The 235,417-nt window shown below is 43.9% G+C and overlaps 2 protein-coding genes across 5 annotated transcripts; one reads left to right on the top strand and one right to left on the bottom strand.

The window, feature by feature from the left end:
• Positions 1-15,230: 15,230 nt before the first annotated feature.
• TMEM60 (transmembrane protein 60) lies at positions 15,231-37,862 on the bottom strand. The gene is made up of 2 exons (XM_088468934.1): positions 37,654-37,862; positions 15,231-15,923 (listed from the first exon to the last, which is right to left on the bottom strand). The coding sequence occupies exon 2, from the start codon at positions 15,873-15,875 to the stop codon at positions 15,477-15,479; it is 399 nt and encodes a 132-aa protein (XP_088325060.1). The 5' UTR covers positions 15,876-15,923; positions 37,654-37,862; the 3' UTR covers positions 15,231-15,476.
• Positions 37,863-38,266: 404 nt separating this feature from the next.
• PHTF2 (putative homeodomain transcription factor 2) lies at positions 38,267-211,569 on the top strand. Of its 4 annotated transcripts, XM_088468816.1 has the most exons (19): positions 38,267-38,508; positions 106,471-106,541; positions 128,364-128,420; positions 129,508-129,519; positions 134,528-134,597; positions 140,143-140,301; positions 146,999-147,164; positions 149,860-150,024; positions 152,988-153,204; positions 162,009-162,167; positions 163,445-163,663; positions 174,078-174,206; positions 187,164-187,436; positions 193,893-194,024; positions 195,005-195,091; positions 202,398-202,553; positions 203,792-203,887; positions 204,770-204,895; positions 205,409-211,569. In XM_088468816.1, the coding sequence occupies exons 2-19, from the start codon at positions 106,497-106,499 to the stop codon at positions 205,427-205,429; spliced, it is 2,289 nt and encodes a 762-aa protein (XP_088324942.1). In that variant the 5' UTR covers positions 38,267-38,508; positions 106,471-106,496; the 3' UTR covers positions 205,430-211,569. The 4 variants fall into 4 exon arrangements, with proteins under 4 accessions (XP_088324942.1, XP_088324944.1, XP_088324943.1 ...); XM_088468818.1 differs by lacking the exon at positions 149,860-150,024; XM_088468817.1 differs by lacking the exon at positions 129,508-129,519 and having other exon boundaries at positions 38,268-38,508.
• Positions 211,570-235,417: the final 23,848 nt, after the last annotated feature.

Genomic DNA, 235,417 nt, shown 5'->3' with positions numbered 1-235,417 from the left:
AAGCATATTTTTAAGTCCCTAAACTGATTTATTTAAACTTCTGCAAAAATGCACCTGCCGCATACTTTGGAACCCCACTGGATTACATTTAGCTATTTTAGAAGTCTTTTCCCTATTTTTTTTTTTTTTATCCGTCGTCCTGATTTTTTTTGGGACCATTCCCAGGGGTGCAGGCTATTTTTTTTAAGCCTGCATCCCTAAACCAAAATTCTGCACTTTTTTTCGCCAGCTAAAGGCTGGAGAAAAGTTATCCCCGTTTTTTTACAAAGACTTTTTGCACCGGCGAAAAGTCTTTGTAATTCAAAACGGGGATAATGACAATAGGCAAAAATTATGTCATCGCCGATAACGGGTTTTCGCCTCAGATTGAATATAGCCCTTAAGTTACATTGAAACGAGCATTAGTGGACATGTCCTAATGAGTTGAATTCATCAAGGTGACATAACTTCCTCAGGGGTAGTATCAGTAGTGTGAAAGCCCTACTGAAACTACTTATGTTGTTTCAATGAAGCAAGGTCTGCAATTAGTTAATGTTTATTTGTACAGGTGTCTGTTTACTCTAACTACTTGTAGACCTTGCTTCAGTGAAACAGCATAAGAGGTGGCTGCGATCACTGCTGTATGAGGAACAGTTGTCAGGTATTTAAATGTCAACAAATGCTGATAAATAAACCCACAAAACGAGACAAACAGGACAGGAACGGAAGTTGAAAGTTGTGGAAGCTAAGAACAGACAAACCCAGGTGAAAAAAATGTGTTAGTGCAGCACTAAACTACTTGTCTGAACAGCTCCTATTGGCCAGCTCATACTGTCATAGTGCAAGTAAAAACAGTCAAAATATGAGGATCCACCGGTTTGAATATACAAATCAGCATTAGCACTCATAGTGTAAACAGATAGACACCAGTACAAATAAACACTTTAACTACTTGCATACCTTCTATCATTGAAACAGCGTAGGAGGTGGTTGCTGAAGCTATACTGCTTTTTTTAAACTGCTGTCCTCCTGCCAGGTGCCGGGGCTGCTTGTTCCTGTAGTGCTGAGTGCCGCAGGATCCAGGAAAGGAGCTAGGACTGGCTCAATCTTCACTTTTTATAGTCCAGGGAGATATCAATCATTTAAGCAGGAGCCAGAGTATTAGCCGCAGCGGAGCGAGTTGCCAGAGAACCAAAGATTCTACAAAAGTGAGTCCCGGTCCTCACTTTTGGGTAAAATACAAGCTACAGCTCGTAATTGCAATCACTGCGCAGGGAATGGTTATCTGCCAAATTATGGCCCTCATTTACTAACGAGTTACCACCAAAACGAGTGATAAATTTCACTGTGTATGATAGGAGCTCCAGCCAATCAGCTCCCAAATGTCAACTGTTATAAAAATGACAGTTGGGAGCTGATTGGCTGGAGCACCATTTATCATACACAGTGACATATATCACTCGTTTTGGTGATAAAACTTGTTAGGAAATGGGGGCCTAAGTATTAAGAAAGGCAGGAACAGTGGCAGACTTCTGTGCTGAAATCATTACGTCAGTCAGGAATGGGGTTACTATTGGTTGATACGTATATAGTCATTTTATTCGTTTTTTATGTGATTATATATAAAAATTGTAAATGAGAATTATTACATATGTATACTATAGTATGATATATTAAACATTTTGTATAAGTTGCTCCTTGATGATGTCATCTTTGATATACTTAGTCAATTTTCTTTTAATCTTTTTTTATTGAAGATTTTATCAAAAGGCAAACAGGCTATAGAAGGAAAGAAGGAGAAGGGATGGTGGTACTGGGGAAATGCATAGAAATCCAATATGTGACAATATAAACATCCAAATTAAAGCAGATGTTTTGAGAGAGTGAATATAATACAAGTAGAGTGAATAAGTGTAGCTCACATACCAAAAGACATGTGAAGGGAAGCATCATAGTGGGTCAGCAAGGGAGAACTATTAGCTGAAAAGTGATCATCCGTGTTAGCAATGCTGCTTGAAATTTGCTTCATTTCATATACAAGCTAGATATGTATTTTGAGCCCGATTCAGAGATGGACGCAGTGACTTTGTACTGTCTCACAAATCCAGACCTGCGCACAGGACCCTTAAATACACATCATACCTCCCATAATTGTATTTCTGACATCACCATAGCCAATTAAATACTCTTCAATCAGACCTCCCCCACAAGACAGAACTCAAGTCCCTACTAAAACACACTTAATATCTCTGCACCAATATGCCCCTATAATCGCCTGCTGCCAATTAACCCAGAAATGCAGACGGAGAAGGGCACCAAAGTCAGATTACTCCTCATCTCATACAAAGCATTCCGTGCCACCATTGGAGGGGGGAGACAATGCAATTTAGCTATTGGTCGCGGTGCTCACGGCCAGAACCTATTGCCACACACCTGCTGATGTATCAAAATGGAGTCCCTTGCCAGCTATAGCTCTTAATAGATGAGACCACTGAATAATAGGAGATTGCAGATATTAAGATTTCAGTGCACACATACATATGCATGTCTCTCTCCATCACAGCCCTTTTTCCCAAAAACAATCTTCCCCTGCTCTAATAAGAACATCTCCCTCTCCTCTAAGGCCAGCAGCCCCCCCCCACCCCCCCAACACAAGTAGCCCCCTCTTCACCTTTTCCTGCATCGTCCCCTTCCAGCAACCCTATTTCTCTATAGGCCCCATAGGCTCGGTGAACCCCTCTGTACCAATCACACAAGCCATACAGACACTCCACTACCTATTACAATACCCCGAAAGCTGCTTTTCATCACCCACCCCAAATCCCTGCAGCTTCCTCTCAGTCCCAGACAAACTACCTCTCCCCATCTGTTTGCAGCAAGCGGACTCTCACATGTTCTGTGGTCATTACCTGTTGATGAGTTTTTAGCACTGCCAGCCAATGGCATGCTGGGAGCTATAGTTCACAGAAGCTGGAGAAGAAATACAAGGCTGATTAGTGGGGGTGACTTATAGCTTCACCCATTTATAGTGTTCAGTCATACTACAGGAGCCCTCCCCAAACACACTGGTTCTTGGAGGGCAGGAGAGCACCCTTTCTAGTCTCCTCCTCTTCCTCCGATTAAATGATCAGCACCAGCAATATCCGATTGGTCAAGCGTGTCCTGTGGGACCTGGGTAATTTTATTTTTTAATGTTCCCAGCAGTTATCGAATAAAATACACGTTATAGTACATAAGTGATATATATTATGTAGCACTATACAGTGCATCCGGAAACTATTCACAATGCTTCACTTTTTCCGCATTTTGTAATGTTACAGCCTTATTCCAAAATGGAATAAATTCAGTTTTGTCCTCAAAATTCTACACACAATACCCCATAATGACAACGTGTAAAAAGTTTTTGAGATTTGTGCAAATTTAATTAAAACCACTAAGAAATCACATGTACATAAGTATTCACGTCCTTTGCCATGAAGCTCAAAATTGAGCTCAGGTGCATCCTGTTTCCACTGATCATGCTTGAGATGTTCCTACAGCTTAATTGGAGTCCACCTGTGGTAAATTCAGTTGATTGGACATGATTTTGAAAGGCATACACCTGTCTTTATAAGGTCCCACACTTGACAGTGCATGTCAGAACACAAACCAAGCATGAAGTCCAAGGAATTGTCTGTAGACCTCCGAGACAGCATTGTCTCCAGGCACAAATCTGGGGAAGGGTACAGAAAAATATCTGCTGCTTTGAAGGTCCCAATGAGCACAGTGGCCTCATCCGTAAATGGAAGAAGTTCGGAACCACCAGGACTCTTCCTAGAGTTGGCCGGCCGTCTAAACTGAGCAATCTGGGAAGGGCCCTAGTCAGGGAGGTGACCAAGAACCCGATGGTCACTCTGTCAGAGCTATAGCATTCCTCTGTGGAGAGAGGAGAACCTTCCAGAAGGACAACCATCCCTGCAGCAATCCACCAATCAGGCCTGTATGGTAGAGTGGCCAGACGGAAGCCACTCCTTAGTAAAAAGCACATGGCAGCCCACCTGGAGTTTGCCAAAATGCACTTGAAGGTCTCTCAGACCATGAGAGACAAAGGTTGAACTCTTTGGCGTGAACGCCAGGCGTTATGTTTGGAGGAAAGCAGGCACTGCTCATCACCAGGCCAATATCATCCCTACAGTGAAGCATTGTGGTGGCAGCATCATGCTGTGGGGATGATTTTCAGCGGCAGGAACTGGGAGACTAGTCAGGATAGAGGGAAAGATGAATGCAGCAATGTACAGAGACATCCTGGATGAAAACCTGCTCCAGAGCGCTCTTGACCTCAGACTGGGGCGACAGTTCATCTTTCAGCAGGACTATGACCCTAAGCACACAGCCAAGATATCAAAGGCGTGGTTTTAGGACAACTCTGTGAATGTCCTTGAGTGGCCCAGCCAGAGCCCAGACTTGAATCCAATTGAACATCTCTGGAGAGATCTGAAAATGGCTGTGCACCGATGCTTCCCCTCCAACCTGATGGAGCTTGAGAGGTGCTGCAAAGAGGAATGGGTGAAACTGCCCAAAGATAGGTGTGCCAAGCTTGTGGCATCATATTCAAAAAGACTTTAGGCTGTGGGGGGTGTGGCCTGACTACAGACCTGAGTGGCAGCACTGTATGTGAGCTCCGTCCGAGGAAGCCTGTAAACCCCTTCCTCAGCATATAAAGGGGCTTCTTCTCCCCCCATATACTGGCTATAGTGGAGCTAAGTGCAGGGGAAGTGAAATTAGCCTCCCCGGAATCGTTGGTGCGGAGGCGGGAGACCAGCGGCCTTCTCGCGCCAGAAGCCGCGGCCTAAATTTTGGATCATCTGCCCGCAGCGGATCGTGGAGTGCCGCGCGGCTTGACGAAACTCCCCACGGGGCTATCCTACAGCCGCTGTCCCCCACCGGCCGACCTAATACCTCTGAGTGGATCTACTCACCACCCGGGTGTCGCGGATCGTGGCCTGGGGCTCCAGCGGGGTCCCGCGTGGCGCTGCTGTAACGGGCGCTGCCCGGCGCTCCTGGTCGCGGTGAGTGCGTCCCCTGGCCTCTACTTTCCTCAGCTGTGCCGGTTCTCTCCTCTCCCAGGGCTGCTGATAACCAGACTCCATTAGACGCCTCTGAGGAGGCCGAGGGCGCCATTTTGGATCAGGGCTACACGCCCATAACATACTTGCTTCTTGCTGGTTCTGCTCTTATCAACTTTCTGTATGCCCTATTCATTCCAATACTACAATCCCCCTATTGGATGAACATTGCATTCCTCTATATCTTCCTCATACCAGCATACATTGCTGCCATGTTTTTTCAGTGATTTACTTTCACATCCCTATGAGACCTCCACAGCCCATATTTACCTAATACTACACTGTTGGTAACAGTAACCATCTATCTTCTCATATTTGCTATACGAAGACGCCAGTATGCCCAACAAAAGAGGCAAGTTGTCTACTCTCGCGCCTCCTATTAAATTTGTAGCACAGAAAACCACCGATTCTTCCTCTACTGGGAAATCTCCGCTGACAACTAAGGTTGTTCCTTCTCCTGGCCCTAACGTCAACCTTGATATTTCTGCTGATGCTCCGCTTACTGTCCGCACTCTTCACCAAATGCTTCAGGCATTCCGCACGGACCTTACCTCTGACTTTCAAGTGTCTATTAAGCAACTCACTACTGAAGTGACAGGTGTTGGAGATCGCACGAATAACTTGGAGACTAAGATGCAAGAACTAGTCTCTTCGCATAATGACCTTCTAACCTCTCACAATTCGGTCCTCACGGAGTTGACGGCTGTCAAAAGCAAATTGGCAGATTTAGAAGATAGATCCCGGAGGAACAACGTTAAAATTAGAGGCGTCCCGGAATCGGTATCGAATTCAGAACTCCAGTCCTTTGCTTTAAATATCTTTCAGAAACTATTGCCATCTGTAGAAGTTCGTGATTTATTGATCGACCGTATTCATCGCCTACCTAAGCCCCGCTCAGCTCCAGCATGTTCTCCCAGAGACGTTCTCCTGAGGCTTCACTTCTTTCACATCAAGGAAGAGATACTCAGGGCGGCACGTGATTCGACAGATGTGGAAGTCCTTAATAACCTACAGTTGTTTCCTGATTTCTCGATCCATACTATAAATACACAGAGGACATTCCAACCTCTTACGAAGGCGCTTCGGGATAACGACATCCAGTATAGGTGGGGGTTCCCGGTGAAGCTCCTAGTACGAAAAGATGGCTCGACATTTGTAATCTCTTCCCCGGAAGCTGGCGTTAAATTGTTAGCAGAATGGGAGATTCCGGTCTCGATCCCTACACCTTCACAAGCTCTCCCTATCCAATCGGAGTGGTCTCGAGTGGGATGAAGCCGATTTTTGCTGCCTCTTCTGAAATCCTTTCCATTTTTCTTTTTTTTTTTCCCAACGTCAGAACTCTGTTTCTTCCATAGATACAGATTTGGATTTCTTTTGCAGTCGTTTCATGTTATGTCGTTTCATAAGAATTTACTGGTGTAAGGTCTGTTGTTTATTTACAACTTCTGTGTATTGTTCTGTTTAAAATAAGTGGTTTACTGTTTGACTAAAATAATCCCTTTCCCCTCCTCCTATCCTCTTTTCACTCATAATATGTATTGGGATTATCTCCCTGTTGTTAGGGTGGAGAGGGGTAGGTAAATATGTTATATCATTATATGTTTATATTATGTTTCATAATAGGTCTCAGGGATGGGTATTGTCACGACCCGCCCCACATGTTAACCATGTTGCCGTATTGTTTTCTCACGGCAACTACTGTGGCCCGATATACCGGGCCTTTTGGGTTCTCTATTTTTCTTTTTTACCTTGGTTTTTTATTTTTCTCCTTTTTTCTTATGTACATCTGTAACCTTTCTTTTTTGTTTTGCTGCTGTCTGACATATATACTTGGAGGAGCTTACATTATGCACTGTTTTCAATGTCCCAATGGTTAAGGTTCTTTCGCTAAATGTCAAGGGGCTTAATTCCCCACAAAAGAGACGCTTGGCTCTTTCTACTTTTCATCATCATAAGGCCAATATTGTAGCTCTCCAGGAGACGCACTTCTCATCCTCAGCCCCCCCCGTATTTAAGGATCATAGATACCCTGTATGCTATACTGCTAATAGCCCTCTCAAACGTAATGGAGTTGCTATACTGTTTCATGTTAACACCCCATTTGAGTTACATAGGAAAGTGGAAGATGGGAATGGCAGGTTTCTTATTCTCATTGGGAAGGTTGAGGAGACTTTAGTTACTTTGGTATCTTTATATGCCCCCAATTCCCGACAGGTTCCCTTTTTACGAGACACCTTTGAGGAAATATCTAAAGTTAGACAAGGTGCTCTCATTTTGCTGGGCGACTTTAATTTAGTCCTCGATCCTAAACTAGACAGGTCCTCGCCGCAGGGACATTCCTCTTCCCCTCGTGAAACGGGCCCTTCGTTGGCCTTTAAGAAATTATTGGCGGAATATGATTTGTATGACGCTTGGCGTACTTATCTACCTGATGAGAGGGATTATACCTTTTACTCTTCGGTCCACAATAGTTACTCCAGAATCGATCTAGTCCTTCTAGATAAACGAACTCTACAATCTACTAAAAAGGTTAAAATCCTCCCTATTGCTTGGTCTGACCACGCGCCTGTCCTGTGGATTTGGAGTATAGGCCAACACATTTCCTCTAAGCGTCCCTGGCGCCTTCCTGAGTATCAATTAAAAGACTCAGAGACGCTGCAGGCCCTAACTGATTCTCTTAAATTATATATTCAGACTAATTCCCCTACCGATACTTCTGTTTTCACACATTGGTGTGCCTTAAAAGCAGTACTCCGTGGTACTTCCATTCAAAAAGGAGCTCAATTTAAGGCTCGCTCTCGTGAATTACAGAATAATCTGGAAACGTCCCTTCGGTCCTTAGAGTCCCAAAATCAAACTCATCCCACTAGAGCATTGCGCAAACAACTCCAAGAAGTGCGAACACAACTCCAAAAGCTCTTTATGTCACGTATGCAGGCGGCTTTTTCGCGTTTACGACATAAATTCTATACGGCCGGCAATAAAGCCTCCCGCCTATTAGCCCGGAAGCTGAGGGGCCAGCAAGCTCGCAATAGAATTAAATGTTTATTAACCCCCTCGGGAACGAAATGCCTTAATCCTCTTGACATTGCTAATTTATTTTCGGATTATTATGCGAAATTATATAATCTACGAGAGGATCCCTCAATCCCCCAACCTTCAGCTACTGTTATATCCTCTTTCTTAGATAACCTATCTTTTCCCTCCCTAGATGCGGACGACCTGGAGTCCCTGAACGCCCCTTGGTCCTTGAAGGAAATTCAGGAAGTCATTCAGAAACTACCCAGGGGCAAAGCCCCTGGTCCTGATGGCTTTTCAAACTCCTTTTACTCTGTAATTACTGAAGCCCTCTCCCCAATTTTGCTAAATTTATTTACGGAAGCTTCCGATATTGGATCCTTCCCACCCGAAATGGTAGAAGCACAAATTGTCACCATCCCAAAGCCTGGTAAAGACCCATCTGAGAGTAAAAATTATAGACCCATCGCGCTCCTTAATACGGATGTGAAAATTTTTGCTAAATTAATCGCCAATCGTTTAAACCCACTGCTCCCCCGTCTGATACATCCTGATCAAGTTGGGTTTGTCCATGGGCGCCAGGCTCCTGATAACACCCGGAGGGTTTTGGATTTAGTGGAATGGGTATCGTTCAATAAGGGACAATGCCTTCTTTTATCCCTTGACGCTGAGAAGGCGTTTGATCGGCTTCACTGGGATTATATGCGTCAGGTTTTACATCGGTATGGATTTTGGGGCGATATTCTCCGATCCATTAATGCCCTTTATTCTGATCCCTCTGCTCGTGTCTTTAGTAACGGATTTCTCTCCTCACCCTTCTCAATCTCTAACGGCACAAGACAGGGGTGCCCACTTTCTCCACTAATATACGTGTTGGCCATAGAACCTCTTGCTCAAAAGATTCGACAATCATCTGAGTTCCCAGGGCTCTCTGTTTATGATACCTCCCATACACTATGTCTGTTTGCAGATGAGATGATGTTTTGTTGTTTGTCACCGACCCGGAGATTTCGCTGCCATCGCTCCAAGGCATTTTAGATTCTTACAGCGCAGCATCCTATTATAAATTGAATGTTACAAAAACTGAAGCTTTACCTATTAATATCTCACCTTCTTATTTACGATCATTAAAGAGTCGTTATCCTTTTACTTGGAAGCAGTCTTCCCTATCCTATTTGGGAATTAATATACCTTCCTCTATTGATGGTGTCTTTACTGAAAATTATGCTCCCCTTTTGCTGCAATTGTCCTCTCTAGCCACTGCCTGGATGAGCCACGAGATCTCCTGGTTGGGCCGTATAGCGGCGTTCAAAATGATGCTCTTACCAAAACTGATGTACCTATTCCGTGCTATTCCATATGTTGTCCCAGGGAGGCTACTGCAACAGATGCGCCGCTTGATGGTTTCATATGTCTGGAAAGGCAAAGCTCATAAAATGGCTTATAGTCGCATGGTTCGTCCTAAACCTCAGGGAGGCCTTAATCTCCCTGACCTGACTAGATATCATGAAGCGGCCCTTCTTTCTCAAATATGTGACTGGTCTCTCCCTCCTGCAGTCAAACCCTGGGTTGATCTGGAGCATGCACTCCTGCGGCACTTTCCCCTCCCTGACCTTTTATGGATACCTCATAGATTGCGACCACAACTCCCTTTATTCCCTAAAACAATATTGGACACTTTAAAAGTTTGGGATAACAGTCTCTTGGCCCATTTCGACTTTGCCTTACCTACCAGAAATGTTTCCCTTCGGGCGCTGAGCAGGATCTTGCCTAATCTCAATTTGTCCTACTGGATGTCCTTGGGCATGGTGTCTTTCGCAGACTTTCTCTCCCCGTCCTCTTTAATACCATACACAGATTTGTGCATTAAGTACCCATTGGGATCATCAGCCTGGTTTTACTATCTCCAACTCACACATTGGTATGCTCTGATGAACACCGGCCCTACCGTATTCCAGACTCCACCACATCTAATTCTAAGTAAACTTAATAACCCCTCCTCTAGGGGTGCAATATCTTTTTGGTATTCCGTACTCTCCCCCATAGCCCCGACGGTTAAGTCCCCTGCTCAGCTCCGGTGGGAGGCAGACCTTCAACGTACCTTTACCTTCTCACAATGGGAGACTATCTATCTCTCTACCTTCTCTATATCTAAATGCACTAACCATATTGAAATGTATGTAAAACTTTTAAATAGATTATATTTGACACCCTCTAGATTGCATAAAATTTGGCCTACAGTCTCAAAGTTCTGTTGGCGTCTCTGTCATTCTGAAGGATCTATTTTTCATGTCTTCTGGGATTGCCCTGTAATACGCCCCTTTTGGGAGGAAGTGTTCAACCTTATTAAAGATGTCCTCAGTCTCACCTTAATCCCAGATCCTTCCCTCGCCCTTCTCCACTGGTACCCAATCTCTGTACCCAAATCTGACCGATATGTTCTTGGCCATATTCTGATTTCTGCTAAAGCTACTATCGCTCAGAGTTGGAAATCCCCTTCCCCTCCCCCATTTGCCAAAGTCATAACTAAAACACAATCCCATTTTGAAATGGAGACGGGGGAGGTTCCTCACTCTATGACTATTTCATCCCCTACTGTAAAATGGTATCCTTGGTATCTGTATTGGTGCGTACACACTGGGCGATTAAAGTGGACGACTGAACGATAACGATATCGTTATCGTTCAGTCGTCCACTTTATCGTCCATTTTTAACACAAAAAAGATGAACGATGACGACGACGCGCGTTCCCGCGGGTCGTTCGTCATCCTCGTTCATCGGGCTGACATGCAGGCCAACCTGACGACCTCGTCAGGTTGCTGCATGTCAGGGAATGGGTGAGAGAGCCCGGCGCTGAACGATATCGCTAATGATATTGTTCAGCGGCTGTGCTCAATGTCATGAACGACATTGAGCACAGCCTGCCGGGGACACACTAGACGATATCGCTCAGGGAGCATATCGTCTAGTGTGTATGCACCTTAAGTCACAAATGGGGGAGCGCCACCCCTATCCCTACCCTCTCCGGTTCCTCCGGGTGCCTCTCCTTTTGATCTAAATGAGACTCCAGAGCGGGACTAGTACATCTAAGTACATGTTCAGGAAGCTATGGTTTCTTTATTGGTTCTTTTTTTGTTTTTTTTGTTTGATGTCTTGAAGTGTACTGTCACATCCTTTTATTTTATGTATGTTCCCCCCCTTTTTTTTCTTTCTGTACCCCATAAAAATGTTGTACTATATTCAATAAAAAGTTATTGATGAGAAAAAGACTTTAGGCTGTAATTGCTGCCAAAGGTGCATCAAAGTATTGAGCAAAGGTTGTGAATACTTAAGTACATGTGATTTTTTTTTTTTTTTTTTAATTCAATTTGCAAAAATCTCAAAAAAACTTTTTACACGTTGTCATTATGGGGTATTGTGTGCAGAATTTTGAGGACAAAAATTTATTTATTCCATTTCGGAATAAGGCTGTAACATAACAAAATGTGGAAAAAGTGAAGCGTTGTGAATACTTTCCGGATGCACTGTATATAGTATTTTATACTATATTATTATATTTTGTTCCTCCTATGTCTATGATTTGTCCTCATTGAACTTGGACGCATAAGGACTTGTTTCATATTATATCTCAAATTGTTCAGTTCAATCACGATAGTGATTGGGTGGTGTCCCTGGGTTGCATCTAAGAAGTGCATATAAAAGGGTGTTTAGTTATTGGATGAAAAACTGATTTTGAGTTGCATTGTTCCTATGAATGACTCAGGTGGGAATTCAGTCACCAGGAGGTAGCCTCTAGCTTTAATGCTCAGGGCTATTCAATTAGCCTCCCGAATTTGCCTGAAAGCTGTGTTAATTACCGTTAAATAAAAATGTTAACGGGTGTTAACACTGGTTATCAGATGTTAACACGCTGAATTTGTGAAAAGTTCCCGGATTTGTGCGTTAGCTGGCTGTTATCACCCAATAACAGCAGTTATCTGGGATTTTCTTTTCAAATCTCATGAGACCCGAAAATAAATCCCCGTTACGTGGGGCTAAGTTACTATCCCACGACGATCAATTAGCCTGCGGTAAATTACCATAGCTAATTGAATCTCCCCCACAATCTGCAATGCTTATTTCGGCAAAGCAAATTTGCCAAGCAGTTATTTGTTTAGTTGCAGAAGCGCCTCCCATCTAACATACTAACTTGCTGCACAGGAGCAGTAGAGAGCATATTAGTAGTAACCCTTTATAATGTAAGCTCTACCCTCTTGTGCTTCTCCCTACTTTACTTTCATCTACTTCTTACTCCCCACTAGGGCACCTAACACTTAAGCTGCATACACACACAACGATTTTGTAAATGAACCATTTCATTAAACAATTTTTTCCCTTGAAAAAATTTATGAAAATAGTTTACTAAAATCGTTCATTTACTAAATGTAATGAACGATTTTTTTGAACTACAAACGATTTTTGCATATTCCCTTTATGAAAATCGTTGAGTTGACAAGTCTGGCAACTACAAACGTGAACGCGCATGAACGATAATCGTTCAGTTTGATTCAGAAAGTTAACGATTTTGTTAAACGATATCGTTTAACGATAATCGTTCAAAAAATCATTGTGTGTATGCACCTTTAGTTGCTTAAGTTCTGCTGCTTATGTGGGTGTTATGGTCGCTAATGTAGCAATGTCTATTATCCATGTCCTTGTCCTGCATTGTACTGTCCTGTCTTTGGTCACGTATTTGTTTATATATTTTGTAAGGCGCTGCGGAACTCTTGCAGTGCCATATAACTAAATAATAAGAATAGTATTTATTTGTAAATGGGCCAGCACACCCTGTGGCGCTTTAGTAAAGAATATAAACTCCAGGTATTACAGATACTTCTGATTTCCAAATGCAGAGCACATGCATTTAAAAACTAAATTAAACAGTACACTGTTGACTAAAAATCTACAAATGTTTTTAGCTCTACTTTCATTTATAAAAATAAATTATCCTTGTGATCTAGCCTTTCATTTAAATAACCTTTTCTTACAGAGGTGTCATATCATTTGATCTAAATATTCGCATCACTGTGCGAATAAGAAGCATTTGAAAGTAAAAAGTTGCATGAAAAGACGTTTGACGCTACCGAATCACACGGAGCTCTCGCATTGTGTAGCGACATTTGTAGTGCACGGAGGATAGATGAATGTGGACACACCTGTATACCACTTTTCAAGATTATGATTACCACTTGAATATTTTTGTACCCTTATTTTGATAGTAGCAATTTGTGTACCATCCTTACAATAATATTTACAATTATACAAGGGTGGTTCAATAAGTTAACAAGACCTCTCATGTGTAATGTTCTCTATTTCATTACAATTTCCCATCAGGCCAGAGCAGGTAGACCACTGCTTCTCCTCATGGCCATTAGACTGCACCTCATATCAGTCATATTGTTCCAACATCAGTTGTAAGATAGCGGGGCTGGCAGAAACATAGTCAATCATCAAGGAGCATTGGCCCTCATTCAGAGCCGGACGCTCTGAGCAGAGCGCACGCTCTGAATGAGGGCCGTCCTCCATAATTATGGAGCGTCCTCCTGGACGCTCGTATAGCTGTGGGTCACCACCCACAGCCTATACGAGCGTGCAGGTTGATGGCCGCGATGGTCTTGACCATCGCGACCATCGCCACTGCGAGCAGAAGCCTGCGGTTGAGTTTCTCAACCGCAAGGCCCGGAGTGATTTTGGCTCTATCAGAGCCAAAATCACTCCCACTGACATCACTAGTGATGTCAGTGGGCCGGCTTCTGACGGTAGGCGTTCCCTTGGGAACGCCCCCGTCTGGGAGGCACGCCCCCGGCACGCCCACCAAAGGGGGCGTGTTGTCAATCAACATCGACAGCACGCCCCCTTTGATCAGACACAACGAGCGAAGGAAAGTCCTTCGCTCGTCGCGTCTGGCGCATGCGAGACGGACAGCCGCTTGCGAGTGGGTCTGAATCAGGCCCATAGTGTGATCAGATTTCTGCTTCTAGGGCAGATAAGCAGCTGAAATGCATTGCAACTTGTCAAGGTGTATGGTGATAATGTCAGGTCACGGAAACCAGTTTGAGTTTGGTGCACTGCCTTTGATAACTGCAGGACAGACGTTCAAGATGAGAAGTGATCAGGCCGGCAAAGCATGTTCACCACAGATAACAATCTATGCTGCATTGAAGGTCTGATTGAGATGGACAGACGCATTTGAGTTAGTGATATTGCTGACAAACTGAATATCCCAGTGGGTACTGTGCATAACATCGCTCATGAAAAACTGGGGCACAGTAAAAAGTGTTCATGTTGGGTACCGAAGCAAATCACAGAAATTCACAAAATCATAGGCATTTTATTGCTGCACGATAACGCCAAACTCAGCCAATCGCATGCGTGAGTTGTGATGACGTTGCCATTGGTTAAGTACCGGACCATCCTCCCTACAGCTCTAACTTGGCGCCGAGTGATTGCCATCTCTTTGGACCTTTAAAGAAGCACCTGGGTGAAGACGATTCGCAACCGACGGTGATTTTCTCTTTCTTCAATTTAACATCCTCCTAACCCTAGGCCAACTTTCCAGTGTGAATGGATTATACAGCCCAACAAGAATATCTGCAATTGGGCTGGACTAATTTGCAATATGTAGCACCTTTCCTTGTGTATCAACACCTATTTCCCTATAGATTGTAAGCTTGCGAGCAGGGCCCTCTTACCCTTATGTATGTATGTATGTATGTCTTTTACAACCCAGTATAATGTTAATCTTGATTCAAATTGTAAAGCGCAACGGAATTTGCTGCGCTATATAAGAAACTGTTAATAAATAAATAAAACATTTTCTGTAAGCAGTCATGTCCCAGCTTCAGGCACTTGACATGGATATCTTCTATGCCGGGATAGATGCCTCAGTGTGCCGTTGAAACAAATGCTTAGTATGGGGACTATGTGGAAAAAATAATCTGTACCAGGGCCATACTACTGACTATACATACATGTACGAGTTGAATAAATTTACGCAATGAGAGGTCTTATTACCCTCCTACTAAAAGATTATTAACAGTGATGTAATTTAAATGTAACCAGGGATATAAGAAAACACTGAGCATTAAATACGTATATATGTTATTTATTTACATACAGTATAATATAGCTCAAAAACATGTTTCCCTTAAACAAGTGAATCAAATCCATAGTGGTGGATACTTAACTGCTAACAATACAGGTATTTCATTTAAATGACCTTCAAGAAATCAAAGATGATATTCAATAGGGGAATTTAAACATTTTGATGGCAAGCTGCAAACTGCCCCCCATCCCTCCCTCAAGCTCAGCTGCTTCCAACAGGACGAGTTAGTCTCAGATCATATAAAATACATTGAATCCAAGTTCAATCAGCCCACCGATCAATAGTATCCACAAAGGAATAAATACAAAGCATAAATACATACTGGTGAATTGTTCCAACAGTGCACATAAGATGAGACAAAATGCCAATTTCAGTAACATGGCAGCAAGATACCAAGACTTTTTCTTCATATTTTGTGCTCCATTCCGGGGATCATACCCAGATTTACATCGTCCTGCCATTTTCACAATCAGCATAACAAGTAGTATGGTGTCAAATATCCAGACAGGAATGAAGATGATGAACCAGTTCCAAGGGGCCTTCTCATCCAGCTTTAGCACCAACATGATCAGGAAGAGTAAACTGAAGAGCCAAGTGAGCAGCACTCTCTGCGCCAGGGACATTCTCATTTAAACTGATTTTAGGGGGTTTCCAAGCCAAGATGAAGAGTGGTATCCCTGCATTGCAATAATAACATATTATTCATTATGTATGCATAGATATAGAATTCTGATAGTAGTTTCAAACTTCTTAACCACTTAATAACCAAAGAGTTTTTGGGGGGTTTGACAAAAACAAAATTTCACTTTAATGCATCAGTTTAAATGAAAATATATATTTTTCCATTTATTACTCTATACAAATTAGGTTCATAACACTTTTCTTGGAGAGAAGGGGCTAGCAAAAAAGGAATACAAACAGTTTTCATAATCACAATGGGGAAAGCAGGATTTATCTGAAACACAGCTTTTCATAATGAACCCCCTAATTACTGTATTACACTGTACAGCTGCAATTTATGCCAGAAGTTCCCAAACTCCGCCCCTTATGGTCCAGGTTTTAAGAATATCCACAAATCTGTCCAGATGCTTAAATCAAATTGATTGAGGTACTAATTAAGTCACCTATGCTCAAGCATGGATATCCTTAAACATTTCGGAACTTCTGATTTAGTCATTATATTCACCTCACAATTTAGTTAGCACTCTTACAAAGGTGTGGTATAGAAGATACAGTGTCTAGATAGACACTCAATAGACCAACAGACTTTTTTTTAAATTTAAGCCTAATCTTCAGCCTTACCCTCCCCCTAGTGCCTAACTCTAACCATCTCTATCCAAAACCTAACCCTCCGTATGTGCCTAACCCTAAAAAAATCTGTTGAAAAAATCTTGTCGACCATTTGCACAGTCGACCAATAATCAGTTGATCGTTTGTACCTGTCGACATTTTCTCCCCGTCAACCTATTGCCTGTCGACCATCTGGTGTTGACCTATTGAGTGTCTACCTAGACACTGTCAATCTTTAATCTGGATACACACTTACATTTACCTCACAATTGAGTCAACACTTACATATACCTCAAACTGGATACATACCTAATAGATATATCTGCAGATGATGGTTGTTCGGAATCGGTATGAAATACCGCCGGCCGATTCCTGGCAGCGCCTGGCCGACAGATTAGCAAAGCCCGGCAGCGCTGGATATCCCGATCGTCCCTAAGGTAAGTATAAACTAACCTAACCCCCTAACCCTCCTTAGGGGTGCCTAACCTTAACCTCCCCCCCAAGTGCCTAACCCCCCCTGCTCCGCTGCCTAAACCTAAGACCCCCGGGGGTGTGCCTAACCCTAAGTCCCCCCCGGGGGTGTGCCTAACCCTCCCTCCCCCTAGCTTAACCCTCCCGGGGGGTGCCTAACCCTAAGTCCCCCCCGGGTGCCCTAAACCTAAAGAGGCTGTCCGCTAGCGGCGCCCGACATCCCTTCGATCTGGATGCTGGGCGCCTGTCTCCCGGCGTCAGGTAAATGTCAGTCGTCTACATCTAGACGCCCGGCATTTCACCCTCGCCGGGATATGACAGTCGGGAAGCCAGCTGCTGGTATTAAGGCAGCCGGTTTCCCGATTGTATACCGGTTGTTCATACGCACTGACAACCATCATCAGTCATCTGGTCGAGGATCGCTTCGCACCCTCCTCTGCATGTGTACGGGTGGTGGGCTGACCACCCATATAAACAGCACGATGGACAGACGTATCTGCCATCGGCTGTGCAGCAGAGCCAATGCGATATGTCTACGAATTACGTATTTCACAGACATATCACTGATGCACACTGGCCAACGGGCACATTATATATTGGCATATTAATTGATTGGCCAATATATCTGCCAGTGTGTACTCCGCATTAGTGTTCCTGTGAGGCTGTTTTACCGCTAAAACAGCCTGCGCTGTGCCTTCCCTACCCGCGCGGCATCTATTCACCCAGCGAAGATAATCGGAACTTTGGCGCGCGGCATCTTCACCATGAGGGGGAGAGCTTGGGTGAAGCCCAGCACCTCCATAAATGCTGGCTACGCCCTCTAGTGTGGGGACTTGGAGGGGTGTCACATGGAAATGCCCCCTCCCCGGTCAGCCACGCCCCCTTCAGGGAGCTCGCGGAGACCCTGTGCTCACAACCTCAGCGCGCTGCCTGCGGTCTAGCTAGAACACTATACCTCACAATTTAGTCAGGACTCTTAAAATGGGTATACACTAGACGATATGTTGTCCGATCCGGTGGATAGGGCCGACATATTGTCCACATCGGCCAGTATGTACTCACTATTAGCGACCATACGAGTCGTTCATCGCATCCGACAGATTTGAGCCTACATGTAGGCTCAATCTGTCGATTTGATTAACGACTCCCTGCTTGTAGAGGTGACTGGTGAACGACATATGGTGCGGTCATTCACCAGATCGTGCGGTATTAAACGACCGCACGATATGTCATGCATCGGCCGGGTACACACATCATATTTACTGACTTTCTGCCTGTCCCCTCCAGGAGGGGGCAGCCACATCGGTGTAGCAGGGGGCGTGGTGGCGGTATAAGTGGGCGGTGCAGGAGCAATATTACCAGCGTTTTACCAGGGGAAGGGGCTACAATTATGCGATTCAAAGAGAATCGCGCCATTGTCCCCCCTTGGGACCACCCACTTTCGCTCGATAAGTGGGTGCCACTGGGGGGAGGGCGTGGGGGGCAGCGGCCAATCAGGGAGAGTTGCCTTCTCTTGCAGGGGGCCAGGAGTGGCACCCAATTTTCAGGAGGTTCTCTGCCAAACCGGGAGAGTAGGCAACCATGACATACATCTTCTAGTGTGTACCTGACATTGCATATACTTCACAATTTAGTCAGCAGGCCCTTTATCAGTATATAATCTCATATTTATCTATACATCTCCAGAACCCTTGGACTGGAAGTTAGGTTTTGACTATGGAGCCATCATTGTTCCCTGTGAGGAAGTGTAAAGCCGCATATCCACTAGCCGATATTTTGAACGACTGAACAATATAGTTATCGTTCATTATATCGGCCAGTGGATATGCCGTCAACGACCAGTGATGCGCGCTCCCGCTGGTCGTTGTCCATACTTGCAGGACAACCTGACGATATTGTCAGGTTCTGCAAGTACGGGGATGAGGGAGCGTGACGTCACTGAACGATATCGTGATTATCGTTCAGTGTGGGTGCGCTTATGGAGCGAATCGTGTAGTGGATATGCGTCGTAAGATTTTGGAAGTGATAGGTTGTGATGTAGCAGCTGATTGTGACTGACCATCATAAACAACCTTTATAATGAAAATCAGTTTTGGTATAAAAGTTGCTGATTAGTACAGTATAAAAAAAGTCAGTTATCAGCTGTTTGTGAGCTGTATATTATATGATGTGACTGTTGATATGCCATCTTCTCACAGTGTAACGTAAGCTTATTTTAAACAACATTTTAGATCCTGACCCATTCCTGGAGAACCCAAAACATTACAAGGAGGAGCCACTGGGGATGGTTATCGCTCTCGGATCTCCTATCCTGGGCTCCACTATTAACCCCTATCTAATCAATTGGAACCATTGGCTTCATAATCCCACTTACAGGTGCCCAGGATGACTCCGCTCATCGACTAAAATGCAACTTCCAGGCACAATTTGTGCCTTACGTAGGCATTGCGGCTGACCTTTTCTACATAACAGCTGATACCTGCTCTTCCTCCACATTGATGGCGACAACATATGCCACACTCCTTCCTGGTACTATGCCATTAGGCAGATCTTCTCTGTATGTTTTGCTCTTTGATCAGTAATTGCACCAATGCACTTTTTATTCTGCTTGTACAATTTTAGTATATAATATTATATCTACATTACTCTGTACTGCTCTGCAAAGTCTCTGGCACCTTATAAACGTTAATGATTGTTTGTATAACTAGTTTCCAGAAACAGGAAGTTCTGAGTTGTAAGAGTACAATAAAACAAAAAGCAAGTACTCCCGTTCCTGGGCACAGCTATTCTAGATATTCTTATAACCAAACATATAATGGTGGGGGTTAATATAAACCAACATGAGTGGGAAAATATCAAAGTCACTTATTTTCAATTGACTCCAAATAGTGTCTCTGATCAATAAGGAACTTCAATCTTGTCGGTCACCTTTATCCCAATCTACAAATGGCAATATACATCTCAAATGTTCCTCGGGAGAAGGAAAAAGAAGAAAAAACACCAATGGTACAGTATATCTCAAATAAACGTCTAAAATAACAGTCCTCCACTTCAAGTCTTCAATATGTCAAGAACATACCGTACTCACGTAAAAAACGGAGTATACACCACCCAAAAAGGTTTCTTTATATTCTATGTCACTAGGCATTCAATCAATAAAATTCTGGACCCATACATATTTTCCCACTCATGTTGGTTTATATGAACCCCCACCATTATATGTTTGGCTGGATATAAGAATATCTAGAATAGTTGTGCGCAGGAACGGGAGTACTTGCTTTTTGTTTTATTGTACCCTTTTTGGTGGTGGATGATCTCCTTTTTTAGTACTCTCTAATTGCTGCCGCTAGTGTGCGCAGTAGATTCCTCCCCGTTTTTGTTTATTGAGTTGTAGGAGTGCTTAAGTTTGTGCGTATGTGAAATTAATAAAATGAGCAATTACATTGTGCCGGTAAACAAGAAAAGAAAGCATTGAGGTGCAACAGTAATGTACATACAGATGTGAACACATACATCTTACCCCGTACGCTACAAGTCGCGTTACACATAATATGACAGTGTCAGCGGCTGTGACACAGTAACGTAGCATTTCGCACGCAGATACACCCGCAGTAACATTTATAATATCATTTTAATCAGCAGAAGCCTGATTAAAATGACTCATTTGAAGGTAAAAGGTCTCACAAAAAGACACACTGCGCTACCGAGTCACGTCACTCAATCAAGAAGGGCTGCTTAATGTGCAAGGAAGTATGTGGACACATCTGTAGAATAATGGTTGCTACAAGGACATCATTCTTCAGTGGATGCTAACAGCATTCAGCAATCACAAGAAACTGTGTTGTTTCTCAGGACTTGTCCACATGAATGAACTTGTAAATGTAGGTATCTGTAACTTTTGTTCAATAGGAAAACATAAATCCATCCAGTCACACTCTCCTTCCTGAGGCACGTGCATGCACGTTACGCAGTGCATATAGGTGTGATGTGCACGTGCAAACATGGGTGATGACCTAACTTAGATCAGGTAAATAGATATAATTAAATAGGTATGGATGGCACCAGAAGTTACCCTATAACTGTAGCCTAAAGAGAAAAAAGGGTTTCCCAGACCCGCAAGAGTAGATCAATATGAAAAAATTGTATTTTGGTACCTACCGGTAAATCCTTTTCTCTGATTCCACAGGGGACACTGGAAACAAGTATATTAGGGTCTAGAGGCGTGGTTAGTTGAAGCTGGCACTTTAAATAATAAGTGTGACGCTATTCCTCCTCTATTCCCCACCAGCCCACAGTTTAGAAAAATGAAGACAGAGAAGATGGAGAACAACAGGAGCAAAGAGAAGGAAAGGTCACACAAACAGAACTACACACGGAACAAACCGAACAGGCAGGTGAAGAGCGCTGAGGTGGGGCGTCCAGTGTCCCCTGTGGAATCAGAGAAAAGGATTTACCGGTAAGTACCAAAATCCCATTTTCTCTTTCATCCACTAGGGGACAATGGAAACAAGTACACTGGGGACGTCTTAAAAAGTTTTCCCCCACGGACGGGAGCATACTGAGGAACCTGCAGAACAAGGCGGCCAAATCGTAAAGCTGAAGCAGCAAACGTGTCAAACCTATAAAACTTCACAAAAAGGTATGTACCGGGGACCAAGAGGCCACACACGGTGGAGGCACCTCGACGTGCTGCCCACGACGTACCCACAGAGCGTGCGGAATATTCTGAAAAGACGGAGGAGGAGGTCTATTGCTGCTGACATAAGCTCGACATATAGTCAGTCGAATCCACCTCGCCAACGTTAGTTTTGACGCTGGCCAACTCCTCCGAACTGCATCATACAGAACAACATCCAGAGACTGAGTCCTCAACCAAGAAAGGCACTAGAATAGGCCGCCCTATCATCATGAAAGATAAAGTATGGGGGTTTACAAGACAGGGCCCCCAACTCAGAAAACCCGACGGGTCGAAGCCTATGCCAGGAGGAGAACAGTCTTCCAAGACAAATACTTAATATCTACCTCATCAAGCGGCTCAAACATGGAAGATTAAAGAAACGCAAGTACTAAATTCAGGTCCCAGGGAGCTGTAGGTGGAACAAAAGGTGGCTGCACCTGCAACACTCCCTGAAGAAAAGTCTGCACCTGAGATGTGAGGGCTAATTTGCATTGAGAAAAGATAGAAAGAGCAGATATCTGCACTTTGAAGGACCCTAAATGAAAACCAACATCGAGCCCCGTTTGAACAAAAAACAAACAGGGTGGAAAGTCCCGACTGTCACACCATGCTGCGTAAGACTGCCAAATGCGGTGGTAATGCGCAGCCACAACCAGTTTTCTGGAGCGAAGCATTGTGGGGATAACAGATTCTGGGATGCCTTTGTGTCTCAAGATAGTGGCCTCAACAGTCACCCCATTAAACACAGCAGCGCTAGGTTGGGATGTACAAAAGGACCCTGTTGCAGAAAGTCCAGACGAAGTGGCAGGGGCCACGGGTCGTCTGCTAAGAGAGTCCAAAGGTCCAAGAACCAACTCCTCCGAGGGTAGTCCTGTGCCACGAGTATGAACGAGGCAGACGTGTTCTATCCGCTTTTGAAGACGAGGAAGTAGTGCAATTGGAGGAAATAGGTAAACCATGTTGTAGGTCCATGGAACTGTGAGTGCGTACACTGCATCTGCAGCCGGATCAAGTTCTGGACATGTATCTTGGTAGCTGATGGTTTAATCGAGATGCCGTGAGGTCCACCTGAGGCTGACCCCAACGACGGACCAAGACTTGCAATATGTTTGGGTGAAGCATCCGTTCCCTGCAGGGTTGCATAAAAATCTGATTTTTTTTAAAAAAATAAAATAAAAAATTAAAAAATTCGGATTTGTTTTAAATCGGATTTGGATTTAAATAGGATTTTTTTTATTCAAATTTTTTTTTAAGTAACCTGTTTAATTTTAGATTTTAAACCTTGTTTTAGCAATAAATTAACATTTTTTTGAAGTTAGAACAGTAACAAAATGAACACAGTAATAGAATAAATACACACTAAACAGTTGCATCAAGAAGTACAATTAGGTTCTGAATTTCACTCAATCAGTTGTTTGAGTCGGAGTCAAACACGTACATGTATTTGTCCACGTCCTCACCAGAAAAGGCTCTGTAGAATGCAACCAGCTTAGATCCTTTTTCATTTACCAATCTGTTGCGTGTTTTGGATTGTACAAAACCATACGCTGAAAAAAATCCTTTCAATTCCTGCACTTGATGAAACTGCGGTCAACATCAGCTGCAGAAGATTTACTACAGAAGTGTCTAACTGAAGTTAAGCTGCGTAGGACATCCACCAGGCTAGAGGAGATACTTGGTGTCCACTTCAAACATGTATAGTGCAAATGGTTTCATGGATGCACGAAAGTTGATGATGACCGGCATAATTTGACTATTATTGGCATGAGCAAACTATATAGCAGTCTCAATTTCAGCAGGACTGTTTTTTTTTCCCCCTGTACCTAGGATCAAGTAGATTAGCCAAGCAAGTGAGCATCTGTGAGTGTAATTTTAGCTCTTGCCTTTGCCATCTTTACTACATTGTTGTGGTGTCCAATCTCTTCAAGATCATATAACAGCTTCTTTCACACTTGTACGACATCACGGATTGTGCAGTTGCGTCTTTGTGCATGATCCAGAGCTACAGCTACATAATTTCATTTAAATCGTTTGATTTAAATCGCGAAACCCTGATTCCCTGGGGTGAAGATCCTGGCGACTGAGATAATCTGCTTCCAAGTTGTCCACTCCCAGGATGAACACTGCCGACAGGATCACTGACTGACTCTCGGCTCACCAGAGAATCCGATAGACATGCGACTTCGTGTCGATTGATATAAGCAACGGCCGTCGCGTTGTGTACTCTCACCGGTTGAGACCTTAGTAAGTGTGCGGCTACGAGCAGAGCATTGTAAATTGCTCTGAGTTCCAACACATTTATGGGCCACCGTCTTTCCTGTGGAGGCCAACGGCCCTGAAACTGACAGTTTAGGACTACCGCTCCTCATTCTCGGAGACTGGCGTTTGTCGTCACGATTATCCAATCCCACACTCCGAATCTTCGACCCGCAAAGAGGTTGTTTGGTTGCATCCACCAGAGAGATCATCCGATGTAAGAGTAGGGGGGACCCTGACCCCTGTGTTAGGAGGTCCAGCTGGAACACACGGGAGTGGAATCGTCTGAATTGTAGTGCCTCAAAAAGGCAGCTACCATCTTTCCCAAGAGACTAAAACAAATAAGTATAGACACCTTCTTCTGTCTGAGAACTAACTGAACTAGTAGCTGAATGTCCTTGGCTTTGTCTTCCGATAGGAACACCAGCTGTAAACTCGTATCCAGGATCATCCCCAGAAACTGGAGACAGACGGAATTAGGTTGGATTTAAACAAAAAAAAATAATAGATCAGCCAGCCGTGCTGATTCAGAGTCTGTTGGTAAGGCGTGGGTCCCAGAGAAGAGATTCAGATGGGGCCTTGATCAACATGTCATCTAAGTAAGGCATTATGGTCACACCTGATGTCCAAGGATGTGCAATCATGACAGATATGACCTTGGGGAAGACACATGGTGCCGAGGATAAACCGAACACCGAACTGCAACGCCCAAAACTAATTGCAAAACGCAGGAAAGGTTGATGTGGTCTCCAAAATGGGACATCCAGAGAAATGAGAGACTCCACCGGTTCCAAGCTCGCAATGACTGAGTGAATCAACTCCATCTTGAAGCGATGAACCATCAGATACTGGTTTAAAAACTTGAGGTTCAGGATAAGCCTGACAGACCTGTTCTGCCTGGTTACCACAAAGAAAGTTACAGTGGAACCCCAGACCCTGATGATGTACCAGAACTGCCGATTTTAGGAGAGACCTTGCAGAACCTCGGTCTTGTCTGCCGACACCGGCAGACCCTTTGTGAAGAAACGATCTGAAGGAGAAACTTTGAAATCTATACTGTACCCAACGGAGAGTAATCTGCAAATCTATGTATCTGAAGAGGTCTGGCTCTTTTTTCAAACCTGTTGAAAGGTCTAAGTGAGCTCCTGCAGTATGAGATCCCAAGTGGGACGGGAGACAGTCACGCCACCTGTTTTCAACTGGCTGCAGTTCCTGTTGACGTGCTAACGTCTGTAGGCAACCTCTACTTCTGCCACCCCTAGCGTGTGTGGAAGCACCCCTGGCTCTCCCACGAAAGGGCTGCGGGCCATGAAACTTGTGACCATTGTAAGTCCTTCTGGATGGCGAGGTAGTTGAAGGAGGAAAGTAGACTTACTCCATGTGGCTTGGGATATCCATTAGTCCAGTTCTGGACCAAAAAGCATATCACCCGTGAACTGCAGATCTTCAGCCTTCTCCCTTTTGGATTCTGCGTCCGCCTGCCAAGAACGCAGCCAGAGAGCTCTGCGGGCTGCAATAGCGGAAGCAGATATACGTGCACTGATCTGGCTGATATCCATGGAAGCCTCTCCCAGGTACACCGCCGATTCACTGTGTTCGGTACTTTCAGAGCTGAGTTACGATTCCAGGCAGGAGTCCAGACCCATAATGAACTGCTCCGCTCAGCAGGCCACAGCCTTGTTAACCCAAGCTCTAACAATTCTTGGTCTGAATAGCAGTGTACACAGATCGGAGTGTTGTTTCTAGCTTACGATCTGAAGGGTCTATAATTGTCATTGCACCTGTGACCGGAAGCGTTCTTTGATAGCCGAGAACCAAATGCATCCACTGATGGAAGGGTTTCCCGCTTTTCTATCAGAGATGAAGGAAACAGATGGCTGGAGTCAAAATGTCTCGGTATCTGGAAACGCTTATCTGGTTGCTTTCAAGCCGCTGAAAACTGGACCTGAAGTTACTGTGAAAAGGGAAAAACAACAGACTTCTTTTGCTGTTTACCAAATAGATCAAACTGTTCAGGTACTCTGTCTACTGGGAAATTAAGTACCTGCTGACTGCCAAGATTAATGGCTCTACCCAGAGTACCAATTATTAATCCTGCGGTACCGTTTTGGTAGGAAGTGTAGGGCATTCTACTAGTGGAACCCATATCCACTGATTTGGCCAGTCCAGCCGCCCAGGCGGACTGTAATAACGCTAAACCAAAATGCCCGCTAAGGCTGAGGCCCACGGTGTAGACAAGGAAATCATAGTAACAGGGGAATATACTACTGTACATGCATCAGTTTGTGGTACCAGTAGGATTTTGCTATGCAAGTTTTGTTATTGCTTAAAGAGCAAACAAACAACTTCTGAGAAGCTTTGGTGGCTATCTTGCCTGTCATGGTAGAGACACACAACCCACTCACACAGAACAGGAAAATATACAGTCTGAGACCAGAAGGCTAATGGGAGACAAAGGGGGAAAATCACACCACTCCCTTGTCCAATTCATGGGTTCCCTACAAGCACCAGCCAGTCAGTACATCCCAGTGTACTCACAGCTCTTGAAAGGAACCTGGGTAGAATGGATGTCAGAAGGTGCCCAGAGAATCACTGTAGCCGTGAAGTCTCTGTAACATGACGCCTGTACTCAGCCTGGGAGGAGAGGTGCAGGGAGAATATGTGTAAGAGCCAGTGAAAGCAGCAGCAGCGCTGTTTGTTACAGCCCGTGCACAGAGAGAGCCCACGCTATGAAGCTCCGCCCCCAACCCCTCTTCATCCTGGCGCCATGATAGAAAATTATATATATATATATATATATATATATACACACATACATACATACATACACGCTCCTCCGGCACTCTGTTAGCATGAGGCTTGCTGCCCAACTGGCTCTAGTGCCCTCCTCATGGGGTAACTACCCCTACTCCATAAACTCCACAATGACAGGCAGCACTCAGACTTGAAAATCCACAATCCATATTAGTGCAAGGTCAACATTTTGGGGTCTTCCACTCCTTCCTCAGGACAACATACCATAAACTGTGTAACAATACTTGCTTAAATAACATAGAAACATAGAATTTGACGGCAGATAAGAACCACTTGGCCCATCTAGTCTGCCCCTTTTCATGTAACCCTATTTACTCCTTACGTCTGTCAAGGATATTCTTATGCCTATCCAAAGCGTGTTTAAATTGTTCCACTGTTTTAGCTCAAACCACCTCTGATGGGAGGCTATTCCACTTACCCACTACCCTTTCTGTGAAGTAATTTTTCCTCAAATTTCCTCTGAGCCTACCTCCCTCCAATTTCAGTGCATGTCCTCATGCTCTTGTAGATCTCTTCCTTTGAAGAATGCTTCCCTCCTGTCCCTTGTTAAAACCCTTCATGTATTTGAAAGTTTCTATCATGTCCCCCCTTTCCCTTCTCTGTTCCAAACTATACATATTAAGATCTTTTAGTCTTTCTAGGTAAGTTCTATGCTGTAGGCCATGCACCATTTTAGTTGCCCTTCTTTGTACCGTCTCTAATGTGTTTATATCCTTCTGGAGATATGTCCTCCAGAACTGAACACAGTATTCTAAATGAGGCCGTACCAAGGACCTATACAGTGGCATTATCACTTCTTTTTTCCTGCTACTGATTCCTCTCCCTATGCAACCAAGCATCTGACTTGCCTTCCTCAATGCTTTGGTGCATTGCTTGCCTGCTTTCAAGTTTTCTGAAATGGTGACTCCTAAATCCCTTTCCTCCTCTGTATTTTCTATTATAGTGTCCTTGATACTATATTTAGCCTTTAGGCTATTGGGACCCAAGTGCATGATTTTGCATTTTTTGACATTAAACTGTAGTTGCAATGTTCTTGCCCATTCCTCTAGTCTACTCAGCCTCAGTCATTTGTTTTACCCCTCCTGGTGTGTCTACCCGGTTGCATACTTTTGTGTCATCTGCAAAAAGGCATACTTTCCCTTTAATATTATTTGCAATATCACCAACATAGATATTAAAAAGCATTGGCCCAAGTACTGATCCCTGGGGTACTCCACTGGTTACCTTTGCCTCCTTTGAATACACTCCATTTACTACAACTCTCTGTTTCCTATCCTGCAACCAAAATCTTATCCATTCAATAGTCATATAATCCAATCCCAAGCTTTCCAGTTTGTTTATCATTCTGCGATGTGGGACCGTATCAAAAGCCTTACTAAAGTCTAGATAAGCTACATCTACGGCCCCCCCTTGATCTATTACTTTGGTCACCCACTCAAAAAAAGTCAATAAGATTTGTTAGGCATGATCTCCCCTGAGTAAATGCATGCTGTTTGGGATCCTGTAAATTGTTGGATTTGAGATATTCCACCACTCTTTCTTTGAAAAGTGTTTCCATAATTTTTCCCACTACTGATGTAAGGCTTACTGGTCTGTAGTTACTTACTTCTTCTTTGCTGCCACTTTTGTACAGTGGTATTACATTTGCTCTTTTCCAGTCCTCTGGAATCACTCCTGATACTAGTGACTGGTTGAATAATTCTGTTAATGGTGTTACCAGGACCCCTTTAAGCTCTTTTAGTATCCTTGGATGTATCCCATCTGGCTCCATTGATTTGTCCACTTTCAGTTTAGAGAGTTCTGTTAGGACCCTCTCCTCTGTACATGAAATTTTAAGTACTTCATTTTGATGAATGCCTCTGCAACTTAACTATGGCCCCTTCCCCTCTCCTTCTGTAGTGAAAACTGAACAAAAATTATTATTTACACTATCTATTTCTTTGTCTCCCCCGATCATGTACTCACTCTCTGTCTTAAGTCTTATTATTCCTCCATGTGACTTCCTCCTTTCACTTATATACTTACAAAAAGTTTTTCTCCCTTTATCTACTGACTGGGCCATTTTCTCCTCAGCTTCTGCCTTTGCACACCTAATCACCTTCTTAGCCTCCCTCCTTCTGGCAAGATACACCTCTGTCATTATTTTGGGTCTGCTTATATTTCCTAAAAGCCATCTTTTTTAATTTCACACTAGTTGATACCTGTTTTGTAAACCACACTGGCTTCCTTTTCCTGGTGCTTTTCCTAACCCTTTAATACAAAGGTCTGCAGCCTTCAGTATTGCATTTTTTATTTTTACCCACCACTCCTGCACTCCTTCCAAGTTCTTCCAATCTGCCACTGATTCAGTAACACATCTTTCCATCTCTGCAAAGTCAGCCTTCCTAAAATCTAACACTTTTGTTTGTGTATGGCATGAATTGGACCCTGTCTTTATACTAAGCCATACTGCTTGGTGATCACTGGATCCTAGGTTCTCACCCACATTTACATCCGATATTCTGTCACAGTTTGTGAGTATCAAGTCCAGAATAGGATTTTTGCGAGAGGGCTCCCTCACTAATTGTTTGAGAGATGCTCCCTGCAGAGAATTTAGAAAGTGGCCACTTCTAGAAGAACTTGCAGCAGACACCTCCCAGTTTACATTAGGTAAATTAAAGTCTCCCATGATTATGACCTCTTCTTTTAAAGCCAATCTAGTAATGTCCTGCAATAGGTACTTATCCAGTTCCCGATCCTGTCCAGGTGGTCTATAGATCACCACAGTGCGAATTATGTCCTTGTCCCCCGTTTCTATAGTCACCCAAAGGGTCTCAGTTGTTGCTTCAACATTTTGTATTATAGTAGCATTTATGCTGTTTTTCACATACATAGTCACACCTCCTCCAATCCTCCCCATTCTAGACTCAGTGTAATCAAAAACGTATCCCCATCCCTCATTCTCAGACCATGCAAGCCTGTCAGTGATCCCGATTCCACACTTCCAGTTTCAGCATCTCCGGCGTAGGGTAGAGGCGGGGGACGGGGGGAGCGCGCAGCTGCTGTAACATGACGCCCATACTACTCACAGCCCTTGTCCATAAGTGGATAGCGAAGCTCTCATACTCACTAATTATTGCAGCTGTGGAGGGTTTTAAGAGAAGCCATGTACACTCCCGCCTGATGCGAGTCAGTACGCCAGGGACCAAGGACCCAATCTTTGGCTAGGTGGCGAAGGGTCCCTCTAGCCAGTCAGTCTATGTAAAAGTTAAAAGTAAACAAAAATAAAGCAAAATGCTGGAACTCTGTCCAGAGTGAACCAGCTCCTATGGAACATTTTTCTAAAGGGCTGGTGGGGAATAGAGGGGGAGGAGCTTCACACTTCTAAATTATTTAAAGTGACAGCTCCAAATAACCACACCTCTAAAGCCAAGTGTCCCATAGTGGATGAAAGAGAAAGAAGGATTCTTCAACACTGGAAGGGGTAAGATAAAAATATTTTACTTTAAATGAATTGTGTCTATGACACTATACTGTGATTGGACCAACCCTTACCCAATATAGGGAGAGCTAATGTGTAGATTGGGAGAAGTCAAAGTAATTATCACAGCTATCCTACAATTGGGTAACACCTTAGAACCATTAATAAAGGATTTAATTCAATAATGGAGACTTATCCCTTTAGGTTCAAATATGTATTATACATTTATAAGTGTTATTAAAAGTAAAAATCAATCTCTGTCATGGATAAACATATTTCTGTTTTATGTTTTTGGATTATTTTGAGCCTAATAATTAACTAACACTATCTTTTTTAAACATTAATTTCTTATTTATTAATTTAGGGGGCAATTGAATGGTTTGTGCCTGCAACTATTGCTTTTGGGCGCCCAACAGAGCTGGGCAGCTGGCTTATGCATAGCATGAAAATATGACTGCTACAATACCCTGGGCAGCTGGCTAACATATAGGATGAAAATATGACTGCTACAATACCCTGGGCAGCTGGCTAATGCATAGCATGAAAATATGACTGCTACAATACCCTGGGCAGCTGGCTAATGCATAGCATGAAAATATGACTGCTACAATACCCTGGGCAGCTGGCTAATGCATAGCATGAAACTATGGGCTCGATTCTATTCAGCGCGATGTAAATAGCTCCGGGAGTGAGCTCCCGAAGCTATTCAATACACCGCGCTGACAAGTCCGACTAATGATTTCTTCTCTCATCCCTCCGGGGATGAGAGAAGAAATCCGACAAAAGTCCCGGAGCGAGGCTGTTTTCTGCCATTAGCGCCGGGAAAACAGCCTCGCGCGGGGAAGTTAGGTCGGGGAATGCCCGTTATCGTGCCTAAACACCCTGTTTAAGGCGCGATAACGAGCCTTCCCTGACCTAACAGCGCGATGAATTGAATAGCTCCGGGAGCTATCTCCCGGCGCTATTTACATCGCGCTGAATTGAATCGTGCCTTATGACTGCTACAATACCCTGGGCAGCTGGCTTATGCATAGCATGAAACTATGACTGCTACAATACCCTGGGCAGCTGGCTAATGCATAGCATGAAACTATGACTGCTACAATACCCTGGGCAGCTGGCTAATGCATAGCATGAAACTATGACTGCTACAATACCCTGGGCAGCTGGCTAACACATAGCATGAAACTAGGACTGCTACAATACCCTGGGCAGCTGGCTAACACATAGCATGAAACTATGACTGCTACAATACCCTGGGCAGCCAACGCATAGCATGAAACTATGACTGCTACAATACCCTGGGCAGCTGGCTAACACATAGCATGAAACTATGACTGCTACAATACCCTGGGCAGCTGGCTAACACATAGCATGAAACTATGACTGCTACAATACCCTGGGCAGCCAACGCATAGCATGAAACTATGACTGCTACAATACCCTGGGCAGCTGGCTAACACATCGCATGAAACTATGACTGCTACAATACCCTGGGCAGCTGGCTAATGCATAGCATGAAACTATGACTGCTACAATACCCTGGGCAGCCAACGCATAGCATGAAACTATGACTGCTACAATACCCTGGGCAGCCAACGCATAGCATGAAACTATGACTGCTACAATACCCTGGGCAGCTGGCTTATGCATAGCATGAAACTATGACTGCTACGATACCCTGGGCAGCTGGCTAACGCATAGCATGAAACTATGACTGCTACAATACCCTGGGCAGCTGGCTAACACATAGCATGAAACTATGACTGCTACAATACCCTGGGCAGCTGGCTAATGCATAGCATGAAACTATGACTGCTACAATACCCTGGGCAGCTGGCTAATGCATAGCATGAAACTATGACTGCTACAATACCCTGGGCAGCTGGCTAATGCATAGCATGAAACTATGACTGCTACAATACCCTGGGCAGCTAACGCATAGCATGAAACTATGACTGCTACAATACCCTGGGCAGCTGGCTAATGCATAGCATGAAACTATGACTGCTACAATACCCTGGGCAGCTGGCTAATGCATAGCATTAAACTATGACTGCTACAATACCCTGGGCAGCTGGCTAATGCATAGCATTAAACTATGACTGCTACAATACCCTGGGCAGCTGGCTAATGCATAGCATGAAACTATGACTGCTACAATACCCTTGGCAGCTGGCTAACACATCGTTTCATGCTATGACTGCTACAATACCCTGGGCAGCTGGCTAATGCATAGCATGAAACTATGACTGCTACAATACCCTGGGCAGCTGGCTAACACATCGTTTCATGCTATGACTGCTAAAATACCCTGGGCAGCTGGCTAATGCATAGCATGAAACTATGGCCCTCATTCAGAGCCGGACGCTCTGAGCAGAGCGCACGCTCTGAATGAGGGCCGTCCTCCATAATTATGGAGCGTCCTCCTGGACGCTCGTATAGCTGTGGGTCACCACCCACAGCCTATAAGAGCGTGCAGGTTGATGGCCGCGATGGTCTTGACCATCGCGACCATCGCCACTGCGAGCTGGAGCCTGCGGTTGAGTTTCTCAACCGCAAGGCCCGGAGTGATTTTGGCTCTATCAGAGCCAAAATCACTCCCACTGACATCACTAGTGATGTCAGTGGGCCGGCTTCTGACGGTAGGCGTTCCCTTGGGAACGCCCCCGTCTGGGAGGCATGCCCCCGGCACGCCCACTAAAGGGGGCGTGCTGTCAATCAACATCGACAGCACGCCCCCTTTGATCAGACACAACGAGCGAAGGAAAGTCCTTCGCTCGTCGCGTCTGGCGCATGCGCACGACGGAGCTCCCTCCGTCGTGCGCATGCGCAGTGCACACCATCGACCCACTTGCGAGGGGACAGCCGCTTGCGAGTGGGTCTGAATGAGGCCCTATGACTGCTACAATACCCTGGGCAGCTGGCTAATGCATAGCATGAAACTATGACTGCTACAATACCCTGGGCAGCTGGCTTATGCATAGCATGAAACTATGACTGCTACAATACCCTGGGCAGCTGGCTTATGCATAGCATGAAACTATGACTGCTACAATACCCTGGGCAGCTGGCTAATGCATAGCATGAAACTATGACTGCTACAATACCCTGGGCAGCTGGCTAATGCATAGCATGAAACTATGACTGCTACAATACCCTGGGCAGCTGGCTTATGCATAGCATGAAACTATGACTGCTACAATACCCTGGGCAGCTGGCTAATGCATAGCATGAAACTATGACTGCTACAATACCCTGGGCAGCTGGCTAACACATAGCATGAAACTATGACTGCTACAATACCCTGGGCAGCTGGCTAACGCATAGCATGAAACTATGACTGCTACAATACCCTGGGCAGCTGGCTAATGCATAGCATGAAACTATGACTGCTACAATACCCTGGGCAGCTGGCTAACACATAGCATGAAACTATGACTGCTACAATACCCTGGGCAGCTGGCTAACGCATAGCATGAAACTATGACTGCTACAATACCCTGGGCAGCTGGCTAACGCATAGCATGAAACTATGACTGCTACAATACCCTGGGCAGCTGGCTTATGCATAGCATGAAACTATGACTGCTACAATACCCTGGGCAGCTGGCTAACACATAGCATGGAAATATGACTGCTACAATACCCTGGGCAGCTGGCTAACACATAGCATGGAAATATGACTGCTACAATACCCTGGGCAGCTGGCTGGCTTATGCATAACATGAAAATATGACTTATCCCTGAAACGACATTTTAATATATATAGCCCCCACATAGTTGGCGTATGTAAGCTTTAAGTAGTAGCTCGTCTTTGCAGTACGTTTCATTTCGCTAGACAGAAGAAACAGCAATCTAGGCAAAGTTACATAGAAAACTGTATGTTCCCGAGTGATATGAGTGGGAGCGCTACTTCAGTATTCACAAATACGCACTATAGTGCGTATTTTACCCGATATTGAGCAATGGGGACTCGCTTTTAAAAAGTAGCCGGGTCCCCATTGACGCGCTATGCTGTGGCCAATCCCTGACAGCTGGCTGCAGCACAGCGCATCCCCCTGAGAACAACACAACGCTGTCTGTTATAGCAGCCAGTGAGATAGACTCTCACTGGCTGCTGCTGTGGAAAGCCGTGCTGGGATCAAGTGTCGGCACAGCATCCGTGCCCAGCGCTGGGACAGGGTGTTTGTTCCCAGCACCGGGTAAGCCACCGCGGCGGGTACCTGGTGAAGGGACCACCTGGTCCCTTCCACCAGCGTCAGCGGTAAAGTGGCGGCGGGAGAAGCTTGGCTACGGGCGCAAGCTAAGCAGAGCTCGCTGCCCAAAAGCCAAGATGCGGCGGCAGTTGTTTATCACTGGCCGCGAGCCAAACACGGCTCGCAGTCCAGCAGCAAATGGGAGGCAGACGTGATGAGCCAATCGCGACTCGCCGCGTCATAGCCCCGCTCACTCGCGGCATCTTGAATTAGATGCCGCTGAGCGGGAACGTTCAGTCGGGCGGTGGAGGCGAGGAGTGAAGACTTCCCGAATACAAGAGAAGAGCGGCGCGGCAACAGTTCCGATGGTCGCGCAAAAGGCCAGAGGATGGCGTGATCAAGGATGAAGAAAGGAAGAGAAAGGGCCAGCGGCAGAGGAATGAAGCTGAGGACCGAAGAGGACTGTGGGAGTGGAACGAAAAAAAAAGCTAACGAAGCTCCCCCCCGCAGCCTCTTCCACCGTACGGGTAGGCGGCCTTGGGCCACCGTTATTTAACCCCTCCCTAGACCACCAGGGTTGTCGGGTACTAGCCCCATGGGATAAATCCAGGTAATAGGCCTGTGGGTATATAGGTTGGCACAAGGCCCAGCCTACATAGGCGGCATTAGGCCCAATTGAAGGTGAGTGACCTGGGCATTAGGCCCAGGTCACTACAGGGCAAATAGGTGGGCCAATACTGGGGGCAATGCATAGGTGGTAAACTACTGAGGGCACTGCATAGGGGGGATTAATACTGGGGGCAATGCATAGGGGGACTACTAGGGGTAATGAATACGGGGACTACTACTGGGGGCAATGCATAGGGGGGAATGCATAAGGGGGATTACTACTGGGGGCAATGCATAGGGGGGAGTACTACTGGGGGCAATGCATAGGGGGACTACTACTGTGGTAGGGACCTAGACACATGCCGCAGTAAGCAGTGGCGGGTCCCTTCGGCGGCTCCCACGGTGCAGGCAGACTGCAGCAGCATTGCAATCTGCCTGTTGACGTGAAATAAAATTAAAATGATGAAGAAAAATGAAATGGCTGAGGACAGCCCTGTAAAGACATCCAGCTCCCTCTGCACTTAATCTAAACATTGGCTCCGTGGGGAATAGATGGGGAGGAGCCAACTTTGATTATGAATTCTTTTAGTGCTGGTTCCACTCATCCACCCATCTATACCCCATTGTACATACTCCAGTGACCCCTAGTGGATGAAGGAGAAATGAAAAAATAAATGGCAGAATGACCACATACATACCTCAAAGGACCTGACATCAATCCTCACCAATGATGACAGGTAAAATGATATCTTCAAAGAACTTGAACAGGACCATTTTATAAGATGACTGCGGTATGCGGTCACGCACTGATATACACACGCCTTAGAGCGTGACCGCACACCCAAGAGTGATATATCTATTACATATACACATATTTACAAACACACACCAGTTAACAGTCCAGGTTTTAAGCAAATCCATGCTTAAGCACTGACAATGTTAAATGAAATTGACTAATGGTGCAAATACACGGTCAGATTTGCTAGATGAACGATTTTACCAACGATTTCATGAATGATGAACAATTTCTGACAGCATTTAAATGAATGAAATCGTCCAACTCTGACTGCAAACACAGTCGATGTAAGATATCTTTATCGGACATACGTTCACACGCATCGTTGGTCGATGAATGCCCTTCATGTCAAAGATATGAACGATTTTTACAATAGTTATCATTCATATCTGATAAGAAATCTGACCGTGTGTATGCAGCATTAGGTACTAATTAAATCACCTATGCTTAAGTACAGATAGACTTAAAACCTGGACTGTTAAGGTGCATACACAGGTAACTATTTTGTAACCAACGATTTTCTGTCAGATTTTCCCTTGAAAAAGTGAACGATTTTTGTGAAGGGTAATGAACGATTTTTACAATGATGAACGAAAAATGTTCCTTCCCTTAATGAAAATAGTTATGTTGGACAGTCTGAAATGGACGATGAACGATAACTATTATTATTATCAGTTTATTTATATAGCGCACACATATTCCGCAGCGCTTTACAGAGAGAATATTTGGCCATTCACATCAGTCCCTGCCCCAGTTGAGCTTACAATCTAGGTTTCCTATATCACAGGCTCACACACATACACACTTAGGTTAATTTTGTTGGGAGCCAATTAACCTACCAGTATATTTTTGGAATGTGGGAGGAAACCAGAGTACCCGAAGGAAACCCAAACAAGCACAGGGAGAATATACAAACTCCACAGATAGGTCAATGGTGGAAATTGAACCCATGACCTTATTGCTGTGAGACAGTAACGCTAACCATTACACCGTCTGTGCTACAAACGGGAGCGCGCTTGAACGATTATAGTTCATCGTTATAACTCAAACTGAATGATTTTTTGAACGATAACGACATTGTTAACGACAAATCGTTCAAAAAATCGTTACCTGTGTATGCACTTATGGAGCGTACACACGGTCAGATTTGTCAGACTTGTCAGATGAACGACTGAACGATTAAACGATTTGAACGATTTGGACGATTTGACCAAAGTTTTGAACGATTTGGACGATTTGAACGATTGAACGATTTTTACCTGCATTAAAATGAATGGAATCGTCCAAGTCTGACTGCAAACCCATCAGATGTCAGATATCGTTATATGACAAACGGGAACGCGCATCGTTGATCGTCCATCGTTCAGGCATGTCAGATATGAACGATTTTTCATCAGATATGAACGACTGAACGATTTTTAAATCGTTATCGTCCATATCTGAAGAAAAAATCTGATCGTGTGTATGCACCATTACACAGTCAGATTTATCAGATGTGTCAGATGAACGATTTGAACTACGAACGATTTTTGACTGCATTAAAATGAATGGAATCGTCCAAATCTGACTGCAAAAACATCAAATGTCAGATATCATTATCTGACCATCAGAAACGCGCATCGATTTTTTAAATAGTTGTCGTTCAGATCTGAAGAAAAATCTGACCGTGTGTATGCACCATTAGGGTGCCTAGACGACAGTTTAGAGAAACACACAATTTGGCCACTAATGCCTGAGCATATCACTATGTCACAAGCGTTAATTACTGCAAGTGCACCATCATATATTTAGGTCTAATTATATAATATGTTTACAAATACAAATCACTTCTCACCAAGCAGCAGTGAAGTACAGCAGTCATTATTAGAGGAGCCAGCACATAACCATGTCAGGCAATGTCATTATCAGAGACACAGATCCCCCTCTAGTAATGGGAGCCAGGAGAAGCAGCAGCGCATTACCCGTTACAAAAGCAAAACGGCCATCAGTATCACGGAAGAATCGCTTCCTGTTGTAAGCTCGCCTGATGATTGGCTATCATCATTCAGGGCTCATCCAATTAGCAGGAGATAGCCATACATACCATTAACACTGATCACGGCGCACTTGTGAGTTTCACAGAACAGACATCTTTAGTCATGGAAAATGTATGAATCAAGCTTATTTCTGCCTGATAATGGTTAATATACATGAAAATAATCGAATTAAGATGATTGACAATCTAGTTTATCGTTTCGTAAGAAGATGCGTTTGATTCAAAGACCTAATAGTAGTGTTTCGCTCTTTCGCTAGGTTGTCTTTCCCGAAACCAAGATGGACGCCAGATTAATTCCAAGGGAGCTTTAGACACGCGCCCACCATATTTGTTATGGAAAAAAAAAAAAAGATATCAGCTGCTGGGGGAGTCTTTGTCTGACTACCTCCAATAGCTTCTCCGTGCGCTGCTGCGGGTCCGCCTCAACTACGCCAAGTGTCCTAGCAACTCTCTGATTGGTCAACCCTCTATGACGCAACCGTCGTTACCAGGGGGAGAATCTTGCGCGTGCCAGTGGGCGGCTCGTGCCCGGTGTACTGAGGCGAAGGAACGCGCGTACCGGCAGCGCGGACACAGGGCTCATGCCGGACTGAGCAGTGAGGTCCTGTCCGGTGCCCGTGGCGGGAGGAGACGGAGTCGGCTCCGGGGCTGCAGGTAACCGAGGAGACACCTTGTAGACTGTAGTCCTTGTAAAACGTTGCGCTCATGTATCCGCTGTCTGTAATAACAGTGACCCAGTGTGCCAGCTGCTCATCAACAGGCTTTTGCCTCCTCTGTTTTAACTCTCCCTGCACCGCACACACATGTCCTGTCACATACCTGCTGCTCTGTATCACACATGTCTTGTTACACAGATGACCTTTCTTTTCACATGTCGTGGGGTGACTTGTCCTAGCCGTGTACATGTAATAACCGTGTTCTGCTAGCCTGCCACCCACAGCTGCCCCCTCTCTCACTTACAGAGGATACTAGAATATCCTTTATACAGATTTTACACAGCTACATTATGCTTATAGTAAAGCTGTATAGCTACCAGAGTGACTGTATCATGTGCCGTCACTATCTTTTACTTTTTCTCTTGCAAATTATGTTTATATTTAAATAATGTGTGTATGATGTATATAGTGGCAGCATATTCTATTTTGCGCTTTACATTTGAAAACAAACGGTAATAAAACAAGACTGGGTAATGAGACAGACATAGAAGGGCCCTTACAATCTGTGTATATTTATAATTGTGTGTATAAAATACCTGGGTGAAATTTTTTTTCTTTGTTTAATTATAAGCATTTCAAACAGTCTTTTTAAAATAATTAAGAAATTAGGGTTAGTGTATGTCCTGGTGATTGCAATGCATACCATTTTATAATGTTTTGTGACTATAGGACTTAAAGGGCGGAATTCAATTGATTCCTGCCCCCGACGGAGCTATTCAATTCTTGCTCCTGTCGGGCGCGATCAGCTGCTAGCGCTATATTTCAGCTCGCAGCCCCAGGGGGATGCGAGCTGAAATGTGCGAAAAGTGACCTGTTTGGGCGAACAAACGGCACTTTTCGTGGTTGTGCCCAGCACTTTGGTCGGGTTTAGCTGCTTTACGCGGCTAAACCTGACTTCTATGGACGCAATCCGCACGAAAAACGGCATCAATTGAATAGCGGCCCGCAATCTCCTGTCACTTTAGACGGGAGATCCGGACTGCGTAATCAATTGAATTCCGACCAAACCATTTCATGATAGATATACATTTCCATGTGCATTATGTCTGTTTTGTTTTTTATTTTTCTTAAACATAAAAGTGTAGCAAAATAAGAAGTTATCTTGTTAAAAGCCAAACATAGGATGGTTGCTTGTATTTAATGAATATTAGTTTAGGATTGTTTATTAGTGAAGTTAAGTAGCTCAGATGTGCACTACTTACACATTACAAGTAGCTGAATATATAGGAGAACAATGGCACAAGTACGCACATGTTGCTTCCCAGAACATTATGATAATTATACATCCCAGCTACAAGTTGCTTGGTACACATTATGGTATATATGAATGTGTCCCTTTGTCTATAAAGTTCTGTCAGCTAAAAAAAAAACAAAAAAAAAACTCCTCCTCCCCCTCCCAAAGCACTAGTAAGGTCATACACAGGAGATATATTTGGCCTTTAGTAAAAGCCGGATAAGGGTTCCTGGGGTTTTGGATGGAGAGTGAGGACTGGCTCTGTACATTTCGGGTCTTCAGTCTGAGAACAGGCTAATTAGTACATGCACCTGTAAGAGGCTGATAAAGGTGTGTCAGGATTTTGACTGTGTCTCGCTACCCATGGAAAGAGGCAGCAGGCCTGTTTAGGGACAATGGGTGAAGATGTGTTATAGCGGCACTTATCGTGCTGCTGTAACGCTTCCTGCTTCTAAAATTTACAGAGGCGAAGCAGGAAGCACTGACAATTGGCCGGAGTGGGGGAATGAAAACTCCCCCCTCCGGCAATCCCTGCTAGAGCGCACAGCGCATCAGCCTAGTGCTAATGTGCAGTGTCTACTCCTGGCCGGCTCCACTGAGCATGCGTGTAATCTCGCTAGCATCGTAAGATGCCGCGTGTAGCGTTTGAGCCGGCAGCCCTCGCAGCAGGGACAGCGCTGTCCCTGCTGTGGGGATAGGGCATCGCCAGGCTGCAGCTGTCGATAGCAATAGCTGCAGCGGACGGAACGGTCAGGCGAACTGTCCGTTCATACATAGCCCTGCCCATTGGAGCTGTTGTCTTATAGATAGCAGCACCAATAATGACGAGCGTATAGCGCCCCTGTCATTCACCGCCCAGCCCCCATCATACATGGGGGAGAAGGAGTATGAGCGCACATAATGTGCACCGATGCCACTTCGGCGGTTAATACATCTCCATTGTGATTTAATGACCTTGAGTACTGTGCACATGCCTATGTTTATGGTAGGGGCATTAGGTCCTTCCACTTATTAGAGAGGTAACGTCTACGTTTAGAGCCCAGACGGGTTAGGATTTTATTTTATGTTTTCTTTTACTGCACAATAAACTAGCTTTGGCTAATTTCACGGAAACCCTGGATTGGTGTGTTGTTTCCTGGCTGCTGTATGTTTGGAAGTGCGATGTTTGTAGCTGCAGGATCTTGGGTGTGAATGAACCTCTCGGCGCAAAACCCAAACCCTACCATCAGCCGAAACAACTTACTCTGACTCATCGGACAACACCACAAGTTACCTGCTGAATACGCGTTTGGTACCTCTTGCATTGAATGTGCGCGTGGCCCGAAAAGTGGGTGTGGCCATTGATAAGGGGGCGTGTCTATAAGACGCGTCCCCTTTTCGTTACTCTTGGCGGCGTGCCCGGCACTTATGTACACGCCGGGCAGCCGCCAAGCGCTGCCGACAGGGAGAATAGATGCCGGGTGCATGCGCCCGGCGTCTATTCTCAGGGGGTGACCGGGTCACCACACATTTCCCTACCTGTGGGACACTGCGACCCGCGGGTGAAGACTGCATCCGCAGGGTGTGAGGGCAGGGTGCTTTTTGCCCTCCAGAAGGAGGGCAGTGTCCCGCGCCCCGCTAAAACAGCCTAGCGGGAATGCTACTTGTCTTTACCACGGGCTATTCTGGTCACGATCCTTAAGCACCCATGGTCTGCCACTGCGTTGGTTATGGTGGGTGGTAATGCATTCCATGAGATATTCCCGGTACACACATGATACCGTAGATCGAGTAATGTTGAATGTCTGCCCAACTTCAGAAATGAAATGTCCCATTCGTCGGGCACCCACTATCGTGCCCCATTCGAACTCCGATAATTCACGTTGTCTTGCCATGAGCAGCCTAGCTGGTTTTCAAACTGACTCACGAGATGTCATATTACAACTGTTGCAGGTATTGGCATTTCGAATACGTCCGTACGGACACGCCACTTCTCCTTATCTTTAAATACTGATATCCCATGACTTTTTATATATTATAATATAAAATCAGGGCTCGACAAATCCCAGTTGCCATGGTGACTAAAGCTGCATACACACGGTACGATCTGTACCACCAATGACTTGAAAGATATCTTTCAGTGAAGTCATCCTGCCACATCTACGAACAGGCAAAGCTGACAATATCGTGCCAGTTGGCCTGCATGTATGGACGCTCATAGATATCGTTATCATTCATGCGGGAACGCGCATCATTGGTCGTTCAGTGCATAAAAATGAACGATATCGTTATCATTCATAGATATCGTACCATGTGTGCTTTGAGTCCTGGCGACTAAGGTTTCCAAGAGCCAAGTACTAATTCTGGATGTTGTGTGCCTGTCACATGAGGACCGAGTACTTGCCGCTGCAGTACTGCTGGCACGATGAAGGAGGAGTGTGATACCTGTGGGAGCTAGATGCTGACTGTGCAGTTGCAGCGTCTTGTTCTAATCCCGCCATGGAGGGTCATTATAATATCATGATGCATGGTAATAGTAATTGTCTGCTGAAAGAGCTATTGCAGGCTTCGCACATAGGGAGGAATTCAATTGGCTGCGGAAAAGTGATAATTAAACGTGTGAAGTTTTACACACATTTCGCTGCTTTTGGTGTGATCATTTTGTGGCTTTCGGCATTGCACGCTCTAGTTTTTCGCACAATCCTATTGCAAAAGCTGTGATGCGGCAATTGTGCAATAATTTTTTGTTTCTTTTACCGCGATGAGTATAGGTAAAAATGGGGGAAACTGCCTGTACCCCAAAAAATTGCAAACTTATATAGGATAGCATAAAAGTGTATTAGTGGTCCTAATAAAAGCATTTGGGGTTCTTAAAAATGGTCAAATGGCTGTTATATGCATTTTTCTAAAACACTCAAATAATTATAGGAGTTTTTTTTTTTTTTTTTTTAAATTGGGGATTCATAAAAAATGCCTATAAGTATATATTTGAGTCATTTAAACACGTTTTTAAAAGCCCTTCAAAATGGAGTTTGTATATTCTCCGTGCTTGCGTGGGTTTCCTCCGGGTACTCCGGTTTCCTCCCACACTCCAAAATATACTGGTAGGTTAATTGGCTCCCAACACAAATTAACCCTAGTGTGTATGTGTCTGATAGGGAATATAGATTGTAAGCTCTACTGGGGCAGGGACTGATGTGAATGGCCAAATATTCTCTCTGTAAAGCGCTGCGGAATATGTGTGCGCTATATAAATACCTGGTAATAATAATAATAATTTCTAACACTCACCTGTAATCTTAAAAACAACTGTCCCATTCATATAGCACTCCCATATACCTGTCTCGCATCAATTAAGCCATTTTCCTGCACTTTGCACTTTTTCACCCCAAAAATTACATGTAATCTTTTGGGCAAATTAAGCTAATTAAAAAATATATTTTGCCTAAATAGTCGTTAAGGAGGGGTGTCCCAGTCGTTTTTTTTCACAACTTATCACCCACTCAGGATGTGGTGAAACTTTAACCAACTTTTTGCTATGAAAAATTCGTACATGAGAGAAACGCGGCTAATAGGTTTGCCCAATAAGTATTTTTTCACCGAAAAGCGGCTTATTGCAGCTGTCTGAGTCCCTTATCAGCTTCTGGCTGCTTTCACTGTTTTGTCTGCACTCTGCTGCTACATTTTCTTCTTGGAGAGGGAAACTGTACTATGTAACATAATGTTAATTTAGGCCCTAGTGTGTGGCATATTTTGAAGTGGGGGCAGGTATAGGCTTGTGGCAGAATCTGATGACAATTGAAGAGGCAAGTGTGGTGATCTGATGGCATGAGAGGAGGTTGAGGGACACTGAATGGGCGTTTGTAGTAGTCGTCTATAGCGTTTCCGCTAGGCTGTTTTAGCGGGGCACCGCACCCTGCCAGATTTCAAAAGGACAGAATGTGCCCTGCCCTTTTGGTGGAACCCCGCTAAAACATGGCGGGTGCCGTCCCCACCTGCAGGCTGCTGTCACGTGGGTGGGAAAAACATTGGTATAGCGATTACAGCCGGTGGATAAATGCCAGGCACATGGCGCTCATCTATTCAGAGTCGGGAAAGCTTGGGGGCAGCCCGGCATGTCTGTAAGTGATGAAAATGGTGTGTGTGCAGGAGTGCCCCTTTCTAGGTTTGGCGCTGGACCTAACTGGAACACTAGTCTATACTAGTTTTCATATATTTTGATTTATATATACTGAGTCTGGCTTTCAAGCTGGCTCCTAGATTTTACAAAATTTTGTTGAGCCCTGTTTATCTATCTCTGTGCTCATAGTGATACAGTAGATCTGTTTGCATTACAGAAGACTTGCAAGGAATACATTCAATTTAGATATTTAGTCCTATATGAGAATATTTGACTGTTGTACTTTGCAGTAAGTTAATATATTTTTTTTATTTGTTTTCCCCTCCATTATAAAACTAAAGAAAAAATACAAATATTTTGTCTGGCACCTATTTTAATTATTGGTGATTAGCAATCACAAAGGAGACTCTGATTTTCTATAATTTGCTAAATTTAACTGATGCACCTGTTTAGAGGGGGGCTAGAATTAGCCCCTGAAGTTTTCTACATGCAGCTGTGGCTGCTCATCTGGATGTACAGCATGGACAGTCAGTACTGACGTCCATGCTGTCTTCCCTACACCCCCGCCGGTCCCAGAACGCCGGTACTGATCCGGGGATGCTGGTAGGCATCTGGGGTCACAGCTAGCGGTGACCCCAGATGTTTGGGACCATGGCCAGGTAAGCAGCGGGGTCCCGCGGTGGGTCCCTGCTGAACACATGGTCCAGAGTCCCCAGGCAGGGGGCTCCCTGGGGACTGGCTGCAGCGTGGAGCCAGGTTTCGGACCTGCGCTTCCACTACTCCCCAGTAGCAGTAGCGCTGCGGCGTCCCAGGGGTTAATTGCATGCCAGGGGAGCGCGCCTTCCCTGTAACACAGCCGGCGCCTCTCCCGCTGCACACAGCCCTCTCCGCTCTGCTGACTGGCCCTGTGGCAGCGCTCCTCCCCCAGGCCGGCCTCCTCTCTGCTCCTCGGTGGCCATCTTTTGCTGGAAGCATGGTGAGCGCTGCTGGACACTGAAGATCGGTGGCATCGCGGTCTGGGTCCCCCGGCCTACCTCTCCTCCATTGGTTCAGGTCTGTGTATGCAGTGCTGTGTCCTACCAGGCTCTGTGTCTGCGTAGTTGAGAATCAGCGCTGATAGTGCAGGAATTTATTTCTTTGCATTGCATGTGACTTCTGCTAGCGTCTGCTGCCTGTACTTTCACTTTCTACTCTCAGCCTTTTCATTGTCCCTGTTCATCTTCTGCTAAAGCCCTTGCGGTGCGGTGCTTGCAGGGTGGTTCTCCCGCTATACTAACAAGTATCAGTGAGAGGGGTCACATACTTACCATCATGTCTGAGAGTGACTTTCCTCTCCAGCTTTTGTGTACTAAGTGTAAGGTACCAATAGCGGAGGGGGCGGGTAACGCGGAGGGGCTATGTCGGCAGTGTTATTTATTGGCGCGGCCAATTACTGTCACGGCTCCAGTACAGGAGCTGCCCTGGGCTTGTTTCGCCAAAGCGCTTACAACCCTCGTGGGCCAGTTAGCTCAGCTGCCTACCTTCCCACAGATGGGATTGTCCCAGCAGTCGGTGTCGTCGCCCATGCAGGGTTTCCCGAGACAATTGATGATACCCCACAGTCTCCCTATTTCCCCTCCTCAGGGCTCTCAGGAGCCTGCGTGGGTTAATTCACTGACAAGCTCTGTACAGCATTTGTCGGACGTGTTACAAGGGGAGTCTGTGTTGCGGCCTCACAAGCGGCTGGTGGCGTCTGTCTGCTCCTTATGAGGATGACGACGGGACGTCCGATGATGGGGAGATCCTGGATCTTTCTGACCAAGAACCTCCCCGTACTAAACAGTCGGACGCTAAGTCTAAGGTTTATATTCCTGGCCTTATTCGTGCAGTCCGCACTGCTTTAGTTATTGAGGATGATGAGCCTCCGGTGTCAAAATCCAAATATGCCTTTTTCAAGGATGTTAAGGTTAACGCCACAGGGTTTCCTCTTTCGGGTCAATTAGTGGACCACTTAGAGGAGGCGTGGAAACATCCAGGCAAACTGTATCAACCTGAAAGGCGTTTAGCAGTGGCGTATCCGTTTACAGATAATTATTTTGCTAAATGGGAATCCCCGCCACAGGTGGATTCACATGTGACGCGCCTGGTCCGAAGTGCCACGTTGCTCATGCCCTCCATGTCCTCCTTAAAGGATGCCACGGACCGTAAGGTGGAAATCTGCCTAAAGTCAGTTTATTCCCTTGCGGGGGGGGGGGCAGCCAGGCTGGCTATGGCACTTGTTGGGTAGCCAGAGCTATGGAGCGCTGGGTAGATACTTTAGAGGCGTCTTTCGATTCCGACTGTTCGGCTGAACAGACCGAGTTGATAGGCAATCTCAGGAATTCGGCCACTTACATTAACGAAGCGGCTTTAGATATCAGTACCCTGACTTCACGGATTTCTTCGGCTGCAGTAGCGGCTCGTCGCTCCTTATGGTTGCGATCTTGGAAGGCGGACGCTGATTCCAAAAAGGGCCTTGAAGACTTGCCTTTTAATGGAGAAGTCCTATTTGGTCCGGATCTGGACAAAATTGTAGCCACGCTGGCGGCAGCCAAATCGGCATGTCTCCCGTCTGCTGCAGTTCCTTTCAGTTCAGGTACGTCGGCCTTACAGGGCCCAGGGTAGGCCTAAAGCACAGTCCTTTCCCCAACAGGCTGGCCCCAAGAAGTCGGCCAAGCCCCGGAAGCAGGCCTGGAGTACCAGACGTCCGGCCCCTAAGTCCGATGACAAACCTGCGGCCTGATGGTCCGGGCCTCCCTTTGGGGGATCACAAAGTGGGAGGCCGCCTGCTACGGTTCGCCCAGTGTTGGTCGGTAACCACGACAGACAGTTGGGTTCACGAGGTGGTTTCTCATGGGTATGCCCTCTCCTTCCGGCACAGGCCCCCGTCCCGATTCTTCACCACGGGTCTTCCATCAGACCGGAACAAAGCCACGGAACTGCGGAAGGTTTTGCACACTATGCTCCAGGCTGGAGTTATAGTGCCTGTTCCTTTTACCCAGAGGGGCCTGGGTTTCTATTCCAATCTATTTTTCGTGCAGAAACCCATTGGGTCGTACCGTCCGATACTCAACCTCAAAGCACTCAACAAGTCCTTGCGGGTGCCGAGGTTTCGGATGGAGACTCTACGGTCCACCATTCTGGCGCTGGAACCTGGGGATTACATGGTGGTGTTGGACATACAGGACACCTATCTGCATGTCCCTATTCTTTTGCGCCATCAACAGTTGCAATCCGCAATCCGCAACGATCACTTCCAGTTCCGGGCGTTACCTTTTGGCTTGGCGACAGCACCATGTGTGTTCACCAAGGTGATGGCGGTCATGGCGGCTTCCCTGCGGCTGCAGGGAGTCCCCATGTTGCCGTACTTAGACGACCTACTGTTGGTAGCAGGGTCCCCGGAGCTCCTTCTACACCATTTGGATCTGACGATTGCAGTACTGCAATGGCACGGCTGGTTGATAAACTGGCAAAAGTCCACCCTGATCCCGTCTCAGAGGATTCTGCACCTCGGAGCCTTGTTGGATTCCAGTCAGCAGAGGATCTTTGTGATGGGGGAAAAGATCTCTGCCTTGCAATTGAGGGTGCGCAGTTGTCTGCAGAGTCGCCGTGTGTCTCTTCACTCGGCAATGAGGTTACTGGGCTCCATGGTGTCCGTATTCGACATGGTGGAATATGCCCAGTTTCACTCCAGACCTCTGCAGCAATTGGTCCTGTCCAAATGGAATGGACTGCCTCAGAGTCTAATGTCCCAGACAATGGTGCTCACTCCGGAGGTTCGCCTGTCCCTTGCCTGGTGGTTGCAGACGACCAATCTCAACAAGGGTCGTCCGTTTTGGGTGGCGAACTGGGTCCTGTTGACAACGGACGCCAGTCTTCGGGGCTGGGGAGCGGTCACGGGTCCACACTTGTTCCAGGGCAGATGGACTCAGGCGGAAAAGGAGCTTCCAATAAACATCTTGCAACTCCGCGTCGTTTTCAATGCTCTCCAGCAGGCCCATCGGGTTCTCCAGGGTCATCCCGTGCACGTCCAGTCGGAGAACGCCACCACCGTGGCCTACATAAATCGGCAAGGAGGAACCCGAAGTCGGGCAGCACTCGTAGAGGTGTCCCCCATCCTGATCTGGGCGGAGCGCAATCTCCCGGCCATATCAGCGGTATTCATCCCGGGAGTCCTCAACTGGGAGGCCGACTTTCTCAGTCGCCAGGACGTTCATCCAGGGGAATGGTCTTTGCACCAGGACGTCTTTCAACTTCTGGTGGACAGGTGGGGTCTTCCAGAGATCGACCTCATGGCATCACGGCGCAACAACGGGTCTCGCACAAGAGACGAAAAGGCGTCTCTGGTGGATGCTCTGTCTGTCCAGTGGACGTTCCGGTTTGCTTATCTCTTTCCTCCGTTTTCCCTGCTTCCACGGGTAATCTGGAAATTCAAACAGGAAGGAGGGATGCTCCTGTTGATAGCTCCCGCATGGCCCAGACGGCACTGGTTCTCAGACCATCAGGGTCTGTCCGTGGACAGTCCTCTGCGGTTGACTATGCTAAGAGCTCGGAAACAGTCTTCAGCAAGAATATACCATTGTGTGTGGCATACGTTCTTCCAGTGGTGTCGACCGAGAGGTTATGCACCTCGGGAGTTCCGTTTGTCTAGAGTGCTAGCCTTCCTACAAGCGGGACTAGACCATGGGCTTCGCCTTGCTTCTTTGAAGGTGCAGGTATCTGCCCTGTCTGTCTGGTTCCATCGTAGGATTGCTACAATCCCTGATGTGCACACCTTTATGCAAGGTGTTCCTCGAATTCAGCCGCCATTTGTTCCACCGGTGGCGCCTTGGGATTTGGCGGTGGTCCTGAGGGCTCTCCAGGGACCGCCGTTCGAACCACTGGGCTCAGTGGATCTTAAATGGCTAACAGCCAAAACTGTTTCCTTCTGGCCATCGCTTCGGCCAGACGTGTTTCTGATTTAGGGGCTCTCTCTTGTAGACCCCCTTTCTTGATTTTTTTCATGGGAACAGGGCAGGGCTGCGCACTCGTCCGGATATTCTTCCCAAAGTTGTTTCCCGTTTTCATATCAACGAGGAAATCATTGTGCCGGCTTTTAACTCGCCTGACCTTTCAGTGGGTGAGGCTACTTTGGATGTTGTGCGTGCCTTGTATGTCCTCTATGGCTTCCGTAAAAAGGGTTGGCCTGCTTCAAAGCAAACTTTGGCAGGTTGGATCCGTATGGCAATTTCAGAAGCTTATCTTCATGAAGGCCTGCCGGTTCCATCTTCTGTGAGGGCTCATTCCACTAGGTCTGTGGGTCCTGTGTTGGCAGCTCGACGTGGTGCCTCTGCAGTCCAGACCTGCAAGGCTGCCACGTGGTCCTCTGTCCATACCTTTGTGAGGTATTACAGGTTTGACACCTTTGCCTCTCAGGATGCTTCCTTCGGGCGGCGGATTCTCCTTTCAGCACAGGAGCGTCCCCACCCTTGAAGGATACTGCTTTGGGACATCCCCAAGGTATCCTGTGGATACCCTATGGACCCTGAATTAGAAAATATGAGATATGGTAAGAACTTACTTTTGTTATCTCTTCTACGAAGTCCATAGGGTTCCACAGGACTCCCGCCCTGTCGCACCAGTGCTGCAGATGGGCTTTGCTCTGGTCACCGGTTTCTCCTCCTCTGGCCTATGGCTTGGTACGTAACTGAGATGCCTTGGCTCGGGGGCGGGGTATAGGAGGGGGACCCTAGTGCATCCTGGGAGGCTGAAAACTTAACTCTATGGTGCCCGATTCCTGACGTCATCACCTATACCCCAAGGTATCCTGTGGAACCCTATGGACTACGTAGAAATAGAGATAACAAAGGTAAGTTCTTACCATATCTCATATTTTTTAACAGGCACTCTTCAGTGGCAGCGAAGGGCTGTCTGTGCAGATGCCCATGCTGCCGCTCTTACTCCCCGCTGGCACCGCGACGCCAGTATTGCACTGTGGATCGCGGCGGGAGGCCAGAGTCCGTACTAGCCGGACTCTGGGGACCTCCCTGGGCTGCTGCCGGAGTCGCCGAAGGTAAGGGGAGAAGGTAAGCCGCGAGTCGCCGATTAGCGGTGGCTTGCGGGTCTTACTAGGAATGCAGTCTTTTGCCCCCATGTTCTAGGGGACAGACCGGGGGCTGCTAGCAGTGGCGGCGGGCTCCCCCTCTGCGGAGGTATACCCCGTGAGACCACTAGACCACCAGGGATTTCACATGGCAAGCGGGAAGCCGGCAGCCCTGGGGTTAATAGCTAGCCAGGGGAGGAAGCCTTCCCTGTTTAGCGGCTCCTCCCCTCAGCGCGCCTTACAGCATGTAGTCTGGCGTCGCTGAGCTGCAGTTACTCGGCCACTACTCCTCTGAGGTCTCTGGGGGCCATTTTCTCTGTGGCTGCGCAGATCTCTCAGGGAGCACGCGAACCGGTCCCCCTGTGTACCTCTCCCCCGATCAAGGACAGTGTACACAGCGCTATAGTCCTCCCAGACATTCAATCTGGGAGGTTGGTTGTAGTGGAAAGGTGCAATGAGTATATCTTCTCTGCATGGTATTTGACTTTTGCTAGTGCTGCCTGTCTGTGCTTATTTCTACTTACTGTCGGCTTATACCTATCCCTTTACTTCGCTTACAAGCCCTACAGGTGTGTGGGGGAGGGGCAAATCACGTATTTGTGAGGTCCGTCACATACAGTTGTGTGCAACACAGTACCATATTGTCGGCTGTTGTTCAGCACACTGGTGAGTGTGCTTGATTCGCCTCTGTTGCCAGATATATTTATTTTAGATAATATATTTTGTCATGTCGGACGAGGAGATTGAGCACTCCGTGGCTCCGGTGTTGGTCTCCTGCGGACGCTGTTCTGCTGGAGTGGATAGGGAGGATTTGTCACAGGATGGCCTGTGTAGACTGTGCCAGGTGGTTCCTGGCCCATCAAAACCTCCTATGACGCAGGAACCACCATGGGCAATGTTTTCTCAGGTGCTGGTGTCTATTGCGGACCGTCTGTCGGTCCCGACTGCTGTCCCTACTAGGTTGTTGCCCCAGCCGGCCGTCCCCCATTCCCCAGGTGTCCCGCAATTATTGCGGAGCTCCCCCGGGTCTCAGTCTATAGGTCCTTATGCGGGGTTACCTATGTATATACAGGCTTCCCCTGTGACGCAGCAGTCTGTGGTGCCCTTCCAGGCCCCTGTGGCTGCTCCTCCACCCTGGGTAGATGTGCTCTCCATCTCCGTACAAAATTTGGCGGCCGTGTCATCGGCTTTTCAGTCAATGTTGCAGAATGACATGCCTTCTAGGGTGTCAAAACGCTCACTAATGGCGCAGGCGGCGCATGTATCGGACTCCGAGGGGTCCTCAGATGATGGGGAGGTTCATGATGACACTTACTCGGACACATCGGTCCAAGAAGTGGATACCAAGTCATCCATTAATGTGCGAGCGCTGGTTAGGGCGGTGCAAGCCATTCTCCTAATAGAGGATGAGGCACCAGCTCCTAAGTCGAAGTATCCTAGTTTCAAAAAAACTAAGGTGGCTTCTGCGGTTTCCCCTGTCTGATCAGTTGACGGATCATATGGCGGTGGCTTGGCAGGCGCCCAGTAAGAGATTCCTACCACAGAAGCGGTTGGCTTCTAATTACCCTTTTCCTGAGGCACATTGTAAAAAATGGGAAACTCCACCGGCGGTGGATTCCAACGTCACCCGTTTATTAAGGAGCGATACTTTGCCATTACCGTCTATATCCTCCCTGAAGGATCCCACGGACAGGAAAGTTGAGACTTGCTTAAAGTCCATTTACTCCCTCTCAGGGACAGTGGCCCGACCGTCCATGGCCATCTCCTGGGTGGCCAAGGCCATTGAGGGTTGGGCCAACGCTTTAGAGGATACCTTTCCGGACGACGCTCCGGATGTCCAGAGGGTGTTGTTAGGACAGATGAGGGACGCTGCTTCCTACATTGGAGAAGCCTCTTTGGATGCTAGTCTGCTGACCTCTCGAGTATCGGCTGCTGCAGTGTCTGCCCGCCAATCCTTATGGCTGAGGTCCTGGAGAGCGGACTCTGATTCAAAGAAAGGCCTGGAGGCCTTACCTTTTAATGGAGAATTGCTATTTGGTCCGGACTTGGACAAAATAGTGGATACCCTGGCTAAATCCAAGTCAACTTTCCTCCCTTCAGCGGCAACGCCTGCCAAGGTCCGGAGCTCGGCCTTTTGTTCCTTTCGGGTTCAGGGTAAGGCAAAAGGTCAGTCCTTCCCGAGGCAGTCGGCGGCTAAGACCGCCTCTAAACCCAAGAAGCAAGCCTGGAGTGCTCGGCGCCCTTCTTCTAAGCAGGAGGATAAACCTGCGGCCTGATGGGGGACCTCAGAGTGGGAGGCCGACTTCTCCAATTCGCCCAGTATTGGCACAATACCACCACGGATGCCTGGGTTCGAGATGTAGTCTCTCAGGGGTACGCCCTGTCTTTTCGGATCAGGCCGCCCCACCAGTTTTTTTGCACGAGTCCTTCTCTGGACAAGACCAAAGTTTCCCAGATTCAGGTGGCTATACAATCCTTGCTACAAGCAGAGGTGATTGTTCCCGTTCCGCCGGCTCAACGCGGGACGAGATACTATTCTACTCTGTTTCTGGTACAGAAGCCCAATGGTTCTTATCGCCCTATCCTGAATTTGAAGTCTCTGAACAAATACCTCAGAGTTCCCAAGTTCAGGATGGAAACGTTATGTTCCATCATTCTGGCGATGGAACCCGGGGATTACATGGTCTCCCTGGATATCCAGGACGCCTATCTCCACGTGCCCATAGCATCGGCACACCAGAAGTATCTGAGGTTTGCTATCCTGCAACATCACTACCAGTTTCGGGCGTTGCCTTTTGGCCTTTCCACGGCTCCGAGGGTGTTCACCAAGGTCATGGCAATTATGGCCGCCCACCTTTGGGGCCAGGGTATACGGCTGCTGCCGTATCTGGACGATCTTCTACTGCTGGCGAGCTCCCCGGAGGTACTTCTTCGACATCTCCACCTGACCATTGCTTGTCTTCAGGCACACGGGTGGTTGATAAATTTGAAGAAGTCATCTCTGATCCCATCACAACGGATGGTTCATTTGGGAGCCCTTCTGGATTCTCGTCAGCAAAGGATTTTCCTGACTCCGGAAAAGGTGTCTTCCCTACAACTGCGGATACACAGTTGCCTGAGCAGTGCCAGGGTGTCGGTACACTCGGCCATGAGAGTCCTAGTGTCCATGGTGTCGACATTCGACATGGTGGAATTTGCCCAGTACCATTCCAGGCCCCTGCAGGGGCAGATTCTATCGGAATGGAATGGGTTACCTCACCAGACACTGGTCTTGTCTCGTGGAAGTGTGCCAGTCTCTAGCTTGGTGGCTTCAGCCAGCTCATCTCATCGAGGGTCGCCCCTTTTGGATCCCGGACTGGGTTCTGCTCACAACAGATGCTAGTCTCCGGGGTTGGGGGGCAGTGACCGGCTCGTTGTCTCTTCAGGGCCATTGGTCTGCGGAGGAAGCAGTTCTTCCCATAAACGTGCTGGAACTGCGGGCCGTGTACAGGGCTCTGCTGTCGTCAGGCACCGCTCTTCACGTAAGGGCAGTTCAGGTGCAATCCAACAACGCCACCACGGTGGCGTACATCAATCACCAGGGAGGAACTCTCAGTCGAGCTACGATGTCTGAGGTGTCTACGATCCTGGCTTGGTCGGAGTGCCACCTTCCAGCAATCTCGGCAGTCTTCATCCCGGGAGTCCTCAATTGGGAGCCGTCACGACATGCATCCCGGGGAATGGTCGCTTCACCCAGAGGTGTTTCAACTTCTCGTGGACAAATGGGGATTGCCGGAGTTGGACCTTGATGGCCTCACGTCACAATTACAAGTTACCCGTGTACGGCTCATGGACAAGGGACGCAGGCGCAAGCCTGGTGGACGCGCTCTCGGTGAAATGGACATTTCACCTAGCGTACCTGTTCCCTGCTACCTCAGGTACTAAGAAAAATCAAACAAGAAGGGGGCACATTTCTGCTGGTGACTCCAGCGTATCCCAGACGTCTCCTTTGGTACTCCGATCTCAGGAGCTTGTCCGTCGATGCCCCGTTCCTTCTACCTCAGCGTCGGGACCTGCTGTCTCAGTGGCCTTGCCTTTACCCAGATCTGGGTCAGCTGTCTTTGACGGCGTGGCTCTTGAGACAGCCGTCTTAAGGTCCCGGGGTTTTTCAAGCTCTGGCATCAGTACCATGCTGAGGGCGCGTAAACCTACCTCTGCACGGATTTACCACAGAGTGTGGCACACTTATTTTCAGTGGTTTGAGTCCAGAAACTTTGATCCTCAGGTGTTCAGGGTTTCTAGGATTTTGGCATTTCTGCAGTCAGGTCTTGACCTGGGCTTACGTCTTGCTTCCCTGAAGGGTCATGTGTCGGCTCTGTCTGTGTGGTTCCAACGTAGAATCGCTACACTGCCTGACGTTCACACCTTTTTCCAGGGTGTTCTTAGAATCCAACCTCCCTTTGTGCCTCCAGTGGCTCCGTGGGACTTGGCGGTGGTTCTTCGGGTCCTGCAGGGACCTCCTTTTGAACCTCTTGAGTCGGTTGACCTCAAGTGGTTAACACTTAAGACTGTTTCTCCTGGCAATTGCTTCGGCCAGGAGGGTATCCGAGTTGGGGGCACTTTCCTGTAGTCCCCCCTTCTTAATTTTTCACCAGGACAGAGCAGTGCTTTGCACTCGTCCTGAGTTTTTGCCTAAAGTTGTGCCTAAGTTCCACATCAATCAGGAACTGGTGGTGCCAGCTTTTCAGTCCCCTGATCTTACAGCTGGCGAGGCTTCATTGGACGTTTTCTGTTCTCTCAGAATTTGTTGAGTGGACTGCTTCCGTTAGAAGGTCCGATTCTTTATTTGTCCTCTTTGGTTTTCAAGAGGGGTTGGCCTGCCAACAAACAAACCTTAGCCCGTTGGCTCTGTTCTGTTATTAGGGAGGCTTATGTACAGGAAGGTTTACATGTTCCAGCCTCTGTTAAGGCTCATTCCACTCGGTCTGTGGGTCCTTCTTGGGCTGCTAGACGTGGTGCCTCCGCTGTTCAGATGTGCAAGGCAGCCACTTGGTCTTCCATTCGGACGTTTTTGAGGTTTTATGCGTTTGACACCTTTTGCCTCTCAGGATGCATCCTTTGGGCGCAGGATTCTCCTTTCTGCACAGGAGCGTCCCCGCCCTTAGTTGAACTGCTTTGGGACATCCCCAAGGTCAACCCTGTGGACCTCCTATGGACCCTGAAGTACAAAACAAGAGAGATGGTAAGAACTTACCTTTGTTATCTCTGTTTCTACGAAGTCCATAGGGTCCACAGGGCGCCCGCCCTGGCGCACCTGGCTTCAAATGGGCTGTGTTGCTGGTCACCAGTTTTCCGTCTCCCATTTCTGTGAGTATGGTTTCTTGTGTGTTCCAGTCTTCCTTCTCTCTGTTTAGTCTCCTCCTCCGGCCTGGGCTGCTTACCAACTGAGGTGCCTGTGGCTCGAGGGCGGGGTATAGAGGAGGATGGACACAAGTGCATCCTGGGAGCAGCAGCAAAAGATTTAACTGCGTGGTCCCCGTAGATCCAGATCCAGCTATACCCCAAGGTCAACCCTGTGGACCCTATGGACTTCGTAGAAACAGAGATAACAAAGGTAAGTTCTTACCATATCTCTTGTTATTTCTGCAATTCTGTTTTAAATCTGTTGATTCTGCCTTTTTTCCTTTGTAATTCTACCATCCCAGAGAAAGATAAACAAATAGGTGTTGGTAATAACAAAAAAAAAAAAACTGTAAATAAAGCTGGTAAAATTTAGTTTTCTGGTTTTTTTTTATATATATATAGGAGCGCTCCAATATTTTGTGAACCCTTACTTGCCTGACCTCGATATTGGTCACATAAAGAGACACCAAGTCATCCCATATATATATATATATATATATATATATATATATATATATATATATATATATATATATATATAAATATATATATTTTTATTATTTTTTTCTATTAGATTTTTTTTTTTTTTTTTTTTTTTTTTTACAGATGATGTATAGCACTGCATGATTCTGTGGGATCTCTTTAATTCTGCAAACTAAGGCTGGGTACACACCTAAACGACCAGCAATCGTGCAGATGTTCAGGGCAAAGTGTTTTCACCCTGGACGTCGCATAATTGCTGGTACACACTGGAAAAATTTAATGAAAGACTGAACAATCACTGTTCTGTCCTTCATTAACATGTACAGGCTCACATGCGATATCGTGTGATTGACTGTGCAGCCCAGCCAATCGCACGATCTTGCAAATTGGGCATACACACTGTACGATATGCCCGATTTGTTGTTCTGATTTGCCTAAATCTGTCAAATCGGCCCGATATCGTGCAGGTGTGTATGCACCCTAAGAGCCATATTCAATTAGAGGCGAAGTTTTCACCTGTCCAACCTTTCGCTTCATTCGCCTGTTTCAGAGGCGAATTTATTCCATGCTCGTCCCCGCTTTTCGCCTAATTCAATTGGAAAACAGGCGAAAACGGAAATAGGCGAATGCGGAACAGGCGAAAAGTACTGAAAGAATCGGGGAAATCAGTCTGTACCCCAGAAAAAGATATATTAACCTAGGGAATAAATATAGATGTGTACTATTAGCCCTAATAATACTATTTTGGGTACTTAAGTTGTGTAAATTGCTTGCTATTAGCGTCTAGGTAAAAGTGGTGAAGAATGGCATAAAGCTGTATTTTTTGGCGAAAATAAGTAGTCCTGTCAAATTTGGGGTGCTTGAAAATGGGTGCTAGCATGTTTTTATGTCTCTAAAATGAACTTTTAAAAAAACGTGAAAAATCCACCTGCTGCATGCACCTGCAATCCCAAAAACACCTGACCCATACTTGGGGACCCCCAAGAAGTCTATTTAGCTACTTTTATGTTTATCCCCCCACTTTTTAAATTTTCACCCCAAAAATGACGTGTTTTTTTGGGGTGTTCTTAGGTTGTTTTTTTTGTTGTTTTTTTGCAGATTTGTCCTTTGTGGGGCTGTCCCAAGGGGTTTGAGTTGTTTCCCCACATTTGCACCCCAAAATAAAGATTTTGCATTTCTTTTCACCAGCTATTGATTAGAGAATCATTTTTGGAGAATTGTTTCCACTTAGGCGAAATTGTCCTGGAATTGAATTTGGTGAATATTTTTTTTTTTTTTTAGGCAAATTTTTCACAAAAAAACAGGCTAATATGGCTTTTCGCCTCTAATTGAATTCCCCTCTATGTGTCATCTCAGCTGTGTGCAGTCTCTGTATGTAGCACTTTTGCAGCCAGATGATGATCATTGGCTCCAGTAAATGTCCTGAAAAGGACAATCTCTTATCTGAAGATGCTTACAGGTACAGATATTACACACTTACAGCATACAGATATTAAACACTTCTAGATGTTCAGAGCATATACTCAAAATAGACCTTGCAGAGAGCTCCATGCATTGAGTTTCGATACACACTACCTGTAGGGGGTAATCCAGCTCCTGTTTCTTTAACTAATCCAGCTGTATGTGTGCACGGTCCACATGCCCTCAGATGGAGAGGTTTACCATTATCTCTCTAATGGACAGGGAGTATTTTCTTCTCACTGTGCATCAGACTGCCTGGGGAGGTAGTCCTGCTCATGGCTACTCTCCAGTATCTGGACATCTGGAAAGGGTCCTAGAGGTGGTGTTATTTTAACAACTCTCTCCAGAACTGACATCCAGGGATTCTCTTTAAAACAATTTGTCCACTGTTATTGTCTGGTGATCACCAGACAATGACTTTAAACAGCAACACCAATAAGAAGAAAAAATTCCACACATGGAAGGTGTTCTAAAGCTCAGATCACCCTCACATTATGTCAAATTAAAAAAAAAAGGAAGTCCCCTCAATTAATGGTAGGTTTTCTAGTTGTAAAAAAATGGTAGGACTACAATATTATTCCTACACATGTTTAGCATTTAATTGAAATAGTGAATAATTGTATAAACCCTACTGGTTAATTGGACCTCGCCTACTCCACCTTTTCTTGAAGAGGTTAAATCTATTCTATTGAAAATGTATATTTTGATAGGCAAGCTGCTTTCCCAGCACTGGAATCCGGGGTTTCCCCTCTTTTACAAAAAATGTGATAGATATCTTGAGACGCTTGACTCCACACAAACCAATACTCTCAAATTATTTGGAACAACCTCTTAGTACCTATACCAGCAACTGTCTTGATATGTTTTTCCTTCATCCTGCCTATCATACTATATAGACGAAGTGCCATATTCAATATGGGGCGAGAAGTCCGTTATCGGCGATAATTTATCAGGTTTTTTTTTTTAAAAAAATAGGTGCATCAAATTTGGGGTACATGAAAATGGGTGCAAGCCTATTTTTAAGTCCCTAAGGTGGATTTTGAAAAATCTTCAAAAATGCACCTGCCGATACCTCCCGCATTCTTTAAAACACCTGCCGCATACTTGGGAACCCCCCCTGAATTTATTTCGTTAGTTAAAAATTTGTTCCCCATATTTAATTTTTTTTAACCCCGAAATTGAACTAATTTTTTTTGGGCTTTCCCTGTTTTGTTTTTAAACTTCTTTTTTTTTTTTTTTTTTTTGACACAGATCGTTTTAAGGGGGCATTCCCAAGGGTGCAGGCTATTTTTTTTTTTTTTTTTTTTTTAAGCCTGCACCCCTAAACCCCAATTCTGCACTTTTTTTTCACCAGCAAAAGGCTGGCGAAAAATTATCCCCGTTTTTTAACATTGACTTTTCGCAGCGGCGAAAAGTCAATGTGATTGAATACGGGGATATTGGAAATAAATTATTGCCGATAACTGACTTTTCGCCCCATATTGAATATGGCCCTAACTCTCAATTATTATGTACTGCTTTGCTGTATTTTTGGGACAAAACAGCTCTTGCAATAAGGGTGATGACACCCCCCCCCCCCCCCCCTTCCCCCGATTTTATTGAATTACAGTTTGGGGTTAGCAAATTCTTGATTTTTGTTTGATTTCTGGATTGCAGTAGTGATGCACATTATTTTAATTGTCTTGTATGGGAAGGGTAAGTTCTACGTAATGTATGGTACTTTGATAAATGTCTTTTCCTCTGTACATTTGATGTCCTTCCTTCAAACAACATTTATTGTTTTCCAGTGCCTTCCCTATCCGCTGTAATTTATTTTTGAAAAAATAAGAAAAAGTTGGTAAAAAAAATTGAAAATACATAATTCCACTTTCAAACCTTTCCACTACAGTCTCAGTGGGAGTCCACTTCATGCTGCGACTTAGCTCCTCAAGTACTGAATTGAGTCCTGCAGTGGCCACGCTTAGTCCTGTGCTGCAGCACACGGACCTTTAACAAAATACATATTTCTTAATATTTACATTTCTACATTCACTTTGCTTGGCCATGAATTGGTAACTTCTCTTCTCAGTAGGTGGTTAGGGGAGAAACTGATAGCTCTCTCTAAACTATTAATGATATATCTTATGGTCTACACTTATCATTAGTATAGCCTGGATTTAGCAGTAATGGCCATGCCACCTCTCCATGCACTTCTTATACACTACAATTGTAAAGTCATTTCCTTTGACAACGCAATATTGCCTACAGACATTCAATTGCTGGTAACCATACTGGAATCCTGGGCTGTGATATAAGTTATCTTCACTATAGTTTTTGTATTCCTAACAATTCTTAGGTTGTTCTTATATACATCCATTGGTGATGAAGTCATTAATTCTTTATTGGAAGCTGATCTTGCTACTTGTCTGTGAAAGGCAGTTCTCATTACAGATTATGTTCCCTCAATACACTAATCTAGTCTTTGGGCTGAGTATCTTCTAGTAATTGTCTGCTTATTGTCAGTGATTGACGGCAGTCGTTTACTAGATTCACCTTTTGAGTTTACAAGTTTATGGTCTATCTCTTACATTGCTAGGAAAATCCTGGTCTCCATGGTGACTAATAAAATAGCGCTGGTGACTGAAGCATGTCTCTCTTTTTTTTAATGTTTTCTTCACCTGTATACTCTAAGGGGGCGTTTTAACTCATTGCAATGTGAATAGCACCGGGATGTTAGTCCCAGAGCTATTCAAATCACAGTGATGTTAAGTCTGACTAAAAGCAAGTCAGAATGCTTGTTCTTGTTACTTAAGCAGGGTGTTTAGTCGCGACAACAGGCATTCTCAGACTAAAGTGCCGGCCGCAAGGCTGTTAGCACTGCGCTGAGCCGGCAAACAGCTCGCAGCCGACACTCTACTGGGATTTCTCAGGAGGGTGCGAGAAGAAATCATTAGAATGAGTAAACAGCGCGGTCAATTGAATAGCTCCGGGAACTCCCCCCAAACCCTCCCTCCCCCGCGCTATTTAATTTTCGCTGAATTGAATCGTCCCCAATGTAACTAGAGTGGGATGCGCCAGAGAACATTCTAAGGGGTCCATTCAATTAGATGCTAGAAAGTGAACTTGCGTCAGGAAACTTGCACACATTGCAACAATACACGTACCTGCGAAATACAAGGTTTGATTAGAAATGTACTGTCACGGCAAGGTCACGCAACTTTTCTACAATAAACGACTTAGCAGAATTGCATGAAAAATTGGAGAAATCTTCCTGGACCCCAAAAAAGTATCAACTAAGATAACAGGACCACATAGAAGGCTATTAGTGACCAACAGGGAAGTACTGGAGGTTCTTATAAGTGTCAAAGTGCTGAGTTTTGCATTTTTATTAATGATGGAAATATGTTTTCAACACATTTTTGGGTAAAAAAAAAAGTGTTTTTACACAAGTTGGGAAAAAAACTACTGTTGGCCCCCATCTGCATATATACGGGATGTAGTTAAGAGAGCGGCGGTTAAGATAGGCGTCGAATTACAGACTCCCATCGAAATACCGACTCCTATCTTAATCCTGCCGCCGGAATCCAGGAGGATACGTGCCTGAACAAAGGTAAGCCGGGCACCCATAGTCTTAGTCGCAGGGGGGGGGGGGGGGAGGGTTAGGTTTAGGTCAGTTAGCGTCTGGTTTTGGGGGGTGGTTTAGGCACCCCTAGAGGGGAGTGTTAGGGTCAGGCTCTACTGGCGGGGGGTGAGGGGTTAGGTTTAGGCACTAATGGGGGAGGGTTAGGCACGAAGGGGTTAGGGTGGGGAGGGGAGGGTAAGTATACTTACCTGACCCCTGTCCGGATACCAACCATTGGGATGCCGCTGTCTGTATTGTGACAGGAGGCATCCCGACAGCCGGCATTACATACCCATTCCCTACATACATGTTCCACATCATTTACCCCATTATTGAGTTCTTTAGAAAAATTCACCTGAAAACTGACATGTCTTTATTGCACAAATAATACTATTTAAACCCCTGCAAGAGCATGATCATTCATTTGGAGGGGTGTAACAGATGTTCTGCACTGTGTCACAGCATTTTTACCTTAAAATAAAGATATTCCCTACCTTTTCACCTACTCAGGGGGATGCACCCAAAAAATTAGAATTTTGCTGGGAAGATTCAGTGAGAGTTTGGAATTGAATTGCAAATGCATTTTTCCTTGAATAGGAAAGTTTTATAATAGCGCTGCTGTGCTGAATCTGACAAGCTATGGAGAATGACTGGGCAGCATCTACCCCTGCCTGTCTGCTCCGTTGGAGGCTGCCGAGAGAGACCCATTTGCAACTGCTTGCAGTTCGCCTGGGGTCCCTGACTACAAAAGAAACCACTGTCTCTGGGGATACTGCATGCTGTGGCACGCAGCGCACAGAGAGGTCCCCCATTAGTCTATACCGCAACCGGCAGCCAATCAGTCCTAAGTATGCACTGGCTACCTCGATTAGCGAGGTAGCCAGATTAAACATCACAGGCGGTCGTTTTATAAAGAAGCAGTGGCTCTGATTAATGAGCCAGACTGCAAACAATAGCGTCTGTGTGGGGTCTCTCTCACACAGCGCGCTTTCTACACTGAAATAAGTGCCAGAGGGGGGAGGGGGGGCACAGCGCCTAACTCCAGAGTCCTGCTCCTCACTCCCAACGGCCCCAGCGCTTCTCTGAAGTGTGCTGACTGCCATTACATGGAGGACACTGTATGTTGCGCTGAGACTGAGAGCCAGACCTGTCCTGTAAGTGCGCAGTGGGGTTTAGGCTGGTTAGGAGAGCATTTAGGCAGACAGTAACTACTTTATTCTCCATTAGCTACTTGTTTATAGTGCCTAGCATTTTTAGCACTGCTGGAAGCGCTTTCGGGGGCAAGTGTGCTATTCCTCTTTTGCCCAGCTCTCCTACCGCTGCATATCTCAACCATTACGGTTAACCCTCTACACTACGCTTTACTGTTGTTTGTGTGGGTTTTGTATGTACCATGGCTGGAAGGGGCCCTAAGGCTTCTCAGAAGTCATTTACCTGTGCAGAAAAGTATACACAGGTAGCGTTCCCGCTAGGCTGTTTCAGTGGGGCGCTGCGCCCTGCCCTATTTCTGAAGGGCAGAAAGCACTCTGCCCTCCAGCGCGGCGCCCCACTGAGACAGCCTGCGGGTTCTGTCTCCACCCGCGGATCGTCAAAATGGCAGCGCAGCGGTCACCGCCGGTGAATGGATGCCGGGCCCATGTGCCCGGCATCCATTCACAGTGATCGCAGCGCTTGGGGGCTGCCCAGCATGTCCGTAAGTGCTAGGCACGCCCCCAGGAGTGACGACAAGGGGACGCGTCATAAAGACATGCCCCCATTTCGGGCACGTGCGCGCAGAAGTGACTTATCTCTAGGTCCGGCGCCCCGCCTGTTGCTGGACCTAGAGTGAACACTACACAGGGACAGTCATCTAGCCCCACATTTTGTGACAAGTTGTAATCCACAGCATGAGTCTCCACGGATGACAGAACCGCCGTCTTGGGCAGAACAGTTTGCATCCGTTATGGCTTCTCGTAAAGAGAGAAATTTCTAGATCAGCTACTATAGAAGAACCGGCATGGACATGGTCTTTAGCTACATCTATGGAAGGGATCGCAAAAGCGATGACGTTGTCCTGTGCCACGCCATCGGGACCCTTACCGCAGGTCTAAAAAAAGAGATCGGCACACTCAGTTCTCCAGTCGGACAACTCTGAGGAAGAGGAATGCCGGCTCTAGAGGAGGGCGAATATACTCAGGATTCGCCTGAGGAGCTCCAATAGGAACCTGAGCCTGTGTCCCAAGGGATAGAAGGGTTCAGTTCTGCAATTCGACAAGTATTGCAGATAGAAGATGAGGAAAAGGGGCCTGCACGGACGTCTTTCTTTTTAACAAAGCAGGAACTAGATTCTCTTCTGGTTTCTGCTTGGGAACATCCGGATAAAAAATGTATCTTCCTATCCTTTTCCTACAGATAGTAGAAAATCTTGTGAAACTCCTACAGTAGATCCTACTATTCTACCGGTCCCTGGAGCCACGCCTTTGAAAGAGACATCGGACAGGAAACTGGAGAATACTCTCAAGTCCATTTATACAGCTGCTGGGCTGATTTGTAAGCTGCTGGACTAACAAAGCGAATGAGGTTTGGGCAACACGGTTAGCTGATGGGATGAGAGACCTGCTCCCGGTGGAGGTACTTATTCCTCTAGCAGAACACATAGGGAAAGCTGCAGCCTATCTTGGAGAGGCGTCCAAGGATGTTTGTAATCTCGCCTCCAGAACTTCAGCTCTGGCGGTTTCAGTTCGCAGGGCGCTTTGTCAATGGCAGGCGGACGCAGAAACCAAGAAAGCTGTGGAAGCTCTTCCCTTCAAGGGAAGTGTCTTACTTGGAGTTGATCTTGATAAGTGGATTTCTCAGGCTACTAAGGGTAAATCCACTTATCTTCTGTCGGCTGCTCCGCCTCCTGGAAGGCCCTACTCGGGGCTCTCGTTTCAGTCCTTTCATTCCCCGGGCCGTTTCCTTGGCCGCTCCAGAGGACCACCTACTACTTCCCGTGGTTCGAGAGGTTGTGGCAGATTCGCGGCCATATCTGCTCAACAGGAGAGTAAATCCACTACCAAACCTAGTTCATGACTGGCTTCCCTCTAACCTGGGGGACCCCTGGGTGGGAGAACGTCTTCGGGACTTCAGAGAAGTATGGATGGGACCTTGTACAGACGCTTGGGTTCGGGACCTCATCACCCAGGGATGCAAACTCAATTTTAATTTTCAACCGCCCCATCGGTTTTTCACAACAGGTTTGCCAGTTTCCAACATCAGGCGTGTCGTATTACAACAGGCAATAGACAGGCAAACTTATATCCGTGAGGGTTTTGCTACAGGTTCCCAGGCATCAGACTGGTTAAGGTTTCTACTCCAGTTTGTTCATGGTTCTGAAGCCGGACGGCTCGGTCAGACCTATTCTGAACTTGAAGGATTTCAAACCCTACCTGAAGATTTTCAAGTTCAAGATGGAGTCCCTTCAGTCGGTTATTGCCGGACTGGAGGAAGGCAAATTCATGGTATCTCTAGATATCAAGGACTCCTACCTTCACATCCCTATCTGGCCGCCTCACCAGGCGTTTGAGATTCGCCATTCGGAAATCACATTTCCAGTTTCAGGCCTTACCCTTAGGCTTATCAGCCCCCAGGGTATTCACGAAGGTCTTAGCAGTGATGATGGTTCTTCGGAAACAAGGGATCACGATTATCCCTTACTTGGACGATCTCCTTCTGAAGGCTCATTCCAGAGAACAATTACTAAAGAACATTGCGGTGACTCACAAGCTCCTCATAGGTCATGGGTGGATCCTGAACTTTCCCAAGTCTCATCTGCAAGAGACAGTCTCTAGTTTCTAGGAATGATTCTGGACACACTGTCAACGGGTTTTCCTTCCCCAGGAAAAGGCAGCCTCCATTCAGGAGATGGTAAGGACGGTACTTCAATATCGTCAGGTATCTATGCACATCTGCATTTGACTCCTGGGAGAGATGGTGGCAGCATTCAAGGCCATTCCTTATGGACGTTTCCACTCCAGAATGTTTCAGCTCGACCTCCTCTCCCAATGGTCAGGATCCCATCTTTTCCTCCACCAACGTGTGAGGTTGTCCCAGAACTCTGATATACCTTTTCTGGTGGCTGAACTCGTCCCACCTTTTGGAGGGCAAGAGATTTGGAGTGTGGGATTGTACTCTCCTCACCACAGACATGAGTCTGAGAGGGTGCGGGGCAGTGATTCGTCTGCTGACCCTCACAGGAAGCCTATCTGCCGATAAACATCCTGGAATTATGGGCAGTGTTCTACACTCTTCAACCAGCACATCACCTGTTGCGAGGCCGAGCAGTCAGACAACGCCATGGCAGTGGTGTACATAAACCACAGGGCTACACCCGAAGTCGGGCGGCAATGAAGGAAGTAAGCCGCATCCTACTCTGGGCAGAAGAGTTTGCGTGGTGATTTCAGCAATTTTCATTCCAGGCATCGACAATTGGGAGGCAGACTACCTCAACCGTCAGGACGTGCACCCAGGGGAATGGGAGCTCCATCCTCAGGTGTTTCGACAGTTTGTCCAACGGTGGGGTCTTCCACAGGTCGACCTCATGGCGTCCAGACAAAATCATTAACTGCGTCTGTACTGCTCTCGGACGAGATACCCGGAGGCAGTTGCAGTGGACGCACTGTCAACACCATGGAGGTTCCGTTTTGTCTATCTGTTCCTTCCTTTTCCTCTTCTCCCTTAGATTCTACAACGCATGAAGAGGGAGAGGTCCAAGGTTCTCTTAGTGGCTCCGGGTTGGCCTCGCAGAGATTGGTATTCCAACCTCTGCCTTCTGCTGATCGACGATCCGTGGACCCTACTTCTGAGAGAAGATCTCTTACAACAGGGTCCTTTAGGCTATCAAGACTTAAGGCGGCTACTTTTGACAGCGTGGCTGTTGAAAGGGCCATATTACGACGAAGAGGAATCCCATTCAGGGTATAACCTACTATGCTTCGAGCCCGGGAAAAAGTTACTTTGAAACATTACCACCGTATTTGGAAGGCTTATGTTTCATGGTGTGAAAGGCGAGAGTCTCCTCCTACAATTCTTAGTCTAGCCAGACTCCTGCTTTTTTTGCAAGCAGGCTTCTCGGCCGGACTACGCCTTGGTTTCCTGAAAGTTCAAATTTCGGCACGGTCTCTATTTTTCCAGAAGAAGCTGGCCTTAATTCCGGATGTTCAGACCTTTCTGCAAGGAGTTATCCGATTACAACACTTTGTGCCTCAGACGACCCATGGGATCTGGATCAGGTCCTTTCCTTCTTACAAACTACTCTGTCTGAACCTTTTGGAGACTTTGGAGCTTAAATACCTGTCATGGAAGGTGGTACTTCTACTCGCGCTAGGGTGGCTGGTCACGGGGTTTCCATGGAGTTGCTTTGCCGGGCGGCCACTTGGTCGGGCTGGCATGCTTTTCTCCGTCTTTACAGATTTGACACGTTTGCGGCCTCCGCAGCGCAGTATGGCCGTGCTGTTTTTTAAGGTTCTCAGCGCTCCCCCGCCCGTAATGGTAGCTCTGGGATGCCGTGATGAAATCTCCAGTGTCCCCTAGTGGATGAAGGAGAAAACAGGATTTTGGTACTTACCGATAAATCCCTTTCTCCGATTCCATAGGGGACACTGGACGCCCACCCTGCGCTGTTCCTTTCTGACATAGTTATAGTCCTTTATAAGTTATGACGGGTTGAAGTTTTTCTCGGTGTATTGTTATTTCAAACTTTCTACACATTCCGTATTATGTGTACTTGCTTCACCTCCTCTTACGTTTGTTTCGGCCAGCTCTCGTCGGGCACAGTTTCCCAAGACTGGGCTTGTAGGGGGGTATAGAGGGGGAGGATCTAGTCACACTTTTACATTTTAAAGTGCCAGCTCCCACTTAGCACTGTCTATACCCCACTGTCATGAAGCCTCAAGTGTCCTCTATGGAATTGGAGAAAGGGATTTATCGGTAAGTATCAAATTCTGTTTTTGGTATGTGGTAGTGTCAAAGTAACATCCACTTAGTGTTCACTGTAGGGTGAACAGTGGGAAGCCGCAGTCCGGGAGAAGGGGAACTGCACATGATCCCGAAAAGGGGTGTGGCCAATCTGGGAGAGGGCATGGCTTCATGTCACACCCCTTGTTCGTCACTGTAGGGAGCATGCTCTGCACTTGGGGGGATGCTGGGCTGCCCCCAAGCTCTCCCCTCACTGTGAATAGATTCCATGATTGCCAAACCGCAACTTTTCCCACCCGCAGGACACTGCGGCTTGTGGGTGGGGATGGCTGAGGGCAGGCTGTTATAGCGGGCGCCACCCTAGGGGCAGGGTGCATTTAGTCATTTTAAAAGCTGGTAGGACACAGCATCCTGCTGAAACAGTCAAGGAATATTATGGGGCGATAATTCAGCACGATGCTGAATAGCCCTTGCTAAGGAGTTCCTGGAGCTATTCAATTGACCGCGCTGTTAAGTCTGACTAGAACCACTGAAGTCGAAGAATGGTAGTTACCCTTGGTTTCACAGCATGGAAATTCTATATTCAACAAGCGACCCTCAGGTGCAATCAAACATTCTAGAATGTTTATAATGGAAACTAGCACAACTGTTCAACTGCTACAAATAACGAAGTAATGACTTGAAAGTTCCATAGTTTTGTAGGTCTTTACTTCAATAAAAACCAATACTCAACAATCTAAAGACTCAGACTACAACTGGACTCCCTGTACAATCACGGCAAGAACACTTCTATTGCTATTCATAATGCTGGCCTTCTGATTCTCGCATACAATTCAATGCTTATCGTACTTTTTGCCATGTCAGTTTACATCTATCTACTTTGAAACACTGTCCTTTATCTCAGCTCTCTTGCATAGCCTCACATCCTCTATCTATCTGCTTACATTCTGCATTATTTTTCATATTCTGCACACATTTGAACCCCACTTTTAATCCTCCCTATAACAATCTTGTTAATCTGCATACATATTGATACACTGTTTTTTGATACATCACTGTTTTTTTTTTCACTTGCATTCCTGCAAATCTCTTGCACTCATACCTCATTTACATTTCCAAATTTCATTCCTCTTGTTTACCTATAAACACCATGACAAGGTTTTCGTCAACTCCCTCCTTCACTCAGTCTCTACCTAATCCTCTATTCTGCCCCCTGCTTCCACCTTTATCCTTTCCTCCTTATCTCTTCCACCTCCTCCTCCCCTTCTCCCCCCTCCTCTGTCTGCCTACTCTTCACTCCTCTCCCTTTACTCCACTTTCTTCCTGTTCTACCCCCCCCCTCTGTCCTACTACCCCACCACCAAACCCTCCTCCTACACTCCTCTCCCTGTCACTTCACCCCACTGCCATCCACATCTCTCTCCCTACCCACCTCCTACATATTCCCTTTCTAGCTCAGGTGCCAGCACCATCACTAAACTCGCTCATATCGGTCCTCCAAATTAAGCTTACCTCCACGTTACAGCAACCCGGATAATCTTATTCACATCTCCCCCACAAATGCTATCTCTCTATACTGTGCCCTCTGGAATGCCAGGTCAGTCTGTAATAAACTGGTCCCCACCCATGACCTTTTTATCTCCAACTCTCTGAATCTCCTAGCCATCACTGAAACTTGGATCTCACCCTCTGACACCACTTCTCCTGCTGCTCTATCCTCTGGGGGCCTCGCCTTCTCCCACACCCCCCGGCCTGGGGGTCGCCATGGTGGTGGTGTTGGGGTCCTTCTAGCCACCAGTTACTCCTACCAGCTAATACCCTCTGAACCATCCCTTACATTCCCCACATTTGAGGTTCATGCTATACGCCTCTTCCAACCAGTAAACCTCAGAGTAGCTGTCATTTACCGTCCCCCTGGCTCTCCCTCCAAATTCCTTGACAACTTCGCTTCCTGGCTCCCTCACTTTCTCTCCTCAGACCTTCCCTCCATTATCCTAGGTGATTTTAATATTCCTATTGACATTCCCACAGAATCCTCTGCAGCTAAACTCCTTACCCTCACCTCTTCATTTGGTCTCGCCCAATGAACCTCCTCACCCTCCCATTTGAGTGGGCACTCACTTGACCTGGTCTTTACGCACCGTTGTGATATTTCTGATTACTCCAATTGCCCATTCCCCCTCTCTGACCATCACCTTCTCTCTTTTAACCTATCCCTCTCTCCTTCCCCTCCTCTAACTCCTAAAGCTACAATTACTAAGCGTAATATTGAGGCTATTGACACTGTTGCCTTTTCCTCCCTGCTGGACTCTCTTCTCTCCCCTATCATTTCTCTCTCCTGTCCTGAACAAGCTACTTCCCTGTACAATTCCTCCCTTACTTCTGCTCTTGATTCTGTTGCTCCAGCAATAACCACTCACCCTCGCAGATCCACACTGGCATTCCAAATGCACCAGATACCTACAAAAGTGTTCAAGAATTGCAGAGCGTCAGTGGAGAAAGTCACGCTCTAAGGCTGACTTCCTCCATTTCAAATTAATTCTCTCTTCCTACAGTGCTGCCTTGTCTCTCTCCAAACAAACATATTTCAAGAACCTCATCTCCTCTCAGTCCTCAAACCCCTGGCGTCTCTTTGCCACTTTCAACTCCCTACTCTGCCCTTCCCCTCCTTGCCTTCCCTCCTCGCTCTCTGCCCTCGACTTTGCCACCTACTTTACATCTAAAATTGACTCCATACGTGAGGACATCATATCCCATCAGACCCTCAGCACTCCTCCCCCTCCTTGCCCCTACCACCCCTCCCCTTCTGTCTCACCAACTCTGACATCCTTCTCCCCTGCTTCTGGAGAGGAAGTCATGGCCCTCATCCGGTCCTCCCCCCCTTCCACCTCCACTCTTGACCCTATCCCTTCCCGTCTCCTCTCCCACCTGTCTCCTTCTGCCTGTTCCCATCTGGCTCACCTCCTTAATCTCTCCCTATCATCTGGCACTGTCCCTTCTACATTCAAACATGCTCTTGTCTCCCCCATTCTTAAAAAACCTACCCTTGATCCTAACATACTTTCCAACTATTGACCCATCTCACTTCTCCCTTTTGCTTCCAAACTCCTTGAGCGTATTGTCTACAACCGCCTTACCACCTTTCTTTCTTCCCACTCCCTCCTTGACTCATTTCAATCTGGCTTCCGATCTCTCCACTCCACTGAAACTGCCCTCACGAAAGTCAGCAACGACCTCCTTGCTGCCAAATCCAAGGGCCACTACTCTCTGCTCATTCTCCTTGACCTCTCTGCTGCATTTGACACTGTAGACCACCCTCTCCTCCTGCAAATCCTTTACTCTCTCGGTCTACGTGACACTGCCCTCTCCTGGCTTTCCTCCTACCTCTCTGATCGTTCCTTCACTGTGTCCTCTCATGACTCCTCTTCCCCTCCACTTCCACTAAAGGTAGGAGTTCCCCAAGGTTCTGTTCTTGGACCTCTCCTTTTCTCCCTATATACATCCTCTTTGGGTGAACTCATTAACTCCTTTGACCTCCAATGTCATCTCTATGCAGATGATACTCAAATTTACCTTTCCACCCTTGAGCTCACCCCTGAGCTCCTTAACCGTATCTCCAACTGTCTCTCTGCTGTCTCTTTGTGGATGTCCCAGCGCTTTCTTAAACTTAACATGTCTAAGACTGAGCTGATCATCTTCCCACCCTCTTCCACTACATCACTTTCCACAATTTCATTATCTATTGATGGCACAACTATCTCCTCTAGCCCCAAAGTGCGCTGTCTTGGAGTTATCCTAGACTCCTCCCTCTCGTTTAAACCGCACATTCAGCACCTCTCGCAGTCCTGCCGTTTTCACCTAAAAAATATCTCCAGGATTAGACCCTTCCTCACCCAGGATGCCACTAAAACCCTCATCAACTCACTGGTCATATCCAGATTGGACTACTGTAACCTTCTCCTAGCTGGCCTCCCAGTCTCTCACCTCTCTCCACTACAATCGGTTCTTAATGCTGCTGCTCGGCTCATCTTCCTCTCCAGACGTTCTACATCTGCTTCCCCTCTCCTTCAAGCCCTACACTGGCTCCCCTTCCCCTTCAGATGCCAATTCAAGGTTCTTACATTCGCCTACAAAGCCCTCACCAAATCCTCTCCCGCATACATTTCTGACCTTCTCTCCCTTCACACTCCCGCCCGCCCACTTCGCTCAACTAATGCATGCCGCCTCTCTTGCCAACTGATTACTTCCTCCCACTCCCGCATCCGAGATTTTGCCCATGCTGCTCCCCTACCTTTTGGAATGCTCTCCCTCTCCCCATCAGACTCTCCACCTCTCTACAAATCTTCAAACGGGCTCTCAAGACCCACTACTTCATCAAGGCCTTCCAGCACTCATCCTAACCCACCTCATGCTCTTTCCTTCCCATCTTCCCCTTCTGTGTCATGCCTGTCTATCTGCCCCTCCCCTTCTGTGTCACGCCTGTCTGTCTGCCCTCCCCTTCTGTGTCACACCTGTCTGTCTGCCCCTCCCCTTAGAATGTAAGCTCTCACGAGCAGGGACCTCTTCCTTCATGTGCTTCTCTTTACATTTTCTTCTACTCTCTACTCCCCATTAGGGCACCTAACACGGGACCGCCAATTCCCGGCAGCTTATTGTGAGTGCTTTAATCACTATTTCAGCAATGTATATAAGTTGTGTCCTTGTCCTGTACTGTAATGTACTGTATGTTACTTGTTTCTTGTTCACCTATTAGTTCTATGTTCTATGTACTATGTAAGGCGCTGCGGAACACTTGTGGCGCCATATAAATAAAGGATAATAATAATAATAATACTGTTGCAGTTCGAACTTTAGACAGTAGATGGCAGTTTTGTGTTAAGTATAACATTATATATGTTTGCATCAAGATAAATATTTATTTCCCCCTCCATGACAGCACCCATTTGGAGGGGGGAAGGGGGGCTATTCATGAAAGCTTGGAGAGAAATAAAATTGTAAGAGATAATGGGGGAGATGTATTATAGCGGCACTGATCGTGCAGCTATAACTCTTCCTGCTTTGCCTCTTTACCAAGACGAAGCACAAAGCAGTACCGGTGAGGTGTATGAACACCATCTGCAGGAGTGGGGGAGTGAAAACTACCCCCCCCCTCCCCCCTCTCTGATGATCCCCTGCAGAGCCCACAGTGCTTTGTCTCCCTTTCTGGCCAGCTCCACTGGGCATGCGCAAGACAGTGCTGTCCCTGCTTTGGTGGTAGGGGAACTACAGCTGTCGATATCAATAGCTGCAGCTGTCGGAAACTGTCAGTGCCACTGACCGTTCATACATTACCCGTCATATCAGCGCAATGTCTTGCAGATGGCAACTCCGATAATGACAGGCGCAGAGTCCCCTGTCATTTACCACCCAAACCCACAATAATACATTTAATACATCTCCCCCAAAGTACCAACCATTCTGCTCCTAACTGTCATTGTATAGGCTGTGTTTGAAAAATTGCAGTTAGAGCCGATTGGTTGATACATTATCTTCTACAATTTTATCGCCCCCTCTTCCCCCCCCAAGTCAGAACAGGATAGATATGGGTCTCCAGGAGGAGCTATTGGAGGAAACCATGCTCTAATTCATACGCCCCAATGCTTCTACTGAAGTACCAAATGGTGGAGGAGGCGGGGGCACCTAATCCAAGGGTTAGGAGTAGGCACTTTAAACATATGAACGATGCAGCTAGAACAGTGATCCCAGTTTGTTAGCGTTCTTCGGTTCCTCCTTCAGCTTGGGATTGGTGCCAACATTTGGATTTCTTTAGGACTGAAATCTTTTGCTCAACTCATGATAAACAATCTGGTTACGTGGCATTATGGTTTAGTTGGTTGGGTTTTAAACCACAGGATCCAGTTTAGTTACCCAGCCTTGATAGGCTATAAGCAGTTATTTCTGTTAAATTTACTGATTAGACCTTGAATGCCCACATCCATTTTATCATACAGTTTGGATGTCTGCGTTCTGCCTTTTACTATTCCTTATGTTCTTCTCCCCGCTTATTTTTTACCCTTGTGTCCCTGTTCTGTTTGTCCTTCCCTATATGAATGTGATTTACGGTTGTCATGTTTTTTTTTTTTCCACAATATATTTGGTATTCACAAGTTTGATGTTGTACCTTCTTTTCTGGTGTACGCAATGTTACAATATTGAATGACAATGTTATAGAAGTATTGTGTATTTTTGTTCCAATATTATATTTGTATACTGGGAAAACAATTTTGAAAAAAAAAAAGTACTGTATTTGAAAATACACAGGTAGATTCAACTAAAACTATATTTGCTTAATACATCTTATTGTGGGTCATTGCTATTGGTAGAGCCCTTTCTCAGAAGGAGTCTGGTATGAGTTGTTGACAGTCAGAATGTCAACATGGTCAATAGGTAAACATTCATTATGTAGACATATTAAAGTCAACATGTTCAGATTGTCGACATTAAACTTCCCAACACCAAATTGTTGACATGTGGCATTACTTATTTTCTCCTAAACCTAACCTTAAACCTATTTTAGCGTTATAAAATAATAAAATACATGTGAGTTGCTCATCTCTTTTTAACAGCAATGGAAGCACTCACTGCTTTAAAGTCTGCTCGCTATCTGATGTACGCTGATAATGAAATTGTGTAAATTAAATGAATAACTGTATTTAAGCATTGTAGCTCTGTTAAAAATAATATATTTTTACATTTTTCTTTATACCCTTTGAACCATTATATAACCACCAGAATATGGCTGGTTACATGTATGGTTAAATAATTCTGCTTACTGCAATCACAGATGGTGTTAACACTTATGCGTTTGTTTCTGATGTCTTACTATAACTCTGCTACTCTTCCTGATCTGCTTTACTCTATTAAAAGTGATAACAATTTGCTTAATACTAGATCAGAGTATATCCAATCCAAGTATTACAATATTAACTGTAGCACAGAGTGTATAGTTTCCTAGTGTAGACAAATGTGAAGTGGTAGGAACTAGTCAAATGTAGCCAATCCAAACATCTCTACTTTAACAGGAGAACAGATTCATCCTTAACAGGAGAATAGAATAGAAACGCTAGTCTGGAGGACAATTTAATTTTTTTTTGCGCACCCGTTGGTAACGAGTACCTGAAGGAGCAATTCAGTTTTTGCTCTGATCGGGCATGAGTGCAGCATGTGCCCAGATTTCTGCTTGCACCTTCCTGACTTGACGAGCGGAAACCTTTGAAAAGTCTGGCTTATGGGCGCCCAGACGACTGTTAGAGCGCTCTAGCCATGACTTTAGATGGGTTTGGCTGCTTTTATGCGGCTAAACCCTGGTACATTTTTGTGCGACAAGCGCGATAATAGGTGCCTGTGGCACTTTCTCCTGACTGGAGCAACAATTGATATGCTCAATCGGTTGCCTAAAAACAATTGAATTCTCCCTTGGTATGAGAAGACTTAATAAACTTAACTTTTTTTTTTTTTTTTTTTTAAATTACATTGATGTACTGACACATTATTGTAATTACAATGACATACCAGTGAATATATTTAACAATATTTCTACTTCAGGGTCCATAGGATATCCACAGGATACCTTGGGGTATAGGTGATGACGTCAGGCATCGGGCACCATAGAGTTAAGTTTTCAGCCTCCCAGGATGCACTAGGGTCCCCCTCCTATACCCCGCCCCCGAGCCAAGTCATCCCCCCGAGCCAAGGCATCCCAGTTTTCGTTGGTGCCCGGCTCGGAGTCGGATGCAAAAGTTGAGAGGGGGGCTAAGGATAGCCCCTGAAGTTTTCTTCAAGGCAGCTGTGGCTGCCCATCTGGAAGTACAGCATGGACAGTCATTCTTGACGTCCATGCTGTCTTCCCTACACCCCTGCCGGTACCAGAACGCCGGTACTGATCCGGGGATGCTGGTAGGTGTTTGGGACCATGGCCGGATTTAAGGGGGACAGCAGGTAAGCAGCGGGGTCCCATGGTGGGTCCCCGCTGGAACATGGTCCGGAGTCCCCAGGCAGGGGGCTCCCTGGGGACTGGCTACAGCGTGGAGCCAGGGTACATACCTGAACTTCCACTACCCCCCTGGGACAGCGGACCAGGGGTTAATTGCATGCCAGGGGAGCGCGCCTTCCCTGTACACAGCCGGCGCCTCCCCCGCTGCACACAGCCCTCTCTGCACCTGCCGATTGGCCCTGTGGCAGCGCTCCTCTCTGCTCCTCGGTGGCCATCTTTACAAGAAAGCATGGTGGACGCTGCTGATCGGTGGCATTGTGGTCTGGGTCCCCCGGCATACCTCTCCTCCGTTGGAACAGGTCTGTGTATGCAGCGCTGTGTCCTACCAGACTCTGTGTCTGCGTAGTTGAGGATCAGCGCTGATAGTGCAGGGATTGAATTCTTTGCATCGTATGTGACTGCTGCTAGCGTCTGCTGCCTGTACTTTCACTTTCTACTGTCAGCCTTTTCAATGTCGACAGTGTTTTTTATTGGCGCGGCCAATTACTGTCACGATTCCGGTTCAGGAACCGCCCTGGGCTTGTTTCGCTAAAGCGCTTACAACCCTAGTGGGCCAGTTAGCTCCGCAACCTGCGTTCCCTCAGATGGGATTGTCCCAGCAGTCAGTGGTGTAGTCATCCATGCAGGGTTTCCCGAGACAACTGATGGTACCCCACAGTCTTCCTATTTCCCCTCCTCAGGTCTCTCAGGAGCCTGCGTGGGTTAATTCTCTGACAAGTTCTGTGCAGGATTTGTCAGACGTGTTACAAGGGGAGTCTGTGTTGCAGCCTCACAAGCGGCCGGTGGTGTCTCTGTCCACTCCTTATGAGGATGACGAGGGGACGACCGATGATGGGGAGATTCTGGATCTTTCGGACCAAGAACCTCTCCGTACTAAAGAGTCGGACGCTAAGTCTAAGGTTTATATACCTGGCCTTATTCGTGCAGTCCGCACAGCTTTAGTTATTGAGGATGATGAACCTCTGGTATCAAAATCCAAATATGCCTTTTTCAAGGATGTTAAGGGTGACGCCACAGTGTTTCTTCCTCTTTCGGGTCAATTGGTGGACCACTTATAGGAGGCGTGGAAACATCCTGGCAAACGGTATCAGCCTCAAAGACGTTTGGAAAAATAATTGTCCGCAACCGGATAAGCCACTGGTAAGTGGGAATCCCCGCCACAGGTGGATTCCCATGTGACACGCCTGGTCCGAAGTGCCACGTTGCCCATGCCCTCAATGTCCTCAAAGGATGCCACGGACCGTAAGGTGGAGATCTGCCTAAAGTCCATTTACTCCCTCGCTTGCAGCAAGGCCGGCTATGGCCATTTGTTGGGTAGCCAGAGCTATGGAGTGCTGGGCAGATTCTTTAGAGGCGTTTTTCGATTCAGACTGTTCGGCTGAACAGACCGAGTTGATAGGCAATCTCCGGGATTCGGCCACTTTTATATTAATGATGCGGCTTTAGATATCAGTACCCTGACTTCTTCGGCAGCTGTGGCGGCTCGTCGCACCTTATGGTTGCGATCTTGGAAGGTGGACGCTGATTCCAAAAAGGGCTTGGAAGCTTTGCCTTTTAATGGAGAAGTCCTGTTTGGTCCGGATCTGGCCAAAATTGTAGCCACGCTGGCTGCAGCCAAATCGGCATGTCTCCCGTCTGCTGCAGTTCCTTCCAGTTCAGGTACGTCGGCCTTACAGGGCCCAGGGTAGGCCTAAAGCACAGTCTTTTCCCCGACAGGCTGGCCCCAAGAAATCGGCCAAGCCCCGGAAGCAGGCCTGGAGTACCAGACGTCCGGTCCCTAAGTCCGATGACAAACCTGCGGCCTGACGGTCCAGGCCTAACTTTGGGGGATCCCAAAGTGGGAGGCCGCCTGCTACGGTTTGCCCAGTGTTGGTCGGTAACCACGACAGACAGTTGGGTTCACGAGGTGGTTTCTCACGGGTATGCCCTCTCCTTTCGGCACAGACCTCCATCCCGATTCTTCACCACGGGTCTTCCATCAGACCGGAACAAAGCCACAGAACTGCGGAAGGTTTTGCACACTATGCTCCAGGCTGGAGTTACAGTGCCTGTTCCATTCTCCCACAGGGGCCTGGGTTTCTATTCCAATCTTTTTGGTGCAGAAACCCAATGGGTCGTACCGTCCGATACTCAACCTCAAAGCACTCAACAAGTCCTTGCGGGTGCCAAGGTTTCGGATGGAGACCCTACGGTCCATCATTCTGGAACCTGGGGATTACATGGTGTCGTTGGACATACAGGACGCTTACCTGCATGTCCCTTTTCTTTCGCGCCATCGACAGTTCCTCAGGTTTGCAATCCGCAATGATCACTTCCAGTTCCAGGCGTTACCTTTTGGCCTGGCGACAGCACCACGTGTGTTCACCAAGGTCATGGCGGCTTCCCTGTGGCTGCAGGGAATCCGCATGTTGCCGTACCTAGACGACCTTCTGTTGGTAGCAGGATCTCCGGAGCTTCTTCTACACCATTTGGATCTGACGATTGCAGTTCTGCAATGGCACGGCTGGTTCATAAACTGGCAAAAGTCCACCCTGATCCCGTCTCAAGTCGGAGCCTTGTTGGACTCCAGTCAGCAGAGGATCTTTGTGACGAGGGAAAAGATCCATGCCTTACAGTTGAGGGTGCGCAGTTGTCTGCAGAGTCGCCGTGTGTCTCTTCACTCAGCAATGAGGTTACTGGGCTCTTAGGTGTCCGTATTCGACATGGTGGAATATGCCCAGTTTCACTCCAGACCTCTGCAGCAATTGATCCTGTCCAAATGGAATGGACTGCCCCAGAGTATCAAATCCCAGGCGATGGTGCTCACTCCGGAGGTTCGCCTGTCCCTCCCTTGCCTGGTGGTTGCAGACGACCCATTTCAACAAGGGTTGTCCGTTTTGGGTGGCGAACTGGGTCCTATTGACAACGGACGCGAGTTTTTGGGTCTGGGGAGCAGTCACGGGTCCACACTTGTTCCAGGGCAGATGGAGCTTCCGATAAACATCTTGGAACTCCGCGTCGTTTTCAATGCTCTCCAGCAGGCCCATCGGGTTCTCCAGGGTCATCCCGTGCAGGTCCAGTCGGACAACGCCACCACCGTGGCCTACATAAATCTGCAAGGAGGAACCCGAAGTCGGGCGGCACTCGTAGAGGTGTCCCGCATCCTAATCTGGGCGGAGCGCAATCTCCCGGCCATATCAGCGGTATTCATCCCGGGAGTCCTCAACTGGGAGGCCGACTTTCTCAGTCGCCAGGACGTTCATCCGGGGGAATGGTCTCTGCACCAGGACGTCTTTCAACTTCTGGTGGACAGGTGGGGTCTTCCAGAGATCGACCTCATGGCGTCACGGCACAACAACAAGTTGCCGGTGTACGGGTCTCGCACAAGAGACAAAAAGGCGTCTCTGGTGGATGCTCTGTCCGTCCAGTGGACGTTCCGGTTTGCTTATCTCTTTCCTCCGTTTTCCCTTCTTCCACGGGTAATCTGGAAATTCAAACAGAAAGGATGGAAGCTCCTGTTTATAGCTCCCGCGTGGCCCAGACGGCACTGGTTCTCAGACCTTCAGGGTCTGTCCGTGGACATTCCTCTGCAGTTGCCGCTACGACCGGACCTACTGTCACAGGGTCCTTGTCTTCACCCGGACCTGACTCGGCTGTGTTTGACGGCGTGGCTGTTGAGAATTCCATGTTAAGGTCCAGGGGATTTTCCAGCTCTGTAGTACGCACTATGCTGAGAGCTCGGAAACAGTCTTCTGCAAGAATATACCATCGTGTGTGGCATACGTTCTTCCAATGGTGTCGACCGAGAGGTTATGCACCTCGGGAGTTCCGTCTGTCTAGACTGCTAGCCTTCCTACAGGCGGGACTAGACCATGGCCTTCGCCTTGCTTCTTTGAAGGTGCAGGTATCTGCCCTTTCTGTCTGGTTCCATCGTAGGATTGCTACAATCCCTGATGTGCACACCTTTATGCAAGATGTTCCTCGAATTCAGCCGCCATTTGTTCCACCGGTGGCGCCTTGGGATTTAGCTGTGGTCCTGAGGGCTCTCCAGGGACCGCCGTTTGAACCACTGGGCTCAGTGGATCTTAAATGGCTGACAGCTAAAACAATTTTCCTTCTGGCCATCGCTTCGGCCAGACGTGTTTCTGATTTAGGGGTTCTCTTGTAGACCCCCTTTCTTGATTTTTCATGGGAACAGGGCGGTGCTGCGCACTCACTCTGATTTTCTTCCCAAAGTTTTTTCCCGTCCTCATATCAATGAGGAAATCGTTGGGCCGGCTTTTAACTCACCTGACCTGTCAGTGGGTGAGGCCACTTTGGACGTTGTGCGGGCTTTAAGGATTTATGTTGACCGCACTTCTATGTTTAGGAAGTCGACACCTTGTTTGTCCTCTATGGCTTCCGTAAAAAGGGTTGGCCTGCTTCAAAGCAAACTTTGGCAGGTTGGATCCGTATGGCAGTTTCAGAAGCTTATCTTCATGAAGGCCTGCCGGTTCCATCCTTTGTGAGGGCTCATTCCACTAGGTCTGTGGGTCCTTCGTGGGCAGCTCGACGTGGTGCCTCTGCAGTCCAGATCTGCAAGGCTTCCACGTGGTCCTCTAGCCATACCTTTAACGCATTTCGTCACACTCACATGACTTTACCAAGGACGCTCGGACGGACGGCGCAACTGTGAGTTACTTTTTACATGTTTGTGTGTGTGTGTGTGTGTGTAGTAACGAGTGTCTGGTGCGAACACCGGGACTACATGCTTACACAGAGGAGCTGTAAGTTTATTCTGCTATATGCTGATACTGGCTTTAAACGGAGCTATATCTCTACTCCTGACAACGGTCTAATCTTTTAAATATCTCTGGATTGAAGTACATTTCTATACACCACATTGACTGTGTCATGACACTTTGCTAACTAATGATTAATGAGTTTTTGAACATTGGATGAAGGGATATCCCTGTTTTAGCAGACTGTTTTTTTTTCTTTAGGAATTTTCATTTTTTTTCTCTGATCCATATTAATACTGGACATTTTCCACCCGTGTTTCATTCCACATATAATGAAGTGCAGTAAGCAGCTATAATACAACTCGTATACAAAGTCTGCTATAGAAAGGCTATTAGTCATTTTTAGTGCATGTGCTATGATGAAGAAAGGAGGAATGATAGAGACTGGTTCAGGCAGAAACTTTCACACAAGTAGTTCTTTTAAGGATAATTGTAAGCAGATCCAGGGTTGGACTGGGGCAGAAAAGCTGCCCTGGCATAGAAAGCCACTAGCAATCTAATGATGTAACAGGTGACTCAATTATTCAGAGGGTGACTCACAGTTGTCATCACTGCTGACTCAGTTGATTAGTGGGTACAAGTGCTCTGTTTCTGTAGCTCAGAATGACAAAAAATGGATTTTTACTCCAGGCCTGTTCATACCTGTTCCCTGTAGTTTGCATTATTCTTAAGGGGTATCCACTACAAGATCTGAAAACAATTGCACGATTACGACATTGTAATCGTTCAGTCATTTTTCAGTCGTGTGATGAGCCTACACTGAACGAGCAGACGTTCAGTGCAGGGTCATCAATAATCTGGAAACATGCTGAAACTAACTATATCATCAGGTTGACCAGCATGTTGGAAAGATGATCGCTGGTCATTTTAGACACTTTGAACGATAACGATCATTCAATTGTTTGCAAATCATTCAACTTAATCGTCTAGTGGATACCCCCCTTAACTTGTGTTACTAAAACCTCAGACATTTTTATGCTGGTTCAATTAAAGTGGTCCTGTGATCTACACACAGAGGAGACAGCTATTTGAAATAAAATTTTGGAGATTGTCTGCAGATTAACTGAGAACCAGCATCTCAGGACTCTATGGTCTGTCAACTGTCCACAGGGTTTTGTTTGCTTCGGAAAACACAAGTGCAAGCAGTATATAAACTGCTAGGTGGTTCACATCTGGTGTACCCAAAGGTTGATGTGCACTGAATGTGTCCAGATGCAGAGACAGAAGTTTTCCTAATTATTTTAGTATAATATTCCTGTCAATGCGATTTCTGGTATGCAGTAATCTCAGTGAAATGTATTATATTGTTTTGTTTTTTTTATACAACAGAGCAATAAAAAATGTAGGTACCCTGTGCTAGACAGGCTGAGCCAGTCTCAAATTGGGGGAGAAGAGAATGAAAGTGGGGTAGCAGGAGAGGATATATAGGTGTGTGTGTATGTGTTCGTGTATATGTGTGTGTATATATGTGTGTATGTATATATATATATATATATATATATATATATATAATATATATATATATATCACACCCACACACTGCCTTGCAAAAGTTCAGCGTGCATAACTATTCACCCCCCCCCCCCCCTAAAGTCCGTACTTTGTCGAGCCACCTTTTGCGGCAATTACAGCTGCAAGTCGCTTTGGATAAGTCTCTATGAGCTTGCCACATCTTGCCCCTGGGATTTTTGCCCATTCCTCAAGGCAAAACTGCTCCAGCTCCTTCATATTGGATGGTTTCCGCTTGTGAACAGCAATCTTCAAGTCTGACCACAGATTCTCAATTGGATTGAGATCTGGGCTTTGACTAGGCAATTCCAACACATGTAAATGTTTCCCCTTAAACCACTTGAGTGTTGCTTTAGCAGTATGCTTCGGGTCATTGTCCTGCTGGAAGGTGAACCTCCGTCCCAGTCTCAAATCACAGGCACACTGAAACAGGTTTTGCTCAAGAATATCCCTGTATTTAGCACCATCCATCTTGACCTCGACTCAAATCGGTTTCACAGTCCCTGCTACTGAAAAACATCCCCACAGCATGATGCTGCCACCACCATGTTTCACTGTGGGGATGATGTTCTTGGGGTGATGGGATGTGTTGGGTTTGCGCCAGACATAGCGTTTTCCTTGGTGGCCAAAAAGTTAAATTTTAGTCTCATCTGACCAGAGCACCTTCCACCATACAATTGGGGAGTCTCCCACAGGCCTTTTGGCAAACTCATATCGTGTCTTTTTTTTTTTTCCTTTTCACTAAGTAATGGCATTTTTTCTGTCCACTCTTCAATAAAGCCCAGCTCTATGGAGTGTACGGCGTATTGTGGTCACATGCACAGATACACCAGTCTCTGCTGTGGAACTCTGCAGCTCCTTCAAGGTTACCTTTGGCCTCTGTGCTGCCTCTCTGATTAATGCCTTCCTTGCCCGGTCTGTGAGTTTTGGTGGGTGGCCCTTTCTTGGCAGGTTTGTTGTGATACCATGTTCTTTCCATTTGATGATGATGGATTTGATGGTGCTCCGGGGGAACATCAGAGATTTGGGTAATTTTTTTTTTTTTTTATAACCCAACCCAGAATTGTACTTCTCAACAACTTTGTCCCAAACTTGTTTGGAGAGCTCCTTGGTCTTCATGGTGTGATGCCTCTTGCTTAGTGGTGTTGAAGCCTTTGGGGCCTTTCAGAAAAGGTGTGTTTATGCTGACTGATCATGTGACACTTAGATTTCACACAGGTGGACTTCATTTCACTAATTATGTGACTTCTGAAGGTAATTGGTTGCACCAGAACTTTTGAGGGGCTTCATAGCAAAGGGGGTGATTACATGTGTCAAAATTCCATATGGAAACCCTACGGTCAATTATGCTGGCAATGGAGCCTGGGGATTTCAACCGAACCAACAGGATTTCATAGGTGGTATATACATAGAAGGAAGCAACTGCTGTGAATGCCCCATAGCATGGGGAAATACCGCAGGCAGAGCCTGCGCTTCTGCGACTTTGTCCACTAAGTGCAACAAATCCTGATACCACCCGGGCAGGTTCTAGCTCTTGAGCTCTAGATGTACTGCCTTGAACAGGTAGCTGTTTACAATAGAGGCTACACAAACCATCCAGGTTAACATCCTGCTCAGATAGGCCTGCCAAACAAGACACACAGATCTGAGTACTGGCATATCATCCTTCTCACCTACACTTTGACATGACAAATGTATAATTGGTATAAGGTGTAAAGCATAAATGCAATGCGACTCCCTATCAATGAAACTCCCCACACCTTTCAGAGGGATGAGGAGAAACACAGTGACTGGTACAACTGACAGTTTGAAACAAAAAGGCAGTACAATACAGCAGCTAGCATTAGTCGCATACAATAAATAAATATGCGCAATTGCTATTACCAATGGTACTCTGAATCAACTAGCCAGCCTTGGAGGGGTAATGGTAGGATATAGAGTGTTGTATACCAGGCCCAAGGGAGAGGTTTACAGGGAAACCGACCAACCTCTGAGACCAACGGCTACTGCAGTACACACACAAACGCGATCTGCGAGCGTCTCACCACGAGGTGGCCAAATATAGCAAACCAGACGCTGAACTCCATCCCGAAAGTTGCGTCTGGTTTGGGGGTGGAGCGGCCAGGGGAGCACCTTATCTCCCCTAAGCTGCAATTTTGACGACACAGGTACGCTGGCCTAATAGTAGTAGATGCTTACTAGTGCGTCTACTACCCGTCCCCGGCGACAGACGATATGAACACAGCCGCCTTAGTGAGGATACGTCACACGAGGCCTTCACCCGCAGCTGCACCGATGCGTCTCCTACAGCGGATGCTAGGACTGCCGCGCACTTACCTGTCATCTCCGTGCCAGACCTGCAGTCCGGACCTCAGCACCGGCGCTAGATAAGCCACGCTGAGGCCTGCCAAGAACCTCGGGGCATATAGCGGTACTGGTGTTTTTGGCCCCGGCGGAGGTAGTAGGAGTCGCACTACCTACGTCTTTAACGGTGCCTGGTACTGCTAAACTCAGTCATTAAACATAAGTAAATCATAAAAGAAAAAAGCCAGGGTCCGCTGTTATAACAGGTGCGTCTGGATACTTGCCAAACACCAAGCAAAAACACTGAATGCCTGTGGCTGGGGGCGGGGTGTATAGGGAGGAGGACTGATACATGCTGGGAGCTACAAAGCTAGAGGCTGTTTGGTGCAATGGATCGTTTCCACTACATACCCCAAGGTAGATTCTGTGGTCCCTATGGACCCTGAAGAAGAAATATGAATTTTAAGGAAAATTGGACCTGCTCTGGAGGTGCTAAAAAACAAACAAAAAACTTGCACCCTATTGAATACCAAAAATCTCACATCTGTGGGAAAAGCCTCGCAGGTGTGATATTTGGTAAACTCGCACCTAATTGGAAATGCCCCTATGGGGCTGATTCTGAGATTGGAACAAAGCCAAAAAAAAAGCATGTAACTTTATATCTGGAACAAACCATGTTACAATGCAAGGGGGGTGCAAATGCATTTATTTTATTTTTTTGTGCATGCTGGGTAAATGCTGGCTGCTTTGAATGTAGCCCACAAATACTGGACAGCTTTATTTTTACAGTACACTTTTTAGGTTTGAGTTTGGACACACCCACCTCAAATCTAAATCTCGGCACATTTTAAATCTGCCCCACCTGCAATGCAACATGGTTTTACCAAGGTGTAATGTTATTTGTCTAAGATACAAGTCAGGAATTTCTGAAGATCGGGGATATACAGGATGTCAACCGCAAAAGGTGAAACTTGAATTTCACGTGATCCAATTTGAATACCCTGAAATGATGGCCAGGACTATAGTATGCAAAGTTAGAATGCCACTTAGTAAATCTAGCCTGTTTATTTATAGTGCTGTGCACATCTCACCACAACTCAGTGCTACTACAGTTTGGATGTGGTTTATGTGATCAGACGCAAAGTTCACTCCAGATTGTGCCATAAGTTTTGGACAAAAGCGCATGCTAAATCTGTAATGAACACATAACACAGCTGCACACAATTTAGATTTTACTTCAGTCTGCTTTACATCGTATGCATAGTTTATTCTGCAGCCCAACTGATGTTACACATAGTATCGCATGTAACTGAATTAGAAAATTATTTACTTTTAGTTTTTGCATATTATATACTTTATTGTGCAACACCTTGCATTTGTTTGAAACAAAATGTTCAATGTATTCAATGCCAAATGTAAGCAATTAATGTTTATAGGTGCGGCAAAGGCAGAAAGACAGAAATAGACTTCAGCTGTCATGTTTTAGACATGTGAGACAAGTGACTCGGGAAGTGCCCTAGGAAACTCAGTATTTGGCAGTTAGTCATGCCAGTCTGTGTGGTAAAGCAAATTCATGTTTTAGAACTACCTTTTATATTTGAGCAGTTTATAATAGGAGCTGTAAATGTAGGCCTTTTTACTACTTTAGCCACAAGTCAGCTTTTGGTGCTTAATTTCCGCAGTTGCCATTTGACTCCGTCCACCTGTAATTCCAGGGAGGCTTTGGTCAACGCTAGTTGGGAACTCACGATAATGAAAATGAGTGGAGCAGTGCAGCAGGCTGGGTGGCCGCCATTACTGATTAATGTTTTGGCTCCTGTAGTGAGCATTTAGACTAGACTGGTAAAGTGCTTTTCAAAATATAGCCACAGAATCTGTAGTTTTTCAGTCCTTTTACCTTTTGCTCAGATTTCAACCATCTTTACTGTAAGGGGCAGGCAAGAGGAGGGAAGCGGTATGAAATACAGCCGGCCGCATGGCCATTAGTTCGAATCCGGCAGCATGAGGCAGACAGCTGGAGAGATCCCGGCAGCGCTGGAAATCCTGATTGTCCCTAGGTAAGTACTTACTAACCAAACCCTCCTTAGGGGTTCCTAACCCTAACCTCCCCCCTGTGCCTAACCCTAAAACCCCCTCGAAGCCCCCCCTTCCACGCTGCCTAACCCTAACCCTCCAGGGGGGTGCCCCCCAGGAGACCTAAACCTAACCCTCCAAACCACCCCCCCCCCCCCCGCGCAGCTGTCCGCTCGTGGCGCCTGGCATCCCTTCGATCAGGATGTCGGGCGCCGGTCTTCCGGTGTCGGAAAGATGACAGGCGTCTAGATTGACACCTGTCATTTAACCCTCGCCGGGATAAAGCAGTCGGGAAGCCGGCTGTCGGGCTTACGTCAGCCGGCTTCCCGATTGTATAACTAGAGGGGAGTCTGCACAAGTATGCAAACATCCCCACCATGTGTTCAAGATACCAGCAATACATACACCAAGGTAGCTTTGCTCTTCATCTACTGCAAGCTATGCTCATATAATTGGGATGTAGTTAGTTTGTAGACAGAATGACAAGTAGAAGCGGGGCAGCAGCGGTATATTGAACGGACACGCCGGCATGCTAGTTCTGAGCTGTAAAGCATTGACAATCTTGACTTAACAAAGAATCATGATTAAAGTTGTAATCATGTTTTAAACTTCTAAAGCCGGCTTGGTTACAATGCTTTACAGTGCTGTACTAGCATGCCGGTGCTGACATACTGCTGTCCTCCTACTTGTTGGCATTCTAACTGCCGACACCGTATAATTAGTGCTGAAATCATTGTTTTCATAACGCCTAAGAAAATCGTGAACTACATTGTCACCATAATCCAGTGATAAAGATGTGCCTGATATCCTGAAAGCTAAATTATGTCTTCCGAATGCTAAAGAGCAAGTCAGAAAGTAAATATTTGTGAAAATGAAAACTTTTTCAGCATGGCCCTTTTAACTATAATACAGTTTTACATCTAACGACAGTTTCAGAACTATAGGAGACTTGATGACCATGTTACAACCAATTTCCTTAATAAGTATGTCTCAATGTGCTTATTTGTCACATGTATTTTGTTTCTTCATTGCTGTTTGTTTGAAATGAGCATATAAAGTTGAACTTAACAAATAAAAACGATTATTATTTTATATATACTTTCAAGTCTATAGTTTATTTTTTACTAATTATCTCATGCAAGATTAGATTTTTTACAGACATTGGTTTAGGAACCCTGTTATTTCATACACATGGCAAAAACATGTAGCGCAGTAGCAGAGACATTGCTTAATATGCCCCTTGCTATGCTGGCTTAATGTTGTTCAGTCATTTGCTGACATTATGCTCACAGTCCTTCCTCTTTTAAAAGTTCTTCAGTCATTGATAACAGCAGTGTCCCCATGACACCTCCCTGTGCTACTCTGCTAGTAAGTGGGAAGAGGGCTTATCTACACAACTTTTAAGAGGTGGATATACCCAGTACAACAAGAAAATGTATTCGGTTTACCTGTGTACCTCTGCAAAAAACAACTGTCGCAGGAGTTGGCTTTCATAGTAGGTGGCCCAGTACAAACACCACTGGTATTAGGAAAGAAATTAACATAAAAAAAAATAATAATTGTAAAACCAGTATGGTTTTTTAAAAGGGGAAAAAAAAAAGTTCAAAATAAAAATAAGTTCAGGTGCTCTTACAGATACTTAATCTAAGGTCAGTAACTGCTCTGCAAAAATACTTAAGTATAAGTTCTCAATATAATTTTATGAACATGACTGTTTTCAATAAATAATTTTTTTTTAAAGTGTTCGTCATGGAATCTGTTGTTCTCAACCACACCCCAATAAACATGTCATGTTTCATCTCTGTGCAATATGTAGTTTTACTCTCTTGGTTCCTTACATTTTTCTGTCTGCTTAATTTCAAAGGGGGTGCGTCACTTATTTCATGTTTGAACAGGCAGCAAAAAAACTAAACACTAAAGACATAAATATTTTCTGAGCAATATTTAGATCCAGTTCAATATTTAACAGTATTTGTTTCTATCTGGGGGAGATTTATCAAAGCTTTGAGAGAAAGTACCAACCAATCAGCTTCTGTCTGTCATTTTACAAGGCTTTGTTTGAAAAATGACAGGAGCTGATTGGGGAGATTTATCGAAGTTTGGAGAGAGAAAGTACCAATCAAAGTATGTTCTCTTCTGTTGATGTCAAGAATGTAATATGATCATGAAGTGATCGCGCTGAGCGAAAAAATTTGTGGGTCCCAGGGACCCCTCACTTTTAAAAATTGGGGTCCTATTCCACTTTTTCTGGGTCCCATCACACATTGTGGTACAATGCTGGAGGCAGGGAGCAGTTGGGATAGAGGGGGTTAAGGGTAAGTAGTAGTTGGGGTAGAGCTGGAGATGGAGGCAGGGAGAAGTGGGGGGCAAGGGCAGGCAGTGCTGGGGGCAGGGAGGAGGTAAGTGCAGACAGCAGTTGGGAAAGTGCTGGGGGGCAAGGATAGGGTTTGGGGCAGGCAGTACTAGGGGTAGAGAGGGGGTAAGGGTAGATAGCAGCCGGAGCAAGGATGGGGTTAGGGGTAGGGAAGGGCTAAGGGTAGATAGAGGCTGAGGCAGTACTGGGGGCAGGGGTTAAGGATAGATGGTTACTTGATGCAAGCAGGTGCTTAGGGACAGGCAGTACTGGGGCTAGGAAGGAGGTAAGAGTAGAGTTTTTCAGCAATTGGTAACAGCAGTGTCCCCATGACACCTCCCTGTGCTACTCTGCTAGTAAGGGGGAGGAGAGCTTCTCTACACAACTTTTTAGAGGTGTATATCCCCAGTACAACAAGAAAATGTATACGGTTTACCTGTGTCTATAAGCTCTCCTCCCACTTACTAGCAGAGTAGCACAAGGAGGTGTCATGGGGACACTGCGGTTACTAACGACTGAAGAACTCTACTCTTGCCTCCTTCCTACCCCCAGTACTGCCTGTCCCTAAGAACCTGCTTGCCCCAGCTATCTATCCTTAACCCCATCCTTGCCCCCTCCCTACCCTAGTACTGCCTGCCCCTAACTCTATCCTTGCCCCCCCAGTACTGTCCTAGCTGCGATCTACCTCCTCCCTACCCCCCACAGCACTGTCCCCAGTACTGCCTGCCCCTAACCCCCTCATTGCTCCAATGTAGCCCCAACTGATTTCTACCCTTACCTCCCTGCCCCTAACTCTATCCTTGCCCCCCAGCACTTTCCCAACTGCTATCTACATTCCTCCCTGCCCCCAGGAGGGAGGTAAGAGTAGATCACAACTGGGGCAAAAAGGGAGTTAAGCACAGACTACTATTGGCAGTGCTATATTAATAATAACTTCTCTAAAGTCTGCAGCACTACAGGCACAAGGGGGACACACACTACTGCAGGGGGGAGACATTTCTACACCCCCCCCCCTACCTTACAGGGTTACAGCCTACATGCATGTAACGATCTCTCCGGGCACAGATGCCAGCCAGGGGAGTGCAGGCAGGCAAGGGGTGTCAGTGGTTTGCTGTCCATACACGGAGCACACATCATGGGGCAGTTACCTTTGAGGAGGGTGGCTGCTCTGCGCTGCACTGCACTGGGTGAGTCGAGCCAGTCTCTGCGACATAGGTACATTGTGCTGGCGGCGGCTCCCGGGGTCAGTGCGCCCTGTAGAGGATGCACAGTTACCGCTGGAGACTGGTCTGAGCTGGAGGAAAAGGCCTTAATCAGATCAACGCGCTGCGCTGGTGGGCTGAGAGGAGACGTAAGACGCTGCAGGCTGTGATTGACTGAAGAGACTAAGGCAGTGATTGGCTGGGGAAACAGGTAGCGAGGGATTGGCTGGAGGTGCTGCTCCGCTGCTGCTGCTCCCGGGCAGGCGGTGGAGCCTGGTGGTCCTGGTATCTGGCTGGTCGGAGCTGCCTGGAGATTGGGTGAGGGGTGGGAACTAGATGAGGAAACGCAGCCAGATGATTGGTTGTGAAGACGCTGCCGGCAACGATTGGCTGCTGCGGTGCTGCGCACAGCGGGTCCTGCGGGACCCACTTAGTGTTTCAATTTGGGTCCCCAATAGCCTGTAGCGTGTAAGAACACACTATAGCACGTATTTTGCAATCCCTGTGATGTATTGGTAATTCAGCCTAAATTGGAACAACAGGTTATGTTTGTCTCCCGCACTTTGATGTGAAAGAAGTGCAGAAGTAGATACTAAAGGTATCTTAACCGGATTTCGGTATGAAATATCAACAGTCGGGTTCCTGGCGGTCAGAATCCCGATGCCGGGATCCCGAAGGGCTTAACATACCGACACTTGTTGGTTGGTTTGCTAACCCTCCCCCTCTCCCTACCCTAACCCTCCCTCTTTGGTGCCTAACACTCCCCCTAGTGCCTAACCCTAATAACCTCCCCCACCCTGTTACTTACCTTCGGGATTCCAGCGCCGGGATTCTGACTGGCGTCTGGATTCTGGTGCCGGTAATGTAAGCGTCGGCATCCTGGCGGCCGGGATGCCGAACGCATACTTCGTAACCTTTTTTCAACAAGGAGCTGAATTACACATGTGACTTTTATTCTTCATTATTAATGTACTATTAATTCTAATTTTAATACAAATGAAATTTGTTGTTAAAACATATTAAGCTGGGAATGTCTGGCTTCTAGAAAAATATTAAAGCAGAATTTTGAGTATCTGGTGATAACAATCCACACTAGTAACTATGCACTTTTAGACAGACATACATAGATTGTCTTCTAACAGAATATAGCATCCATGAATTTATATTTTCCGTAAACTTACTAGGCCTATCTGTTATTGTATCGCCAAAGGAAAACTTTTGCTGAACACTTCCAATTTACTCACAATCGTAATGCAAATTAGAGGTATCGGGGGATTAAAGACACTTATAATATCAGCAGGACACCACTACATCAGTCTCGTGCATGTTAGATGTGTGGTCCAGTGTCCTCCCTGTCTGAAGTGAGTGAAGGGAATGCTATACCCTGTAGATGTATGTAGTTCATACGTATGACTTGCTCTTCACTTGTTGGATGCTTCAGACAAAGGGGCTTGGCCAATGGTCACAATACGCAGTGTATGGTTGAAACAGATCCGGCCATTATATAGTGTATCACACATTCAGTTCCTGCATTTCATTTATGCCATAGTTGGAGCGCCGATCAAAAATGCACTAGGGAGAACACTGCATACAGTATGTGTTCGATTAGCTCAGCGAAATGCTCCTCCAGTCTTTTGTTGATTTCCGAGATGTAGTGGACCCATTTCTCTGGCACCTACTACCAAGCCTTATTCATGTCTTATGCTTGGATATCACCCCTGTTTACTTGGTGACTGGACTCCAAAAACATTAATTGCAACCAAACTGTACACACGTGAGCTGATAGCCACTCACTGAACATTGAATCACAGCTCAGCTTGAGAACCACAGTTCTATGTAACTATGGTATGACTCTTGTTTTGTAAATACAATGATTGTAGTTATGTTAATATCATGTAATTATAATGTCTTTACGGTGATTAAACAATTTGAGTTAGTTAAAGCTACACTACCACCTATTACGAACACGTTGCTTCCCATTGCCAGAGCACAGGGGCTCCAATATGCAGTCTATTTCCCAGGGCCACGTGGTTCATCTCTCAGCTTGGGAGGAAAATTGCGGCTGTGCTAGACTGTGGAGTGGACTGCACAATGTCTGGTTCTCAGTAGCCATTATCCCAAATGTTTTGCCATCCAGGCTGGTAATGCAGATGTAGTTTCTTTTAAACCCTTTTGCCCTGTAGGATTCCTACTCAACAACAAAATGTTTTAGAACAGTCCTTTTTATAACTCAGTTTAATATTGTTTTGAATTTTGTTTCTCTCCTAATGTAATTGGTATGTTGGCGCTTATTCTCCCTTACAAAGACTAAAAGAATCCTGGGCATATTTTCTGTGCACTTATCAGATCACTGCATGATGCAGTTTTAAAATTTGTACAGTATAGGTGCTTTCATGGAAGTGTTTATTTCTACATCAGGGTCCATAGGGTATCCACAGGATACCTTGGGGTATTGTTGATGACGTCAGGTACCACAGAGTTAATTTTTAGCCTCCCAGGATGCACTGGGTTCCCTCTCCTATACCCCGCCCCCTAGCCAAGGCAATCAGTTTTCGGCGGTGCCCGGCCAGGAGTCGGATCACCTTCTACGGAGTGGGGCTGTTAATAGCCCCTGAAGATTTTTAAAGGCAGCTGTGGCTGCACACTAGAGCAGTACAGCATGGACAGTCTGTACAGACGTCCATGCGATCGCTCTTTCACCCTGCCGGACCAGAACGCTGGTACCAATCCGGGGATGCTAGTGGGGGTCTGGGCTCACGGCTAGCGGTGACCCCAGACCGCCCAGACTGTGGCCGGATCCAAGGGGACAGGTAAGCGGCAGGTACCGAGGAGGTGCTCGCTGGAATACACAGTCCTGAGTCCCCAGGCAGGGGGCTCCCTGTGGACTAGCTGCGAGCCGGGTACTAACCTGCGCTTTCACAGGGACAGCGGGCTGCAGCAGAGCAGACAGTCTCCAGCGTTCCTGGGGTTAAATGCATGCCAGGGGAGAGCGCCTTCCCTGTTGCACAGTGCCTCTCCACAGCGGTTTGGTGGGCTGTGTCAGCGCTCCTCCCTGGGCCTGCCTCCTCTCTGCTCCTCGGCGGCCATTTTCTTTCATTAGGAAGTGACAAACGCTGCTGGATGCTGGAAAGTGGCTTAGTGGTCCGGGTCCCCCCCGCATAACTCTCCTCCTACAAGTTCAGAGTATGCAGCGCTGTTTCCTACCAGGCTCTGTTTCTGAGTAGTTGATCACAGTGCTAACAGTGCAGGGCTTGTTTTCTGCATTGTAAGTTACTTAATGTTAGCGATGTCTGCCTGTACTTTAACTTCTGAAACTGTCAGCCATTTTACTATCCCTGTTCTTTTTCTGCTAAAGCCCTTGCGGTGCGGTCTTGCAGGGTGCTCATTGCCTCACAGTAAAACTATTTGTCTGTGAAGGGAGTCACATACAGCTACCATGTCTGGGAGGGAACGTGATTTTCCTCTTCAGCTAAAGTGTACCACATGTAATGTACCAATAGCGGAGGGCGATGTTGTTTACTGTCAAGCCCGATTTCTGTCACTGCGCCAGTACAGGAACCACCCTGGGCTTGTTTTGCTAAGGCACTTTACAGCCCTTGTGGGCCAGCTGGCGACGCCCCCTGCTTTTCCCCAAATGGGGTTATCACAGCAGTCAGTAGTGTCATCTCCTATGCAGGGGTTCCCCAGGCAGCTGATGGTACCCCAGTGTCTCCCACTTTCGCCCCCCCCCAGGACTCACAAGAGCCTGCGTGGGTGAATTCACTGTCCTATACGGTACAGCACCTAACGGACGTTTTGCAGGGGGAGTCATCATTGAGGCCTGCTAAGCTGCCTTTAGTGTCTCAGACTGCTCATTATGATGAGGATGACATGACGTCTGATGACTGAGAGATTTTTGACTTTTCAGACCAGGAGCCCCCCCTCCATACTAAGGAGGTGGAGTCTTAAGTCTAAAATATATATGACAGGCCTTATACGGGCAGTCCGTGCGGCCTTGGTTTTTGAGGATGACTATCCCCCTGTGACCAAATCCAAATATGCCGCCTTTAAGGATATTAAAGGTGATGCCACTGTATCTATCTGGTCAGTTAGTGGATCATTTAGAGGAGGCATGGAAAAATCCGGGTAAGCGGTACCAACCTCAGAAACGTTTGGCCTTTACATACCCCTTTGTGGATAATTATTTTTCCAAATGGGAAACCCCTCCACAGGTGGATTCTCATGTCACACGGCTGGTGAGGAGTGCTACATTGCCCATGCCCTCCATGTCCTCCCTAAAGGATGTTACGGATCGCAAGGTTGAAATATGCCTAAAATCCCTTTTACTCCCTTGCAGGGGGGGGGCGGCGCGGCGGCGGCATCCAGACCGGCAATGGCCGTGTGCTGGGCAGCCAGAGCTATGGAATGCTGCGCTGATAGCTTGGAGACTTCTTTAGACGCTGACTCGTCGCCTGAGCAGGTGGAGTTAGTGGGTAACCTCAGAGACTCTGCTACGTACATTAATGAGGCGGCCTTAGATATAGGGGTCCTCACTTCCAGAATCTCCTAAGCAGCAGTGGTGGCTCGCAGCACCCTATGGTTGCGCTCTTCGAAAGCGGACGCAGATTCCAAAAAGGGATTGGAATGCTTGCCCTTTAATGGACAGGTCCTGTTTGGCCCTGATCTGAACAAAATTGTGGCCACTCTGGCAGCAGCTAAGTCTGGGTGTCTGCCATCGGCAACAGTCCCATCAGGGTCTGGTACTTCATCCTTTTGGTCCTATAGGACCCAGGGTAAGTCCAAAGTGCAGTCCTTTCATAGGTAGGCAGGGGCCAAGAAATCTGCCAAGCCAAAGAAGCAGGCCTGGAGTACAAGACGCCCTACTCCCAAGTCGGACGATAAGCTTTCAGCCTGACTGGACGGGCCTCCCCTTGGGGGACCACAAAGTGGGGGGCCGGCTTCTTCTCAGTTCTCCCAGTGCTGGTGTATCACAACAGTGAACCCTTGGGTAAGAGAAGTGGTCTCTCAGGGCTATGCCCTCTCATTCCGGCAGAGGCCTCCCAGCCAGTTTTTCACCACGGGCCTTCAGTCAGACCAAGACAAGGTCCGGGAATTCCGGAAGGTACTCCACTCTATGCTCCAGGCTGGAGTTATAGTACCGGTCCCGTTGTCCCAGAGAGGATCGGGGTATTACCCAATGGGTCTTACAGGCCCATCCTCAACCTCAAATCACTCAACAAATTCTTGAGGGTTCCTCGATTCAGGATGGAGACCCTGCGTTCCATCAATTTGGGATGGAGCCTGGGGATTTTATGGTGTCGCTAGATATTCAGGATGCTTACCTGCATATCCCCATTGTCCCAGCACACCAGCATTTCCTCAGGTTCGCAGTAGGAGACCAACACTTCCAATTTCAGGCACTGCCCTTTGGTCTGGCTACAGCGCCTCGAGTGTTTACCAAAGTCATGGCAGCCCACCTGTGGATGCAGGGGGTCCGCTTGTTGCCCTATCTGGACGACCTTCTGCTGTTGGCACGGTCTCCAGAGATCCTTCAGCACCATCTGCAATTGCCAGTCTCTGTGTTACAGGCTCACGGCTGGCTGATAAACTGGAAGAAGTCATCCCTGGTGCCATCAGAGGATGCTCCATCTCAGAGCCCTGTTGGACTGCCAACATTAGAGGATCTTTGTGATGAAGGAAAAGATCTCTGCATTACAGGCAAAAGTACGCAGTTGCCTGCGGAGTCGCTGGATGTCTATTCACTCGGCGATGAGGTTACTGGGATCCATGGTGTCAATGTTCGACATGGTGGAGTTTGCCCAGTTTCACTACAGACCTCTGCAGAAGTTGATCCTCTCCAGATGGAATGGGTTGCTCCATCGGATAAGGACACAGACAATGGTGCTGTCACCGGAGGTACGTCTGTCATTAGCCTGGTGGCTGCAGACTACTCACCTGAACAGGGGGCGCCCCTTTTTGGATTGCGAACTGGGTCCTTCTGACGACTGACTCCAGTCTCCGAGGTTGGGGAGCAGTGTCTGGTCCACACTTCTTCCAGGGAAGGTGGACGCCAGCAGAATCTGCGCTTCCAATCAACATATTGGAACTAAGGGCAGTATTCAAAGCCCTCCTACAAGCAAGACATTTCCTCCACGGAAAGTCTGTGCAGGTACAGTCGGACAATGCCAACACGGCTTACATAAACCACCAAGAAGGAACCCACAGTCAGGCGGCCCTGATAATCTGGTGTGGGCGGAGGCAATCTCCTTGCCATCTCGGCAGTGTTCATACCAGGAGTCCTCAACTGGGAAGCAGACTTTCTCAGCCGCCAAGACGTGCATCCAGGAGAGTGGTCTCTTCACCAGGAGGTGTTTCAGCTACTGGTGAAAAAGTGGGGCCTTCCAGAGATAGACCTCATGGGCTCCCGACACAACAACAAGCTTCCTGTGTACGGGTCAAGAACAAGAGACACAGAGGCACTTCTGGTAGACGTGCTGTCGGTCCGGTGGACCTTCCAGTTTGCGTACCTCTTCCCTCCGTTCTCCCTTCTTCCTCGAGTGATTCACAAATTCAAGCAAGAAGGCGGCACGCTCCTGCTGATAGCTCCAGCGTGACCCAGACAACACTGGTACTCAGATCTCAGGAGCCTATCCATAGACGCTCCGATGCGGCTGCCTTTACGACCGGACCTGTTGTCTCCGGGTCCTTGCCATCACTCGGACCTGGGCCATCTGTCATTGACGGCGTGGCTGTTGAGACTGCCCTCTTGAGGTCCAGGGGTTTTTCCAGCTCTGTTGTTAACACCATGCTCAGAAGCCGGCTTCTGCAAGAATTTACCACAGAGTGTGGCATACTTTCTTTGGTGTCGACCTAGAGGCTATGATCCTTAGGTTTTTAGGATATCCAGGATTTTGGCTTTCCTACAAGTGTGCTTAGATCATGGTCTTTGCCTTGCTTCACTGAAGGTACAGATTTCCGCCCTCTCAGTGTGGTTTCAGCGTAGGATTGCTACACTTTCTGATGTCCACACTTTTATGTAAGGTGTACTTCGCATACAGCCTCCCTTTGTTCCACCTGTGGCTCCTTGGGACTTGGCTGTGGTCCTTAGGCTCTCCAAGGACCGCCATTTGAACCACTGGGCTCAGTGGATTTAAAATGACTCACAGCAAAGACTGTGTTTCTTCAGGCAATTGCCTCTGCCAGAATAGTATCAGATTTGGGAGCTCTTTCATGTCGCCCCCCCATTCCTAATTTTTCATAGGGACAGGGCAGTGCTGCCCTGGGTTCCTACCTAAGGTGGTATCTAGTTTCCACATCAATCAGGAAATTATAGTACCGGCCTTTAATTCCCCAGACCTATCTACTGGTGAGGCCTCCTTGGATGTGGTACGGGCTCTTAGGATTTATGTTGACCGTACGAGTTTATTTACGTAATCGGACTCTTTGTCCTCTATGGTTTCCATAAGAAGGGTTGGCCTGCCACTAAGCAAACCTTGGCAGGATGGATTTGCATGGCGATTTCTGAGGCTTACATTCATGAAGGCCTGTCTGTACCATCCTCTCAAAGCTCACTCTACTCGTCTGTGGGTCCTTCATGGGAAGCTCGCCGTGGTGCCTCTGCAGTTCAGCTGTGCAAGGCAGCCACGTGGTCTAATGTCCATACCTTTGTGACGTATTATGCATTTGATACCTTCGTCTCTCAGGATGCTTCCTTCGGGCAGCGGATTCTCCTTCCAGCACAGGAGCGTCCCCACCCTTAAAGGATACTGCTTTGGGATATCCCCAAGGTATCCTGTGGATACCCTATGGATCCTGATGTAGAAAATGATATATGGTAAGAACTTGTTAGGACTCCCGCCCTGTCGCACCTGTACTGCAGATGGGCTTTGATCTGGTCACCGGTTTTTCCGTCTCCTTCTGGTGAGAATGTGATTCTTGCGTGTTCCAGACTTTTTTTTTCTCTTAGGTCTCCTCCTCCGGCCTATGGCTTATTTCGAAACTGATTGCCTTGGCTAGGGAGCGGGGTATAGGAGAGGGACCCCAGTGCATCATGGGAGGCTGAAAATTAACTCTGTTGCCTGATGTCGTCATCAATACCCCAAGGTATCTTGTGGAACCCTATGGACTTCGTAGAAATAGAGATAACAAGGGAAAGTTCTTACCATATCTCTTATTTTTTCAAATATAGACATAGTATGAAGGATTAAACCCAAAAGTATACTTGTTTTCTAAGAACAACTCAATGATTGGTCTGTTTGTTAATCAAATGAATGCATGGTATGTAGTGTTGGTGCTATACCAAGGGAGGGGGAACTTATTGGAAATAAACAAATAAAACTTCCCTTATATGGTGGGAGTCCATAGATCATTCACAGCAACATTCATGGATATGCAACACAAAAACTAGAAGTGATAGCGCACCAAAGTTTTAGAAATCAAACCTACAATAGAAATATAATGATAGAAAATGTTGTTAGTTTACTCTGTTTAGTAATGTAGAACCTTCCTTGAAATAGGCTCCACATTACTAGGTCAAGGTATGATACACAAGAGAATTGAGGACAGAAATGGAGATAAAATATAGTTACATTTATTAAGCAAAACAACCTATTTATTAAGCAAAACAACCTCTAAAACCACCTTAACATAATAGGTCTAAAACATCCAAACTATGGACTTTTACCAGAATGGTGAATATAAGCAGGCGAATGATATGAGACTAATGCTGCATACACATGGGACGATCTTCATTAACGATAACTATATCGTTGAACGATATATCGTTTATATCGTTCATTTTTAGGCAGGGAATGATTGACCAACGATGCGCGTTCCCGCATGGACGATAAAGATATCTTTCATCGTCTATCCAAGCAGGCCAAATTTGGCTATATATTCAATTTTCCCTGTTCAGAGATGTGGCAGGATGAGTCACTGAACGATATCTATGAATGATATCTTTCAAGTTGTTGGTGGTACAGATCGTACCGTGTGTATGCAACTTGAGGCTCTGTAATCTCAGGTCTTCATTTAAACTCTGCTGCATTTGGGGAAACTCCCTCTTTAGAGTCCAGAGAACTTCTGCCCAGATGCATTTGAGTTTAAACGGACACTTGGGATTCCGGAGCCTCAGACTTGTCATACCATCTGCCCATTTTAAAATGCAATGAATGTCTCCTAGTCAATATGCCATGCCTCTAGAGGGCATATGTAAACCCAGATTACCAGTGTGTAGTATTGCATAGTAGTATATGAGGGTATGAGATAGCCACATGCTGCCATGTTGTCCCCCATACAGCTACAGTCACATCATAGCACCATACCACACAGCACCCCTGCTTATGATATGCCCATATTAATGACTTTCCTGATCCGTAGGCCACTTCAAGTATAAACTTCAAAATTGGCTTCAAATTTCCCTTAATCTTATACATATCGTTTCAACTTATTACTATTTGTGTGACGGGGCTTAACAAAATTTTTCTAAAATCTAGGAGCCAGATCCCCCCCCCCCAAAAAAAAATTACAGGAGTGATTGAGGAGCACAGCTCTGTGCGTTTGTGTGTGTGTGTGTGTATATGTGTGTGTATATGTGTGTGTGTGTATATATATAGATATAGATATATATATTATTGTGATAGAAGCACTGGTAAAGTGGTCGATGGCAGGTACGTTTGTCCTAGGTTTTTGGCCTATGTGTTCTAAAAAAACCACAAAACCCCAGGGGAAGTTTGTTTTGTAAATAGACCAGAGAATCGGCTTCTGGAAAAGCCGGTTTGGGTCCTGGGGGTGTGGATGTGAGGAGAGAGAGTTTTCTATCCACAGGCCATTCCAGGTTTTGGGCCTTTCAGCCTGGTAGCAGGTTCATTAGGGCTTACACCTGGAACTGGCTGATTTTAAGCTGTGTTCAGTTGTAGATGAGTGTCTTATACCTGGGAGAGCAGGCCGCAGGTTACCTTGCTCTGAGACACTCTTGGCTGTAAACCAGAAGGTACTGTGGACGGGGATTTTGTTTAGTGTTCTGATAGTGAGGGAACTTACTGTCTAGTTAGAACCCAGACGGGTTAGGATTTTGTTTATTTTGTTTTATTTATGTACCTGGCACAATAAAGACTGGCTCCGTCCAGCTTTTACGAGAACCCCAGAATTGTGTCCTGTTTCTCCGGCTGCGGTGTGTGTAAAGAGGGAGTCCGTAGCGGGTATTTAATGTAAAAGAACAAAGTTTTGCAAACTGTAACAAATCTGACTGTTTAATGTGACTGCTGCTTGAGCAGATTTTCCATTAGCATAGCTGAAACAGGTATAACAGTTATGCAGTGCAGTTTCAATCTATCAACATTTGTGTGTTTTTTTCAGTATACCCATTTAGGGGGATTGTACATTAGACGTGATTCTGAGATGTACAACAGTTTTCGGGTTGTGGCGCAGCCTGCGACTGCGATCCCGTACTCTGTGAAAGTGGCTCAGGCGTCTCAGTACATGCGCCCATTCTCTGCGACCATAGGGCTACTCAAAAGTCCTATTATCAAAGAATGTGTGACCGATGCAGCCTCTTTGTATGCAGATGCTTGGATTTGCAAATCTGCAGGTGGGCATCTCAATATAATTCTCAACATTTGCCTATTTTCGCACCGCAGTTGCGTACAGGATCGCTGCTGCGATGGCATTAGCCTACAACTTTGTATCAGGCCTACAATGTGTAAGTTAAACCAAAAATAGGCAGCTATTTTGCTGCACACTCGTGGATAACAGGCCTACTTAGAAATTCCCTAGGACTTCCTGTTCTTCATCACTAGTGGATACATCACTTCCTGGCCTCCTTTGCAGTATTTGTGTTTAGTTTGTGTCATTCTGTGTACTTTCTATGCAGACAGGATTCATACATTGGCTCCTCCAATCGGGCCACAGGCAGGTGATACTGTAGATGTAATATTGCACCCGAGTAAACACATACAGTTAAGCTTCTTTATCTTTAAATATGTAAGAAAAACATTTTATATATATATATATATATATATATATATATATACACATCATTTTAATTCCATGTGAAATGTTTGCGCTGGCAAGGAAAATGTTTATTTTCCATGTTTCAATTCTCATTGCAGACAGATATGTCCCCACATTGCAACTAATCAATTAGATGTTCATGCATTCTAATGTGAACCTCCTAGAGCCCTATATGGATGTCAGGTATTTTGAGTGTTTTTATGAGACACTTCCAATGTCTGTCTTCTGTTGCTGACTAGCATTGAAATGTGTGTGCAAGTGGTGCCTGTTTTATCATCTCGTGCTGTTCAGGAACTTATGTTCTTAAGTCTGTTTAATTCAGGCTTGTGTACACTGTGTACGACAATGATAAAGGTTTCTGCCAAACCTGTATTTCTGCAAAATAAGCAGTGTAGTTGTCAAGTTTCTAATACCCCTTTTACACCGACTTTTGTCAGTCTAAACCAGGGGTCTTCAAACTTGGCCCTCCAGATGCTGTGGAACTACACATCCCAGCATGCACTGCACATAGTTTTAGCATGCTGTTATATCAAAAAGGTGGCAGTGCATGCTGGGATGTGTAGTTCCACAGCAGCTGGAGGGCTAAGTTTGAAGACCCCAGGTCTAAATGGTTCCACCTGGGTCCAGGGATCCGACCCGGCTAGCTTGCAGGCTTGAGCACGGGTCGTTCCCGTGTGACCCTGCAGTATAAATGACGCAACCCAGGTCACGATGACCTGAGTCGCGCCGCATGCCTCCCCGATTGGCCAACTTCAGTGGGTCCATTCCCAGGCAGACTAGAACGCAGTAGCGCACCCCGCCCACTTTGCCTCCAGACCACTGCGAAGTAAAGTAAGGGGGGCGCGAAGAGGGAGGGTATGGAGCGCTACTCACCTGCGCCGGAGGGCTGAGTCAGTGCTGAACTGTGCCGGCGCAGCAGTGTAAAAGAGGGTCTGTCCCAGGTCTCATCCGGGTTGGAAAAGTGTTCCAAATCCTGGGTCAGACTAGGGACTTTGGTGTAAAAGGGGAATGAGGTGATGCTCTCATTAACTAGTTTTTGCAGTCTGGTTTGGTTTAAGTATTTTCTCATCTTGGACCCTACCAACTGACCAGCAATGAGCGGCCACATATGAACAATAGCGATATCGTCCATCGGCCGTGTGTGCTGGTCAACTTGCTCGATATCGAGCAAGTTACTATGGGGACCCGTGATCACGGGTTGCTATAGTCGCCGGTAAGTATATGGTGTGCTGGGTGATCGATATCAGTCACCCAGAACACCAGGGATGTTGCTTAACAATCAGCTAGCAATATCGTATCGCTGGCTGATCGCTACCTGTGTACGCACCTTAAGAAAACCTTTGGTTGCTGTGGAATTTTGCACCCTTTTTCCTGAGCATTGGTTTTCAGATTGGTCTTTGAAAGAGTTAAGGTGCGTACACACTGGGCGATATTACTGAGCGACTGCACGATTACGACATCGTAATCGTGCAATCGCTCAGTAATGGTGCACTTTTATGTCAGAAACGACCAGCGATGCGCACTTCCGCTGGTCGTTTCCTACATTGTCCATCACCTGAACATGCAGCACAATCTGCCGATAACGACAGATTGGCATGTTCAGGAATGATGGACAGTGCCTGCACTGAACAACTGATCGTTCAGTGCAGACACTACAGGGGATCAGGAACGACGGTACGATTACGTTGTTGTAATCGTACTGTCTTTCCTGATCGCCTAGTGTGTACGCACCTATACGTTTTATTAGAGAGAAAGTTATGACCTGGCAAAAAAATGTCTGATTGCACATCTTAAAGGACCTCTAAATCTACAACTTTCCTTATATAAATGGACACTTAATGACGTTATCAAAGATGGATAAAAGTCCCAATGGCTCTGTAATCATGGATATCTGCAATTTTGGGAAAAAATTTGTTAGCTGCAGTATTACTATTACTTGACACAAGGTATTTAAGACTGCTAAAACTGTAAGCTGACCAAATTGGAAGAAAATAATAGATAATGGTCGTTACAAAAAACTTATGGTGTGTACACAGGGTACAATTAAAATGCATGATAATAACGATATTGATGTTATCGTTCATATTGTGCATTTTTCGGTGCCTCCAACCCACCAATGCCCTGCGATGCGCGGGCACTTATGGATGATAAAGATATCGTCCATCGACCGTCGATGCATGCCAACCTGGTCGTCGATATCAATCAGGTTACTATAGGGACCCGCGATCGTTGGGGGTGTGCTGGATGATCGATATCGATCATTCGACAAATCCGAGAGATCGTTCAGAGATATTGTTATCGCTGATGGTCGTCCTGTGTGTATGCACCATTACTGCAATCAAGGTTTCTGGAGAAAAACATATATCCCCAATTACATCAATGGGCAGGCACTCACTGCACACACAACTTAGGGAGGACATGAATATCAGTGCTCACTTCCCCTCTGAGCAGAATTTAATTATGGAGTCCAGGAATGTGGCGCGTGCAGCATTCTGGGGCATCAAATGCCTTAGTGTTGGACATCATTGTTAGATGATATTAGAGGGCAGCAGGGCCAGCAGTAACACAGATGGCAGCTAAGGACTTAAAAAGCTTCTTGCCCTAGGCCAAATGTCCTTTTAATCCACAAATATAGACCAGCGATCTGCAGCCTCCTCTTTTTTGTCCTTCCGCAGCTGCTGCAATAGTTGTCATGCCAATGTAGAACAGCATTTGTGTGGTTTCATGACATTTATCCAGTCGGATCAACATCATTCAGACAAAAATGTGATCAATTACAAAGACAAACTGTGCGCTTCATTACTTAGATTACTGTGGGATGAGCAGGTCTTACAATAGGATCTCCTCCTATTAAATAATCCACAAAAATAAATAAATGTGCTTACATCTAACATACAGGTTTGAGTCCTTATCCAATTACAATTTTTATGAAGGCATAAATGCCACATATTTATAAAATATTCACACATATAGTGATATAAGGTATTTAATGGAAATCACAATTACTGGAGTAATTATAGTGATACCTCAGATAAAGGCAGACCAGAAGAGTTAAGTAAGGTACACACTGGAGCGATGTCGTTACTCATTGGACGATTTGGCCAAATCGTAACAACATATCGTGCAGTGTGTATGCGCACTTCCACAGTCGCATGCGACGTTAGGTTTGATGTGCTGCACATCAAACCGATATTGCAAGCAGCCCCATTCATGTTAATGAAGGACGGAATGAGTGGTCGTTCATAACCTCACTCTAATGTGTACCCGCGGTACAATATGTCAGCCCGACTGGCTAGCTTATCGCCCAGTGTGTACCTAGCTTTAATTAGACTACAAATATTTTCCAGGACTGTATGTCCCTCCAAGGAGTGCCCGTATCAGATAAATAAATTAATTGTTCCAGATATCAAGCATTAATTTTGGTTAGAGATGTTTGCCTTTTGGATATCTAGATGCCACAAACTATTGCAGCATAGATTTCAGTGTGCTACTGATGCCATATTCCTAATACTTTAGTGTTTCTTCGTGTTAAGCTCACATTGTATGTGGTCTGCCTTCCACTGGCAGTTCTTTTCAGGTGCAAATATCCAATCTGGTACATTGATTAGTTACTAGCAGCTGTGTATTAACCCTTGATACACTAGTATCATATACACATTCATTTGAAATATTGCCTCAATTGATTAAAAATGTAATAAACAGTAATAGTCAATAAATACAAAGCGTAAATAACACATATGCTTCTCACAGGATATAGTCAAAAGTTCGACAGTGACCATGCTGACATTTATAACTATGACAGTTGAAATGTCAACATCGTCAGAATGTCAATATTAGTTTTGTGGCGGGAGGGTTAGGCTTCGATGGGAGGTTAGGCTATGGGGAGGGGTAGGTATTAAGAATAAGGGATAAATACTCACCCAAACTCTGGAGGATTGGATGTCTGACCCGGAAGTCAGTCACATGGAGCTGCTGTCCTGTCTGGGAGCAGGTAAGTCACCGCTGGCCCATCAGGGATGGTATGTCGACATTTCATTACATCTACATGATGAATGTCGCCATGGTCAATGTCAACATTATCACTATGTTGACAAAGAAATAGATCTCAGACTGCACATTCTGGACATATATATATATATACATATATATAATTGGAGGTGCTACCTGTGGAGACCATTGATATATACACACAGAAAAAATACAGGTGCACAACTCCAAATTAACTGATTATATATAAATAAATACATTTTGCAGTAAATACAATAGAGGTTTTTGGCATAATCTTGGCCAAGCTTTTCTTATTAGAGCGGTGCTTTGGGGTGGATTGGCTGGGCTAGTTTGGGGGTGTCCTGCGCTCTGGATTTGAGCCTTAGTATGTTAGGGACCTGCCCGACAAGAGGTTACCCGGATATGGTGGGCAGGCCCATAAGCTTGGCCAAGATTATGCCAAAAACCTCTATTGTATTTACTGCTAAATGTATTTATTTATATATAATCAGTTAATTTGGAGTTGTGCACCTGTATTTTTTCTTTGTGTATATATCAATGGTCTCCACAGGTAGCACCTCCAATTATATATATATATATGTGTATATATATATATATATATATATATATATATATATCCAGAATGTGCAGTCTGAGATCTATTTCTTTGTAAACTAATTAGTGCATTGATTTGCACACCTGGGAAGCCTGAGCCACTTCCCACTCCGACTAGCACTTCTACTACATTGGTTACAGCATGGAGTCTGGCAATGTAATATGCACACCAGTCAGAGGCACAATAATAGGTAAGTCCTGCTAATATTTAGACTGTGTAGTGCAGCTTTGGTTCATTTTTGGGGTGTGGGTCCCCCTAGATTGCTTTGCTGATCTGCTTCAGGGCACCGCAGTATAACACATTTTCTTTTAACACATTTTAATACTTCACTGTCTGTTTCCTTTATATATATATATATGTATTTCACTTTTTTATTTTTATGCTTTATATGCGGCCAGCGGCTGCTCTTAACACTTCACTTTTCTTATTAGAGCGGTGCTTTGGGGTGGATTGGCTGGGCTAGTTTGGGGGTGTCCTGCGCTCTGGATTTGAGCCTTAGTATGTTAGGGACCTGCCCGACAAGAGGTTACCCGGATATGGTGGGCAGGCCCATAAGCTTGGCCAAGATTATGCCAAAAACCTCTATTGTATTTACTGCAAAATGTATTTATTTATATATAATCAGTTAATTTGGAGTTGTGAACCTGTATTTTTTCTTTGTCACTATGTTGACATCATGACTGTTGACATATCATACCCAACCCGCTTCTAACAGCTTCACAGTTCGCTTAATTTAAAATCAGTCTAAATAATAGCAGCAGTAAAACTATATGATCTTTTAAGTTGCTAGTTCATATAAGAAATACAATTACCTGAGATTAAGATAAATTTATTGTAAGTTTAAAGGTGCGTATCCACTAGGAGATTAAAATGAGCGATTGAACGATAACGACATGGTTATCGTTCAATCGCTCATTGATCGTTCACAAATCGGGCATTAAAATGTCGAAAATGACCAGCGATGCGCGCTCCCGCTGGTTGTTTCGAACATCTATCATCTCATGAATATGCAGGTCAACCTGCCGATAATGACAGATTGTGCATGTTCTGGGATGAGGGAGGATGCCTGCACTGAACTACATATCGTTCAGTGCAGGCACCTACAGGGTGAGGAACGACTGTACGATTACAATGTTATAATTGTACTGTCGTTCCTGTATCAGCAAGTGGATATTTTGTCCGTTATTTTTAAGGGGGGGGGGGAATGGATAAACAATGTCCCATATTTCACCACTATGACAGTTACAATCTTCAATTCTGGTGTATGTTAAAGCAAAACTACATTTTATTTGTAGTTCTGCACTAAAGTATTGTCAAAAAATTAGTTGTTGATCTCACTATTAACGTCCCGGAGTGCTCTACTGCCTAGCTATTATGTTCTCTTGCTATATCCTGGAACTTTGCTTAAAAAAATTACATTTGTTGTTTCAGTATGTTACTTGTTTCACCTAAAGCTGCTAAGGTGGTTTGGTTGTGTTTTTAAAAAGTAACTATGTATTGTGTTTTGTTATACTGTATATTTGTAGATATCCCTTTTAAGAAAATCTGCTGTGCTTTGGAAAAATAATTGGTTATGATGTCTGAACCTTTGAAGACCCTTATATAATTAGCATGTTGCAACAAGCTTGAAAACACGTTTGTAAAATAGTAATGAGGGAGGGTGTAATATAAGTACCTACACACGCCTATTGGTGTGCAGTTAGCTGAACTATTTATACATACATCATCACAGCACTTGATCAGAAGAGAGTTGATGCAAGTGTTTTTCTTTCTCGTTGCAGCCTAAGATGTCAAATGTGTAGAATAAATGGCTTCCAAAGTGACAGATGCAATAGTTTGGTACCAGAAAAAGGTAAGGTCTTATTTTTGTTACTGGCTTATTGTGTAGTTGTGTTTTGTATATTTAAATACATTGTATTAATGAATTTTATATTTCTAGTTATACCACTGAATATTTGTGTTTGTTCTTATTACACACAACTTTATTGCATAAGGGTCATAATTCACCTATGTTTCTCTTTTGCCTTGATTGTGTGTTCTAAAATATTTCTAGAAACACTTTGGTACACTTTTTAACTAAAATGTTATGTTTAATTTCAGTATATTGGCAGAAAGGTTTTGATGGCTTAGCTGATGGCCTAATCTGTCTGTGTACTATTAAATGAGTATCTGAGCTCCTAGTTGTGCAATGTTTGGCATGTACATTAGTCAGCAAATCACCTGCTATTATTCTGTTATTACAGTACGTATGTGTGTGTGCTGTTTCTGGTGAGCACAGTCATTTGGAATAATTGGCTTTCCATGCTGAATATATGGCGTAGTATTTGTTTTCTGTCTGTGACTGAACTTACAGAGAGAGATGTGTGGCATGGAAAGAAATTAGCTGCTTTAGTACTCGTATGTATTAATGTGGTCATCTTTTTTCAAAGTATTACCTATGTAGGGTTGTACATTTATGTAGAAGTACAACAGCATATAATACTTTTCATAAGACTGCTGTGATTGGGATGCCTGTAGGACATTAATTTATTGAAAACTACATTCTCCTTTTGCATATTGGTCCAATTTCCTGATTTACATTTATATTTCATATTAAGATATGGTCCCAGAGTAGCAGCAACAGCTCAGTGCCTGCGTAATAAGGTTTGGGGAAATCCGGTATTTGGTTAACTGGATTTTTGCATGTTTAGTCAGTCAACTGGTGATAGTCTATGCCAATTATCCACCAAAACTTTAAGGAATTTGATATTTTAGGTGTTTTTTAAATTTATTTAGTAAGCTGCTAAAACATACCGAAGCAAAGCTATCCAATGTGTCCACCACCTCCCCCAACAAATACACATACGCAAAACGTATATGCATGTTAATGCACTCGCATACTTATATTCCTGTATAACTGGACATGCATGCAAACATCCATACATGCATGCACATATCTAAACATGTATAATGGGACATGCACACATCTATACTTGTATAATAAGACTCATACATATAATTGGACACACTTGGAAGAGAGAACTGTCATTTGAAGTAGTAAAATGTTTACGGTGTGACCAAACCTAGCTGTGTTATGCGATGAGTCCTCTGAGGCAATTTATTACATTAGTCAGGTGATGGTGGTTGTTTTTATGTAAATAAGGTTTTATTCAAATGCTTGGTCATTAAATATTGAAAAGGTTATAACACAGGCGCATGATCACTAAAAATCTGGAATTCTGCACATATTTGCCTCATATGTTGGTATCCAGAGTGTAAAGATACAGCTTCGCTTGAGTATAGTTATATCATGTGGTATTAAGTGCTGTGACTGACCACCTCATTTTCAACAAGACCTATGTGTAAAATTATATAGATATCTATTTGGTGTTTGCACTCACGGTTATGGCTGAGTTACTTTGCCCGGTATCTCCTTCTATTCCACAGCTTGAACAATATGCATTCCAGTGAAGCGAAACACAGGTCGAAAAATACACTCAATACACAGCAGGTATAATAATCTGATGTTTCAATGCCTTTAGTACAGCTTTTTCCTCATATCCCTGAGGAAAATGCTGTATAAAAGGTGTTGAAACTTTGGATTATTATTCCTGCTGTGTATTGAGTGTATTTTTCGACCTGATTATATTTTCTATTTTAGCTGATGTACCCGGTTTCACTCGGGTAAGCGTTAGATATTTAATGTTTCCATTTCCATCTCACCACTCCAGTAACATTAATCCTTCACCTCTATAGTAATGCATCACTGTTAAAGCATTACTCTCCCTGACCTCTGTAGTAAGCATTATCCTCGCTCACCTCTGTAGGAACACATTTCCCTCACATTCAACATTCTCCTCCTTCGCTTTTGTAAAAATATGATCCCTCCCTCACACTTGAAGTAATGCATTACCGTCACTCACACCTGTAGTAACTTTTCCCCCCTCACCTCTGGAGTAACACATTCCCCTCCCTGATCTCTGTAGTAAAACTTTCCTCTCCCTCACCTGTGTAGTAAAACTGGGAGATGTATGAAGCGCCATCAGCACATGTTGTGTGCTTATGCCGCTTCTCCCCATGTATGATTATGGGTCTTGGCGGTAAATGCGCCCCTGTCATGATCAGCGCCGATAGCCTGGGCTATGTATGAACGGTCAGTTCACCTGACCATTCCACCCGCTGCAGCTGTTGCTATCGACAGCTATAGCCTGGCGATGCCCTATCCCCACGGCAGGGATAGCGCCGTCCCTGCTGCGAGGGCTGCCGGCTCCAGGGCTGCACGCGGGATCTTGCGATACTTGCGATCCCACGCATGCTCAGTGGAGCCGGCCATTAGTGAGTGCTGATGCACTGTGGTCTCTAGCGGGGATCACTGGAGGGGGGAGTTATCACTCCCCTGCTCAGGCCGATGAGATGTTAGTGCTTCATCATCGTTAGTGCTTCCTGCTTCACCTCGTTGAAGAGGCGGAGCAGGAAGCATTATAGCGGCACGTTAAGTGCCGCTATAATACATCTCCCCCACATTCCCTTCCCTCACTATTCAAATAGGGGCAACACCAACTGCCAGTGATGTTTGGCAGCACTTGGGATGACAGTTGGTGTTTGAATTTGAACTGTGCTACAGCCACAATGAGACAGACAGGACATTGCACAGGGAGAGGAAACATTTTAGTCCTTTTCACCCCCTTAGGAGTCGAATTTAGAAAAATCCCTTAGTGGGCACCTGAGTCATGGAAGGAATTTACTCCCCGCTTTTCATGTTTCTAGATCCAGGGGTTTGGGCTGGGCGTTAGTGAGTCTGACAGTATGGACATTTGATTTTATATATAGATAGATATAGAATCAGGCATTAGCATGTTATACCATGAGAATTTTACAATTGAAAACCTACTATAAGACAGAAATGCATTTAAAATATCTAAATATGTTAATACAAAAATTGGCTAAAGCGTTTTTCAAACTTGTTTCAGAAAATATATGAACAGAAATTAACAAAATGCAGCTTTGGTAATATCGCTCAAACCGGTGCTATTTAAATGTGTGCATTCACATTGCGAACGCAGCCAGACATCAGGACGCCCACTTCCCCTTACTCACATCCGTATACTAGGGCAACCTAGCGAAACAGTTGTAAAAATCGGACCCATATGCACACTTGCACAAGCCCTGACCTTACTCAGAAATTGCTAACAGCCACGCACGCTATCAGTGCTATGGCTGCTTATGGCCACGCCCCTGCAACAGCGTTGAAGAGCACTGGCACACCTGCGTTCACCCGACCACCCCTTCCCCTCCCTGGCCGCCCATACAGACAGCACGATGCCCCAATATATCTGTATATATATTTGGTATCGGCTGTGCAGCATAGTCGACACGGTATGTCTGTGAACCAGCTGTGCCACAGACTGTCACATAAACAGAAGAGACATCAAGAGTCCGGTACACACTGGCAGACGCAAACAAGATATATTAGCCGATCAATTCATTGGCCAATATATCTACCAGTGTTTACCCAGCTTTATTGTCTCATCAGTCTTTTTACGGCATCCCTAGGTCATAAGAAAATACCTAACTTTATATCCCAACTACTAAGTAATAACTTTATTTTGGTTTGCAAATGTGCAGGAACTGGTATTAAACATGCGTACAGTTGTCCTGATTCGGAGATGTGTGCATAAACATCGGGTTTACGTACATCTCCGGTGTTTTTAGATCTGCACATGTGCAGAAGTCTGTCTGTGCGTGTGCAGTTCTGGGGCTGTAATGACTCTTGCAGTTCCCCAAAAGCTGCAGCATGATTAACATGCTGCTGGCAATTGGGGGCAGAGACGAGCAGCATTCCAGAAAACGAGGGCGTCGTGCCCCGTTTTCTGGGAGTGCTGATGCCAGTGGCTGCGTCACTGGACGCAGTTTCACTTGCCCCAGCAAAATTAATTAACCGGACATTCTCAGAAACCTGAGGGTTATTCAGATGTCCAATGTTCATGCAGTTGCTCTGATGCTGCATCTTCGGATGCATCATTAGATCACAAAAGCCTGCAGTGGGCGTCTATTTACACAAGCCAACTCCAGCAGCGTTTGCATATTTTAGCACAACTTGCTGCGTACAAAGATACAGCAGCTGTGCAAAAGCGTCCATCTCTGAATTAGGCCCAGATACAGCAACAAATAAGCTGTATATTTAGCACTGATGTGTGGTGGAAGGGTGTATTGAGGACCATCGTAATGACGACATTATTACATAGTTTATAGATATATTAAATACAGATAAAGTGCAATAAAAGCGTAAAAGACTTGTCTATTTAAAATCTTCATAACCATGTAATAATAGCTTTACCAAGGTCTGCAATACTCCCTTCCACCCCACTAGTGCTAAATATACAGCTTATTTGACAATCAAAAATGTAATGATAAAAAAATATTAAATTACATATGTTCAATTGGTATTAACAATTACACTACCTCAGGGCTTCAGCTGTGCTGCAGACTGTCACATAAACAGAAAAGACATCAAGAGTCCGGTCACACTGAGGTGCAGGAGAAAACATGAGATGTGAAGGAGGGGATGGGGCCGTACAACTCTCACAATCAGTGAGTGTCAGTCAGCAGCACCGCATGGGGACGGCTGCGCTCTGTAAATGGCCACGGGCTGCTTAAATTTGGGATATAAAATCTGAAAATGTAAAGGAATAAACCCAAATTTTTGAAAATTGTGTATTTTTCGTCTTCTGTTGTGGGTGGTTTTCTTTTTCTTTTTTTTTTTTTTTTCTTTTTTTAGAAATCAGATTTCAAATGTTTAAGTCTGTAACCTTTTATTGTTACCTTCCTGAAACCTAATCATGTTGCTTGTCCAATAAAGCGTCTGAACAAAAGAAAAATTTATAATTTGGTTTACAAGGAACTCAAATCTAGCCTAAAAAAATCTGTTTTCGTATAATCACAAATAAACGTTTTTTTTTTTTGTTTGTTTTTCAAACATTGATAAATCAAAAACTGCATGGGGGAATTTTTAATTGAAATTTTACATCCTTTCTTACGGTGCCCATCTACTAGACTATTAAGTTGAGCGATTGAACGATAACAATCGTTTGCAAATAAAACGACCAGCGATGCGCGTGCCCGCTCATCATTTAGACATCGATTATCATGCAAACATGTTGGACAACCTGACTATATCGTCAGGTTGAGCATGTTTGCAGAGGATTGATGACCCTGCACTGAATGACTGCTTGCTCAGTGCAGGCTCATCACAGACTACGACATTGTAATCGTGCAGTCGTATGTCAATCGTGCAGTAGTTTTCAGATCTGCAAGTGGATGGGCACCTTTATAGTACTAAATGTGTGCAGATATGGTATGGGCACAGATAAATTAGGTTTAGATGGTACCTTACAGTTAAGGTGGCAGCTCCAGTGGATTTTCCTCCTTCTCTGGCAATGACTCCACAAGCCTATCCTTTGTAAGCTGTAACAGAAAGGCTAGCCCCATACATACAGTAAAATTAATTAACGTGACATCATTGATAAATAAAATAATCTAGTAAATGTATTAAAGGGGAAGTAAGAGGACGTTGGTCCATGGAGATCAATCTGAGAAAATAACAATCGCCAGACAAATGACCGTCAATTCAACACACATCAAATATGACAGATACAAGACAGTAGTTGGCACTATGGTAGTATAACCTAGACAACAGGCAATAATTCTCTCTAATAGTTAATAGGATAAAGAAGCCTATTTAACTAACTGTTGCACCACCTCTTTGGCTAGAACGATGGAAAATACGGTTTCTCTGTTACTTCACTATACTATACTATAAACACGCAATAACCTCAGTAAAGCTGGCCACACACTAGACCAACTTACATCCAACCAGCCAACTTGTTGATTGGTTGGAATGAAAATCTGGTAACGTATGGGAGCAAATGATGATCAGCAATTTGCTCCTAAATGCCAGAAAACAGATGAAAATGGTCGTCAGACAAGTTTGTTAAATGTTTGATCTAAACAATTTGTTCAAACAACAGTTTGTGTTCATTTTCCGGCGTTTGGGAGCAAATTGCTGATTGTCATTTGCTTTCATTCCTTACCAGATTTTCATTCCAACCAATCAACAAGTTGGCTGGTTGGATGTAAGTTGGTCTAGTGTTCTAGTGTGTGGCCAGCTTAACTCATATATGAAGAAATAGCAAAGCAGGTAATTAGTCAGCCGATTAGAAAAACAATACAGTCAATACACTCTTGCTCTGTGGTCACTGTCCCATTACATGCATGTAATTGTAATCCACAATAGGCAAAGGTAACAGAATTAGCATCTAATTACGGTGAACAATAGCTTCCACTTAAAGCACAATTAAAACAGTACCACTTTAGTAGCACACTTCTCTTCAGCACTCAAGTAGCTCAGTCCCAAGTGCACTCTTAAGGCCCCTACACACTACATAACATTGGCACAGAAACGGACAAATCTCAGGTGCACAACTCCAAATTATTGATAATATATAAATGCAATAAAATTGTGCAATCAATAGAGGCTTTTAGCATAATCATGGCCAAGGTTATGGGCCTACCCACCATATCCCGGTAACCTCTTTAGGGTAGGTCCCTAACATACTAGGGTTCAAATCCAGAGCGCAGGACCCCCCCCCAAACTGACCCAGCTAAGCTGCCCCAGGGCACCGCCATAGTAAGAAAAGTGCAGTGTAAAGAGATAGTTAAGAGCAGCTACAGCTGCATATATATTTTCATTCTTTACATGAACCCTAGTGTGTTAGGGACCTACCCTAAAGAGGTTACCTGGATATGGTGGGTAGGCCCATAACCTTGGCCATAATTATTCTAAAAACCTCTATTGATTGCTAAATTTTATTGCATTTATATATTATCAATAATTTGGAGTTGTGCACCTGAGATTAGCTAGTTTCTGTTCCTGCAATTAGTCTAATCAGGTAGCACCTCCCATTATATTTATATATGTGTGTGTGTGTGTCTATATATATATATATATATTTATATTTATATATATTTTCAGGGTGTGCAGTCCAGGAATCTTTCCCATACACTACATAATATTGCTGACAATTTGGCCGATACCGGCGCGCATCGGAACGAGAAATCGTCGATATTGTGCAGGGTGTATGCACTACAGTGTGTAGTGTGCGCTCCCGTGGGGGTCGTCAGCCACATCGCCTGATCTTTTGTACATGCAGGAAGATCAGGCAGTGTGGCGTGGGCTGGCATGTCGGGCACCGGATCGCCCAATAAATACGGACTACCGATCTGGGATCGTGGGTCGCATCGCTGGGTACACAATTGTTTAGTGTGTACCCAGCTTTAATCGACTCATATCAATCTTTCTTACAAAATGGCTTCCTCTCTTTCTACTAAAAGACCCAGTTCAATGGTAGCTCAATCGGCACATATATTACGCTGTTAGTATGTATATATCTCTAGCTGTCTCTTTCAGATATTAGAATTACTCAGTATTGCAATACAGTTGAAGTAGAGATGTCTCCCTTGATCAGTTTAACTCGCACAGCCTCCATGGATCTTTGCTGCTGCTTCCAGCGCTGAGACATTGGATCTCTGACGCACTGCTGGTGATTCTGCTGCAGTCCCAGCACTATCAGCGGGTGTTCTGTGGCCCTAACACTTGGCAGCAGCTCTGCGTAATTGCTTACCCAGTCTCTGCTCACAGACCTGCGGCATCTCACCCCGCTCTCCACTCCGTTCCTCGGCATCTCCCTCACTGCACTGCACATGTGCAAACCACAAATTCCTTTCTTCTGCCAGCTTGTCCCTTTCTGGTGCTTATCGGCTCCACCTAGTGTCAGCTTCCCACATTAGAGTGTCTATTGTCTCTTATAAAAGCCATGGTTATCACAAAGAGAATGAAAAAAAATGGTATGGTTATGTGTATTGGATGACTTTTTGGCAATAAAATACTGTAAGAGACAAACCTTGGACTGTATGGGTCAATTCAATTAGGTGCAAGTTTGCGAATCCGAGTTTGTTCCCCGAAACTCTCACACTTCATGTTAATGCTTGCACCCGAAAAATGCACAATCCAATTAGAAATTCAAATTTGCGCTACTCATGGCGAGTTTCTGTAAATTTGGGAAAAGAGAAAGAATGAAAGTGTGGAAACCGTCCCAAAAAAGGGACAGATGAGAGAGCAGAACCATTTAGGAGGCTGTTAGTAGCCATTACAAAAATACTGGAGGCTCTTAAATGGTGTAAAATGGCGGTTTGTTGCACCTTTTACTAATCGTTAAAGAATTTGTAGGAAGCAAGTGGTATTTCATCAAATTAAAGTCTTTCTAGTATTTTTGTGTACAGGAAAATGCTTGTACAGTGATTTTGCAGGTTTTTTGTTTTTTTTTATAAAAGTTTGTAAAAAGTCAAAATAAACACTTAACTCCCATCTGCAAGTTCAAAAATCCCTCTTTCATCAATATAATAACTCCACATATCTTTCCCACATTTGCACCTTCACATACCTGTCTCACATCATTTACACCTTCACATACCTGTCTCACATCATTTACACCTCCACACACCTGTCTCACATCATTTACACCTTCACATATCTGTCTCACATCATTTACACCTCCACACACCTGTCTCACATCATTTACACCTTCACATACCTGTCTCACATCATTTGCACCTCCACATACCTGTCTCACATCATTTGCACCTCCACATACCTGCCTCACATCATTTGCACCTCCACATACCTGTCTCACATCATTTGCACCTCCACATACCTGTGCTGAGTGTTATCAATGTAAACTGATCAGCACTAAAAGGATCTTTTTATTTTCTAATCACTCTTCAATGATATTGCATATTAGGTTAATATTGATTAAATACTAGGACGTAACAGACCTAGGGTGAGATGTATGATCATGCAGGTAATGATCAGTAATTGTCTGGACCTGCTTCGCCTATTATCGTTGTGAAGTAGGTCCAGACACCGCTCGCATGTATTATTTTTTGATTTTCTGAAGAGGGACAGTGTAAATTCACCTGTCCGGCAAATTGCGCTCTCCCTCTTGCGACTGTGTGATGGGTGCTTGCATACATTCTGCGCATGCGCTGGCCATTCTCTCCCAGCAGTACCAAGGGCTTTGTTGGGGAAAAAATATTAATTGTTTTTTTGAATGCTCAATCCCTGGCTGTCACAACCGAAAGCCAGGGACAGTGGTGTGTCAACGACAGATGCAGTTGTCAAAATCGATAGCTGCAGTTGTCTACACGGTCAGTGCCACTGACCGTCATACATTGCCACACCAGATCGTTGCCCAAAGTATAGCAGCGCCGATAATTCTGATCACTTCCATACATTATTACATGCAGGGAAGCGGTAAGTGCAGCAGTTAACGAAATTATCGGTAATACCACTTCTTACATTTCCCCCATAATGTTTTACAAAGAGACTATATGGAACTTCTGCTACTGCATACACCCCTTGGATCTTATATGTAGCAGAGCACATGCTCTGTAGCAAGCATACGCAACTACAAGCAACACATCTCAGTCACACATTCACATGCAGCTGTAAGAGTAACTTAGGTAACAGTGTTGACAGAAGTCAGGGTGTGTAGATGGAATTGTGGGCAATGCTGACTTGTGTGTACGCAAAATAAATAAATCTTTAATATTCCTTGGTAAATTCAGAACAGTATTGGTTTCTGTGGAAGAAGCTCCCTCTCTGAATTACTATTACATAAATTCATACATGCTTGATGATCCTTCCTGTGGGGTTAAATGGAATTCCCAGGGTTTGAAGCAAATAAACATATCGGTGTGGGTGGGCTGCAAGGTTGTAGATTTACTAACCAGCTTTTGTGAAAGCAGCCGATTCAGTGGCTTTGTCTGTTGGACTTAAAACTGCAACAGAAATAAGACTAAATTAGGCTTGTTAAGAATCTGCTATTATTTTAAAACTACCGTATATGTCGGGGGCTTTGACAATCTGCTCCCTAGAAAATCTGCCCCGTGACTCGCTGAAATGTTAGAATCCCACTCCCTTGGTAAGGACATGTTTTTGTTGTTTGGGATTTCTATTTATCTTTATTTGTGATTACAACTGTTGTTACACGTAATATAAAGTTTAAAAAAATGTGTAAACTCCTGTGAATAATATCTGTAAAAAATGCTAATCTCTGTTATACTGTTACTCCATTATTACTATTTTTTTCAATTGAATAGTCTTTTTATTATTTTCTAACAAATACACACAAAAAACAAAACAAAAAAACTCCACCATAAACAATACAATAGTGTATACAAAATAGCTGCACTTAAACAGAAAAAAAATAATTGTTACAATACATAGAAAACTAACATAATAGACAATAATTGAAAAAATAAATAATAGCAGGGAATAATTGTAGCACAATATAAAAAGAAAAACATAAAAAGTCACATATACATGACCTAATACTAAGACAATCTGAAGATGAGAGTAGGTCTAATAGCAATTTAAAATGTAACCTGTACCAACATGAATGTAAGAATCATTTTACAGGATCAACAATCAACGTGTGAAATTGTCCGTTTGTCGAGATGAAGCATACTTTGAGGAGAGCCACCTAGACCAAATATGGTCAAATTAAAATTCTGCCTTACGGGCAATATACAAATAACGCTCATGTTGTATTGACCAACGAGACCCAAGCCTGAAAGCTGGGACTCCCTGGGGCAATCCAAAGTCTCCGGCAATGCAGACCTTGGTTAAAGTTAAATTCACTGCATATTGCAAACTACTCTTATCTAGGGCATCTGCATCAATAGCTCCACGACAACAGAACCCAGGTGTAAGAATCGAGGATGGGATACCCGTGCCCGATAACACACAAGGAACCTGAACCCAGGAGGATTGCACTTTCGGGTATTCCCATAGTAAATGCCAGAAGGTACCTGAAGCTAATTGACATTTGGGACATACATCAGATTACCACCCACCAAACTTCACTAACCTAACTAGAGTCATATATTATCTATGCAAAATAAACATTTGAATTTGCTGAAAATGAAAGGAGGCAGTAGATATCCAGGAACAGACAAGTGCCCTACTCCGTTCTACGTCAGATAGACTTCCCACCTCTGATTCCCAACTGTGCTGTAGTCTGGGAAAACCAGAGATATAGTGATATGACAATAAAAATTAATGTACACAGGAGAGGGTATGTTTATGGCCTAAATGAAGGAGGAAAGATTTTAGTGGAGAATGCTGTATGGAAGGGATATCAATAGCAAATTGGGTGGACAATGCATGACGTAGTTGTAGAAATCTGAAATAATATGCATAGGGGAGATTAAACTCCTTTGCGAGCTGAGTAAATGATTTGAGAAACCCATCCTGGTACAGCTGATTGATCGTGGTAATACCTCTTCTGCCCCATACCTCACCAGGATGAAGGGAGGAGATTTCCGACAACTTACGGGATTTCCTTAATGGAGTATCCAGGTCAATATCATGGAATTGCATTAATGTATGAGCTGCTCGCCAGACCTTCAGTGCTTGTATATATAGGGGGGATTATTACGAGAGAAAGGGTCGCTCAACAAAGCTTGTAATGGTGTGTGTCCAGGTGTCACTTGTGAAATTAATAGGGCCGGGAGTGAGTCTACAGAACTAACCTGCACCCATAGCCTCAGATGCGCCAGCTGAGCTGCAAAAACAATACCGAAAATTAGACAACGCCAAGCCCCTTCCTGAGGCTTTAGATCTGGTGAGTATATCTAACTTAATACGTGGTGGTCTGTCTAACCAAATCAGAGAAGCGATCATGCTATTCAGTTTTCGGAAGAGTGAGGCGGAAAGGTAAACGGGAGTCTGTTGAAAAACATAGGAATTTAGGTTGTACTACCATTTTAATTAAATGAACCCGTCCTGTAATTGTAAGGGGGAGTTTGCGCCAGGATTTAATTCTATCTTTCAGATATGAGAATAATGGTATTCTATTTAGAGCAGGGAACTCTTGCATATCATTAGACACCAAAATGCCCAAGTATTTATACTCCATTATTACAGCAATGGCCAAAAGTTTGAGAATGACGTAAGTATTGGGGTTGCTTCTCAGCCAATGGAGTGGGCTCACTCACAATTTTGCCTAAGAACACAGCCATGAATAAAGAATGGTACCAAAACATCCTCCAAGAGCAACTTCTCCCAACCATCCAAGAACAGTTTTGTGACGAACAATGCCTTTTCCAGCATGATGGAGCATATTGCCATAAGGCAAAAGTGATAACTAAGTGGCTCGGGGAACAAAACATTGAAATGTCAATGGCCAGGAAACTCCCTAGACCTTAATCCCATTGAAAACTAGTGGTCAATCCTCAAGAGGCGGGTGGACAAACAAAAACCCACAAATTCTGACAAACTACAAGTATTGATTAGGCAAGAATGGGCGGCCATCAGTCATTATGTGGCCCAGAAGTTGATTGACAGTATGCCAGGGCGAATTGCAGAGGTCTAGAAAAAGAAGGGTCAACAGTGCAAATATTGGCTCTTTGCATAAACTTAATGTAATGGTCAATAAAAGCCTTTGACACTTATGGAATGCTTGTAATTTTACTTCAGTATACCATAGTAATATCTGACAAAAAGGTCTAATAACACTGAAGCCGCAAACTTTGTGCAAACCAATACTTATGTCATTCTCAAAACTTTGGCCACAGTTGTACTTATTAATGTGAGGATTCATGGTATTTGCAGTCCCCTTGTTTCCTATTTTTATAATGTTGGAATTAATCCTAAGGAGGTAATTTAGTTGATTTTTGGGAGCCCTAAGCCCGACAGAGCAATTCAATTGCTGTTCTATTTGGGCGCAAATACCGCGGGTGCCCATCAATTCTGGTCACCCACTCCTGAGGTGGCGAGCAGAAGTGTGCAAACAGTCCGGCTTTTCACACATTTTCATGTTGCACCCAATAGTTTGGACGGATTCAGCCACTTTACACAACTAAACCCGGTTTGTTTGGGATGCCAGAACAAACAATTAAATATCACCCCGTCTAAAATGACAGACAATCCGATGCGCTAAAACAATTAAATTCCCCCTTAACTTATTTAATTGAGTAACTTTACCAGTAGACGTGCTCTTTCTGCTTTTGCAACAGTGGGCAATAACTTTGAAGCATATTTGTACTTCATACCCAAAATGTACACTGTTGGTAAACTGTCATGTTATTGTCTGTGATAGAATGACTACTCAATGAATGACATGTTTCAATTTAGGAGTGTGTAATATGAGGTAGAACTCAGGAGCCAGTCTGTGAAATTCAGGAGCCATTTTAAAGAGAGGAGACACACAGGTGTGGGAACAACATTATTTTCAATATAAATTATAGAGATTTCAAATATAATAGGGAGATGTCCCACCCAGCTGCACAACATGCATTCAAAGAACAAGGGGCAGTGTAGTAAATGTAGGCTCACTAGATAAGTTATATATTAAAATATATAAATGTTTATAGATAATGAGTAAAAAGTCTGAGTACTACACAGGGAAGGGCTGGCAATATTTGGCTTGGGGTGGCATTCAAAAGAAAGAGGCCCAGGCTATTCTTCTAATGTGCCAGCAAAAGAAATAGGCATTTTGACAAACACTGTGTAGGTGTGGTTTGTATAACATTCTATATAGACATTATATAATATACCTCAGAGCTATAATCTACTAAAACAACTAGGGCAGTGGGCAATAATAAGCTGCCCCCAGCTGTAGAACTGCACAAACCTGCATGCCCTGCCACAGTTTTGCTATTTGGCCATGTGAAAACTGTTTCAGGGCATGCTTGGATGCGGTGTTCAGCAAAAGCTGGAGGGGCGCTTATTGCCCACGCATGTTCTAATCTAGGGAGAACATGTCACAAAGTACTTGAGCCAGGTACACACTGGGACGATGTTGTGATTTGGACAAATCGTAACGACATATCGTGCAGTGTGTATGCACGATATGCGCACTCCTGCGGTCGCATGCAACATTAGGTTTGATGTGCTGCACATCAAACCTGACGATATTGCAAGCAGCCCCATTCATGTTAATGAAGGACGGAACGAGCTATCGTTCTGATGTGCTCCGGACGGGCCGACATATCGTCCTGGTACACGTCGTCCAGTGTGTACCCAGCCTTAGAGCCTGAACGCCACACAATACAAAGAGCAACCTAGTGGCAGCCACACAATATAGAGCACATAATTGTGACCCCCACACAATACATCATGCCCTCCCCCACCCACATCACCCTCCAGCTACATCACCCGCCAGCCACATCAAGCCCTTCTCAGCTGCAACACACCCCAGCCACATCACATAATGCCCACTGCAGTCACATAACCTTCTGCAGCCACATCATGCCCCCCCTCCCCCCCCCCCCCCTCGAGTCAACTCTATGACCACTTCCAGCACCATCATACTCTCCCCAGACACAGTCCCAGAAACATTTACTTGGAATAACATCACATTCCCAAAAGAGTGTAAATATTAAAATCAATATAATTTTTATGACTTTTTTATTTTTATATAATGACCAATAAACATAATCTGTGCGTGAGCTATTCAATTGTTTACGCAACCAGCCTCAAGACTGCACTTATTGCAAATTTCTGCTCGCACCCTCCTGAAGTGCGAGCGGAGATCCACGTAAAGTATGGCTTTGGGTCTGGTTCTATGTGCTGGGCCCGCCATAACTGCAGCACATCCGTTCCTTAGCACTGGAGAAGCTGCTTTCAACCTGTGCATTCTCGCGTGAGAAGGGGTCTAGTCTTGCAAATAATTGAATAGCTCCCATGCAGTTTAGACGGGATTTATCTGTCAGATTTTTTTTTAAAGTGTAATGAACTATTTTTTTGAACTACAAACGATTTTTGCATATTCCCTTAATGAAAATCGTTCATTTAGTCAGTCTGACTGAACTACAAACGTGAACGCGCATGAACGATAATCGTTCACGTTCATCGTTTTAACTCAGAAAGTGAACGATTTTTTTGAACGATAAACGATATCCATATCGATAATCGTTCAAAAAATCGTGTGTATGCACCTTTAGAGATTAAATGTGCAATAATAACTTCCCTGTATTTAGAGAAAACATTGCTCAGCATGCCATACAAGGGACTCTAACTGTCAACCTCATGTAATAGTCTGACACTTAACACGTGAGCTATTTGTTCCTGTGATGTAAGCCTAGTACTTCTAACTATATAAAGCTAGTTGTAATTGTCAGTTTAAACCATTGCAGCTAAGCAGATCTATGTAGTATGCAGTCACATGCTGCGTAGATCTGCTTCAATGCATTGGCTTAAACAAACACAACTAGTGAAATTTGTAAAATTACAGGGCTTCCTGTACAGGAGCCAATAACTCATGCGTTACGTGTCTGACTGTGGTATATGAGGTTGCGAGCTCGAGCCCCTTGTATAGCATGCTAAGCAATGTCTGTTTTAAAAACTGGGGGATTTAAGTGAAGGTGCACCGCAAACGCGCCTGCCTGCACAGCCCCACCAATACATCAGTAGAACATCAGGTAAAAAAAAAAGTTACAATGGTGAGGTAACATTGGATCCTCACCATTGCAGGCTTAACCATTGTAGATGCGAAGACTTCTCTTAACAAAAGTCAGTTTGTCCAGAGGTTTCTGCGTGCTCTGAAACCCTGCCACTACATGATGTATTTTGTCATCATGCCTCAACTACGGAAGGGGACGTAATGTGGGAGAGTGGCCTTCTTTTCTTGGGGACCTCTCTCAAATTGTGGAATGTAGGTAAGCCTTCAAATAAACAGTTATAGGTGCAGTGTTTCAGTGATATACACCACTCTTTTCTGTGGTTCTGCATACACATACATGCCTGTCTCAGAGTTTTTCTGTATACCAAACGTAAGCCGGTTATGAGTAATCTAGACAGATGGGTTGTTTATCAGGGAAGTAATTGCTCACATGTAATCTGTTGTAACTTAATGTGACTGATGTACAAACATAATGTGCATTTGTTATAGACTCACATGTCCAGTCCTAAAATTGTTGTACAGCTAGTAATAGTACTATTATAACAGTCCTATGTTCATTTATTTAATTTTGCTGCATGTGCACTTACTATTTTATAGAACAGCGTAACAGCACAGCCAGCCATTTAAATGGATGGTGGTGAGATATGACCATAAATTTAAGCTCACAATCCAATGATCATTATACACTTTTAAAAAAGGGAAATTAATTTATTAAATTTTGTGTTCAATCAGGAAAATGTGTTAAATGTGAATCTGTCAAACCTGAAATGACCAGTAAAGAATAATTATAGACCGATGTTAAGTTATGGTTTAACTGTCACACCATTACGCTTTTCATTTGCTTTTCATCCACTTTTAAAGAAAAATTTATAAATTCCTTTGAGGTCCACTTATCTATATTATCTCCTACAGTGTGGTCAATCCAATTAGGTGTGAGTTTACAAAAGCGTGTTTGTTACTTATAACTCTCATATATTGCAGAAATGCGTGCACCTGAAGGCCCCCATACATCAGCAATTGATTGCAGCAATTGTGCAATTTGCAATCGATTGAAAAAGGGAAAGATTTTATACACAATCGATTGCAAATTGCTGCAATCAATTGCTGATGTATGAGGGGCCTTGAGATATGTGAGATCCATTTAGAAATGGCAATTCGTGGTAGTCACACTGAGGATGTGTGACTTTTCTACAAAATGTGACCTGCTGGAAGTGCATGAAAAAGTGAGTAAAACACCCTGCACTCCCAAAAAGTGACAGCTGAGATAGCAGGATAATATAGAAGGCTGTTGGCGGCCATAAGGTAACTACTGGAGATTTTTGAAAGGTGTCAAATGCATAATTTTTGCACTATTTATTATAATTGGAAAACTGATAGTAAGTGGTTGTTTGTTTGTTTTTTGTTTTTTTTTTAGCAAATTAAAGTCTTTTCCAACATTTGGGGTAGAGAAAATGTCTGTATATTAGTTTCCAGTGTTTTTATACAAGACTGTAAAAAGTTTAAATAAACATTTTACCTCTTATCTGAAAGTTGTAAAACACTTCCACATACCTACTTCACATAATTTAACCCATTATTGAGGTTTTTTTTATAGACATTCAACTGAAAACGGACATGACTTTATTGGCCATATAGTGCTATTTAAACCACTCGAAGTGTGTGATCATTCATTGGGAGGGTGTACCAAAGGTTCTGCACTGCTCTGGAGGGTACACACAAAAAAAACATTTTTCCTCTGAAAAATTAAAGTGAGATTGGAATTGGATTGCAAATGAAATTTGCCATGCAAATTTGCTGTGAGAACGATTTGCAGGATCCAAACTCGCACCTAATTGGATTAACCCTAGTGTGTCTAGCTCAGAGGTTCCCAAACGTGGTCCTCAGGCACCCCAACAGCTCAGGTTTTAGAGATATCCATGGCTGAGCTCAGGTGGTTAAGTCAAATTGACTGAGGTACTAATTAAGTCACCCATGGATATCCTTAAAACCTGGACTGTTGGGGTGCCTTGATGACCGCGTTTGGGAACCTCTGGTCTAGCTGCATAGTGGCCATGCCCCCTAACAGCTCTCACTGGCTGGTAGACTTGGAGACACAGCATCACTTCTGTCATCTCCCTGGAGCGTTGGTAAGACAGGACACTTCCCTCCTGTCAGCATCTGCAGCCAGCAACCCCCACCCCTATGATTGAAGGGAAGATGGGCACTGCAGCTGCTGGGTGGGGGACTGGGAGCAGATATGAGGTGGACTTGCAGGTCTTAAGAGGGTGGGGACGGATGCGAGGTCTAAAATGGGGCAAAGATTAGACAGACTGACGAGGAAGATGGGTGTTGGAGCAGAGGGAGACAGGGATGAGGTGAAATAATATACAGGGAGGTGGGGGGGTACAGAGATGAGAGATAAGGGGGCAGATGATGGTGACATAGATGAGAGAGAGAAGAGGAGCTGAGTGAGGCAGAGATTGGATACAGGGAGTGGGGGTGACATAAATGGAAGTCTAAGTGGGATGTCATGCTCCGAACCCTAAAAACCACCTTCTTACCTCTCCGGTGTCAGTCCAGGCTAGCGCTGTGCATCACTTACGGATAGCACAGAGGTCTGCACATTGGTACTTGCTGGTATTGAAGTATGTCTGTGCTGCTCCTGCCCAGTCCGCTCAGTGTCCTGTCACTGAGCATGGAGATGGCTCTCCGCAGCCACTTGCTCACAGCGTGTCTCCCCAGCATTAATGTACACAAGCTGCATGCCATAGTTCCCTCCTAAACCACAGTATGGGTGCAGCCATGTTGGACTCTGTCACCTGACGCTCTTCGTCCACTCAGACCAGCTGATTGCAGCATCCAATCCCTAGGGATCCATCCCCTAAAATTCCAATTCTTGTAAAGTTAAGTGCTGCTTGGCAGCCTTAATCCAGCTGCGTTCACCTATGTGAGATATATACATATGTGTTGAAATTACTTTAAACTGCAACATTAATAAGAATGCACTGTAAATGGCTGAATTGAGGTTGACAAATTTATTATGAAGAAACGTCTGTGTATACTATCACGACAATAGGATGTGTCAGTGTGATGAGGTGCACACTGTAAAAGAAAACATCACATGAGTAAAGGTGGTGTGAAATTGAGGGTAATGGAGGAATAAAAACACTGGGAAAAAATCCAGAGAATGAGGAAGAAAAAAAACAATAATAGTAAATATAAAAATTTCAAAACTTAATATGGGAATAAAAAAATTCAAGAGTTCAACTTAAAACATGGACCCAGGGTGTATTCTTACTCTTATCTTTATTGGTTAATCAAATACATTCTGGGTCCATGTTTTTAACTCTTGACTTATTTTTACTATTTTAGGATTTTGGGGCACAGAAATGAGATCTAGGAAGACATGGGGGATGAGGGAAACAGAGGTAAGAGAGGGCAAAAAAAAGAACCCAAGAACGGCCGTGCACGATGCCTAAAGGCCCCTATACATCAGCAATCTTAAAACCACGAACAATTTTGTAGATTTATTTCCCGATGTTAGGATTTCCCAATCTAGCAATCTGCGCCCATACATTACAGATCTTTTTCAGTGATTTGCAGATCGATTGCAGCGAACACAGATCTGACAATCTTGAAAGGCCCATCATTTTACTGTTAACGATCTGCAAATCTGCCGATCATGTCCATACACTAGCAATTTACAGCCCCAATCCATCTGTGAAATCCAACATGTTGGACAATCTGATTTACCAATTCCAATCACTTTTTGGTTGCAATCTGCGATCTGTGAAGCCCATACACTGCAGTTTTTATACACAATCGATAGCAAATTGCAGAATTGACACAATCGATTGCTAATGTATGGGGGCCTTAACTGAATTTCCCTTTTTAAGAGGTGTGGGAAGCACAAGGTATATAAATAAAGTTGTGTTTAAAAAAAGTAAATAAATGTTAGTGGCCTTGCATTGTAAAACTACCAACCAAGCAGCTCCCCAGCAGGGGAAGGAGGTAACATTACATGACATTAATGACTTTGTATTGCAAAACTAACCAGGATGTGAAACAAATGCCTCATGAAATATTGATCGTTTCCACTGGTGTTGCCAAGATTTGGGGCTTTCTAACTTCATTGATATGTGTACTTTGTTAACGAAACCTACATATTTTCTTTCTTTATAGATGTATTCGATTACTCTACTCTATTAAAGTCTAATAAATTAAAAGCAATTATGGGATGACAATGTCTCCTCTATTGTATAGTATACTTACTAGAATTTGACAATTGTAATCATTGTGTCAAATCAAATGCGTGTTTTTTTTGTTAATGCTACCTTTTTTCAATTTCAAAATGTACCAAAATAAATGTGTATATCAGACCCTCCAACATGACCCCTTCCATCAGGTACAAAATTTTCTGCTCCTGGACTTCCCTCTTAATTTATTACAGCTACCTGTGTGACTACAATCATAAATTAGGTTGGAAGTCCAGATGCAGAGCATTTTACACCTAATAGGAAGGGGTCATGTTGGAGGGTCTGGTATATTAGCACACAAACAAGATGAATACACATTGCGATGCACTCGCCCCTTAGACTGATGCTTGGTTTGCTAATACTCATCTTCACCAGGACATGCATGCACCAGTCTATTCTTATACCACTTTCAGACAGAAAAAAGTAAAAATCCTGGCTTATACCCGGCATTTGTGTGCCGGGTCGTTTTGCCAGTTCCAGCATGAACCCACCTTCAGACAAAAGAGCAAATAATTTTTTCCCCTATCTTCACAGCAGTTTGTCAGGGTATCATGAAAGAAAAGGATCCGGATTACTCCGTGTCACTAACTTCAGGATTGCCCAGTGGGGAGGGCACCTCAGAATCGGCACTCTACTATTCCAATAGTAGATCCTGTGTTTATGGGCGCACATTGTCTAACACTGGACGTTGGCAACTGATGTAATAAAGGAGTCATCTTGCTGGAATTTTTTAAACCACTGTGAATCAATGCATTGCGGTTCTTCAGAGAATGCCTGCAAGATGAAAACAGAACCTGCCCTCAAGAAGTCCAAGGACTCCCGGTCAAAGTGTTAGGAGCCGCCGCAGTGGCGTACAGGTCTGGGGGGGTCCCAAATGTTGCGGAATGACGGGGACACCGTGTCACGCCAGCCACAATGGCTAGGTCCTGGCTAGGCAACGGGACTCTGCAGCCAAACTGCCTGTAGGTCCTGGCTGTCAGTAATAGCCTGGTAATGACTCCTCCCACTGCACAGTGGGCGGGTAACTCGCTGCCACCAACAGGCTCCTACTCCTGCACCTGGAACCACTTGTTCCACACAGACTCTGATCACCGGAACTTGGAACCACCTAGTTCTGGGTATGTGTAAACACGCTGCTGCAACACTACTAATTCCCACTGATCCCTCGTGGCCCAGTCTGCACGAAATAGCTGGCAAAGGGTTTAGCTAGGAGACACTGGCTCAATTCAGTCTGAAGAATGGAGTAGCGTCTGACAGGTCTTTATTGGACAAATTATGCTATTTAAAACCCTCAAATAGCATGATTATTCATTGGTAAGAGTGTACCAGAGGTTCTGCACTGTGATTTGACATTTTTACCTTAAACTAAAGATTTTTCCTACGTTTTCACCTGCTCAGGGGGTGCACGTAAAAACAAAAAACCCAAATGTACTCTGAAAAATGAATAAGAGTTTGGAATTGGATTGCGAATGTAATTTGCAATGTGAGTTCACTGGGAGAACGGCTTGCAGGACCCAACTCGTACCTAATAGGGTGGAGCCCTAAGTGCTCGGTGTGCCTCCTGCTACAGCACCTGTTTGGACACTAAACTACTTCCTAGCAACCATTTATTTTTGGTCAGTGCTGAAGGGTTATCGCATAATTGGTGAAAAGTCATAATGCAGCTTAAACATTTAATTTTGTGTTACTTACTGTTTATTTTGTGATTTTTAGAATTAGCATGTAGTTTTCTCTTTAAAATAGACACCTAAATGTTGCCCAAACTTGTGATACACTCGCAATATATAAATCTAAATGTGTAATATATTATAGAATCTTATTTTACAAATGTTGTTTTTATTGCTCCAGTGCACCGTTAAAAGATATATTTATTTGACATGGTCCTCCAAAGGTTTATTCAAACGTATCTTTTAATTTTTTTATATGATTTACTTGCAGATTGGAGCATATGACCAGCAAATATGGGAGAAATCTGTGGAACAAAGGGAAATAAAGGTAAAGTTCCTTCTTTCTTTCACTTGTACACTAACTGCTATAATTTTACTCAAAAACAGTTTTACTGTAACATTACAATTTTTCCTTAGTGGAAAATCATATTTTAAAGGACTGCTGCACTATTAAACTATATTGCCTCCACACAGGTATATCTAAAACATTTGTAACCCTCTTCATAACAGGATAAGTTATTTTACACTGGGGGTCACCCTGTGTTTGGTGCAAGTGTTGGCGCTCTATTAATGTTACTGCTTATGTAGCTTCAGCTGGATGTGCTTGTTGGCCCAAAATTTATACCACTTTGGAGTTGGCACAATATACCAATTATTAAAAAAAATACACACGCATTATCTATCCCCACACACACTTTTAATTCATTTAAAAGAATGAAATTCCTTATGTTCCCTTACTTGCAATTGTTGCATGAGACCTAGATGTATATTGTCAGAAACAATTAAAAAATGAATGAGGAGTCGGGTGAAATTTGATAGTATGCCATGCTTCATGGTGTCTTTTTATTTACAAGACATTCTTTTTAATCCCATTTTTATATCTGCAATGGTCAGGTGCCTGCAATAACCCACGTTTTAGCTCTGGTGTAAAAGGGGCATAAGTATTGAAACAAGCTGTACTGTTATGTAATGATGCAATTAATTAGGAAAAATGGATTAAATGTATTTGAAGATTGTTGACATGTAGCCCTTTTACAAACAGGATTAAGTCTGCAATGTGCTGCTGCTTGTAGGGCACCAATAGTTGAGTTTCTCCATTTCCTGCCCAATAGTTATATTCTTGTGGTGTTTTAGAGGGTTTTTTGGGGTGGGGGTTTAGGTATGCATAAAGTCCATTAGAGTGTAACCGTACTTACAGTTCCATTGCTCTTCAACAGTATTTACTGGAGGATGTAGTTAAATAAGAATATTTATAATACAAGTAGCTGTAAAATTCAGTACTTCACCATTCACTGTATAGGAGTTGTATTTTCACCAGGTTGACTATGACAACAATATTTAACTTTGTACAGGGAATTATACTGTTAATCCCCCATAATTATTTTTTTATGGTGTTCTTTTATGGTTGTGTGCAGTTCATTAGATTGGTAAGTAGAACAGATCTGCATAGTGTGCGATTTGCGGTGTCTAACTGGGAATGATTTGATATTTCATGTTTATTTTTAAGTACTTGTTCGATACATTGATAACGGCAATACTGATTAGCTTTTGCACTTGTGTATTTCTAATGCTGTGACTTCTCTGCAGGTTGCATTCAATTAAATTGTGTTGATTTCTTTGTGAAACGTGAAATTCTCATTGCAGTTTAATTGCATGGTGACCAAAAGCAATATTTCTGTTAATTAGCCTAATCCATCACTGTATTAAAACAAAAATAATTGAATGTCTAGATGGCCTAATGTAGGTTGCATTCCTTATTGACTGATGCACTGCTGCTGTTTACTTGTTAACTGTTAGCTGAACCTTAAATACCCAGTTTGTGACCCCATAGTAATATATATGTTATATGTAGCATGTAATTTTCTGCTCCACACTGCATGAATTGGTAATAAAAAAAAAAAAAACCTTGTCGGGTCAGGGTCTGCATTGTATGTGAATATTGTATTATCTACAGCCATGGCCAAATGTTTTGAGAATGACCCTAGTATTGGTTTGCACAAAGTTTGCTGCTTCACTGTTTTTAGACCTTTTTTGTCAGATGTTACTATGCTATACTGAAGTAAAATTACAAGGATTTCATAAGTGTCAAAGTCTTTTATTAACAATTACATTAAGTTTAGGCAGAGAGTCAATATTTGCAGTGTTGACCCTTCTTTTTCAAGACCTCTGCAATTCGCCCTGGCATTCTGTCACTCAACTTCTGGGCCACATAATGACTGATGGCCGTTCATTCTTGCCTAATCAATGCTTGGAGTTTGTCAGAATTTGTGGGTTTTTATTTGTCCACCTGCCTCTTGAGGATTGTCCACAAGTTCTCAATGGGATTAGGGCCTGGGGAGTCTCCTGGCTATGGACCCAAAATGTTTGTTTTGTTCCCCAAGCCACTTAGTTATCACTTTTTCCTTATGGCAAGGTGCTCCATCATGCTGGAAAAGGCATTGTTCGTCACCAAACTGTTCTTGGATGGTTGGGAGAAGTTACTTTTGGTTGATGATTTGGTACCATTCTTTATTCATGGCTGTCTTCTTAGGCAAAACTGTGAGTGATCCCACCCCCTTGGCTGAGAAGCAACCCCACACATGAGTGGTCTCAGGATGAATTACTGTTGGCATGACACAGGACTTGATGGTAGCACTCATGTTTCCTTCTCCGGACAACGTTTTTCCAGATGCCCCCAAACAATCTGAAAGGGGATTCATCAGAGAAAATAAGTTTACCCCAGTCCTCAGCCGTCCAATCCCTGTACCTTTTGCAGAATATCAGTCTGTCCCTAATGTTTTTCCTGGAGAGAGGTGGCATCTTTGCTACCCTTCTTGAAACCAGGCCATCGTCCAAAAGTTTTCGTCCTGTGCCATGCCAACAGTAAAGAATCCTGAGACCATTCATGTGTGGGGTTGCTTCTCAGCCAAGGGAGTGGGTTCGCTCTCAATTTTGCTTAAGAGCACAGCCATGAATAAAGAATGGTACGAGCAGATCCCCAATAAGCTGGAATCTGCTGAATCAGGCCCTTAATTCCAGAGTTTGGCCCCAGTAGCTATTGTAGCCTATGGGTTACTTCTCACACATTTACTTTGAGAGGGTTCCATAGAATCACTACCTGGCACTGACTGTTTGCACATGCATGCGCAGTAGTATGGCCGGGTCCTGAAGCAATCACTTAAGTTTTACACATCACAGAGCCCCTATCCTGGATGTGAATAATTATACATTCCCGCAATACTTAATATTTTATTGTCTCAATAAGCGGTGCTAAGAAGTTAAAATTATCAGGGCCTAGTCGCTGTAATTGATATCCACAAAAGCCAGTGTAGAATGTGGTCACAGGATCACATTAACTATATAATAAGTAGGGGTGAGCGGATTCGGTTCTACTCGGTTCCGTTCGGATTTAAAAACCGAATCTTATTGGGTATCAGCTGTCACGAGTTTTGGATAGCCAATAAGATTCGTTTTTTAAATCCGAACGGAACCGAGTAGAACCGAATACGCTCACCCCTAATAATAAGTATTCTGTTTTGATGTAAAATGTGTTATTATATTGTGGCATAACTGGGACCATGTGTTAATGCAACAATAACATAGTACTCACAGACTGGGAGAGGCAGGCTCCCTCTCACTTTTTCTATTTTGCATCAAGGCCTAGGTTGCACCTCCCTTCGTGGGGCTTCTGTCCTGAGTGGCTGATCTGAGAAGGGTCCCAGCAGTTTCATGGGCCCGGTCGTGGCAGGGGTGTAGCTGGAGCAGGGTCTGAGGATAACCACAGAAGAGAAGGAAAATGAAATGTCCTGGGATGGTGCACTAAACTGATATTATCCAATAAAAGTTATAATTTAACATAATACAATTCAAATATTCTTAGATCATAACACAAAAAAATTTTTTTTTTATTATTATCCAATAAAAGTTATATTTTAATATCAGTTTAGTGCACCATCCCAGGACATTTAATTTTCCTTCTCTTCTGTTATTGTTGCAACTTTAATAATATGTCCATGGTAGCACCCCCTTAACTACACTATTACTTAAAGGGGTCATTTATTGTCCCCATAATTTGGGAGACATATATATCCTGTGCAACTAGAAAATCATTATGCAGGGTATGAGGATGCCTGGTGCTTTTATGTTAGGGTTTCCACTCTCTGTGGATGGGATCAGATTCCCTGCTACTCCCAGCTTGTTGTGGTCAGGGAAGGTGGTTTCCCCTCCTTCACCGGTCAGGACGGTCTAAAGGATGGCGTCTTGTCTGGGTTCTTGACGAACAAATTCGGCCTCAGGTGCTATTTATGAAGGCAACGGCCGACGTGGTCATGAGTAAAGCCTATCACTGCGAGCATAAGGCGCGCAGGGAGGGGAAATGCTACAGAATCACTATAAGCTGCAGCGCGCACGGCCAGATCCCATTGGCTGCAGAGCGCACGGCCAGATCCCATTGGCTGCAGAGCGCACGGCCAGATCCCATTGGCTGCAGAGCGCACGGCCAGATCCCATTGGCTGCAGAGCGCACGGCCAGATCCCATTGGCTGCAGAGCGCACGGCCAGATCCCATTGGCTGCAGAGCGCACGGCCAGATCCCATTGGCTGCAGAGCGCACGGCCAGATCCCATTGGCTGCAGAGCGCACGGCCAGATCCCATTGGCTGCAGAGCGCACGGCCAGATCCCATTGGCTGCAGAGCGCACGGCCAGATCCCATTGGCTGCAGAGCGCACGGCCAGATCCCATTGGCTGCAGAGCGCACGGCCAGATCCCATTGGCTGCAGCGCGCACGGCCTATTCATTTTTGGTGATTAGCTCGGCAAGATATTTATTGCCTTTGGGTGCTCTGAAAAAATGCTAAAAACTCTAGTGCGCTATGATTCAAGAAAGCTTTAGAACCACTGCCTTACCCAATAGTGGGTTTGCTTATTGTTTATCAGAGGAAACAATGTGTTCAATTCTAATGATAGGCATCCCATTGCCCCTATAATGAGTTCACAGCTCAACCGCCTGTCCATGATGGGAGCCGAACCAAGAAGAGAAGTCGTGAGACACTTGCAGCAGCCTGTGCACACTGTGGTATTAGTATAATATGACCACACCTAACTTATTTCAGCACACCCCCATCATGTAACTTTGTCAGAGGCCATGCCTTTCTGGACACACTGCACTCCAGTTACCACACGCACCATGGACCTGCTTTGCATGTTACAGATCTGCTGCACCTTTTATGTCCGTCTCCAATCAGTCTTAGCGGTCAAGCAATTAACTTTAAAGGCACATTGTGTAAAGGCTATTACATTGTTATGGAATTGTTACATCTTTAATCTGGGTCTGGCTCCCTTCAAGCCCACGACGAATGATTATACATCCATTAGGACCTGCTAAAGCTATACTGTGCAGTGACTCCCAGTGTACGTTCTAGTCTCCAGCCATATTATCTGGGTGAACCAACCACCAGGATTTTAAAATCAACACACACTGGGGACGACTTCTTATTACGGCTATGACATCTGGTTCAGCATTCCTATACCTGGAGTTTATCCCTTGCTGGTAAATTTTGTTTTTACCATGTGAAACCTCTAAGAGTACTTTTCACATTTAATTCCGCCGCCTTTCATTTTTTTGCCGGGGTTACTTTCTTTATTGCTATGTCCGCGGTTATGTATTTTTTTATTTTTGTAGCACAACTTATTTTTTTATCAATAATTGTAATCATTTTATTTTTGATGTGACCAGAAGATCAGCTGCGCTGCCTGTTTCTTCCCTTTATGTTAGTTACCGTTTGTAAATTAGCCCAGGTTTTACTATTGTTGGCAGCAGCTTTTCTTTCACATATGACATTAAAATATTATGTTTAATATCTGGATAGAATTTTTGTTGCCGAGAATTTTTCTTTGCTGTAAAGTGTTTCCCTACTACCAGACCAGTACCATTTCCCAAGCAATGATGTGGTTCACTTATTTATGTTGGCAATTCCCTTTGACCCAAGCTGAGCAGTTTCCGTATCATGTATGGTGATACAGCAATTGACAGTGAACACACGTCTGCTTTTTGTCCTTACTGTCTAGCCCTTCCTGTACTTTAATAATGTATACGTTCCTCATCAAGTATACAAGCTGTTTGGTTTCCACCCACTTTCCCGGGGAAGTAGTAGCAGTTCTGAGGCTTGGTGATGTGTTTTTTGCAGTGATTCACTCCATCATGGCCCTGGCTGATGCTGCACACAGGGCTTGAATAAGGGAAAGAATTAATAAACTACACCAACATTTTGGTGTGGCAAAAAAGGTGGGCTGCTAATTAAAATATTTGCTCCACTGATTTAAGTCCTATCTCTTAATCTGTTTAATGTGTCTCATGGATTATATATATTTGTTTAGTTTTTTTGTCCTTGTGGGGGTGGCATTGTTTTCCTCTACAGTTTGATACCCTTCTAAATAATTTTTCCTACTTCTGCACAGGGTTTAAGAAACAAACCAAAGAAAACTGGACATGTAAAGCCAGACCTAATTGATGTGGATCTTGTCCGAGGTATAGTATGAAATTCTATATTCCCTCTAGAATGTATTTTCGGTTATAAATCATATAAATGGTTAGTTTACACACTTCAATGGGAAGAAAAAAAGTAAACAAGTTAAATCTAATGATTTTCACAAACTGTATTACAAAATTAACAGGTGACTTGAAGCACGGCCTTTAGATTGATTTTGCTTCCCGACCAGGGCACTGCATGTATGGAATTTGTGTGTTTTCACTGTGTTTGGCTTTTTTTCTCCAGTTGCTCCAGTTTTGTACAAAACTTTTATATATACATACATGGGCAAATTCAGTGTGGGTTTTCAGTTGTATGGAACCCCTCCCAGCCAGTGGCTGAAATTATGACCACAATAGCATATAATACGGTGTTACTAGAGCTACGGCCACAGCATGCAGTATAAGGGATCGAAAGGGGCTGTTGCACATGCCCAGTGGTAACCGCTCTTCCTACCAAGGCTGCTGTGTGTGTGTATCTGAGCACTAAATGATCTCACAGCACCAGAGAGCAGAAGAGACCGACATCTTAACAGGAGGTGAAGAGAATGTGTGAGCTTCGAAAGCTGCGTTCTGTCTCCTGCTAGTTATATTATGTATGCTGTCCTTTACGGAGGGAGATGGTATCCATACCAGCTTCAGAAGTTGTTCTTATCTCGAGTAAAGAGTGCTTTTACGAAACTTCAAGAAAAGTTTTACAACCTTGGCAATAAGTCAGGTTCCAGGCCTGCGTGCACCAATCTAGGAACAAAACTAGGTTTCTTATAGCTCCACATAGTAAACGGTTGCTGAGCTCTTTTGCTAGCTATTATGACAAACTGTATAATTTGCACCTTGATAGCTCTACGCTCTAGATGTCTCTGGGAGGCAATCTTTTTGCGTGATTTTAAACTACCGAAGTTGGGGTTAGAATCTTTAACTATTAATGCCCCATGGACAGAGCAAACAGTTCTCACTGTTATAAAGGCACTCCCCACGGGGAAGTCGCCCGGTCCGGATGGTATCTCCAACTCCTTTTATAAACATTATGCTGACCCAGTGGTCCCCTTCCTTTTTAACTTTTCCTCCCAACAAGTATGTTCCATGCTGAAATGCTAGAGGCCCAAATGGTCACTCTGCCTAAACCAGGGAAACATCCCACCACATGTCTGACAGTAGGACCTGTAGCCCTTTTCAACTCCAACATCAAAATTTGTGCCAAAATGTTTGCTAATCACCTGTCTCCCCTGCTCCCAGAGTTGGTCCATCCGGACCAGGTGGGCTTTGTCCGTGGTACACAAGCATCTTATAACACCTGCAAGGTCTTTCACTGAGCAGAACTTATGCTGAAACATCACCAGGAGTTTGTTCTCCTTTCCGTAGATGCAGAAAAGGCATGCAGTCACTTTCATTGGAGATTACTTAGAGATTTGTTTCAGGGTGTAATATTGCAGTCGTTTGCAGCACTGTATAGTGGCCCTACTGCTAGAGTTTCCAACAACGGCTTTTTGTCATCTCCCTTTCCCTTACAAATGGCACGAGGCAGGGGTGCCCCCTTTTCCCCTTAACCGCTTGCATTCGCAATCAGAGACCAAGCCTCTTTTCCTGGTGGTGTTTTGGTTGCACCCTCTCATGAATTGTCTTTTTGTAGATGACACTTGAGTATCTAAGTATATAGATATACAAATGCTTAATCAAAATAACTGGCTCGCAATACCATAGTAACCACATTTATGATAGCAATGGACTAAAGATCCCAGCGTATTATAAGCATGTGGCATGTGTATAACAAAGTTCTGATTGATTTGTCAAAATTTTTTATTGGAGATGAAGCAGTGTGAATGGGAGAAAATATCCTCTGTGTAGTTTGTATATAACTATATTGGTATACATGTGTCACAAATTGGATAGTACAGACATACAAGTTTTCCAAAAAATATTCCTTCATGGGTGCTAGGTTACTCAAGGTCATATAGAGGTGTGTCCACAATTGTCAGTTTTTAAATGTCACACCCATAATTACTAGTGGGGCATTAACAGACTAAAACCAGATTGAATTATATGTTAATATAAAATAAATTGGATAGACTATATAAATACATAAGTCTTATAAAACCTACATATATAAACGTCTTGAATGAGTATTTCACTTTGCAACCGAAATATGTTTACCTTTGTATTTCAATTCAAAACCTTCAGTCCTATTGAGATGAGTGCTAGAAAGAAAGACTTAGGGCTGTATTCAATTAGAGGCGAAATAGTCAGTTTTCACCGTCATTTGCCAATCGGCTATCCGATCGGCCGATATATTGGCCGCGATCAGGCGATTTGCGGACTATTTCACCAACGATGGGAAAACGTCAGTTTTTCGCCTAAAAACTGAAGAAAACTTTTCTCCAGTGTAGGGCAGGTGAAAAAATTAGCAAAATCCCTATATTTGGGTAAAAATGTGGGGATTTCTTATAGAACCCTTTGGACAGCCCCCTTAATGATACTTTAGCGGAAATAAAAATCGTAAGTTGCGTACTTTTGGTCGATAAAAATGTCAGCTGAAATTTCAGGGGTTTTTTTCCTGTGAAAAATGCGTTTAACGTATTGGGTCTGATGTTTCGGAGGTCCATAAGGATGCTGCAAGTATTTTAAACATCGCATGTGGCTGGCGCAGGTGGTCTTTTAAAACCGCTAAACAAACGCCTGCACCAGGCACTTGCGATGTTTAAAACACTTGGTGTATCATGACCCCCAAAATACCAGCTCCAATACATTAATTGCATTTTTCACGAAAAAAAAAAAAAAAAGAAATTTGGACCGAAATTTCAGCTGTCGTTTTTCGCCAAAGTACGACATTTTTCGAAAATTTTTTGCTAAAAGTATCAAGAGGAGCTGGCCAAAGGGTTCTGTAAGAAATCCCTACATTTTTACACAAAATTTACATTTTCAGTTCTAATGCTTAACTCCTTCTTTTTTTTTTTTTTTTTGTGTTTAGTCTAAAATTGTTTTTTATTAAAAAGATGTCAAATAAATCATATCAAACCCTAATAACTTTGGTTTGTTAATGTTAGAAACCTTGATCAATCACGTTTTAATGCTTTCTAATACATAGCAAGTTTTTTGTTTTTTTTTCATTTGAACATTAATGCAAAAAATCACTGAAACAAAAAAACAGGGTTTTTTGGTGTTTTTTTTGGGGGGATGGGTAAAAACCTGTTATATAGCATGCTATATACACTACTTTTTCATATTCAATGATGATATAATATTATCTCATTATTTTTTTAGAGTTCATATCAATAAAAATACAATTTTATTTTATGCACCACATTAGGACAACAGCTTTTCTTTTATTGTTTTGTGGTAGTATCGTCTGACACTCCAACAGACTCCTGGAGGTATTACTAAAAGTTTTTAACACATTTACTAACAGGTGATTTTTTAAAATCTGTTTAAAAAAAAATAATAATAATGTCAAAAAATCATCTGTAAGTAAATGAGTGATTTAGACCAAAAATCGACTTTCAGTAATATATCCCTAATTTACACATTTACTAACAGATGATTTTTGACATTGTTTAATAATTTGTCAAAAATCATCTGTTAGTAAATGCATGATTTAGGCCCTGAAATACAAAACTGACTAAAAATCAACCAAACATTGAGCAAATCAACCTTAGTAAATATACCCCTTGCTTGTCTACTCTGCAGAGCATGGCACTTTGATTGTGGAGTGGTGCCCACATCCAGGAAAGAAGCAATCAGCTCAGATGGGTTGGCCCTACTACCGCTTTTAACGGCTTACTGTGTTCGCTGGCTCTGTATATGTCTAATGTATTACATATGCTGCACTTTGTGTAAGGCACACTATAGCTAATTATGCCCTCTTCATGGGTACTCTCACTCTAATATCAATCATTTGGAAACCCCCCTTTAGAAATGCTGTCTTAGCACCTGACCTATTTGTTAATGGGCTTCTGAAAAAAGTAACTCTAGAGCTGAATGATCAAATACTGTATGTGTCCTTATGATTTTACCACAAAGCAATTAACCCAAAACTACAGCCTGGCACACTGTTATCCAGCAGTTAAAGAATTAATGTAGCCAAATGCCAGTCATTCTCTAATCAGGCTTGAAAGTTTGTGTCTATATTACTAGTCTGGAATAGCCACAGGCCTACATAGCCATAGTAAGTACATTTTGGCCCAATCTTCAATTATCGCTTTTCCATAGAGATACGAGAACAAGTTTCTTATGTCTGGATTCTAATTACAGAGCCTTAAAGACATTGAACACTTGCCGTTAGTCTATCGCTTTCCTATCAGGTCGAGCTTTGACTCCTCCTTCCCCGTTATATGCCTTCCCCTCCCTTTCTTTTACTAAAGCTCCTTTACTGTATCAGCACTGTTCTGTCCTGTCTTATGTTTATTTTCTTTAATGAAAACAGGTTAATTAAAAAATTATTAGATGACACTTGCCGCATCCTCTTGAAACTTTTCCACCACAGGATTTTCCGTAAGATTTCTGTGTCACTGTTGTCTAATTATGATTGCCTTTGACAAGGCGCGCAGGGTTAGGTTTAGGGCTCCCGGGGGGGGGGGGGGATTAGGGTTAGGCACCCCCGCCAGGTTGTTAGGGTCAGGCCAGGGGAAGGGGGGGGTTAGGGTTAGGCACCCCCGGGGGGAGGTTGGGGTTAGTCACCCCCCCCAGGGGGACTTAGGTTTAGGGAAGGGGGGGTTAGGTTTAGGTACTTGGGGGGAGGTTAGGCACCCCTAAGGGAGGCTTAGGGGGTAGAATAGGTTAGTTTATACTTTCCTTTCGACGTATGTGATTTCCACCTGTGTCGGGCTGCCGCTCCCGGAATTTGAACCGCCGACGGTAAATCATACTGTTTCCGGTCAATGTCACTTGAATCAGATTTTTATCAATTCTGGTTTGGTCTGAATAACTGATCCTCTTGATTATGTCTGCATGTTTTGGTTTTTTTTCCTTTAAGTTTTTTTTTTTTTTTTTTTTTTAAAGCAAAAACACCATACCATACAGTTTAGCAAGACAAGTGCAAAAAATCCAGTACACAAAGGGAAATCAGTACATACATTGTTAAACAGCATACAATAAACCTATTCCAGTGCATGTTCATAGGCCTTCACATTATATGAGCATGTCTGCGTGTTTATATGCATTAATATGCTGCCACGTTATTGACTGATTTAGATATTTGCAATAATGAGCAGGTGGCTACTGAGTGCATGTGTGTTTTCCTACCCCCTTAAGCCCTTGGACATCTCCATTTCAGGTTTTCTTTGTTTTTTTTCTTTATAGTTGTAGTCTGACTTCAGTTTTAATAAAACTATTAATGCTATTAAGCAAAATGTTATAATGATGGAATGTAGTTTTTCTGTATTTTTTTTTGTGGGGGGGGGGGGTTGGATTATTTTGCATAATTTGTACTTTCACCTGCTAGATTTCAGCGTTTCATGGATAGTGATTCAGAGAATGAACAGGTCTCTCATCTCCTCACTTGCCTGGCCGAAGGTGTGTTTCTCTTACTAATACACTCTCTTTTTGATTAAAGGATCAGCATTTGCAAAAGCGAAACCAGAAAGCCCGTGGACATCACTAACAAGAAAAGGAATAGTTCGAGTTGTATTTTTTCCCTTTTTCTATAGATGGTGGCTTCAGGTTACTTCAAAGGTCATTTTCTCTTGGTTGCTGCTTCTATATCTTCTACAAGGTAGGTTGAACACAAGTTGATCATTGGTGTGCTCCAGTTTTGAAGATTTTATTTTGAATCTATCTTTTTATAGACCACCCACTTTGCAGTATCTTGGGTTTACTTTTTCCTTCAAACAAATTGTTCTAATTGTATACATAATTTTGTAAATCTGTACTGCTCTTCTTGTATTCGGAAGGACTTTGAGTAAGAGTAAAGCTGGGTACACACTTGTTGATGTATTGTTTGATCGACAAACCATATATCGCGAATTTCATAACCAACTTGTCGAGGTATACGGTGATCACGTCATGTCATGGAAACAGGTTTGGGTTTGGTGCACTAATATATAAGTAGTCTTACCTCTTGCTGTAGGTGTTCTTTTATATTTTTGTACCTGTTTATTGTCTTGAAAAAGGTGCAACGTGATATGTAATGTGTAATTGCTGAAAATATGACTATATAGCTATTACTTTTGCAAGAGCCAGAGTGCCGTCTTCTCTTTGATATACATTTGGAGAAAGTGATTTACTTCTAGGACAACTGGCAGAGTTGATCAGTTGATGGTGGATACTCCATGTGCCGGACACCAATCAGCCATAACATTAATACCACCTACCTAATATTGTGTAGGTCTCCCTCGTGTCGCCAAAGCAGCTCTGACCCGTCGAGGCATGTACTCCACAAAACCTCTGAAAGTGTCATGTGGTATTTGGCACCAAGACGTTAGCAGCAGATTCTTTAAGTCCTGTATGTTTCGAGGTGGGGCCTCCACGGCTCAGACTTGTTTTTCCAGCACATCCCACAGATGCTCGATCGGATTAAGATCTGGGGAATTTGGAGGCCGAATCAACATCTTGAACTTTGTTATATTCATCAAAACCATTCCTCAACAGTCTTAGCAGTGGCCTCTTTCAGCAGGATAATGCTTCTTGGGACACTGCAATCAGGGAATACTGTTGCCATGAAGGTGTGTACTTGGTCTGCAACATTGAATAGTGTCAAAGTAACATCCACATGAATGTCAGGACCCAAGGTTTCCCAGCAGAACATTGCACAGAGCATCACACTTCTTCCACTGGCATGCCGCCTTCCCATAATGCTTCCTGGTGCTATCTTTTCCCCAGGTAAATGACACTCATGCACCCGGCCATCCACTTGACATAAAAAAACATGATTCATCAGATCAGGCTACAATCTTCCATCGTCCACATCTTACACTCAAGTGCCAATTGTAGGTGGTTTTGGTGGTGGACTAGGATCATCATGGACAATCTGATTAATCCGCGGCTACGCAGCCCCGTATACATACTTACTACCTACTACACTCGGGTGGAAGTCCATGATCTCTCTCTCCCTAATAAGCCGGCTCCCTTCCTCAGTGGGCTTCACTCTGGTGGTCTCTGCCACGTAGACACCTGCTTCATTGTCATGCCTCCTGCACAGGAACCACCTCTAGGGATTTGTACTATTCCAGCCCCTCTGTTCTCTTCATTGACTGCTCTCTGGTAGTCTCGTCACTGAGAACAGTGTTGCAGCCTTCTCAGATGAGGGAGCTCCACCGATCACTGCACATAACAGGTCCCTGAACAGCAGGTACACCAGGGCTTTTTTATCGAGTCTCCTCAGGTGGCAGCTGCCCTCTTTACTACAGGCTCTGGACTCTCACTGCTCACAGCTAAAGCTCCTCTCTGGATCATAGAGTTGAAAATAATTTGGACTTGATGAGAGGGGGACCCTTCCACGCGGATCCCCGCCCTCAGCCCCCTTATGACCGATCGCAGAACGTCTTTTCATGCAAATTTTCCCTTAAAATGTCTTATTTAAAAAGTGATGGGAATAGGACACACAAGCAGTTTATGCAGATTAAAATGATATGCGGCATGCCTATAATCTGTGTGTGACTTCGGCTGTATCTACATGGGAAATGCTATGTTACTGTGTCACTGACACTGTAACGTTGCATTTCGTATGCAAATATAACCGCAGTTGCACACAGACTATTGGCATGCTGCATATCATTTTAATTGGCATACGCTGCTTGTGCGTCCTATTCGCATTGCTTTTCAAATAAGGCTTATTGTAAGGGAAAGTCGCATGAAATGACGCTCTGCGGTATTCGCACGGTGCTCACGCAGAGGATAGATGTATGTCTACACATCCGGCAACAATCCTCACATACAGTTTCAGGTGCATAAATATTGGGACATTTACAGAATTTTCAGATTTTGGCCTCTATTCACCACCACAATGGCTTTGAAATGAAACAAACAAGATATGCTTTAACTGCAGACTTTCAGATTTAATTTGAGGGTAATTGCATCCAAATTTAGGTCAACGGTGTAGGAATTACAACGGTTTCTATATGTGCCTCCCACTTTTTAAGGGGCCAAAAGTAATGGGACTATCAACTCAAAAGCTATTTCATGGACAGGTATGGGCTATTCCCTCATTATTTGATTATCAATTAAGCAGGTAAAAGGTCTGGAGTTGATTCTAGGTGTGACATTTGCATTTGGAATCAGTTGCTGTCGACTCTCAATATGAGATCCAAAGAGCTGTCACTACCAGTGAAGCAAGCCATCATTAGGCTGAAAAATCAAAACAAGCCCATCAGAGAGATAGCAAAAACATTAGGTGTGGCCAAATCAACTGTTTGGAACATTCTTAAAAAGAAAGAACGCATCGGAGAGCTCAGCAACACCAAAAGACCCGGAAGACCACGGAAAACAACTGTGGTGGATGACAGAAGAATTATTTCCCTTGTGAAGAAAAACCCCTTCACAACAGTTGGCCAAATCAAGAACACTCTCCAGGAGGTAAGTGTATATGTGTCAAAGTCAACAATCAAGAGAAGACTTCACAAGAGTGAATATAGAGGGTTCACCACAAGATGTAAACCATTGGTGAGCCTCAAAAACAGGAAGACCAGATTAGAGTTTGCCAAACAACATCTAAAAAAGCCATTACAGTTCTGGAACAGCATCCTATGGACAGATGAGACAAAGATCAACTTGTACCAGAGTGATGGGAAGAGAAGAGTATGGAGAAGAAAGGAACTGCTAATGATCCAAAACATACCACCTCATTAGTGAAGCATGGTGGTGGTAGTGTCATGGCGTGGGCATGTATGGCTGTGAATGGAACTGGTTCCCTTGTATTTATTGATGATGTGACTGCTGACAAAAGCAGCAGAATGAATTCTGAAGTGTTTCGGGCAATATTATATGCTCATATTCAGTCAAATGCTTCAGAACTCATTGGACGGCGCTTCACAGTGCAGATGGACAATGACCCGAAGCATACTGCAAAAGCAACCAAAGCGTTTTTTAAGGCTAAAAAGTGGAATGTTATGCAATGGCCAAGTCAATCCCCTGACCTGAATCCGATTGAGCATGCATTTCACTTGATGAAGACAAAACTGAAGGGAAAATGTCCCAAGAACAAGCAGGAACTGAAGACATTTGCAGTAGAGGCCTGGCAGAGCATCACCAGGGATGAAACCCAGCGTCTGGTGATGTCTATGCGTTCCAGACTTCAGGCTGTAATTGCCTGCAAAGGATTTGCAACAAAGTATTAAAAAGTGAAAGTTAGATTTAGGATTGGTTAGTTTGTCCCATTACTTTTGGCCCCTTAAAAAGTGGGAGGCATATATAGAAACCGTTGTAATTCCTACACTGTTCACCTGATTTGGATGTAATTCCCCTCAAATTAAATCTGAAAGTCTGCAGTTAAATCACATCTTGTTTATTTCATTTCAAAGCCATTGTAGTGGTGAATAGAGGCCAAAACATGAAAATTCTGTCAATGTCCAAATATTTATGCACCTGACTGTAGAAACAAGGGACCGTCTAGGAAGACAGACCCCGCTCAGCTTGGACCCCATAGCAGATGTACCCGCCGCACCTATGATGGTTACGTCCTTGCTCGTCAGACTACTGATTAGAAGACCTGTGGTATATTAATTGAAATCACACAAATTAAGTTATGGTGAAATTTAGTGACTTGCAAGTCTGACCTTTTGAACAAGTGTATCTTTTATTTGCATTTACATTGTCATTGTCTGTTTCCATGGTAATTTTATTTTTAGCCTGCACATGTTTTATATTTACTGAGGGTACAATCAATAAAGCAGATTTTAAATTATCCACTTTGTCTAGATACAAAAAATACTCTTATAATTACTGCAGTCTATTTGTTACATTATACATATATTTTTGTGCTATATTTTTCACTGCTCACTCTGTTGTGCTATAATTAAAACCTGATAATCCAGCACTTTCGCAATTAGTTTTGCATAAAGTAACCCATAATTTTTTTTTCTTCTGTATTTGAAATGAAACTAGCAAAGTGCAACGTTGCACGTCAGAGATTAGAATATTGACTACTATTAATACAATGACAAGATATAGTAAGTAGAATGTGTAGTAAGGGGAATATGTATTTTGTAAGTAATGGATTTAGAAACTCATACTGAAATGATGTGATTAGATTATTTGAGACTGACACCTTTATGGAAGGCAGTACAGTTACCGCTTGTCATTGGTCAATTGGGATCACAACATTCATGTATGTTCCTCAATTGGAAAGTCTACCAAGTATTACCATTTCTTAGGCGTGACCATTCCAGTGGTTTCCAGGTGATGGCTACCCTACCTTACAGCATAATGATTGAAGAACCCCTCATCCTAATTATTGCAATCACACCCAAGACACTAATATTGCTAAAAAATGTCCTCTACAGTTTGGGCGGTAAGGGGTATATTTACTAAAGTGTGGGTTTTTAGTAATAGAGATGTTGCCCATAACAACCAATTAGATTCTAGCTCTTATCTTCTAGAAGGTGCTAAATAAATGTTAAGTAGAATCTGATTGGTTGCTACGGGCAACATATCCACTTCTAAACTGCTGCCTCAGCCACACCAAACAGCGCCTTGGCGCGCCAAGTCCTGGGCGACGCGACCACGCCAAATGTCTCTCATTCAAAATGTATGTCTTATTCTCATAAATAAGACTGGAAGCAGCAAAACTATTTTGCTAGATTACACTGATCAATTTGATGTGCAACACTTCCATTGTGCTGCACCTTGGACTTTAAAGCAAATTCATGTGTGGCTAAATTCGAAGCCCAGCATCACTAGTACGCTTTGAGTGGTGGTTTGCTTCATATGGGATGTGAATAAGATTACAATTTTAAAGAAAAATACCGTACACTACACCTCTCAGAGCTTCTCAGTTGCTCCGGGCATCTTGCATTTCAGGGGCACATAGACGCTAGGTGTATGAGAACAGATCTGTATGTCTCCTTTAAGCCCCTTTCTCTGTAAACTTGACTCTTCCCCTGCTTTCTAATGAGTTCTTTTGACATGTACTCTCCTTAGGGAACATAGTATAATCCCAACTCCCTTCGAATCTCTCTGCACTCACTCTGTCTCTCTAACACACTTTATTTCTACAGTTTTATAATCTCACCCTTGAGAATTGAGTTCACCAAAAACCACACTATGCAAAGGCATGGGAGAGAGACCTAAGTGGAATCCTTCAATCAATACCAAGTTATATTGATTCACCTATTCATGCTGCTAAAGCACTACAGTTGTTGAAACCCAATTTAAAATAATAACCCATTGGTATAGGTATCCAAACAGATCATCCCTTCTGTCTCTACACCCTACTGGACATGTACTGCTGATCTACATTTCATAACTGGTGGAGCTGTCCTATGATCGTCCTGTATTAGACCAAAATGATAAATGGGCTCAGGCCATCCTGGAAACAAGGTCCAGATGGTCCTGGTGTTTTTATTTTCCTTTTATCTCGCCTCAATACTCCAACCTCTACATGCAAATAAACCACTCCTGAAGCAACCAAGGCCCTAAATGGGTAATTGTAGATACAAAGGAGAGCCTGCACATCCAAATGTGTCAAAATAAATAAATAAATAAATAATAATAATTAAAAAAAAAAAAAATATATATATATATATATATATATATATATATTATTCACATAGTGTGTGTGTATATATAGATAGAATATATATTTCTATTTCTCTATGGATGACATTTCTTTTTTTCCTCCACTGGCTGTATCCATGAGTTCACCTATACCTGTTTCATTGGCTTGAATTTAAGGAATCATCCACATACTCCTCCTTGATCTCCTCACCTACAGTACGCCATAGTTGGATATACACTTCCTTTCAGGATCGGCCTGGATTAGGTGTTAACTCCTTTCTTGTTCCATTCCTTAACTACCATACACCTCTACCCCCAATCATTATACTTCCATAGTCTGGATGCCCGACACCACCTGTCCCTCATACCCTGCGCCTCCTTGTCCTCTTTTTCTACCCATCTTACAAGTTTCCTTTAGTGCTACTACTATCTGGTATACTTTTAAAGAACGAAAATGTGCAACCTTAGCCCCTCAGTTCACCCGCTGGTCCGTGCCCACATGTTCCATGCCTTCCCAGTTGTCACCCACTTCTTTGTGTTTTCACCTCTCGCTGAGTGTATCTCATCTGTACACTATGTAATTGTTATGACATGGCTTACTAAAGAAAAGAATAGATATTTATAGTTCTATATATCCTTGTTTTGTATAGCTGTATATTTTGAATGTAAGTTTGCTTTATTTTCCCTCAGAGTTTGTCAGATTATTGATTATATATAATGAATTTACTCATATGTAATTTATTTCTGGTTATGTATTGTAGTTGCCTCAGTAGTGTTATTCTTCATTTCACCCGGGCCTCACTGTGTACCCATCACTGAAGTAATTGGGCCAATATGGTTGATGCTTCTGCTTGGAACAGTGCATTGCCAGATTGTATCAACACGGACTGTTAAAGCGCCTCCAATCATTGGTGGAAAAAGAAGAAGGTAAATACATTAGATATATAAAATGTTTGCTCACGCATGTATTTCAATACTAATGAACTCAGGTGTGACAATCTTCCTCTTTAACCCTTTGTGTGTTACATTTGTAGATGTACCAGTGGATCACATACCGCAGTACGTTGTGTACCCGAACAGATGAAATCTGTTCAATATGAGTATATCTCATGAACAACCAAATTGTCAATGGCATCACGAGACATTCAAAGGGTTATATTACTTATTCTTTGTTGCTTTGCCAATACAGAAGTGTGTCTGTGGTGGTGTTGATGCATTCATTAGCTAACCAATTAGAAATACAGAATAGAACTATAATTATGGATATGTTAAAATATGTGGATGTTTAAATCTCTTACTAATTCATTTAAATATCTTGTTTATCTGTTTTTATTATGTATAATGTGCCTAGGTGTGTTATTAAACAGAATACAGAGCTACCCCCATTGACTTTCTGCTCCATGCATCTTTTAGAAAAAAAAAATGTAAACCTTGCCTGCAGCCAGATACCAGCTTTAGATCGGAATGTCTCCCAGGCCCAACACGCACATGAATACATTGCAACGCAACTGTCACCTAGACTGACTACTTATACATTACTGACAGCCCTGAGACACTTTTGGTCTGACAATGCTCATTTAAATCTCACAACCCTATGGTTTCCTCCTCTTACCCACAGGGTATTGCTGGTAGATATTAACTGGAGACTGTGGCATGAGAGCAGGAGCACAGGAGCCACCGACTAATATTTCTCTTCATTGATTTCCCTATTATGATGATTATTACAATTTATAAGACTCCACAAGTGGTTCACAGTGCCAGACATAGGGTATACAATAAGATAGCACAGTAACCAGTACATTATAATAAAGAAATAATGAGTAGCACCACAATTCTCAATACAGCTAGGGAAGCAAGTGGACTGAAACCTGTACCCAGTAGGGTGGGCATAACTAACGGGTTTAAAACCACTGTAACAGGTGCACCCCTAGGGGGAAGGATTAGGCACAACTGGGGGTGGTTAGGGACTAAGGGGGGCGAGTTAGGTTTAGGCACGTAGGGGGAAGTCTTAGGTTTAGGCACCAACTTGGAGGATTAGGGGGTGGGGAGGGTTAGGCTACCGGAAGGGAGGGTTAGGGGGAGAAGGAGGAAGGGTAAGTAAACTTGTACCAACTATCGGGATGCCGATGTCACTGTTGGTATTTTGACAGGAGGCATCCCGACAGCTGGCATTACATACCGATTTCCTATCGGGCTGTGTGACTGCTGATCACTCCGCCAAGTTCCAGGCTTGCCTGACTACAATTGATTGGAAGACAAAGTGATGCATCTTGCTATTCTAGAATACAGAAAACATGGGTTTGCTCGTGAGTAAAGGATAAATGTTATGTGACTGTGTGTGTCCATGATAGGTTCTGTTAGGTTCCAGGCTGCGCTGTTAACTTTTCTTCTGATTATGCCAGATTTGGACTGTTCTGGATACAGATTTGATGTTGTATCTATCAGCCTTTACTTGAATTTGGCTTAACATTTACCTGACCTTCTGTTTTTATAAATTTGGGTGCTAGTTTAACCCTGTGACCTTTTACCAATGTGCTTCTTGTGCATACTATAAGTTCTAAGGACAACATAGAACCAATAAGAATATGATTTAAGGGAAAGACTGCTGCGGTAGGTAATGAGCATACTTGTCACAATTTGTGCGGAGGTCCGTCTCATCACGTGTACACTGACTGAGAGGTGTACTCCAGACCACCTCAGTGCAAGGCATTCACTTGGTTTTCTGATTGACACTGCACACTCCCATGTTACTAAGATTTTCTTATTCTACTAGACCGGTATACCAGGCGAGACAGTTTGCTTTACTGTGCAGCCATACGACAAGGTCACTTGTAGAATCTGGTAGCTAAATCACTGAAAAGGCACATCAGAAAACATCCACATAGGATTACATTAAGATAATATCACATTTTAGGACACATTAATTGTGAATTACAAAAAAAAATGTATATATAGATCTTTATCCCAAAATGTTTCCCATTTTGCACTGTACAAACTATAAGCGAAGAACTGCTATTCTTAGTACTTGTTAAGAACAAACATTTATATTGCCTTGGCTGTTTTCTCCGATTTATACTGCATTCCGATATACTGTATAATCTCGGGATGGCTTAGATCCAGCATGGGACAACATAGAGACAGATTTGTGTGCCAACACTTCATCCTTTACCTAAAACAAGAAATGAATGCTAGAATGCATAAATTAGTATCTCCTATCCATATTACCTGCATTGCTAGTTTACAGAAAGTAACTTTATCTACTCCAATAGAAAGTCTTCCATTTAATAGACATTCTGAAAGACTGTTTAGCTTGGCTGTGAAAATCTGCTACTTTTGCTGCTGTTTGGTGTATTAGGGCCATGTAGGCTTGATGGAAGTCTTCCCAATGTGAATCTACATCACAAGTTGCTAGATTTTAGATCCAGTGAGTAAGGGGACTATTAAAGTGGTATCAATGTAAGACGAATCCCTGGTGTGGCAACCAACCGTTTCATATCTGCACTTTAACATGCTTTCACGTCCATTACATATGGCAATCTAGCGCATATATATCATTGTTTCATTACCACAATGCAAGGCAGTGATTTAAGGTCCTCCAACTTTTTGATCTCTTCTGCTGAAGGAAATTAAGAAAAGCAGCACATTTGGAAGTACATAGGGAAGGCGATGGCTCTAGTACCACTGATAATAAACAAGAAGGGACTTTGCAGAACTACGGTACAAGCACCTCTAACAGTATTGGCGCAGTCTTCAGAGATTTCTGGCATGCTGCTTTCTTTTTATCAGGGTTTGTATTGATTCCAAGCTTTGTGTACTTGGAGAGATGCAGTATCCCTTCTCTGGAAAGCATTGACCACACTGTTTACATCCAGTATACCCTATGAGTAATGCACTGTCACACTGGTACAAATATATGCGATAAAGACAGATGTGGTCTTTTATCATGCAGGTATCAATTTGTACAAGTCAAGTACATCCTCATACAGAGTAAATATAAATTGTGAATTCTAGCCTGACCGGTCTGATAAACAATTTGTAAAATTAGGATTATTTTTTTTTAATAAATTTATCAGCTTGGCAAAATACAATTACACTTAATTTGCTCAAAATAAACATTGCTGAAGTCTGAATTTTCATTAATGGAATTGTTTAGGCATTTGATCTTGAAATTGTACCTGTTTAAAAATGTAAATGTCTGTGAAACAGAAATGCATTTGGCACAGCACCTCATACATAGTTTATGGCTGATCTCATTTGAGTGTTTGGGAATTCAGTAAAGTCTGCTTTCTAGAAGAAGGGATATTGTGTACCTGTTACATGTCTCCCTGTCAGTCTTTGTCATATCAAGCTGTTTTCGTGGTGGTGTCAGTGCTCGAAATTCTGATCAAGTTTCAACTAATGTACCTAAAATTTCATATAAACTATATTGCTACACCTACTAGCTAGTTATGTTTTATGTAATAGTGTGTTTCCAGAGGCAGAAGAAAAATCAGATCTATGACGAATTTTAAATGGTTCATATATCTTGCATTGTCGTGTTTTGTTTTTTATTATTGCTAATTTTATGACCGTTTCCCAAGTCAAATTCTTGATTTGTGAGTACAGTAGCCCCTTAGTTCGTTGATGTCATGTCTGTTGGGTCATAGTTTGACATAAGAGTTTTCATTAGTGTCCACTCTTGATAAACCCCTTATGTTATCAGGTGCATACACACGTAACGATTTTTTGAATGATTTGTTGATAATGACGTCGTTAATGTTAAATCGTTCAAAAAAAATCGTTCAGTTTATGAGTTATAACGATGAACGATCACAAATGCGCACTCCCAATTGTAGTTATCGTTCATCCATTTCAGACTGTCCAACATGACGATTTTCATTAAGGGAAGGAACATTATTCGTTCGTTCGTCAAAAAAATCGTTCATTACATTTCAAAACATCGTTCACTTTTTCAAGGGAAAATCTGACAGAAAATCGTTGGTTTCAAAATCGTTACCTGTATATGCACCATTAGTGTTTACATTTGACATCCCTATCATTTAAAACCCTGGTGCCTAAGAGGTGGTAACTGGGTCATGCAGCCTGTCAGTACTTCCCTTGCTGTCCACGACCTTAGGCTCTCTAAATATGGGGGGCTAGAAGTGGTTGTAGGAGTGTCTGAGGTCAGATAGTGCTTACAGCGACAACTGTTGTGATGAGGGCCAGTGCTGGGAGTTTGTTTGTAGTGCTTTGCTAGGAGTACTGCCAGTATTTCAGAATAAAACTTGATTAATTTTAATTGTGTCTAAAGAACATCATTGGCAGTAGTTATTGACGTCAAAATTTGGTAATGTAAAAACTATTACAATAAATTGAGATTTTGCAATTGAAACTAAATTATACATTTTATAATGAATTGCATAAAAATCATTTATGGTGCATTAAACAATTGTATTAACTTGACTTTGCTTTAATTAATCAAAAAATTCAAGAAAAATAGATATATTTCGATATGTTAAAATAGAACCCAAGTCATTAAAATGTTAACCAGAATTAATGTTTGTCATAATGATCAATGTCCCTGTAACGTTTATTCTTTTGAGCAAAATCTTCTGTACAAGTGAGGAAACATGACAAAACCGAAGTAACAGATCAAAGTTAATCTATATAAATGCATGGTTCCGCAAAATCCAAGTAAATAATAACCTATCATGCATGTGACAATGGAGAACTCATTGTGTGGGCACAAGCTACATATGTATGTGAAGTTAAACAATCCAAGCTAAAGCTAGCCCAATAAAAGGAGGAAATGTATAACACCACTTATTTGGTTAATGTAAAAAGAATATTGAGACACCTCAATTTCCCTTACTAGTTTCAGCAAAATGACCATTTGAGGAGCTCCACTTAACTTGTTATAGTTCATGTAACAAGCTATTAGATTGTGCAGGATCCGCTATTCATACTTTTTGTCTCTTAGAGAACTTGAATACAGAATTTTCCTTTCACACAATCCTCACTGTGTATTGCTTTGAACTTTATCAGAGTTTTTGAGCACATATGTTCTGTGTTTTCTGTTGCTTGACTTTGTTTATAGTAAATGAACATTGAACTGTGACTATCATTGTAACTTATAACCTGCTCACTCTGCAACAAGTGTTGAAAACGAACCAATTCTAGGCATCAGAGACCAAAACAAACCTGGCAATTCCTTTTACCTATGGATACAAGTGACACACCGTTCTTACTGTGAATATTTCAGAAACCTACCAAATAGAGAGACCTGCTTTTATACCAAGCATATGTTGCATCAACTTGCATTTTATTTTTTTTTGTTGCAAATAAAATAAATGGTTATAAACATAAGTATGCATACAACTGCTCTAGTACAGCAGACACAGCTCTGCATCTCCTGTACAATAACATGCATGCAAATATATCCTAGCTACCATTTTAGTGCATAAATCGGTAAATCAAGTTGCATTTTGTTTTTGCCTCAGTAAACATATAGAACATACTTTTCTCATGCTGATTTATCTCATGACTGAGACACTAACACTTGACTGTACTGTGATGGTCACATGTCTCTGTGAAAAATAAATATTTTATTTGTAGTCTAATTCTGTTAGAATAAGCACTGAATGTATAGTTATCATATGATACAGCTCCTTTTACTGTTTTTGTTCAACTTCATTTAGTAGTACTATTCTTTACTGAGAGAACTGCAAACTCCCCGAGTGCTGTTTAATTTTATGCACTTTTTTACTTCAGTTCAAAGAAAGCCAAAAATTCCATGGACAAATCTACAGAAACTGACAATGGTTACGTGTCATTAGAGGGGCGATTAACAGGTAAAAGCAGTGAAGATGGGGTTCAAGTGCATGAGCCTCACAGTGAAACAATCCACTCAGAAGAGGCTACATGGGCGCCAGGAACAAACAGGAGTCATCATACTCAAACCAAGACAGTGTACAACAAAACCAAAATGGTAATTCAAAAACTGGTGTCTCATATAAATCTACAGTGCCACATACTGGTGTTCTGTTTTTGTTTTATTACAACAACAAATGTTTTCTGCATAATATAAATTTGAGTTGTGTTCCAAAACTTCTTACATTTATATTTGATCCGTTAAAAAAAGACTCTTATAAAGGAAAAGTAGTATAGTTTGTATTCTTATACATTATTTGTTCCCTCAACAGTTTTGTCTATTCATTATATATGGAGCAAAATTTAAGGAACCATACTACTTATAAAACACAATGCCTGGTTCAGATTATGTGAGAATTTGTTCCGATGTTGAACTTTGTCTAATTTCGTGACTGAAATTCTCTATTGTAAATAAACCAATACTAAATCTATATCTTGTCTGATCAATTAAAGGGAAAATAGTTCTAAGGTAATGATATAATCCTTGATGGGTTGGTTATATGTCGACATTCTTCATTCTTCAACAATGTTACATAGTTACATTGACTATGTAACATTCATCATGTAGGCAGTGATGAAATGTTCACATGTTAGAATGTCACCATATCATGTTCTTGGTCATATTCTGATATCTGCTAAGGCTACTACAGCTCAACACTGGGAAACCCCTTCCCCTCCCCCATTTTCCAAAGTTATAACGAAAACACAATTCCGTTTTGAAATGTAGACGAGAGAGGTTGATTATTCTATGGCCACTTCATCTCCCATTGTGAAATGGCACTCCTGGCACCTATGGAAAGGGTGCACCCCTATCCCTACCTTCTCTAAATCCTCTGAGTTCTTCTCAGTTTGGTTTGAATGCGCTCCCACAAGTGGAGCCAGATATTTAGCTTATTGCTTATTTCTGCATTTATGGTTTTAATTTGTTCGTCTAATGTCTATGGATGTACTGTCACCCCCTCCCCCCCCCCCATATATATATAGAGAGATATATATATATAGAGAGAGATATATTTATATATATATATATATATATAGATATATATATCATTTTTAATTTTTTTTACATATGTTTCCCTTTTCTGTACCCCCATAATTATTCTGCAATATATTCAATAAAAGTATATTGATGCAAAGAAAAAAAAAAGCATGTCACCATATCGTCCATGGCGGCCCATCATTGACTTACCTGCTCTCGACTGCTCCAGCTGCTTCTTCCGGGTCCTGGTTGTCTTAGGATTGTGACTCTAGCTCAGAACTGTGATCATTCGGAGTTTGGGCGAGAGTTTTTCCCATTAGTTCCTGCCCCTGACCCTCTCTCTAGTGGCTAACCCTAATGTTGACATTCTGCCAAGGTTGGCATTTCTCCTGTTGACATTGTCATTTTAACAATGTCAACGTCATACCTGTGCACATTGTGGTGTCAACATTTATGAATATCGACATTATCATTGTCAACCTTTTTACTATATCCCTCATTAATGTGTGCAACTATAACTTTACTGACCTATTTAATGTGTGAGAAAACCTTGTGTCTAATTTATTGTCAAGTGAAAAAGTGACAGTCAAAATCCAAAAAAGAAAAAAGCTTCTACTCTAATTAGTAGACATGAGAGGAAGTACTCATCTACCTATATGATAAAAAGGAACTTTATAATGTACACCACTAATGCTTTTTTAAAATGTATTGATCTTTTACCCAATGAAATGGGAAGTGCATCAAAATATATGTAGGGGAAGATAGAGAGGTACATCTGTTTATACGTATGAACAAAATTAGTAGCCAGCTTTGAATCAAGTGAAACAAAGAGGATGATTTAATTCAGGCGATGTTAAATAGGAAGGAGCTCCTGGAGCTATTCAATTGTTTAGCGCGACTAATCGCCTGGCTTTAGGCGCAGTAATTGGCATTCTCCTACTTAAGTGGTTGTAGTCGGACTTAACAGTGCAGTGAAATGAATAGCTCCGGGAACTTCTTCCTGGGGCTATTCAACATTGCGCTGAATTGAAACTTCCCCAGATATAGCAAAAACCATATAAAATTTTTATACAGGCTTTTGCATGAAGTACTCCTCAAGCAAATCATACCTAGATACTTACTTGACCTATTGTTTACCTGGAGTTTTTCATGTTACAAAAAAAATTACATGTTTTCCTATAGGCAAATTTAACGCTCATTATAGGTTACTGCATTTAGTTAGCACATTGTTTATTTTAGTATGTGTTTGGATGATGCAAACAGTGATTCCCTAAGAATAAAGTTCAGTCAGAAACCAAATTTGGGAGCTTCCATATTTCCTGGTAGCAATTTTAAAAATTTTTTCACTTGACCTGGTTTTACTGTTAGGTTTACGCTAATCGTCATTTTGCGTCATCTTATTTTTTGTATCACTACATTATGTCATGTGATTGGTGGTCATGGTAGTCACAGGACAATTGGCAAACTGTTAATCATTAATAGCAGCTTGAGGATACAAGGTAAGGATAAAGAACACCACCTTGTGTCGTCTTACAGATAACCAGAGTGATTTATGTATCCACATACATATTTTATTAATGGGATTGCAGCTTCTAATTTGTATTAATTTGTATACTTTGAATTGGAAAATGATTTACTTTTGCTTTAATTTTCATTAATGGTCTATAGCTGCCAGCCTTTGCTTCATTAGGTGCTAAATCAAAGACCCAGCTATCTATAGGCATTCTCACACTGTAGATTTTCAAATCAAAATTAAAAAAAATTGTGTTCTCCTTTCATGTTATAAAATGATTTCATTTTGTGGATGTTTTTTTCTTAATGCATGTTTCTTCTTCGGGGTCCACAGCAAATACGTTTGGGTATGTGGTTGGAGTGATCCAGGCGCCAAACAGTTAAACGAGCTCTCAGCTCCCAGGATGCCCTGGGTCTTCCCCACATATACCCTGCCCCTGGCTATAGGCAGTGAGTTCTTCTGTTTGGTGCAATGAAGCACCACATGGACAGTGGGGACAGCAGGAGCAGTCCTAGAGACGAGTACAGGAGAGTTTCACTCTCCGCCTGAGGTAGCGGCATGTGTTGACTGAAGGGGGGACCGGAAGCAGCTAAGCGTCCGGCGAACGCCAATGTCGCGTCTCCATCTACCCCCACCGGTGCCGCAATTCTAGTGTGAAGCCAGTGATTTCGGCAGGGGCACAGATCCCTGGACTGCAACTGGGTACTGTGAATGCGGGTAAGGTGGTGTCGGCGGCCGCTGGCGCTGGGACCACGTGGCGGTCCGTCCTCTGGTGGTGGAGACTGGCTGGGGGAACGCTGCAGTGAGGAGCCAGGTAGACTGTCCCCCACACTAGACCACCGGGACGTGAAGAATCCGTACAGCCGGGGACTAGTTGGCGGCGGCCATGTCAGTGTGCCGGGTGGATCCATGCAGTATAGGGGAGGTTCGCTTTTCCCCTTTGGCCCCTCCCCCAACCCTCACGCCGGCCCAGTCTAAGGTTCCCGTGTCTGGGTTGCTCCTCCCAGCCTCCCTCTATATGAGTCAGACAGAGATCACACTCAGGTGCTCTCATTGGCTGCATACTCAGGAGGCTGGATCAGTCTCACTGTATACCTCTCCCACGGTGACAGGTTATTACAGAGCTCTCTATCCTACTAGGCCTGAGGCTGTTCGTAGTGGAATAAGAGCTTAAATTGCATATGCATTGCATGTGAATTTGAAATCTACGGGGTGTGGTACTGCTTTTTATGTCTGAATATCTGTCAGTTTGTAACCTATCACTGCTGTTTCTCCCTATAACCCTCTACTACAGGTGTGTGGGGTAGTTGGGGGGGAAACAAAATCACGTGTACTCAGAACTTGGCATTAGAAATTATGTCTAAAGAATCTGAAAGACAGGTGGCTGAAGCCCCTGTGCTGGTGTCTTGTATGGCCTGCAAAGCGTAGTTTTCACCACAGGATTTCATACAAAATGGATTATGTGGTCACTGTTTCAAAGAGTCACCACATCAGTCAAATTTACCAGCCTCTGGACCAGAACCCCCTTTGGCTTCTTTTTCCTAGATTATGGCACAGGTGGGGGGAACGATTGGCAGCCCCAGTGTTGGGGTACCCTCAGCAGGTGCAGCCGCCTATGTTTATGCCCCCTGTTTCCATCTTGGATGGACAGGCGCGGCATCATCTTCAGCAGCTTTTCAGCAACCGCTACAAGCAGCTAGATAATGCAGCCAAAGACCAGAAGGTGTTCGGCCCCTCACGCAGGCCAGGCCACAGACTCTGGTACATCCTCTGAGGAAGAGGAGGTACATGATTCCTCTCAGGAGTCTCTATCCGGAGAAGATGAGGATCATTTTTCTGCAGCAGATGTCCCTTTTTTAATTAGGACAGTCAAAGCTATACTGAACATAGATGAGTGGGAGCCACCGCAAAGAAAGGCGCCGGTATTTAAGTGCCAGAATGAGTTCCCCAAATCAGAGCACCTGTCTGAGCTTATGGGGGGGAAGCATGGAATTCTCCGGATAGGAAATTCCATCTTTCTAAAAGGTGGCAGCCTTATACCCATTTCCATCAGGAGTGTGCCAAATGGGAAATTCCGTCGTCTGTAGACGCACATGTGGCACATCTGGTAAAGAGTGCCACATTGCCCATACCGTCTGCATCCTGTCAACTATTCAACAGATATGAGACTTGAAGCCTGTCTTAAGGCAGTCTTCTCGCTCTCGGGAGCGGCCACTCGCCCAGCTATGGCTACGACTTGGGTTTCCAAAGCCATTGAAGAATGGATGAAGACACTGGCAGAATCTCTGCCAGAAGCGTTCAAGAACAGCTGGAGATTATTTCCTGTGTCAAAGCAGCAGCGTCTTATCTGGGATACGCAGCGTTGGATGCTGGTATACTATCTTCCAAAGCATCTGCGGTCTCGATTGTGGCACGCAGAGCCCTGTGGTTAAGGGATTGGAATGCGGATGCAGGGTCAAGAAGGCCTTAGAATCCCTTCCATTTACAGGAGGTATTCTGTTTGGCACGGAATTAGACAAGATTGTGGCTACGGTGGCAGCCTCTAAAACGGCTGGTCTACCTTCAGCATCTGTGACCAGACCTAGACTGTCATCCTTTCTGACTTTTCGGCCGCAGGGAAAGGCCAATCCCTGCTAATATCAGGAGTTATTATCCCGGTGCCAGAGAATTAATTACGGAAGGGTTTTATTCCAACCTATGTTCGGTTCAAAATAGGCCGGTAGGACCCATTTGGCTTCTGAATCAAAGAGGGCTCAACACATTTATCCGAGTACCCAGGTTTCGTATGGAAACACAGGCGGGTGTTTGTGCAGTTGGCAATGCGGTTGCTGGGGTCGATTGTGTCCACCTTCAGCACGGTGGAATATGCCCAGTTTCACTCCAGACCATTGAAAAGTTGATTCTCTTGCGCTGGAACAGGGAGTACCGCTCAATAAAATCTCAGATGATTCATCTCTCACCAGAGGTTCGGTTATCCTTGTCATGGTGGTTGCAGACGAGGCGTCTCAACCAGGGTCGCCCATTTTGGGTGTCGAATTGGGTACTTCTCACGACTGATGCCAGTCTTCATGGCTGGGGGGCGGTGACGGGTCAGCACACGTTTCAAGGGAAATGGACGAAGGCAGAAAGTCTTCTTTCTATAATTATCCCGGAACTAAGGGCAGTATTCAGAGCTCTGGTACAGGCTCGAGGAATACTAAAGGGCAGACCTGTTCAAGTACAATCCAACAATCTCACCACGGTAGCCTACCTCATACATCAGGGAGGCACACTGAGTCGGGCGGCCATGGCAGAAGTATCAAAGATTCTGGTTTGGGCACAGCGCCACCTTCCGACAATATCAGCCGTGTTCCTACCAGGGGTTCTAAATTGGGAAGCGGACTTCCTGAGTCGGCAGGAGATAAATGCCGGAGAGTGGGCTCTGCATCCACTGGTATTTCAGAGCCTGATGGACAGATGGGGTCTTCCAGAGATAGACCTCATGGTCTCAAGGGGAAACCACAGAGTGCCCAGATATGGATCCAGGACCAGGGATCCGATGGGCGAGTTTGTAGACGCGCTAGCAGTAAGGTGGCATTACAGGCTAGCTTATCTGTTTCCACCATTTGCTCTTCTTCCCAGGGTCAGCAGGAAGGCATTTCGGTAATACTGATAGCTCCGGCGTGGCCCTGACGCCATTGGTTCATAGACACTCCGTGGCCTCTGTTAATACAGGGTCCCTGCTTGTATCCTGATCTGCCTCGTCTGTCTTTGACGACATGGCTCTTGAGGCCTCCGTCCTAAGGAAAAGGGTTTTTCTGAGTCTGTAATACAATGTTGAGGGCATGTAAACCTGCCTCAGCCCGTATTTATTATAGAATTTGGCACTCGTTTTTTCAGTGGTGTGAACTGAGAAGATATGACCCTGACTTATTTAAGCTGCCCACACACATAGCGATATTTTACACGATCTGGCCGATTCCGACACATTGGAACGACAGATCGTGTAAAATATGGCCAAATCATGAGTCCCCGCTCACGATCACGATGCGATGCGCGTTCCCGCAGGTCGTACATCGCATCTTCAGATCTGCCGTGCTGTGTAGGGCAGATATGACAATCTCAAGTCAGGATGCACTGGAGTAGTTAGGAGGCACGATAGATCGTCTGTCACATTGGCAGCATTTTCAGACCAAATCGTGTGCAGGACTGCCAGGGAGCTCCCGGGGAGAGTTCAGGGTGAAATAGTATACATCTTGTGATTGAGATCACATCGCTATGTGTGTGGACACCTTTAGGGTCTCTAGAGTGCTTTCTTATCTTCAGATTGGTTTAGAACGGGGGCTCTGTCTGGCCACCTTGAGAGTTCAGGTTTCTGCTCTTTCGGTCTGGTTTCAGTGGAAAATTCGCTCCACTGCTGGATGTGAGGACATTTTTTCAAGGCGTTCTAAAGGTTCAGCCCCCCTTTCTTCCCTCAGTAGCCCTGTGGGATTTGACGTTAGTTCTCAAGGCTCTACAGGCGCTGCCGTTTGAGCCCTTGAAATCAGTAGACCTCAAGTGGTTGACAGCGAAGACAGTGTTTCTTCTTGCTATCGCCTCTGGCCCGTAGGGTCTCTGATTTGGCAGCTCTTTCCTTCCGCTCTCCCTTTTTAATATTCCATCGGGATAGAGCGGTACTTCGTACTAGGGCGGGATACTTTCCGAAAGTGGTATCCCGGTTTCATATGAATGAAGAAATTGTGGTCCCAGCTTTTCAGACTACAGGCCTCTCGGTTGGTGAGGATTCTCTGAATGTTGTCCGTGCGCTACGTATTTATGTGGATCGCACCAACAGCATGAGGAAGTCTGATTCTCTTTTTGTGCTGTATGGCTGTCATAAGCGTGGCTGGCCAGCCAATAAGCAGATGCTGGCCAGATGGGTTCATATGGCAATGTCTCAGGCATACACACAGGCCAATTTGGTGGTGCCAAACTCAGTAATTGCACATTCTACACGGTCTGTGGGACCTTTGGCAGTGGCCCACTGGGGTACCTCTGCTGAACAGTTGTGCAGGGCAGCCACATGGTCTTCCGTTCACACCTTTGTCAAATTTTATGCATTTGACGCCTTTGTCTCTCAGGATGCCACCTTTTGGGCGTAGGTTTCTCCTTTCTTCCGAGACACAGGAGCATCCCCGCCCTTAGGGGAACTGCTTTGGGACATCCCCAACGTATTTGCTATGGACCCCGAAGAAGAAAATAAGAGTTATAGTATAACATGCCTTTTGTTAACGCTCTTTCTTCGAGGTCCATGGGGTCCACAGGACACCCACCCTAACGCACCTGGTGTTATTGGGTAATCTTTTGTTGGATCTCCATGATTTCCCTCTTCTGTGAGAGATTGGTCTAGAGAACAAGGGTTCTTCCTTCTTATCCTTTGTCTTTTCCTGCTTGGGCTTTGGTAACGAACTGACTGTCTATAGCCGGGGGCGGGGTATATGTGGGGAGGACCCAGGGCATCCTGGGAGCTGAGAGCTCGTTTAACTGTTTGGGTATGTGGTTGGAGTGATCCAGGCACCAAACTTATTTGCTGTGGACCCCATGGACCTCGAAGAAAAAATTAACAAAGGTATGTTATACTATAACTCTTATTTTTTTTTTTTTTTTTTGATTTATGGTGGCCCAAGTATTCTATCTCCTGAATCATTAGTAGTAAAGGTGGAGTCTCCCATATCCAAAATGCTTGGGACCAGGGGTATTTTGTATATCTGATTTTTCCATATTTTGGAATTTGCATACCATAATGAGAGATCTTGGAGATGGGACCCGTGTCTTAATACAGAATGCATTTGTTTCATGTACACCTTATACACAGTCTGAAGGTAATGTTATACAATTTTTTAAATAATTTTGTGCATCAAACAAAGTTTGTGTAAATACACTAAATTCATCTGTTTCATATACACACAGCCTGATGGTCTTTGTATACAATATTTTTCATAATTTTGTGCAGTAAACAAAGTTTATGTACTTTGAACCATAGGAAATCAAAGGTGTCACTATCACAGTTGCGCTCCAAAAAATTCTGTATTTGGGAATATTCCGTATTTCGAAATATAGGTATATAGGAGACTCAAATTGTACTTGCAACATGAATGTTAGTAGTCTGATCTATTTGGTGCTTCTGGCATATTCATAGCTCACTACAAATGTCTACAGCATTCAAATTTATTTACATCAACAACTGCCTTTTTCACACTGTTAATTTTCCTCAATCATTTGCACAGAAGGTATATGGAAAAATTTGATGCTACTCTGAATTGCAGTGAAAGACTTGCTAAGTTCTGGAAATGAACATGCACAAATGCAAACTTTTTTTTTTCTTTTATGACTTTCAAACCTTGATGTTCAGGATGTCCAAAGATCCCTAGCTAATGTGTCTGATGAGGTCTCCAGCGAAGATGATCCAAGCACAGGATACACAGCCAGACGTAACATGAACCGTCTTCATGGTGACAGCACACTCAGGAACAGAAAGTCTCATCATTACAAAAAGCACTATACTACAGAGGTATGTTTCATTAAATCCATTATACCACATGGCAACAGTAAGCCCCCACTGTCCGATGGTGAATACAGGAGTATAGGGTGCATGCTGCTCTTTGAGTAGGGTAAAACACATTCTGTATAGTTTGTCTGTACAATTTTAAAATCTTGATAGGTCTAAAAGTCACTGCAGCATGCATGTGTAGGGCGCCCCTTGTTGGCCGGTAACATGCATGGTAGTGTTGGAGTTTCCCATGTGGCAGTCATAGATATAAATTGGCATATAGCTTTAATGGTTTAATGCAAGTAACCACCTTTTATAACATTTACAAATGTTTTGTAAATTATTTTACAGAAAAGGCCTGACATTGTTAGACCAGGTTAGATGTCTTCTTTGTTTCATTTGCTTAGGTCCATACTGTAGATTTCAGTCCCCGGAGAGGTATGACATCATGATGTTTACTTTTGGGCATTAATTGCCAAAGAAAAAAATTATTTCTTTAATTAAAAACGTAATTGTTAATGTAATAAATTACCAGTAAGTTTAATTAATTTTTAATTTATTGGTGGAATGTGTAGTTGCGAATCTATATGCATTTACAAACATTAATGCTTTTGATGCTGAAGAACACCTTTATCCTTCTATTGACATGAAATTGTATTAAGCCCTCCTCTGCTTTGAGGTGCCTAAGTCAGACCTATTGTAGGAAAAATATGAATTGCTAATTGTGTTATTTACTTTTCATCTTCCCCATTGAGTCTTATTGATTAACGTTGCTAAAATATACAAATCTGCACTAAAATCATAGCAACAAATTGGCAATTCACATCTGTCAAATGCAAATAAGATACTAAAAGCAACTGCCTCATTGGTTGCTATGGTTTAAGCCAAACTTTAACCTTTTGAGCACATTGCTAAGTAACCCACGTAGTTAAACAGAAGAGGATACAATGTGTACTTTTAAAATATTAAGAACTATCTCACAAACCCAGTAGCATGTTTAATTAGCTGGTTTTGGATGTAGAAACATGAGTCTGGCAATTTGCTGCACCTGTAAGCAAGAACAGGCTACTTGTCCATGTTAGGGTAACAATTAAAATGTACTGGAATATATATTTCAGAAGCTTGCAACTTGTCCTTTAAGATGCTGCATGGAAGGGAATATGTTTTAGAAAACTTCAGGATAGGCATTGAAAATTATTTAACTACTTTCTCTTCCACAGATAGATATGTGCTCTAATTATTTATTTGTTAACTTCAAATTTTCTTTGAATGTCAGGATAATGTAAATTTTCTTTCAGGACATCCAAAAATCAGGAACCAGTTGCAGTTCTCGCTGCTCAAGCTCTCGGCAAGATTCAGAAAGCACCAGGCCAGAGTCTGAAACAGAAGATTTCCTCTGGGAAGACCTGCTGCACTGTGCAGAGTGTCGCTCTTCCTGCAGCAGTGAGACAGATGCAGACACTAATCATGGAAACCTGTGCCTGAAAAGGGAATTTAGAGATGACCCTTTCCACCAGGTACTTTTTTTTTTTTTAACATTTTTTCGTATTTGTTGCAGTATTCTTAGGTGGCATTATTCCTATGTTTTTAACATTATTTTTGCCTTTTTGTTTTTTTTTTCAAAGTGGAGCAAAGAAGAAAAATTGCACTAACACCTGGAGGGGCATAGAGTATGAAGCAGGGGTCCTGGTCACTTTAAGAAATCTATAGGCTCCTTCCCCTCTATAACCTAGTGATACCTGGGTGGTTCAGTTTAGGTTACTGTCCAGATAGAGGCTGGCATGTTTTGAGGCTGCACTTAGAAGCCATTATTTTCCATTTTAACTTATTATTTTGGAATTTTTGTTATGCCTCCTGCAGCATCCCACAGCTGTAGCTGGGGATGGCTGGGGCAAGCTACAGAGGAGCAGAGAGCGACACCTCTATCTGTTGGCAACCTACTCCCGCATTTGATTGCCTTTGATGGATAACCCGACTACTACCAGCATGGGTAGTGTCTGGCAGAGCACCAGTGCCATTGAGCCTGGAACAGTGCCGGACCGCACAGCAGAGGTGTGGCAGTAAGTGTTTCCGTTTTAGAATTGCAGTCCCATCCCTGTGTCCCACACTCTGCTGTACGATTTGTTGGGACAGCTCTTATTTTTTCTTTTATTTTTTTTTTTTACCTGACCCAGATTCCACATGGGGTGGCCATCCAGGTGGTGTCGCATTGTTGTAGCATACGGCTGTCCATATACCTCTTATCCTAACAGGTTCTCTGCTGTCAGAGTGAAGCCTTTCCGTGTGAAGCGTTTGGGTCTGTCCTTTATGGAGTTTTTTTGGCTGTTGTATTTTTGCAGGGGCAATTGAAGATATTTTCACTCCCCCCCCCCCCCCCCCCCCTCCCCCCCCACCTCACCTCACTGAGGGAACGCAGGGAACAAGAGCAAGCAAGCAAAGCCATTGGCCTTTTGGTCTGTTTTGCTGATTACAAGATGGGACAACTTGGCTAACTTGTCCTAAGTATGTGGCTGTTGGTTTTCTCGTCCTTTGGCATGTATTCTGATATGCATCAGGGAAAAAGGATTAGCTCAAGCTACCTGGTAGGTAGTAAATGTTCGTTAAGGCAAGGAGCCGTACTGCCAAAATTCTCAATCGCTGAGTAGAAGCATCATAGGATCCTTCCCCTCTTTCCTCTTATTTTGGGTGCTCTGTTAGTGAGAATGGACTAGTTCTGATAGACAGTTCAAGGTCTCACATAGGCGATGCAACGTTTATCCTCTCTCCCGTGACTATACATAGATGGGTGTTGCCACAGGGGCTGGAGGCCGAATAGCCCCCAAATACTAGACCTTTTTTCCTCATCCAAATGTGGAGGCACTTGGGACAGCACAGAAGGGAGATTTGTGTCTCCACTTTAGCCCTTGTTTTGGACCGTGGGCATGTTAAGTGCTATAGTGAAGCAGTCTGACCCTGGAAAACAGTCGCTAAGTCTAGGATGACTTGAGTCCGTTCCATACTCTGCAGTGCCCCTCAGACTATTAACCTAACTTCCAACCATTTCTTTCCTACATGGTGAGAACTCAAACTCCCATGGGGGCGATTGTATTAATCACGATGTTGAATAACCCCTGAAAGGAGTGCCGGAGCTATTCAATTGGCCTCGATGTTAAGCCAACTAAGGAGTGAGCGCAAAAATCCATCTAAAGTGCCGGCCGCGATGCTGTTTTACAGCTAAGTGCGGCACTAACAGATTCCCGGCCGAAAATTAAGTTGGAAAATGACTTCTCGCGACTAAACACCCTGCTTTAGTCGTGCTAACTGGCATTCTCTGACTTAAATGTTTCTAGTCGGACTTAATAGAGCTCTGTTAAGTCCAACTAGCTGTACTGAAGTCCGTGAATGAAATAACTCTGGGACCTACTTCCCGGGGTTATTCAACATCACGATCAATTGAATCGCTCCCCATGAATGGTTGCTGTGTGCTAGACCTATAGTGTTCATTCTAGCACCCTGCACCTGTTACAACCCATGCAGTTTCTCTTTCCTGTCTGAGGTGTCGCTCTCTGGTCTGGTGCTTCTAGCACACTCGGCTAATACAACAAACTACTGAGATACAGACGAGGGTGTGCTAGAAGCACCAGAGCAGAGAGCAACATCTCAGGCAAGAAAGAGGAACTGCACAGGTTGTGACAGATGCAGAGTGCTAGAATGCACACTAGACATTATTTCTAACCTACTTATATCTGGGTGGTCCTCCCTTTTCAGAGCAAATTTTAGTTGTTACAGTCTAGATCCTAGAGATTCTCGGGTGGATTCTGATTTTCAGGGAATCCAGAGACTTGTGAGGTCTCTGACTTGCAAACAGGTGTCAGTTTGCCTTTGCATGATGTCCTGTGGTTGGAGTGTCACCAGTGCTTAATTCACTGGTTCTTAGATCTCTGGGAGAGTCAAAGCTCCTAATATAGGTGCTAGATTTTGATCGGGTGTCCCTTCTTTGATATACAAAGACTGTCCATCAGAGCTTTGTCCGTCTACTGTGGCAGTGGCTTATGTTTATCCCGGAGGGCGCACCACGAATGCTGTGACCATGGGAGAGAGAAGCAGAACCATGTTTTCTTTAAGCAAACTGTGACTGTCGCATGCGATTTTGTTTCCCGTAGTGGGCATCAGTGGAGCAGCCATCCTAAGCAGATAATCCATTTGCCCTCGTAACTTCTTCCTACATTTGAAAGCTTTCCCAATGTTGGTGGACATATGAAACAACCAGATGTCTGTGGATGACCCTCCTTGGTTCCTTGGCGCTTTTGATCAGCATTTATCTCCAGAGTTTTCTTCAGCTGGCTTTACCACTGTAGCTCTTGAAGCCATGTTCCTTAAGGCTAGGGGTTGTCTAACCGTGTAGTTAAGACCATGTTCAGGGTTTGCAAACCTGTGTCATCCAAGTCTTAGCATTAGGATTTGTAAGATTCATCTTTTCATTTGGACTAGCTGATACTGTTTTGCATGTTGGTCTAGATAGAAGGTGGTTTCGAACTCTGCTCCTGGAAGTGCAGACTTGTGGGAATGGTGCATGTTCAGCCTTCATTCATCCCTTCTGCAGCACCCTCCTTTTATACCCTTGGTTTCAGTGGTGTTGAACCTCCTGTCCAGGTAGGTTGCATTCCTGTGGGCTTTGTTCAGCTAGAAGAGTTCAGAACTGTGATTTGTCTCATGTCAGCTGCCTCACCTCATTGTTATGCTAATCAGGATGTGCCTGGAGTTAGCTCTTTTCAGAAAAAAGTGGTTGCCAGTTTCCATTTTACCTCTGGACATTGTGATTCCTTTTGACAGAGGAGTAGAGGGCTCTTTGTACTCTCTATGGGCCTGATTGCATGCAATACAAATGTTTGCACAGTTGACCTATTATGTGCTACTGTGCATTTGCGTCTAGAAAACCCTTACTGCTCATGCATGAGCCAATGTGTGCGATTGTGTACTACATCCCTATGCATTCAGATGGCATCTGCGATCCATGGGCGATTCAGGGTGGACACGGGTAGGTGACCTAAACTGATCACAAAAAAGGGAGGTGGCATGGGAGTGTCATGGGCCTTTTTATTTGGCATGTGGCTATGTTTTCTACCGCAGCCACAGTGGCCATATATGAAAGTTTACAAGTGAGGCTGTTCGAGGAGTCAATGTAGCCATTAATGATGCATCGATGGTAGAGTGATCGGGTCCACCAGCGCAGTTGAACATTTCTCAGATATGCAAAGTGGGCATTTCAGGGTTTGCTCAGTCTGTCACATGGAAGTACACAAGAGGAATGCTCAAGCTGTCATTTGCATATTCGACTCCATGAGAAATCACAGCTGAGCATGAACTGCATGCACCTCTGAATCAGTCCCCATGTTATCAGGACTTTGCCCAAATCCTGGATCCTATGGATCCAGATGAGCAAATACATGTCTTGTTAGGTTTGTATGAATAGAACATTGCAGGTGGATTACTTTTGTCATCGTGCATACCTCAGGCCTTAGCTGCCTGTTTCTGAGTCTTTGAGGATGCATTGCATCAGATTGGTGGGTACAACTTAGATGTCACAGCTCTGGTCTTTTGGTACACATCTTTACCAAATTTTACAAGTTTCCTATTTTGCGTTCAAAAACCCAGTTGTGGACGTCGAGGCTGTGCACCATTACTTCTGAGTGTACGTTCCCTTATCTTGGTTATTCTGCCAATGGATGACAGGAGAAAATTTAGATTTTTGTACTTTGTTGCCTTACAGTACTAAGGTCATAAGATATATTCCAATCAGGGCCATATCTGTGTGCTCTCCCGTGTTTGTTTGTGTTTTTCCTCCAGGTGTTCCGGGTTCTTCCCACAATCCAAAAACATACTGGTAGGCTAGTTGGCTCCTGACCATATTTACCCTATTGTGTATGTGTTACATGTGATAGAGAATATGGATTGTTAGCTCGACTGGGGCAGGGACTGATGCGAATAATTAAATATTTGTAGTAAAGCACTTCTTAATCTGTGCGCTATATAAATAATTGTTTTTGGGTTTTTTTTGTTTTTTTTTATGAGAGCATTACTTTGTTCCTCTCCTCTCTTTCTCTGTACTCCTGGTTTGTCTTTTGGGGCTTTGCTAGACCAAACTGAAGCTCTCAGGCAGCGTAGGAGCCTGAGCTTTTGCATATTTCTTAAAATGCTTAGGATCCCTGCTTCATACACTATATGCCATGGTTATTCTTCCAGTGTCCCCCAATCAACTAAGAGAAAAAGATTTAGCTGAAGTACAAAAATCCCATATTACCTACCAGTTAAATATTCTGTTGATCCAGGAGTCTCATTTACTTTGTCTGATCTTCTTTATATTTCATTCCAAAATAGCCTCTCCATGTATCATTTTCACTGTTATGTTTATAGATGTTGACAGCAGAAGGCGACATTAAGTCTATCAACATGGTTAAAATGTCGACACCTTCAATATGTTATGGTTAAGGTTGCTGTTCGGGACAGAATGACAAAAAAAGTCGACATATCATTGTTGACATTGTCAGTGTCGAAATTGCTAATATGCCAACATTGTGAATGTCGGATATTGCTGTCAAACTTCTGTTTATATTGTGTCATTTGCTATTTATATCTCACAAACAAGAAGAGAAAATATTTCCTTTTGAGATGTTATTTTTTTGTGTGTAAGTCCTTTGTTCATACTATGATCCTGACACTCAGCCCAACCACAAAGCAACCAGATCAGTGTGTACTGTCATTATGGCCATTGAAGGTTTGAACCAGAACATTTCCTTTACTCACCAACAGTGTTCCACCCCCTCCTCCCCCCCCCCCCCCTCCACCTCCAGGAAATTTTGCCAACCAGGTGACATTAAGAAGTATCCGGTGGGGGCAGTTTAGTACTTAACAATAATGAAAAAAATGTTGATTATAATTTTTAAAGACTTTTGCAGATGTTGCCCGCTGAATACATATATAATTATGCCTAGCAATGCAGCTGAAACAGTGCATGTCTGTACACTTCTTCTACCCTCTCTGCAATGTTCTCTCCATCCAAACCACGCCCTGCCTCTGAAAGACAGGGTGGGATTTCTGATGGGAGGGAGATCTGTGACCATATCTGTCACAGTAACGTAAATAAAGCACGACTCTAATCGAAGGCACAGTAACGAGTTTTTCTCATCAAAGATAGGCTAGCAATGGGGCGCTGAGTTCTCTCCATTTTAATATGTAGGATGCATGTCTCTTTTGCGGACTCATTGCAAAGTGCTGGTGGAATTTGTTTTGGGTTTTTTTTTGTCGTGATTAAACTACGATCAGCTGGTAATTTTTGTAAAGAGGCTATATAGACACATGAGGAAATGTAAATGTCAGATTAGATTTATTGAAGGGATTTGTTTATTGCAAAGAATAGTTTTGGTTTTACACATAATCTGTATATCATAACAAATACAATTGCTATAATGTATACATTCAAAATCCAGTTTTCAGAAAGTTGTGGTTTTCTCTTGATCCCCAAAATTTTAGTCCAGTCTGCCCAGTCATGCCAAACAATAACCTATTTGACTCTAGAATTCATGGTGAGTTTGTTCTTTGCAACATACATATATGTCCTCACTAGTCTTTGCTGCAGTTGCGCCAAACCCCTCTCGGTGCGCCTGGTCCTGTGAGACACTGCGAGCACTGGGAGTCTCTATTTTGCAACTTTTTATGCCAACTAAGTTTCTCAATCAGAATGTGAAGTACTATGAGACAGGGCCCACAGCTTTTTTCCACGCCAAGTTCCGTTGACCGTCTCAGTCACACACAGATATAAAAGTGTCACACATCAAATTAATCCGCACAATCTCCTGGTGCATACTAGTCACATAACATTGCGACTTAGACGAATTTTCGGCACAAATAGACGCCCAACGCCAGCAGAGTTGCAGGGATCTGACTGCTCTCTCACGCCAGGCATATAGCGCTGCATGGCGTATAGAGGCTAGACGAGTAAGGACACATCTGTAAATATCCTCCACTTGTCTAACCCAATCTTGGATGAATTATATCTTTGTTTTCCACAACCTAGGTACAGTTTTGGTCAACGATATTAGCACCCTTGAATTTGAATTACAAACTGTACAAGATCTTCAGATTTGTATCCTCAGAAAATTCCTTTTCAACTTACTGCACATTTAGTAATGTAAAAAATGAAATAAAATATAACCTAGTATCAAAGGTGACATTCCTTAATATGTGGTGGCATACCATTTGGCAACAACCACTACATCATATCTGATTTGGGGGTGAAGGGCGACTCTTCCATTCCAAGTTGTTGACGCTCTTGAAAGTTTGCAGGATTCCTTTTCCCAATGGCAGCTTTCAACTTTCTCCAAATATTTTCAATTGGATTAAGTTCAGGATTCTTTTGTGCTTTTGAATGTGTACAAGGGTCTTTATCGTGCCAGAGGAGCCATGATCTTCGACCCAAAATGCCTTATTAATCCCCAGATTTAACAATTTCTTCAATATTGTGAACGTCTACAGTCAGAGGCAGCATAGCAGCCTCACCACATTATGGATTATCCACCATGTTTAACCGTACATAGGGTATTCTGCTTAAAAGCTTAATTTTCTCACCTATAAACAAATCACTGGTCTGTATTGCCAAAGTTCTATTTTGGTTTAGTACACAGAACATTTGCCCAGAAGGATTGTGATTTGTCTAGGTATGTTTTGGCAAAGATTGTTCCTTTTTAAGTCTCTTTTTCAGCAGTTTGTTTCTCCTTGGTCTTTGCCCATAAAGCCCTTATTTAGTGTGCTGATTGAAGGTTGGTACAAACCATTGAAAAACATCACATAAAAGATGCAAATAGCTGAAGGCTGACCTAGAACAGAGTTCTCTCATCAATTTTCCACTTTCCTCCACGTCCCCAGAGAGCTTTCTCGCAGTTCCAGGAGTAGCAAACTTCTTAACATTATGCACTGTTGAAACAGGGATTCCAAGGTATCCCAATATGGCCTCGTACCCTTTAGAGGTCTTTAGTTTGGTGATAGTAGCACTTCTGATGCTTTTCTTTGGCTCTATTGATATGTCATGCATTAGCGTTTGTACACCTGAATAGAAGAATTAATGTAATGGAATAGAAGGTTTTAGTTATTTACTGTAAGGAAATTTTATTTGTAAATTGTTAATATGCCAGCCCATAAATATCTTAAGAGGACAGGACCAGCAGATATGAAGAGTTCTACTCCTTTCTCCTATATAACCAGCACATTGCAAAAGTCCCTGGAAATAAGGCATGTAAATCAGCTGCACATTTGTACCATCTAGAAACAAGTATATAATTGTTTTCAACAATTTTATTACATGAGGCGCTACCATCAATGCATTCAAAGCTAGTTCTCCAGCCTCAGATTGTTTACATCCCATGTATTTTCTCTACCAGAGATAACTTCGTACTTTAGTATATGCCCACATTTCCTGGGTTATGGAGTCTAGAGGTCAGTAGTGGCAGTAGATAAGGCTAGTAATTGATCATACATTTTTAGATCTGATTGAACAAGAGCTATGGGACCACAGTTTGAGAATAAATAGATATTTTTAGCAAGTTTGCGTATTGCAGCAACAAGTCCAGGCAGAATTTGTGGTGGGAGAAAATGGTCTGTATCAGTAGTGTTAAATGTCGATAATTTGTCTACAAAAGATAATTAAATTATACCTGTTTCATACCACATTGCAAGGTCGCACACAGGATTTTGGCCCTGATTCAGAGCCGGACGCTCTGACCAGAGCGCTCGCTCTGAATCAGGGCCCACCTCCATAAATATGGAGCATCCTCCTGGACGCTCGTATAGCTGTGGGTCACCACCCAGTGCGCCAGTGCAAGCAGAAGCCTGCGGTTGAGTTTCTCAACTGCAAGGCCAGGAGTGATGGCTCTATCAGAGCCAAAATCACTCCCACTGACATCACTAGTGATGTCAGTGGGGCCGGCTTCTGACGGTAGGCGTTCCCTTGGGAACGCCTCCGTCTGGCAGGCACGCCCACCAAAGGGGGCGTGCTGTCAATCGACAGCACGCCCACTTTGATCAGACACAACGAGCGAAGGAAAGTTCTTCGCTCATCGCGTCTCACGCATGCGCACGACGGAGCTCCCTCCGTCGTGCGCATGCGCAGTGCACACCATCGACCCACTTGAGAGCGGACAGCCGCTCGCGAGTGGGTCTGTATCAGGCCCTTTGTACACTGGTCCATCCCGGGTGCAACCCAGCTGAGACCCCTTTCAAGTGCCGAGCCGGTGCTTGGAGATGAGATCTCCAAGCGTCTGCTTTTCCTATGCTGTGAACAGGTCCCGGTTCACATCAACCTGGGTTACCCATTCACACTGCACCGCGAGCGGGGTTGAACCCATGTTCACCCCTGCTCGTTACCCAGGTTGAAATGCCAGGTCTGTCGACCTGGTTATTTCAACTGGGCCCTTTCACACTGAGCAATATCCTGGATTGACTTGCGTTCACGTGAAATAACCCGGGTTATTGCTGGCAGTGTTAACAGGGGTATTAGTAAGTTCAGAAATGACTGTTCATAATTCAGTCAAGAAGAATGGTGCTTCAATCTCTTCTGCCACTGTGGGAGTAAGTCTAGAATTAACAAGTGTATAACAATTGTGTCCTGTTCTGTAGCACACCTCCCTTCAGTAAATTTGGAAACTTTTATATGACTTGACTATAATAGGATTCACATTATTTGGTTACTGTCTGGTCCGTGTATTGCTTAACATCTCATGTCCAAGCCATGTATCGCTGTCATTATTTAAGCCTACAACCTGAAAAATGTATTTCCCCAATTGTAAATTTGATGGTAAAAACATCTGTTTATCATTCTAGAACATCAACATTCTAGAATACTGTTCTGTACTTATCTTGCATTTTATGGTATAGCTTAACACAGTCCTCTTTAAATTACTTTTTTTGTGCAGCTCACTAGTTTAATAATTTGCGTTTTGTAAGTAGTATTTATGAACTTCACATGTCAAGGGCAGCTGTATCATAAGTAGCAAAATTGTGGAAAAGATAGGACAGATAAGACTTCATTGAGTGTGTTGTCTGCAGTCTACAGACCACCTCCACAATCCTGATCTGCAAATAAATCCATACATATCATAGTGCCAATACCCGTACCTCAATGATAATGCATTTTATGATGTACCATTATGAAATAATCTGTTACTGAAGTACAGTATGTTATCAGCAATCCAGTAGATGGTGATTACATAGGAGTTTGTGTATTTTTGTTTAACTGTGTTTTGAGAGAGACTCCTTTTTTTAAGTAGTCATTGCAGGGATCTAAAGAAGGGCCACCACTGAGAAGTCTTGTAGGCAGGAATGAGACAGGTTTATAACATTAAACAGCAAGTTTTAATATTAGTCTGAAACATTCTAAACTCCCCAGAATACACTATGCACTTGCAATATAGATTTCAAGCTCTACTGGGGCATGGACTATTGGGATTTATTAAATATTCTCTGTAAAATGCTGCATCATATGTAGGTGCAGAAGTATCTGTTAATAAGTGAAGAAATACATTTGTATGTACTGTATGTGATTATGTTTTTGATACCTATTACTATGCAGAGTAAACTCTGAATCCTGTGCATGGTGTATTGTTCATGTAAGCCTGTTCTTTGTGCATGGATGGAACACCCTTTTTGGTTCCATCACATTTTAAACTGGGGAAGAATTTATCAAAAGTGGTGTTCATAGCAACCAAAATGAGTCTTATTTTTTGAGGTGTCCAGCACTCTCCCCTTTTATTTTCAGTTTTTGTTTTTCTATTGAACTGTTATAATAGTCCAGAAATATTGTCACATTCAGCTTTTAGGATCTTTAATCCATCAGATTAGCATTAATACCTTGTATCTTGTATATTAAGCAGGTACTGTAAATAATGTTTTCTGTCTTCTCAGAGTCATCTACCTTGGCTGCATAGCTCTAATCCAGGACTTGAAAAAGTTAGTGCTATAGTTTGGGAGGGAAATGACTGCAAGAAAGCAGATATGTCTGTGTTAGAGATCAGTGGAATGATAATGAACAGAGTAAGTAATATATTGCATATCCCTCTTGGTTCATTTGATCTGTTAAAATGTGATTCTTATGTTTCCCATGAAATATTTATCTAAATATTTACTAAAATTGTAACACATTTTGATCTTGTATCCAAATAGTGAATACGTGTATGTATGTGCGTGTGTGTATATCACTCACTTCTTAAAACACGAATGTGTAAATCACCAACAGGTCATCTTTATTGCCAATGTTTCAATCTCTCCTCTGGAGATTTTTCTCAGGGACCATAACAAATAAACACAGACAGACATATAAAGTACTCATCCCGTGCACCACATGCCGGAACGCAGACGCCGGGGGGGTGAAGAGATGACGTCACACACCTGCGATGTGTGACGTAATCTCTTCCCCCCGGCGTCTATGTTCTGGCGTGTGGTGCACAGGTGAGTACTTTATATGTCTGTCTGTGTTTATTTGTTATGGTCCCTGAGGAAAATCTCCATAGTAGAGATTGAAATGTTTGCAATAAAGATGACCTGTTGGTGATTTACACATTCGTGTTTTAAGAAGTCCTGTGAGTTCCACCCATTCAACTATATATACTATACGGATTGTTTGGTCAATACCGGGGGGTGGACACCCAGGCAAGTTACATATTTTTATTGCTGGAGTGCCGGTCTGTGGAGAGTGTATGTATGTGTGTATGTATATATGTGTGTGTATGTATATATTAGGGGTGAGCCGATTCGGTTCTACTCTGTTCCATTCGGTTTTAAAAACCGAATCTTATTGGCTATCCAAAACTCGTGACGGCTGATACCCAATAAGATTCGGTTTTTAAATCCGAACGGAACCGAGTAGAACCGAATCCGCTCACCCCTAGTATATATATGTAACGTGTATCAACAAATAGGCATACCAGAAGGTGCGGCACTCAGGGCATGTCCAAAGAATATACACACACATAAAGCGTTTTCAACGTTTCAATCTTATTAGAAGATTTTCGTCAGGAAATACAAGCAATAAAAATCACTCTTACCTTATACCCTTTCACCCAGCATGTGAACAGTGTGCATCTCAACGGCATCCCGCATCGAGGCCGGGAGCCGGGGCACACATTGATGACGTCATCACATATCAGTGCTGTGCACGTCTTTGACACCAACCATCACCATGGAAACCGAATATACAGAAACACAATGAGGGGAGCAAACGGCATAATAAATATGAAGTAGCGCGCAATATGTGCATAATTAACATGAACAAAATCGCATACTTAATGTAAAACAACATACAAAATAGACATGGAGATGTATATATCGCAATCTAAACAAGATTTCATCTAGAATTTTGTTTTACAAAAGGTATATAGATTATTTATTTTTGGATTGGCTCAAGTGATGATTTGAAGTGTATTTTTGATGTTCACAATCTTTCCGATAGTCCGGTTAAATTTACATATAAGATGCATCAAGAGGCGATAGCATTCATAGATGTTAAGATTAGTTTACAGAACTCTAGGAATACTACCGTCTATCGTAAAAGTACTGATCGTAACACCTTTCTACACGCTAACAGCTGCCATCCCAAGAGCTTAAAATATGGTATCCCATATTCGCAGATGGTGAGACTTAAAAGAATCAATAATGATACAATGTTGGCAGAACATCAAATTGATGAGCTGATATCTAGAGGTTATGAATTTAACCAATTATTACAAATGAAACAGAAAATTCTATTAGTGCCTCCAAAAGATCTTTTGCATAGGAAAATACGGGTTGAAAATACCAACAAATTCACATGGGTCACGCAGTTCCATACATTATCTCCACAAATTAACAACATTACTAAAAAATTATGGAATTTGGTACAAACTGACAAGGAATTGCAATTGAATGATTACACATTTCGTCCATGTTATTCTAGAGGTAGTAACCTTAGGGATTTGTTGGTTAAAGGTGATATCTCGGGCAGAGGTAAGAGTCCCTTGCAAAGCTTTTTACCCAAGAAATTGGGATGCTTTAAATGTACTTGTGTCACGTGTCGACACATGCTTACAGGTGACTCTTTCTATCACCCTCATTCTGGCAAAGTATTCAATATCAAATTCCATTTAACATGTGAATCTTGTTTTGTGGTTTACCAAATTTTATGTCCTTGTGGACTTACATATATAGGTAAAACCGCTAGAAAATGTAAAGAGAGGATGGGAGTCAAGAGATCTACCATCAGAAAGGCACTTAGCAATGGGGACTGTGATCAACCAGTGGCACGGCATTTTTTGGAGGCGGGGCATAATCTTGCCAGTCTCCGTTATAGAATGATTGACCATATACCTCCCCTTAAGAGAGGTGGAGATAGGAATGGCATGCTGCTTAAGCGTGAATCCTTTTGGATTCACTATTTAGATGTGATCACTTCAAAGGGTTTAAATGAGGTTTTACCCTTATGTTTCACATGATTTATATCTGCATGTATTCTGCCTCTTTATTGGGCTCCCCTATGTTGCATTATCTGTGCCTCTATTGTTGCTTATCAGATATGGGTCATACACACATAATAGTGTTATATCTTTATTTGATACACATGTATTAATCTTGTTTAGATTGCGATATATACATCTCCATGTCTATTTTGTATGTTTTACATTAAGTATGCGATTTTGTTCATGGTAATTATGCACATATTGCGCGCTGCTTCATATTTATTATGCCGTTTGCTCCCCTCAGTGTGTTTCTGTATATTCTGTTTCCATGATGATGGTTGGTGTCACAGACGTGCACAGCACTGATATGCTGATGACGTCATCAATGTGTGCCCCGGCCTCGATGCGGGACGCCGTTGAGATGCACGCTGTTCACATGCTGGGTGAGAGGGTATAAGGTAAGAGTGATTTTTATTGCTTGTATTTCCTGACGAAAATCTTCTAATAAGATTGAAACGTTGAAAACGCTTTGTGTCTGTGTATATTCATTGGACATGCCCTGAGTGCCGCACCTTCTGGTGTGTATGTATGTGTATATATATGTATATGTGTATATATATGTATATGTGTGTATATATATATATATAATGTATGTGTATATATGCATATATATATATATGCACACACGCACTAAGCAAGGAAACTTCACTTCGAATTTGGTCCGCACTATCCTAATTTTTCTAATCTGTAGTTGCACTGCTGTGGCTGGTAGTACAAGCTAATGTGAAGAGAACACTTAATAAAGCGCTAAGTACCATTGGAAAAGTTTATGCAGCATATTTATGTAAGTATGTCTGAGATTAAACTCAGGCTCTCATGATACATTTGAATCCATTTAGATGGATACAATACTTACTCTAACATACTGTTTCTGAAAGGGGACCTTAACTATCCCATTGGGATTCAGACTACAGAAACGCCTGGGAAGAACCTGGTCATATGCTATGCTTGGAAGACCATTTCACTGTCATTGTAACATACATTTGGCATAGTTAAAGTGGTCTGCGAAATTTCTTGATTGTATCTTCCGTAAATGTTTTTTTTATAGTATAGCTGCGGCTCAAAATACTTATATTTATCGGCAGTACACTGGAAATGATGGCGTTAAGTGGAAAGGCTGAGGAGTAGGCTCTAAATAGTTAATCCTATTGAGGCTGAAGCTCCCCTCCTTATTAAACCATCCCATTGCGACCTGTAACTCTGTTTTTTTAATTTAGTGCCTGCAGAAGAGGCACGAAGATGTTAGGATACTTTCTGTTTGTTTCTATTTTTTTGTTCTGTATTTTTCTCTGGACTTCTCGGCCTGTTTAACCACTGAGCAGGGTTACAGCGCAGGTAGCTTGGTCCCCAAAAGACCGCAGCCCACTTCACGTGTCCCTAACTAGATACCAGACACCCACAGATGAGCATTGGTTCCAAAAAACTACACCTTTTAAAGATCCCCATTCCAAAAAACTGCAACCTTAATTTGATACCGTCACAGACTACCTGATGATGGCCTCTAGATGTATAGAAGGCACAAACACTGACCAGAGCCTACCCCTGTGGGGTACCAGTCAGGCGTTAGGCACTGAAGGGAGGTCGCTGAAGTACAGCTAATCCCCCTACAGGTGCAGTCACTTTGTTAGCATCTTCCATTATTGGACGGCACCATCTTGCTGGAGCCGACACATCTTACTACAGCTTACTGCTGGGTAGTGCTGAGCGGAGGGAAAGGAAGATTATTTGGGGACCAGAGTTGCAATGGAGGTCTGGTAAATGCTGCACTTTTTTGTTCGTTTAGCTCCCCTGGAGAACTGTGATTGGAAATGGCAAATGGAGGCAGGATACATTTTAGAGCTTGAGTCCTCAACCACAGATTTTTTTGTCCATGCTGGTTGATTCCTCTTGAAGCCTTCCTATCACGTAAGATCTGCTCAATCAGGAACCATTTAGGCAACGCCTGGCTTTAACAGTGTGGTACTTCAAATTAACATCTAGAGCAGTAGTTTCCAACCTTTTTGAATCACTGCGCCCTAGAGTATTGGCATTGTTTTCACGGCACCCCTAAGCCAAAGTTTGTTTTTGAGAAATTCCGAAAAAAATGTAGTAAAGTGAAGTAAATTGTGCTTACCTGTCATCCTTAGGCTTAGTTATGTGATGGGGACAGGTTTGTGCTTGATCATAAAAATTTTTATTTGGTGCTGGACAACCAACCTGAGGCATCCCTGCAAGTATCCTGAGGCACCCCAGGGTGCCACGGCGCACAGTTTGGGAACCACTGATATAGAGGGTTCTCTGATGGAGGTGCAGACTTTTATGCAAGGGGTTGTTAGGATTCAGCCTTCCTATGTTCCGCTGGTTCCACCATGGGATCTGAATTTGATTTTTGGAGGTGTTACAGCAAGCTCCTTTGAACCTCTTCAGGCGGTAGTCGTAAGGTGGCTTACGTGGAAAGTTGTTTTTTGGTTAGCTGTATTTTCTGCAAGAAGCTGGCGGCTGTCTTTTTAAATCTCCATTTTTAATATATTACCCTGATAGGGTGGTTTTGCGTACAAACTCCTGATGATACTGGATCAGAACCTCTATATACCCCTGCCTGTACCTTCTAAAATACTACCTATAAACCTCTAAGGATGACGCCAATTTGCGTACGCAGTCATACAATAAATAAAAGACTCCAGACTTGGAACGTGTGGTTCCGAAGCACAAAGTATTCAAGTAAAAAGTACAGTCAGTTACACGCTATTGATCCATACACAATTAGACGCAAAGGAATTATACAGACCCCAAGTACAGTATACATACACAGCGCATTCTGGTCCAGATGTTAGGTATCAGCAAGAAACCCCTCGTCTCTCAGCGTTCAGCAAGAAGACTAAGACCCAGTGTTTGAGCACACATATTTATACCCCCCCAGAATAGACAGGACAATAGAGAAGTTTGTTGCTGATATCATTGGTTCCCAGGGGAGAAGCATCTGTTACAGAGCGTTTAACAGGCTGGTTCAAATAGACTCACCCAGCCTCTAACAGCTGGTGGTCTCTGCCCACCCCCATGCTGCATCCTAACAGTTGTTCATAAAATATACATTTCTACTTCAGGGTCCATAGGGTATCCACAGGATACCTTGGGGGTATAGGCGATGGCGGCAGACATCCAGGCACCACAGAGTTAAATTTTCAGCCTCCCAGGATGCACTGGGGTCCCTCTCCTATACCCCGCCCCCGAGCCTCAGGCCACTCAGTTTTCGTAGGTGCCTGGCCGGACCAGTCGCACCGTACAGAGGGGGGTCTTTTTAAGGCCCCTGTATATTTATTCGCAGCTGTGGCTGCACAACTAGAGTGCTCCAGCATAGGACAGTCAGTATTGACGTCCATGCTGTCACTCCTACACCCCGCCGGTACCGATCCGGGGATGCTGGTAGGTAGCTGGGGTCACAGCTAGCGGTGATCCCCGGCTACCTGGACTGTGGCCGGATGCACGGGGAACAAGGTAAGCGGCGGGGTCCCGCGGTGGGCACCCGTCGGTAACACAGTCCTGTTTGGTCCCCAGGCAGGGGGCTCCCTGGGGACCGGCTGCGCGTGGGGCCAGGTACTGATCCTGCGCCTTCCACTAGACCACCAGGGACAGCGGGCCGCAGCATGTGCGGTACAGCGCGGCGTCCCAGGGGTTAATAGCACGCCAGGGGAGAACGCCTTCCCTGTCTCACAGCCGGCGTCTCTCCCGCTGCACAGTGCCATTCCACAGCGGTCTGAGCGGGCTGTGTCAGCGCTCCTCCCCCGGGCCCTGCCTTCTCTCTGCTCCTCGGTGGCCATTTTCTCACTACATGTGCTGGGGATGGCAAACGCTGCTGGAAGCTGATACAGATGCCATTGCGGTCCGGGTCCCCCGCATACCTCTCCTTCAATTAAGGTCAGTGTATGCAGCACTGTGTCCTACCAGGCTCTGGTCTGTGTAGTTGATCGCAGTGCTTGTAATGCAGGATGTTATCTGTGTATTGTATGTGACTTAAATGCTAGCGCTGTTTGCCTGTACTTTCATTTCTGACTGTCAGCCTTTCCCTATCCCTGTTCTTCTGCTACAGCCCTTGCGGTGCGGTGTCGCAGGGTGTTTATTACCTCACAGTAAACGTGGTTTTTCTGTGTGGGAGGTCACATACGCTCCGTTCACACTCCTCATGTCGGAAAGTGAACGAGGATATCCTCTTCCAGCTATAATGTACTGATATCATGTGCAGTTAGCGGAGGGATATGTAGACGCTGAGGGTTTATGGAGGGCATGTTGTATTATATATCACGCCCCATTTCTGTCACTGTGCCTGCACAAAAAAAAAGGGGACCGCCCTCGGCTGGCTAAGATGCTTACAGCCTTTGTGGGCATCGCCCCCTGCGTTTCCTCATAGGGGTTATCGCAGCCTGTGGTGGTCTCATCACATGCAGGGGTCCCTGGACAGTTGATGGTACCCCAGTGTATCCTGCTTTTCGCCCCCCCAGGTCTCGCAGGAGCCTGTGTGGGTGAATTTATTGTCCAAATGGTATAGCACCTGATGGACGTTTTACAGGGGGAGTCACCATTTCGGCCTTCTAAACAGCCTTTCGGGTCTCAGACGGGTAAAGACATGACGTCTGATGACGGTGACATTATTGACTTTTTCAGACACGAGCCCCTTAGTGCAAAGGAGGCGTAGTCTGGGTCTAAAGTCTATATACCTGGCCTTCTACGGGCAGTCCGTGCGGCTTTGGTTATTACATATCCCCCGTGGCTAAATCCAAATATGCCTTCTTTAAGGATAAGGGTGTTGCCACTGTAATTCCTCTATCTGGTCAGGTGGATCATTTAGAGGAGGCGTGGAAATTCCGGGTAAGCGGTTCCAGCCTCAAAAACGGTTGACCTTTTGCATACCCTTTTTGCGGATAATTACATTTCCGAATGGGAGTTACCTTTACGGGTAGATTCTCATGTTACACGCCTAGTGAGGAGTGCTACGTTGCCCATGCCCTCCAGGTCCTCTTTGAAAGAGGTTCCAGATTGCAAGGTGGAAATATATCTAAAATCCAATATTCCCTTTGCCTTTTACGGGACAAGTCCTGTTTGGCCCTCGTCTGGACGCAATTGTGGCCCTGCAGGCAGCAGCTACGTCTGCGTGTCTGCCATCGGCTACAGTCCCATCAGGATCTGGGACTTTGTCTTTTCGGCCCTGTGAGGCCAGGGTAAGTCTAAAATACAGCTTTCCAAGACAGTCAGTAGCCAGGAAATCTGCTCAGCCATAAGAACAGGCTTAGAGTACAAGACGTCCTACTCCCAAGTTAGACTATAAGCCTTCAGCCTCACGGGACGGGCCTCCTCTCGGGAGCCCCCAGAGTTGGAGGCCGGCTTCTCCAGTTCGCCCAGTGCTGGTGTCTGACCACCACGGACACTGGGGTAAGAGAAGTATTTTCTTGAAGGTATGTCCTCTCTTCCCGGTAAAAGCCTCCCAGACGGTTTTTCGTTACAGGTCTTCTGTCAATTCAGGACAAGGCCCTGTAATTTTTGAGGGTGTTACACTCTATGCTCCAGGCAGGAGTTATAGTACCTATTCCGTTGCCCCAAAGGGGAACGAGGTATTACTCCATCCTCTTTCTGGTACAGACACCCAATGGGGCTTACCAGGACATTCTCAACCTCGAATCCTTCAACAAATTCTTAAGGGTTCCTTGGTTCGGGAGGGGGACCCTGCATTCCATCATTCAATGGAGCCTGGGAATTTTGTGGTGTCGTTGGCTATATTCAGGGTGACTACCTGAATATCCCTCTTATCTTAGCACACCAGTGTTTTCCTCAGGTTTGCAGTGGTCGATAAGCGTTTCCAGTTTCTGGCATTGCCCCTTGGTCTGGCCTCCGCGCCTCACGGTTTACCAGGGTCATGGTAGTTATGGCAGCCCACCTGCGGATGCAGGGGGTCCGCTTGTTACCCTATCTGAGTGACCTCCTGTTGTTACCACGGTCTCCAGAGATACTTCAGTGCCATATGCAACAGACAATATCTGTGTTGCTATGTTAGGGCTGACTGATAAACTGGAAATGGTCCTCTCTGATTCTTCACAGAGGATGCTCCATATCCCAACATCTGAGGATCTTTGTGATTGAGGAAAAGATCTCTGCAGGCAACTGCGTACCTTTGCCTGTAATGTAGAGTCGCCGAGTGTCTATTCACTTGGCAATGTGGTTCCTGGATTCCAGGATGTCGCTGTTCGACATGGTGGAGTACCCAGCTTCACTCTAAAGAACTTGATCCTCTCCGGATGGGATGGGTTGCCCCATAGGATAAAGTCAATAGGCTTTCCCCGGAGGTTTGTCTCTCTCTGGCCTGGTGGCTGCAGAAAGCTCACCTAAACAAGGGGCACCCCCTTTGGGATTGCGGACAGGGTCCTTCTGACGACGGACGCCAGTATCCGTGGCTGGGAAGCAGTGACGGGTCCACACTTGTTCCAGGGCAGGTGGACACCAGTAGTTTTTGCGCTTCCCATAAACATCTGAGAACTCTGAGCAGTATTCAAGGTTCTCCAGCATGCAGGACAGGTCCTCCACGGAAATACCGTGCAGGTACAGTCTGACAACGCCATCATGATGGCTTATGTAAGCCACCTAGGAGGTTCCCGAAGTCAGGCGACACTAACAGTGGTGTCCCAAATTCTGGCTTGGGTGGAAGGCTATATCCCTGCCGTCATAGGCAGTGTTCATTCAGGAATCCTCAGATGGAAAGCAGGCTTTCTCAGCCGTCAAGGCGTGCATTCAGGGAAATGTCCTCTTTATCAGGAGGTGTTCAATCTTCTGGTGAACAAGTGGAGCCTTTCAGAGATGAGACTCTTCTGATAGACGTAGGTAGGTCCAGTGGACCTTCCAAGTTGTGTACCTCGTCCCTCCGTTATCCCTTCTTCCTCCAGTAATAGCAAGGAGGCGGCACGCTCCTGCTGATAGCTCCAGCGTAGGCCAGATGGCACTATTACTCAGATCTTCGGAGCCTCTCAGTTAACACTCCGAAGCTGTTGCCTCTATGCCCGGACCTGTTGTCTCAGGATCCTGGCTGATACCCAGACCTGGGTTGTCTGTCCTTGATGGTGTGGCGGTGGAAACTGCCCTCTTAAGGTCTAGGAGTTTTTTCCAGCTCTATAGTTAACAGGGGCTCTGTCCATGCTAACAGCTCGGAAGTTTTTATCTGCAAGAATTTACCATTAGGTATGGTATACTTTCTTTCAGGTGTCGCCCTAGAGGCTTGGCTCCTCGGGTATTCCTGATATCCACAGGTTGAATTTCCTACAGGTGGGCTTAGATAACTGTCTTCGCCTTGCTTACCTGAGGGTGCAGGTTTCTGCCCTGTTAGTATGGTTTCAGTGTAGGATTGCTACTCTTCCTGATGTCCGCACCTTTGTGCAGGGTGTACGTTATATTCAGCATCCCTTTGTTCCACCTGTGGCTCCTTGGGATTTGGCTGTGGTCCTTAGGGCTCTCTGAGGACCGCCATTTGATCCACTGGGCTCAGTGGATTTCAAATGGCTTACGGCTAGGACTGTATTCCTTCTGGCTCTTAATTTGGCCAGTAGGATCTCAGAATGGGAGGCTCTGTCATGTAGACCTCCCTTTTTCTCATCTTTCCTAGGAACAGGGCAGTGCTTGCCTTTACTTCCCCAGTCCTGTCTGCTGGTGAGGCCTATTTGGCTGTGGTACGGGCGCTAAGAATTTAAGTTGACCGTACCAGTCCATTTAGGAAATCAGACTCTCGGTTTTGTCCTTTCTGATTTCCATAAAAAGGGTTGGCCTGCCACTACGCTAACTTTGGCAGGATGGATTCACAGGTCTTCCTGTTCCATCCTCTATTAAAGCTCTTCCACTAGGTCTGTGGGTCCTTCGTGGGCAGCTCGACGTGGCACCTCAGCGGTGATTGGCAGCCACGTGGTCATCTGTCCATATTTTTGTAAGGTATTATGCTTTTGATACCTTCGCCTCTCAGGATGCTTCCTTTTGTCGGCGGATTCTCCTTACAGCACAGGAGCGTCCCCACCCTTGAAGGATACTGCTTTGGGATATCCCCAAGGTATCCTGTGGATACCCTATGGACCCTGAAGTAGAAAATGAGATATGATAAGAACTTACCCTTGTTATCTCTATTTCTACGAAGTCCATAGGGTTCCACAGGACTCCTGCCCTGTCGCACCTGTACTGCAGATGGGCTTTGATCTGGTCACCGGTTTCTCCGTCTCCTTCTGGTGAGAATGTGATTCTTGTGTGTTCCAGACTGTCTTCTCTCTCTTTTTTGCTCCTGCTCCAGCCTATGGCTTGTTACGAAACTGAGTGGCCTGAGGCTCGGGGGCGGGGTATAGGAGAGGGACCCCAGTGCATCCTGGGAGGCTGAAAATTTAACTCTGTGGTGCCTGGATGTCTGCCGCCATCGCCTATACCCCCAAGGTATCCTGTGGAACCCTATGGACTTCGTAGAAATATAGATAACAAGGGTAAGTTCTTACCATATCTCATATTTTTGTTGCTTGTAGTCTCTGCGGTCCATAAGTTGAGAATGCATCATGCGATCTCCACACCGATAGTACCGGAATTCTTTTGAAAGAGTACGCATCAGTACGAAACCAAACACTGCTCTCTTAGCATGTATAAAACCTTAGTTATCAAATATCTTTATTTCACAGCATTTAAACTAACTGAACAAACTTAAATCTTATACCAAAGCTTATTAAACCTTTTATGTGGATATGTAATGTGTGAGTATGCGGGGTTTGATATAAAGACGCTAGTTAACTTGGGGCAGATGCATGCGCATTAATGTGTGTATGAGAAATGGTGCACTTAACACTTACTAAGTGAACACCTAGCAGTGTGGATTGCTGAGCATGATAGTTCCACATGCCCCTGTCTCAGCAGCCCCCACCTTTCCCGTGTTCAAAGGAAAAGCTCTTTTGTTCTCTCAGACTCTTGTGTGAATGCAAATGTGTTACCCCAAGCTGTGAAGCTAGGGCCATCCTGTCTGGGTGTGGGGCTAAAACCTGTTTAGGATTCAGACAAATCCAATTGTGTAGATCAATGCCTGGATTATATTACAATTGCCACAACTATACTTGTCTGCATACAGGGATTCCCAATTTGTATGTAAAAACACTCATTGTCTATTCTATTTACTTTTACTCAGGAAGCTGTTCTTCCAGTTTCCCTTGGTAGATTATCAAAAACATTGCCATCTGTTCTTAGCTCGTGAGTTGTAACTTAAAGTGACGCTGGTCGCAAAATGGCATCTTGCAGATTCTTGTTTCTAAAATGGAGTCTAGCTGCCATTCGCAAGATGGCGTCACGCATGCTTCAATTTTAAACTGATCTTGTCTCAGCCAATTATCCAGCTTTGACACTCGTCATTTCAGCCGAATGAGTTTTCCATTCAATCAGGGGGTTGGGTATGATATCGTGAGTCATAATGTTGACTTTGACCATGTCAACATTTATCATGTAGACAGTGATGAAATGTCCACATTTTAGATAGTTGACACATCTATCCTGGTGGCCCAGCTGTGAATTAACTGCTCCATACGGCTCCAGCGGCGTCTTCTGGGTCCCGGCAGTCATGTAACTGATTTCCGGGGCAGACCTCCGATTCTCTGTCATTCCGGTGAGTATTTATCCTCTAAACCTAATCCCTAACCCTTATTCTAGAGCCTAACCTCCACCCCGCCGCCTAACATTGTCAAAATTTCGACAGGTGAAAGTCGACAAAGTGGACACATTAGCTGTCAATATTTTAACAATATTGACATTGTGGTGCCAACATTGTCGACCTATTGACTACATTCCCAATCTGGAGATTGTTTTGCTGGCATTTCTGCAGTCAAATTCTTCAGAAGGGAATTCCTCTCTCCATGTCTTGGATGTGGTCAGGTCAATGCACATTTAATTAGGGCTGACCTCTAGATATACAGTTTTGATTTGGCTACTGAACAGTACATAGAGTAGATTACTATTAGATAGGCTTATTTGTCTGGGGGACAGCTTGTTCCAGATCATACCCCTCTCTTGGGCTTGCTTTCGGAACTCCCATTGTTTCCAGTGTCCCCCAGATAGGACGAAAGAAGTTTTTACACTCGCCATAAAATCAATTCCTGAGTTCATCTGGGGGCAACTTCCCTGTTAATTATGTACTCGTGGTGCACGATTGTATTCTCCATCCAGCTTTGGAAGAGTAAAAACTGGGTTGCAGGTGAAGATGGTAGGGTTAAAAGGGAGGGTAGTTTCAGGTTTAATAGAATTAACTATTAAGTCCCTACTAAACAGCCTTCCCCTTTAACCAAATTGTTTCCAGTGTCCCCCAGATTGACGCAGAGGAACTGATTTTACAGTGAGTATAAAATCATTGGGTTTTTTCTTTGGTGTTTTATTACCCTTTTTACATATTAGTAAAAAATAAACGTGTCAAATTTTTTGACATATAATATGTTTTTAAATTGCACTTAACAGTAACATTACAAACTTTGCACTTTAATTTTAGGTAAACAGTTACACCCCTGGAATTGGATATCAGATATTTGGAAACTTTATCTCTCTCATCCTCGGTTTGACACCATTTGCCTTCAGACTGTCTGAATCCAGAGATTTGGAGCAGCTGGCCACACTCTCTGCCTCTGAACTTTATAGTATTGCTTTTGGTTCCAGCACCGACATCATGGTCATTTCCATGGTGGTTATTAGTTTTATCGTCCGAGTTTCTCTGGTCTGGATTTTCTTTTTCTTGTTATGTGTAGCAGAAAGGACATACAAGCAGGTTAGTTTAGCATAAGTTTATAAAAAATATAACTTTTTTAATTTGTTTACAGTTTCTTGAAGGTACAAAATATGCTACCTATGTGTAGGACTTAGTTTGGCTTTTTTTCATTATGTAGTCAGTATGTTCATAAACTCATACGCAGAGAATGTTCGTTACTTACATCCGTTAATATAGCTGAAAACAGTCAATGCTTTCCATGTTGGGTAAATTGAGGTATCTTAAATATAATACTACTAGCCTGTGTGTCCCTAATATGCACAGTGAGAGCAGGAAGCTAGTGTGTGTGTGTGTGCTCCCCCACAAGCCACACTGGTGTGCTCCCCCACAAGCCACACTGTCAGCCTTCACAGATTGTGTAGATAATTTCCAGAGGAACCACAATATCGCTGTTTAGGGGCATCCACCCATTGTGTGTGGTAGACTGCTACCGGCTCCATAGGTCAGGCTCCGGAGTTGGCCCCAGCATTACCCATGTGGCCATCATGAGCCACCCCCTCCTCCCCATCTTGCATTGCTTGCTACAGTGTATCTACAGCCTCACCAGCTGTTCTGGGTGCACTGACCAGACATTGAAGGGTAGAAGGCTAAGACTGAGCGGCCTTCGATACACCGTCTCCCTATTCCCAACTCAGCCATTGTCCCGTTATGTTCCCCATCTAACACACTGCATGAGCCAGCAGCCTGCCTAAAAATACACCTTACATTACAGTCACATTTATAGTGATATATAGTCTGCTCCCTTTGCCCCCTGTATCATAATGCATGTCTTACAGTATAAAGGTGGTTGACTTTATCCATACCTGTAGTAATCTGCCTTTATATAAATGGCCCATAGACTGGCCAATATCATAGCCACACACGAAACGATATAGCAGTGATATCGTTCCAATCCATCGGATTCTCTAATGTAATGCATCGTGTATGGGGGCGTTAAAGCTTCATAATACTGCCCCTGCTCCCCGCAATACACTCCTCCTGGCCCCTCCCATATATATTGACTATTTAAAATAGTATTAAATATTTTTTTAGGTTTATTGTCAGATTCATTAACGACAAATTATATATATATATATATATATATATATATATATCTATCATACACACACACACACACACACACTTTGTGATACAGTCCGGAACTCTCCCCCTTAAATCGTTGCACCCGGGTGCCCTCTGAATAAATCGTAGAATATGAGAAAGAAAAACAGCAGCACTCCGGGATTTGTAGAAGTACATAAGTGTATTAAATTTTCCAACGTTTCGGGGCCGGAACGCCCCTTTGTCAAGGTATACAATACATATAAAAAGAAGTGCTTACCTTAAGAATGTTCAGAAGCCCGCGAAAAAGTGTAGAGAGACTGTCCCGTCACCCGAGGCGCTCAGCAATGACGTCACGGCGTCGGAGGTCCCATGGTATCCGTAGCCTAGGAAACCAAACCGTGATGCGAGGGCACGCTGAGCATAGGAGAAAAAATAAAAAACTGAAATGTGATGCACAGAGAAAACTACACCCAATATAGAAAACAGCACGTTAGATAAATTACAATATATATAGAAGACAAAATGGATTCATACATGTACAAATACGTCTAGTAAAAAGCAGCCACATTGTTGGAATAAACAGAACCATCCAAAATATATAGATCATCAATAATATACATAATGATGCATAAAGAGACCATGCATAATACCTACAAAAAAAGAAGAAAGAACCCGCTTTAGGATGCAATGCGCAGCAAAATAATAAAAATAATCATAATCTATTGGACCTAAATAATCGACCTAGAGAATTACACACAAGTACATGAATGGACCAATACTATGATCTTCCGCTTAGCAAAATACATTCCACGTGAATTTTTCATTCAGTCCATTGGGGCTCGCAACATTTCAGCGCTTTAATGTGCGCTTTTGTCAAGCATAAGGTACAAACATAAATAACACTTACCACATTTATGTAGCAACTAGACTGCAAATGCCCCGACAACATCACTTCCTGGTTCCGAAAACAGAAGTCCCAGAGCCAGGTTGTGACATCATTTCCCCCACCAAGTGATCGGTTGCCATAACAACCTACCAACACACAAAAAAAACAACTTTAATACATAACAAACTGACCAAATATTACCTGAATTAAAAACTAATCAGTGCATGCACTATTAATCACCTGTTTATAAAGAACTATAAACATTTCTAGCAGTGGTCAATACAGGGAACACTTAAACAACACAATGTAACTCCAAGTCATTCACACTTCTGTGAAATCAAACTGTCCACTTAGGAAGCAACATTGTTTGACAATCAATTTCACATGCTGTTGTGCAAATGGAATAGACAACAGGTGGAAATTATAGGCAATGAGCAAGACACCCCCAATAAAGGAGTGGTTCTGCAGGTGGTGACCACAGACCACTTCTCAGTTCCTATGCTATTTGGCTGCTGATTTGGTCACTTTTGAATGCTGGCGGTGCTTTCACTCTAGTGGTAGCATGAGACGGAGTCTACAACCCACACAAGTGGCTCAGGTAGTGCAACTCATCCAGGATGGCACATCAATGGTTTGCTGTGTCTGTCAGCGTAGTGTCCAGAGCATGGAGGCGCTACCAAGAGACAGGCTAGTACATCAGGAAACGTGGAGCAGGCCGTAGGAGGGCAACAACCCAGCAGCAGGACCGCTACCTCCGCCTTTGCGCAAGGAGGAACAGGAGGAGCACTGCCAGAGCCCTGTAAAATGACCTCCAGCAGGCCACAAATGTACATGTGTCTGCTCAAACAGTCAGAAACAGACTCCATGAGGGTGGTATGATGGCCCGATGTCCACAGGTGGGGGTTGTGCTTACAGCCCAACACCGTGCAGGGCGTTTGGCATTTGCCAGAGAACACCAAGATTGGCAAATTCGCCACTGGCGCCCTGTGCTCTTCACAGATGAAAGCAGGTTCACACTGAGCACATGTGACAGAGTCTGGAGATGTCAAGGAGAACGTTCTGCTGCCTGCAACATCCTCCAGCATGACCAGTTTGGCATTGGGTCAGTAATGGTGTGGGGTCGCATTTCTTTGGGGGGCCGCACAGCCCTCCATGTGCTCGCTAGAGGTAGCCTGACTGCCATTAGGTACCAAGATGAGATCCTCAGACCCCTTGTGAGACCATATGCTGGTGCGGTTGGCCCTGGGTTCCTCCTAATGCAAGACAATGCTAGACCTCATGTGGCTCGAGTGTGTGAGCAGTTCCTGCAAGACGAAGGCATTGATGCTATGGACTGGCCTGCCCGTTCCCCAGACCTGAATCCAATTGAGCACATCTGGGACGTCATGTCTCGCTCCATCCACCAACGCCACGTTGCACCACAGACTGTCCAGGAGTTGGCAGATGCTTTAGTCCAGGTCTGGGAGGAGATCCCTCAGGAGTCCATCCGCCACCTCATCAGGAGCATGCCCAGGCATTGTAGGGAGGTCATACAGGCACGTGGAGGCCACACACACTACTGAGCCTCAGTTTGACTTGTTTTAAGGACATTACATCAAAGTTGGAGCAGCCTTTAGTGTGTTTTTCCACATTAAGTTTGAGTGTGGCTCCAAAACCAGACCTCCATGGGTTAATAAATTTGATTTCCAATGATAATTTTTGTGTGATTTTGTTGTCAGCACATTCAACTATGTACCAAACTACTTATAGAAGTGGAGTCAGAAAAATATTCTATTCTTCTTATGATACAGGATGTCTGAACATTGTAAGCAAATTAATATTTGTATTAAGGATCTTTTTAATAAAAAAATCTTGTTATAAAAATTTGGATACCAACGAATATTTGGCCAATTGGCCCATTTTTGGGTGTATATTTGGTAAAGGGTTTTGTTTTAGATAAATTATGATCTCCGCGGTTTCTATGGAGAAGTGAAGGCTACGAGAGTGCCATTCCTTAAAAAGCAACAAGACAGTCATTCTTTATAGAAAAATTATCCACATTACGGACTGAACTCCTTATCCATACATCTGGATCTCTTAATCTAGTCCGTTTATGGACATTGAAGTGCAATATTGTTTTTGGACATTTTATTAAAAATTATTTTGTTTAATTGGAATTTTTTTTTGTGATTGACTTTATTATTGGCAGATCTTTACAATACAATGGATGATACCATCAAAACCAATACCCAACGTGTTTTGTCCGTTAGGACTTCTTCAGGGGTAACTTAAGTGAAAAATTTTTTTTTTGAGTATATCCCTATCAAGAGAGGATCATAACGAATTTCAGAAGGATAATTCTCAGGAAAAATGTCATATATATCCTAAATAAGGATAAATCACAGCTTCAGATGGTTCTATAAAAATGCATTGAATTTAATCACAGGAAACAAACCACCCACTATGTGAGACTGCTGTCTGCTTCCAACTACAAAGACTAATGGACTTAGGATATATAGGACATTTTTCCTAAGTCTTTGCAGTTGGAAGCAGACATCAAGGACGCTGTACGAAACGCGTTGGGCGCATTTGACCCTTGCATGAACTATTAAGAAATGTACTCATTTATCTCAGATAAGCTGACTTTTATCCATTACTTATTTTTTATTCTGTGATTCTGTTGTCTTTTTTATGTGAAGTATTACGCATCCTTTAAACGGAGGTGGTATTTTAATATTTTGTTAATCTTGTATTAATAAAATTATATGTTTTTTTTTTTTTTTTAAATATTCTTTTAGTATATGCACATTTTTTATGAGAACAAATACTGTATTTTATTATCTATGGCACATTAGCACTTTTAAACAAATATATTCTACCTCAATATGTTTTTTGCATTTACATTAGCACTTTATTCGCATAGGCATTCAATATCCTATGGTCTTTTTTTTTTTTAAAAAGTCACTTTAGAATTTGCATATTTCACATTCGTATTAAGTCGCTCAACAACTCCATTCCATTATCTTTATTTATTCTTTCTAGTGCACTACCAGCACTATACAGTTATTGACATAGTGAGCTGACGCCCGTATCAGTGGGTTTTTTGTCTGTTCATTTATTTAGAAGTCATTAGCTGGCGCCGCCCCCACTCATCTTTCGCATATATATATATATCTCTGTGTTATACAATATCAAACCCCAATATATTTTAAATTGGCTAATGGCTTTGAAGGGATGAATATTGCAAAATGGGAGAGTTAAGAGCTCAGGAGCATATTTTTTTGGTCACTAAAGCTGGGTACACATTAGATGATATTTCGGACGATCCGACTGATCGTTCCAATATATTGTCAATATCGTCTAATGCGTACTCACTATGTCTGGCCATGCGCGTTCGCTTTTGATCGTCACGTCAGCCCTACATGCAGCTCAATCTGACGATTAGACTGACGACCCCATGCAGCGTGAGACGGTAGGGGCTGACATATCGGGCGGTTGGGCACGGGATCCTCTAATGTTTACCGGCCAACCGATGTCCGCTCTTTGGATCGCTGGGTACACATCGTTAAATGTGTCCCCATTTTAAGATTGGTTGTTGACACCAAATTTGGTTACAGCTTGTTACATCCATTTTATGATTTCCTTGCTGGATGATTATTAGTAAGTGCAGGAATCAATTAAAAATATGTAGATAACAAATACTAAGATGATAAACATAAGGTGCTCTGCAAATAGCCTACATAATAGCAGCATTTGTAAGTTCACAGCTTAATTTTATTATATAGTCAGATTAGTTTCACAATAGTCCATGATAGTTGCTTTTCCGCATGCCATAACAATCAAAAGTAGTTACTGATCCTCGATCTTTCCATCAACATAGAATGAATGAAATTCTTTATTTAATATATATGGACACCGTGTAAAACCAAAAAATTTTTTTTCTCCATGGTGAGTTTGACACTGTTAATAGATCCTATAACTGTGCAAGCACACATGCATAGTAATTCGATAGCAATAAAACTCAAGCGAGTCAAATCCCAGTGTAGACTAGAAAGAGTAACTTCACTGACTCCTGCACTGAAGCACCATTTAAAATTCATGTCTTTGTATTGTCTGGGAGGGAAGGGGAGGAGAGACCCGGGGAATGGGCGCCACTGGCTGCCTCACACTGTAGTTACACGACATGTCAAATGCTGTTACGGCCAGCGAGCAAGGGAAAACTGCAGAGGTAACCAAGGCTTACTAAATCTGCAGCCCAGCCACAAGCAGCATCATGTAGAATGAAGCTATCGCTTTCAGAGGTACTGTATGTCTCTTCATTGGAGTAGGCGGTCTCGGTGGCACCTCAGCAGCTGCCTAATGGTAGCACCAATCCTGATGATACTGCACAAGTTTTCCCACTGGCAAGATACTTGAATGCAACGTTGGGTCTAATCCTTGCCTAAGAATACAAGGTCCACTAGTTGCTGGTATTTGCCATACCTAATCAGGATGGTTGCCTTCTTTGTTCCGAAGTGAAAAAGTAATTTTACTTCATTTTATTCCAGAGATTATTGTTTGCTAAATTATTTGGACATTTAACATCTGCCAGGAGAGCTAGGAAGTCAGAAGTTCCACATTTCCGTCTAAAGAAAGTTCAGAATATAAAAATGTGGCTATCTCTTCGCTCATATTTAAAGGTAGGTGAATATTTACCTAAGTTTTACATTGTACTCCATAGCCAAAAGCCAGAAATGTGTCAGATAATTTTTTAGGGCATTACTTCTGTATTTATTACTAAGGCATTACTTTATTTTATTTTGTGTTTAGGGTGGTTGTGTCCCACACAATGCCGTAAATGTCTGCAGTGTAGAGGAGAAGGGTATCAGGATCGCAATGTGGCCGTTCATGGCCTGGGCTCCTTTCACTATCCTTCCACTCTGTAAAGTTTTCTGTGGCATCCTGCATGATTCCATTTCCAAGTATTCACTGATAGTACACAATTACACAAGCGGACAGATCATCGATTTGCCTCCCAATTAAATGCATGAAGCAGCTTCTGATTATCCATATAAGGAGAGATCACACCATACAGTTGACACCTAAAAATATCACAAAATATGTTGTTACCACCCTAAGGTAGATGAGACGTCTAGAAAATTATAACTTGGTCACTGTATTAAGTCTTGAAGCTAAGTAAGGCAACCGTCATAAGTTATATTTTTGCATAGACAATGTATACTAGCTGAAGTACCCGGCTTTGCTCGGGTTTAACTCTTCAAATTATTAAGTTTTATTATGGGGTGTGGTCCCAAGCCCAGATAGGGCTCCCTGGGTCAAAGTTCTTCCCGGCACACTACGCCATGAGGTCCAACCAGGACTCCAACCACTCCATTAGGCACCCCAGACCAATTGCCACCCCTCTGTGAAGTTATCATCCAAATCCATCCAGTGGAAGGCCCAGAACAGGCTCCCTAGGTCACAGTTCTGCCCAGTGTACACCAACCGGAGTTCCAACCAGAACCCTATCCCTAAAACCTGACCAGAATCCAACTGGACCACCTCACATTGGTTTCATCCCAATCTGTGCAGGGTGTGTCCGAATGCATAACTGGACAAACAAACAGACCAATTAATTTTATATGTAAGTTATTAACATAAAGAATGTTTTTTCTCCTAGAGAAGAGGACCCCAACGTTCAGTTGATGCAATAGTTTCATCTGCTTTTTTACTGACCATATCGGCAGTATTTATTTGCTGTGCGCAGGTAAGATTTTTTGTGTGTATGTATGTGTGTATATATGTATGTATGTATGTGTATGTATATATATATATGTGTGTGTGTGTGTATGTATATATATATATATATATATATATATATATATATATAAATAAATAATACTCATTTCTTCTTTGGGTTCCATAGGGTCCACAGGAATTACCTTGGGATATACAGTGTAGTTTGACAGCGTCCAATGAACCAAACAGCAAAGCTTTGGAGCTCCCAGCATGCCCTGGTCCTCCCCCCTGTATACCCAGCCACAGGCATTCAGTTGTTTTGTTTGGTGCGCGGCACGACGCACCTGTTATAACAGCGGGACTGCTAGGCAGTCCTAGGCTTTTCTCTTTTATGTTTTACCTTAAGTTTATGAAACTTCAGAGTTTAGCGGTACCAGCTCGGGTAATGATGCTCTACTGCGGCTCCATCTACCACCGCCGACGTCGAAACACCAGTATCGCTGTAAGCCGAGGTTCTCTTCAGGCCTCAGCGTGGCTTAGCTGGCGGCCTAAATACGCTGAGGTCTGGGACTGTGGTCGGGTAATGGAGATGTCAGGTAAGGATTCCTCTTGGGGAATCATGCGCAAAGCAGTCCCTTGCCTTTGGTTTTGAGGCTCATCAGAGGCCGCTGTGGGTGAAGGATGTTTGCGATTCATCACTAAGGCGGCCGGGACTATATCATCTGTTGCCGGGGACGGGTGGTAACACTCACTAGAGCGCACTAGTCAATGTCTTATTACCTTGTAGTGCAGCGTACCCGGCCGTCAAAATCGCAGCTTAGGGGAGATAAGGCGCTCCCCTGGTTGCTCCTCCCTGCCAGACACTAACTTCCGAGGAAGTCCCTGCATCCGGTTTTCTATTGACCACCTAGTGTGTGAGGCGCTCGCACGTCAACGTTCGACCGTGCACTGCTGCAGTGGTCTCAGAGGTTGGTATGTCTCCCTATATATCTCTCCCTCAGGGTTTGGCATATAGCACACTCTATATCAGTGTTGGCTAACCTTGACACTCCAGCTGTTGTGGAACTATATATCTCAGCATGCCCTGCCACAGTTTTAGCATGCCCTAATAGCAAAACTGTAGCAGTGCATGCTGGGTTATGTAGTTCCATAACAGCTGGACTGTCAAGGTTAGCCAACACTGCTCTATATCCTACCATCTCACTCCGGGGGTCGGTCAGTTGCTTCAGAGTCTATATTGCTGTGGAAAATGTGTGTATTTATGCATTGTTTGTGACTATAAACGCTAACTGCTGTGTGTGCACTGCCTGTTTGCCAATAACTGTCAGGTGTATTATCACTGTGTTTCCTCATCACTTTGAAGGTATGTGGGGTGTTTCTTGAAAGTCACATTGCATTTATACTGTGTGCCTTATACCATTTATACATATGTATAAAGGTACAGGTAAGAAGGAGCATGTAAGTCCTGTGCTGCAGGCTTATCTGAGCAGATTGTTTACTAGGATGGATTGTGTAGTACAGTTGTGACAGTTACTTTATGTCTACACCAGCACTAGAGCCACCTGTGTGGCCGCTTGGTCTCAGATTTTGTCGCACTTAGTGGACAAAAGCCGCAGAAAGCACAGGCTCTGGCTGCAGTACCTCATGCTACGAGGTGTTCACAGCATTTGTATCCTATGTATATGCCCCACATGAATTCCTGTTGGGTTTACTCTACTGCTCACTCTAGTCAGAATATGCCGCTGTCTATAGCCTCTCTGCAGGCAGTTAGATTAGTAGCGGGGGAGCAGGGGCATAGGGTTCGTCACCCATGGGCTTTAGAGTCTGACTCTGCCTCCTCATCAGACTCCAGTACAGGGAGTAATGGGTCTGTCTCTGTGAAAGACGACCAATAGTTCCTAGAGGCTGTCCCCTCTCTGGAAGAGCGGAGACTGTCCTCAGTACGGAGGAAGAGGAGGTTTCATTGACTCCTAGGGAGCCAGTCTTTAGACGTCAGAAGGTGATTAATAATTATTGTTCTCAGTCTGGGGGCTGATGAATCTCAGGTCTGAAGCATTTTTTATTTTATCAGGAATATAAACCTCTCGGTACCCATGTTGTTTCACCAGGGTAACAACCGAGAGTTCCCCAAAGATGCTCATGTAACGCAGGAGCACTATATACTATCCATTCCTGCTAAATCCTCTTTATAAGAGGTTACAGATGGAAGAATTAATAGTTTTCATTAACTAGAGCTACTACCAGACCAGCTGCGGCTGTAGCCTGGGAGGCCAGAGCTATGGAGGATTGGACAAGGTCTCTGGGAGTAACCAGAGAGAAGTTTTCTGTCAGTGGATGAGAGAGTAACTGGGATGGGGGAAGTGGTTATTTACGCTAGTTTTCTGGCTTCTAGGGTCTTGGCAAGCTCAGGGCAGGCCACAGACCACTATGGCTAGAGGATCTGATAGCGGACGAGCCCAAGATATCTGGGTTGTCCAAGCGCCCTGCTTTCATGGCAGATGGTAGGCTGCTGCCTGATGTGGTGTAAGTCCTGTGCTGCAGGCTTGTCTGAGCAGGTTGTTAACTAGGGTGGATTGTGTAGTACTGTTGTAACAGTTACTTCATGTTTCCGGTATACCTGCACCAGCACTAGAGCCACCTGTGTGGCCACTTGGTCTCAGATTTTGTCGCACTTCGTGGACAAAAGCCGCAGAAGCATGAGCTCTGGCTACAGTGCCTCATGCTACGAGGTGTTCACAGCATTGGTATCCTATGTAGATGCCGCCCATGGATTCCTGTTGTGTTCATTCTTCTGCTCATTCTAGTTGGAGTTTGCCGCTGTCTACAGCCTCTCTGCAGGCAGTTAGATCGGTAGCGGCGGGTCTCCTCCTGGATGCAGTTCATGCAGGCCTGGTACCACAGATGCCTGGGTGTGAGAGCTGGCTCTCTGGGTTACGCCATCTCGTTCCAGAGGCATCCTCCTCAGAGGTTGTGGGCACGACCCTTCCTGCAGCCACGGTCAGAGCCTCGGCCTACTGGGAGTCTATTGGGGCCCTCCTGGGATCAGGAGTTATAGTCCCTGTGATGCAACATGGAAGCGATTATTATTGGTATTTGTTTTTGAAGCAAAAACCCGATGGATCACACCTGCCTATACTGAATCTAAGGTAACAGATTCATCAAGATTTCCAAATTCCACTCTACGGTCAATTGGGCTGGCAATTGAGCCTGGAGACTTCATGGTCTCATTGGAGATATAGGATGCATATCGGTATCTCCTGATTGCAAGATCCGACCAAGCCTTTCTCAGGTTGACTGTAGATCAGCAACTTTACCAAGTTTAGGCTCTACCCTTCAGTCTAGCCACAGCTCTTCAGGTGTTTACCAAGATAATGGCAGTCATGCCAGTTAATTTCAGAGGAGTCTGCATACTGCCATATCCATACGACCTCCTGATTTTGGCACAATCTCAGGAGAGGTTACAATGGCATCTACAGATTACCATTGCCTGTTTACAGGAGCACGGCTGGGTAGTCATTTAGGAAAATAAGTTGTCGCTTTTTCCAACTCAGCAGATGGTGCACTTGGGGGCACTGCTGGACTCTCTGGGACAGAGGATTGGTCTACCAGAGGTCAAGATTATAGCACTACAGACTCGTGTGCACAATTTACTTTGCAAGCAAACCGTGTCAGTTCACTTGGCTATGCAGATGCTGGGCTCTATGGTAACCACATTCGACATGGTAACTTATGCCCAGTCCCACTCCAGGTCCCTGCAGCTGTGAATCCAGGACCAGTGTGATGGTCAGTATTATCGGATAAAAACCCAGATAAGTTGCATCTCACCAGATGTTCGCCTCTCCCTAGCCTGGTGGCTGGAGATGACTCATTTGAACAAGGGTCATCCACTATGGATACCGGAGTGGATGCTCTTCACCACAGATGCAGGTCTGCAAGCATGGGAAGCAGTGGCAGGTCATCACACCTTTCAAGGAGATGCAGGAAAGTCACCTGCCAGTAAAATATATTGGAACTTCGGGCAGTGCTCAAGGCACTCATACTGGACAGGGGCAGGCCTATCCAGGTTAAGCGCGACAGTAGTGGCCTACATGATCAAGGAGGCACACAAAGTCCGGCAGCCATGGAAGAAGTGAAAAGGATTCTCCTGTGGGCAGAATACCATCTTCCAGCAGTGTCTGCAATATTCTTCCCAGGTGTTCTAAACTCGGAAGCGGACTTCCTAGGTCGCCAGAATATACATGCCATAGAATTAGCACTGTCTCTACAGCAACTTCTGCAAATACAGGGTCCCTGCCTATACCAGAGTTTACCTTGGCTGGCTTTGACGGTATGGCTTTTGAGTCTTACTTCTTAAAGGCCAAGGGGGTTTCTCTTTCAGTGATAAAGACGATGCTGAGGGCAAGGAAGCCTGCTTTTGATCGCATCTATCACAGGGTTTGGCAGCTATTTTTTCTTTAGTGTTCCCATAGGAAATAGGACCTTAAGATGTTCAAGGTATCAAGGGTGCTTGTTTTTTTCCAGGCTGACTTAAACTTAGGTCTTCGTCTGGCTACCTTGAGAGTCCAAGTTTCGGCTTTGACTGTTTTGGTTTCAGCGCAAGATGCTCCTCTTCCAGATGTTAGAACATTCTTAGAGGGGGGTTCTGCAACCTTAATTTCTCCCACCAGTGGCATCGTGGAATTTGTCTTTGGTTCTCAGAGCAATGCAGTTGCATCCCTATGAACCCTTGGATAAGGTGGACTTGGGATGGCTGACGTCGAAGACGTGTTTTCTCCTGGCCATCTCTTCAGCTCGCCGAGTGTCTGACTTTGCAGCACTGTCATGTCACTCTCCTTTGTTGTTTCATCAAAATAGAGCTGTCCTCCGTACCAAGGCGGGTTACCTCCCAAGGGTTGTTTCCAGTTTTCATATAACTGAGGAAATGGTAGTCCTGGTATTTAAGTCTTCAGACCTGTCTACAGGTGAAGCTTCCCTGGATGTGGTTCGAGTTCTTCGTATCTACGGGGAGCAGACCAGCTCAATCAGGGAATCTGATTCACTTTGTGTTATATGGTTTTCACAAAAGAAGTTGGCCAGTGAGCAAACAGACTTGGCTCACTGGCTCTGTATGACCATTTCTCAGGCATATACACAGCTGATCCCCTGTTCCTAACAAGGGGACAGCACATTCCACTCGGTCCATGGGACCATTGTGGGCGTTAAGACAGAGGGCGACTCTGCTGAACAGGTCTGCAAGGCAGCCACCTGGTCTTCCGTGAGTACATTCATAAAGTTCTATGCTTTTGATACATATGCCTCCCAGGATGCTTCCTTAGGGCGGTGGATTCTCCTATCTTCTCAAGAGCGTCCCCATCCCTAAGGGAACTGCTTTAGGACGTCCCAAGGTAATTCCTATTGAACCCGAAGAAGAAATACAGAATTATGGTATAACATACCTTTTGATAATTCTTTTCTTTGAGGTCCAAAGGGTCCACATGGCGCCCACCCTGACGCACCTGGCCTCAGATGGGATCTGTTCCTAAGCTTTTTTTTTACAGATTCCCTCTTCGCTTGTTGGGATTTTCCTGTGTACATGACACTTCCTTCTTTACTCTCTTGCTGCAAGGCTTGATTACATACTGAATGTCTGTGGCTGGGGGCGGGGTATATAGGGGGGAGGACCAGTGCATGCTGGGCGCTCCAAAGCTTTGCTGTTTGGTGCATTGGATGCTGTCCAACTATATATCCCAAGGTAATTCCTGTGGAACCTATGGACCTCGAAGAAAAAGAATTATCAAAAGGTATGTTACATTTTATTTGGTGACAAATGCCTAGTCTGTTTTCACTGTCCTGGAAACCAAGTGTTACCGTACATACACAAGACTTGCACTGCAAAATGCATTAAATCCCAAAATGTTGTTAAAGCATGAGTGTCAAATGCACTGCTTAGTCTTTCATACAGATCTGTTAAAAAGCAAACTTATACTGAGCACTTCCTCCCCACCTCATGACACACTGCTGAAGCCCCTTCTCAATGGCACAGTCCTACTGTAAGTGGATCTAATAGAAGTTGAATTGCAGAGCATGTCAGGTGCCTTGCTGTAAAATCTCTGGTTCTGCCCCTATAAATTATCAGTAATCTGCAGTGCACATAGATCATATTTACTGCCTTGGAACATTGCTGTCAAGATAACAAACTAACTTTTCACTGGAGCAAAACTCATAAGAACACCCTTCCCCTTTAGAATGTAAGCTCTTATGAGCAGGGCCCTCTACCCTCTTGTGCTTCTCCTTACTTTGCTTTCATCTACTTCATACTCCCCACTAGGGCACCTAACACTTGGTTGCTTAAGCCCTGCTGCTTATCTGGGTGTTGTGGTCGCTAATGTAGCAATATATATTATCCATGTCCCTTGTTCTTCATTCTATTGTATTGTACTGTAAGTCTTTGGTCACCTATTTGTTTATATAGTTTGTAAGGCGCTGCGGAACACTTGTGGCGCCATATAAATAAATGATGATACTAATAATTATCTTGCAGCAATCCATGCAGTTTGCTTGTTGTGTATGCAGTGCTTTTGATTAAACTGCAATGAATATTGTTTATCTGTGAGTCTGTAATTAGATTCGCTGTGTTTAACTAGGTTGACCCATAAACTGTTAGTTGTAATATTTTGTTCAACGTGTGTGACCTTCACTGAATAAACTGTTGTCCTCATTGAGATTAGTTAATTTGGCTATATGAATTTGTCCCTGTGTCGAACAGTGTTCAGTTTATTAAGAAATTATTCTATTATAATTGGCTTGTGCATCAAAGTTAATGGAAATGCTCCTTCATTTTATTTTGAATCGAGCTGTAAAAGGAGTCTGGCTTTCCTGCAGTTGTACTGATTTTAGAACCTCTGTGTTTGTAATACAGTACATCTATAATTTGAAGCTGAATGGAAGACTTGGAGTCTGCTGTACAATTCAGTTTATTTGTGTATGTATAAAATCATATATTTAGGCTTCATTGATTCTTGAAACACTGTTAACTTGTTCCCAGGAAAAAAATTATATATGCTATAGCAGGGGTCAACGTAGTGCTAAAGCATCAGCCTGCCATCTAGTGAGCAACAATTAATAGCGATAGATAGATGGCTACAATTAAAAAATGTCTTGTGGAAAGGGTTGCTTTTCCTAGTCATTGCGAATGGTTAGGTGTGTGCTATAGACCATGTACAAAGTGCAACAATGCAAGTGAAAACAAGATACAAAGTAGATTAAAAACTTCTAACTAAAATGTCCTAGTTAAATGACAATTGTGTTTTTGTTTTTTTCATTTTCAAATGCAATGTATTTTGATTTTTTAATAGCTTCTTCATATCCATGAAACCTTTCTGGATTGTCACTACAATTGGGAACTAGTCATCTGGTGCATTTCATTAACACTTTTTTTATTGAGATTTGTTACACTTGGATCGGAAACCAGCAAAAAATATAGCAATACCTCAATATTGTTGACTGAACAGGTGAGCAAACGTTTTTACTCGGTATGTTCTTAAATTATCTTATGTGCCAATCAAATTGTGGTGCTAACTCATTTACAATAAGTCTTTCCAGGGTTGCATATTGCAGCATTTGATACTGTAATTATATACTGCAACTTAGATTTTAACCTCTCGTACCAGATATGCTACGATTAGAAAATAAAAATATTCCATACCAATTTACAGATACATTTATTAAAACTACCAAGCAATTTACAGATCAGCACATGGTGCCGTTAACCATTGGTTAATAATTTATGTAAGAACAATCTCCCGTGTTGGTATATGTATCGTAATTACTAAATAAATTATTCCAGATGTGATCAGTACAACTAACCATAAGCATCTATTTACACACTGATGATTATTTATTTTATATAAGGATTACCTATAGAAAATCTGCTGCTCAGTAACATCATTGGCCTCTTATGTTAACTTTTTTTTTTTTAATTAGAGCAGTCATATGTATTAGAAAGTTGGTTTATATGTTTGCATGTGTAGTTTTTTGTTTTGTTTAATTCTCTGTAGACAGGAAAGGTGACTGTTTTGCTCTTGTTTTTTTAAAGAGTGATGACATTTCTCCAGGATTAGGCACTGTGTAACATGATGCTTGCTATACTGTGGTTGTAGTTTAGGTATAGTGAGCATGAATAAGAGAAGTAATATCTGTAATTCTATCGTTCTGAGTGAGATGTGTTTAGCTCCGTACACACTAGACGATATTTTTAACGATTTTGCTGATTCCGATGCATCGGAAAGTCAAATCGTCAAGTGTGTACGAAGTATGCACGCTCCCGCGGCGGCGTCCTTCGCATCTTCAGTCTTTTCTACATGCAGCTCAATCTGACTATTTTGTTAACGATTTGCTGCAAATCTTGCAGTGTGTACACACTACTGGATGACTAGGCGATATATTAACATTATATAGTTAATGATCTAACCACCAAATGACGCATGATATATCATTTGGTACATTACACAGTGTGTATGCACTAGATCATTTGTCTGGGAGTTCAAGGGAAATCTAGCCGACCATCACATCATTTGCAAATCGTCTAGTGCATACCCAGTTTTAGTCTGTATATGCTAAGAGTTTAACTCTACTTAAAAATATAAACTAATATAAACAATGTCCTCTGTAGTATGTGGATAGAAGCTAATGTATTACAATGGCACGAATGTGTATTGACACCATGTAAAGCATTTTGTGTATTCCATAGATTAATTTGTACTTAAAAATGGAGAAGAAACCGAACAAGAAGGAAGAGCTGACACTTGTCAACAATGTCTTAAAATTAGCTACTAAGTTGTTGAAAGTAAGTGATCTATTTACAATTTGCACAAGTAGTTCATACTAGATTGCAAGCTCTATCACCAGTGGGGCCCTCCCTCCTGTTTATCATGTATCTATAATAATAATACTGATTTCCTCTACAATCTCTGCCAATACAAACATGATGAAGCAGGTTACAGATTGATTGTGTCTCTGGTACTTTTAGCAATTTGTTTTTTTCCTTCACTTGGTGGAATGGCTCTTACAGATCAGATGACCCTCGAGTAAGCAATGAGCTTGGGTTTTGAATTGTGCTCCAAACCTGCAGTCATAGAAGTCTATGGAGAGGGAAGACTAAGTTATGAGAACAATGTATAAAAGTGATACATTAGTTGATAGATACATGTTAAAAAGGTACAAAACTTGCAGTATAAATAAACAAAACAAAAAAAATGTGCAATTGCTGCTTTAATAGTAAGATGCTCATTGCTCCCTTGCATGTTAGTACACTGTAATACAATTAATTGCTATCTGAGATGAAAGACATTGCCAGCTATTAGAATTCCAGGACTAAACATTTACAGACTGCAGTAGTGTTTTTTAATTTACATTGGTTAATTCAGTTTCATACAGAAAAGGTTCTTGGTGTCCCGAAAGTTGCACTGGTCTTCCTTTGTGTCCGAAATTAATGTTTGGAGAGAATGGGTTTTTACTAGCAGTCCTCAATAAATGTGTTGATATTATATTGCAAGTCTATGATCTTATGGTCATGGTTTATTTATACAATGAAAATTGTTGTTCAGTTGAGTTATTAATGGATTTGCTATGATAAGATTTGATATGATAATTGGAAAGTTAAACTAATTTACTGTTGCTTTCAAATACTCTGTTTATTAAACTATTTTCTGTTTGTTTTCTCTTTAAGGAACTTGACAACCCCTTTAGGTTATATGGTCTCACAATGAATCCTCTCCTTTACAATATCACCCAGGTAGTCATCCTGTCTGCCGTGTCTGGTGTTATTAGTGATCTGCTGGGATTTAATCTCAAGGTGAGCTTTCCTTGTTATAGTAGGACAGTGTCGCTAATAGTTTTTTCACAATAACCCATAAACACAAACTGTTTTATTTGTTATATGGCTTTGTGGGCATTAGCACATAATCATGGATTTTTAGAATGTTCAGACAGAATTATCTGTATTGTAAAAATCATTTAATATATGCATTTCACACTTTCTATAGTCAAGATAGAAATTCTCCATGTGAAGCCCAAACTGAGTCTTAATTTGTGCAATCATATGTATGCAAACAAAAACATTTGTCATACAAAAGTGAAGTGTGCTTTAATTGTTTTTTTCCCATTTGTTTCAATGATAAAATATTTGTATATTGAAGAGCAAATTGCTGCCCATTCAATTTCTTAAATAAACATAAGCACGCACAACATATACAGTACATTGTATAAGTATTTCCTTTAAGCATTAACAATCTTATGGCTTCAGTTTTGGGGCTTTATGGTTTTATTACTTATTTGTGAATCTTGCTTATATGCCTTTTCATTCTAGTTATGGAAGATCAAATCCTAATGCTGAACAGAGGGATTTTTCTACCAGTTCTCTGGAGCAAGATTACCATTTTTCTGACAAGATATAAGCTGCCTCACAGCGGTTACTGCGCTTGTGTTCACAAGCCGAGGCCTGTGGCAAGACATGTTTTTCAAAACTGAAGTGTTTACGTGTGACTGACTTGTGCAATTTCTTTATTTATTTTACCTTGTCAGTGTTCATTTTTATTTTTTATTTTTATTTTTTTTTACTATTTTAGCTTTGACCTGTCTAGGGTGTCTGAGCATCCTCAGTACATTAGGGGAAGGCAAGCACATACTTTGCTGTACATGATCTATCAACCAGTGGGGAGGCATACATTTGCCTAATCCCTAGGTTGTTTTATTTTATTTTTTTTTAAAACAATTTTGAAAGTGTCTCTCATGATGGTATGTGTGGTTATAAAGTGGCAGGGATAGATTAGAAAAAAGGAGGGTAAAAGAAGTAATTAGACATTTATAAGTCTTCACTTCAGAAGGGTACAGCCTCCAAACTCCAGTGTTCCTTAGAATGATTTTGTCTGTTTGTAGAGCTAAAAACTGCTTATTGTTGTCCTTAGGCCAGGGTATATTCAAATATGAAGAACTTGTTCAACTCCAACAGAATCCCTGTTGTTGAATTTTGAAATGCATCCATGAAAAGTAAATGGATGTCCTCAACAAGAAATTCTAATTTATGGTTAATATTAACTAACAAAATGGTTACAATGATTTGTTTTAATGGCATTTTAGGTGTCTTATGGTTAAGACAGTATAAAAAATTGGTTCTAGAACCAAACCCTGGTGCAGTGGTTCAAGGGGAGCAATCACAATGGTCCATTTCTAATATTCATTTACATGTGCTGTTGTGTCATGTAGTCCAGTATCCTAAAGAGTGTCAGGTTAGAAATAAATCATTCATACTTTAAGGAATACATTTTGTTTGTCGAACCACAAAATGTATTTTAGCACATTGTCTTAAGGCTACTACTGGTTCACCACAATGATTGATATTATAATAGATAATTTTAAGAAACTAAATTAACTTTACTATTTAGTTATTACTGTCCTTTTCAGATAATGCATTATGAGCTCAGGGCAACACTTTCGATTTCTAATTAACTGGTCACATGACAGGAAGTGTTTGCGTTGGTTGGTGTCCGTCACTATACAATAACAACTAATGATTATAACAGCTGCCCAAGATCTCGTTTGTAATAAGTAGCAAAAGTTTTTTTTGTTTTTTTTTATACATGTTCTAAAATGTTAAGTTTGAGGCATACTTTATAGTATATATGCATTTGCATTCAGGGAGTCCGTATGTTCTCTACGTTCCACAGTAGACTGAACACTAAGATATATCATCATCTCCGATGTGGCATACAGTGTAGTTGTGTATGTTTTCAGAAACCAATAAACCACATTATATACAGTAAGTTGCCCATACACAGGTCAGTACATCGCCGTAGCTTTGGAAAATTTGTCCATATACAGTTATGGCCAGTTCTTAAATATAAATGCTTGGATGTGACAGGACTCCATTAGATTTGTTCAACTGCCTCCTAACATCTTCCCACGGTGGTTCCAATCAGATGTTGATCATGATTTTGGAGCCCATCATACACTCTGGAATTTGTGACCTTTGTGGTGGCACAGTGGCTTGCATTGCTAATTCACAACGCAGGCATTATGGATTTCCAACTCTGGCCCTGAATGTGTGGCGTGTGTATGTGCTCTCCATGTTGGCAGGGACTGATGTGAATGATTACATATCATCTGTAATGTTTTGAACAGCATGATTGGCTTTATATAAATAAACAATAGGTTCAAAATGTCCAAATCACAGTGTTTTATCTCCTTCTTAAATCTCCAAGCAATTATTAATGTAATCATTTTAGCACCCAAACACGGTTAAGAAGAAATGACATAAAATATACTTTTTTGTAACTGTGTATTATGGCATCTTCTTGACCCAAACACATGGATCAAAATCAGATGTATTTTCAGTACCAGTACACAAAGGTAAGCACATGTGACTGATCTGGTGCTCAGGTCAAGCAATTGAATTATACGAGAGCCAATTACGGTCAGTGGCTCACTGCACAAATTGACTAATTACATTCATCTGCTGTGTATGTGTGGCCAGCATTAATGATTTGACATTCTGATGCAAACAGCAACTTTTGTACAATTATAGTTTGAGTGCACATTATTTGATCATGTATGAAATCTTTAGATTTTTGGTTTTCCTGATCTTAAAAAAAAAAAAAAAAAAGATGCTCAGAACTTGTGATAATCCACCTTGAACCACTTTACAGAGTTAATATTGTATAACAGGTTTAAATGTGCTCCTTAATAAACTGCTAGTATAGCAATAAATGTACATGGCTGCTGCCATGTAGGATTTGTATGTTCTAAAATGTACTTATGACAAGTGTATTTATTAAACACCTTTCCTGTTTGCAGTACTATGGAGTTGCAGATGAGCACCTTTTTATGTTACATTTATATGTATTGTGTTTATTTTAATTGTTTTGTTCTGAACAGTTTTGTTTTATGCTAATAAGGTAGTTATGTCCAATGCCATTTCACAGGTTTGTGTTTTACAATATATAATTGGTGTGTTGCTATTCTAATGCATATCCAAAAAATCATGCAGATAAGCGTTCTAACAAATACATTTCTGTATTTAGGCCTAGAGGTTTTGTTTAAAATATTAGCCTTAGACTGTAGTTTAAAAACAAATTGATATCTATATCTATATTAATCCATTGTCTTATAGAGGTGCTGCCACATATTGTGGACCCTGTCCAACAGTTCCCAGAGCGCAGTTTACCCTAACTGAGCTTTATAATATTAAGCTGACTTGGATAAATGCAGAATCTGTATTTTAAATTTTGCTCCATTATAGATTTCTGTTTTATTTTATTTAAAAAAGAAAATGTGGGTGCCAAAAAAGTAGTGGTAGTTTATATTGTACAGTGTTTCATCTAAATGTCCCCATTTGTAAACGTGAATTTGAGTTTCAGTAAAAGTGTTAATTTTCTGTTCTGCAGTATTGTGTTTAAATATGGGGTCAATTTCTGTAATGATGGTATCAAAAAGCAATAAAAAAGCTAGACATATGAAAGTAGATTTAGGGAGATTACAAAGTAAAGGACTGACAATTTCATACTAACCACAAAAGGTGATACTTTAACATATTATTTAATTGATGGATTTATTGTTGTGTGTGTATATAAATCCTAGTACAAAATACACAGCACAGATGTTAATATAGCTGTGGTGTTTTTATGAAAATAGAGAGGGTCTTTTTTGTTCTTTTTATTGGTTAACTGTAAAAAACCTCAGTTTGTGGCAGTCCTCATACATTATAATGTAATTCACATGTTTATTTTGGCCATATGTCTCTCGCATACTGAGCAATGGGTTAAAAGAAACCCTATAATCCTGTTCTATGTACAGTCTTTATAAAATGTGAATGGCACTTAGCTGTCCTGCCATCTCTTCATGGTTGTAGTGAATCCTGTTTACAACAAACCACCTCTGCTGCATCATAAACGTTCTTGTTTTTTAATTAAACTGCAGATTTAGCTTTAAATGCAATTACAGTGGGAAGAAGACACAGTAGAGGGCCGGAGTTTCATAACAGGCAAATACCATATAAGGTCTGTTTTGCCCATTAAGCCTCTACAATAAAACTTGTAAAAAAAATTGACTTAAATTAAATGAAAAGGGTGCTTGTTCAAGGCAATAATATAAACTTGCTAAGTAAATGTGTATCTATCGCCACATTGTAAACAATCCTATAATTTAATATTTTAAATTGACACTTTTTAAAGGAAATGTATGTTTTATTGGGCACTTTAATCTCTTTACTCTTAACAGATTTATACAAACTAAACAAGGTAGGACAGAGTACTGTTTCCGAAAATTGCCACCTGGGTGAAATGTAGTTGGGTTTAAGAAAAAAGAAAAAGAGCACAAATAGACATTTCCTTTAAGATAAACAAAAAGCTGCACTACCACCAGTGGCATAACTAGGATATTTGAAGCCCGGGGCTAATAAAAAAATGGAGAGCCCCCCCCCCAAGTATATGCAGTTGCCAAAAAAGTGGGCATGCCACTGACCACTGCTGCTCGTCACCCTGGGAACATTCCTTTTCATTCCATATGCACCTTAATGCCCCCAGTAGTAGTTCCCCTCTTGTAATTTCCCCAGTAGCTGTGCCCTTTATACAGTGCTCCCAGTAGTTGTCCCCCGTATGCAGTGCCCCCAGTAGTGCCCCCCCTATGCAGTGCCCCTAGTAGTGGTCTCCCTATGCAGTGCCCCTTACATATATAGGAGAAATACTCGCACCAAAAATAAAAAAACTTGCCTGGATCCTTGCTGCCGTCCGCTTCTCCGTCCTCCCGCTCGGCACTATGGGAGAGACATCATGGCTTCGGCCATGGGTGTAACAGCCAATGAGAGTCTGTCTGACTCTAATTGGCTGCTGAAACAAACTACACCGCCGCCAGGTAGTACGAGTGTACTACCCGGCGCCGGCGTGTTTGTTACTAGTGCAGTCCGCGGATTTAAAGCCACTGTGCTGGACTGCAGCCGGCACCGCTGCCGTTCCGACGGCGTCCAGCTCGACACCCCCCCCCAGGTTATGCCACTGACTACCACCTAAGTCATATATTTACTCTAGCCAGGGCTCTGCTAACTGCTTCTTTCCTCAGGACCCCTTAGTTGTGTAGTACAACAATTTAAATTGTGGTAAAGGGGTTCATTAGCGGGAGTGCCAATCACAAGCAGCCAGCCCTCTATTTTCATCCAGGGCTGTAAGAGTTTAGAAGTCTCAAGAAAAACAGTTGCCAGAGCCTACCTTGGGACTAATCTGAAGGGACATGTTATTACAATCTCTTGCTAGTTGGTAGTGTAGTTTTAAGCAGTTTTTTGTTTATGTAAATAGAAAAATGTAGCAATAAGAAAAAAAACAGGGCTATAAAAAGACCATTTGGGGGCAATTCATTTGTTTAGCTGGCAACTATATTTTTTAAAGCGCCCGATGGAGTAATTCAATTATTGGTCCGTCTGAGCACAATAGGCGCCGGCATTTCTGAGGGTGCGAGCCAAAATGTGCGAGAAACCTATAGTTAGGGCGCCCTTAGCAGGACTTTACGCTAGTTTAGCCGTTTTATCTGTTTAAACCCGTCTAATAGGGTGTGAAGAGAGCAATAATTAATGAGCGCCCAAAACAATGAATTGCGAAACTGGGCGCTCGTTAATTATCGCTGCCCATGCAGCAATTGATTCGTCCCCATTATTTGTTCCAGTAGCTTACAGTTTAGTTTGTATATGAAGGACAGTACTTCTGCCAACCATCTTAACTGTCCTAAAAGGGAATATAAATCACACTTTGGGAAGCAGTTCTTTGTTACTGTTTAACAAAGCTGTGTTGGTTATCTTGTGTATTATTCTGCTTACTCACTGACCTTTCAATAAACACCAGTGACACTGCATTTGGTGGTCAACAAGCACTTTATGTTGGAGGTCAGTGGAGGACATTCTATTCACCACGATGCGATCACTTACTCTAAAAGCAAGTAAATGGAGCAGGCAGTTTTGGAAAAGAAAAACACAACGTAAATGCTTCTTACTACAAATACTAGTTATGGTAGCATGTTCACTTTACATGCTTTTACTAGTGGTTGTTAACACTAGTGCAAGCTTGTAGTCTCAGAACACAGGGTAAGGGCCCTGATAAAGATGGATATAGCTGTACATCTGTGCAAAATATATTATAGATGTAGTGCTCAGATTGTACAAGAGGATTACTTGTGAATATGCACACTCAAACACTGCAACATACATTTTTATATTGTAATTTGTTAATGACCAAAGTACATTGTGTGTAGTGGAAAGAAAAGTTTGACATGCTGATTTTTTTGATGTGCTGAATTTCTTTTATGTGTCTGTAGTAGTCTGATTCTTAAGATAAGCATTTTGTAAAGACATTTTTCAAATTATAGTACAAGCCTTCACAGAACTACATTTTGCACAAAATATATATTTTGAAAAACTAATGTGTGAATAAACCACAAGTTAAGGAATATGCTGTCAGCCTTTGACCTTCAATAAAAACATGATCAAATCCACTTTCATTATGTCATTGTCGCTTATTTATAGTAAACCATTCTTCTGCATAGCTTTAAAATTCCAAATGTTTATGTCCGTCTTTTAATCAGTAACCTGTTTTGGAATAGTAATTTTTTTTCTAATAAAGCGGTCACAAATATTGTGTCCCCCAGTACCAGCCATCTTTTATGTACTGTGGTCAGAGCCATTCTGCCCCGTCAAATCGGCTGAAAATCAAACTGCACATGAGATGTGAGGTGATCCGACCGTTGTGGAGCGTTTTAAGCCATTTATCGGCTAACGCACGTACATACCTATACACAACGGCCCGATAATTGTAAAGATGTTTACCCAGCTTTAATCTCCCCTCTGTTAAATTAACTTGTGTGGGAAGTGCTAACATAAGTTAGGAAAACACATGGGGCACAGGTTAGTGACACACAAGGGGCATAAACTTGTTATCTAGAAGGTTATCTGTTTTCACCACAAATGAAGTTCAAATCTCTTTTGATCAAAAAATGTTGCACTACGGATGTGTTCACATATATCTTACTTCCATGCAAGTTAAACAGCACTTCCAGTCGCGCCATGCCATGGCGTGTCACTGTAGAGATGAGTGTGTTTTCATGCGACTTTTTACTTTCAAGTGGGTCTTATTTGCAAAGTGATGCGAATAGTTGGCACAAACTAAAATATGTGCCATGCTTGTGTTCTGTGTGCAACTGTGGTTATATCTGCATGCAAAATGCTACGTTGGTGTCAGCGGCTGTGACACTGTAAGATAGTATTTCACATGTAGATACACCTGCAGTTGCACATAGAATATAGGCATGCTGCATATCATTTTAATCAGCCGAAGCTGCTTGTGTGTCAATTCACTTGGCTTTGTGAATAAAGACACACTTGAAGGTAGAAAAGATGCTTGGCGCTACTGAGTCGTATGCCATTCACATTTTGTTTAACGCGACTTGTAGTGCACGGAGGTAAGTTGTATGTGGACACATCTGTATATGACGGGAAAGTTGTGATTGCTGGGTATTTCAACACAAATATAGATATGGGGGTTATGTAATAGGTTCTGAGCTGAAAGAACTAGCATGTATTCAGCTAAAACTGCTAAATCTAAAGCGGCAATTAGTTTAAATGCAAAACCAGCCCTATAACTAATTGCTGCTTTAAGTTTTTAGTGTCAAACTCAACAAAAAATCATTTTATATTCTTATATTCCTAATTCAGATTAATCTGTTGTAAAAAGAATGTCATTCTCTGGCCTTGAAAGAATCCTTTATTACAAGATGAAGGGATCAGGTAGCAGTTCACACAGTTGTATGTATTGCGCTGAATCAGATGCCTGGTACAAGCTTCATGATTTGGTCCATAACATAAATAAAGAGAAGACCTCATTCTTTTTTTTTTTTTTTTTTTTTATTTTATGCAGAAAAGGCATTTAAATTATTTAGCCTTTACTGTACAGGAACTAAATGACTTTATTCAATCTCCTCACCCAGGGCACTGGTTAAGGGTATGACCTCAAATAGCATGTAAAACTGTTCTGCAAATATTCTCTGTCCATATCTTTGCTGTAGACCTACTGCCTATGGCAGATCTTATTAGAACAAATCAATATTTTAAAAAAGGCAATGTAGTGGGGGAGGGAAACATATCAACTATATTTGCCAATGATGATTTGCTCAATATTTCCTTCACTCCCAAATCTGTATAAAAACTTTAATTTATGCTCCATATTATTTGGCTATAGAGGAAACTATACTAAATTCAAGGCTTTACCGATTCACATCTCAGAATCAGACAGGCATGTATTGATCCGGAATTGTCCTTGGAAATCGAGAAAATTATGTACTGTATATATCCAGTATTTACAGTATAAAGAAAACTTGCTTTCATGGTTTGGGAGGTTGGGTATACTGAAAATGAATCCTCTCCCCAAGATGCTGTATCTTCTGCAAACTCTACCCATCAAGATTCCCCAGCGATGGTTTTTGGATACTCAGTCCCTCTTTAGAGACTTTGTGTGGGGAGGTAAGAGACCACACCTCAAATTTGACGATGTACAGGACAACACATAGAGAGGGCCTCCGGCTCCCTAACATTCAGGGATATTATCGCTCATATCTCCTCACTAGAATCCTGGAATGGTCGAGAACTGATATACAAAAGCAATGGGTGCAGATTGAAATGCAGTCACTGCCTGTCCCTATTTTTATAGCTCAGTGACTACCGAAACCCCCCGTTCATCCCACCTTACTATTGGGCCTAGATTGTCCTGTTGGAAGTCTATCCGAAACAACCCATCCATCTCCTCTCGGACTTCCCCGTAAGTCTTTCTTGTCAAATGTTAATTTTCCTCCCGGATTGGACCTCAGAGTTTTTAGTTGTTGGTTAGACAAAGGTCTTTTTCCAGTCGGACAGCTGGTGAGCGAGGACAAAGTTCGCCACTTAACGCTCTTGGCCCTTCCGGCGCCCTCCATACAGTCTTAACACCTTTTGAACTCCTGTGTGCCGGTTCCTCGCCCCTTACTCATACTATTTCTCTAATTTATAACTTTCTCTTTTTTTGCATGAAAACCTGTAATCGAGTACATAGATTTATAGAAATATACACATCAACAAACTCCCCTGGCAGGCAAAATTATACCGAATGGTAATTTTAGGTTTTAAAGAGAGATATCTAATTAAACATTAATCTACTCATACAAGCAATCAAAATCCCATTATTTTTCTTTCACAGGCTTTTAAAGTAAACTTTAAGGTTCAATTTACAAAAAAAGGGACAAAACTCATGTGCCTTAGGTTGATCATGTGTATTGAAGCCACCTTTTTTTTTTGGCACCAAAAAATAATTAAGTATGAAGTAAAGGAATGTATAATGTCGGGCAAGTATGATAAAACTTTTTTTTTTTATGGAATCTCCATATTCTGATTGACAAAGGGCCATCATTTGAAAGTGATATGTGGATTAGACACTGAGATAGGAATTTGTTTCCACATACACCTCACATAAAAACGGAGCATCAGGAGTGGCATTTCTGAGCAATTTATCAAAACTTTGACCCCTTATATCTCAAAAACTATGAGGGCTAGAGATGAAAAAATGTACATGGGTTTGTAGCTATGTGGCAGTATCAAGTGTACAAAGTCATGAAAATCTGAGTTGGTGAGTATCATGGCCTGGGGGACCTGACAAGGAATGACCCAGGTGACTTAATTAGTACCTCAATCAATTTGATTTGATTTAGCCATCTGGACTCAAGCATGGATATCCTAAAAACCTGGACTGTAAAGGCAGAATTTGGGAACCTCTGTTCTAAATCATTGCATTGTGGACAAAAACAATTTCCTCAGAGGGGTATAAAGAATATTGTGCCCTATTCAGAATCAGAGCTTACAGATTGGAAAAATGCATCCACAAATTTTGTTTTGCACCTGGTTCTGGACCTGTACCTGGGGACCCTGTGGTTGTGGCCTGAGACAGTGAGGTCTACGCCCACTCTCCGGCATGTATATCCTGGTAAGAATACTGCCGAGATTGCAGGAAGATGACATTCTGCCCAGACCAGAATGTTTGACACTTCCGTCATGGCAGCCCGACATTGTGTGCCTCCCTGATGGTTGAGGTAGGCTACCGGGTTGGCATTGTCGGACTGTACTTGGACAGGCCTGCCCTTCAGTATATCCTGTGCTTGAACGAGTGCTCTGAACACTGCACGTAGTTCCAGGACATTTATGGACAGGAGACCTTCCATGAACGTCCATCTTTCCTGATATGTATGCTGACCTGTCACTGCGCCCCATTCGCGGAGGCTGGCATCGGTAGTATGGAGTACCCTTGTTCAGACTGAACGTTTGCAACCATCATGAGAGGGACAGCCGCACCTCTGGAGAAAGATTGATCGTCTGTGACTTAATTGAGTGGTACTCCCCGTTCCAGCGGGAGAGGATTAGCCGTTGCAGTGGTCTGTAGTGGAACTGGGCATATTCCACCATGTTGAAGATGGATCCCCGAACCTGCATTGCTGAATGAACAGATACCAACTGGTTGTGGAGAAACCTGTGAATCCGCAACTGAAGGGCCACAATCTTGTCTTCTGGTAATATATTCTCTGTGCCAGAGAATCCAGACGTGCCTCTAAATGCATCTGTTGTACTGGGGGTATATATGGAGGAGGTCCCAGTACATCCTGGGACCTGAAGCTTTTAACAGTTTGGTGCCTGGATCAGTCCAACCACATACCCCAAGGTAATTCCTGTGGACCCTACTATGGACCCTGAAGAAGAAGTGTTGATGAATTTTAACATGTAGTTGTAGAATCATATATACTAAAATCCATACACTTAAATGTTTTTGTTTTATAAAGCTTTACCACTTGAGGACAGATTGTTCTTGGGACTTTCTTACATAGGAAGTGTTAAAGGTTAATGACTATCCTGAGATCAGCAAAAATCTAATGTTAATTTAAACAATTTTCTGTGAAATGGACACCAGGGGGGTCATGTGTGCATAATGTAGTCAGGACTATACCCCTTTTCCACCAAAATCCAGGGTCCTGGGGTTTGGAACACTGGGCCTGATTCAGAGCCGAACGCTCTGACCAGAGCCCCCCCTAAAAATGGAGCGGCCTCCTGGCCGCTCGTATAGCTGTGGGTGACCACCCACAGCTATAGCGAGCGGCCATGATGATGGTCGTGATGGTCTTTGACCATCGCGACCATCGGGCATGCGACGAGACCCTGCTGTAGGGTCTCGCTGCCGCAAGCCCAGGAGTGATTTTGGCTCTATCAGAGCCAAAATCACTCCCACTGACATCATTACTGATGTCAGTGGGGCCGGGCTCAGATGGTAGGCGTTCCCATGGGAACGCCTCCGTCTGGCAGCAGCGCCCCCAGCACGCCCACCAAAGGGGGCGTGCTGTCAGTCACCATCGACAGCACACCCCCTTTGGTGCGAGACCCCGAGCGACGTATTCCTCTTCGCTCGCCGGGTCTCGCGCATGCGCACGACGGAGCTCCCTCCGTCGTGCGCATTTGGCAAACATCGACCCGCTTGCGAACGTCCTTTGCTCGCGAGCGGGTCTGAATGACCCCCACTGTTCCAAGCCAGATCAGATCTGGGATTTACCCCATTCACACTGCACATGGGTGCAGTGCTGGTACTTGGCAATGTTGACATCATCAAACGCTGGAAACTCCTGCTCTCCCCTGAATGCCAGACCGGAGCGAACCAGGGGGACGGGATGTTACAGCGGTCACTGGGGAGATGGGCAGGGAGAGATTACAGCCTCCCTGTATGAAGCAGGGATGGGGTAAAAACCGGAATGGTCCAGTCCATATGGGGAGGCTGTAATCTCTCCTTCCCCGGTGACAGCCGAACAGCAAACTGGTCCCGGATCAGAAGACTCTGGTTACTGGTTTCCACTGAGCTTGACCAAGGTTTTACCCACGTAAAACTCTGCTTGAGACCTGCGAAGAAATGCCGGGTCAATCGACCCGAGATTTTTTTCCAGTGAGCTGCTACCCGGGTATTTTGGCCAGTGTAAAAGTGTCAAGGACAGATATTTGCCATAGTCATTGCAAAGGACAATATGATCGGAAATTGAATCCGTTGATCGTAAAATGAAAAGTGCTGGTGCTTGGAGTCAGCGGAATGCGGGGCAAGGTGTGCAATGACCCCTTATGTTCTCCGCACAAAATTTCCACAGAAATTATGTTTTGGAACAGCGACTTTCCGATCATACGTGTGTGATACCCTGACCACTAGGATTGATTTGTGTAGTAAGGTATGGATTTACCAAATACAGTTCCTGGTTTGTCTTCCAAATTATTCAAAACAAATATCAACAATAAATTAAATTTATTCTCAGATAACCATTTCACAAAAGAGCAAAGTGGTGCAAGACAAAGTTGAAACAACAATTCACATTAAAACAATGTATACATGCATAAGACTACAGGAAAGACACTCGGATCCCTGGGTAATTTTATTTAACAGGAACACTTCGTTCTTGTGCTGCAAGGTAGAGGGTTAGCAATACACTATTTTACCCACACCACATATGATAATACCACATAATACCATTTGTATAAAACAATATTTGCAACCTAGGGAACATTTAGTCCCTGAATATCTGGCCAAAACCCCTTGCGTTGGTGCACTTTTCAATAACCAAGGCCTTAAGGCTATGTTGCTAAGATATCTGAAGTTATCTGTGAATGCTACACTGCCACTGATGATAATACTGTCGGTGGCCCTTGAATGTTGCAAGCCCGGGCTTGGAAACTCTTTAAGATAGTCTGTAGCTGTTCCTGAAGAAGGCTGCCTTTGCCTAAAATGAGTATACGTCGGTGGTTCTATTCACGGGTGTTAGAGAAAGTTTAACCCCGTATAATACAATATAAGTTAAGTTTAGTTGGTCTGGACGAAACAACACAGTTCCTAAATAACTGTTAATTCAAGCTGAGTATCTATAGGAGAAGGGATTATCCTGCTGCTATAAAGTAGATGAGGAATACATTAACTCCATCAGGCTCTATCCTCATTGAATGGCTGTATTGTAGTTAATCTCTTAGTGTTGCAGTCACTACTATGAGCTCACAGGTATTTAGCCCTTTACTTGTCTATACCTGCCTGCAGTTTGTCAGTTCCATGTGGTGCAAAACACTGGGCATCTAACAGACCTGCTCCATGTAGTCCAGCTGATCAGCGCTTGCAGCTCCTGGGACAGCATCCTTTCCTACAATCCAGCCCCCGATGTCAGTCACCGCAGAGGGGGAAGGCTTCGGGGCAGTCCCACCTACGCTGCTTCCTCTCCCAAGCAGCAACAGCTTCCTGACAAGCTCTGGGTGACACCGCTTCGGTCAGTCCAGCCTCTCGCCCTGTAAGAAGCACCCGCTGCCAATCTCACAGCTGTCCGGTAAGTGCGCGGACCCCCTGCAGTATAACGCTGCCTCAGGACTAACTGCCAGTCAACTGGGTAGCTCCTCTGTAAATGCTCTGTCCGGGTCCTTGACCCGCACCGGCTCTGTTCCCGCCGGGTGCGCATGCTATATTACAGTTACAATGGCAATATATCACTGTAGGAGGGCGAGCTGAGCTCCCCCTCAAGTCCAGTGGGGCAGTCCAGACACTACACCACCCCACCATTAACAGTCCATGGCTGGGGACAGTTCATAATCCGGGGGGGGGGGGATAAAGGGGAATAGAGACAGTCCAGCGGGCATAATATAAGGCATACAGATGCCAGTGTCCAGTACATAAATAATACACATCACAGCCCTGGGGCATCATGCACACCCAAATAAATATTAGACACATCTATCCCACATAAACCAGGCATCTTATTAGTGATACTTCCAGAATTGGGGGTATCACATGTGTACCATTGACTAAACCTTACCCTGTGTCCAGGTTCCAGAATGTAACGCCGCAGTCCACTCATCTTGATCGTGTGCAAAAATTAAACTGGATAGCGCACTCTTTCATCTTCAGTCACAACTGTGTCGAGACTGTGGAAAATGTGCACTTCGTCTGGAAGTTGTTCAATGATTTTGTTGATCTCATAACCCATGGGAATTATTTTATCTTTCAGTTTGTACTCAAACAGGGTTTGAATGTTAGTGTCATATGTTTCAATAATGTCACTCTTGCATAACATTTCAATTGGTATTTGAATGAAAGTCGAATCATGAATATTGGCATGGCCAAAACCAACCGCAGATAGAAATTCGGTAAATGCGACCTTGTTACGGTTTGTATGCATGTTCTGTGTGAGTAGATACTTTCCGAAGCGTGGTTATAGTGGGCACGATTTGTTAGTATTAAAATGAACCTCTATATACCCCTGCCTGTACCTTCTAAAATCCTTCCTATAAACCTCTAAGGATGACGCTAATTTGCGTACGCAGTCATACAATAAATAGAGACTCCAGACTCAGAACATGTGTTTCCGAAGCACAAAGTATTATTCAAGTAAAAGTACAGTCAGTTACACGCTATGATCTGTGTACAATAAGCGCAAATAAATACAATGAGAGAGACCCAGAGAGAGACACAGAGAGAGAGAGAGACACAATTTAGGCGCAAAAGGAAATTATACAGACTCCAAGTACAGTATACATACGCAGGCGCTCCTGGACCTGGAGATAGGCATCAGCAAGAGACCCCTAGTCATACAGCGTTCGTGCACTCATATTTATACCCCCCCAGAATAAACAGGACAATAGGGAAGTCTGTTGCTGATATCATTGGTTCCCAGAGGAGAAGCATATGTCACAGCACATTTAACAGGCTGGTTCAAATAGACTCCCTGCCTCTAACAGCTGGGGATCTTTCTAATCACGCCCTCTGTAACATCCTAACAGTTCATGAAATAAAACATTTTGTTGCTTGTAGGTTCTGTGATCCATAACTTGAGTTTGCATGATGCGATCTCTCCACCGATAACACCGGAATGCTGTAAAAAGCATACACATCAGAACAAAACCAAACACAACTTGCTTATCATGTATAATACCTAAGTTATCAAATATCTTTATTTCTCAGCATTTAAACTAACTGAACCAACTTAAATCATATACTTTAAAGCTTATTAAACCTTATGTGTGAATATGTAATGTGTGAGTATTCGGGGTTTGATATAAAGACGTATTAATGTGTGTATGAAGATGGGTGCACTTGACTCTAAATTCTTAGCAGCGTGACATGCTGGGCCAGATAGTTCTACATGTCCTCTGTCAGCAGGCCCCCACCTTTCCTGTGTTCAAAGGAAAGAAAACTCTTTATTCTCCCGGTCTCTTGTGTGAAAATGCAAAATATCCCAGCTACAAGAGACAGACCTAAGGTGACACTCTAGCCTTTGAAATCATGTCATTGCAGGAAGCTTGCTAATGTAATCTAGCCGGACCACTCGTAGTGAGGGCAAACACTATCCAGGAAGCTTATCTACACAAGCCAGTTGTCACCTGGCCACTTGCTCTAATGCAATACTGTAAAGCCATTTCTGGAATATATCCTTTTATAATACGTAAAGTAATGAAATAGGCTTTTGGTGAATTGCCGTAACCTATGGTGATGGTCACAGATGCATTTGCATGATGCTAATGGTATTATCGCCACATGTACTAAAATGTGAGTTTATCTAAAATGGCGCTTAGGCGGCCAGTCGCAAGATGGTGTCGCTACGATTCAATTTTAAACTGATCTTGTCTCAGCCAATAATCCAGTTTTGACAGATTTCAGACAGTTCTCGATAATGGTTCCGCATGCTGAGTGAGGGACTACGGGTAGAGCTTGTTGAAAATTTCCAAGTATCAAGAACTTGCCACCAAATGGTTGTTCATTATGTTTGATGTCGCGGAATAAACGATCAAGGCAGGTCAGGCCATTAGTAGGGATCATGGAAGCTTCATCAAAAATGTAGACCCTTTTCAATTTCAGTTCTTTTTTAGCTTTCGAACTCTGGCCCTGCTTCAGAGCCGGACGCTCTGACAGAGTGCTCGCTCTGAATCAGGGCCGGCCTTCTTGTTTTTTAGAGCGGCCTCCTGGCCGCTCGCATAGCTGTGGGTGACCACCCACAGCTATAGCAAGCGGCCAGGAAGATGGTCAAGACATCGGGCTTGCGACGAGACCTTTGTGGTAGGGTCTCGTTGCCGCAAGCCCCAGAGAGATTTCAGCTCTAACAGAGTTCACATGGGAATGCCTCCGTTTGGGCAGCCACTCCCCCTGCCCGCTCACCAAAGGGTGTGTGCTGTCATTCAACATCACCAGCATGTCCCCTTTGGTACGAGACCCGGAGCGACGATTTGCCCGTTGCTATCCGGGTCTCGCGCATGCGCACGACAGAGCCGGCTCCATCGCGCATTGGGCCACCATTGACCCGCTTGCGAGCGCATAGCACTCGTGATCGGGTCTGAATCTCTGCTTGATAGAACTAACCGAATTCTCAAACAAAGGAATCTGAAAATTTGAAGATGCTGTGGCTTGTACGTTGTCCTGAGAGGAGCATTGCTGCGATGCCTGTCCATGCTACAGCGGAACATTTCATACCTTTGCCACAAAAGAAATGTAACAATGCTTCATACAAAAAGTATTTCCTCAGCCACCAGCACCAGAAATGAAAAAGGCATTCATACTTATTTCTTGGTTAGTGACACACGCAACTATATGATCAAAGATCACTTTTTGTTATGAATTAAGTTCAGGAACCTGTCAATAATCGCTTATTCGGTTTCTGCTTCAAAGACCGTTTGTGGCATGGCTTCTCGTGAGACTTGTGGCTGACCTAAATCTCTGAGGCTCAAGGAATGTGACAATAGTATTGTACAACTTTCAAAAGCACCTTGTTGCGACTAATCTTTAGCAGGAGTGTTCTACAGAAGTGTTCCATTAAAGTTATGGGTATTTTAGTCCACAATAAGCACAAAGGTAAGCAAACATTGCTCTGAACTGTTTGGGCATCTGGTAAGAGGAAGCTTCTTCGAGTGCAATTTATTGTGTCAGATTCAAAACGATTCCGTGCAATAACAGCTTGCTTGAAAGTTTTGTCGACTGTTCCATTAAGGTCTTCAGGTCACCAAAAGATGTCGGCCCAGGGTCACTGACCAATAGAAAATGAAGTGCAAAGGTTTCCTCATGTTTCGGGCTGACTATGTAGACACGGTTGATAGCTAAACAATTTGTTTGCCTTCTTTTCCAACGTTTGTTGTTATATACTCTTTTGAGATGTCCTGGTACAAAATCGATCTAGCTTTGGGGTCATTGTTAGTGAGATTGAAAAATGCTGTCAAAGTTGTCTTGGCATGTTCTTCTCTGACCAAACCAGCGATGTCCGTGTTCTTTTAGGAAGTAGACATTGTGATGTCCTGGCAGATGAATAGCTAACTTCTGGACAGTATGCAATTTTGATTGCATTGGGAACTCAAGTAACCTCCAACATGCCTCAGGTGCACTCATATAGTGCATGTTGACAAATTGTGTAATCTCATCATAATCAACTCGTCCATCTGGGGCAATGTTCACAGTCTTGACATTTGTACTATTGTAGCCATTGTAGATATGTGTGTGTAGGTACTTTACTGCTTTAACTGTCGAACATACTTCTACGGTGATATGAGCCTGGAATTTCTCACTCAAGTATGGTTGATACGGCACCACCCACTCATTTGTGATTTCAAGAAAGTGACAATTAACTTTGGTTAGAAAGGTTCTGCTATCATTTCTTCGCTTGTAGATGGGATAACCATTGCAGTTTTCCTTTGTCAGAGCTGCGTAAGATTTCAGGAAATTATTTGTACATTTGCCATTTTTCATACAATTCAACATTGGATTGAGTGCTCCGCAAGGGCTGATGATCATGCAAGACTTCACAACTTCGAACAGGACAGTCCTGTCAGATGACGGAAGTTCTGCTGATACTGCTATCAATGGGGTCATTCCAATTAGGTGTGAGTTGCTATTTTCACTTCAAATTTGCATAGCGAATTCATTTTGCAATCCAATTAGCCACTCGCACTGATCAGTCAGACTGAATTCGCAACTTTCCATTCACACCTCCCTAAGGGTGAGATGGAGAAGAAAATCTTTATTTCAAGGTGAAAATGTCGGGACACTATGCTGAACCCCTTGGACACCCCCCCCCCCCCCAATGACTAATTAGGCATTTGGAAGTTTCCAATTAGCCTAATTAGTCCATTAATTACGTTATTTTTGGGGGGCTAAAAAAAAGCCAAATGTCCTCAAATTACCCCAAAATCAACTTTTTCTAGTGTTTAGGCACCCCAAATTTAATTAAAATCATTTTTTATTTGAAAAATAATTGTTTATAATTTTTTTTTTTTTTCATGGTGCCCTCAAGATCACCCTTTTTCTTACCTTTTTTTTTGCATTTTTCGTTTAATTCGTTTGAGATTAAACAAAAAAAGTTTGGTTTTTATAAATTTCTTGCATTTAAAAACACAAATCATCCATTTGACACCATTTAAAAACCTACAGTAACTTCTCAATGCCCACAAACAGCCTTCTATAGGGTCCGGCTAACGAAATTATCCAATTTGGGGAGTCCAGGATGATATGCAGTTGGGAAGGCGGCGGCCGGTTTCCCGACTGCTTTATCCCGGCGAGCGTTAAATGACAGGCGTCTCAATCTAGACGCCTGTCATTTTACTGACGCCTGGAGACCGGTGCCCGGCATCCCGAACGAAGTGATGCCGAGCGTGGACAGCCGTGGGGGGGGGGGTAGGTTAAGGGCTCCCGGGGGGGACTTAGGGTTAGGCACCCCCCCGGTAGGTTAGGGTTAGGCTAGGGAAAGGGAGGGTTAGGGTTAGGCACTTGGAGGGGGGATTAGGGTTAGGCACCCCTAAGGAGGGTTGTGGTTGAGGGAGGGAGGTTAAGTTAATGTCGGGCAGCCGCTGTCGGGATTTGAAGCGCCAGACTTGCGTACGGCTGTAATTCATACCGATTCCTCCAGGATGGCCTCCCCACATTTTCATGCATTTTTCTCAAATCTCATTTGGCAGTCAATTCGCACCCCTCAGCTGCGAATAGGCATTTTTTATTGGATTGGAGAATTCTTGGGAGCACGCTTCACTGTGAAGTCTGCGAGTTTCAAGAAACAAACTCGCTACTCGCAATTCGCACCTAATAGGATTGACCCCTATGTGTGCAATCTACCTATCGCATCTTCTGCCAGGGTGAGAAGCATTTGGTAATGAGGCAGTCCTCGTTTCTGGAGTTCGATGGCGTGTAAGTGATAGATCACCTTTCCAAAGACTTCTTTCTTGGTCAAATCAGAGATGAGATCATCAAGTTTTGCTTTGAATACTTGAACAATATGGTCAAGTCTGAAGTTGGACTGAGTTTCGTATACAAGATTCTCAGTTATCGCTTTCCATTTCGGATTACATGATAATGTGATGAACAGCAATGGTTTGCAGGAGGTTCTGACTAAAGCCACACCATCTTAGTAATGCATGTTCATGTTTCTAGGCGAACCTTGGAAAGAAGAAGGCAAGATTACTATTTTCCCAAGTTGTATTCCACGCTCGTCTGCCTCGTTGAATAGGTAGTCTTGTAGATAAAAGTAAACACGTATCAATCGCTACATCATTTAGGTTACTTAATATAAAGCCCCACCATTCTCATTCCACATAGAGTTCTATAATAGTTGTTTTTTATGTGTACATTCTCTCTTGTTTGAAACATAGTTATTACCCATTGATTTTTTTATGCTGCGAGGAAGACATTTTGTTATGGGTAAGTATGCAACAGAAATATGTATGTTTGTCAGTGAGACAGGGATGTGCTACTTTCCTGTGAGTAGTGTCTGTATGAGGGATGCTGTTGTTTACAGATGGTCATGTGACAGTTGGAAATAGTTCAGTTGAGCGGTTACGCTGGGAAGTGTGCGGCCGTTGGGAAATAATACACAGTCATGTGATCTAGTGTGTACAATCATGTTAGTGGGGATGCTGTCATTATAACACACTACTTTACAAGGGAACTTTGCCGCTCCGAACCGCTGCCCCAATATTATTTTTCTCAACGACTGGCACATCTACAGGGTAAGACCTTGATATTTAATCCCGCAATCATGTTTTTACATTTAGCCGTTCTCTCAAATAGGTCTCGCAGTAAAAAAACTTATAGAATTAATATATAGACTACAGCAGAGAGGATCAAAAGTATCCGGCAGCATAAGTAACAACATACAGTGACAGGTATCAGGCTACTCCACGCCCTCCCCTAACGCGGGCAAGTCACAACACACAGTGTGTAAGTCTTCCTGCAACTCCACAAGTTTATCAAGCACATGGTATTTAGATTCACTCACTGCCTGCAACACTTGCTGTAGAGCAACTGAACATAGGAGAGAAGCACTGTATCCCTGCAAGGGTTGGAAGCTGGGCCGTAGCTAGGGTAGTGCGTCCGGTGCCATCGCACAGGGCACCACAGGTCAGGGGGCCCTGTTTGGGCCTGTCAAATTTCTGTTTATCATCATTATTGCTTGTAGCTTCCTCTTATTTCATCCCCAGCATCTCCTGGCCTCTCCTATCAATTCCCTGGCCTTTCCCCATGTAGCCATGGCCCTTTTTTGGGTGCATTATGTCCCTTTGAAAAATGAGGGGGGCGCCAATGCTCTTTCTGGCACAGGGCACCAAAAAGTCTAGTTACGGCTCTGTTTGGAAGACTAGCTGCTCCATAGCAAACGACAAGGCAGATTACCTGGGAGTAAACCAGAGCAGCAGTGCAACTTCCCTAGGTGTCCTACCAGGAACTGTGAGCAACAATGGTTCCTACCAGCAGCAAGAGAAATATAAGTTCCACCCACAGAGCTGGAATACGACAATTGAGAACAGCAACCCCTAGATTAGTGGCGTAACTAGGGTATTTGGAGCCCAGGGCAAGATGAAAAACTGAGCACCTCCCCCCAACTATGTGTGCGTGCAGAAAAAGTGGGTGTGGCCACTGAATATGGGGGCATGTCAACATGACACACCATCGTTTCTCATCACTGTGGGAACATTCTTTTCCATTCTATATGCAGGCACAGAAACAGACAAATTTCAGGTGCACAACTCCAAATTACTCATAATATATAAATGCAATAAAATTTTGCAATCAATAGAGGTTTTTAGCATAATCATGGCCAAGGTTATGGGCCTACCCACAATATCCAAGTAAACCTCTTTAGGGTAGGTCCCTAACATACTAGGGGTCAAATCCAGAGTGCAGGACACCCCCAAACTAGCCCAGCTAAGCTGCCCCAGGGCACCGCCATAGTAAGAAAAGTGCAGTGTAAAAGAGATAGTTAAGAGTAGCCAGAGCTGCATATAAAGAATGAAAATAAAAAAGTGAAGGGTTATAATGTGTTCTAACCGAAAAATGCACCTTCATGCCCCCAGTAGTAGTTCCCCTTATGCAATTTCCCCAGTAGCTGTGCCCCTTATGCAGTGCCCCTAGTAGTGCCTTTTATGCAGTACCCCCAGTAGTAGTGCCCTGTACACATAAAACACAGACACATATAATTATACTTACCCAAATCCTCGCTCCTGCACCCGCCGCCATCCGCTCCTCCGGTCTCGCTCGGCTTTATGGGAGAGATGTCATTATGTCTCTCCCTTCACCCACTGCCAGAGCTGGGAGGCAGAGCTCATGAGTGAGTTCCAGCCCAGCTCTGGCCATGGGTGCAGCAGCCAATAAGAGACTGACTCTTATTGGCGGTGGCGTGTTTGTTTTAGTGTGTAATGCCGTGGACTGCCCTGGTCAGCGGCATCGAGGGCATGTGCCCTGCTCGATGACATAAGCCCTCTGTTGCCTAAAAAGTGCCTTCTGGTCCATAGCAAGTTACCAGTGGTGGATCTATTGACACCAGCCAGGAGGTGTTGCCGCAGCTTGACCACACAGGTGCCGGTGTAGGAATCTGCATAGAACAAGAGATCTTGGTGCTGTTGTAGGAGCCTGGCTGGTACAAGCGATTCCAGGTGCCAGCCTAGGATACGGGTATTGGAAGAGAGTTACCTGCCCACAACACAGTGGGAGAAGCTATTAACAGGCAGTTACTAACAGGGAAAGAGAATCCCTGAGTGGTGAGGTAAGCCCACTCAAGTTGCTAGAGAGCGAGCAACTTCCTCTACATACAACAAAAACTATGATCACCTGGTGGAGTGAGGTCATCTGGTCATATTGTTGTATTATGCTAGGTACATACCTGACAGATCAGAGGGGCAATCCCAGATAGATAGATAGTCTCAATACCGACATCCAAATCCCGACAAGGGACTTAACATAGGCATCGAAATACTGATGCCTATCTTAATCCCGATGCCGACACAGAAGGATGCGTGTCCGAAAGGGGTGAGTTCCGGGGCGCCCTTAGAGTTAGCCAGGGGGGAGGGGGGAGAGTTAGGTATAGGGAGCGTTGAGGGGTTAGGTTTTGGTTGAAGAGGTTTGGGTTAGGCACTAAGGGGGGAGGGTTCGATTTAGGCATAAAGGGGAGATGGTTAGGTTTAGGCACTAACAGGGAGGGTTAGGGAGGGAAGGGTAAGTATACTTACCCGATTCCTGTCGGGATGCCACTGTTGGAGGCTTCCCGACAGCTGGCATTACATGCCCATTCCGGTATATAGATAGATATAGATTTTATTTTTTTTACAGCTGATACGATTCCCATAATATCCAATTTTCTGTATACACACTACATAATTTTTCTTCCTATAAGAAAGATAGATTTCCCTAAAGATTGTTGATTTGAAGTTTTTACATGTAGATGTCTGTACACACTGCTTTGCTGCACAACATCAGCTTGTTGTGGCCAATGAACATCACGTAACACCTGATATTAGGAGCCGATCTGTTGGGTTTATGAACAAAAGTCGGCTCCGTGTGCAATAAGCAGACCGACTAGCCGAGAATTGACTGATTGGCCAAATTATTGCACAGTGTGTACCTAGCATTATAGTGTGAGTATTTGTCACATTTGAGGTAGAGGTCAACTTGTTCTTGATTAATGACACTAGACCAGTTGTCAAAATGTCTGCAAGACTTTAATGGAACAGCATCTGTGGCAGTAAATATTTGAGATGCTATTAATTTAATTAAAATTTTTCTTCATATATTAGACCACAGGTTCTCAAACTCTGTCCTCAGGACCCCAAACAGTGCATGTTTTGCAGGTCTCCTTACATAATTACTAGTGAAATAATTAGCTGCACCTGTTGATCTTTTAAAACATGTCAGTGAGTAATGAGTACACCTGTGCACCTGCTGGGTGACCTGGAAAAAGTGAACTGTGTGGGGTCCTGAGGACCGAGTTTGAGAACCACTGCATTAGACCAGTGGTTCTCAAACTCGGTCCTCAGAACCCCACACAGGTCACGTTTTCCAGGTCACCCAGCAGATGCACAGGTGTACTTTACTCACTGACATATTTTAAAAGATCCACAGGTGGAGATAATTATTTCACTTGTGATTCTGTGAGGAGACATGCAAAACATGCACTGTTTGGGGTCCTGAGGACAGAGTTTGAGAACCTGTGCATTAGACTATGGGAGATTTACGTAAATTTGATAATTACTTAAATCTCTGATTGTTGCAAATCTGCGCAGAAGCTCCACTGCACAGATCTGTTGCTGCCATGATTATATGCTGCTGGCGTTTGAGGGCAGCAACAGGCAATGTTCCTGAAAACGGGGTTGTGTTGGCCCTGCTCTCTGGGTGTACCAAAGCCAGTGGCTGCGTCCCTGGACGGGGCTTCTCTAGCCCCAGCAGCCTGATTTTACTGGATAGCCTGAGTAAACTGAATGCTACTCAGATGTTCACACAACTGATCCGATGCTGCATCATCAGACTCAGCAGCAGATTACAGAAGCTTGCATTGGGCATCTTTTAACTAGAGAGACACCTGTGACTTTTTTGCGTAATTTCGCACAGCCACTTACAGATGCAGCAGCTGTACCTTTATCGTCCACCACTTAATCAGCCCCCATATTTAATGGGCTTAGGTGTACTTCACAATGGCACGATTACAACCTCTGCATTGCATGTCAGAGAGTCACAGGAGATACATTTCATATATATATATATATATGGTGCCCTGCTAAGTGTATGCTCTAGTTATTTGTACATTACATGCAACACAGAGAGGTAGCACTATGTTCCTGCTGAGTGTGTACTAGTCAAGTCTCCAGGCTGTTGATGTCCTGTAGTTTCTGTACTGTTAACATTGTATTCGCCAACAGGCTACATTAGGTCGCAGACACATTTTTATGTTTGAGTTAAAACTCCTTTAATTAGACCATTCACAATGACTGAAAATCTTCTGCAAATCTTTTATAGGAATGCACAGCTCCATCATTGCCCCTATGTCTGTGTCTGCTTCATGTCGTTGTGCAAATATAATGGTTTTACCGATTAATTAAACCTGATCACATAAAATCAAGGTGCCTCGAGCATTAATTTAATCTACATATAGTACTATTCCAGAATCTGCACTAAAGTACAGTACAGGCCCAAGACAATTTGTATTGATATGTCCTAAACCAACCTGATAACAAGAAACCCTTCCTGCCAGGATGAGCCATAGTTGGTCTAAGAAACAAAACATTTCTTAGGGAAGAAAATAAGCTTGTTTCTTCTTCAGGTTCCATAGGGTCCACAGAAATTACCTTGGGGATATATAGTTGGACAGCGTCCAATGCACCAAACGGCAAAGCTTTGGGGCTCCCAGCATGCACTGGTCCTCCTCCCTATACAGGGTTGGACTGGCCCACAAGGGGACAGGGGAAATCCCCGGTGGGCTCCACTACCTGTGGGCCCACCCCCCTCCTCAGTGGCTTAAGTTCATCCCAGACGCCCGGAGGCAAGTTATAATTTGGTGCCCCCCCCAGTCACAGCCGCTGACACTGTAATGTAGCAATTTGCATGCAGACAGGCTATAGATAGAAGAAGGCAACAACTGATGGTCTGACAAGGAGCTCTGTATGGTGACTTCTCAGGTGCCGGGAAGGGGTGCCATGTATTGGGCAACCGTGACTTTACACTCCAGGTACATAGTTACAGCCCTAAGTTGGGTGAATATGTTGTGCACAATGGAGGAGGTACCCCTTCAGAGCTGAAGCCCAGCGGCAGGTGCCTCCATTGTCTCCCATAGTTCTGCCCCTCCCCCTCCCCTAGGTGTCAGGTTCCAGACCTCAAATTATAGATTGTTACTGTATTAGATGGTCAGTTACTTGGTGGAACAGGACCACTGATCAGCATGGGGATTTGCCCATTGGTTAACCAAGCATCTGTGGTGGCTGGCCACACCCCTCTGGATGATGACCACACCCTTTAAACATGGGCCCCTACCACTGCAATCCCCTGGTGGGCCCTTTATGTCCCAGTCCGACACTGTCCTTATATACTCTGCCCCTAGCTACAGGCATTCAGTTGTTTTGTTTGGTGCGTAGCAAGACGCACCTTTTATAACAGCGAGACTGCTAGGTAGTCCTAGCCTTTTTTCTTTTATGTTTTACCTTAAGTTTATGAAATTTCAGAGTTTAGCAATACCAGCGTGGATAATGACGCTCTACTGCGGCTCCATCTACCTCCGCCGACTCCGAAACACCAGTAACGCTGTAAGCCCTGCGGTTCTTGGCAGGCCTCAGCGTGGCTTAGCTGGCAGCCTAAAGACGCTGAGGTCTGGGACTGTGGTCGGGTAACGGAGATGTCAGGTAAGGATTCCTCTTGGGGAATCATGCGCAAAGCAGTCCCTTGCCTCTGGTGTTGAGACGCATCAGAGGCCGCTGCGGGTGAAGGACGTTCTGTGATTCCTCACTTAGGCGGCGGGACCATATCGTCTGTTGCCAGGGACGGGTGGTAAGACACACTAGAGCGCACTAGTCAACGTCTTATTACCTTGAAGTGCAGCGTACCCGGCCATCCATATCGTAGCTTAGGGGAGATAAGGCATCCCCCGGCCGCTCCTCCCGCCAGACACAAACTTCCGAGGAAGTCCCTGCGTCCGGTTTTCTATTGACCACCACGTGTGTGAGATGCTTGCAGGTCAGCGTTTGTCCGTGCACTGCTACAGTGGTCTCAGAGATTGGTCTGTCTCCTTATAGACCTCTCCCTCAGGGTTTGGCATATAGTGCACTCTATATCCTACCATCTACCTGCGGGGGTCGGTCAGTTGATTCAGAGTCCATATTGCTGTGGCAAATGTGCGTATTTATTCATTGTATGTGACTATAAATGCTAGCTGCTGTGTGTACACTGCCTGTTTGCAAAAAATTGTCAGGTATATTATCATTGTGTTTCTCCTCATCACTTTGAAGGTGTGTGGGGTGTTTCATGAAAGTCACATTGCATTTATATTGTATGCCTTATACCAATATATACATTTGTACATTTATAAAGGTACAGGTAAGAAGGAGCATGTGAGTCCTGTGCTGCAGGCTTGTCTGAGCAGGTTGTTAACTAGGATGGATTGTGTAGTACTGTTGTTACAGCTACTTTATGTCTCCGGTACACCTGCACCAGCACTAGAGCCACCTGTGTGGCCGCTTGGTATCAGATTTTCTCACACTTAGTGGACAAAAGTTGCAGAAAGCATGCTACGAGGTGTTCACAGCATTTGGGTCCTTCTATGTATATGCCCCACATGAATTCCTGTTGGGGTTATTCTACTGCTCACTCTAGTCAGAGTATGCTGCTGTCTATAGCCTTTCTGCAGGCAGTTTGATTAGTAGCGGGGGAGCAGGGGCATAGGGTTCGTCACCCATGGGCTTTAGAGTCTGACTCTGCCTCCTCATCAGACTCCAGTGCAGTGAGTAATGGGTCTGTCTCGGTGAAAGAAGACCATTAGTTCCTAGAGGATGTCCCCTCTCAGTACAGGGGAAGAGGAGGTTTCGTTGACGTCTAGGGAGCCAATCTTTAGACGTCAGAAGGTGATTAAGAATTATTGTTCTCAGTCTGGGGGCTGACGAATCTCAGGTCTGAAGCATTTTTTTGCTATCAGGAATATAAACCTCTCGGTACCCATGTTGTTTCACCAGGGTAACAACTGAGAGTTCCCCAAAGATGCTCATGTAACGCAGGAGCACTATACTATCCATTCCTGGAGTATCCTCTTTATAAGAGGTTACAGATGGAAGACTTAAGAGTTTTCATTACCTAGAGCTACTACCAGACCAGCTGCGGCTGTAGCCTGGGTGGCCAGAGCTATGGAGGATTGGAAAAAGAGAGTATCAGTTTTCTTTCAGTGGATGAGAGTAACTGGGATGGGGAAAGCGGTTATTTACGCTAGTTTTCTGGCTTCTAGGGTCTTGGCAAGCTCAGGGCAGGCCATAGACCACTATGGCTAGAGAATCTGACAGCGGATGAGCCCAAGATATCTGGGTCGTCCAAGCACCATGTTTTCAAGCCAGATGGTTAGATGCTGTCTGATGTGGTATAAATCCTGTGTTGCAGGCTTGTCTGAGCAGGTTGTTAACAAGGGTGAATTGTGTAGTACTGTTGTAACAGTTACTTAATGTCTACGGTATACCTGCACCAGCACTAGAGCTACCTGTGTGGCCACTTGGTCTCAGATTTTGTCACACTTAGTGGACAAAAGCCGCAGAAGCACGAGCTCCGGCTGTAGTGCCTCATGCTACGAGGTGTTCACAGCATTGGTGTCCTTCTATGTAGATACTCCCAATTAATTCCTGTTGTGTTTATTCTACTGCTCACTCTAGTCAGAGTATGCCACTGTCTACAGCCTCTCCGCAGGCAGTTAGATCGGTAGCGGGCCTTCTCCTGGATGGAGTCCAACTTTTGCAGTTCATGCAGGCCTGGTACCACAGATGCCTGGGTGTGAGAGCTAGCTCTCTGGGTTATGCCATCTCGTTCCAGAGCCGGCATCCTCAGAAGTTGTGGGCACGACCCTTCCTGCAGACCCGGTCAGAGCCTCGGCCTACCAGGAGTCTATTGGGGCCCTCCTGGAATCAGGAGTTATAGTCCCTGTGATGCAACAGGGAAGGGGTTATTATTGGTATTTGTTTTTTAATCAAAAACCCAATGGGTCATACTGCCCTATACTTAATCTAAGGTAACAGATTCATCAATGTGTCCAAATTCCACTCTACGGTCAATTGGGCTGGCAATGGAGCTTGGAGACTTCATGGTCTCATTGGTGATACAGGATGCATATCGGTATCTCCTGATTGCAAGATCCCACCAAGCCTTTCTCAGGTTGGCTGTAGATCAGCAACATTACCCTCTACCCTTCGGTCTAGCCACAGCTCTTTAGGTGTCAGAATACTGCCATATCTAGATGACCTCCTGATAGGATGACCATTGCCTGTTTACAGGAGCATGGCTGGGTAGCCAATTGGGAAAATAAGTTGTCACTTTTTCCAACTCAGCAGATGGTGCACTTGGGGGCACTGCTGGATTCTCTGGGACAGAGGATTGGTCTACCAGAGGACAAGATTATAGCACTACAGACTCATGTGCACAATCTACTTTGCAAGCAAACAGTGTCAGTTCACTTGGCTATGCAGATGCTGGGCTCTATGGTAACCACATTTGACATGGTGACTTATGCTCAGTCCCACTCCAGGTCCCTGCAGCTGTGGATCCAGGACCAGTGGGATGGTCAGTATCATTCGATAAAATCCCAGATGGGTTGCATCTAACCAGAGGTTCACCTCTCCCTAGCCTGGTGGATGGAGATGACTCATTTGAACAAGGGTCGTCCACTATGGATACCGGAGTGGATACTCTTCACCACAGATGCAGGTCTGCGAGCATGGGGAGCAGTGACAGGTCATCGCAACTTTCAAGGCGATACAGGAAAGTCACCTGCCAATAAATATATTGGAACTTCGGCAGTGCTCAAGACACTCATACTGGACGGGGCAGGCCTGTAAAGGTTCAGTCCGACAGTGCGACAGCAGTGGCCTACAGGATCAAGGAGGCATACGAAGTCTGGCAGCCATGAAAGAAGGGCAAGGATTCTGCTGTGGGCAGAATAACATCTTCCAGCGGTCTCAGCAATATTCTTCCAGGTGTTCTCAACTGGGAAGCGAACTTCCTAGGTCACCAGGACATACACGCCGGAGAAAGGGCTCTTCATCCAGAGGTGTGTCAACTGTCAACTCCTGATGAACAGGTGGAGATGTAGACCTCATGGCATCATGTCACAATCACAGAGTCAACAGGTATAGGTCCAGGACAAGGGACCCCTCAGCCACCTTCGTGGACGCTCTGGTGGTGAGATGGAACTTCAGGTTGGCATACCTGTTTCCTCCAAAGCTCCCTCCTCTCAACAGTCATCAGAAAATTCAAGCAGGAGAGCGGCAGGATCATACTAATAGCCCCTGCCTGTGCCAGGTGGCAATGGTTCTCAGATCCGACTCGTCTATCCATAGACAGTCCATTTCCACTGCCTCTATGGCAGCTTCTGCTAATACAGTGTCACTGCCTATACCAGAGTTTACCTTGCAGGCTTTGACAGCATGGCTTTTGAGTCTTCCATCTTAAAGGCCAAGGGGTTTTCTCTTTCAGTGATAAAGATCATACTGAGGGCAAGGAAGCCTACTTCTGATCGCATCTATCACAGGGTTTGGCAGTTATTTTTTCTTTGGTGTTCCTATAGGAAATATGACCCTAAGATGTTCAAGGTATTAAGGGTACTTGGTTTTTTCATGGCTGAATTAAACTTAGGTCTTTACCTGGCTACCTTGAGACTCCAAGTTTCGACTTTGACTGTTTTGGTTTCAGTGCAATATGCTCCTCTGCCGAATGTTAGAACATTCTTACAGGGGGTTCTGTGACTGCAACCTTCATTTCCCCCACCAATGGCACTGTGGGATTTGTCTTTGGTGCTCAGGGCACTACAGTCGCATCCCTTTAAACCCTTCAATAAGGTGGATGTGGGATGGCTGACGTTGATGATGTGTTTTCTCCTGGCCATCTCTTCAGCTCGCATAGTGTCTGACTTTGCAGCAATGTCATGTCACTCTCCATATTTGGGGTTTCATCAAAATAGAGCTGTCCTACATACCAAGGCGGGCTACCTCCGAAGGGTTGTTTCCCGTTTTCATATAAATGAGGAAATGGTAGTCCTGGTATTTAAGTCTTCAGACCTGTCTATAGGTGAAGCTTCCCTGGATGTGGTTCAAGCTCTTCATATCAACGGGGAGCAGACCAGCTCCATCAGGGAACCGGATTCTCTCTTTGTGTTATATGGTTTTCACAAAAGAGATTGGCCAGCAAACAAACAGACTTGGCTCACTGGTTCTGTATGGCCATTTCTCAGGCCTATACATGGCTGATCCCCCTGTTCCTAACAAGAGGACAGCACATTCCACCCGGTCCATGGGACCATTGTGGGC

Source organism: Taudactylus pleione, unplaced genomic scaffold (assembly GCF_031769625.1).
Source record: "Taudactylus pleione unplaced genomic scaffold, aTauple2 ptg000086l, whole genome shotgun sequence".
NCBI lineage: Eukaryota > Metazoa > Chordata > Amphibia > Anura > Myobatrachidae > Taudactylus > Taudactylus pleione.
Note: the sequence above shows the minus strand (reverse complement) of the source record. Positions and strands in the feature narration are given on the sequence as shown.

Coding starts and splice junctions, on each gene's coding strand:
- TMEM60 (XM_088468934.1), bottom strand. CDS start 15,875: ATGAGAATGTCCCTGGCGCAGAGAGTGCTGCTCACTTGGCTCTTCAGT.
- PHTF2 (XM_088468816.1), top strand. CDS start 106,497: ATGGCTTCCAAAGTGACAGATGCAATAGTTTGGTACCAGAAAAAG. Junction 150,025..152,987: donor GCTGCTTTCTTTTTATCAGG/GTTTGTATTGAT, acceptor TTTTTACTTCAG/TTCAAAGAAAGCCAAAAATT. Junction 204,896..205,408: donor TGCTGGGATTTAATCTCAAG/GTGAGCTTTCCT, acceptor TTTTCATTCTAG/TTATGGAAGATCAAATCCTA.